This window comes from Cynocephalus volans, chromosome 5 (genome assembly GCF_027409185.1).
Source record: "Cynocephalus volans isolate mCynVol1 chromosome 5, mCynVol1.pri, whole genome shotgun sequence".
In the NCBI taxonomy this organism is placed as follows: domain Eukaryota; kingdom Metazoa; phylum Chordata; class Mammalia; order Dermoptera; family Cynocephalidae; genus Cynocephalus; species Cynocephalus volans.
The window spans coordinates 133,357,507-133,645,864 of record NC_084464.1 but is presented as its reverse complement, the minus strand read 5'-3'; the positions used below and the strand labels follow the sequence as shown (position 1 = coordinate 133,645,864).

Here is a 288,358-nt window from a genome sequence, read left to right as displayed (position 1 = left end):
CTAAAGCAGAATTCCCATAAATAGTGGTAACAATCACATGGCAGAAACAGGCATTATAAAGATTATCAAAAGGAAAAAAATACTTGGCTATTAGTGTGAAAAATCGATTATAAAGTTGAGGCTTAATTTTACTTAATAGTATAAAATCTAAGACCTCTTTGACTTAAAGTATAATGAGGATTCCATCCTGATAACCTTCACATTTGGTGTTTCCTCAAGAAAATAAATCCATCATTCCTATACAGTATCACTTTAAAACAATAAATATTAATCCCTATTCAAAATAAATCAAATAATAGATATGCGATCCAACATTTATTTAAAAAACTCTAAAATACTGTCTATATTTAAAGGCGTTCTGCTAAAAAAGACCTTTCTTATTATATGTCTATGAATGGTTTTCTTATTTAAAAGTTGTATGACATTAAATTAACATGTAGTTCAGCCAAATGCTTTTCAGAAATTTTTGAGCCTTGTCAGTCTAATTGTTACCATTTTTATATTAAGGAAAGCTAAGCAACTGAATAATTATGACTTTAATCCAAAACTCCATAATTTCAGAGATATGATTGCTTTGAGTGAACTTCTTCGAACCTTTGCTATATGCACACAAAATCTAAAACACACGAAGAACAAAAACTCCACATGGAGGCCTAATCCCCAAGTGCAAAAGAAAAATGTCTGCAAGCTCTTCACAGGGATTAGCTTAACCTCTCATGCAACACTGTGAGGTTTGATAAGCTTATGCAGCCCTTTGAGAAATAAAATCAAACATTTGTTTTCCTGACCCCTGGTCCTGAACTCATCAGCCTGTTACTTCAGCTTGTGAAAATGTATTCTCTTTTCTTCCCTGTAGCTATACTACTTATTAATAGAAAAACGTTTCTAGATTATTTGTTCTATATAAAGGGGTGTCATGATAAATATGACCTTTGATCTATTATATAATACCAAGAGAAAGAAGAGGTCCATACGCATATGTTCACACACATATATGTTATAGCAATTTATATTACAATGAGGGGATTAGCTTTTAAAGAAAACTGTTCATCAAAACAAAAAGTCAAAGCCCTTTCTCCTGTGTACCGCATGAATGTGCACAAATAGTCTGTCATCACCTGTCTGTTTGAAGGCAGAATGGTCTGTGACATGTCAGGAAGCTTTGCCCAATGTGATTAGAATATTCTTTCCTTTCATGCAGCTGTTTAAGTGTGGATTCAGAACTCTTTCCCTTCCTTGAACTGGTAAAGAGAGAATGTGGTATACCCCTTCTTTACAAGAATATTTTGGAATACATCATAATAATGCACTGATTTAAATCTTTGCAATAGGTGCTATAATATTAAGAGACCCTGAAGAGTCTTGAGCTTTTGTGTAAGTAAAATCTCTATAAATAGTAATGAGGTCAATTCTCTCATATTTTGAAGGGCATAAGTGAAGGTTTATAGAAGGAGATGGAGCAAAGGGAGCCCAGGCCTGGATGTAGTGATTTTCAAGTGTTTACAACACTTCTGTTCCAGTGACAGAGCAAAGCTAAACTTACAGTCCTTTTAAAATATGAGACTTGAGCTCATTATTACCATAGTGGGTATTCTCTCCATTCTTTTACTGCTCCCTAAAATCATTCCTTCAGTTTATAGGTGAGAGTTTGCAATATTTTAAAAAGAAAGGGAAAAAAAAATCTCAAATAACCAGTTAAAGCAGCAATTTAAACAGGTAGCACAAACACCATTTGGATGCAAGTATGTACTAACAGAAGAAAAGTGGAACGACTGGAAATTTTTTAAATCTTTCGTTAATGCTCATTTTAGACATAGAAAAATAAATGAATGAATGAGGTTCTAAATGGCTGTTATCAGTGGTTCACAAATCTGGCTCTCTGATTTCAAGCAACAAAAATATAAAATCAAACATAATAGGTTATAAGATTCCATATCCATAAGATTAAAATGTGAGAACTATTTGAGAAAAGCACTTCTTATAATGAGGCTAGAGAGGTTTCCCACATGTTCTCACAAGCAAGACCCTATATAATGTAACAAAAAACATATTTAATGTAGACATAGCAACTCATTTACTAGGGGCATCTCTGTTATAATCAAAGCTAATGGCCTCAGGGCAAAGCACAATTCCATAAAAGCAACGGGAGTGGATTTGGGAAGAGAAAGGTGGTAATAAATGTTGTACAGAATTGTGGTCCTCTGCGGCTTCATCTTGGAACAGAATTTATAGAATATATGAATGGGTAGACAATATATATTTTGAGCAATATTCCATACATAGTCACTCACGCTTCTGAAGGCTATTGAGAGACACTAACACAGAAATTAAAATTCCTATCAAGTATTAAGTTACCAAGCAAGAGTAATGTGTAACTTTAGTAAAAGATAATTCTAGAGAGTTTCTAGAATCTCAATGAAAATATCAGTGTGACAATGGATGGAGAAAAGAAAATAAGATTCTAACATTTATTTAAGGGAAAAAAAAGTGTAACTACTTGGAAAAAAAAGAAAAGGACAATGCAAATGAAGACAGTGGTGATTAGACCTACCATATATTAAAATTCATTACAAATATACAATGATTGAGTACATGTGGAATTGGCATAAGATCAATGAAACACATCCTGAAATAGATCCTACTTAATATGTATAAGAACTTAATAAATGCTGAACGAGGTCTAAGAAATAAGTGAGAAATTCAAAAATTATTTATAAATTTTGCTGGAACAAAATAAACTGTTTAGAAAGAAAAATAATCTGAGATATCCAGCAGAAACCATAACTCAAATAAATTCTAGTTGCATATGAAAGTTTGCCTTAGACAAGAACTTGCTTTTAACAATAATATGTTGAACTTTCAGAAGGAGAGAACACAACTGTGGGTTACCAGAGGTGGGAAAGGAGAGGGGGTTAGTGAGAAATCAGTTAATGGGCACAAAGAATCATCACGTTTTGTAATGATGAATATGCTAATTATCCTGATTTGATCATCACATATTGTACACAGGTATTGATAGTCAATTCTGTACCGCACAAATATGTATAATCAATTATATTTCAAAAAAAAAAAGAAACCTAAAAAAAAAGGTTTGCCCTTAAGAAAGAATTAAAAAACTAGTAGAAACTATAGGTGAAACTCATTTAATCTCTTCTTAGGAAAAGACTTTCATAAATTTCAAGAACAATCTTTAATAAGCTAGAGAGACACAAAATAGATACAATAATGAAAACTGACTGGATTTTGGATGGAAAAAAAAGGCTATAAAAGATGTTTATTTGAGGAAGAATGAAGGAAATCCAGATATGGACTGGATATCAGATATTATGAAATTTTTGTTAATTGTTTTAGTTGTTTTAATAGTATTGTAGTCTATAGAAGAATATCCTATTCTTAAGAGACATACAATGAAGAATTTCACAGTCAAGTGTCATGATGTCTGAAGCATACTTTCAAATAGTTCAACAACAATAAATCTCTCATATATATATAAACATATATACACATACATATATATGTATGTATCATACATATGAGAGAGAAAAGGTGGAGGGAATATGACAAAATATTATCAGCTGGTGAATCTAAGTGAAGAGTATACAGGGTTTATTGGATTATTCTTTCAATTTTTCCATCAGTCTGAAATTTTAAAATAAAAAGTTCAAAGAAAAAAATTCTAGTAAGAATAGATTTAATGAGTTAAAATTGTAAAACACCTATATATAAAAAGTGATACTTCTAAGTTACATAACAAATGGTCATATTTTCAAAAAGCAAAAGGTTCATAAAAGTTCTTAAGGAAAACATTAGGACCCCAAAAGAAAAAGTGATCAAAGGATGTAAACATATGCTCTTCAGAAAAACTTGAAGTGACTAACAATACATGAGAAAAACATGTCAACCTCACTAGTCGTCAAAGAAAATAAAATGCTATTTTCCCCTATATAAACAGCAGTTTTTATTTGTGTGTTTTGTTTTAAAGGGTTACATTTAATATTACAAGGGTGCCAGAAGAGACATCTCGTCCTTGTTGATGGACTTCTTGTGAAATGGAAAGAAATTTGGAAATGGTTTCAAAACATGAAGAGTGCACAGCCTTTGACCAAGTAATTATTTTTTTCTGATGATTTATCCCATGGGAACATCCAAAATTTGGACAATGACTATACACTAAAAATACACATTGTTACATATTGCAGTTATAATGAAGTAAAATAGGAAACATTTCAGTGTCCACTGTTAGAATGAAGGTAAACAAAACTTTTAACTACACGGCACATCCATGTAGTAAACATAAAGATGTTTATGAAGACTTTAATGACACAAGAAACTTCATATAATAAAATATTAAACAGAAAAAACAGGGTACCAATCCATATCCTGAAAAAAAATACTGAAATGTGACAAAATATGAATATTTGCCTATATGCAGTATGATTATCTATGTCTTATCTCCAAAGTTTTATACTATTCCATATCCCCCAAACTTCTCATTATGAGCCATAATATATGCTGCTAGTGGGACACAAAGAAAGTTTACTTAGAAATACTTCAAAAGACATTATTAATAAAGAGAAAGAAGAGACTCTACAGAGTACTCAGGTAACCAACACACACTAGGTCCAACTAATGCTAACTTGGTAATATAAATATATATATTGGTATATAACAAACAAATATTATATACTATTTAATATATTTGTATTTAATAATAATATATGAAGTATATTATACATAATATAAACAGAAATAAAAACAAAACATTTGGGATAGACCATATACCTCAGGGACCAAACAACTTTTTGAAAACTTTCCAAGCAAACTCCACTCTCTTTTTCTGTGTTTTTACAAGGGTCTACATATTCCCCAGAGTTTTTTGTTTGCCTATTTGTTCCATCTTTTGAATTTCAGATCAAAGAGCTGAAAGTCAAGTGAGTAGGCATCATGACAAGGGAAAGAAGAAAGTGGTGGAGCAGTAACCAAATGAAGCGCTACGAACACACACTTCTCTGCTATACACCTCCATACTTGTAACCTAGACACCTCTAAAAGGCTAAATTAACCTTTTTAAAATCATAGAAAAATCGGGCCAATTATTTTAACAAAATAAATTTGTTTCACAACAAAAATCAGATACTGGGAAAAACACACAGATGATTTGTTTAAATTTTTCACATGTTTATTTTTAATCTCCAATTAAGTTTAAAGACCTGAACTGGAAAAGCCAATCATTCTGTTCGCCCATTATTTCTCTGTGCTTCCTAATACTCTTTTTAAAAAATCTGCCAATATCCCTTTTCTCAAAGAGAATATTCTTACAAGACCAACTGCCAGGGCAGCCAGACATGTGACCCAAAATCTGGGCTATAGTCTGAACACCTAATGCAAGTGAAATCTCTCAGATTCTCTCTTCTGGGAATTTGCAGTTAAAATACAGAGAGGATGAATTTGTTTTCTAAGGGTACTCTACCTGTCTAGTCAGTAGACTGGTGGCTGAAACTTGTTAATGAGCTGGTCTATGGAGAAAACTAAGAAAATGAAGTAGAAGCACAAAGCTGTGTAATGAACACAAATGATACAGAGAAAAGGGGGTGGATTAAGGAGCTGTAGTTTCTGAAGGATTTCTAGTTCTCTGTTCCAGCTCCTCACTTAAGCCTAGCTACACATCCCACCTTTGGTTCCATAAGATATGCCTAATGTCTTATGAAAACTTTCCCTTTATTTAAACGAGACTTAGTTGTTATTTCGTTCCTTGCAACCAAAGCATCTGTCTTAGTCCTTTAAGACTGCTATAACAAAATACCAGAGGCTGGGTGGCTTATAAACAATGGAAACTTATTTTTCACGGTTCTGGAGGCTGGTAAGGCCAAGAACAAGGCAGATTCTGGTGTCTGGTGAGGACCTATTCCCTGGTTCATAGATGGCACATTCCTGCTGTGTCCTCACATGGTGGAAGGGGGAAAGGCAGCCCTCTGGGGCCTCTTTCATGAGGACGCTGATTCCATTCATGACAACAGAGCCCCCCACCTCCTAATACCATCAAATTGGTGATTAGGTCTTCAACATATGAATTTGGGGGGAGGGAAAGCAACACAAACATTCAGACCATAGCTGCATCTTTGGGTAAAATAAATACTTGCATAAATACATACTTTTCCTTTCTAAATTACATTGAAAGGTGAACAAAGCTTGTACTTTTTAATCCATCTTTAATAGATCAGGAACTGAGTCAACTAATTTAACATTACATGGCTAGTTACTGAAGCCCTAGGACTTGAATTTAGATCTACCTATTCCAGTTCTTCTGCTGTTAACTCTTCTAGGTTCAGAGGAAAATGTGGGCAGTGCTGTCCTAGTAGCCATTGAACACATCAGTGGAGGTATGTTTACACGGTAATTCTACAAACTGGGTAATTCTACATCTGGGTCTTGCAATAGTAGCAGAGTGCAAGGAGACCATGGGTAAACAGTTCAGTTAAAGGCATCAGGACCACCTTCTTGTAGTTCTACTCTCAAATTTGTGAAAAAACACAAGGAAACTGCGTTTTGACATTAACTGTTAAACAAAATTTATTGCAGTTTCTATATTAACTACAGCTATAGCCTCAGTGTTGAATGGTTCTCTTCACGAAGAGAAAAGACAATGAAAATATTTTCTAATTCTAGTGTTAAAAACATTCTGTAGGGCTTGCTGGTTAGCTCACTTGGGAAAGCATGGTGCTGATAACATTAAGGTCAAGAGTTTGGGTCCCTGTACTGGCCAGCAGCCTTAAAAAAATATTAAATTAAAATAAATTAATAAATAAATAAGAAAGCAGGAAAAAAAAATACTCTGTAAGCTCAATCAAATATCTTTAAATCTATCCAAAGAAGAATAAACAGCTGAAGTTAGCTAGAACCTACTATATTCTCTTGAATATAATACATCTAAAGAAAAGGGATAATATACTAATAACTGTTATAATAACTACCATTTTTGAGTACCTATGATGTGCCAGGCACTGGTCTAGGTGTTATGCAAATGTTATCTATTCATTCATTCATTCAACAAATTTTATTTTATTGAGTATACTATGTGCCACTTTCCACTCATTGTTCACATATGGTACTCACTGAGAATTTAACAATGAGCTAAACAAAGTACCTGCTCTCAATTGATTTCTTAGACTTAATTGTCACTATTGACATACTATTGATACCACTTTTTAAAGAAAGAAAACACCCCCAGAGAGGTTGAATAATTTATCCAAGGTCACACAACTGATGAAGGGTAATCTAGACCTCTGAATTAAAATCTCAGGCTCTTTCCATTTCACCACACTGCCTCTCACTAAATCATTGACAATGGAAAGTCAGACAAATTTACAGCCAGGAGAACACTGTTGTGAAGCTGATAATCACTATTAATCCATGCCAAGACCTTCTTATATATATTAGTTCTTTGATGAATTTACTACAAATGTAGGTTACTTCCCATAAAGTAACACTCCCATTGAAACTGATATTTCCTAAAACATTTGAACAACATTTGAAATTTATCATTGGTTTATCACTGGATTGGAATCTAAAATACTCTAAAGGTCAACATAAACAAATTTCCAGGCATTCCATATACAGTGAATGCAAACAATGTTTTAAATCAAATTAGACTTATTTTGTTTTCATTTTTATTCATTCATATATATTAAGTGCCTAATATGTGCCAGAGCTAGTTCCAGGTGCTGGACTACAACAATGAAAAAAAACAAAAACAAAAACAAACCCTCCTCTGATGGAGTTCACATAAAAGATATATTTTGTCAAAGAGTAGCAAGTGCAGTAAGTAACAAAAGATAAAACATGGTATAGGGCTGTGATTCTAAGGTGCCAGGACTTATAATTATAAATGGGTGGGTCAAGGAAGGCCTCATTAAAAAGGTGAAATTTGAACAGATTCCTAAAGAAATTGATAGAGTAAGCCACATGGAGATCCAAGCAAAGGACATTTCAAATTCAATATCCCTGAAGTGAGCATATTAAGTCTATCAGGGGAATCCAGATTAGAGAGTTAGCAGGCACCAGATTATGTAGGGATTTATGGGTTATCATGAGGAGCTTGACTTTTACTCTGAGTGATGTGGAAAGTCATCAAAGAATATTGAACAAAGAAATTTTATTATATGTCTTAGCTTCTTAAAAGGATCTCTGGCTATTGCATGGAGAATGGAGAATGGAAAGGACAGGGTGGAAAAAGGAGATGAGTTGGGAAACTTGTAGTAACCAAGGTGGGAGGTCTTGGCATCTTCCATCAGGGATAGAAGGGGCCATATTTCTGGAGATATTTTGACTGTATAGTCAACAGGGTTTGCTAACAGATTGGATGCGGGGTTCAGAAGAAACAGAGAAGACAAGGATGGCAATAAGGTTTTTGGCCTAAGCAATGGGGATGATTTGTCCATTTACCATAGAAGTAGCATGTCTGAAAGATCAGAAGTTCAGTGGACAAATGTTAATGTTCAGGGGACACATTAAGTACAGTTCAGGGCATGAAGAAAGTACAGTTGGCCCTCCATATCCATGGGTTCCAAAAAAAGAACTGTGTCTGTGCTGAATTTGTACAGATTTTTTTCTTTGTCATTATCCCCTAAATAATACAGTATAACAACTATTTACATAGCATTTACACTGAGTAATCCAGAGGTGATTTGAAGTATACAGGAGGATGTGCATAGGCTATATGCAAATACTACACTATTTTATATCCAGGACTTAAGCATCCTCAAGTTTTGGTACCTGCAGAGGTTCTGGAATCAATCCCTCACAGATACTGAGGGATGACTGTATTTCACCTAAATCAAAAGCTATTGATAGGCTGAGTGATATGAAGAATGAGAACTGATTAATGGATTTGGTAAGATGTAGGCCATTAGTGACCTTGACAGAAGCTGTTGATGGAGTGAAAGGATGAGCGTGAAAGTCTGCTTAGTGTGGATCAATAAGCAATGGGGAAAGAGGAATTGGAGGCAGCAGGTAAAGTCACCTCTCTTAAGAAGCACGGAAAATGGGCAAAAACTGAAGGAGAAAGAGGGGTTGACGAAGATTTTCTTAATAACAGATTAAAATTGAAGAAATAACATGTTTATATGTTGATAGGAATGACCCATCAATGGAATTTGTTCTTGCATAAGGAGAGGGGATGAGATCTAGTGAAGAGGTTGGTCTTACAACCTATAGAATGGGAAAAAGTGTTCGCAAACTATACGTCAGACAAAGGGCTAATGTCCAGAATATATAAGGAACTTAACAGTAAAAAGCAAACCAACATCCCAATTAAAAATGGGTAAATGACCTGAACACACATTTCTCAAAAGAAGACATAAAATGGCCAACAGGCACAAGAAAAATTGCTCAACATCACTAATCATCAGGGAAATGCAAACTAATGATAACAAATAACAAATTAACCACAGTGATATATCATCTCACTCCAGTTAGAATGGTTATTGTCAATAAGACATAAAGTAACAGATGCTGGTGAGGATGCAGAGAAAGAAAAAGGGACTTTCCTACATTGCTGTAGTATAAATGGGAGTATAAATTGCTACAACCACTATGGAAAACAGTATGGAGTTTCCTCAGAGAACTAAAAATGAATCTACATTACAAGCCAGCCATCCCACCACTGGGTGTACACCCAAAAGAAATGAAATCAGTATATCAAAAATATACCTGCACTCCCATGTTCATCACAGTACTATTCACAATAGCCAAGATATGGAATCAAACTAAACATACATTAGTGGACGAATGGATTAAAAAACTGGTATATATAGACAATAGAATACTACTCAGCTATAAAAAAAATGATATCCTATCATTTGCAGCAACATGGATGGAACTGTAGACCCTCATGTTAAGTGAAGTCAGGCACAAAAAGACAAATACCACATAATATCATTATCATTCATATGTGAAATCTTTTTTTTAAAAAAAAAAGAAAGAAAAGAAAGAAAGAGGTTCTTATAGAAGTAGAGAGTAGAATAATGGTTACTAAAAGCCAGGGGGATGGGGAAGGGAGGAGGAAAATTGGTGGACTGACAGGTACAAAACTATGCTATCTCGCCTAAGTGAATCATCGTGAAGCATATACATGTATTGATACAAAACACTGTACCCCACAAATATGTACCAGTAAATGTTAAAATATTTTGAGGTTAAAATTTTTAAAAGGTTGGTCTTAGAAGAGTGAGCAGTTTATCCACATCATAATGCTCACATATTTACAATTGCAGTAGCTCAATATATTACATGATTTTCATAATTATTCTTATACTACTGCATTAAAATTAAAGCTTTTTCAGTTTGCTAAAAAGACTGTACCTATTTTCTCACAAGATATAAATTTAATTGATCAAAAATGAGTAGTCTTGCTTTAATTTTCATCACTATTTTTCTAAATTTGTTCCCTGCTAAATATTTCAATGTTTACACTAATGTTTACATTAAGTACAATGTGTACATGAATGTTGAGAGGCAAGTTGTGAGTTAAAGAGGACCCAGTCCCCGTCGGCATTTTCTCCCTACTTGGCGTACTGTTAGTTACTCAGTCTTCAGGAAACCCTTACACTGTGCTTTCTGATTGATTCATATCCTACTTCACTGACCACTCCTCATCTGTCTTCAATTAATTCTTTACCTCTTTCCATGATTTCATTCTTAGTTCTCCTTTTCAATGATCACATTAGAGAATTTATGTGGTTGTCCACTTCAACTACCACTTCTGTAATGTTTTCTCTCAATTTTACTCTTGCCCCTCTTGGGTAACACATACACAGTTGACAACAAAACATCTCTACTTAAAGGTTCTGGAGATACCTCAAAGCAAACAAATCATCTCTTGGCTTCCCAATTTGTGACATTATTCTGTCAGTTACCTGGGTTTACATTCTTCAGGTTGGAATGGATTTCTCCCTTTCTTTTATATCCCCAAATGCAAACAGACAACAGAATGCTCCGATTCTTCTAATGCAGTTGCTCTTTCTCTCTCACCGATGCAGCTGTATTCTAAATGAGTTCCTTCTTTCAATCGCTCCTGGATCCAAGCTATTCTGCACACCCTAATGCCTGGATAATATCACTAGAACATAGATCTCATCATGTGATTGCTCTGATTAACATGCCTTAAAATAAAGTATGAACCTTTAGCAGGATGTTCAAATCTGGATTCTAACAAGATCCCCAGGTGATTTTTGAGAAGCACTGTGCCTGCGTTCTGATGCTGATTTGGGTAGTTCCTTACCATGTAACTGTAAGCAAATCCTTTAATCTCTAAACCTAAATGGCTCATCTCTAAAGTCGGGATAAACTCTGTCAGGCTAAGTTCTACCAATCAGGGGATTGGTAGAAGGATCAAATGAAAGGAACTATGTAAAAGCACTTTGAAAGCTGTAAAGGCATCACTAGACATCTCCCCTGAAATGAGCATCTGTATGCAGGGGAAATCCAAGAGGCAGGACAGGTGCCTGGAGACTCGTGGTCACTCTCCTTAGGGCTGCATCTGCTGTCCCTGTGTAGAGAGGAAGGCTCAGGGAAATACCTCACTTGTAGAACAAATGCTCAGGTTTATTAAAGTGTCATGGACTGAGTTATCCCGGGAGATTCATAGGGTGATGCCTGACCCAGCTGATCTCCACACCAAGGCCATCGTGTGAGCGCAGTTGTCACCATTCCCTGACATTCCTGTTGACTTGCTGCATGCTCTTCCCATACCTTATTAGCAGAAGACGCCAGGAAGGCTGATTTCATGAGGTAAACATATCAGGTAAAGCCCTTACCCACTCTAGATGCTGTACAACAGTGAGAGCAAAGCATCCCATAGCAGATCTCTTTGCCCCTTGGGAACTGTTGCCTTGGAACTTTCTAGCCCAGCAAGCCCCCTCCATTAAATACAGTTTTTAAGTTATTAAAAGTTAATGTATCACTTTTGCAAAAATAAAAGATTTTTTTTTCCTGGTGACTGGCCAGTATGAGGATCCAAATCTGTGACCACCCTCTCCCGAGACTTTTGCAAAATTTGTGTTCCACAAGACCATGTCCCTGAAGATGTTTATGGACAAGGGTTCTCAGGTTAGGTAAGTTTGAGAGATGCTGCACACCATTCCTTCCTCGGAGGATCATGGAAAGAAACCTGTCTAACTTTGCCTAACTAAGCATTTTTCAAATTCATTTGACTGCAGAACACTTTCTTGCTGTATTGCTTACTAATACACTGCAATTTAAACAGTAGTTACACTGAGAACATACTTTGAAAATCACTGTCTTTCTTTGGTTACATATAAGCTCTAATGTAATCTCAATAATCAGAGCCTAGCATGGTATGCATTTGTGGAACTGCACTATCCTAGAGCAGAAGCTCCCTGACCACAGAAACTGTTTTTTACTCCCTAGCACTTAGTACAGTGCAAGGCACTTACACAACACTCAGTAAATGTTTATTAAATTTTTAAAAATTAAAACAGAACCCATTGCTTTCATGAGAAAAGAAATCTTTACACCAAAAGGATGCAAAAGTCCTGAAATGGGTTTTGTTTAGTGGGTACATACATTCAAATAACTTATTTGAGCTAATTATTTGCAACCACAAGAAGTAAATGGGGAAAGACAATCCTAAAAAGAAATTTATACATAAGAACACTGTCAACTTAGTCTTCTCCTCCATCATAGTTTCTCAACATTTGGAAAATATCATGTTTCAATATTTCTAAACAACCAGAAATCACTTTTTTTAAAAGGCAAGAGCCAGTGCTGGAGTTGAATAAAATATGTAGGAGTTGAATTGCGAACAGAACAGTCTACAGGGACTTGGACTCACTATTCAAAGTTTACAGTCCTCAGTTATCAAACTGCTAGTAAAGTAGAAAAATACATCCAGGGGGGCCTCAACTATTCTAAATCATGGCTTGTTGTTTGGCATCATGTTCCCAGCCTCTACACTGTGTCCTAAGAGAGGCATTTCGAATCTGCAAAGCTACCAGAAAACAGGAAGGGAGGGGTGAGTGGGGAAGAAATGCTCATTCTGAACTAAAAACGGAAACACGGATGCTGACGCTAACAAAGTTTCCTCAAGGAGAGAGCCCTAGGTAAGCATGCGTAACTTTGAAGTGACCCACAAGCATCACGCTTTAAAGAACATTCTCCATCTCACTCAGATTGTATTTCTCATAACGGGAAATAAAAGCCCTTCGGGTTCTGTTCAAGTGAATGATTTGCCACAGTCACAAGACCAAGCGTCTAAATATTCTTAGCAAGCTCACGTATTTATTGAATCCTGCTCTTGGAGCTTTTTTCAAACCCTGGCCTTGGAAGAATGAGAGAAATATAACCAGGAAGCAAAAGTCCAGGTTTTCTTGGGCTCACTCAGAAGGGGATTTGACATAAATTGTTCTATTAATAAAATGCCCTTTGTTACAGCTCCAAGGAAAGAAGTCACCATGTGCAAAAACATTTTCTGAAAGACTGTCCCAATGACCCTATTAGTTTCTTACTAAATCACAAGGACTGCCATTCCAGTTTAACCCCCCTTCCATTAAAAAAAAAAAATTATTATATTATTTTCAAAGGTTTCTCTGGTGCTACTAGTAAATAAACAACATTATCTTAAGTCTCTAGTTCAGATTTATTATTTCTTTATTATCTTTACATATTACATCAGACTTTATACACTGTATTTAGGTAAGCATTTATATAAAGATTTTATACACACACACGAAACCTCTCAAACAATGGTGATGAGCATTAGCACTAACTTTGGGTTTATAGATATACCTGTTACCACTGCATTATTCATATAGGAAAAATACCAAATTATGAGAAAAAAATCCAAAGGAGGTTTAATAACACATGAGCATGTCAGATCTGGAAAAGATACTTAAGGCTCTTGAAACTGCAGTTTCCTTGGTTATAATAAGGAGATAATACTAGAACTTACAACACAGAGAGGTATAAGAATTACAAGACGAGGTACAAGAGTGCTTTGAAAAGTTCATGGAAAACTACAATTAAAAAATAATATGAATCTTTCCATGAACTCTTTGAAGTACCCTAGCATTTAAAATACTTGACCTTATAAATGTTAGCTACTATCATTGATGTTGCCATTGTTGTTTTTTACTACTAGTATTATCATAAAATCTCTTAAAACCAAAATAGTTTTTAGTATATCCCTAAAGATTATCAGATAGAAATTTTACCACTGCTAAATGTGGAGAAGCAAAGGAACACAGCTAATGTTACAGCCTAAATTAAAACTAAGAACAGGATTTTCTGGGTTCTTAGCTTATTCCTTTCTGATCTCTTCTTAGAATGTAGCCAATACTGGGAAGTCAGCACTTTTGAAAGGAGAAGATAAAGGAATCCACCAACGAGTAGGTTATACAAGTCTCCTCGTAGCAAAAATTATGTGAGTCACTGTTCATATATAAATTGGATTCATCCAATCACTCAGTTTAAATTTGAATATTTACATTAAAATTCATGAAAAATACAAAAGTATTACATATATTGAAACTTATATTCACCATACATTATTGTGACTCTCGAGCAGGAAAAAGACAAAAATAAAAGAAGAAAAGATAAAAAGGAAAAATGTGTATATTTTCCCCTATAAGTAATTTTTGCTTTATTCTGCTTTGTGCTTGGAAAGCCAAATAAAATGATCGACAACATTCCTATTTCAACAGTTTCTCAATTTGTTTTGTTGTTGTTCAGTATCTATAGATTCTGGAATATGGAAAAATTTCTCACAATCATTTTGGTAAAATAAACCCAAAAATTTTCTGAGAAGCTTTAGTTTCTTATTTTATGTTCAATGGGTTTTTTTCCTAAGACTTTAGGCCGAATATCAAGTCTTCCATGTAGCACACCAACCTGACACATAAGTTCTCAAGATATATATTTGTTAAATTGAAGAACAATTTATTGTGAAAGTGCATAGGTCTACACACAAGAGGCCCTTAATGGTAAATGAATGTCGAATCTGAAGGTTACCAAAATGACAACACAGAATTGTAATGAAAGGATTGTAACATGGTTGAACATCAGTCGATTGTATCATGGTTGAACACCAGTCATAAACTTCATCCAGTTCTATGCTGAGATGAGAAGGTTTGTAAGTGCTCTAGGTAGACCTTGAGGGACAAATCAGATGAGCAGGGTCTGGTGGTGTTTCCTCAGTTCAGGATGGTGAGTAAAGCCTTCCCTGAAAACTCATTTTGAAGAACACTGCCCAACCATCCTCAAAATAACCTTGTATTTATCAGGCCTTGAACTATAGGTGAGAATAAAGAATAATATTTCTTATCCCTTAACATATGATAACACTTTTTTGACTAAAAACAAAGTTGTCTTAAGTATGTTTATGTAATGAGAGTGATAAAGTACAATGATTTATAAATATCATGCCCACTATGTTTATTAGATATCCTTACATGTTTTTTGTACATTTTAATGTTAGAACAGACAATAAAATTACCAAAAGCTAAACACTAGTGTAAAAATCGAGAAGTGCTGGATAAAGCCAGAGGGCAGGGAGCTGTGAAAGACTGAAGAAAGGATGGATGAGAAACACAAATACAAAGCAGTAATCAGAAAAATGAGATCACAACCAGAAGAGAGGATGCTAAAAGGCAGAGGAATGTCTGACTAAGGAATCCGGAGTATTAGAAAGCTTCAGTTATCCTGAACTTGAGAGTTAAGCTTGCTCCCTAAAAGCTATGGCGATCTGTACATGGCCGAAACTATCCCAAATCAGCAGGTCCTTTGATTACAGCAAAACTCTTGATAAAGTCTTTTAGGAAAAATTTGTAGATGCAGTAAAGATCATAGACCATGATATTTTCCCAAGACCTATTATATTGCCTGACATACAGTAGGCGCTTAATAAATAGAAAGAATTAGGAATGTGATCTGGGTAATAACACATTAAATGGATTCATAGCTGGCTGAAAATATATTATCAATTAGTTCATTATTGTCTATTTATTGAGAGCTATTGGAGGGCAGGGACCACGTGATATTCTTTATCTTTGCATGACAAGGCTGAACAAAGGACCTGGATCCACAATAAATATTTGCAGATCAACTGAACTTGGAGGGAGATATACAGTGGCTTATCCCAGAACTTGGATGTTCAACATTTTTATCTGTGATTTGAACAAATACCTAATAAATGTGTGGATGACACAAAGCTTGATGGATAAAATGCTTTAAATACTTGACTGATCAGTAGAGCACCACCACTCATCTTAAGTACAGTAGTTAATGGGAGCTATAGCAGCAACATTAATTGAGTATTTATATGAAGTCAGCATCATCAGAAACAACTGAATGCATAAGTCAATTTAGCGAAAACTGTGTTGCCTGCCCTCAAACAAGATTACTTTATTTTTCCACTCTGGATGCCATTTAAATAGGTAATGAAAATTTGAAATGTAGTCTAAGTAAATATGTAATATATTTAATTAACTCTGATTTAAAATTTCAGGTGAATTTGAACAAACATTGACAAAAGATTTAAAACCTTAATTGAAAAGCACACAAAGGAATAGTTTAATGGAAGGGCCCAAAAAATAATTTTGCAAAAATAATGTTTGTTAAGTGGCCACCAAACAAAATGCGTTGAGTGACCATTTCTAATTCAAAAAACTGATTGTTCTCCAATGCATTAGGAAAAAAAAAATCAAAGCATTAATAGGTTTTGAAATAGGCCCTTAGCTGGACCAAAATTTGGACCAAATTAGGACACAGGGTCCCTCTGGCACACTCTGAGCTTGGGACAGGGCCATTATAACTGAGCAACCTCACCTAACATTTGGCAGCAGTTCTCCTTTCTAAGCAAGAGGATCGCAGGAGACCTCTGTAGGACAGCAGGGACCAAGATGTGGGGGCTGGGTTCCTGGGCGATCTTTTAGCAAGGGGTACCCATTTCACATCATATGAAGATCACAATGGTAAGGATGATGGTCTCAGCTTCCTGTTTTTGGTTTGAAAGGTTTATTTCCTGCCATCTTCCACAAAATAAAAAGACCTATTCAGAGATAAATTTCTATATTAGAAATGGAAATTTCTGACACATTTCTGGCAGAAATGTGCAGTCAGATTTCTATGTAATTTTATCCTCTGTTTTCAGCAAGAAATTTAGCATTTTCTTCTCCAAACTCATAATTTTTCTAGTACATTGTCATCTCAACATGACAGCAACTTGGGAGAATAAAAAAATTGAGGGAAGGAAAATTAAAACATCACTTTAAAAGAATAAGGATTGCTCGGAAGTAGTTCTGAGGAGTTTAGAAAAATAGTCCAATGACTAGCACATTGCCAGATCATTTGCCAAAATGTTGACATGAGAGTTCCCTGAAAACTGTCTTAAGTTTCCAAAAATTTCAGTGAGGAAATTGCTAAAAGAATAAACAATCAGTTCAACTGCACACAGTGAAGAATAAGGTCTATATCCAATGTGCATACTGTCTGTTTATAGCTGGGAAGAATTTAAATTACTTTCCTAGCATTCCTTTTTTCTTTCCAAGTATAAACTAACTTAAAAAATTAAGTAAAAATTGATGATCTAGCAATGTTTCTCTGTCTGCCATACAGTATGGGCAATGAGTTCTAGACTCCAATTTATTGGTTTGTCAGAAAGTTTGGTTATTTTCATCAATTTAGCTTTACATTTAACATTCCTCTGCTTAATTGAAACCATGCGGACACATTTGGTTAGCATCCACATTCCTACAAAAGTAAAAAGAGCACTTTGTTTCAAATTCTGCACAGTTTACCAGTAAATTATATTTTTCTTGTAGTGACAATTAAACACACAGTTCCCATTTAATAGTAAGCCCTTCCTAATCCCTATTATCAATTGGTACAACTCAGTTTTGAAAAATATCCAGTCAGCTGGTGGGGGAAAGAGCATTATCCAAAACTTTGTTTTAATAATGAATAGATGATTTTCTGGGGACTAATCTCAGTGTTTTAAAACATGGCCCTTGTAAAATTATGGACATTTTAGAAGCTTATTTAACCCTCTTTCTCTATTTCTTACCCTCCTGGGATCCTGTGCCTTAATGCTCCCACAAGGTTGAGATCTACAGGGTGAACTAGTAAGTGCTACAGCTGATTACTGCCTGTTCTTCTTTCTTTTTCAATCCCATTGTGGCAAATGACTCTGGATGGGTTTATGAAGTAAGTTCAGTGAGAAATAGGTATCTAGGATTTGTACTTTCTCTGCATTGGCAAAGTAACTCTGAATAAGCCAAAGATGCAATGGCAGGATAGCTTATTCAGCTAAAATACAATATTTTGAGGTCAACTAACTAATGAAAAAAAAATGACACCCAATACCTTTTGCCTGTTAGAAAACATGCAAAGAGTAAAGTGGAAACAAGAGGAAGGTATGATTAAAAGGATGAATAAAAATGACTCCATCAACAATGGCAGGCGAGGTCATCACAGCTCATTCCCTGCTCTCTGTAGAAGTGAGAATCGCCCTCGGATATTTGAGGATTGGTCCACTGTTGGAGACACAGTGCTCATTCTTGGGCAAATATTTACTGAGCGCTTACTCTATACTACTCCCCTTGGTACCATGGCTACATTCTTGCCACTTTTGTAGCCACAGAGAGATGAACAAGACACAGGTAGGGTCTTGCCTTCCTCTACTTACATGCCATCTGCTTCCCCCGCTCTTAGGGTAAACACCTGGCCAAGCACCAAGGCGGGAGCATCATTATTATGCTTGTCATGTTGTGTTGGAAGCTGGAGCAGGGAGGCCACACCAGCCATGAAAGAAGACAGGATGCCTGAATGGCTGACTACATCAAGGGAGGGCCAGATGTCAAGTAGTGAGGAAAAGAATTGGGAAAAGTGCCGAGGGCAATAGTGAGCGTGGATGACAGGCCACCACGTTAACCGTTCTCACCACAGAACCCACGGGCCAGCCTCCTGCTTCTGCCTTGCTTACCCCTCCCTCCTTTTGCACAAAACCAGGAATCTTCCAGTGTGTAAAGATGACCTTGCCACCCCATTCTTAAAACACTTGAAGTGACTTCCCACTCATTACCCCCAAGATAAAATAGAAAACCACAGCTCACCACGCCTTCATGATCAGGGCCTTTCCCCCTCTTGCTGCCTCTCACCTGTCCCCAATGCTCCAGCCATTGTCAACCTTTCCTCCTTAACTTGTGTGCCTTGGCCCACACGGTTCCTCTGAGAAGAACAACCTCCTTCTCTATCCTGCTCTCCTAACTGCCCTGACTAAAACTACTAGAATTTCATGTCTGGGTTTAAATGTTACTTCTTCTGGATGACCTTTTCTGACCCTCTAAATCAGAGCTTCTCAGAGGGCAGGCAGGTCTGCAGTGCTTGTTTAAACTATTTCTGGGCCCATTCCATATCAACTGACTCATAATCTCTGGAGCCGGGGCCCAACACACTGAATTTTCAGCAAGCATTCCACTTATTCTGAGGCACACAAATATTTCAGAACCACTGACTTAGACTCTGGGATGACAGATATAAAATACATTAGACAACCCATACAGCACAGTCACCAATCGGTCAAAATGGACATGGTGACCAATCAGTACAGATGCCACGGCCAATTCAAATGGACTCTGGCTGTTGTTCTCTGATAGGTACTTAAATGTACTAACAATAATCAGCTGCCCCTATGCTGTGTTTCATTCCACCCTATCCTTCCTCTGGGCTGGAATATACTGGCTGATATTTACGGAGGTTATTCTTTGTTCCAGACATGGTTCTAAATACTTTTCTTACATCACCTCAATTAACTCTCAGCATAATTCTATAAATTAGGTAGTGTTATTATTTTCATTTTACAGATGGCAAAATGACACAAGATGTTAAACAACTTGCCCAAGGTCACACAGCCAGGACATGTGCTACACTGCACCTAGCATGGTATGTCGACACTTTAATTGCCAGTCTGTTATTCGACTTCCCCACTTCACTATGATCTCCATGGGAACAAACCTGGTTCATAACAGGCCGCCAATACACATTTGGGGAATGAACCAAATCAACACTAATCCAGTTAAGGACCAAGAGGAATGGAGGAGTAAGAGACTAACTGACTGCTTGGACTATCTCCTAAGGTTTTAAAGCTATCTTTTAAAGGACTTCAAGGATATGGAGCTTGGGAGATTGCAGGAATTGAGATGTAGCAACCACCTGAGGCCACTGAAATCCATGCACCTAAAAAGCACTAACCATAGAATTTGCTTTCCTGCTGCAAGCATTTTTATCCAAAGTGACTAAAATGAAACTGACGTGCTTATTCTTGTTCAGTAAAACCATGCCAGAAAGGTTATAATCATCTGAGAGGTAAACAGGCCTCAATATTCCATGGAATTAAATTTTTTAGGAAAATCCTTTCCAGAATGCCTGTTAGTGGAGCCAGAGTCCACAGCCTCAGTATCAAAACTAGTTGTGTCATATAGATCCACCACACTAAATAAAGACACTCACCACTTTCTCCAAAACATAAAGTTGGTATCTTCTCTCAGGGTGGAGCACTGTGACTGTCACTTATCGCAGCCATGATCATTCTTAAATGAGGCCCCATCTTGAGCTTTGCAACACAGCTCTTCACCCACTTACTCCTCTTGCCTTCACTAGGCCTTTGTCAGCCCCACCTACATCTCTCCTCAAAGTCTTCCCTAACTATGGTTTTGCTACCCTTCAAGCCAAACTGCATTCCTGCTAGATAAATAATCTTCCTAAAACCCTCTGAAGGGAGTGCAAAACCTTACACCTACCTTCCTAGGGATTCTGGCTGGGTCTGAGAATTAAGTTAACATAAGACAGATTAACAGGAGAAAAGCATACATATCTTTTACATGTACATGGGAGCCCCCAGAGGAAAATGAAGACCCAAAGAAGTGGCAAAACCTAAGTGCTTATATACTAGGTTGCACAAAGAGAGGCGACTATGGAAAAGAACCTAAAATATATAGGAGGACAAAAGGAGTATTAGAGTTTTTTTTAACAAGATCTGTGTGTGCAAAATTCTCTCAGCCTCAACTCCTCATCTCTGGTGGTAAGAATGTTTTTTTCTTCCTATTACAAGGAGGGCATCTTTCACACAGGAGATTTATCTCCTGCTTTTAGGAAGAAAAGGGGAGATCAGAGTGCCCTTCTTGCACCTACCATTTTTCAAGGGCCTTTAGCTCAAAATAATCCTTATGCCAAACTGGCATATTTGAGGATAGCATATTATGCTTCACCTCCTTTGATCCAGATGCTATACTTTAAAAGTCAATCCATAAATCAATAGTTCACCATTACCCATAGTATGAAGTTTATACTCCTTAGACTGACTTTCAAAGCTCTATATGATTTTTATCTTCCACGAAACACATCTTTCCAAAGCTTCCTTCCAAGACTTCTCAGCATAAGCCAAAGTCCTCACCATTTCCCTTAACATAATTTCTCTGCCATCAAGAAACACAAAAGCTTCTCTCTGAATCTCCTAAGGTCCAGTTGGTGACACCTCTTCTATTCAGGCCCCTTGACTACTCAAGTCCATGTAGTTCTTTCTCTTTTCTGAACTGCCATAATGCTTATCCTTTGAACCAATCCAGTTTTGACACTGATTATTGTATTAGTTCATTTCTGTTGAATATAACAAAATACCTGAAACTGGGTATTTTATAAAGAAATATAAAACTTATTCTTTTCAGTTTCAGAGGCTGAAAAGTCCAAAGTCCAGGAAACATATCAGAGGGCCTTGTTGGCGGTGACTCTACAGAGACATAAGGTAGCACATGGAGAAATGCCTGAGCAAGCAAGAAAGCTAAGCTTCTCACTCGCTCTCCTTTTAACGCCATCAGAGCCATGCCCAATACTCCATGAATGGATCAATCCATTCACAAGAGCATAGTCCTCACAATCTAACTACCTCTTCAAGGCCCAACCTTTTGATTACCATAATAGGATTTTCCATCATCTTAACAGTTACAGTGGGGATTAAGCTTCAGTGAGTTTTGGTGGGGCCTTCAAACCACAGCAACTATATTCTGTAGCTAACGGCCCACACTCAGCACATAGCATTCAGTCCAGTACTGCTCAGGGGCCGCCAATACTTGTGGATATATTTAACTTATAATAGGTCCAAACCCTTTCTCTTAGTGGCCCCTTGCTATCTTAAAAATTATTTGGATATTTGGGGAAATCTGACAATATTTATTTACTGTAATTCTTTTAATAAAAATCAGTATCTTAGCATTCATTTCAAGGAAGAAGTCCAGAAATCAGTGCTCAGAATAATGCTCTGGTAGATCTCCAGGCTTGCAATGAGACATGGAAGCAAAGGTACTACCTATGGACCAGAATCAAGAGTTGTATTGATGTTTGCAAATTATTGTACATTCTTCCAACTACTTTGGGAAGCCACATTCTTTCTCTTTTCGTCCTAACAACCACTGATTCTCACATTGTTAGCTGAGTTGCAAATCTTTGAGATTAGACTCTGTTTTCTTTCTTTCTTTTTCTTTTTTTTTAACTCTCTGTTTCCTAAAGAAATGCTTGAAGGATGCTGCCCTGCCTCTGACACTCTGACTACTCCCTCTCCTTAGTCCTGGACAGCCTCCACCCTAGTCCTATGAAATTTTCCATTGTTTTCCATGCCTGGACTGGACCTGGACTATATTTGTCTTATCTCTATTTAAACTTGGCCTTCTCTCAGGGAACAACTAGAAATTTGGGGGAAATAAAAGTTAGAACTGCATTTCCTAACTTCACTTTGGCCTGAGAGCAGATTAACTTCTGGTTAGCCCATTTCTGAACCTCCCTCACCCTGCACTGGGTGTCCATCCCCAATCTCCACCATTCATTCTCACCACGATTTGGCATCTGCGCCACCCAAAACTGTATGTAACCTCTTTCAGTGATGAAAGGGAGCACAGCTGACCTAGAGAGCCTGAATGTTAGGAAGGATTGAAATTAGTACATTAAGCTTGCATAATCCAATATCAAAATTATAGAAGTTTTGTTTCTGTTTTTAAGAATGGGTTATGCTGCTTTCAGAACTAGCAAGAGTGAAAGTGTATGCACATTCCAAGTGAATAATTCAATTGTATGAAAAGACTAGGGAAGTCTTGTTAGTAGTACAGTGACTTTCTGGCAAGGTTCAGTTAGATGGCTACAGGTCTTTTAGTCTGATCCTAAAGTATACATTTTCATTACAACTGTTTTTAATCAGTTATTTTTTCATAGGTAGAGCAAAGATTAACTGAACTTTAGCCCATGTTTGAATTGCCACAGATTTTTCTATCCCTGGTGTAAATAAAAAACTTTTACTCTATTATCCAGTGAACCAGAAAAAAAAAACCTAACTGGATGGACAGTCAGCAATAATCTCAAATGCTACTTTAGCTCTCTGGTGATTGCCTTTCCTATAATCTTTCCTACCATACAGAGTCTTCATCTCAATATTTTCAAAACACATACATTCAAGGAGTGCTTGTGCAACTCAAATTTTATCTAGCTAGGGGATTGTTGACGTTGATAAACCACTCAACTTTTGCTTTTTCAGTTTACAAGGTCATTAGGCAAGTTCAGTGGACCTGCAGTCTATATGTGCACTGGGGCACATTTGAAGACCCTTATACTTTCTCAATAACAAGACTCCAAAGAAATGTTTTATATTTATTAAGTACTTGACTCCCCAAAGTCTTTCTGATTATATTACCCACTATAAGAGTAAAATCTGTGCAGTTTATCATTGTCAATAGGTTTTCTCAAGAGAACAATCTTTATGGAAAATAATATTACACATTTATGTAAGTAACTTGGTTCTATTTTCAGGATATCAGATGAATTGGAATTTTGAATTTCTAAGTTACCCATGGTAGATGGAGGTACAATTAAGACAGCTTTTGTCAATCTGGGAACACTAGATGGAGGGACGAGGTTGCAATAAAAACAAAAAGTAAAACCATTTAAATCTAAAATAAATACCTAATTAACTTATGAAAAAATATGCCATATACATAACTGCCACATCTAGTATGAATACTTAAGATGACAATTTTTCAAAAAATTATTTCCTACATTTTTATGTATATTTTTGGCCACTTTACTCTCTATAGTCAGATATCAGTTACAACATTTAAAAAGGCTCACACATAATACATTTAAGTTTACTATCTTGAAAGCGTAACTCCCTTTGGGGAATTTAGCATGGCTTTCTTGGATTCTTGCCTTCACTGATATTTCATAGGGGTTATATCCACGAGTGAGGTCTTGGAAATCTGGTAACCAAACAATTTTTCATGACACAATGTAACTAACTCCCTTAGCAATATGCTGCTAAAACCAGGAAAGTAAAATTTCCTCCACTGCCATTGTAGCTATGAGTTTCCTTTCAAAGAGACCACAAAGCAGGACCCAAACCTGATAGAAATAGTGAGTAAAAAGTAATGAGCATAGACAGAGGCTGGGAAATCTAGAATACTAGAGAAGGACGCCGACACATGGAGGCAAAGACAATCAGTCACCAGAATCGATTTTACACTGGTTTATGAACCAGGATATTGGGGAAGGAGAGGGGGGCTTGAGAATAGGAGCTGGGAGGAGGGGTTGTTTTTAACATAGTGTTTTTTCTTTTGGCTTTTCCTTTTAATCCTGTGGTGTTGAAAGCACAGCTTTCACAAAGACAATCCGACCTATAGTCAACATTATAAATCACTCTCCTAACCTCATAAGCTGAAGGTCTGCAATGAAGATCTGTAATCAACACTGTAAACCATTCTTCTAACCATATATGTTGAAAGAAAGAAACAGAGAAAGAAAGAGAGAAAGAGAGAGAGAGAAAGAGAGAAAGAGAGAAAGAAAGAAAGAGAGAAAGAAAGAAAGAAAGAAAGGAAGGAAGGAAGGAAGGAAGGAAGGAAGGAAGGAAGGAAGGAAGGAAGGAAGGAAGAAAGGAAGGAAGGAAGGAAGGAAGGAAGGAAATCTCTAACACAGAAAACAAATATCAAGATGTGGGGCTTTTTTTTCTTTTTTTCAAAAACATCATATACATCAACATTAATTGAAGTGTATTACTTGTTAATTCGGGGCTCAATGTCTTGAACCTGAATCCCCACTGACATTTTCTAAGGTCAATAAATGTAGGGTGCAAATAATAACAATATTGTTAATAGTAGGGATAACAATCAGGTTTTCCACCTCAAAATTTAAAATAAAAATTCTTTTTTTAAAAGTCCAATTAATGTAATCAGAGTTTTTCCAGTTATCTTGATGCATTCCTGTGTGTAGCTTTCACATCAACCTGCCAACTTGCTAGTACATAGGCTAGTTTCTGCATATTACTTATACAACCAACCATAAATCTATAGGACAGGATGTAAAAGCTAAGGTACAGAGTAGCCCAAGCAAGGTGCCAGAAAAGTGCCAAAAACAAGATCTCTGAGTAAAAAAGTAAGTAAGAAAATATATGATAGGATTGCAAAAATAACAGCATGGTTTCAGATTTAGGAAATTTTTAATGTCATTATGTTCTATATCATTGATAGATTGCTGTGACTGCATCTGGGTATTACATTTTTAAATGGACAATACAAAATAAGAGTGTGTAATGGAGGACAATTGGTTTAGAAACCATGAATTATTAAGAAAAGTTGCAAAAACCAATTTCTATGAAAACTTGGGAAAGAAAAGATAAGGGTTAAATATGATAGTACATGTCAAAGAATGAAAGAGCAGACTAGTCTCTACAACTTCATCAAACACAACCAGGCAGTTTTGCTAATATGATATTTTACTGCACATAGAGCAAAAATGGAGTGGGAAAAAGAAATAGAGGTGGCCAAGTATTACTTCAAGCATCCACAGGGACTGTGTGATCGTGTGCCAATAAAGATGATGAAAAGATTCTTAACTTCTCACCCAACACTATGATTTCACAGATATCAATGCATGATCCTCTGCCAAACATAACTTTTTTATTTCAAAATTTTAGAGATCAAAAAGCCAGAAATCACTTAAAAGTTTAAATTTAGCATATGACAAAGATGCATATTCATCCTTTACTGTTCACTAAGTTTATCCTGGGCTTATGAGAGTTTAGTGCACTTTAAATATTATTACAAAAGGTATACTTAAGATACAATAATAAGGGAAAGCAACAGAGTCAGACATGACTTATAGTACTAAACATGTTAATAATAGCTTAGTTATAATATTTCCCAGCAGGCAAAGACTACATGACACACAGTATGAGAAAAATTTTAAATATAAACAGTGGCACCAGAATTTTCAGTTGGCAAAGCTGATGACTAACATTTCATAGAACATTTCCATATGCCATTTGTGCAGGTAAAAAAATGCCATGAATGTGCTTAGATTGGAACACGCGCGCGCGCACACACACAGAGATAATTCAGATTCCCTTGCCCCTCAGACTCTCTTTTCTGTGTCACTACTTAATACACTTAGTCATCACTTATTTAAATATACATTTATGTACTTATTATAGGAGGGCATAAACTCCCTATGTTAAAATCCAATTTCTTGGATTCTGCATGCTTTAAAAATATTAACCTCCTCCTGTAATCAGCTATAATTTTAATAATATTTTCCATCGTATTCAATAAATTATTTGTTGGGAATTAATTAAAAGACTTTAAATTAAAATAAGTTATTTTTGAATTTTTTTTTTTTTTTGCAAAAGTCCCTCTGTCTTCTACTAGTGATTGTATTTCCTTATGCCTACGTATTAGTGACTGCTCCTAGAGTTGGATGAAGTTGAGAAAAACCATAACAATTATTCGTGTTTAGGATCTATTGATGTAACATTTCCCATTTTTTTCTACCCTTTCACCTTGATTAATTTTTCTTCATAGTACCTAGCACTCTCTGACATTTTATAACAGGTCCAAATCCTATACCCAAACCCTTAGGACCAGTTGTGTTTCAGAATTCACTTTTTTAGAATTATATAAAGGTTTTATGGCATGCTCCCGTCAGGGTCTGTGACAGTTCTCCATGATCAAACATTAATATATCTTCAATGCCATGCATGGAAATTCCTACCGAGGAATAAATAAAGACTACAAATAGCTTTGCCTTTCTTCAGGTCAGATTTTGCTGCCAGATGAGTTCAAGTCAGGTCAGGTTTTGTTGCCAATTGATTAAGAAATACCTTTCAATTCAAAGAATTTCAGAATCACAGATATGAGACTGTGGATATGTAAATATTTACTCTTTTTCTATTTTCTGTCCATCCCTCCAACTAGGATTTAAGAATCATGGATATGTGAATATATTGTCTACTTCTTCTCTGTGTCTCCAAAGTCTGGAATAACAGGTGACACAAAGTCTCAGTAAATAGCTGATGAGTAAATGAATAAATGAATGAATGAATGAGAAGCTGTACCATCAGAATTCTGCCTGTTAAGGGAACTCCATATTTTATGACAGATTCTCTCTCTTAGGAGTCTTTAAATAGAATAAACAGAGTGGAATACAGGCTATGGACTGATGCAGAATCTGAAAAGACAAAACAAAATTATCCATGGAAAGAACAGTCATTAAGCAAAAGAAAAGAGGCAATAAAAAATGTAAGTAAACAGAAGCCATGAAGTAGAATGAGAGAAGAGGTTATTAGTTAGAGGTATTAGAAATAACAGAAACAATGAAAGCAAGACACCTGAGTCCACATTAATGAGAGTATAAGACTCTGTATCAGCGATACCCTACAAATATTTACAATAAACTTCCATTAACTAAATAGTTATTGCATAACTTTGTTCCTTGTAACTTGAAACAACAAATATCTTAGATAAATCATATAACTTGTCTGACCTCAGATCTTCATATATTAAATGATGGGGTTGAAGAGATGATGACAAGACTTCTTTCCAACCTAAAATAATTGTGTACAGCAATGGTTCTCAAATATTAGTGTACTGAATTACCTAGAAGAATTGTTAAAACTCAGATTGCTCGACTCCGCTCCCCAGGTTTTTGATTTAAGACTCGGGTGGGGCTTGAGAATTTGCCTTACTATGGTGAGGCTGATTATATTAGTGTATTATTCAGAGTTCTCCAGAGAAACAGAACCAACAGGATATAAATATGTATATATAGACGGAGAGGGAGAAAAAGAGAAAGAGAGAGATTTATTATAAGGAATTGGCTCATGTGGTTATGGAGGCTGAGAAATCCCAAGATCTGCAGTCCGAGGGCCTGTGAACCAGGAAGGCTGAAGGTGTAAGTTCTAGTTTGAGTCCAAAGGTAAGAGAACACCGATGTCCCAGATTAAAAATGAACAAGCAGAGAGAACAAATTCTCCTTTACTCCATATTGTTGTTTCATTCAAGCCTCTAACAGATTGGATGAGGCCCACCCTCATAATCTGCTTTAGTCAATGTACCAATTAAAATATTAATCTCATCCAGACACTCCCTCACAGACACCAAATATCTGGGCATGCCATGGCCCAGTCAAGTTGACACATAAAACTACACTGATGCTGCTGATCTAGGGACCACAGTATGAGAATCTCTGGCCTACTGCATAATCAATACTCATTTTACAAGGCACATGTGAGCCATTATTCAAATTCCAGTGCCCTCTGCAAATAATTTGAGTCTGTCAATCTGTAAAGGCACGTCAATGTTCCCATCCACCCCTGATAGTCAATTTGATTTCCAATCCTAAAAAATGCATATCTTCTCGGGAAAAACAAGAGAATTTCTTTTTACTATAAAGCTAATTTTACAATGAAGCTAACTTTTTTGAAGTTAAAAGGAACTCATGTTTAATACTATCTCACAGACAGATGCAGGCCTCACAGAAGATAAATTTTAGTATTTCTGTTTCCTTTGGACTTACTCGTGGCAGCAGCTTATTTTCTGGCAGCCAGAAGTCTTTAATTTGAAATGACACAGCACAGCCAGTCTAAGTCCATCTGAGTCTAAGACTCTGACAAAGTTGCTTACTTCCCTGGTAGCAAGTCTTTATGCACCCAAAACCTCACAGAATAATTTTGATTGCTCTTACCAGTGCAAAAGAGAAGCTACAAGGCTTGATTTTTTTTTTTTTTTTTTTTTAAAGGTTACCAGTAAGGGAACCTTCACCCTTGACTTGGTGTTGTCAGCACCACACTCTCCCAAGTGAGTCACAGGCCGGGTTGGCTTGACTTTTTTTTAACACTAAGAACAAAATTTTCATTAGAAAAAAATATTTCAAATGTGGCAGGTTTAAAAGTAAAGTCTCATAAAACCTATAACCACCAAATAAATAAAATTACTTCTTTGGGCATAATTATACTTCAAAGAAAATAAATGCCATTATTCACTTGCAAAGACAAGAAAATGGGTGTAAATTGCTATAAGTGCTTCACAGCTCACTGGAAAACTTCTTGGAAAAATATTTTATTACCAAGTGACACCTAGGCAAAGCTACGCACCCAGATTTCCTGTGAGAGGAAAATTGTGGTAGAGGCAGAGATAGCCAGGGCAGTATTTTAGGTGATTGATCTATGGGTGATTAATTATTATATACAAATATGGGTGTAACAAAGGCACTCAAAGTGCACATCTGGGTCACTTGATGCTCTTCTACAAATGAACAATGGATCTCTGAAGACTGAAGCATGCATGGTATCTAGTTGGAGGAAAAAGATGGAAAAGAAAGGATTAAAAGGTTGACAGCATTTTTTTTGTTTTTTTTCTCTGAAGTTCATTTATTTTTCTTTGAGAACTCTGCCTCAAGGCTGGGGTAAAACAGCCTCACCAGGAAGCCACATTCATCACACCAAGGAAAAGCACCACAAAGGAGACAGCATGATAAATACCTGGTTTTGAGATGCCAGTATAGAGTGTCCAGAAATTAGGATAAGAATTTATTTATCTCCTTGCAGCCTGGGCTCTAGCTCAAATAATATTCTCTGCAAAGTTTGCTTCAAAACACCCAAACCTATTCATGGGTTTAGGACATTAAATACATTAATTGCCTGATGCTTCATCACGTTCTAAAACAGCTGATAGAGTTGTTCCCTGATCTAGGACACATATGCAAGTTATTTGTTATGGTGATTGCTTGCTTTGCAAAGTCTGTGCCCTTGACCTGGCCCCATAGATCAATGTCAGGCCAAGTGAGATCTTCAGCAAGGGAAAACGTGAACCTTGTGCTCAAGGTTAGGCTTTTGAAGCTAAAAGCTGATTCTGGGATCAGACTAGCCTGAGTCTGAATTTTATCTCCAAACTTAAAGTTGTATGACCTTAAGTGACTTAACCTCTGGAAACCTCAATTTCCTCATGCATAAAATGAAGCTAATTATAAACCGTACCTCAAAGGATGTTTGTGCATCAAATGGAAATACTTTATATAAGGTGTCTATGTTTGGCACATAGTAAGTGTTCAATAAATATTAGTTACTCTTACTATACTTTTTATTATAGTAGAGCTTCTCTTAATGAACTTCAATTAAGTGATTTGCCAGATTAATTCGCCATGCTATCCATTCCTTCTGATAAACATATAGACTCATGCCCATGGCATTCTAAAAGCTCTCAACAGGAGACTCTGTCTTAGAAGACTTATACAATATTGTTCCTATCAGTTGAGTTTTATGCTTAACAAAAGTCAAATAAGTTTATTCCCAAACCTGTTTATGACTATTGTAATTGTTATTAGACTTTTGTAATTTAATAAATAATATATAAACTTAAGACATAAGAGAAAAACCAAAAAGTTATCTTTGTGAAACCTTAAATGCTTTGAAAAGATAAGTAGAAAAACAACTGCTGCCAAATTAAATGAAAAAACTACAGAATATTAGGGAAAAAATCACAATAGTGTAGAAAGTGCTACACTTAGATTGCCTCATAAATACTTTAAGATCTTTCTACACTTCAGAGAAAATGGAAATAGAAATTGTAAAGGGTGCATTTTAGGTGTTATTTATGAAAAGAAAGATACTGCAGAGCTCTAATCAGCAGACCAGTGTGTCAAGAAAACTCCCTGCCCCTATATCAAAAGATTGATAATGGAACATCTGTACATATTTTTTAAGTTAAAATAAAACATTTGAAATACAAATATATCATTTCCTCCCCCACGCCCTTAAATATAATTTAAAAAAGTAAGTGACCATTTCTGGTCCCGGTTGAATAAGGTAACAGGGTTTCTACAACATTATGCAAATACCATTAGTCATTAAGCCCCTTCTTGCAGAGTTATAAATTTAAATCAGGGAGATGTTGGTCAAAGGACCCAAAATTTCAGTTAAGATCAGAGTAATAAGTTAGAGATCATCATGGTACATTATGGGCCGGCCCGTGGCTCACTCGGGAGAGTGTGGTGCTGATCATGGTACATTATGGTGAATACAGTTAATAACAATATATATTGTATACTTGAAAGTTGCTATAAGTGTGTGAAGTAATATATGTTAATTAACTTGATCTAGCCATTCCACAATGTATATGGATATCAAAACATGTCATACATCATAATATATATGTTTGATATGATGCTTTAATATATGTATACATTGTATATATATTTTCGATGTATAACATGATGTTTTGATATATGTATACATTGTAGAATGGCTAGATCAAGCTAATTAATATATGTATTAGCTCACACACAAAAAAGTGGGGGGGGAGACACAACAATCACAATAATTCCTTGAACTTGTTAAAATTAAGTGAACAGATAATATATTGATGGGGGTGGTAGGGAGAGAGAGTGAGGTGGGAAAGGGAGAAATTGGTAAAGGGCCATGACAATCAACTACACTGCATATTGATAAATTTTAAAAAATAAAATAAAGTAAAATAAAATGCATAAAAAATAATTTTAAATAGGTTAACGTAAGCAAACTACCTCAGCAAGCAGATAGGGACTTGCTTGTGTGTGATTTACCCATGACCATATTCAGTCACATAAGAGAGTACTTCCTGTAGCACGTGGGATCCAGGACCAAAAGTATTGTCATTAGGTGGCAAAAGGGGGGGCAGATAAGAATAGAAGTTCTCAAATGTTGCTGAACTAACTGACTGCCTCAAAATCATCTGGAGAGCTTTCCAAAAATACAGATTTGTAAGACTCATGTCTAGCATTCTGATTTAGTAGGTCTGGGGTTGGGGACCCAGGACACTGTGGGGTTTTTTTCATTTCATTTCCAAGATGCTTCTGATAGGTAACTAGATTTGAGAAAGATTGATATTGAGCAGTGCTGTCTAATCAAAACATGTGAGCCATAAACATGAGCCACATTTTCTAGTAGCCTCATTTAAAAAACAAAAAATAAATACAATTTCTTAATATACTTTAATTTCTTCATAATACATTTTATTTAAACCAATAAGCCCCAAGTATTATCATTTCAACATGTAATCAATATAAAAATGATCAATAAGCTAGTTTGCATCCTTTTTGTTTGTACTAAGTCTTGGAAATCCAGTGTGTGTTTTACACTTACAGCACATCTCAATTTGGACTAGTCCCACTGCAAGTACTCAACAGTCACATATGGCTACTGGCTATCACAATGAGAAGGGCAGATACAGAGTGTAAAGAGGCAGACTTAGTGATGTACGCTGCCCTAAGGTACTGTATTTTGAAGCTTCACAATCACTTAAGTGCTTAAGGAATGGAGATGATTAGGAAGGTCAAAAAGGAAAATGAAAGAGCACGGAAAATCCAGGATAAATATGACAATTAACTGGAAGGCTTACATACAGTGAGTTAAGGAAACATACACAAAAATTCAAAGGAAACAGGTGAAAATGATGCCTGTGAACAAAATCAGTAGAAAGTTTGAGAACTCTAACAAGAGTAAAAAGCTTTTCTGCCACGGAACTGCAGTTTTTAGGTCCAAAAATGAAATTCCCATAGAATTCGTGCTCACCTTTCAGAAACCCATGGGACAGGAGAGTGTGGAATAGAAATACCTTCACAGAGAAAGTAAACTTCCCAGTGTAAAAGCACACAGCGGAAACATTTCCAAGTGTTTTAAGCTGTGCACACACTTCTTGCATTTATCACACTATTATGTTAGTGAAAACACATTTTGGAGACTGAAATAATAAATCTGAACAAAGAGCTTAACATAGAACTGATGCACATTCTCCTTTGGGAATTCAACTAATGTTTTTTTTTGTTTGTTTGTTTTATAAAGACTTCCAACAGTAAAGTATTCTAACCAGAAATATCACAGCCCAAATGCTGTAAATCAAATAAAACATTTGTGAAGAACAGCTCCTTAATTCCTCACCAAACACTTGTGTCAATGAAAAAACAATGAGAATAGAAAAATTCAATGTCAGAGGTTAATGTAGATGTGTGAAGTATGATATTGTAGGCTTTTATTATATAGAATGCAAAAAATTCTACAGGAGTCCAGTTTTTCATCTCAAGCCTAAAGTTGCACTTAAATTTACATATGAATCTATCCCATTTCCTGAAATGCGTCTTCTCATTCTTTCCTCTTACCCAATGACCACAGATGGTAAAAAATTAGATTTTAAAGCAACTGTAGAGGCATCTATAAAATTCTAATAAGTCAAAACTGAATTCTTTAATATGTAAATTTATAAATAGATGAATATGATAGGAGAGATCCTTCATCTGAGGCTACATGTTATACTTGGTCATCCAATAGAGGCAGTAGGTTTTCACTGCTCCGTCATCGACACTTTGTTCAGGTTAGAGTGGCTGAGGAAACACAACTAAGTTAGAAACAAGCAGTACTTTGATCACGTGAACATCTACTTTGCATATTTACAAGCACAAGTGACAATGGCTGTATTTTAATGATTAATAAATTAATAAATTTACCTGTAACTTCTGTAGGGATAGATCCAAAAGGTGTTTGAAATCCCACCAATCAACTTTCAGCAAAGTAAACAGATGCTCAATGTATGTCTTTGATAGGTTTAATGAATACTGCATCAATTAATAAAGCCCAATCAAAACAACTATCAGTTAAATAAGCAAAATATTACACTGAGAACAAAAATATTAATTTATTAATATGCCAGTGATTAGTGCTCATTTTCCAGTAGCTTAATTTTTATTCATTCATTCAACTAATGATTGCATTTTCAATCTGTAAAGCCTTTTGTTAGGTGATGCACTAAGTTAAGACATTACAATAATTTGTTCTTTATGTTCAGTCTACGAGCATTGTACATATTTGCAAACACAACTGCAAGATCAATGCACACTCATTCAAAAAACTACACCATGCTTTAAAGACTTGATTCCCTGAGACTCCCTCACAGGTAACTGTCAGCTTTTCTCCCAAACGTTCGTCTACCATTGTAAAGTTGGTATATAAATTGCCTCCCAAATCCTGTGACATCTCAGGTTTATTTTTTTTCCCTTCTGTTTATTTTGGGTTCCTCTGGCCACATAAATGCCCTCTCATTTATCCTCCACAGATGTCTTCCTCTTTAGAGCTATTTCCTGTCACAGGTGAACTGGTGGTGGCCCATTTGTTAATCCTATTTTACAAATAAATATCATGCAAGAATCACAGATCATGCTAAATAAATGTAACAGTGGAGATAGGGCTGGAGGGTATACATGCCAAGAGAATAGAGTGAGTTATTATCATCACCGTTCTATGAACATTTGACTGACTGGAGCTTAATATTGCCAAAAGGGCATCATCAGTCTGTAAACTTCCCCCAAATGTGTCCTAATTCATTTTTCCACCCTTATAATCAGCATGGGTCAGCATGGATTTGGACCCTTTGACATCCAGGCTGCTCTATTCTCTGACTATTTGCAGATGTCTTGTTTCAGTAGGTGCACATGTTCTTTGCTGGGCATTTTGCACTAGAACCTCAGTCTGCTCAGATTTGTCTTTGTGCCTCTGTACAAACTCCATACAACAATCTGCAATCCTCCCTATCTTCTTTAGTTCCCTCAAATTGTTCCCTTAGAATACCCTGTGTCCTTGTATCAGTCTGGGTCCTAGCAGGGAATGGGTGGTGCACTCAAACTGATAACTGAGCAGAGTTTAATAAAGGGATGTTTACAAAAAAGAATAAGCAGGGTTTGGAAAAACAGCAAGGTGGTACAGGATCCCAGGACTGGCAATAGCAGAAAGTTGCTACTAACCTGGAGAGAGTAGAGGGTGCCTTATGGTCTACAGGACTAGGTTGAACCAGCAGGGAGTCTGGGGACAGAACAGCCTGACCTCACTCTCTTCCCATCCTGCTGACACCTCTCATTGGTAGAACATAAGGCATGCTCATGAGTGCAGTTCATTCCTGTCAGTCTCCCTACAAAGTTGGAGAATGATGAGGAATGGATTTAGACAAAGCAAATAAAAAATACCAAGCACAAGCCCAAGATGAAGTTGAGATTTTGAGGGGAAAAATTGTGCTAACTTTTTCCTGATGATTGCATATCACCTTATTTCTTCCTTTCTCCCACCCTCCGTTTCTTCTTCCCTCCGTCTCTCTTTCTCCCTGAAAAATTTTAATTCCCAGTTTAATTCACAACCACCATGCGTCATCTAACAACTGCTCCTACAGGCTTCTTCTAACAGACCCCTTCTCCTCAAGTGAGGACACATCCCATCTAGTTAATTTTGCTAAATACATCAGGTTCCATTAACATAGCTTTTGTACGTAACAGACTTTCCCTGGGTATTTACCACACTTAGCAGAAATCAACTTAAAGCCAACTAAAATACCACTGTTCTTAAAGTTTACTTGCTGTTTCCTGATAGAGGAAATCTCTACTAAGTTTTTTTCCTCCAAAAGCTCCAGCATGGTATCATCTTCTTGCTTCTCTGAAGACTAAGTTTCTAAACTCTTGATTTTCAGACTGCAGAAAAGTCTCTCATATCCAGTTACTACAATGGGCTAATAATCAGTGTAGCATCCCCATTTTCTTTTGGGGAAATGTGCCTTCCCACCATTCTAACATGGAGTTTGAGTGGCAGCTGCCACCTTCTTATAGACCCCACTTTCCTAGCCAAAGAGATTGTTCTAGAGGTGGGAAGTGACCCAGGCTGGACCACACATAGTGTTCCACTCCTCCAAATAGTCCCCTGACTCAAGAAGACTTATTAAAATGCTTCCCTAGAAGTTTTTTGTTTGTTTGTTCGTTTTTTGTGGCTGGCCAGTACAGGGATACAAATCCTTACCCTTGATGTTATCAGCACCACATTCTACCAAATGAGCTAACCAGCCAGTCCTTTCCCTAGAATTTTTGAACTTGGGACTAGAGAGACTAACACTCATTTAGTTTCTGGTCATGAGTGTGGTAAGCTGAGCCTGACAGCTCCTGGTGGCCATGATTTCAGCCATCCTGGAGGATGCCAATATGAAGGGATGAGGTCTTCTTTAGTCCCTTGTACTCACGGTGCTTCCTCCCACAGGAGCAAGCCTGTGCATGTGTACGTCCCTTTGCCTGGAAGGAGTTTCTCTTCTCTCAGCCTATTTAGCTTCTCCTCCTCTTCTTTAATATTTCAGTTCAGAACTACTTCTTCAGGAAGACTTCTCTTACCTCTCCATTTATAAAAATGAAAACATATTTCAGCAGATGGAGGCATATAACACATAAGTAAGTAACTTAAATATAGGGTGTCAAATGGTGATGAGTGGTGCAGAGACAAATTAAAAAAGTGGAGAAGGAAAGGAGTCCTATTACGGGAAGGGGTTGCTATTTTAAGTAGGGTGATTAAGAGAATTCCTTAATAAGGGTCATCTGAGCAGAAACACACGGGAAGACCACTCTGTGCAGAGGAGACAGTAAGTGCAAAGGTCCCAAGGCAGGAGTATGCTTAGTTCTGTCAAAGAACAGCAAGGAGGCCAGTGTAGCTAAAGTGAAGTGAGGAAGGAAGAAAGTAGGAGAAAAGATCACAGAGGGAGCAGAAAGTCAGATCATACAGAGACTTGCAGGCCACTGTAAGGACTGGCTTCTACTCACTTGAGGATTTGAACAGAGAAGTAAAATAATCTAAGTTTTCAAAGGATCAGCATGGCTGCTGTTTGTGAAAAGACTGTCAGAGTCAAAGATGGAAACAGGGACACGAGTTAGAAAGCTACTGTCATCATTCAAATGAAAGATGATAATGAGTTGGACCAGAATGGAAGTAATGAAGGTAGTAAGAAATCACATGTTGACTCGACCTTAAAGGTAAAAACAAAAGGATTTGCTGACAAATTTGAATATGGAGTATAAAAGAAAGAGAGGGGCAATGGTGACTTCAAATTTTTGGCCTGAGCAATTAAGAAGGTAGAGTTGTCATTTATAAATATAGGGAGGAATCAGAAGTAGAGTGAGTTTTTTGAGGAAAAATCAGAAGTTTGGTTAAAGAAGCCTGTTAGATATCCAAGTAGAAATGTCAAGTGAGCAGTTAGGTGTATGCATCTGGAGTTGGGGGGAAAGGTCTGGAATGAAGATGCAAATTTGGAAGCCCTTCACATACGTATGGATGAAATCACCAAGAGAGTGAGTGTGGAGAGAGTAAACAAGAGACCCAGGGAATGAAACCTGAGTACTACAATATTTAGGACAGAAACAGGAGAAAGAATTGCTTATGTGACTGAGGAGGAGGAGCCAATGAAGCAGGAAAAAAACACTAGGGTAGAACGTCCTAGAAAACAAGTAAAGAAAGTGTTTCACAGATGAAGGAATGATCAACTGTCAAATGCTGCTGAGAAGTCAAGAAAGTTAAAAGAATTGAGAATTGGCCATTAAATTTAGCAACACGTAAATCGCCAGTGCCCTTGACAAGAGAAGTATCAAAGAAATGTTGAGAGTGAATACCTTATTGGAGTGACTTCAAGATCAATTGGAAGCAGAACTAAAGACTGGGAGAATAAACAGCTCTTTTAAATGAGAATCAAGAAATGGGAATGGCAGCTTAAGGGGCTGTGGGATCACATGCTCTGACTATTCACTCTGTCACTCCCCTGAACATCTCCTCTTACCTCTCCATCACCTCCTCGCTCATCATCTTGATTCTGGCTGATGGATTTACTTCCTTATTTCATTGAGATAAAATAGAAACAATCAGAAAGTAACATCCCCAAGTTTCCACCACCACTTCTAACCTCCTACCCACATCCTATGTATTTGACGTGAAATGAGTTGGCTTGGTTATGTGCTTTTCTGCAATGGTGTTCCGCTGTGTGGTGCTGGAACGGACCAGAAGTGTTGTATTGAGCAGGACTGGGGTTTTGTTAGGTGAGGATGATGAAAGGTGTTGGAGACAAAGATAAAATAATTATAAAATTAAAACTGTGATGTATTCTATTCTTTATAATTCCTGAGAACATACCTACTGCCCTACTGTCAAAGCCAGGGTCCCGCCAGTCCAGTAAAATGGCTCGATGTTGGCAGAGATCACAAAGCGGCAGCAGCTAACATTAGACTTCAGGTTTAGAGATATACTCAAAACATGCAGCTTTCCTTAACTATTCATTCTACATCTGGCCTCTACACTTCTCCAAACTTTTCTCTTTTCAGCCCATACCATCCCTTGGAGTACTGTGTTGTCTATTCAATATGTAAAGCAGCTTTCTGTTTTATTTAATTCTTTCATGAATTAGCCTAAGTTATAATAGGAAAAAGACTGTATTTGCTCAATCTGTACTATTCATGATCCCTGTCAGAGTACACAATTAATCTCTTTCCAGAATGAAGAACCTCCATGTTAGCCTAATCGTATTTGGCAGAGCAAATCATATTTAGCACCCCCAACACATGAAATATGACCACAGTTCATATTCATTTTCTCATTTTCTAAGCACCTTTTGAGCAAAACATCATATTAGCCATTGGGGAAAGCATACAAGAAGAAGATTTCCTACCTTTAAGAAGTTGTTAATTAAATATGCAATCTACAGGCTAATGTGGGCTGTACAATTGAGGGGCTGGAGGAAATAAAAAAGGGTAGGGTGGGGAAGGGAAGAATGCACAAGGGACAAGATCATCTGACCTCATTGCTCAAAGAACTAAATTGGAATTGAAAGAAAACACAAAGGACCAAACATCAAAGAACTTTGAAGGCATAAGGCCTAGACTTTGGAAATTTTTTTTATTTATTTTTTTGCTGCTGGCCTGTATGGGGATCTGAACCCTTTACCTTGGTGTTATCAGCACCATGCTCTACCATGTGAGCTAACTGGTCAGCCCTGGTAATATTTAAATGAAATATTTCAACTCATTTTGTTTCGTAGTTAACAAACAAAAATTTTACAGCAATGAAAAGTAAACATTATGTTAAGCACTCAGTATGTAAGTAGTGTGCAAAAATGAATATTTGGTTTGAGAAATGCTATTCAGAGCAACAACAACTCAAATGGCCACAACCAATGTGCTTAACAACAAGCATGCTATCTCCAAAGACACAAAGCCACAGTTGAGAGCTGAAGCCAAGAGCAGGAGTCTGAACAGACATAAACTCCCACTGGGCAAAACAGTTTTCTATAATCTTTCTAAATAATCTTTAGGCCAGCTTCTATGGACCCCTTAGGACTAGGACCCTAATAAAGTCCATGGCCTATGAAAGCTATGTATAAAACTTTTCTGAGAAGGTTACACAAATATATTGTCTCAAGCACTGTGTAACTAAAAGTTATAACCTATTCCTTAGGGGATATCCTAGTTTTAACAGATCTTAAAACTATCTTTACGTAGGTTAGGGTTTTGCAAAGAAAAAGTAATCTGATTATACTCTTCTAAAATATTATATATATTTAAATCTGCTACAAAATTCTGTATCATAGTAATAGTAATGACCACCATTTACATTCCAGACACCGAGCTAAGCACTTAATACAAATCATCTCAGTTAATCTTTGCGAAAACATTATAAGACAGGAATTATTATTCCTATTTTAGAGAAAAAGAATCGAGATTCTAATAAGCTACATGACTTCTCTGTTGTCTCACAATCACTAACTGGCAAAGCCAAGATTCACACCCAAGCCCCCTGACTATAAAGACAGTGTGCTGAAAAGCCACAGGGTAGATAGATGGTTTAGACACAGATACAAATATTTTTAAAATGTTGCATTCCCCTCTCTGATTATCACTTTTCAAATGGATTGGTATGGACACCATAAGAACCTCTACTAACCAATTTAATTCCCAGTGTTTGGCCCTACAAATACAGAAAAAATCTCTGTCAAATATCCCATTTAAAAATCCTTAGTATGTCAAAGGGGATGAAAATTAGTACCAGTGTCTTTGTTCACAATTACTTACTGAGGAGACCCAGCACATCAGAAAAAAAGAAAAAGATGAAATAGGTTTTAAGATCAGATATGCTTTCCCCACTAGTTACGGAGTCCAGGATAAACCTGACTGCATTATGATTAAACATCTATGGTTTTCATTTATTCAAACTCACACTCGAGTCATTATTTCTGATATAGTAACCCTGCCAGCGATATAAGCTGCCAAGTGTAGACTGAATTTCAGGTTCACCTTTAGGTCTCTGGTAAACTCATAAAACCTATATTTATGTATTTGATAGCCTTGGACTTTAATGGAAAAAGAGTTAGCATATTAATAAAATGCTCTGTTCAGTACACACAAGTCAAATTTATACCATTATGGAAGGGTTGCTTTCTCAAAATAGAAAAAAAAAAAAAAAGCAATCATTGTCCAAAGCAGATTATATGCAGACATGAGGAAATTAAAGCTCAAAGGTTAATTAAAATGGGCAACAGAAATCCATATTTTAAAGGTAGGATTAGGGGAAATATTTCCTAATCAAGACTTCTAAGAATACAGAATTTTAAAATAAAGATGATGGCTGGAATGCAACTCTCCAACTTAAAAAAACTCTCAAATCTTTTTCTTCTTAGCCAAGAGAAATATCTAACATAGGCAACAAGAAAACTTCTATTTAGACCTTCTTTTTCTCCTCTTTTTCTTTAAGTCAGTATATTTTGATTTTCTAGGTACTCTCCCAATAGCTGGTGAAATTTCTTGAAGGAAGCTAAGAAAAAATACTACGAGTTCTTTACAAATAAAATATATGCAAATTTATTTAATTTATTTACAGACATATACGTAAGTATTCCTGCAAAATCTATCCAGTTTGCACATTACAAATCTGTGTTCCTTAGAAATTGCCTCCTCAAGGAGAGGAACCAAATTAACTAAAAAGGAGCTGAGGCCTTGAGGCCCATGAATTTACCAATTTAATATTTTCTCTTCTGCATTAACAATTGTAACAAATAGATATTATTAGTTTGGGTTCATATATGTATTTTTATTGACCTGAGACACAGGTTCCTTATTCATTATTATTAACATCTGCTTAGGAATTAGAGAATAAAGAAGATGAGTACCTAGTGGTCTTAGAAAATTATTACTCCATTAAAAACAATAGAGATTAAAAATCCCACAGCTGCAGAACCAAGCTCTTTGTTACGCATGCACAGTTTTCTAAATCCCATAAAAATCTCAACATCTGACCCATTTCATTTTTACAAGGGAAGGGGCTATTACACTGGAAAATATGTGTAAAAATCTGCAGTATTCAGAGGCATTAAACAGGTTTATTTCACATTTGTTTCCTATGTACATTACAAAGGAAACATACATTCCTATGTCCTATGTACACTGTAGCACCTGCTGCTATAACCCTACTCTTCCTTGTCTCCCAACCTTCTCTTCCTAGAAGGGATTAATTTGAGCGTCTTTTTTGAACAGCTGAAGTAATGCTGCCATCTCCTGTTCACTGCATAGAATGTAACAAAATTATCCTCAAAAGGAATGGAAAGAAATAGAACTGGATAAAACTACAAACTGCAAACTGTCAACTCTTTCAAAAATTTTTTAACCATAGAATAAAAACCAGTTTTACCCAAAATGGCAATGCATAATATTGTTTTGAATTTGATATGCTTTTAAACAGATGTTATTCTAGAGAAGTTTTAGAAACTTTATCTAAACATTAAATTGGTAGAACTCCTGAGTTTTCTGAATACTGTTCTCATACTACGTAAATTTCAATCATCTATTTTTTACAGTGTAAATATAAAAAGAATATTTTAAAATTTAAAAAATAATAATCAGGTATATTTAATTTTAACTAAAGTGTTCTCAGGAAATTGATTTATCTTAGAACACATTTCAAATTTAGAGACACTCACAGAGTATGAAGAAGGCAAAAGCTAACAGCAACTACCAACACAACAGAAATTACTGTCTTATTCCAGAATTGTACCAAAGCAGACACAAGGAAATAGAGTAACCTTTCAAAAAAATTCTTTCGTTTCTAAATTCTGGAATCTGAAAACATATCCATTGGAGAGGTTCATATCTTCAAAAGAAAATAGTTTTTCCTCTGTGCTTGCTATTGCCATAAATCAATAACACTGGAGTGTTGACATAATCATATTCCCCAGGTTTCTGTGAACAGGAGTTGCATTCTAGTCTAGGATAAGAATCTGTGTCTTCTGCTCATTCATTAACGAGATCCTTGGGAGACATTCTCTTCTCCGATTGCAAACATTAGCAACATTCTGCTGACGGTTTCTCAGAACAGATACCTAACCCAGTATTACATTTTAAAAAAGAGGGGAAAAAGCTCAATTCCCCTACCAACCAACTATAGGTGGCAACACTCCTCATTTAAACTTATTTGTAACTTCTTCTGAAAAGTAAGACTAAATTAATGGTAAGGCAAAGCAGCTAGCTGTAATCTTTTATAAAACATGCCCTCGTCATATACTTCAAGACAGGATTTCTTCAAATCACTCTTGTCTGGACAAATCGCTCCCCTTCTCTTTCCTTTTCTTTAAAGGCACCTCCTTGGCACTGTTAGTTCAGCTGTGTTACTTTCCAACTGAGGGCCGAACAAGGCTTTCTGTCGTACTTCCCTCTTTCTGAAGACTTCACCATCCTGAACCACTGTTGTTGACCGAAATAATAAGGAACAAGTACAGATCACGAAGATACTACCCAGCAAACTCAAAGTGTGCAGGAATGCAAATGGATTGGCCTGTGGAAGATTCCATTTGTACATTTTAGCTTTGTATAAATGTTCTTCCAAATCTGTACATGCTTCTATGGAAGCCAAATTAATTGACATTAATAATTTATTTTTCAGGTATTACAAAATGTTGATATACTGATAGCATGTTCATGGTTCTCCTCGCTGGTATTCTTCACCCACATACACACAACAATTTACAAAATATGATCCTTTTACAAAAATACAGACTATTCTAATCTTCAACAAAATGACAAATCCTATAATCAGTTTATCCACATGTTCAAAGGCTTCTTGGGACATGTCCTGGGTCTTGGGGCCCTGTCTTCTTAGTTGGAAAATGATGAAATCAAACTAGATCATTTCTCAGATCTTTTCCATCTTAAAAACTCAGATTCTAACTGCAAGGAGAGTCTGCAGTGAGAAAGCATTGTCACATCAGGCCTAAATTCTCACTAGGCGAGAGAAATCATCTCCAGAAACAGAACAAGAAAGTAGGAAGGTCACATTTTGGCCAGCCACATAATTACTTCTAGAAAATAACACAATCTATAATGATAATAGAGGCAAGGTGGCTACTAACTCTCAGGAAAATAATTTACCACAATTGCTATTAATATTCACTTTAGGTGACAGTTTTAAGAATATCACTGTGTCATTATAAGGAATATTATAATAGTTTTAATACCCTAAATTTTGTATTATTTAGCAATAAGCTAACTTTGAGAGGTGATCATGATAGTTATAAACGTATTCTTAAAAATTTTTAGCACTAAGTTAGTCTTAAACAGAGCCCATATTACATGAGAGTCTCTTCCTGGTAGACCCTCTTCAAAGGACTAAAAATCAAACATGAAGCAATTTAGGAATTGCCTAAGAAAGCAAAACATTATGATAAAAGAAATGTCCACTATTTCTTTGCACAATTATTTAACTCTCGTTATGAAGGCATTGAGACAGAAATTAAAGAATCAGAAAATTCTAGAATCACAGAACAAGGTTAAAAGGAGTCACGTTACATGATCTCCCACTCAACTCTACCAGGTTTTGTTTGTATGTTAGTTATACATTGGGAGGATTTTTCTTTGTTTTCCAATTTAGATAAAGCAATATAAATATTACTAAATGTACTGTTTTCTTTAAATAAAAGCTTGCATTTCTTTTTTTTTTTTTTTTGAAAGGAAAAATATTTTAATTTCATTTTTTTTTTTTTTTTTAAATTTTATTTTGTCGATATACATTGTAGCTGATTAATGCTCCCCATCACCAAAACCTCCCTCCCTTCTCCCTCCCCCCCTCCCCCCCAACAATGTCCTTTCTGTTTGCTTGTTGTATCAACTTCAAGTAATTGTGGTTGTTATATCTTCTTCCCTCCCCCCCCCCGATTTGTGTGTGTGTGTGTGTATGTGTGTGTGTGAATTTATATATTAATGTTTAGCTCCCTCCAATAAGTGAGAACATGTGGTATTTCTCTTTCTGTGCCTGACTTGTTTCACTTAATATAATTCTCTCAAGGTCCATCCATGTTGTTGCAAATGGCAGTATTTCATTCGTTTTTATAGCTGAGTAGTATTCCATTGTGTAGATGTACCACATTTTCCGTATCCACTCATCTGATGATGGGCATTTGGGCTGGTTCCAACTCTTGGCTATTGTAAAGAGTGCTGCGATGAACATTGGGGAACAGGTATACCTTCGACTTGATGATTTCCATTCCTCTGGGTATATTCCCAACAGTGGGATGGCTGGGTCGTATGGTAGATCTATTTGCAATTGTTTAAGGAACCTCCATACCATTTTCCATAGAGGCTGCACCATTTTGCAGTCCCACCAACAATGTATGAGAGTTCCTTTTTCTCCGCAGCCTCGCCAGCATTTATCGTTCATAGTCTTTTGGATTTTAGCCATCCTAACTGGGGTTAGATGGTATCTCAATGTGGTTTTGATTTGCATTTCCCGGATGCTGAGTGATGTTGAGCATTTTTTCCTATGTCTGTTGGCCATTTGGATATCTTCCTTAGAGAAATGCCTACTTAGCTCTTTTGCCCATTTTTTAATTGGGTTGCTTGTTTTCTTCTTGTAAAGTTGTTTGAGTTCCTTATATATTCTGGATATTAATCCTTTGTCAGATGTATATTTTGCAAATATTTTCTCCCACTCTGTTGGTTGTCTTTTAACTCTTTTAATTGTTTCTTTTGCTGTGCAGAAGCTTTTTAGTTTGATATAATCCCATTTGTTTATTTTTCCTTTGGTTGCCCGTGCTTTTGGGGTCGTATTCATGAAGTCTGTGCCCAGTCCTATTTCCTGAAGTGTTTCCCCTATGTTTTCTTTAAGAAGTTTTATTGTCTCAGGGTGTATATTTAAATCCTTAATCCATTTTGAGTTGATTTTAGTATACGGTGAGAGGTATGGATCTAGTTTCATTCTCCTGCATATCGATATCCAGTTATCCCAACACCACTTGCTGAAGAGGCAGTCCCTTCCCCAGTGAATAGGCTTGGTGCCTTTGTCAAAGATCAGATGGCAGTAAGTGTGTGGGTTGATTTCTGGATTCTCTATTCTATTCCATTGGTCAGTGTGTCTGTTTTTATGCCAGTACCATACTGTTTTGGTTATTATAGCTTTGTAGTATAGCTTAAAGTCAGGTAGTGTTATGCCTCCAGCTTTATTTTTTTTGCTCAGCATTGCTTTGGCTATTCGTGGTCTTTTATTGTTCCATATAAATGTCTGAATAGTTTTTTCCATTTCTGAGAAAAATGTCTTTGGAATTTTGATGGGGATTGCATTGAATTTGTATATCACTTTGGGTAGTATGGACATTTTCACTATGTTGATTCTTCCAATCCAAGAGCATGGAATATCTTTCCATCTTCTTGTATCCTCTCTAATTTCTCTCAGCAGTGGTTTGTAGTTCTCATTATAGAGATTTTTCACCTCCTTGGTTAAAGATATAACCAAAAAAGAAAACTACAGGCCGATATCCTTGATGAATATAGATGCAAAAATCCTCACTAAAATACTAGCAAACAGAATACAGCAACACATACGAAAAATTATTCATCATGATCAAGTGGGATTCATCCCAGGGATGCAAGGTTGGTTCAACATACGCAAATCAATAAATGTGATACACCATATTAATAAACTCAAACACCAGGACCATATGATCATCTCTATAGATGCTGAAAAAGCATTTGATAAAGTTCAGCACTCATTCATGACAAAGACCCTCTATAAGTTAGGTATAGAGGGAAAGTATCTCAACATAATTAAAGCCATATATGACAAACCCACTGCCAATATCATCCTGAATGGGGAAAAGCTGAAAGCTTTTCCTTTAAGAACAGGCACTAGACAAGGATGCCCACTCTCACCACTCCTATTCAACATAGTGTTGGAAGTACTAGCCAGAGCAATCAGAGAAGAGAAGGAAATAAAGGGCATCCAGATTGGAAAAGATGAAGTCAAACTGTCCCTGTTTGCAGATGACATGATCCTATATATCGAACAGCCTAAAACCTCTACAAAAAAACTGTTGGAATTGATAAATGATTTCAGCACAGTAGCAGGATACAAAATCAACACACAAAAATCAGTAGCATTTCTTTTCTCCAATAGTGAACATGCAGAAGGAGAAATCAAGAAAGCCTGCCCATTTACAATAGCCACCAAAAAAATAAAATACTTAGGAATTGAGTTAAAAAAGCTTGCATTTCTCATACAAACTGTTAATTTCCTTTCTCATACAAAGCTGTTAATTTCCAAATTTGGATGCCATACTTGGAGGATAAAGTTAAACTGCACAGGTAGGATAACATATTTTACTCTGCTACTATAAGAAAAATTTTCAGTACAAGTACAAATGTATGGACTGACAATTATCATAAGACCCTTTCACCTCAATAAAATGCCATTCAACTGACAGTATCTGTGATCTCCAGAGAAAACAACTACTGGCGTTCCACCCAGTATAATAAAAGTAGAATCAGTCAGATTATATTCAATTTATTTATACTTATTTTCAGCTACTCATTTATAACATCAAGTGATTGCCGACTTTCCAAAAATCAAAGGTGAATACTGGCATTTTTTTACAAAAAAACTTAATTAGTAAAATTAATTAGAATAAAAAAAATAAAAAGAAGAAATCCTTTGTACTAATTTATAATGACCTGAACATTTCCCTCCCTCCCTCTTTCCCCTTCCGTTTGCCCTCTGTCTCCTCCTCCATTTCTCTGCGCCCCCTCCATCTCTCTTCCTCTCCCCCTCCCCCAGGAATACTGCTTGCTTTTAATGTTACCTTCGTTTGCTGCAAATAAACTTTGGACACTTACTTTAAATCCGTCATTATGCCAGGGGGAGGACTGGATTCATTGGTCAGGCAGGTTTATGGTTCATCAAAGGTCATGTTCTTGCCAATTGCTACCACAGGAGAAACCCCTCAGCAGTTTTATTGCAATATAGAAGTTTCTTTGAAGACCAGCTCATTTCTTACCTGTTTTATTTTTACTGCAACCCAACACAATTGTTTCAAACTGTAACTGAATGTTAGTTAAACCTGTATCTGTCCTGCATTCTATTACCCAGCACTCCCGGACAGCAGCAGTGCAGCCCAAAATGCTTTGAATGAGACTCAGTTCAGACAATGCAAGGCAACAACAAAGAATATAACAAGTATGCTTTTTATGCTTTGAGTATGTTATTTAAAAATCTTAAAGATTTAAGGGCCGGCCCGTGACTCACTTGGGAGAGTGTGGTGCTGATCATACCAAGGCCACGGGTTCGGATCCCTATATAGGGATGGCCAGTTAGCTCACTTGGGAGAGCGTGGTGCTGACAACACCAAGTCAAGGGTTAAGATTCCCTTACTGGTCATCTTTAAAAAAAAAAAAAAAGATTTAATATATTATCATTCCCTCTTCACATAGGGCTCTGAATTCTGCTTTTGCATGTTAGCATCTTTCATGTTATCACTTTTATTGTATTAGAGTAAAATTTTCTAGATTGTACATGACAGAAATTTGGAATATTTTGAACTGGATAACTTTATTTCAAAGTACAGCTTGAAAGGAGAGGTAGGAAACGTTCTCTTTCCAAAAATTATGTGTAGTCCCTCCTGAAATAACAGCATAACTGCATCACTTTGTAGTATTTTGTATGCTAATATTTTATTTTCCCCTTATGGGTATCATATTTATCTATTTATTATGTGCATTTTGCTCCCTTTAACCTGGTGGCAGCACTGTGAAATATCACAGGCCTTTTACTCAGTATTATTTCTCTAACAAGCCAACTGGGTACAAGCAAGATTTTTATATCCATTTGTAAATTTTAGTGGGGCACAGTTGAGAAAAGGAAAATAAAAGACAAATACTACATTTGTGTAAGGTTTAACTCACATCACTTGTACAAAACTGTGCTGTTGGCATATGTCTCAATAAATAGGCTTCAAAAAGGAATTACTACAGTGTAAAAATAGTTTCCCTGAACTCACATGCTTTTTACTGTTCCCAGGTCTCAGAATGGCTTTAAAATTCTTTCTTCATACTGAGAGCTGTGCACCCATATTGTGCTAGGATACATTTATCAGCCCTGTTCCCTAGAGCAGAGTTGGAAGGAATGGAAGTTGATACAGCTTGGCACCACACGAGTCTGAAAGAGGCCCAAATTGAGAGTCATTTCTTTACCAGAAAGGAACATGAGAAATTAAAGGGTCAGAAAAGGGTGGGCAGCCTAAGCCTGTGAAGAAAGCCCATAGACAAACAAACAAATAAATACACAGGTCAAACCTATTCACCCAACAAAAAATATTTGAGTACCCACCACACCAAGCACTGTTCTCATCATTGGGGATACAACACAAAACACTGTCAATGCTTCCATGTGGAGATTATAATCTCCGAAGTACATCCTTGCCTTGATACTCTATAAAGTATGGCCATTTTCCAGAATAGGCCTTCTCTGGAAACTTTTGTTCTGGTACCTCCAGGCATATTCTCAATATATTAGAAAAAAAAGGCCAACAAAAACATACAGTCCACTAATACAGATCAAAATCTTTTCCTCTAGGAATATGTTGTAGAGTTTCAACTTCTTAGTTGCATATAAAATAACTGTAGTGACCTCAGCTGACAACTTCCCAAAGCACATGACAAAACACCACCCTCCACTGACCTCACCAGTTATGGAATGTGGATTCGGCAACAAAGGCTAAGTTCATTTGACTTCAAGCTCTGGGATAAGTTCCAAATACTCTTGCTTCTTGAAGACAAAGAAAGGTTTAAACTATCTCAAATGTGATTAAGAAGTACATGCTGATACAGAAAAATGCCCATGATACATTGTTAAATGAAAAATATTAAGTTATAGGGCAATACCTAAAATATAACCTCTCTTTTGTTTTTTTTTAAAAAAAGGCAAAATCTCATTGAGATCTTAAAGAATGCTAAAGTGAGAAAAATGAACATGTAAAAAACAAAACTACATACTATTGAGCCTATTAATACTTGTTACTTTGAAGTATGAATAGTCTTTTAAAAGAATAACTTTCAAAAGATTAAATAAGAAAATTGACCAAAGCAATCTCATAATGAGATCCACTTATTCCTGAATTAGGACAAAAAAAAGGAAAGGGAGGAAAATTAGCAACATATACTAAGTGAGGGGAAAGCAAAATTGGTTTTCATCACTATGGTTTACTGTAGGAATCCACTGAAAATCAACTGTTTAAATTTTTATAATTTCTGATTTTTATTTCATACATATACACTATAATTAAGCAAAATAAGTAATCTTTGAAAAAAGACAAAAAACAACCAATGTCCATTATGGTTTGTTAATTCTAATTGGTACTGCTATTGTTGATAAGATAATCACTTATAAAATTTCATTAAACTACTTAAAATCACAACTAATTAGAAGTAGTTAATGTATGCAAGTTAGAAAATCCTAATGTTCTTTAACATTTAAATGTTTAAAATTTAAATGGTCTAAAAGCAAGGCTAATTAGGTCTATTTCAAGGTATTATTTATATTATAATTATTGGACGCTTTTATTAAACTCAATACAAATGATACCACTTGCAAAAAGCAAATGTAACCAGAACAGTAAACTAAAGCTCAACAATATCCTGTAGTCTCTCATCCGATGATTTGAATCCCAGAAATCTTCAGACTGGAAGAATCTTTTCTTCCTAGAGGGAACCTGCTGTAGTCAGTGCTTACCTCTTATCTCCTCTTCCTGTTTTTCACTGAAAGGTCCCTCACAGGGCACCTGTTTCTTACTGCCCCTCTGCTGGCTAAGTATGAATGCAGTCTTTTTAAGCAGTTTTTATACAAGTGCAATTTTAGCAAACAAGTAGAAAAATTCTGATTCACAATACATTTTTTTAAAAATTATTACATAAACGGTACTCAAAATTAAGTAAATGTACATTTTACTTAGTCATTCTCCTTCAACCAACCAAAGTATTACTAATAGCTCTGTGATGGATATACTTTTAACCTATTTTTTTAATTTCTATTTAGTCTGATAAATGTGTTCTCAACTACAGATATTCTGAACTGATGCGTTACAATTTTTCTCTCCCTTTGTCATAAAGTGAAATGTTAACAGAATCTCATGGGTTGGCAGGGTCTCCACCTTTATGTTTGTTTTAAAATTCAGTTCGGTTAGTTCATATAAAAAAAAAAAAGAAACTTGGAAAAGACAGAACAACACAATAAAAACACTTCTGTCTCTTCTCTGGCACATTTCCTTGCAAAAGCCAAAGCACTGTCTAAAACAAATCAGGAATGTGGCAATGCAGATGGTCATGTAAGATGGAGCAAAACAAACTAGAGAAGTACTCTTACAGTGTGTTTCATGCAAAGTAGGGGAGAGCTTAAAAAATTGTCCCAGCAATGTAGGTAAAGAATCCTTAAGAAGATTCACCCTCCTCCCTGGTTTCTAAGCCTTTCCAAGCGAAAGACAGACGCAATGCAACTTTAATCAATGGACTAAGATTAGGCTCTGTAGGCTTTGGCTAGTTGAAATATCTCACTTGGGACAAAGCAATTTGAATTTAGGTATGTTAATACTATATTTGAAGTGTAAACCATGTTTTTCAAAAAAGCCTCATGATTTTTGCCTGGGAGCCTGTCTCAGTCCTTCTAAACACTTTGATATATCAAAACTCATGTACCCCAAACCCTAAATACCTGATCACCCTTTGTAAGATTGACCTTCAATTTCGACCTTGAGGACCTCTCCACCCCTAGGTACCTGGCCACCAGCAGTGAGAGACAGACTTCACTCTGCAGGTTCTCCAGAAGATAGGAGAGAACCTGGTGGCCTCTCTCCTGAGCACTCCTTAGCCCAGCCATGTTGCCCCTATCACCCTTGCTGAAACTTACTGCTGAAGTTCTGTTCTGGCATGTGGATTGAGCTTTCTGAAAATGCCTGGCTGGGAGGACAATGCCCTATTTCTCTCAACTTGTCCCATTGCCAGCCTGGAGCGTGAAAGCTGTGACTATATTTCCCCTCCTTGACTAGATATTCTCCCCTTCCTTCTCTATGGGTTTCAGGAGCGCTTAACATATACTTGAGCCCAAAGAAATTCAAGCTCCATTTTAAACAATTTTTTTTTTTTTTTAGAATCTTGAAAGCAGCAACAGATCAAGCTCCATTAGTTCCCAGTGAAACTAATAGATGCTTTTCTTAGGTTTGTAACACTTCTCCCTATATGCTTCCATTGTTGCCGCAATAATCCAGTTAAGAAGTGACAAAGCCTTGTTTTTAACAGACAGCAGCTTAATACAGCCTGTTTACAATTTCTCTGTGGATGTCCTGATTCATTTTTTAGAGCATTTACAGTGATTTATCAGAAATACATAGAATACCCTACCCAACTCCCTACCCTCAAAAAAGAAATACATCTCATTTTGGGTATGAGGGATGTCCTTCAACAAGACCCTCAGCACACAACACACAGCAACTAGTTTACTTGTTTCATAAAAACTATTTTTCCCAATAAAAAATGAAGACATGTGCTTCCGCCCCAGCACTTTTAGCTTCGATGGGATCCCTTGTGAATCCCATGTAAGGTAAACAGGTAAGTCACACTCTAAGGCTGAAGTTACATTTGAGCTGAGTTTTGAAGGAGGAGGAGACATCCAGATGGAGAAAAGACTGAGAAGACAGAAAGCAGACTGAATAAAGTCATGAAGAGACAGAAATGATAGCTTTTTCACACATCTGAGAGCAGTTTGGATGAAAAACTATAGTGACCTGACTCAAGACATGAAAATCATCTGGATGAGCTCTACGATGGCTCTAAGACAAACCAGAGGTATAGTAGAAGACATCCTCTGGCTTGGGAAATTGGTAGAGAATAACAAGTGACAACCAAGGCAAACAATTGGTATACTATGGTATATAACAGCTTTTTCTCTAACCAAAAACATGTTTTAAGGTGATAACATTCACTCTGAGACCTACAAAATTTGAGGTACAAGTGGGTGTTCACTAGAAGCTGTCTGGTGCACGCCACAATTACAGCCTAGGGATGATCAAAGTCAAGAGGAAATAGACTTGGGAATGATGGAAAGCTGTGGGAGTGGGATAACGTCCCTGGAAGGATGCAGAGATGTAAATGGATCCCAGTCTTAACTCTATTACAATTGAAAGGGTGGGCAAAAAAACAGAAGACACCAAGAGCAAAGGCCAAAGTTGGGACACAGAACCTGGAGGTCAAAAAAAATGAAGGGGCTGTGAATGAGCCATTAGATTTGACCTTTGGGAAGTTGCTGATGACCACACTAAGTCAAGTTTCAGCAAAGTAGGGAGGACAAAAGCCAGGAAAAAGATTGAAAAAAAGTAGATGACGTTCTTGCAGCTGAGGTGAATGGACATGAAATCAAAATAAAAAAGCTAATATAACTCAGAGTACATGGAAGGGGTAAGATTCAAGGAACAGACATACTGGCTTCAAAGTTTTCCTAGCACTAATCTTAAAGGGGCCAGTGAGTGAAAAAATAGAAAAGCACTTTAAGAATGCTATTCAAAATAGCATATTTTATATTGTACTATTGGAAGATGACTACAAATTTCCCTAGACTGAATTATGGTACGATTTCGCATAAAAGACACACTATGTTAAGAATGTAGATACTTCATGCTTTCCCTCCTACATCCTTACCAGCTCACAAACTGGTGTAGAATAAGCACTCAAAATGTCTGCCTGAATAGTTGGTACAAGGAAACTACCAATTCAAAGCAAATAGAAATCATTTTCCTCATAAAAGCCAAATATCACCTAAGGTTGACAGATTAAATGTTAGCAGATAATCCCAGGCCACACTATCTGAAGGGTTTAGCTATAGAGCTGCCTGTTTTACATTTGAGACCAGTAAATACACCAGTGAAAACCATGCTTACCAAAGTCAACCAGCTTTCAGCTGGAAACTACATACATACATACATACATACATACATACATACATACGTACGTACGTACGTACTGCCATGTTTCAAGTTAACCAGTAGAGAAATTCCTACTCTATTGCAGGTTCTGAAAAGGGCTTAAACCTATAAGTCCAAAATGCAAAGAAAAACAATGGTACAAGTGAAGCATTCAAAACCATATTTGGTTCATGTACATGGTCTCTGCACACATGCTCAACTTGTTCAGAAGCTTGATCTGAGGTTGAAGTACAAGGGTCACCCTTTTTCTCTGAGGTTGCCAAAAACTGGAGTACACTGAATCATCTCTTGATTCTGTGCAAAACACTTAGGTCAATGAAAACCATGACTACAACCTCTCCTGTAGGTATGCCCGTAAGAATTCCTAGACATCATGCACTTCCAGTGCTCCACAGCCTAAATTCCACCCTGACCACCTCTGTACTGACTTGCCCAGCTTTTATCCCTCATTGACCTGCCAAAGGACACCCACACTCACCTAACCTCAACCTATTTCTCAAAGTTCTAGGCTGGTCTAGTCAGTGATAAATGCCCACACCTACATAACCCTAGCTGTCACCAATACCTGAAGACAGGCCTATCTTTACTTAGGCTATTCAATCTTTTAATTGCCCCAATACCATAACCATTGGTTGTGAGAACAGGCTTTCATTTAGAAACCAGGAAAGGTCAAACAGGACAGGGACCTTATTTTACTGCCCCAAATAAAAAGCCAGAGATGAGGAACATAAGCCAAACTTTTTATTTGTTCACTTCTTGCACTTGAAGTACTCTTCGATGACATCCTTGGCCTGAGATTCTTTGCCATAGTCCTTAAAAAAAATTACATGCAGTTTCTTATTAACGTTTAGAAATCTCTAAGTTCATATGTAACACTAGTTAATAAGATTTAATAATTAGCTAGGTCTTATGAAAATTCTTCTCATCACTAAAAATTATTGTAGCCATTTTCAGGGACCTTAATGACTTCAATATCTTTAAGGCTCGTAACATGGCTTTACTATTGCCAGCTTTCTCTAAATTTCTGCAGAAACACTTTCAGGTAAGCAGATTCAATGGCTGGCTTCTAAAGTATGCTTATTTTTCTTTTCCGAGATGCAGAAAATATTTTTAAACCTGTTGAGAATCACACTTTTTCCTTAAAAAGGTCCTCTAACTTATTTTGATACAGGATTATACATGGTTACCTAGCACAACCTTCATCCCAAAGATAAATACTGACTTACCTTAACCACTACACAACTGCAACCAACCACTTTACGGGGTTTTCCCTCTCTGTCAATTTTACAGAGGCCTACCCATTCCCCTAGTTTCTTGTTGTCATCAACCTATTGGGGGAATAAGAAAAAAAATTACATTAATAGGCATTAATGCTACTGACAAGAAATTAAACCCAAAGGTGGCTGCAGTCAGAAGGGTGACATGGCAGTTTCCTCACAGCAGTTCAGTAGAGGGAGCCAGTTGTCATCATGTACAGCACCAAGATCACCTACCTATAGCACCCTACCTTATTTTTGTTCTTTATCAACATCAAAATTAGCATTTAGCTCTGCGAGTATAAAATGCTTTTATAATTAGCTTTAATAGGGCCGGCCTGTGGCTCACTCGGGAGAGTGTGGTGCTGATAACACCAAGGCCACGGGTTCGGATCCCATATAGGGATGGCCAGTTAGCTCACTGGGTGAGCGTGGTGCTGACAACACCAAGTCAAGGGTTAAGATCCCCTTACCGGTCATCTTTTTAAAAAAAAAAATAATAATAATAAAATAATTAGCTTTAATAAAGCCAAAAATGTCAAACCCCCATGTAATGTTTACACATGCAGAAAGCAATTAAGCTTGGGACTTTGCAAAATTTGCCCTGGTATGAAAATTCTCACCATGAGTAGCATTAATTCCAACAAATGACCAGAAACCAGCCCAGTTTCTACTAAGTTAGAGCTTCTCTTAACCACTCACACAAATTAAGTTAGATGGGTAACTTACCTTAATTAGGTTGATCTGGTGTTCAGCACAAAGGGCTTCCACCAACTTGACGTACATAGGTTCATCACAATTGGATGCAAGTACACACAGATGGGCTTGGCGCCTGAAATGCAAAATGCAACTACAATCTTACCTTTTACAATGAAGGTAAAATTCAGGTGTAAGTCTACCTCTCTTGCACTTTACAAGTGTTATCTTTTCACTGGCTACACTGGCAAAACATCAGCAGCACATTCACTGGAAAACACATCATAAATGTGAACAAAACTGCTTCAGCCTGATAAACCTATTACAAAGCACATACATTGAATTCACTTACAGAAACATTTACCTTCAGTAAATCTTTCCTAACACCAGATTTGCATAAGGAAAATAACTTAAGTTTGTACTCAAAACCATGGTAAGCTTTCTTGTAAGCCAGTCTCTTACACACACAAAGACCTCTGTTATGTGAAAAATTAACTATCAAATAATTTCAGACACTGTTACCAGCTTAGACAAGGAATACTGTGCAGCACTGCCAAGGTATAAATATTGCAGAAGATTCACAGAAAGATCTACTGGACTACATCTAAAAGCAGTGCTGTTTTCCACTGGATTCAACTAGCCAGTTTACAACAAAATGAATTAAACTGATTTTATCTAACTTGAAAACCCTTAAAAATATATTTAAATTCAGATCAAATTAGTAAGTTAAAGTATGCAGTTATCTTACCAATATAATCAGCCCAAACATTATACCTAAACTAAAACAAACGAGTATTCACAAGTATTCCAAGTTCAAATAAATTCTGACAACTACTATATTTACTAAATTCATGTAAAAGTCTAAACGCTTCTGTAACAAACATCAACTTGAAATTCCATTAATTTAGCCTAACGTCCGTCTTGCAAACAGATAAATGAAACGAGGCTCTCCATCTCTTATCGTGCGAAACTACCACAACCTACAGGTTTGTCAGACTATTATGTATCACTCATAAAAGGAGTGAAGGGGTATCCGACACTTTAAGTCATCATCCAAACCCTGTAGTTTTACTTAAGGATCAAGTTCTTATTCCCGTTACAAGCAGCAACCCACTTATTTTAAGTGGGCTATTTAGATCTGCGTTCTAATACCTTTTCCTACGTTTCCTGTAGAAGGGATGTCATTCAGAACTTTTGTGCTAACACCATGAACTTCACGCTTTCTTCCCTTGGCGGTAGTTTTGTTCCGGTTGCAACAACCCACAGTATTGAGACTGATACACGTACTTGTCTAAGGCTTTGGCAGCTTCGCGAATTCCACGTGCTAGGCCGTCGTGGATGAGGGCGGTCTTCAGCACCTCTTGTAAAGCGGTATTAACGTCCATTACACCTCCAGCAGCAATGCTGAAACACAGATCAGGTCGATCGGTTAAAATCCCGGCACCATTTAACGCCTTAGACCCGGCAGCCGCATACATTTATGCAGAACAGGCGCGCTTACGGCGCCACGGCTGACGCAGCCCCACGCCGCCGGCTCCCGGCCCACGCCTCACCCGCACCCCGGCCCCGGCTCCTGGACTCACCCTTCCTCGGCCATGGCGGTGGGTTACGGGTGAAGCCGAATCTTGAACGCACTAAAAGACAAAAACACTGACTGATTAAAGTATTAGGTTTAGAGCCAGATACTCAATGCTAATGCAGTCAGAACACACCAAGCCACCAACCACAGCACCCGCTGGTCGGCCGCCTCAACTCACCCCGAGATTCCGCCTCCGCGCAGCTCCGCGGCGGCAGGGAAAGAGGCCGCACTCGGCCGCAAGACGGTATTTAAGGGTTTTTTCGGTCACCCTGTGCGCATGTGCGATCCCTATCACGAAAGAGGTAGCTCTCGCGGTGCCGGGTCTCGAGAATTTCTGTTTCCGGGTTGAAGCGGATCGGAGGCAAGGGTACTGCGAATCTTCGGTCTCTGCCAGGCCGGTCATTGGCGCGCGAAACAAGCACACGCGGGTAGCCTTGCGTCCTCCATCCCTGCCGGGGGCGTGGCCTGCGAAAGCCCAGAGAGCTTAGTCTACGGAGTGCGAGAAAAGCCAAACGCCTTCGTAGTCCTGTATCGCCCCGGGAGTCCTGGCTCTTTCGGAACACGGATTTTAACCCTTTCCACACCACGTTGTCATTTCTTGTCGACTCCACTAGACTGAGCCTTCCTGGGGGGCACACTTTGTCTCTAAGTTACGTCACTCCGAGTGTCCGTGAATGTGCCATTCTGTGGGTGATCCTCATTGTTGTTGTCATGAAAAGAGCGCCTACACGTTTTCACTAGTCCTGAGCACTTCTCACGTCCGACTTTCCTGGCAGTTTGTCAGTGAAGTGGACCCTCGGCCAGGGTCCCGGCTTGTAAATGTAGTCGGAGAGTCTGCCCTAAAAGAAGTTTTGTTTTGTTTTGTTTCTAACGCTAGAATGTGCCCTGAATTCGTAGTCCTGCGCAAATCTGGATTCATTAAGTGCATTTTAAACACAATGTGCTTGATACAGGGATAGAGCCTGGGACTGTAGAAGTGAAAAACGTAGTCTGAGAAATCCAGCGTTGTTCTGTCCAGGACTTGGCAGAGTTAGGGATGGAATTCCAGAACCCCAAAACTCCATTGTTTTCTGGAAGAAACATGTTTAATTTTGAAATAATTGGCCATTCCCTTACTTCCACTTCCAAAGCAAATGCAGGAAACGAAGCTGACTACAATCAGCCCTTTCTTTTAACTTCCTCTCCTGTCAAGTCACCAAGCCAATCAGCAAGTATTAAGCGTTTGGTATGTGCCAGCACTGTGAACAGATAATGTCAGACTCAGGAGTGCTGTGAAGAAAAACATGGTTAACCAAAGTAGAGACAAACTTGGATTTTCATAAATTGATAGACTTCATTTTTGGCTTTTCAAATGCTTTCGGTTTCATTTTCAAAGTGAACCCGCTCCTCTCCATCCGTAACTCATACAAATGTTAATTAAGCTTTTGATAATTTTTTTTTTTTTTAAAGTAGCCTTAGGGTTTGTAAGGATGAGAAGATTGGCTGTTGCTGCTCAGGGCCACGGGGAGTTGCAAAGTGACATGTGGTTACAGAGTGTGGATGAGGTGGAAATCTTTAACCTTGTAGCAGCCTTTGAAACGGACAAAGTAAGGTGTCCCAAACAGGTGAGCACGGAAGAAGAGGGGTTAAGCATGGAGGAGTAAGTTGGGCAAAGGCGTGGATGCCTCCGTGGCTTTTTTGGAAATTACCTTAACACACTTGTATTTTCGGAAGAGAATGTGGTAAATAGTGTTTCAGGACATCTCTCATCTAAAGTTAATAAAAGTTAATATGCTAAGCATATTAGATTTTTTTCCTCTCCCCCCAAGGGGAATTTGTTAAAGATTTAGGAAATGTAAATGGGGAAAATAATCATTGCTAAACAAAATATTTGAGGGTGGGGGAAGAATGATTTAATGCCTTTTAGAGTATGTTTTTGTTCCCCGCATAGTACCAACCAACTCAGACTTGGTTTCTACCTTCCAACAGCTCATAATCTGTTCTGTTAACTCAAATATCACAGGTCTCTACCTTAATATTTCATCTCAATAAATGCCTTTTTTTGTTGTTTAAAGAGTTTGCCATTGTGCCTGTGAAGTAGTTGTTTACCTTATAAAGAACTTCTTATAAAAAATATATGAAAAGTTTCTTAAATATTACCTTTCTTCTTTCTTAAACCATCCAGCACTTAGTACAGTGACTTACTTATTGGAGGCACTAAACAAATGTGGACTGAATTAATTCATTGAATGAAATAGATTAAAGAAGAATCAGGGTAGATGTCATACTTGAAGAAAAGTCATATTGAGAACTACTGTCATAAATTAATGTGTCATAAGTTGGTTGGAAGCTTTGGGCACTCAGCAAAACCACTTTTAATTAGAAAAAATTTAAAATGTTCCCACTTTAGGGGGTAGAAATTAAATGTATTTCCAATGGATGGAAATGAGTGCTAAGAAATAGGAGAAAAAACTAAAAATATCATCCTGCTGCAGCTCAGGAACATATAGGTCTTACCCTCATTTATTAGAGTATGTAGTTTTAAACATACTGAAGAAAAATTAATCGTAGCTAAAGAATGCCACTATATTAAAGGAGGAATCAAAGGAGTAAGAGAAATTAGTAAGAGGGAAAACAATAAAAAAGAAAGTAAGTAAATATATGGATGAATAAGAGTGGAATAGATTAATACAGGCTGTTGGTAGTAGCTTGTAAAGTTAACATGTAAGGCCTTTAATTGCAAAACCCAGTTCATTAACAGAAAGAAAAAAAAAAAAAAAAAAGGTTGTGAAGGAGAATGGGGCTAGGTTACTGTACGTATAGCCAAGTGTGAAGCCTATGCCAATAGCTTATATATTTTGAGGGTTGTGTATAATTTTCATCTAAGTTTTCATAAGTCTTCCTAAGAATGTTTCCCATCACTTGTTTTTATTGCTACAAGATGCTGCCCAGAACTGTTTGGGTGCTGTAGCTGCTCACTACAGGGCTGCCTCAGAGTTTGTAGAACAAAACTTACTGTTGAAGATAGAGATAATACTTGAAGTTTATAAATAAACTAATTATAAACCAGCAACATGGTAATTTATAAAAGGAATAAAGAGTAGTGTCCAATACAGCAAGCCCTAAATTAATGTTAAATTTATTCCCTTGGGATACAAGGAGGGTCTGAGTGTGTGGGACTCCACCCCTCAGTGCTGCTTCCTATAGGGTAGCTCTGCCATTATCTGTGTACATTTCTTTTGAAAATGGGTTCTGATGCTCTAAAATGTGTTAGGTAACTACACTGCTTATCAAAGAATCATTGGAATGAAGCCAGTACTGTTCCTATCCTTAGAAAAAAATTTTTTTTTCTTTTATGGCAGCTGGCTGGTACAGGTTATACACCTTGACCTTGGTGTTATAACACTGCACTCTAACCAGCTGAGTGTCTGGCCAGCCCCTGGAGCTCCATTATAAAAACAAAAAACAAAAAACAAAAAAAACAACGTGCTATTTATATAACTGATTCTAAACCCAAAAATGAATGTAAAGGGCAGACTGGTGTTTCAAATATTCTTTGATATAGATTCTCCTCTCTACCATTTTCTGACTCTATAACCTTGGTAAAAAACACTGCCAAATTTTGGGCCTCAAGTACTTCATCTGTAAAGCGAAGCAGGGAATTGAATGAAATACCCTCAAGGACTCTTTTGGTTTGGACATTCTATGTCATTATTTTGAAACAATTTTAACTGTTAGTAAATGTCAAACATATAGTACAGTGTCTGCCAGATTGGTTTTGTGATATCACATGACTTCAGCCACATGACACTAAGCTGAGCTGATGCCATCTTTTCACCTATCTCCACCTCACAGCTTCCCCTGTGATCTCTTTATTTGTAAACGACAGTTGTTGCTTTTTCAATATTAGAACAAGCATGTTCATTGTAGAAAATGTGGATAACACTATCAATCACAATTCTTTGCATACAACAGAATGAGCTGTCACCAGCATAAACAAAACCAAAAAACATGAATTTAATAGAAAGATAGTGGATGGCTCAGAGAATAGAAGGGTTTTCTAAGGAGTCGGGTTTGGAAAATAGATGGTTCCAGGGATTTTGGTTACAGGAATTCATTAAAAGTCTCTTAAGACAGTGCTTCTCAAACTGACTATGTGAGGATTTTTCACCCAATCCATCAATTAGTTTAATAAAATACAACAAATATTAATTACTAGGAGGTTCTGCAAAACTAATCCTGTAGATAAATATAATTCTGAAAATGTTAAAAACAACTACCTAAAGACACTGGAGAGTGACCGAAAGCAGACAGAACTGGAGGATAGGAGTGTGGACCAACACTGGTTAGAAGAAATGCTGTTGGTTGATTTCTCATTTTTATGGGTTTTAGCGTGAAGGCAGCACCCAGTCAATTCCATGTAGAACAGCTAGCAGTCAGAATACCTCAGTTTTATTGCCTTGAAAACCAGAGGACAGAGTTTAGAGTGCTGGAAATTGAAGGGAGGAGGGAAATCTCAAAAAGGAGAAAGCAAGAGGGGGGAAGACCAAAATTCTGTGTATAAGCTCTGCCTAAATCTCTGGCTATACCCTGAACTACACATGCATGGGGTAACTCCAAGCAGTACAGCTAAGGCTAAGCAAAATGCATGAAGATTTCAGCTGTTTCTTTTCCCATCACTGAGGAAACATTACAAAGTTTGAGCCAAGGTAGGGTAACTCTCTGCTAACATTTTTTTAAAATCAATATTTTCTTTGGAAGAATATAACAGACTCCAGAATCTCTGCAATGAATTACCAACAATGTTCCTGATGTGATCCAAAAATTACTAAATATAGTAAGATATTGAAAAAACATTACTCATACTGAAGAGAAAAGGCAATCTATGGAAACTAATCCCAAAATGATCAAATGTTAGAATTAGCAGACAAGAGTTTTAAAGCAGCTATTGAAAATATAGTCAAGAATGTAAAAAAATCATCATAATCAATGAACACATAGGAAAAATAGGAACTATAAAAGAGGATCAAACAGAAATTTGAGAACCAAAAAGTAAAATGTAAGAAATAAAAAATTCACTGGAAGGGCTCAGCAGCAAATTGGCGATGATGAAAGAATCAGTAAACTTTAAGCTAGATCAATCTGAAATAATCCAACTTGAAGAACAGAGAGAAAAAAATTAAAAAGTAAACAGGGCTGCAATGATCTGTGGGACAAAATCAAAAGGTCTAGCATGTATGCTGTTCGAATACATAGGTCTAATGTATATGCAATTGGAGTGCAAGAAGGAGACAGAAGAATGAGGTAGAAAAAAAATTTGAAGAAATAATATTCAAAAGCTTCCCAAAAGGGCCGGCCTGTGGCTCACTCGGTAGAGTGCGGTGCTGATAACACCAAGGCCACGGGTTCGGATCCTATATAGGGATGGCTGGTTTGCTCACTGGCTGAGCGTGGTGCTGACAACACCAAGCCAAGGGTTGAGATCCCCTTACCGGTCATCTTTTTAAAAAAAAAAAAAAAAAAAAAAAAAGCTTCCCAAATTTGGTGAAACATAAATTTAAAAATTCAGGAAGCTCAGTGAATTCTGAGAAGGATAAATGCACATACACACACCCCTCCCCACACACATCTAGGCACATCATAAGTAAGCTACTGAAACCCAAAGATAAAAAGAAAATTCTGAAAGCAGCCAGGAAAACAAACAAACAAGCAAACAAAAACCCAGATAATTACGTACAGGAGACCAATACAAAATTCATTCATTTTTCTAGAGAAATTATAGAGGTCAAATGATGGTAGAGCCACACCTTAAAAGGGATGAAGGACAACTTTCCATCCATATTTCTATATCCAATAAAAAAGAGTCTTAAAGAATCAAGACAAATTGAAGACATTCAGGGATTAAAAACAAAAACAAAAACAAAACTAACAAAATTCATCACCAGAAGACCTTCACTTGAAGAAATGTGATAGAAAGTAATTCACGTTGAAGAGAAGTGACATCAATTGGAAAATTCACGTTCTAGAAAGAATAAAAAGCATTGAAAATGGTAAATATGTAAGTAAATGTAAAAGACTGGTTTTTTTTTTTTAAGAAAATACATATGATCATTTAAATCAAAAAGTGTAACATTGCATTATGAACTTTATATCTTTGTAGATATAATGCATATGACAACTAAATTATAAAGAATGGAGGGACAGGAGGTGGCCACTGGGTAAGGCAATCTGTTTGACTGAAAAGTTCTTACATTTTACATGAAGTGCTATAATGTTAACTGTAAGTAGACCAGAAAACCTAGGAATTGTAATCCAATGTGTATTGTAAGCAGCCACTAAAAAATAACTGAAAAAGATATAGCTAAAAAGACAACAGACAAATTACAATGGAATTCTAAAAAAAAATTTCAATTAAGCCATACAAGGTAAGAAAGAAGATACAAATGAATAACAAACAGTAAGATATAAAACAAAAAATAACGTGATAGGGTTAAACCTAACCATGTTAATACTTACCTTAAATATACCATCTGGTCAAATTAAAAGGCAGAGATTGTCAAAATGGATTTTTAAAAATTAACTATATTCTATCTACAAGAGATACATTTTAATTATAAAGACACAGATAGGTTAAGAGTAAAAGGATGGGAAAAATCTACCATGCATTCAATAAACCTGAAAAGGCTGGAGTGACTACATTAATATCAAATAAAGTATATTGCGGGCTGGCCCGTGGCTCACTCGGGAGAGTGCGGTGCTGATAACACCAAGGCCCCAGGTTCGGATCCCAGTTCGCTCACTGGCTGAGCATGGTGCTGACAACACCAAGTCAAGGGTTAAGATCCCCTTACCGGTCATCTTTTAAAAAAAGTAAAATAAAATAAAAATAAAGTATATTGCAAGAATATTGCTAACAAAAAAGGAATTTTACAGTAATAAATGAGTAAATTCATCAGGGAGATATAACAACCATTCATACATATGTACATGGGGTCTTCAAAAAGTACATGGAAATGCGTGTTATGAAAAAACTGTGGATTTCAAAATATTTTGACATCCAAATAAACTCATACTAACTAGTTAAAATATGTCTGAACAGGATCTAGTTTAAGGCACTAAGAAGGATAGACATCAATTTGAAAAGAATCCCTCTCAGAGCTTCATGAATTCTGCTAACATAGAAGCAAGAACAAACAGCACATTTATGGTGAGGCTCACATGGAATAATGGTGTTGCTTTGCCTCCCACAGATTTGTCACCTCTCTTCCCCTGGGTGATCAAGCCACAAAAGGATTACTCAAAGCCCATTTCTTCTGAGCAATGAGAGACCCCAAAGGGGTTAATTTCCTGGAACCCTCAAGAGCGAGGCATTCCTTCCTTGGGAAATTAACCATGAATTGGGGTTCTCTCCCCACATTTATTTTCCACACCAGGAAGTTACAGAAAAAGAACATAGGTGGGGTAATAGTTTCACAATAGAGGCTGGTAACAAGCAAAGTAACATTCCATAATGCAATTTGCAAAAGGTTAAGTTGATCCACAACCAAAAGCTTGATCTTAGCAAACACTGCTTTTCCCTACAGCAATTTCCCAGTATCTTTACATATCAGTCAGTAACTTGTCTGTCCTTGAGCCAGCAACCTTGCTGTGTTATAATTCTTAATCTTACAACAGAGACTTTTAGCCTGGGCAAAGTTTCCTGTCTTTTGCAAGGTTAACATTTTATATGTACTTTTAAGAAGTTAGGCTAAACCTGAAACTACAGGAAATTAGACTCTGTGAAATATATTTGTTTTATAAATGTAAGTATACTCCACATAATGATGCTTTACAAAAAGTTGGTGGGGACAATGCCCCAGAGAAATCAGCAGTTTACAAATGAATAAGAAGGGACAAGATGAGGTTGATGATGAAGCCCATCCATATTAGTTTGTGAGGAAAATAATCTGTTCATGCTCTAATTGAAGAGGACCAACCATTCACAGCACAGACAATAGCCAATACCACAGACATCTCAATTGGTTTGGTTTACACAATTCTGACTGAAAAATTAAAGTTCATCAAACTTTCCACTTGATGGGTGCCAAAACCGTTGTGTCCAGATGAGCTGCAGACAAGAGCAGAGCTTTCAATGGAAATTTTAAACAAGTGGGATCAAGACCCTAAAGCATTTCTTTGAAGACTTGTAACAGGAGATGAAACATGGCTTTACCAGTATAATCCTGAAGACTAAGCACAATCAAAGCAATGGCCACCAAGAGGTGCCAGTAGTCCAGTAAGGGGTATCTGAATCCAGTAAGGGGATCTGAACTCTTGGCCTTGGTGTTATTATACCATGTTTTAACCAACAAAGCTAACTGGCCAGCCTAACAAGGGCATTTTTTGTGAGAGCTTTGATGGGAAATCATTAGGCATCCATTTTCCAGTCCTGATTTGGCTCCTTCTGACTTCTTTTTGTTTCCTAATCTTATAAAATATTTAAAGGGCACCCATTTTTCTTCAGTTAATAATATAAAAAAGACTTCATTGACAGGGTTAAATTCCCAGAACCCTCAGTTCTTTAGAGATGAACTAAATGGCTGGTATCATTGCTTACAAAAGTGTTTTGAACTTGATGGAGATTATGTTGAGAAATAAAGTTTATATTTTTTATTTTGATCCTTTAATTCCATTTTTTATACAAACTGTTTGAAGTTCCCTTGTGTGTGTGTGTCTGTGTGTGTATGTATATTATATTAACAGAGCTTCAAAAATTGACAGAATTAAATAGTATAATAAACAAATCCAAAATCATAGTTGGAGATTTGAATCTCTCTCTCTCAGCAATTGATAAAATAGTTAGACCAAATAGGTAAGGTCATAGAAAATGTAAATAAAACTATCACTTTGACCTAATTGACTTTTATGCAACAAGTACAGAATATTATTATTTTCAAGTGCACATAGTACTGTTTACAAAGATAGAATACATGCTGGGCCATAGGAAAAATTTCAATAAATTTTAAAAGATTAAAATCTTCCAGAATAGTTCCTTGACAATAATAAAATTAAATTACAAATCAGTATAAAGATATCTGGAAAATCTTTAAATAATTAGAAATTAGAAACACACTTCTTATTAACCCATGAGTAAAAGAAGAAATCACAAGGGAAATTAGAATATATTTCAAACTGAACAATAATTTGTGGGATGTAGCTAACGCAGTGCAGAGGGAAATTTAAAGTCTTAAGTGCTAAGATTAGAAAAGAGGAAAGGGCTCAAGTTGATGACCTAAACTTCCACCATAAAGAGCTTGAAAAATAAAAGCAAAGTGAATTAAAAGAAAGTAGAGGAAGAAAAAAATAAAGATAAGAACAGAAATCAGTGATATAGAAAAAAGGCAAATAGTTGAGAAAACATAAAAAGTCAAAGGTTATTTCCTTGAAAAGTCCAACAAGATTAATTACCCCTAGCTATACTGCCTATATTAGTCTGTTTATGTTGCTTATAACAGAATACTTGAAACTGGGTAATTTACAAAGATATGAAATTTACAGTTTTGGAGGCTGAGAAGCCTACAGTCCTAGGGGTGCATCTGTTGGAAGAGGTGATCTTCTTCCACAGTGATACAGAATATCACATGGTGAGAATGGGTCGAGCAAGAGAGTTAACCTTTTCCCTGCTTCCCTTTTAAAGCCAACAGAACCATGTCCATTATTCCATGAATGGATCAATCTATTCACCAGGGCATAGTCCTCACAATGTAATCACCTATTAAATGCCCTACCTTTCAAATACCTTAATTGTATTTCTCACCCTTTTAACACTGATACAGTGGAGGTCAAGCTTCAAATAAGCTCTGGGGGATATTCAATCCACAGCATTCCACCCCTGACCCCCACAAAACTCATGTCCTTTTCATATACAAATACATTTATTTCATCCCCAAAGTCTTGTTTCAGTTCAAAAGTCCAAAGTCTCAACCATGAAATCAAACAAGTTATTGACTTCCAAGATACAATGGGGTACAGGCATAAGGTACATATTACGGCTCAAAAAGGGAGAAATAGGCCAAAAGAAGGTGTAATAGGTCCTAAGCAAGTCTAAAACCCAGTAGGGCAGGCATTAAATCTTAAAGCTGGGGAATAATCTACCTTGACTCCATGTTGGGCATCCTCTACACAGTGATGTGTGATTTGGCCTCCAAGTCCTCAGGCATCCCCGCTTCTATGGCTTTTCTGGGTTCAGCCCACAACTCAGCTTTCCCAGGCTGGCGTTGCATACTGGTAGCTCTACAATTCTGGGGTATCATGGCAATCCTGCCCCCATGGCTCCCCTAGGCATGGCCCTGGTGGGGGTTCTCTGCTGTAACTCCGACCCCACATTTGTGCTTGGCATTGCTCTAGTGAAGATTCTCTGTGGTGACGTCCCTGCAACATTTCTCTTCCTGGTTCCCCATACATCCTTCGAAATCAGGGTTGCACAGCTCTTGCATTCTGCAAGCTTGTAGACTTTAACTATGTGGACATTGCCAGGTGTCTGAAGCTGCGGGTCCAGAAGCACCTGGGACCAATTTAGCCATGGCTGGAGCCACAGGAGCAGCCTGGGTGCTGGTGTAGGGAGCAGCATCCTGAGGTGCCCCTGGGGCAGTGAGCCCCTGGAGGGTGCCTTGGGCCTGTTCCCCAGAACCGTTTAGTCTTCCTAGGACTCTGGGCTTGTAATGGGAGGGAATGCCTTGAAGGTCTCTGAAATGCCTTCAGGGTATTTTTCCATTCTCTTGCTAATCTCTTTCTTCTATTCTAATCTCTTTAGCCAATGGTTCCCAGGCTACACCCTTGGATTTTTCTTCTGACCAATTTTTTTTCACTGTTTACACGGCCAGGCTGAGATTTTTCCAAATTTTTATTCTCTGATTCCCTTTTAATTACAAATTCTGGCTTTACATACTGCCTTTCTTGCCATAACTCAGCATTGGCTGTTGCAAGTATCTACACAGCTGCCCGAATGCTTTGCTGCTTAGAAATTTCTTCTGCTTGGGCTGGCCCGTGGCTCACTCGGGAGAGTGTGGTGCTGATAACACCAAGGCCACGGGTTCGGATCCCATATAGGGATGGCCGGTTGCTCACTGGGTGAGCGTGGTGCTGACAACACCAAGTCAAGGGTTAAGATCCCCTTACCGGTCATCTTTTAAAAAAAAAAAAGAAGAAAGAAATTTCTTCTGCCAAATACCTGTGTAAGGTAAATGTGGGACATAGACATATCTACACTCCATGTTCATGCCAGAGTACCCCCTCCCCCCTGGGAAACTACCGCTGGCCAAGGTAGTGTTTACCCAAGGAGGTGCATGCCTCCTTTAAAACAAATGGAAGACAGTAAGAAGCAGGAGCCAGGAGTAAATTAATTAGCATGTAAATGAAGTTAGAACACTAATGTTAACTACTCTGGTGTCAGGAGGGGTTAACTTATCTACTCAGCCAGATCTCCTGTGAGATCTGAGTAGGATGAGGGTCTAAACATAGGCATGCGAATGAGTCACACCTCTCCTTTGATCTGTTTTTTACCAGACTCATGTCTAGCTGCCCGCCCCTTTGAAAAAGAAAGAAAGAAAAAAAAAAAAAAACTCAGAAGTCAAACGGTTGGTGTTAGAAAAGCAGATGTATTCAGCTGAAGGAGATGGTAGGCTATCTCATCTCAAAGATTTACATTTACTGAGGGGTTTTTAAAGGGTTGAGGGAATGGAATGTGGGAGGTGAAAAGCAGGAGAGCAGGAGATGTGAGTTACGAGGAGTCCGTTTCTGTGGGTCAGGTACAAGGTCTTGCGGAGGCTTCACCTTGTTTCTGTTCTCATCTTCGCTGTTATCTCAGGACCCTGCAAGATTTTGATTTGCGCTGGTGTACTTGGCTGGTGCCCAAGGTCAGCTTCAGTCATTTGGCCTTGATTGTTTCTCAAAACTCTACAAGTCTCAAAGAAAGAACTGTTAGCTCTGCAAAGTACTAATTAGCTTCTCTGCCTTGTTTTCCGACTTAGCAAGCGAGATAAGAAAGTCAGGGGATGGGAAGAAAGAATGGAGAGGAAAAAACTGTCATTTTTAAAATCCCCCCCCCCCCGCCCGCCTCCAGCCCAGGCAGCTTTAGGTCCCAATATGGCTTCAGTACCGCTCACTCCAACATGTTCACTATATAACTGTTTATATACCCCATGGCGGTCCAGATTTCTAGCTCACCAGCTGCCATCAGCACCTCCCTGTAAGTCTAATAAACCGATGTCTCTACCTATTGGCCCAGATAAGTTCTTTAGAATAGGCAAACTAGACTGCGCAAGTGCTCTTTCAGATGTGGGGCTCCCGCGATACACCCTGGTTCATAACTTTTAAGTTACACATTTCATAAAAAATAAAGGGATATCACAATAGGTCCTACAGACACTAAAAAATTAATAAACGAATATAATGAAAAATTTTATACCAGTAAATATATTGTTTTGTTGTTGTTTTTTCTTTTCCCTGCTCTATACAAAAAAACGCCAGTAAATTTGACAACATAGATGGAATGGAAGATTTCTCTTTTTAAAAAAAATCCCAAAAACAGTCACACCAGACTTTTTGGAGAAATTGAGAGCTGATTCTGACATTTCTATGGAAATTCTAAGGGCCTAGAATATTCAAACTAAAGAAGAACAAAGTTGTAGAATTTTCTCTACCTGACTTCAAACACATCAGGTCTTGACATGTGATGGAAGCGAGTGAGTGAAGAACTAGTAGCCCCTAAAATCCCTTCTGGTGCAGGTGGCAGCATGCCAGAGGAGCAGGGGTGAGGTCCAACTGCAGTGTCTTGTGCCCAGCTGCAGTGGTGTTGGCAGCACATGCGGCAGCTGTGTTGCCCACGTTGCAGTGGTACGTGTACTAGACCACTTTGGTGGTGTCATTTTAGGAACTTAGCTTCTTTTTTTTTTTTTTTTAAATTTTATTTTGTCGATATACATTGTGGCTGATTATTGCTCCCCATCACCAAAACCACCCTCCCTTCTCCCTCCCCCCCTCCCCCCTAACAATGTCCTTTCTGTTTGCTTGTCATATCAACTTCAAATAATTGTGGTTGTTATATCTTCTTCCCCCCCCCCCGGTTTGTGTGCGTGTGTGTGTGTGTCTGTGTGTGTGTGTGTGAATTTATATATTAATTTTTAGCTCCCACCAATAAGTGAGAACATGTGGTATTTCTCTTTCTGTGCCTGACTTGTTTCACTTAATATAATTCTCTCAAGGTCCATCCATGTTGTTGCAAATGGCAGTATTTCATTCGTTTTTATAGCTGAGTAGTATTCCATTGTGTAGATGTACCACATTTTCCGTATCCACTCATCCGATGATGGGCATTTGGGCTGGTTCCAACTCTTGGCTACTGTAAAGAGGGCTGCGATGAACATTGGGAAACAGGTATACCTTCGACTTGATGATTTCCATTCTTCTGGGTATATTCCCAACAGTGGGATAGCTGGGTCGTATGGTAGATCTATCTGCAATTGTTTGAGGAAACTCCATACCATTTTCCATAGAGGCTGCACCATTTTGCAGTCCCACCAACAATGTATGAGAGTTCCTTTTTCTCCGCAGCCTCTCCAGCATTTATCATTCAGAGTCTTTTGGATTTTAGCCATCCTAACTGGGGTTAGATGGTATCTCAATGTGGTTTTGATTTGCATTTCCCGGATGCTGAGTGATGTTGAGCATTTTTTCATATGTCTGTTGGCCATTTGTATATCTTCCTTAGAGAAATGCCTACTTAGCTCTTTTGCCCATTTTTTAATTGGGTTGCTTGTTTTCTTCTTGTACAGTTGTTTGAGTTCCTTATATATTCTGGATATTAATCCTTTGTCAGATGTATATTTTGCAAATATTTTCTCCCACTCTGTTGGTTGTCTTTTAACTCTTTTAATTGTTTCTTTTGCTGTGCAGAAGCTTTTTAGTTTGAAATAATCCCATTTGTTTATTTTTCCTTTGGTTGCCCGTGCTTTGGGGGTCGTATTCATGAAGTCTGTGCCCAGTCCTATTTCCTGAAGTGTTTCTCCTATGTTTTCTTTAAGAAGTTTTATTGTTTCAGGGTGTATATTTAAATCCTTAATCCATTTTGAGTTGATTTTAGTATACGGCGAGAGGTATGGATCAAGTTTCATTCTCCTGCATATGGATATCCAGTTGTCCCAGCACCATTTGCTGAAGAGGCAGTCCCTTCGCCACTGAATAGGCTTGATGCCTTTGTCAAAGATCAGCTGACAGTAAGTGTGTGGGTTGATTTCTGGATTCTCTATTCTATTCCATTGGTCAGTGTGTCTGTTTTGATGCCAGTACCATACTGTTTTGGTTATTATAGCTTTGTAGTATAGCTTAAAGTCAGGTAGTGTTATGCCTCCAGCTTTATTTTTTTTGCTCAGCATTGCTTTGGCTATGCGTGGTCTTTTATTGTTCCATATAAATGTCTGGAGAGTTTTTTCCATTTCTGAGAAAAATGTCTTTGGAATTTTGATGGGGATTGCATTGAATTTGTATATCACTTTGGGTAGTATGGACATTTTCACTATGTTGATTCTTCCAATCCAAGAGCATGGGATATCTTTCCATCTTCTTGTATCCTCTCTAATTTCTCTCAGCAGTGTTTTGTAGTTCTCATGATAGAGATTTTTCACCTCCTTGGTTAACTCAATTCCTAAGTATTTTATTTTTTTGGTGGCTATTGTAAATGGGCAGGCTTTCTTGATTTCTCTTTCTGCATGTTCACTATTGGAGAAAAGAAATGCTACTGATTTTTGTGTGTTGATTTTGTATCCTGCTACTGTGCTGAAATCATTTATCAATTCTAGCAGTTTTTTTGTAGAGGTTTTAGGCTGTTCGATATATAGGATCATGTCATCTGCAAACAGGGACAGTTTGACTTCATCTTTTTGGATATGGATGCCCTTTATTTCCTTCTCTTCTCTGATTGCTCTGGCTAGTACTTCCAACACTATGTTGAATAGGAGTGGTGAGAGTGGGCATCCTTGTCTAGTGCCTGTTCTTAAAGGAAAAGCTTTCAGCTTTTCCCCATTCAGGATGATATTGGCTGTGGGTTTGGCATATATGGCTTTAATTATGTTGAGATACTTTCCCTCTATACCTAACTTATAGAGGGTCTTTGTCATGAATGAGTGCTGAACTTTATCAAATGCTTTTTCAGCATCTATAGAGATGATCATATGGTCCTTGTGTTTGAGTTTATTAATATGGTGTATCACATTTATTGATTTGCGTATGTTGAACCAACCTTGCATCCCTGGGATGAATCCCACTTGATCGTGATGAATAATTTTTCGTATGTGTTGCTGTATTCTGTTTGCTAGTAATTTAGTGAGGATTTTTGCATCTATATTCATCAGGGATATTGGCCTGTAGTTTTCTTTTTTGATTATATCTTTACCTGGTTTTGGTATCAGGATGATGTTTGCTTCATAGAATGAGTTTGGGAGATTTGCGTCCGTTTCAATATTTTGGAATAGTTTGTAAAGAATCGGTGTCAATTCCTGTTTGAATGTTTGGTAAAATTCTGCTGTGAATCCATCTGGTCCTGGGCTTTTCTTTGTTGGGAGCCTTCTGATAACAGCTTCAATCTCCTTTATTGTTATTGGTCTGTTCAAATTTTCTACGTCTTCACGGTTCAGTTTTGGGAGCTTGTGTGTGTCCAGAAATTTATCCATTTCCTCCAGATTTTCAAATTTGTTGGCGTATAGTTGTTTATAGTAGTCTCGAATGATTCCTTGTATTTCAGATGAATCAGTTGTAATATCGCCTTTTTCATTTCTAATTTTTGTTATTTGAGTCTTCTCTCTTCTTTTTTTTGTTAGCCATGCTAATGGTTTGTCAATTTTATTTATCTTTTCAAAAAACCAACTTTTTGATTCGTTGATCTTTTGAATTGTTTTTTGGTTTTCAATTTCATTCAGTTCTGCTCTGATCTTAATGATTTCTTTCCGTCTGCTAACTTTAGGTTTGGATTGTTCTTGTTTTTCTAGTTCTTTAAGGTGAAGTGTTAGGTTGTTCACTTGCCATCTTTCTATTCTTCTGAAGTGAGCGTTTAATGCAATAAATTTTCCCCTCAATACTGCTTTTGCAGTATCCCACAGGTTTTGGTATGATGTATCATAGTTTTCATTAGTTTCAATAAATTTTTTGATTTCCTGCTTGATTTCTTCTTGGACCCATATGTCATTAAGTAGAATGCTGTTTAATTTCCATGTGTTTGTATAGTTTCCAGAGGTTCGTTTGTTATTAATTTCTAGTTTTAATCCATTGTGGTCTGAGAAGATACATGGGATCATTCCAATTTTTTTGAATTTATTGAGACTTGATTTGTGACCTAATATGTGATCTATCCTGGAGAATGATCCATGTGCTGCTGAGAAGAATGAATATTCTGAGGTTGTTGGGTGGAATGTTCTGTAGATATCTTCCAATTCGAATTGGTCTAGAGTCTTGTTTAGATCTTGTGTTTCTCTACTGATTCTTTGCCTAGATGATCTGTCTAATATTGACAGTGGGGTGTTCAGGTCCCCTGCTATTATGGTATTAGTGTCTATTTCCTTCTTTAGGTCTAATAGAGTTTGTTTTATAAATCTGGCTGCTCCAACATTGGGTGCATACATATTTATGATTGTTATGTCTTCTTGATGGATCAGTCCTTTTATCATTAAGTAGTGTCCCTCATTGTCTCTTTTTATGGTTTTTAGTTTAAAGTCTATTTTGTCAGATATAAGAATAGCTACTCCAGCTCGTTTTTCTTTTCTGTTTGCATGGTAAATCTTTTTCCATCCTTTCACTCTTAGTCTGTGTGAATCTTTATGGGTGAGGTGGGTCTCTTGTAGACAGCATATAGTTGGGTCCTGCTTTTTGATCCAGTCAGCCAGTCTGTGTCTTTCAATTGGGGAATTTAAGCCTTTTACATTAAGAGTTGTTATTGAAAGGTGTTGATTTATTCCTAGCATTTTATTGGTTGTTTGGTTGTCTTAAGTGTCTTTTGTTCCTTGCTTTCTGATTTCTGTGTTTGTTGGTTCCTTAGGTTGTAGATAGTGTTTTTGTTAGCTTGTTTTCTCTTCATGAATGCCATTTTTATTATACTAGCAGGTTTAGATTTTTCTTGGGTTTTTATGGCAGTGGTAGTTATTTTTCAGGAACCAAACCCAGTATTCCCTTGAGGATTTCTTGTAAGGGTGGTCTTGTGGTAGTGAACTCCCACAGTTTTTGTTTGTCTGAGAAATATACTATTTGCCCCTCATTTCGGAAGGATAGCCTTAGAGGGTAGAGTATTCTTGGCTGGCAATCTTTGTCTTTTAGTATTTTGAAAATATCATCCCATTCCTTTCTAGCTTTTAGGGTTTGTGATGAAAAGTCTGATGTTAACCTGATTGGGGCTCCCTTATAGGTGATTTGATGCTTCTCTCTTGCAGCTTTTAAGATTCTCTCTTTGTCTCTGAGTTTTGCCATTTTGACTATGACATGTCTTGGAGAAGGCCTTTTTGGGTTGAATACGTTTGGAGATCGTTGAGCTTCCTGGATCTGAAGATCTGTGATTTTTCCTATACCTGTGAAGTTTTCTGCCACTATTTTGTTGAATATGTTTTCAATGGAATCTCCATTTTCCTCCCCTTCTGGGATACCCATGACTCGGATATTTGATCGCTTATGGTTGTCTGATATCTCTCTCAGATTTTCTTCAATGTCTTTGATTCTTTTTTCTTTCTTTTTGTCTGCTTGTGTTATTTCAAACAGCCCATCTTCAAGTTCAGAGGTTCTCTCTTCAACTTCGACAAGCCTGCTGGTTAAACTCTCCGTTGTGTTTTTTATTTCGTTGAATAACTTCTTCAGTTCAGCAAGTTCTGCTACATTTTTTTTCAGGACATTAATTTCTTTGTACATTTCCTCTTTCAGATCCTGTATACTTTTCCTCATTTCATCATGATGTCTAGCTGAGTTTTCTTGTATCTCATTCAGTTTCTTTAGAATTATCACTCAAAATTCCTTGTCAGTCATTTCAAGGGCTTCTTGTTCTATAGGATCTAGAGTTTGAGATTTATTAACTTTTGGTGGTGTACTTTCTTGATTTTTTGTATTTCTGGTATCTTTTTTTTGGTGTTTATTCATTGTGGCCGGGGGTTTCACAGTCCACCGGTTTGAGACTAATGACTAACTAGGATGTTGCTGTGGTTGCCAATTTCGTATGGCTCCCTCCGTGACTGCTCAGTTGGCCTCTAGTGCCTTGTGTGTGTGGTTGCCTCGGGTCTTGGGCTTCTCCGGGGAGCCACCTTTCTGGTCAGCGTGGACTCTGCTGGGCTGTTGGGTCACGTACCACAGGGTGTGTGATCTCTGTTGAGCTTTCACTTCCTGTGCAGGACTTCTCCCTGTTCCATGTGCTCTGGCCCAGGCTGTTAGATCGTGCAGTAGCGACCCCACCGGGTGTGTGGTTTTTGTCGAGTCTCTGCCTCCCTGGCCACACGTCTCCCCACTCTGTGCGCACTGTGCTGGGCTGGGGCGTGTCTTCTGCAACCCTCGTCTAACAGCTGGGCCTTCAAGACCCTGCTCAGCACCGCCTTGCCCAGGAAGTCTACCAGGTTTCTGCTGGGCACAGACGACCGGTCTCTCTGGGTGCCTTTGTGGCACTATGTAGATCTTTCTCGGGTCTTGTTCACCTTTGTATCCCCCCAGTATAAACCGAGTCTAGCGCCCACCTGCAGCCTGGTCTCCGGCAGGTTCAAGCGGACCTGGGAACTCTCCTACCACACTATTCCCAACCAGAAATTCGTTAGGCTTTTTTCCAAACTGGTGGCCGCACAGATGGTATCTGCCTCCCAGTAACAGGGAGTTTACCTGGGGCCGGAGTCCAGGGTATGGTGGAGTGACAGTCGGCCCGCCCGTACTTCCTTGCCCTCCCGAAACTGGCCCGGGACGCCCTCCGCCACCAGCCCCGCCAGAGAACCGCGGAGGGAGTGGGGGAGGAGGCTGGCCCGCAGGCTCCGGAAAGCCCCGCGCCAGGCCAGCAAGTGGGAGGGCTCAGTGATGGCCGATGGCCGAGCAGGGCGGAGCTGCCCGCACCTGGGAAAATGGAGGCAGCACCGGCGGTGAGTGGGCTGGTGGTGCAGGCGGGAGCCGCGTGGGCATCCACCCCCTGAACAGAGCTGTGCCAGGGATCACTCACAGTGCTGTGCCAGGTCGGGTGCTCGCTCTCTGTTTCTGGTTTGCCGCCTTTCCCAGTTCTCGGCCGCTGCCGCATCGGGCTGTTCAGTCGCGGCGCGGCTCGGGCGCTCCCAGGAATCTTCTTTAATGCCGGCCTGAAACCTCGAATCCTGAATAGGGCAGCTGGCCGCCTTCAGCGCGGCCCCGGCCTCCGGGATCCTGGCTGCATCCACAGCAGCCCTGGCGCCATGTTCCCTGTTTCGAGACTCACTTTTGCAGCTAAGAAACAGTTCTTTTCCTGCTCCACACTTTAAAGCTGTTGTCTGTAAATGAGGCAGCCTCTCCTGCCGGGGGCAAAGTGGCGGTCACCCCCCACAACCGGTCAGCAGCAGCAGTCCTCCCTTAAGAGATGGCGAGAGGAAGGACCACAAGTTTTCCGGCTGCCTGAGTCCCAGTGGCCGCCTTTTCCCCCTTAGCTACTCCGCGCCAGCTGCCGCAGCCGCCGCCATCTTGAAAAACCTCAGGAACTTAGCTTATAACTAGTATGCATAATCCTCCTAATGGTTCTATGTGCTACATAATAATCTATGATAATTTCATTTTTTGCTTAAATTAGCCAAAGTTTTTTTTTTTTTTTTTTTTTTAATTAGCAATAGAGGAACCCTGACTGATACAAATGTTAGGAAGAAAAATAAAGGGCAAAGAAATAAAGAGTGACTGGGGCTGTATTTTGGATAATGGGATAAGAATGAATTTCTCTGAGGAGGTGGCATTTGAACAAGACCATATTATTCCACTTCAGTTTGTAAAAAAAAAAAAATGAAACTGAGGTTGAACTTCTGGCCTATAGGCCAGCTACGAAGACTGTGGTAATTTCTCATAGCTACCACAGAAAGCTGACAAGATAATGAACTTCATCGTAACACTGCTCATCTGGAGGAAGGATGAGAGGTAGAGATTACAGTGGAGAGGAGGATGGATATATGTGAATATCTCTTTTAACCATAGTGATTTCATTTTGTCTGTCCTTCTGGGTACATTTAACAGCCACCTGAAGGAACATTTGCTAAAGCTCACCCTTCTGTTTAAGCAGTTCTAAAGGTTCTCCTTACTACTTGCCCCCCAAGGAATTTTTACATAACCTTCAAGGTAATATCGCTTCTTCAGGAAAGCATCCAGGATTCATTTTGCCAAAGTAAACAATACTTTTCTATTGTTTTCTATTATTTCTATTGTTTTATATGTTTCTATTTTAGAACACTATGCATTATAGTAAATTATTAATTAAAGCTTGTTTTATAGGTAGAAGGAAGTGTGCTCCTTGAGGGCAGAGCCTGGATGGGGCTTATTCATCTTTAAATTCACAAGGCTGTACACAAGGTAGTAACTCAATAGTATGTTGTTTTGCCTTGGCCCCAAATCAAGAATTTCCCAGTCCCCAAACTTTAACCCTCCCAAATAATAAATAAGGTGAAGATAAGTGAAAGCTATTTTTTGTGTGTGTGCCAGAAAATTGTGAGTGTGAGAGTAATATAGCAGCCTATCATGTTCATGTGCCAGGTACTGACACACCTTATCCTAATACTCACAGTGCTGGAATGAGCAGGACTTAAGCTATGTTGGGACCTAAAACTACATGGGCTGTAGGCAAATTTTAAAATGACACAGGTTTTTTTTTTCTTTTCTCAGCATGCATTTCTCTGAGTTCCCTAATTTACCATACTTATTTGATATTTTGAACCTTGCTTATGGGGCAAGATGACATTTACATGAATGTAAAGTTGTTTTCCAGCCAGCCTGAAGCTGCAAACTTGCAGATCCTGGAAAACCAAGGAAGACATCAATAAAGCCATGCTGATTCCACCCCTCCAGCAGGACCCAGCAAGGATAAGTCTTGGCGAGACTTTGCACCTGAGACCTTTCATGAAGCCCCAGAGGCTCACGTCCCCTCCTTTGTGCTTTTCAGTTCCCTCAGCCCCCTCTTTTTTTTGTTTGTTTTGTTCTGTTTCATTTTGTTTTGTCTTTTTTTTTTTTTTTAAAGATTATCGGTAAGGGGATCTTAACCCTTGGCTTGGTGTTGTCAGCACCACGCTCAGCCAGTGAGCTAACTGGCCATCCCTATATCGGATCCGAACCCGGGGCCTTGGTATTATCAGCACCACACTCTCCCGAGTGAGCCACAGGCCGGCCCCTCATTTTGTTTTGAAAGATGACCAGTAAGGGGATCTTAACCCTTGACTTGGTGTTGTCAGCACCACGCTCTCTGAAGTGAGCTGACTGGCCATCCCTATATAGGGATCCAAACCTGAGGTCTTGGTGTTATCAGCACCACACTCTCCCAAGTGAGTAAGAGGCTGGCCCCTTCAGCCCCCTCTCTAAAAACCCCTCAGTAAATCTGAGTCTTTGAGATGGCTTTAGCCTGGACGTTCTCCTTCAGGTTTACTGGAGAGATGGGTTAGCCTAACGTTTCTCCTCAGATAACCAGTATTCCTGAATAAGAGCTGACTTCCATTTTTACTAACATTTGACTTTTTAGTGGTTTCTTTTTGAAAGAGGGCAGACAACCAGACCTGTGTGCCCTGTGACAACAGCCATCCTCCAAGATAAGCTTTATCATCCCAGTTGTACAGATGTGTTGCTTTGCCTCCCACGGATTTGTCACCCCTCTTCTCCTGGGTGACAGAACCACAAAAGATTACTCAAAGCCCATCTCTTCTGAGCAGTGAGAAACCCTGAAGTGGTTAATCTCCCAGAACCCTCAAGAGAGAGGCATTCCTTCCATTTGGGAAATTAACCATGATTGGGGTTCTCTTCCTGCATTTATTCTCCAGACCAGGAAGTTACAGGAAGAGAACATAGGTGGCATTATAGCTTAACAATATAGGCTGGTGACATTCAGTAAAACAAGCCAGATGACGGTCTCTCTGCTCTCTCTGCTTCCACCATCTTGCAATGTGAGACCCCTGGTCACTGTTGCCACCACCAGATGGACTTTGGACTTCCCAGCCTCAGAAACTGCCGGCATAAAAGAAGATTCCTGGGAGCGCCCGAGCCGCGCCGCGGGACCGAGCGAGTAGCCCGAGGCGGCGGGAACCGAGAACGGGGAGGCGACAAACCAGAGGCAGAGAGTGAGCGCACGACCTGGCACAGCCCTGTGAGTGACCACCAATCCGGCCCTGCTCGGGGGGCTGACACCCACCCGGCTTCTGCCTGCATCACCGGGCCACTCACCGCCCCGGGGCTGCTTCCATTATCTCAGGTGTGGCAGCTTCGGCCCAGCTCAGCCAAGCCGGTCCTCCTCGCCCGGCTCGGCTCTGCACTGAGCCTTCCCACTTGCTTGCCCTGGCGCGGGGCTTCCCGGGGCCTGCGGGCTGGCCTCCCCACCCACTCCCTCTGCGGTTCTCTGGCAGGGCTGGTGGCATGGGGCGTCCCTGGCCAGCATCGGGAGGGCAAGGAAGTACGGGCAGGGCCGACAGTCACTCCACCACACCCTGGACTCCGGCCCCCAGTAAACTTCCTGTTACTGGGAGGCAGATACCATCTCTGCAGCCACCAGTTCGGAAAAACGCCTAACCAATTTCTGGTTAGGAATAGTGTGGTAGGAGAGTTCCCAAGTCCGCTTGAACCTGCCGGAGAGCTGACTGCAGGTGGGCACCGGATTCGGTCCGTGCCAGGGGGATACAAAGGTGAACCGTGTGCTGTGGGCTCCTCCCCCGAGGAGTTCACGCTCTGGTGTGGCAGATAAGACAAGTACACAAATAACCGCGATACCAGGAGGAAGGCGATAAGTCCTGAGAAAGATCTACACAGTGCTACAAAGGCACCCAGAGCGACCGGTCGTCTGTGCCTAGCAGAAACCTGGTAGACTTCCTGGGCAAGGCGGTACCAAGCAGGGTCTTGAAGGCCCAGCTGATAGACGAGGGTTGCAGAAGACACATCCCAGCCCAGCCCAGTGCACAGAGAGTGGGGAGACATCCAGCCAGGGAGGCAGAGACTCAACAGAAACCACACACCCGGTGGGGTCACCACTGCATGACCCAACAGCCTGGGCCAGAGCACACGGAACAGGGAGAAGTCCTGCATGGGAAGAGAGAGCTCAGCAGAGATCACACACCCTGTGGTACATGATCCAGCAGCCCAGCAGAGTCCAAGCTGACCAGAGAGGTGGTTCCCCGGAGAGGCCCAAGACCCAAGGCAACCACACACACAAGGCACTAGAGGCCAACTGAGCAGTCACGGAGGTGGCCATACCAAATTGGCAACCACAGCAACATCTTAGTTAGTCAATAGTCTCAAACCAGTGGACTGTGAAACCCCCTGCCACAATGAATAAACATCAAAAAAAGATACCAGAAATACAAAAGATCAAGAAAGTACACCACCAAAAGTTAATAAATCTCGAACTCTAGATTCTATAGAACAAGAAGCCCTTGAAATGACTGACAAGGAATTTCGAGTGATAATTCTAAGGAAACTGAATGAGATACAAGAACTCAGCTAGACATCATGATGAAATGAGGAAAAGTATACAGGACCTGAAAGAGGAAATGTACAAGGAAATCAATGTCCTGAAAAAAAATGTAGCAGTTGGGCCGGCCCGTGGCTCACTCAGGAGAGTGCGGTGCTGAGAACACCAAGGTCCCGGGTTCGGATCCCATATACGGATGGCCGGTTTGCTCACTGGCTGAGCGTGGTGCTCACAACACCAAGTCAAGGGTTAAGATCCCCTTACCGGTCATCTTTTAAAAAAAAAAAAAAAAAATGTAGCAGAACTTGCTGAACTGAAGAAGTTATTCAGCGAAATAGAAAACACAACGGAGAGTTTAACCAGCAGGCTTGTTGAAGTTGAAGAGAGAACCTCTGAACTTGAAGATGGGCTCTTTGAAATAACACAAGCAGACAAAAAGAAAGAAAAAAGAATCAAAGATATTGAAGAAAATCTGAGAGAGATATCAGACAACCTTAAGCGCTCAAATATCCGAGTCATGGGTATTCCAGAAGAGGAGGAAAACAGAGATTGCATTGAAAACATATTCAACAAAATAGTGGCAGAAAACTTCCCAGGTATAGGAAAAATCACAGATCTTCAGATCCAGGAAGCTCAACGATCTCCAACTGTATTCAACACAAAAAGATCTTCTACAAGAAATGTTATAGTCAAATTGGCAAAACTCAAAGACAAAGAGAGAATCTTAAAAGCTGCAAGAGAGAAGTGTCAAGTCACCTATAAGGGAGCCCCAATCAGGCTAACATCAGACTTTTCATCACAAACCCTAAAAGCTAGAAAGGAATGGGATGATATATTCAAAATACTAAAAGACAAAGATTGCCAGACAAGAATACTCTACCCTGCAAGGCTATCCTTCCGAAATGAAGGGCAAATAGTATATTTCTCAGACAAACAAAAACTGCAGGAGTTCACTACCACACGACCACCCTTACAAGATATCCTCAAGGGAATACTGGGTTTGGTTCCTGAAAACTAACTACCACTGCCATAAAAACCCAAGAAAAATCAAAACCCACTAGTATAATAAAAATGGCATTCATGAAGAGAAAACAAACAAAGAAAAATGCTATCTACAACCTAAGGAACCAACAAACACAGAAGCCAAACAGTAAATCAGAAAGCAAGGAACAAAAGACACCTAAGACAACCAAACAACCAATAAAATGCTAGGAATAAATCAACACCTTTCAATAACAACTCTTAATGTAAAAGGCTTAAATTCCCCAATCAAAAGACACAGACTGACTGACTGGATTAAAAAGGAGGACCCAACTATATGCTGCCTACAAGAGACCCACTTCACCTATAAAGATTCACACAGACTAAGAGTGAAAGGATGGAAAAAAGATTTACCATGCAAACAGAAAAGAAAAATGAGCTGGAGCAGCTATTCTCTTATCTGACATAATAGACTTTAAACTAAAAACCATAAAAAGAGACAATGAGGGACACTACTTAATGATAAAAGGACTGATCCATCAAGAAGACATAACAATCATAAATATGTATGCACCCAATGTTGGAGCAGCCAGATTTATAAAACAAACTCTATTAGACCTAAAGAAGGAAATAGACACTAATACCATAATAGCAGGGGACCTGAACACCTCACTGTCAATATTAGACAGATCATCTAGGCAAAGAATCAGTAGAGAAACACAAGATCTAAACAATACTCTAGACCAATTTGACATGGCAGATATCTATAGAACATTCCATCCAACAACCTCAGAATATTCATTCTTCTCAGCAGCACATGGATCATTCTCCAGGATAGATCACATATTAGGTCACAAATCAAGTCTCAATAAATTCAAAAAAATTGGAATTATCCCATGTATTTTCTCAGACCAAAATGGATTAAAACTAGAAATTAATAACAAACGAAACTCTGGAAACTATACAAACACATGGAAATTAAACAGCATTTCACCTAATGACATATGGGTCCAAGAAGAAATCGAGCTGGAAATCAAAAAATTTATTGAAACTAATGAAAATAATGATACATCATACCAAAACTTGTGGGATACTGCAAAAGCAGTATTTCGGGGGAAATTTATTGCATTAAATGCTCACCTCAGAAGAATGGAAAGATGGCAAGTGAACAACCTAACACTTCACCTTAAAGAACTAGAAAAACAAGAACAATCCAAACTTAAAGTTAGCAGACAAAAAGAAATCATTAAGATCAGAGCAGAACTGAATGAAATTGAAACCAAAAAAACAATTCAAAAGATCAGTGAATCAAAAAGAGGAAATGGATAAATTTCTGGACACACACAATCTCCCAAAACTGAACCACGAAGACGTAGAAAATTTGAACAGACCAATAACAATAAAGGAGATTGAAGCTGTTATCAGAAGGCTCCCAACAAAGAAAAGCCCAGGACCAGATGGATTCACAGCAGAATTTTACCAAACATTCAAAGAGGAATTGACACTGATTCTTTACAAACTATTACAAAAGATTGAGACAGACGCAAATCTCCCAAACTCATTCTATGAAGCAAACATCATCCTGATACCAAAACCAGGTAAAGATATAACCAAAAAAGAAAACTACAGGCCGATATCCTTGATGAATATAGATGCAAAAATCCTCACTAAAATACTAGCAAACAGAATACAGCAACACACACGTAAAATTATTCACCACGATCAAGTGGGATTCATCCCAGGGATGCAAGGTTGGTTCAACATACGCAAATCAATAAATGTGATACACCATATTAATAAACTCGAACACAAGGACCATATGATCATCTCTATAGATGCTAAAAAAGCATTTGATAAAGTTCAGCACTCATTCATGACAAAGACCCTCTATAAGTTAGGTATAGAGGGAAAGTATCTCAACATAATTAAAGCCATATATGCCAATCCCACTGCCAATATCATCCTGAATGGGGAAAAGCTGAAAGCTTTTCCTTTAAGAACAGGAACTAGACAAGGATGCCCACTCTCACCACTCCTATTCAACATAGTGTTGGAAGTACTAGCCAGAGCAATCAGAGAAGAGAAGGAAATAAAGGGCATCCAGATTGGAAAAGATGAAGTCAAACTGTCCCTGTTTGGAGATGACATGATCCTATATATCAAACAGCCTAAAACCTCTACAAAAAAACTCTTGGAATTGATAAATGATTTCAGCACAATAGCAGGATACAAAATCAACACACAAAAATCAGTAGCATTTCTTTTCTCCAATAGTGAACATGCAGAAAGAGAAATCAAGAAAGCCTGCCCATTTACAATAGCCACCAAAAAAATAAAATACTTAGGAATTGAGTTAACCAAGGAGGTGAAAAATCTCTATCATGAGAACTACAAACCACTGTTGAGAGAAATTAGAGAGGATACAAGAAGATGGAAAGATATCCCATGCTCTTGGATTGGAAGAATCAACATAGTGAAAATGTCCATACTACCCAAAGTGATATACAAATTCAATGCAATCCCCATCAAAATTCCAAAGACATTTTTCTCAGAAATGGAAAAAACTATCCAGACATTTATATGGAACAATAAAAGACCACGCATAGCCAAAGCAATGCTGAGCAAAAAAAATAAAGCTGGAGGCATAACACTACCTGACTTTAAGCTATACTACAAAACTATAATAACCAAAACAGTATGGTACTGGCATAAAAACAGACACACTGATCAATGGAATAGAATAGAGAATCCAGAAATCAACCCACACACTTACTGCCATCTGATCTTTGACAAAGGCACCAAGCCTATTCACTGGGGAAGGGACTGCCTCTTCAGCAAATGGTGCTGGGATAACTGGATATCCATATGCAAGAGAATGAAACTAGATCCATACCTCTCACCGTATTCTAAAATCAACTCAAAATGGATTAAGGATTTAAATATACACCCTGAAACAATAAAACTTCTTAAAGAAAACATAGGAGAAACACTTCAGGAAATAGGATTGGACACAGACTTCATGAATACGACCTCAAAAGCACGGGCAACCAAAGGAAAAATAAACAAATGGGATTATATCAAACTAAAAAGCTTCTGCACAGCAAAAGAAACAATTAACAGAGTTAAAAGACAACCAACAGAGTGGGAGAAAATATTTGCAAAATATACATCTGACAAAGGATTAATATCCAGAATATATAAGGAACTCAAACAACTTTACAAGAAAAAAACAAGCAACCCAATTAAAAGAAGGGTAAAAGAGCTAAGTAGGCATTCTCTAAGGAAGATATACAAATGGCCAACAGACATATGAAAAAATGCTCAACATCACTCAGCATCCGGGAAATGCGAATCAAAACCACACTGAGATACCATCTCATCCCAGTTAGGATGGCTAAAATCCAAAAGACTCTAAATAGTAAATGCTGGCGAGGTTGCGGAGAAAAAGGAACTCTCATACATTGTTGGTGGGACTGCAAAATGGTGCAGCCTCTATGGAAAATGGTATGGAGGTTCCTCAAACAATTGCAGATATGATCTACCATACGACCCAGCTATCCCACTGTTGGGAATATACCCAGAGGAATGGAAATCATCAAGTCGAAGGTATACCTGTTCCCCAATGTTCATCGCAGCACTCTTTGCAATAGCCAAGAGTTGGAACCAGCCCAATTGTCCATCATCGGATGAGTGGATATAGAAAATGTTTTACATCTACACAATGGAATACTACTCAGCTATAAAAACGAATGAAATACTGCCATTTGCAACAACATGGATGGACCTTGAGAGAATTATATTAAGTGAAACAAATCAGGCACAGAAAGAGAAATACCACATGTTCTCATTTATTGGTGGGAGCTAAAAATTAATATATAAATTCACACACACACACACACACACACACACACAAAAAAAAAAAGCCCGGGGGGGGGGGGAAGAAGATAGAACAACCACAATTACTTGAAGTTGATACGACAAGCAAACAGAAAGGACATTGTTGGGGGGGAGGGGGGCAGCGGGGGAGGGAGGGCGGTTTTGGTGATGGGGAAACAGTAATCAATCACAATGCATATCTACAAAATAAAATTTTTTAAAAAATAATAAAAAAAATAAATATAAAAAAACAGTAGGATCAAATCATGCTTGGAAAAACAAAACAAAACAAAACAAAAAACAAGCCAGATGACATTCCATAAGGGAAATTTAAGTGATCTACCAACAAAAGCTTGATCTTAGCAAACATTCCTTCTCCCTACACGCCTCCCAGTATTTTTACATATCAATCAGTAACTTGTCTGTCTTTGAACTAGCAACCTTGCTGTCTTACAATTCGTTATCTTACAACAGAGAATATAGCCTGGGGAAAATTTCTTGTTTTTTGCAAGGTCAACATTTTATATGTACTTTTAAAAATTAGACTAAACCTGAAAGTATAAGAAACTAGGCCCTGTGAACTATATTTGCTTTACAGTGTATTCCACACAGACGGAGAAACTGGCCTTGTCCAAAGTCACACAGCTAGTAAGTGCCCTGGATGGAAACCCAGGTATCTGCCTTCAGAGCTCCTACTCCTACCTAGCCACTCTGCCATGCAGTCCCCAACATTCCTTATCATTTCTGTGAATATGTTTCTACGCCATGTGTTTCACATCGGTTAATTCATTTCTGGTTTGTTAGTGTCTGACTTTGGTGATTACAACCACTACCTCATTTATCGACTGTGAAAAATAACTCAGCCTTAAAGAGATACGGCATGAGCCTAATTTTCTAATTCATTTTTGTGTCTTCTGATTCCTTTTTGTGTCCCTCCATTTTCTGTGTCTACATAAGCTTCCTTTCTTACCTTTGGTAGGAATAAATTGTACTCATTCCAAAGTAGAGGGGGTCCAGCTATATGGAACATAAACCTGTCTCCCCCGACCCCCACGCGGAATGTTAGAGGACTGCTGGTAGGGCCCCTGAGGTGGTGCATTACAGTAATAGGACAAAGAGGCCCCGCCCGCCCCGCCCCCTCCCCTCCCGGCCCCGCCCCCCGGGGCGCCCTGTGTCTTCTAAAGGCTTCGTAGAGCTCCCGACGATGGCCGCGGGCGGGGCTGCAGGCTGAGGAGTGGCCGCCCGCCGACCAGCTTGTCCGCTCGTTGGAAGTCGAGTCCCAGGGCGCGGGCTTGTCCCGGGGAGCGGCGACTGCACGCACCGCGCATGGACGCGCCGGGGGACCCCGAGGGCCCGCGCCCACCAGGAGGTGACCGACAGCAGCGTGGCCCGGCGTGCCGGGGTGGCTTCGGGCCTGTCCTTCGCAGCGATTGAATTGGCTTTAGCTTGGTTTGTTTCGGAGAGGTTCGAAGAGGCTGGGGCCTGACCATGGCTTTCGGGCCGGCGTTTCTTTTCTCTCTGGAAGGGGTAAAGTTCGGGGACTGCATATGGTACGGTCTCTAATGACTTTCTTCCCTACATCTCTGCTTTTAAGTACTGTGCGTTTAATAATGCATTCAATAAATATGCCATTAGGCATAAGTAAAACATTACCTTTCGCGTACCCACCGTTCCCTTTTTTTTTAACTTCTCATTTTCCTTCCTCATCTACTTCAAAATTTTAACAAAGATTCTTAAAACTTCCTCATGTTGCACAGATTTTTTTTTTCTATACTGCAATGGCAACCTCTGAAAAACAGAGCAAATCAAATATTTTTATTAATTTTTTTCCCTCAAAACCCTTTAATTTAAAAATAGGTAATGGATTTCATTGGATGTTTGAAACTTAGTAACTGACTTGGTGTCCTTAAGTGAAATGACCATTTAGTCCTGGGAACGTGTTAAATGAATTGATGTGAAAAACCAGTAATTTAGTGTAAAAAAAAGGATTGATTTACAGATTTGTGGGAGTTGTCTTTCCAGAAGCATGCTGTTATAGGTATTAGTGCACCAGTCGAATGAATTAGTTTATTTTCTCCTTATGCTTCACTTGACTTCAATACTGCCCTAGAATTCTTAGTAAACAGCTGACATTATGTACTTAAAACATTATTGTATCTATGTAGCATATGAAACTAGTACCTTGAGAAAATAGGGGACATTATATTTCAGAGTACAGTACCCTTTGGAGATCACCGTGCTGCTTCATCCATATTGGAGGGATTTATTAAGCACCAGCAAAATAGGCATTAAGGTGAAGGCAAAACAGATAAGATGGATTGATAATTTCTGCTCTGAAATTCTAATAGAGACCAGTAAGCAAATGAAAGTGGCATATTTTCAAACTTGCTGTGATGTACAGGGATTGTGTTACATTTGATCAAATGTGCTATATTCGAAATATCCCTAGGTTCAGCAGATGTTATCCTCAGAGTGCATCATCTGTGCACAGAAATGATACTTGTGTACTTCAATCAATAGTCCCAATTACATGTCTGTAATTGCAGTGTGTTTGCATTCAAGGTGAAGGCTCTGCAGAAAGTGCACGAGAGACACCCAGGAGGCTTTCCAGAGAACAGCTTTCTGTACTGATATCGGCAGCTTCGATGAACTTAGGTTCCATGATGTGCTATTCTATCCTTGGACCCTTTTTCCCCAAGGAAGTAAGACATTTTAATATCCTTATGAGCTCTAATTTTTAAAAAAGCCTTGTGAATTGTCTCACTTTACAGTATGTAAAATGTAAAAATCAGCATATAGTACAGATGATGTGGGAACTTAAGCTAACAGAATACTTCTTATGGAATGTTTGATAACCAGGAAAATAAAATCCAGTCAGAAAGAACATCTTCTTGGGAGGTAATTCACCTAAATATAATTGACCTGAGGATTACTTTGCTTACCATGTAGTTTGATTAATCTTTATTTGGTTTCTGCACTGAATCACTGAGATTTAAATGTTCCCGCAAAATGTCTATATTAAGACAGTAACTGTTACCTGAAATTTCGGGCTTCTTAATATTTTGGTATTAGGAAGTTATGGTCCACTAAATTCCCTTTACTGACCTGAATTTCTTATGGACTCTAGGGGCAATGTTTATGCGAAGGAGGAATTCTGATTAATATTGTCTAGTTCCCTCTGATTATACCCTTTTATATGGTTATAGAATCGATAGATAATGGCACATGCTCAGAAAGAATAACCCCTAGAGAGTCCACCTGGAGTGGCATCTGGAGTAGTATGAAATGAAGGGGACTGGCTTGGGGGTGTGGAGACAATACGGCCATGTGTTTTATTTTGTGTTCTTTGCCAATGCCTTGGCTCACAATGAACTGGCAAGCTTCTCAGTCCTTGAACTGCATCGATAGCATGTAGTCCTTCATTCTTTGTGCTACAAAAGAGAATAAAGTGGCTTCTGTGCTAAAGGAACAGTATGGCTCTGTACCCATACAGTGCTGTCTAGTTTTCAATAGACATTCCCACCCATTTATCTGTTTGGTCCATGCAACAACCCCATAAGGCAGGTAAAATAGTGAGAATTTCATCAAGTTGCAAATGAGGAAAGTCTCAGAAGTTAAGAGACTGGGAATGGAAAAAAAAAAAAAATATATATATATGTGTGTATATATATATATGTATATATATGGTTTCAGACTATTTGGATATCCTTTAAGACAAGGAAGGAAGTCCAGAATGTTATGAGACTAGTAAGAGAAATGGCTAATTCTTTCGTGGGTGGAGTGGGGGTGGGGGAAGAGTGGTGCAGAAAGACACTTCACAGGATGAATCTAAGGTGGGTCTTGAGAAGTGAAAGTTCCTACAGTAAACAACAGAGGCAAGGGTGGGCTAGGTATAGTCACGGGACTAGCAAAGCAACTGGCATGCTCTTCGGGAGCAGTGGACAGCTTGCCTTGGCTTGAGCCTAGAGGGAGTGAGGTCTCCTAGGAAGCAGGCTGGAGCTAGAATGCAAGAGCTTGGATGCATGCCAGGGATTTTGTCAGTGGGAAGTCATCAGAGGAGATTAAGCAAGACAGGGGGCTTGCCAGATTTGGGTTTTGTAAGAAAATAGGGCAGCCTGTGGAATTAAGATGGAGAAGAATTGCAGTAAGTGGATTGACCAGCCAGAAGGCTATTTCCTGGCTCAGCTAGGTGGAATATGGACAGAGGAAAACTAGGCTGTGGGTGTGTGTGTGTGTTTAAGTTTTTGATTATGGGAGGGAAGGCTGAAGAAAGAAGACAAAGGGCAGGAGAGAGAGCATTCTAACTTTGAAAGCTGTAGATAAGAAGAGTGGGCTTTTCCTTTTCATTTCTTATGAAAACCTTATTATTGACAAATGCATTGGTAAAACCTCACCCTTCCTGCTGCATGTCCTATCACCTTCCTATTAGAAAGAGCTAATCGGGCAAAGGAAAAACAGTGCCCTTCTTAAATTCTGGTGCAGGATTCCTACACCAGATTCATCATTTTTCTGGCCACCCTCCTCTCTTATCAGAGGATGACATGTGAACCAGAAATTGCTTTTGTTAGCTGTTCTTGCTTTCCTAATGTGAAGAAGGATCCACGTTCCAAAAGTGGTGTTCAGCCACTACTGTGGCATGTGGTTCCAGGACATCCTATGTCACCATCACCATTCCGTTTCCACAGTGAGTGTGGGAAGATGCACATGATGGAAACTGTAGTGGTTCAATGACTATGTAATCTTTGCAAATCTGTGTCCTCATCTATAAACAGGGACAGCTAAAAATACATTCCTTATTTAATAGTTGTTAGATTCCATGTAAAACAGCACTTAATAGAGATTCTGGTTCATAGTAAGGGTCCAGTAAGTATTAGTTGCTATAATCATTACATACTTTCTGCCAGATTCTAGAATTAAATGCTTATCAGCTCTATTAAGCAAAAAACATGGCTAATGTAATTTGGCCCATGAATGTTCTTCCTACATCTTAATTGATTTTTTTGATAATACCTTTCCTTTGAGGAACCTGACCTTGTGTAGTAGAAATGTAGACTTCAGGGGCCGGCCCGTGGCTCACTTTGGAGAGTGTGGTGCTGATAACACAAAGGCCACAGGTTTGGATTCCTGTATAGGGATGGCCAGTTAGCTCACTTGGAAGAGCGTGGTGCTGACAACACCAAGTCAAGGGTTAAGATCCCCTTACCGGTCATCTTTAAAAAAAAAAAAAAAGAAAGAAATGTAGACTTCATGTTCCAGTCTACATACAGCATAATCTTTTACTAGGATGCCATTAAAGAGATCTACTGAGATCTCTCTTGTCTCCACACCATTATCTCTTATGGTTATTAGCACCTGGAATGGCAGTGACCAGTTACGAAGCCTATGGAATTATGGGCTCACAACCTGCATAAGCAATTGCTGCAATGCTATGGGCCATCCTGCCTGCCCTCACCCACCACCAGGTGCTTGGGGACCACGTTTCTGAGGGTCTTCCTAGAGAAAGGCAGATCCTTCCTAAAGGTTAGCTTAGAACAATCAAGTATACCTGTTTGGTTTCCTGTGGTATGATGCTATGAGAAATGTAGGGTTTGTTTAAATAGGTGTAGTGTGACATGAAAAGAACATCTTTGAAAAAGACAAGAATTGAATGATTATGGTATCTTTTTATTATTATTTTGGGGCTGCTTGCAAGTATTTATGATGGTATCTTTACATGGAAATGGATGGAGAAAATTTTTATCTTAAAATCTCAGAGAGAAAAGGTAAAAAAATGCGATGATGGCTGTTGTAGAGAATGGATCTTGAAGGGTGTAGGAGTTTACATGTGTGCACGCTGTGTGCGCACGCACTCCTGTGTTGAATAAAGTCATTTGTGAAAGATCTGAAGCTGTGGCGAAAGGATGAATCTAAATCAGACTCTTCTGGCCATAGATATGTACTGCTTTTATAATGCCTGACACATAGAAGGTGTTCAGTAAGTGACTGCTGACTGTCAGGACAGACAGTTGTGTAGTTCAGACTTTGTACTTCGCAGTATGCTAAGTTGCCAATCCTATCATGAAGAAATTAACCTCATATTTTAAGTCTTTAAATTGCTATAGCTAAAACCTGATGTAAGGATCTGCCATATTTCCAGGGTTTGAAAAAGTTTTTGAAACCGCTCTATGTTTATGTGTGAATTCAGTTGTACATTACAACAGTAGCATTTGAAGGTCAAAAGAAGTAGATTTAAGATAAATACTTTATCATCTGTAGCAAATTGAGGAGCTCACTAATGGAACGGGCTATAAACATTAATAATTATAATTGATGGATGATAAACTACCCTAGGTGTTTAAGAAGAATGTAGAATGTCAGGGAAACGTCTTTCATCTGTGTCATTGATGTCAGGAGGGAAAATTGTCTTCTTCAAACTGTAAGGTAATTGGTGTCACTGCCAAAAACAGAGAACCAGACTGAATGGGCCTTGGTATGACTCACGTGCTAGCTCATGGAACTGCTTATTCTTGAGTTTCTTGACTGGCGAGTGTTTGTTTTTAGTGGTGTACAGTCTTGTAACTAAATGTGATACCAAAACGGAAATGTGTCTAAATCAGCTGTTTCCTTAGTCCTATGACTGTGAAGTAGAGTCCAGATTTCCTCATCCAAGGTTTTCTGCATTTGTTTATACTCTCTAATTCTGACTTTTCCCAGCTAAACCTAACAAGTCATTATAGGTATGGTAAGTGAATTTCACATCAGAAACTAGGTTTTACTATTTAAACTAGTTTCCCTTCCTTCCCTACCCTGTTTATTTTAGAATAATAATCTTTGAAATTGCATACACGATTTCAAAAGATCACTAGAAAATGGTGCTCAGATCTAATGTTTCCATTTTTTATACACTGATGCTAATTTGTCTTCCAAACTTTGTTCCCATTTCTATTTCTTTAAAGGCTGAAAAGAAGGGTGCCAGCAATACCATTATCGGTATGATCTTCGGGTGTTATGCTTTGTTTGAGTTGCTAGCATCTTTGGTATTTGGAAAATATGTAAGTATTAAAAGTTCATATGCACATTTTAATATTTAAAAATTGTGTAAAGAGTTATTCTAATTTATGAGTCTGGAATTTTCAATGATACAGAAATAATCACCATTTAGTTCTATAAATTGTGCCATTGTTGACAGTTCCATCCTTAGGGCTGATTGATTTTTACTTCCTTCCATGTTTGTAAGCAATGTATATTGCCATTCCATTAAAGAAATATTGTAATATTATATTACTGTACGTGCCTTCTCTAATCCTGTATTTTGAGATACAACGGATTTGTTTATCTCAATAGAGACTTGTAGAAGTCATCAATTTACCACTCTTCTTTGATGTTTATTATAGGTCGTACATATTGGAACAAAATTTATGTTTGTAGCAGGAATGTTTGTCTCGGGAGGAGTTACAATTCTCTTTGGGTAAGTCATTTTTTTGATATGTATGGGAACTTGAACAGATTTTATAATCTATCTTCAGTTTAAGATGTTATGGCTCTTTAAATCTGTCTGTACCATTATTGTCAGTTGGATGCATAGCATGTGACTAATGGCAGAAGGAGTTAGGTGATATAGAGAACAGGGATGAATGACATTGATATTAAGGAACGTGTCCTTCAGGGGATTACCATTAATTAGGCTGGCTACTGAATCTGTGAGTGACAGAAACTTAACTCACTTTTTTTTGAGTCACAGAAGCTTTGTGGTTTCAGCAAAAAAGTGAGTTTCTAATCCTAAAGAATCACCTCAGAAACATCTGGATACAGATGCTAAAACAATGTCATCAGTAATCTTTCTCAACTTCCTGGCTTTGCTTTTCTTTCCTTGTGCTTAGGTCTTGGGCAAGCTCTCCCCTTTTGGTGGCACGATGGCCCCTAGCAGCTCCAGTAGGGAGAGAGTGCCACTATCATGACAGCTCCTGTAAAGGTTGCAGAATGGAGCCCCACTGTCCTGATCTTTGTTTATGGCCCATCTCTTCATCATGGCCACTGTAGCCAGGGGGAAAGACTGTTCTGATTGGCCAGGCTGGGCCATGTGCTCACTTCAAAGCATGGAGCACAATAGTTCCCCCCATTGCTATTTCCAGAAAAAAGGGAAAATGAATGCCAGAGGCAACACAGCAATGAAAGTTCTTAAGCTTAGAGTCCTTAAACCAGCAGCATAGTGGCAAATAATATAGAAAACCATTATATTAAATGAAGTGGCTTTTTTGCTTTTTCTTTTTTCCTTCTTTTTTTTTTTTTTTTTTTGGTGGGGTCTTCTATTTCTTTCATTTTTAATTTTTTTGGAGGTTTTAGTCCCACCACAGAAGAGACCTGAAACTAAGAAGTTCTTTCTTCTATATAGATCTTGTCAGAGTAATTCTGCATATGCCAAAAAGGCCTATTTACTATTATCACCTAGGGGACCAATTATGTCAGCAGAAAAGGGAAACTAAGCTGTTGTTATGAATAAAATTTTCACCAAAACAAACAAACAAAAAAGGCATTTTCCTCCTACTAAAAGTATAACAAAGCAAAACTTTAAAAAATTCATATTCTGTAGAGATTTATTCTGATACTGTGGATGATGTGCTATTTTCAGTAGCTTGGCATTTGAAAATTGCCTTATTCCTTTTTAGTGTACTGGACCAAGTTTCAGAAGGACCAACATTTATTGCTATGTGTTTTCTAGTGAGAGTAATGGATGCAGTGAGCTTTGCTGCAGCAATAACTGCGTCATCTTCTATCCTCGCAAAGGCTTTTCCAAATAACGTGGCTACAGTATTGGTATGTATTTTATAAGTTTTTCGTATTTTCCTTTGCATGTGGGCTGAAATATTTGTTTGACCTTCCAAGTTAAAGCTGGAATCTATTCTTTTGTATCTTCTTTTCTATCCTCTCTGTGTTTTTGTTACCTTTTACCCCAATTTCTACTTCTAGCAGCACGGCTGTCAGTACATGTGCTGTTAGTGTCACTTAGGTGCTCTTACTGGTCTTAGAATTCCCCAAATAGGTGGTCTGACAGGTAAATATGGTCCAAATCAGCTGTTCTCCTTACCACTTTCTCTTAAACCTCACGAGTAGTATTTTGCTGTCTCTCCCTGTAGTCTAGATTGTGACTGGACTGCCTGAAGCATTTCTCTGTTTTAGAGAAGAGTTATTGCTAGTGGCAAAAGACTCATTTCATGCTCAAGTCCTTCTCCACTTTTCCCAGATTCATGCAAGTGATCTTAGAGATCTTCCTGAAGTCATTGTGTGCATCTGAGCTGTCAGTCTGGGAAGCTGGGGAGTGCCCTTGTATTTTGACATAAAAATCCAGAACCTGGTGGTGTCATATTGACTTACATTCTTGTGTATTGCATGGGATGCAATTGTAGGGATGCCTACAGACCTGGTATTAGTGACATAGCAGATTCCTTCCTGTTCCAGCTCGGGGCAGCTGCTTCTGTGTCCCCAACCAGGCTTTCCCATAGCTCTCTCTTTGGGCACAGGCATCCCTGGACCCTGGTCTGCATATCAGACCAAACACTACCCTCATAGCATATAATTATTCTTTAGACCTCAGAGTCTAATCAGCTTACTACCAAAGACTCCCTTATTTATTCAATTTAATACTGTAGTTTGAAAGTTTTGGCTATCATAGTCTTCCCACTGTTTATTAACCAGTTATTTTAATAGCTGGATAGGTTCATGTTAGGTTCTATAGCCATTTGGCAACTGGTGGTGGCCACTGTGACAGGTGTACCATTAACAGTTCCCAGAAATCTGTTTCTCAAGAAGGGTTCAGAAGGACTCAGAGTTGACATGCTCTGTAAAACAGGGTTTCGTGGCCAAGCAAGTTTGGAGCGTGCTGTATGCTGTCCCCCAGTTCACATTAGTGTTTTAATGCTCTGAGAAATCCTGGAATAGAGATACCTTATTAGATGTTCCACAACTCAAATTTGACCACAGAACCACTTTTTTCAAGCAATACCTATTGACCTCTTAAAGATTTGGTGTTCTGTGGAATGCTCTGGAAAGTGCTAACCAAGAAATTCCTGCAGTGATAGCAACAGTCCGTTGGATTTTCTGATCCTTGGAGGAAACCAGTATTGCCATACCAAGTTTCTATATAAAATTGCAACAAAAAGCTAACACACCTAACATGGTAGTTAATTTGGATGGCCTTATTTTGATTAAAGGTAGAATTCCTATATTCTTTATGAAATGTTGAAAGTTATTAATGGACTACTTTTGTGTACTCTGTGAGATCTGAGGATGTGAGGTTGCAAGCCACAGGTCTCTGTTTAAAGCTCCTAAAGACTAAATTTATTTAAAATGGTGTAATTTCTGTAATAGTAAACTATTTTTTTCATAGCACTGTTTTATTTTAATTTTAACAAAATAATTTTATGTGGTACAAAATTCAGACAAATAAAAGAGAATATGAAATATAGAAAATATGTTCTATTTATTATTGTTGCTTAGCCTTTGTATATACACCTGTTATCCAGGTGCCCAGCCCTGCATTCCACGTCCCAGAAGGCAGCAGATATTACAGTTTTCATCCAGAGAGATTCCATGTATGTACACACACACACACACACACAGCATGATTCCTCTCCCCTCTTTTTTCTTTACACAAATGGTAGCCTACTGTATACACCCTTTAGCACCTTGCTGATTACACTAACAATGAAATCATCTTGGAGACCTCTTCGTATCTACATATAAAGAGCTTTCTTACTCTGCCTTTTCCCTACTGGCTGCATGGTACTTCACTGTGTGGATGTAACCTAGTTTATTTAAATTGTTGGTGAATATTTAGATTATTCACATTTTTTGCTGTTGCAAACAGTGCTATAACTCATAAGCTTGCATGTATACCATGTCACATCTTATGGCTATACCTGTAAATTAAATTCCTAGAAATGGTATTTTGGGTCAGAGAGTATGTGCATTTGTAACGTTGATAGATGTGCCAAATTGCCCTCTGGTATTCACTCACCAGCAATGTATGTCTCCTTCCCCATATCCTTGGCAGCATACAGTGTTTGATGGGTGACAGGTGAAAATTAGTATCTTGTAGTTTAAATTTGTTCACTTCTTTTAAAAAGTGAGGATGAGCTGCTCCTTCTGAGAGCTATTGTATTTCATTTTATGTGTCAATAGTTTACAGCATTTCCTATTGGGTTGTTCATTTTTTTCTCATTGATTAGTAGCAGCTCTATCAATATATTTGGGAAGTTAGTTCTTTGTCAGTATTTTTTTCTCTACTCTTTTTTGTCTTTTGTGTTTTTCCAGGCATAGTTTTTCATATTTTCATGTAGTCAGATTTATCCATCTTTTTTTATGCCTTCTGAGTTTTATACCATAATTAGAAAACCTTCTCTATCATAAGAATTAAAAGAGAAAAAAACTGCCATATTTTATTTTTCTAGTGCTTTTATAATTTCAATACATATTTTAAAATTTTTGGTTTATCTTGGTTGTGTGTATGTGTGTGTTTGTGTGTGTGTGTGTGTTTAAATTGTGAAGCGGATAGAACTTTTTTCAGGTAGTGCCCTGTGAGTTTTTCAAATGAAATATATTAACTCAATTTTCTTTTGTTTTTAGGGAAGTCTTGAGATTTTTTCTGGACTGGGATTGGTACTAGGTCCTCCTTTAGGTGGCTTTTTGTATCAATCCTTTGGCTATGAGGTGCCTTTTATTATTTTGGGATGTATATTTCTGCTGATGGTTCCACTCAACATGTGTATTTTACCCAGTTATGGTAAGTCCACACTTATTACTCATTTTAAGAATCTTAAATTTTTATGCCTTTGTAAGAGACCAGTTTACCAGATTTTCACTTCTATTTTGTGTGATCAATAGTAAGAGCACCCTGAAGGAACTAATTCTCATTTTTCAGAAATGTAGGCGATTGGTTTATTTGAATTTTTACATATGACAAATTCTTTCCAGCCTTTAGAATAGAAAATATTTAATTTCTGATCATAAGCCATTACCACATGAAGTGCCCACCAAAGGGCTTCTTGAACTGAACTAAATTTCAGAACAAGAATTTACTTGGTCCTAATGAGGCCCCAGTCTTCCCAGAAAGCTTTAAGATAGGAGGGCAATGCCAGCCATTCCTTCCCAGTGGTCTTGCAGCTGACTGTGCAGCATGGCCCACATATAAAGACACAGGTCCACATCAGGCAGCAATGGGAGTCACCCTGGCTTCAAAGCTTCATGCCCCATAGGCGTCAGCCTGCCCTGTAATAAATGCATAGGAATCGCTGCCAGGGTCTCCCTGAGGGACATGCCAGTTACAAGAGTCACCTCACTCAGGGAGGCAGAAAACATGGTTTCCTGGTTCATTTGTAGTTCCTCTGTCCAGATGAAATTTATCATCAGGGTGTATTAGTCTGTTTTTGTGTTGCTATAACAGAATAACTGAGACTGAGTAATTTATAAAGAATAGAGGTTTATTTGGCCTACGATTCTGGGACAGACCTTAAGTCTAGCATGGGCCTCAGGCTGCTTCTACTCATGGCAAAAAACAGCAGGCAGCCTGCGGGTACAAGCTGGGAACTAACAGAGCGAGATCTCACTCACTACTCCCACCCCCCAAGGAGATCATTAATCCATTCATGAGAGATCCGCTCCCCTGACTCAAACAGCTCCCAACACTGCCACATGAGTGGGGATCAGATTTCCACATGAGTTTTGGGAGGACAGTAACATCCAAACTGTATCACAGGGTTATTTTTATTATTAAAAAAATTGCCTAGTAACATAGTGGGCATTGTACTCTATCAGGGTACTAGCAGAAAGTGCTAGACAGTGAACTATAGAGCTGGAGAACAGGATTGGAGACCAGAGCTAGAGAGGCAATACCACACTGAGCCACATGATGGTGCTTGACGTCTTTCTAAGTGTAATGACTGTTGTTTCTGTAGTTGAGCATCCTGGGCTGTGCTCAGGTTGATTTGTTGTGTACCTGACTGATAATTAAGAAGTAGACAGCAGGTCAGATTCTCATGCGACAGGAGAACAACTTTCATTAACTCTTTGCCACACTAGACAAGGAAGAAAGACCTTGTTAAAGCATACTAATTAGTTATGGCAGAACTGAGTATTTAGAACAACATCTGGCCCCAACATCTGTTACTCCTTGAGACTGACCTATACTCATCACCTCCCCTGCCTCTCCCCAATTGATGTCTTTTGCAGCCCCCTCTAATCACCACCAGCCTAGTTACTTGGTACTTATTTCTTTCCTTTCTGCTGTTTCTCTATTAAAATTTCCTTTCATCTTTATTGAGCTTAACAAAGTTCCAGTTAGCTATATTTTTATGAACAAAAGAGCTTGCTGAATTTCCTCTTTTCCTACGGAAGTATCTTTTATTTATTTATTTATTTTTTAAAAGATGACCGGTAAGGGGATCTTAATCCTTGACTTGGTGTTATCAGCACCACACTCTCCCAAGTGAACCATGGGCAGGCCCTTGAAGTATCTTTTATTTAGATTGAATGGAAAAAAAAACTGATATTTAAAAAAAATCTCTAAGATTGATAATATTAAGGTTGTAAATGTAGATTTAGGTGTTCCCATTTAGGAGTACTTTAAAAAATTATTTTAGGAGAATTTATAGACAGAAGCTAGAAAATTAAACAATTTTTTTTTCTGATATTGGCAGAATTTTGTATTCTACAGGCTCTCCCACTCCTTTGCTTTCTTCTAGATCTATTGACAATGTGGCTTTAGCTTTGGATGGCTGAGTCCCTCACCTTCATCCTTTATATCTGCTCTTCTGTACTAGTCTAAAGAAATATTTCTAAAATACTGTCGTGGACATGTCAATCCTCCTATCAAAATCCTTAAGACCAGTAAGTTCAAGAGATCTATTGTACATCATGATGACTATAGTTAACAACTTGTCGTATACCTGAAATTTGCTAAGAGTAAATTTAAGTGTTCTCACCAGACAAAAGGAAACAGATGTGAGGTAATGGCTTAATTTCACAATGTGTACGTATATCAAAACATCATATTGTACACCATAAATATATGCAATATTTGTCAATTAAGATTTTTTTATTTTTATTTATTTATTTATTTATTTTCATTTTTTGTTTGCTCACTTTATTTTATTTTATTTTTTTAAATTTTATTTTGTAGATATACATTGTGGCTGATTATTGCTCCCCATGACCAAAACCTCCCTCCCTCCTCCTTCCCCCCCCCCAACAATGTCCTCTCTGTTTGCTTGTCGTATCAACTTCAAGTAATTGTGGTTGTTATATCTTCTGCCCCCCCCCCGGTTTTGTGTGTGTGTGTGTGTGTGTGTGTGTGTGTGTGTGTGTGTGTGAATTTATATATTAATTTTTAGCTCCTACCAATAAGTGAGAACATGTGGTATTTCTCTTTCTGTGCCTGACTTGTTTCACTTAATATAATTCTCTCAAGGTCCATCCATGTTGTTGCAAATGGCAGTATTTCATTCATTTTTATAGTTGAGTAGTATTCCATTGTGTAGATGTACCACATTTTCCATATCCACTCATCTGATGATGGACATTTGGGCTGGTTCCAACTCTTGGCTATTGTAAAGAGTGCTGCGATGAACATTGGGGAACAGGTATACCTTCGACTTGATGATTTCCATTCCTCTGGGTATATTCCCAACAGTGGGATAGCTGGGTCATATGGCAGATCTATCTGCAATTGTTTGAGGAACCTCCATACCATTTTCCATAGAGGCTGCACCATTTTGCAGTCCCACCAACAATGTATGAGAGTTCCTTTTTCTCCGCAACCTCGCCAGCATTTATTGTTCAGAGTCTTTTGGATTTTAGCTATCCTAACTGGGGTTAGATGGTACCTCAGTGTGGTTTTGATTTGCATTTCCCGGATGCTGAGTGATGTTGAGCATTTTTTCATATGTCTGTTGGCCATTTGTATATCTTCCTTAGAGAAATGCCTACTTAGCTCTTTAGCCCATTTTTTAATTGGGTTGCTTGTTTTCTTCTTGTAAAGTTGTTTGAGTTCCTTATATATTCTGGATATTAATCCTTTGTCAGATGTATATTTTGCAAATATTTTCTCCCACTCTGTTGGTTGTCTTTTAACTCTGTTAATTGTTTCTTTTGCTGTGCAGAAGCTTTTTAGTTTGATATAATCGCAGTCGTTTATTTTTCCTTTGGTTGCCCGTGCTTTTGGGGTCGTATTCACTAAGTCTGTGTCCAGTCCTACTTCCTGAAGTGTTTCTCCTATGTTTTCTTTAAGAAGTTTTATTGTTTCAGGGTGTATATTTAAATCCTTAATCCATTTTGAGTTGATTTTAGTATACGGTGAGCGGTATGGATCTAGTTTCATTCTCCTGCATATGGATATCCAGTTATCCCAGCACCATTTCCTGAAGAGGCAGTCCCTTCCCCAGTGAATAGGCTTGGTGCCTTTGTCAAAGATCAGCTGGCAGTAAGTGTGTGGGTTGATTTCTGGATTCTCTATTCTATTCCATTGGTCAGTGTGTCTGTTTTGATGCCAGTACCATACTGTTTTGGTTATTATAGCTTTGTAGTATAGCTTAAAGTCAGGTAGTGTTATGCCTCCAGCTTTATTTTTTTTGCTCAGCATTGCTTTGGCTATGCGTGGTCTTTTATTGTTCCATATAAATGTCTGGAGAGTTTTTTCCATTTCTGAGAAAAATGTCTTTGGAATTTTGATGGGGATTGCATTGAATTTGTATATCACTTTGGGTAGTATGGACATTTTCACTATGTTGATTCTTCCAATCCAAGAGCATGGGATATCTTTCCATCTTCTTGTATCCTCTCTAATTTCTCTCAGCAGTGGTTTCTAGTTCTCATGATAGAGATTTTTCACCTCCTTGGTAAACTCAATTCCTAAGTATTTTATTTTTTTGGTGGCTATTGTAAATGGGCAGGCTTTCTTGATTTCTCGTTCTGCATGTTCACTGTTGGAGAAAAGAAATGCTACTGATTTTTGTGTGTTGATTTTGTATCCTGCTACTGTGCTGAAATCATTTATCAATTCCAGCAGTTTTTTTGTAGAGGTTTTAGGCTGTTCGATATATAGGATCATGTCATCTGCAAACAGGGACAGTTTGACTTCCTCTTTTCCAATCTGGATGCCCTTTATTTCCTTCTCTTCTCTGATTGCTCTGGCTAGTACTTCCAACACTATGTTGAATAGGAGTGGTGAGAGTGGGCATCCTTGTCTAGTTCCTGTTCTAAAAGGAAAAGCTCTCAGCTTTTCCCCATTCAGGATGATATTGGCAGTGGGTTTGGCATATATGGCTTTAATTATGTTGAGATACTTTCCCTCTATACCTAACTTATAGAGGGTCTTTGTCATGAATGAGTGCTGAACTTTATCAAATGCTTTTTCAGCATCTATAGAGATGATCATATGGTCCTTGTGTTTGAGTTTATTAATATGGTGTATCACATTTATTGATTTGCGTATGTTGAACCAACCTTGCATCCCTGGGATGAATCCCACTTGATCGTGGTAAATAATTTTACGTATGTGTTGCTGTATTCTGTTTGCTAGTATTTTAATGAGGATTTTTGCATCTATATTCATCAAGGATATCGGCCTGTAGTTTTCTTTTTTGGTTATATCTTTACCTGGTTTTGGTATCAGGATGATGTTTGCTTCATAGAATGAGTTTGGGAGATTTGCGTCCGTTTCAATCTTTTGGGATAGTTTGAAAAGAATCGGTGTCAATTCCTCTTTGAATGTTTGGTAAAATTCTGCTGTGAATCCATCTGGTCCTGGGCTTTTCTTTGTTGGGAGCCTTCTGATAACAGCTTCAATCTCCTTTATTGTTATTGGTCTGTTCAAATTTTCTACGTCTTCATGGTTCAGTTTTGGGAGCTTGTTTGTGTCCAGAAATTTATCCATTTCCTCCAGATTTTCAAATTTGTTGGCGTATAGTTGTTTATAGTAGTCTCGAATGATTCCTTGTATTTCAGATGAATCAGTGGTAATATCACCTTTTTCATTTCTAATTTTTGTTATTTGAGTCTTCTTTCTTCTTTTTTTTGTTAGCCATGCTAATGGTTTGTCAATTTTATTTATCTTTCCAAAAGACCAACTTTTTTGATTCATTGATCCTTTGTATTGTTTTTGGTTTTCAATTTCATTCAGTTCTGCTCTGATCTTAATGATTTCTTTCCGTCTGCTAACTTTAGGTTTGGATTGTTCTTGTTTTTCTAGTTCTTTAAGGTGAAGTGTTAGGTTGTTCACTTGCCATCTTTCCATTCTTCTGAAGTGAGCATTTAATGCAATAACTTTCCCCCTAAATACTGCTTTTGCAGTATCCCATAGGTTTTGGTATGATGTATCATTATTTTCATTAGTTTCAATAAATTTTTTGATTTCCTGCTTGATTTCTTCTTGGACCCATATGTCATTAAGTAGAATGCTGTTTAATTTCCATGTGTTTGTATAGTTTCCAGAGTTTCGTTTGTTATTAATTTCTAGTTTTAATCCATTGTGGTCTGAGAAGATACATGGGATAATTCCAATTTTTTTGAATTTATTGAGACTTGATTTGTGACCTAATATGTGATCTATCCTGGAGAATGATCCATGTGCTGATGAGAAGAATGAATATTCTGAGGTTGTTGGGTGGAATGTTCTGTAGATATCTGCCAATTCCAATTGGTCTAGAGTCTTGTTTAGATCTTGTGTTTCTCTACTGATTCTTTGCCTAGATGATCTGTCTAATATTGACAGTGGGGTGTTCAGGTCCCCTGCTATTATGGTATTAGTGTCTATTTCCTTCTTTAGGTCTAATAGAGTTTGTTTTATAAATCTGGCTGCTCCAACATTGGGTGCGTACATATTTATGATTGTTATGTCTTTTTGATGGATCAGTCCTTTTATCATTAAGTAGTGTCCCTCATTGTCTCTTTTTATGGTTTTTAGTTTAAAGTCTATTTTGTCAGATATAAGAATAGCTACTCCAGCTCGTTTTTCTTTTCTGTTTGCATGGTAAATCTTTTTCCATCCTTTCACTCTTAGTCTGTGTGAATCTTTATGGGTGAGGTGGGTCTCTTGTAGGCAGCATATAGTTGGGTCCTCCTTTTTGATCCAGTCAGCCAGTCTGTGTCTTTTGATTGGGAAATTTGAGCCTTTTACATTAAGAGTTGTTATTAAAAGGTGTTGATTTATTCCTAGCATTTTATTGGTTGTTTGGTTGTCTTAGGTGTCTTTTGTTCCTTGCTTTCTGATTTACTGTCTGGTTTCTGTGTTTGTTGGTTCCTTAGGTTGTAGATAGCATTTTTGTTTGCTTGTTTTCTCTTCATGAATGCCATTTTTATTATACTAGTGGGTATTGATTTTCCTTGGGTTTTTATGGCAGTGGTAGTTATTTTTCAGGAACCAAACCCAGTACTCCCTTGAGGATTTCTTGTAAGGGTGGTCGTGTGGTGGTGAACTCCCACAGTTTTTGTTTGTCTGAGAAATATACTATTTGCCCTTCATTTCGGAAGGATAGCCTTGCAGGGTAGAGTATTCTTGTCTGGCAATCTTTGTCTTTTAGTATTTTGAAAATATCATCCCATTCCTTTCTGGCTTTTAGGGTTTGTGATGAAAAGTCTGATGTTAGCCTGATTGGGGCTCCCTTATAGGTGGTTTGACGCTTCTCTCTTGCAGCTTTTAAGATTCTCTCTTTGTCTCTGAGTTTTGCCAATTTGACTATGACATGTCTTGGAGAAGGCCTTTTTGGGTTGAATACGTTTGGGGATTGTTGAGCTTCCTGGATCTGAAGATCTGTGATTTTTCCTATACCTGGGAAGTTTTCTGCCACTATTTTTTTGAATATGTTTTCAATGGAATCTCCATTTTCCTCCCCTTCTGGAATACCCATGACTCGGATATTTGAGCACTTAAAGTTGTCTGATATCTCTCTCAGATTTCCTCCATGTCCTTGATTCTTTTTTCTTTCTTTTTGTCTGCTTGTGTTATTTCAAACAGCCCATCTTCAAGTTCAGAGGTTCTCTCTTCAACTTCGACAAGCCTGCTGGTTAAACTCTCCGTTGTGTTTTTTATTTCGCTGAATAACTTCTTCAGTTCAGCAAGTTCTGCTACAGTTTTTTTCAGGACATTGATTTCCTTGTACATTTCCTCTTTCAGATCCTGTATACTTTTCCTCATTTCATCATGATGTCTAGCTGTGTTTTCTTGTATCTCATTCACTTTACTTAGAATTATCACTCGAAATTCCTTGTCAGTCATTTCAAGGGCTTCTTGTTCTATAGGATCTAGAGTTTGAGATTTATTAACTTTTGGTGGTGTACTTTCTTGATTTTTTGTATTTCTGGTATCTTTTTTTTTGATGTTTATTCATTGTGGCAGGGGTTTCACAGTCCACCGGTTTGAGACTAATGACTAACTAGGATGTTGCTGTGGTTGCCAATTTGGTATGGCTACCTCCGTGACTGCTCAGTTGGCCTCTAGTGCCTTGTGTGTGTGGTTGCCTTGGGTCTTGGGCTTCTCCGGGGAGCCACCATTCTGGTCAGCTTGGACTCTGCTGGGCTGGTGGATCATGTACCACAGGGTGTGTGATCTCTGTTGAGCTTTCACTTCCTGTGCAGGACTTCTCCCTGTTCCGTGTGCTCTGGCCCAGGCTGTTAGATCGTGCAGTGGTGACCCCACAGGGTGTGTGGTTTCTGTCAAGTCTCCCCCTCCCTGGCCGCATGTCTCCCCACTCTGTGCGCACTGTGCTGGGCTGGGGCGTGTCTTCTGCAACCCTCGTCTATCTGATGGGCCTTCAATACTCTGCTCGGCACCGCCTCACCCAGGAAGTCTACCAGGTTTCTGGTAGGCACAGACGACCAGTCGCTCTGGGTGCCTTTGTAGCACTGTGTAGATCTTTCTCGGGACTTGTTCACCTTTGTATCCCCCCGGCATAGACCAAATCTAGCGCCCACCTGCAGCCAGCTCTCCGGCAGGTTCAAGCGGACCTGGGAACTCTCCTACCACACTATTCCCAACCAGAAATTCGTTAGGCTTTTTTCCGAACTGGAGGCCACAGAGATGGTATCTGCCTCCCAGTAACAGGAAGTTTACCGGGGGCCAGAGTCCAGGGTGTGGTGGAGTGACAGTTGGCCCACCTGTACTTCCTTGCCCTCCCTACACTGGCCGGGGACGCCCCACGCCACCAGCCCCGCCAGAGAACCGCAGAGGGAGTGGGAGGGGAGGCCGGCCCGCAGGCTCCGGAAAGCCCCGCGCCGGGCCAAGCTAGTGGGAAGTCTCAGTGACGGCCAAGCTGGGCGGAGCTGCCAGCACCTGGGAAAATGGAGGCAGCCCCGGGGCGGTGAGTGAACCAGTCATGTAGGCGGGAGCTGGGTGGGCGTTAGCCCCCCAAACAGGGCTGGGCCAGGGGTCACTCACAGGGCTGTGCCAGGTCGGGCGCTCAGTCCCTGCCTCTGATTTGTCACCTTCCCCGTTCTCGGCCGCTGCCGCCTCGGGCTGTTCAGTTGCGGTGCGTCTCGGGCGCTCCCAGGAATCTTCTTTAATGCCGGCCTGAAACCTCGAATCCTGAATAGGGCAGCTGGCCACCTTCAGCGCGGCCCCGGCCTCCGGGATCCTGTCTGCATCCACAGCAGCCCTGACACCGTGTTCCCTGTTTAGAGACTCGCTTTTGCAGCTAAGAAACAGTTCTTTTCCTGCTCCACACTTCAAAGCAGTTGCCTGTAAATGAGGCAGCCTCTCCTGCTGGGGGCAAAGTGGCAGTCAGCCCCCACGACCGGTCAGCAGCAGCAGTCCTCCCTTAAGAGATGGCGAGAGGAAGGTCCACAGGTTTCCCGGCTGCCTGAGGCCCAGTGGCTGCCTTTTCCACCTCAGCTACTCCGCGCCAAGCGCCGCAGCCACCGCCATCTTGAAAACACCGTCAATTAAAATTTTTTTAAAAATCCTTAAATCCATGAAATGTGAACTTTATCCTGAAAGCCAGTAGGAGCTCTTGTTAGACTTAAGTAGATAAGTCACACGATTTGACATATCTCCCTTCCACTCTACCTAACCCTGCTCATCCTGCAAAACTTAATTTGTATTTCTTCTCCTGGGGAGTTTTTCTAAACATTCTAGATCATTAGAGTAGATGTTGAAAAGGTAGTGGCACGTACTCAGCCTCTTTCCAGCCTCGTCATACCTGAGGACTAGCCCACATCACCATCTCTAACAGTAGCTTCCTGAGGCAGGCATTATCAACCAGGGAGTCAAGTGTCTTCAAGAAGAATGTATCAGAATTTGGAGAAAGCAATAAGAGTACCCAAGTAACTTTGAAAAGCTCCCCAGGTGATTCTGCTATGTGGCCCTTGAATCAGGTAGCACCCAAAGTTTTCATTTTTTAGTCTTCTTCGACAAATTAATTAAACTAATTATTTGTTCATTTTCATGGATTTTTTATGTACTTATTGTGATAACTCCTTTTCCCATCCTGGATTTTAGGGAAGGGGATCATTTATGCCATAATAGTTTGTCTTATTACATAAATACGTAGCACTTCTTATATGTACAATAAATGCAACCAATTGTAATTGGAATCTTTGGTAATTTATATTGTGAAGGTGACTCATTAACACACTTAGTATCGATTCAAAATTCGCACCAACTTGTCTTCCTGCTAGCAATACCTTGCTGAGCCACATGGTGGTGCACTTTCCCTAAGTAGAACTGCATACTGTAATGTTTCTGTAGTTGAGTATTGGGGGCTATGCTCAGAATTGGTTTATCATTGAATGGTTAGCTGATAATTAAGAAATTAACACCAAGGTTTGACTTTTTTGTCTTGTATCCTGAAAAAGTCGACCTAAAATAGTTGAAACATACTTTATGACTTTTTTGTACTTTGCTCCATACTTGATCATTATTCAACAAGTATTTATAGAGTAATGAAATGTGCTTGGTGCTGTTCGAGAAATGAGGGTATCTGAGGGCTGATCCTGGCCCTCAAAGAGCTTCCACACCCAATATCATTTCTGACCAGGACCACTATGACAGCCTAGCCAGTTCCCCTGCCTCCATCCTCCAAAGGGCGGAAGAGAGATCTCTCTAAACCACATGTCTGATTCTCATTTTCTGCTTGAAGTCCTTAATGATCTTCCAGGCTTCTTAGCATATTTTATGAGATCCTCCATAATCTTATCACTTCATCCTCTGCAGTATGATCTCTTCCCACGGTGTTTGCATACCCTACCCCAATCTCAGTCTACATACTTTGCATCTTCTCTTTCATTTTCTTAAACACAGTATAGTTTCTCCTCACTTCTGAGTCTTCCAATAATATGCCTTCATTATTCTTTCTTCCTTCTTTGCTTGCTCATCTCAAGCTCATTCTTTAGGTACCAGCTTAGATTTCACTACTTCTGAAAGCCTTTCCTATACAGCCCTCCCTGGTGTTTTAAGGCATCTCTCTCATGTGCTCCAGTAGATACCCTCCTAGCTCCATCCAAGCTCTCTCCACTCATCATTGTAATTTCTCTGCAATAACAGGGTCTGGGTCTGTCTTGTTTATTTTTGTATGCCCAGTATTTTGCATGTGCCTAGCTAAGCAAAGATTTTGTTCAGTAAGTTAATTGGAAGAGAGGAAAGTCACCAAACAACAGTAAACATACAAAGCAAAATATAATTTTGATGTTAATTTTTGTAGATAGACTAAAAGTACTGTAGGAAAGTGAAGAAAGGTAAAATATATGGAAGAATTAGGGCCAGAGCCAGTCCTTGTAGAGTAAATACAATATGAAAAATTAGCAGGAAAAAAAGAAAGGAGTCATGCAATATGACTGGAGGCTTGGAAATAGCCATGCCTGATGCTTGGAACAATGAAGTTATTTTGGGAGAAATGATGGGAAGTAAGGTTGATGTTCAATTGACTTTGAATGCTAAATGTAATTTACATAGGATTCAATAGCACCCTTTTCAATCCAGAATTTGCTTTGCCAGTAGAAGAAAAAAAAATTGTCTTTTTTTTTTTTTTTTCATTTATTTTAAAATTTTTATTTTCATGTTTCATTAAGGTATAATTGGCATACAATAAACTGCTCATGTGTGATGTATGCAATTTTGTAAGTCTTTAAATACATATACATGAGTGAAACCACATAATCATAACAATGAACTTATCCATCACCCCCAAAATTACCTGTGCTTCTTCACAATTACTTTTTCCCTTTCCCTCCCCAGTCTTTTTAAAAATTAATGCAGGTTTTTTCTAAGCACATACACACTTTGTTCCTTGGTATCGCTCTGGTGATGCTTTTCCCATGCACCAAATCAGTCTTTGCATATTCTGTATCCCTTCTGGGGAAGGCCTTACTTCTAGGTTACCCTATAACCTGAAATCCCATCATCATCCTCTCACACTCTGATTCCAATTGATTCTTTTTAAATTTGAAAAGTTATTTTTAATAAAATTGAATGTAGCCTCTAGGTTTGAATAACTTATGTGCAGTTGTTGACAGCATATAATTTTAGGCAAACTCAGAGGTACATTATTTTGATTAGCAGATAAAGATGGCCTTACCAGTTTTACTTTTCAAAATACGTTAAAAGATAAAGGTAGGAGAATTTAATTGCTATGATTTATTTTTTTCATTTTTACCCCAAAGAATCTGATGCAGGTGAACACTCGTTCTGGAAACTTATCACTTTACCCAAGATTGGCCTTATAGCCTTTGTCATCAACTCACTCAGTGCATGTTTTGGCTTCCTTGATCCTACTTTGTCTCTGTTTGTCTTGGAGAAGGTGAGTAGCCCGATTGTTGAAGAGCTCTGCATTGTAGCAGGTGGGCATAGTTGTTTGTTCTTGGGCCCTGCTTTGTGGGCAGACCTTTGAGCAGCTCTGAGAAGGAAGAATGGAACTGCACACTGAGGTAGCCTGTACCTTCCTGCTGTGACATCTCTATGAGCTAGGGGTCTAATTCTATGAGCTCGGGATCTGATTCAGTATAAAGGAAAGAAGCTTTTCATTAAGTGGCCAAAACATTGGTCTCCTTTCTAAGATCTTGCTCATGTCTTTGTAGGTCTGGCTTGGGCATCATCTGCTATCCCTCCATTTGTTTGAGCTTAACTAAGTTTGAGCATGGTCCGTTTACTAACACTCAGTTGGTTAGAGAACAGCCTTGTAAATACCAAGGTCACAGGTTCAGATCCCCGAACTGGCCACCCACCAAAAAAAAAAAAAAAAAAAGGAAGAACATTAGTTAAGGATATTAATTAAGGAAAATGAAGACAACTTAGAAAACCAAATTTTATTTTATTTATTTATTTATTTTTTAAAAGATGACCGGTAAGGGGATCTCGACTCTTGGCTTGGTGTCGTCAGCACCACGCTCAGCCAGTGAGCCGACCGGCCATCCCTATATAGGATCCAAACCCGTGGCCTTGGTGTTATCAGCACCACACTCTCCCGAGTGAGCCACGGGCCAGGCCCAGAAAACCAAATTTTATAAAAGCATTTATATCATGTTGGTAATAGTGACAGTATCAAAGTTACATGATAGCTCACAGATTTAAAAGGCTTTCTAAAATGTGTCACACTATCTAATTTTTAAATTAGATAGATATTAATATCCCTTTGAGACAGGTAATGTAGACATTATCTTTAGTGTTTTTCACACAAGTGTACCTCAAAGTGCAGCCTGTGGGCTGTTAGCATCACCCAGCAGCTTGTTAGAAATGCACATTCTCAGGCCCCATCCCAGACTTTGTGAATCAGAAATCCTAGGTCTGGGGTCTAGGAACCTCTTTTAATAAGCTCTCCAGGTAATTTTTATGCACACTAAAATTGGGAATACACTAGTTTACATATATAAATGCTATGATTCATAGAAGCAAAATTATATGTTTAACATCAAATGCTGCAACGCAAAAAATCTAGGTCTTCTGACTCTAGTTATTTTTTTTCCCCATAGTGAAAAAGTAACCCATTACAAAGGTAAGACAAAAATTAGGAAGAATGCTCGGTGTTATTAGTAGACTCATGGTAATAAGAGCTGAAGAAATGGTAGAAGGAAAAGATGGATGTTGATTTAAAAACTGACTTAACCATGTAACTTTAATTCAGGATTTCTTTTACAGTTTAATTTACCAGCTGGATATGTGGGACTGGTATTCCTGGGTTTGGCAGTATCCTATGCCATTTCTTCACCACTATTTGGTCTACTGAGTGACAAAATGCCGGTATGTACACTTACTTTATATTTGAGTTCCTTTTGTATGTTTAGACCAGTGATTTTCCAGCTATTCCTCTGGGACTCTAGGGGTCCATTGGTTGGAACCGACATATTTGATTGGACTGATGGAGAGGTTCCCATGTCTTCTAACCTCAGCCACCACCCTGAGTAGATTCCCTTTTAATTGCTTCATCTGTGAAAAAAGGAGTCCTTGATAAAACTGTTGAAAAACTATTGGATCAGACTTTCTAAAGGAAAAAGCTCCATTGATTAAAAAAAAAAAAGAAAAAAGGCTTGATCTTAATAATTAGGGCAGAATTCCAGAGGTTTTTATGGGATTTGATCAAATTGAGAGATTCTGCTTTAGGAACAGATAATTTAGGTTTTTTGTCAGAGTAAAAGGATTGGCCACAAAAATATGTATTTTATCCCATAGCCATCCTAACAGAAAATTCCTTTTATTCTCTTTTAACTTGGTCTAAATCATTCAGTCCAAATGACTAGCATACAGTACTAGTAGCATTAGCCGGATCCCAAACTTCTATGGCTTTAGTGCTTATTTTTTGCATTTCTCTGTTCATTAGATTTGCATATATATTTATCAAGACCTAAATAATGTAGGGACTGGACTGGCCGGTTAGCTTAGTTGGTTAGAGCACAGTGGTATAACACTGAGGGGTCAAGGGTTCAGATCCTGATACTAGCTAGCCACCAAAATAAAATAAAATAAATAACGTGGGGATTACTTAGTAACCTAGGTGACAAAAAGCAAGTATCTTAAAACAGTGTTCGAAGCTTTAAGACATAGTCTTATATAACTGAACAGATATTGTACTCCTGTAATTTTTAACCTGATTCAAGTAGTTTATAAGGGATGATTTTATTGGTTACCATCTTAGTCTGTTCAGACTGCTATAACAAAATACCATAAACTTGGGGGCTGATAAACAATAGAAATTTATCTTTCATAGTTCTGAAGGGCGGAAGGCCAAGGTCAAAGTGCCAGCAGATTTGGTGTCTGGTGTGGGCCAGATTCCTTGTTCATACGTGGCTGCCTTTTCACTGTAACCTCACATGGCAGAAGAGGCAAGAGAGCCCTCTGAGGCCCCTTTTATAAGGGCACTAATCTCATTCCTAAGGGCTCCACCTTCATGACCTAATTACCACCCACAGGTACACCTCCTAACACCATCACATTGATTTAACGTGTATTTAACATGAATTTTGGGAGGACAAAAGCATTCAGTCTATAGCAGGTACTTTGTAAATAATGTGATTTTTCTAGTTATTGTAACTACTTAGTGGGCTCCTCATGGTAACTGCTCTTTAAATTGTTATATTTGGAATAGTTCATCACATGCAAAATCTGCAGTAAACTCCCTTTCCCAGGAATAACTTTCTCTTTGCCCATTCCCTATTTTGTGTTATATTGTCCTTGCTTTTGAGTTTATCATCTACTTAGTTTTTCTTAAATGTAAAGTTTTATTTTCTTTAATACGTTTGAATTTTTGGATATCCTGACTTGTGTTCTTTAATGATTTTTTATATTGTTTGATTATGCAGGGTCTTTACCTCTAAGAATTTCTTTAGACTCTCTTTCTCTTTACCAGCATCTAAGGAAATGGCTTCTGGTTTTTGGAAACTTAATTACAGCAGGGTGCTACATGCTCTTAGGACCTGTCCCTGTCTTGCACATTAAAAGGTAATTTTTTTTGTTCATCTGTATTTTTGGCCAAACAGCATTAAGAATTATTCTAAAAAATTTTGATGTAATACTGGGATGGATTAATATCTTGAGGCTTAATATTTAAATAATTACTTTGATTTAGGACTCTACTGAGTTATTTGTTAGACTGACAGTATTTTACCTTATTGGAACCTAGCAGTGGTACAAGCAAATAGGAATGCATAAAATCTGTATCAAAAGAGAAAAATGCTTATTCTCCCTCTGTGTCAATTGTGTACTTGTTTGTTCTTTATTTTAAAAATAGTATTTTTTGCTACCAACCTTTATAGTCGATAGTTCTTAGGGGAAAAAAATCAGTGTGTGTGTGTGTGTGTGTGTGTGTGTGTGTGTGTGTGTGTGTGTGTGTGTGTGTGTGTCGATAGTTCTTAGGGGAAAAAAATCAGTGTGTGTGTGTGTGTGTGTGTGTGTGTGTGTGTGTGTGTGTGTGTGTGTGTGTGTGTGTGTGTGTGTGTGTGTGTGTGTTTTATTCTTCCTCCTTGCTCCTTAGGGACCAAACCTTTTTTTGTTTTGTATCATCCTTAATATGTAGTAGTTCCTCATTAAAGCTTTCTAAATGTAGTTTATTTGCTAAATAAAGTGAGCTTCTTAGACATTTTCAGGTTACTTCTGGGATAAGACATATCATGGAGAGAGGGATTTCAGAGTCCCTCAGACTTGGCATTTTGTCTTTGCCACTTACTGGTAGTGTGAACTGGGGCAAGTCACTTAACTTCCAGGAGCCTCAGTTTTCTTGTCTGCAAAAAGGAGCCTACAATAGTATTTATATCACAAGGATTAAACAGGATGATGTATGTTAAGTAACTGGCATACTGCCCAACCTGGAACAAGTAGTAGATTCTTGTCTCTTCCTTTACCCCTCTCCTTCTATGTCATTTTTTAGTCAATTGAATTTCAAAGCCAAGTGATTGGAGGAACAGTATTAGTATTGACACTTTAGCCAGTCGTAAAAGGATTTCGTATGGTGAGAAGGCAAGCTGGCTCCAGATATTATATGAAGTGACCAAAGAGATTGAGCTATCAGGACGAATTGGGTTTTTCCCCCCCCAAAATATAAGGAGCTAAAGGGTGTTCTCACTGAATGAAATGAAATCAGATTGGAATGAGAATGAGACTAGTCACCTAATCTGTTAAACTAACTTCTCTGGGACCCTGCCCTCCTTAGCATTAGCATTTGCATCTCTTAAAATGCTAATTTTTTGTTTCTGTTTTTTCTACAATTCTTTTGCAGTCAGCTCTGGCTGTTGGTACTAGCTTTAGTGGTAAGCGGCATCTCTGCTGGAATGAGTGTGATTCCAACTTTCCCAGAGATTCTCAGTTGTGCATAGTAAGTTACTTCCATTGCTTGAAGAGCTGTCTTGTGAGTAGCGGTGAGCATCACAGGCTTTCTTGAATTTCCCAATTTTGTAGGATGTTGGATATTTTTTCCCAATATTAAATCTTTGTTATTTCATAGCATATAAATGGTGTGATATAAATAGTATAAATAATAACGAAATAATATAAATAATAATATATAGTAATATTAATACAATAATAGGTAAAATAAGTTGTGGATAGATGCTTGGTTTGGTTTATGCCTCAGTAGATGTGTAATTTTGAGAAGCCAAAGCAAAATGGAAAGGCATTAGTATTCCTCTTTCATGGGAGAAATCCATACAAGAGCATAGAGTGACCAGGCATATGTCATTTGGCCATCATTCTTTTGTTTAATGGGCATGATAATGAAGAACACTAAATACTATGGCTGTGCTGGGTCAGTTCAGTGTTTCTCATAGGAAGAAGGAGCTGGCTTTGTGTTTTCTAAAAGTTGCCCATTGTTCTTTTTACATCTTTATCTCATTTTAAGAATTTCTTAATTATATATTTTTGTGAGCATTTAATGCAAATAGGTCATGATTAATATCATGTCTTTATATATATATATATATATATATATGTATGTATAAAATAAAATTAGTTTTAGAAAACCATGGAGTAAATTTAACTATACAAATTCTTTCAAATTAGATTCCCTTTTTGTCTTAGAAGTGGAGTGTTCTTGCTGTTGGTTTTATCCAGATTATCCTTGGTTTATCTTAATTTATGTGTCACGCAATTTTTTCTTTCACATGGGTTTTCCTTTTAGTAATGGATACACTCATGTCTCTCTTTGCAGTGAAAATGGATTCGAAGAAGGATTAAGTACATTGGGACTTGTCTCAGGTCTTTTTAGTGCAATGTGGTCAGTTGGGTGAGTAGTCATTGAATTTATTCACACCTGCAAGACAGAAAATACTATTCCCATTTTACAGATGAAGAAACAGACATCGAGAGGTCAGATAAATTTTCAAAGACAGATAGTATATCTGGAGTTTATCAGAGCCAGATTTCTAATCCACACCCTCTGACTCCAAAATCAGTGGTTATACCAACAGTTTTAATATCTAATCAAAATGGTCCCAATAGTTTGTCTTATTTAAGTGATACTTGTGTTTTTTTAACAGAAACATGTCCCAGATTTTTAAAATTTATTTATTTATTCATTCATCTGTTTTTATCTTCTATACCAGAACATATACCAGAACTATAACAGTATGCTAGCAATGTAGTATATAGTCAATAAGTACATATTTAATTGAGTTATGTTAGATGCAAATACTGAGAATAGAATAATATAAAAATTCTTTTGAATGCATGTCATGTCTTCTATTTTTATGTAAGCCACCAACTTTTCAGAAGAAGTTATAATTTTAGAATTGTTTAAATTCCCAATGCTCAGGAATTTGGGATTTTTTTTTGTTTAGTACTCATAGTTCCAATTCAAAGAAGACCTATGATTGAGAGATCATGTGGCTTTTATGAAGTAATTATTTTTTACACTCTTTAATACTCTTTTTCTTTCCATTGTTAGTGCTTTTATAGGACCAACACTGGGTGGATTTCTGCTTGAGAAAATTGGTTTTGAATGGGCAGCAGCAATACAAGGTCTGTGGGCTCTAATAAGTGTGAGTATAACCAGTCTTTGACTTTCATTTTCTTTATATGTGTGGAAGAATTTGACTTGGAGGATTTACATTAACCTATACCTCTAATTGTGTTAAAGGGATTAGCGATGGGCTTGTTTTATTTACTGGAGCACTCAAGGAGAAGAAGAAGGTATGATCAACTTTTGGGCTTTTTTCTCCCTTTCAAAGTCAGCCTGTGGGAATGTAAAAGAAATACCATTTTAAATCTGTTCTTCCAGTTAGCAGTTTTCTGGGCACTCTGAGGCTCATCACTTGGTAGACACTTTTAAGGAGTTAGTTGGGTAGAGATGTAGATATTAGAGTTTTCTTTCAAGATGAGAAATATTGAGATTTTCCTCTTCTGTCCCTCAATGTAGATCTAAACCTCAAAACATCCTTAGCTCAGAGGAGGAGCGAACTGTTCTCTTGCCTAATGAAATCTAGCCTTATGAATCCTGGATGGCTACACGATTGGGAGATGGATGGTCCTGGCCTTGAACATCACTGTTGGAAGGGCTTTCTTAATTTTATGCACAGAACTCCATGAAGTCCACACCAGCATCCTGGAAGTATCAATGTATTTTTTGGATGATCCTGTGATGGGCTGCGCTTAATGTCCTGAAAAGCTGGCCTGCTGACCAGCCATATCTGAAACATTTAGTTTGTGAAGAGTGGTTGAAAACCAGAAAAAGTTTGTGTTTTTAAGTGACCAAACTTGTCCGTGAAGATATTGTTATTGACTCTGTTTAGTTCTCCTGTTTCCTCTGTTTACTTTTTATTCTGTACCTTTTTTTATTAACAGGGAAAGAAATGCATCGACTTAACATGTTTAAAATATATAAAGATGACTCCTATTAAATATACAGAATACTTACTATTAAATCAGTTTTTAAAAGATATACTATCTCTGTGTCCTGAGACTTTTGTTCTTGTTCAAAAGACAAAATTTCTGCCTGCCATGCAAAAACTCTATAGCATTCCCTGGCCTTAAGTTTTTCTAAAAATTTTCTTTGTGCAAAAGGTATAAGAACAATAGTACTTACAATCTCCAGTTTTGTAATCTACTTTCAATTATATTCTGGATTTATAAACATTATTTGGTATAATATTATTCATTTCTCTTAATGTTGCTGTGTTTTAGTTTTTCTGTTATGTATATATATTTTTTTCCTCCTCATGGTAGTATATCCCATCCCTACAGATGACCTCTCCCACCCCACTCCCTCCCCCAGCACACAAATGCATGTTAGTTAGAGAAGTGCTTCCTCCAACCTCATGTAAAATCTGTGTGATGGTTTGACGTGAACACATCGGTTACGCACGTCTTATACCTCCTTATCTGTTTTCATGGCATTGTGGCCAATTTACTTTTTTGTTTTTTAGAAGAAGAAATGGTTTTATCTATTTATTCATTCGAAAATATCTTTTGAATGCCTTCTCTGGACTGACAGTGTGCTGGGTGCTAGGGATTCAGCTCTGACCGAGGTAAACATAATCTCTGCCTTTGTGTAATTTATATCAGTGGAAGGAACAAACAATAAATATCAGAATTTCTAATTATCTTACAGAAATGCTATGAAGGAAAAAAACATGGTGATGTGAGTAACTTGCTGGGATTGGGCTTAATTTAGATAAGGCCTCTCCATGGAGGTGAGACTTTTGAGCTGAGATCTGAAGGGGTAAGAATGAGACTGACATTCATTCATTCTGATGGGAGAGTGGACCACACAGCAGGTGTGAAAGGGAGGGCAGACCACAACATGTGCAAAAGAGCTTGACGTGGTCAAAGATGAGATCATGGCCCACTGACTGGAATCTAATAATTAGAGGCACTTTGGGAGGTAGAGAGGAGCCAGTTTTTAAATGGGTGAGGCCAGAATCTGATTCACAGTCTGGGAAGTTCATCATGTCTGCATGTAAACGGTGAGTGGGGAAGCTGGAGAATAGGGATGGAGGGAGAACTTTGAAGCGTTGAGAGAGACAGTAACGGTGTGGAGCAGGGATGTGGCAGTGGAGATGGAAACCGAAGGGTGTATTTGGAAGTGGAACCAACAGGACTGGGTGATGTCGCAGGAGAACTAGGATGACTCCTAGGTTTTGGCTTGAGGGAGAGGGTGGATGGCCGTGCCTCTTAGTGAGATGGGGAAGAATAGGAGCAAAACAGATCCTGAAGGGGCAAATTAAAACCATGATGGATGCCCGCTCCCACCACCAAAATGAAAGCTTAAAGGACGACAATGCCAAGGGTTGGGGAGGACCGTTTGCACTGATCGTCAGGATTGGATGTCCGTATGTTTCATGGACTCTTCATTTTCCTGTTCCCTCAAGCCCTTTGGCCCTCGGACCTCCAGAAGGTGGTCCAGTGCATGAGGAGCACAAATGGCCTGTCGTTCCCCTCCCCTGAGAGACATCTTCCCGACCCCGCTACGGTGCTTTGCGCCTCTCGGTGCCAGCTTGCGCGGGGCCGCCAGTAAGCACGGGGGTCGCACGGGCATCTGGGCATCACTCTGGATGGCCAGCCTCTGACCGTTACCGACACGGTTGACCTCGGCCGTTGAGAGTTCAAGGTCAACGCAAAGATTCCAAGCTTTCTGGCCAGAGAACTTTATTCCATTCCTAGCACGTTGCTCTCAATACGTGCCACGGATACTGGCAAAGTCGCTTTGGACAAAACCAACTTTACCCCTTCCTCATTTTATGATTTTGCAAGTATAAAGATAAATGACAAAAAAAGTTTAGAAATATGAGAAAAGATAGAGGAAAGAACACTGAACAATGAAACCAAAAGGTAAGTCAAAACTATCGAAGGAAATCTCTGTGTATATGTTTATATTTTCATATATTTGTAGTCTTCCAAATGTAACAAAAGTACCCAGCTTAGAAGAATCCTTTTTAAAAATGAGAATTAATATTTTATGTAGCTGAATATAGAATGTATTAATAATTTAAAAAGTTATATTTTATGTTAAGATCATATTGCAACCTATGAAAATATATATATATATGATACACAAATCAACCCAGAAGAAAAATTAAAAGGATATATATAGATCACGGATAATTTTTTAAAAATCAAACTTTAAAAATATTGAGATAATTGTTGATTCACATGCAGTTGTAAGAAATAATACACAGAGATCCTGGGTACCCTGGTTTTTCCCAATGGTAACATCCTGCAAAACTATAGTACAATATCTTAACCAGGATACAGAACATTCCCATTACCACATCCATCATGTTGCCATTTAATAGCCACAATCACTAGTCTGTTCTCCATTTCTATAATCTGGTCATTCCAAGAAATGTTGTATAACTGGAATCATATAATATATAACCTTTTAGGATTGGCTTTTTTCACTAGATGTAATGCCCTTGAGATCCATCCACATTTTTGCATGTATTAATAGCTCATTTCTTTATCTCTCTGAATACTATTCCATGGTATGGATATATGACATCTTGTTTAATTGTTTGCTCGATGAAGGACATATAGATTGTATCCAGTTTATGGTTATGACAAATACAACTGTTATGAACACTCATGAACAAGTTTTTGTGGGAACATAAGCCTTCATTTCTCTGGGATAAATAAATGCTCAGGATACAACTGCTGGGTTGTATGGTAGTTGCCAAATTAATTCCCCCTCCCCCCCAAAAAACTCATTTATTTTTGATAGGAAACTTGTTTTTGACAATAAATATTAAATATCATACACTAATGAAATATCATTATATTTGTTTATTAAATTATCAAGATTTAAATATGTTACATATATGCACTCAAACCTAGCTGGCAAAAGAGATGAATAATAAATACTGACATAGCCAACTAATTTTCATTAAATGCAATTAATGACTGAGAGGTAAAGAAGCAGGTATCTCTATTTATCATCATGTCAAAAAGGAATGATCCAAAGACTAGTCCCATGATTGTCATCTTTCCTTTAGTATTGCTGTCATGTGTTCTTGTTTTATGAAATAAATCCACAGAAGAGTCAGACTCAAAAACAACATATGTAGACGGAAAAAATAAAATGGTATCTTGGTATTAACAAAGGAAACTAAAGCTTGTGTATTCGGTCTTCATTAAGAACTTATAACTAGTTTCTTTCAGAAATCCACAGCTCCACGTCTAATCCCAGCCTATTTATAGTTGAGTGTTATAGGGGACAGTCTGGGGAAGCATGGTATTGAGTAATGACTTTTGACATAGTTTACTGCAGCCTCATCATCAGTACTAAAATAATGGGTCAGCAATAGTATGACAAATACAAAAAGGAGTACATTATATGATTTGTAAATTTTTGTCATTCAAGACAAAAACCAAATACCAAATCAGTTGTCACTTAATTACATATTTCAAAAATTACAGCCATAAAATCAGTTGTTGGATAAATACAGGTAAGTTTTTTTTTTTCTTTTAAGAGAATTAAAACCAGTGTAGATAAATCTTGCATTTGAACATACTACTAACACGTTTTCTTCTTATACTTTCAGAACTTTTGGCTCTGTGTGTTTTCTCTGTTGTTTTCTGTTCCACTACCATTATTACTTGTTTGTGTTTGCCTCTTTTATTTACTGATAAAAATCTGAGTTGCTTGGTTGTTGGTGAGCTGGGCGCAGCCTCTAGATCTGGAACATGATTTAGTGAGGAAAATGAGGATGTGCATTAGAAAGTGGGCGGGCCATCATCCCATAGAGTAAGGATGTACAGCAATGGATTGCATGCTTACTACTACATCTTTTCTATTTTCATTTTCTTTGGCTGCTGGCTGGTACAGGTATGTTACCAGCACCATGCTCTAACCAACTGAGCTAACCAGCTAACCCTTGCTACTGCATCTTCTGAAATGAAAAACATCTTTGAGGTAAAGCAGCCTTGTTAATTGGAAAGAACCACATGGAAAAGGAAGATCCGCCAACAGCTTCTTCATTCCTATAGCTGTGAGAATTTATCTCAACACGGCGCTCAGAACTTTGGTTAGTTGATTCAGAAGAGTGAGAATTCCCAAATGATACCGCACATTAATTGATCCTCCATATAAATGAATTCCATTCAGCAAAACTGTGGCATAAGACTCGCATTCTGGGTTTTTAATCCAAACAAAGGCAAGATTTCAGCTTTTCTTCTCTGTTTTTTGCATATAATCACTTTGGTCAGTGGCACAGCCTATAAGAAACTGAAGAAACAACTCATAATTTCTTCCCGCACTAGGGCCTCTAAATTCCCCACAGACACCATTTTCCCCCAGAGCAGAGAGAGATCCAGAGTTTAAAGGAGGCGCTATGACGTCATCCACCTCCCTGCTTTGCTGCAGTCCAGGGAGGGTAAGGAGGTGGGGCCGTGATTCGTTTTTTAAAGAACTGCCAAGCTGTTTACCGGAGCGGCTGTACTATTTTACATTCCCAACAGCAATGTATGAGTGATCCAATTTCTTGGCAAGATTTTTGTGTGCGTGTGATTTTTTTTTTTGAAATAGAATGATGCATGAAATAGGTGGAGTGAGAGCTTCTGATCAGAGTGAGAATCTTGGTACAGTTTACAGGTGGAGGAAAAGCTGTCAAGATTAGCTAGTAGAAATGGAACTTAAGTTAATAATTTCAGTAGAAATCATTCAGATCAGGTTGACCTGGAAGAGAAGAAACATGAAAAACTTTGTGGAGACAGACAGAAGAATGAGAAAATAGAGAAAGTGGATCTGTTGACATTCTTTCAACAAGATAGTAGTCAAGAACAGGTGGACATCTGACCAGGGAGAGTTAATGACCTGGGTCAAAGCTACACTGGGCGTGGACCTCGCTATAGGGTCTCCATCTCATGAGAATAAGACAGTAGTAATAATAATAATAGCAAAAATTATTCAGCACATATTACCACTTTGCAGATCAGGGAAGCTGAGGGACTTAGAGGACACATAACTTGCTCATAGTCACACTCTGGCTTCAGAGTCCAAGTCCATGTTAACCATTCCAGAAACCGCCATGACTCTCATAACTATAGTGAGAAAAAAAGCCATCATAACTAGATGGAGGACCACACATAAGTAGTTCTTTCCACCTTGAGGAAAGGTCTAGAGTGGGATCTGTGTAACAGTAAAAGAATAATGTGTTAAGGAGAAAATATGACATGAACATAAGATTCAACTAAAGCCTTGCTAGAGAACGCCCTGCTTCTATTGCTCTGGTACTTCTGCTCAATTTGGTCACTATTCAGTAGAAGTCAGGTCATTCCACCTGGCCTTCACCCGGCCCCTATGGCTGCTTGAAAGAAAAGCCCAGAAATCAGACTTGCTGGACTAGTATAAAACAAATACTCCCTCTCCCAGTGCCTAAGGGTGCAGAGTCCTCAGACCAGCTGCTGCTGGGGTTGCTCTCTGTGATATTTTGATACATACATACGTATATATATAGAGAGAGAGAGAGAGGGAGGGTATATATTTTTGCCTACCATTCTTGACTCATAACTTTCATAGCTCCTGTTTCGTAAGTGACTAAAACAACAAGCATTGTGCTTTAGGCCTCAGAAGCAGGCCTCAGGAAACAGTCTCTCTCTGACCTTCTCCTGCCCTTTCACCTGCTTTTTTTTCTCCACAAGGCAGGCCATAGAAACTATTCTAATCTTCCCCTGCCTTTCTATTTTGGAACTGGCTATAAAGAAATGCTTTGACCTACCTTGTTTGTTCTGATAAGATCCCCATTTCAGAGGGGGTCCTGCCCCATACCCTGAAGGAAGAAAAGCCACACAGAGAGGCCAAGAAGAATCTGAACAAACAGGCCTTGCTGGGTTTCCCCACCCAGTCCATTAGTATTAGATCATACCCTTTTTGTCCAGTCTTATCTACACAGTTGTTAATGCTTCACTGCCTGTGTAATGAACTTCCATAAAAACCCAAAAGGACAGGATTTGGAAAACTTCCAGATAGCTGAACATGTGGAGGTTCCTGGAGGTTGGAGCACCTGGAGAGGGCGTGGAAACTGTGCACTCATTCCCCCATACCTTGCCCTGTGCATCTCTTCATCTGTATCCTTTGTAATATCCCTTATAATAAACCGGTAAATGTGTTTTCCTGAGTTCTGTGAGCTGCTCTAACAAATGAATCAATCCTAAGGAGGAGGTCTTGGGAACTCCAATTGATAGTTGGTCAGTCTGAAGCACAGGCAAAACAACCTGGGGCTTGTGATTGGCATAGAAAGTGGGAGGCAGTCTTGTGGGACTGAACCCCTCACCTGCAGGATCTAGTGGTAATCTCCAGGGAGATAGTGTCAGAATTGAACTGAAGGACACCCAGCTGGTGTCTGCTGCAGAACTGATTGTTCGCTTGGTTTGTGGGGAAAAACCCACCACGTGTTTGCGGTGTGAGAGCAGAGGAAAAACAGCTTGTTGTTTCTACTTGATCTGTTACCCCAGAAGATAGGGCCAGCCCCCAAAGTGAAACCGAAACAGAAAGTTGTCAGGGGTGGCTGGAGGAGTACAGGTCTTGGGAAGAAGAAAGCACATGGGATCCAGAGAATTGTAGGGCTTCCCCCAGCAGAGGCTATGAGTAGTTATCTTAGGCCCCACAGACTAACACTTTTCTAAATGCATGTCTCTACAACTGTAAATGCTGCCTGTGAGAATGCTCTCAATAATTATATGTGCTATTTCCAACTCTTCATTTCTCAGGTCACTTGTCATTTTGTTTCTGGGAAAGGTAGCAGACCAGGAAGTCCAGCAGGCTATGTTAGAGCCAAGAGCGTCTCCTCTCCTTCCTGTGGCTGAGTTAATTCCTTGGTGTCCTCGCTTTGCCTCTGCCACCCCACTGAAGTTTGTCTGCCATGCCTGGCTTGGCATGATCCAGGAGTTGGTGCCCAGGTACCTTGTCACATCCTCTTCCAGCCCCAGCAGTTCTCAAGCACAGTACCTCAAATAGACTAGAAGTGTTTAATTGTACAATAGTGGTTCTGTGGGCCTAGCAGGGAAATAATATTAAGCAATTAGTATTGTTACATTACTAAATTGTCACCCATTTTTGTTTATTATTGTCATCCCCCTCATAATCTTACAGAGGCCTTTCATGTGTCTTTGAGTCTCAGAATAACCTTGTGAAGGAGATAGAGCAGGTATGCTTACCTGAACTTTTAGATGAGAAACACAAGTTCAAAGAAGCAAAGTGCAAAACCCAAAGCATACCTCTGCACTTCTGACAATTGGAAAAGTGGAAAAAGTGAGATTTTAAAATTTCAGACTTAAAACTTAGCCCAACTGAATACTATTCTAAGAGGTGATCAAATTCACAATTAGAAACAAACATTTGAGCTCTGACTACTTTTAACAGTGACTCTTTGACCAAGTAATTCTTAATCAATTTTAACTTTTCACCTTTAACCTTGTAATCACAAAATGGTAAATTAGGAAGTAGGCTTTTTTAGCAGTAAATTATAATTAATCAATGTTCCCTGTAGCAAAGTAACCTTACCTTACATTATAACTAGCCAAACAAAAGAAGTTAAGCCTTACTTCATCAATCATGTTTGTGAATACAAATATTCCTACTCTTGAAGTCTGAGTCCTAAATTTTGTCTTTTACTTCTGAATACTTAAGACAATATCAGTGGCCTCTGTGGCAAATGTTTTTCTTTACATCTCAAGGATCTTCATATGTTTAAATTGCTAAGTCATTTACTAACTTTGGATTCTTCTATTCAATTACCTTTATTTACTCAGATTTTCTGTTTCTACAAGATGATTTTGAAATGCTGCAAAGAGAAAAAGGGAAACTTGGTCATCTTGACTTTATATCAGGAGTCATTTCCCCTTTCTCCTTCAGCCAAAAGAAAAGAAAAGAAAACAAAACAAAAACAAAACTCTAATCAATGCCATTTCTGTCTTTTACAGGCACAAACAGAGAAAAACATACAGGAAATTTGGGGACACTAAGATGTGAAAGACAGATATAATTGTCCCTGTTCTTACCCCCAAAGGTAAAGACTGCTAGGTCCTCTTCATCAGCTTACCTGATGACTTCCAAGCAAAAAAGATAATGAGATATTACTAATTGGTGATATTAAATCACATGAAGATAGATCATGATCCAAATTATACTGATAGAGATGGAAGAGCATAGTTGTATTTACTAGATTTGCTAATTAAATATTCATATAGCACTTATCAAATTTACCTGTGGCTTCTTATGGTGTTCATTTTTTTTTTTTTTTTGTCTTTTTGGTGACTGGTACTCAGCCAGTGAGCGCACCGGCCATCCCTATATAGGATCCGAACCCATTTTTTTACAGAAAATATGAATAGATCTTATTTATAGCCCTTAGACCTCATCCTTAACAAGAATTTATCTTAATATGAGTGGGAGAACAGAATGAATTAAATATTTTTATCTACTTTTCTATGTTGTCTAAAAACATTGAGTGACTTTTACCCAGAGGCCCAGATAAAATAAAACAAAGCCTTGACATGGCGGGATTGAGACTGGAGAAGGGAGACCATAGATGTCGTAGGAGGGCACTAGAGGCACGTACTATATTTGTTGTTTTTTAAGTCATTTATGTGGCTATTTGCCTCTAACAAAAATGAAATTTATATTTTATCTCTGTTATATAACAGAGATGATCTTTATTATCACCGGTCTTAGATACTTTCCCTTCTCTGGTATCTACCTCCCATGAAGGAAAGAAAGAAAAAAAGGAAAAAGGGAAGAAAGGAAGGGAGGGGTGGAAGGAAAGAAAGAATGAAAGGAGGGAGGGAAAAGGAATGAAGGGAAAGAGGAAGGGATGGAAAGAAGGAAGGGAGAAATAAGGAAAGAAACTCGGTTCCCCTGAGTCCTTGGGCCCCTGGGCTGAGGTCTCAGTTTCTCCTCTGGCCTCACCCAAGGGAACAGAGCCTGGGGGATCAGTGCTTTGAGCACTAAGGATACAGCAGGGATCACACCAGACAGCAAACTCCTGCTTCTATTGAGCATGTGTTCTCAGTCTTTAACATGTGTATCAGGTGCCAATTTGGGTGAATTTTGTTCTCAATGTTGTTCTGTGGTGCATTTTCCTAGAAGTAAATATTTTAGAAATTTTCTTCTCTTCTAATAATAAACATGATATAAATCGCTCAACAGGACAACAAAAGAATTGTGGTTGATTTTTTTAATATATAAAATGTTTGTTGTGGTATGATTTTACATGAGTTAAATTACTAATTTCTTTTCATTAATAAAAGGTAGAATTATACTATATTTGAATTTTTTTTTCTGAAATTTGACATTAAATCTTATCAATACACATGTTGTTCAATCCTTGAAATACTGTCTGATTGTATTCATTGAACTGCAACATTTTTTCCCTCAGAAGGGGTCAGGCATAGTGTGTTCATAAGATTGTAAAATAAAACCCCAGTAGCTGGCAGTCATATGTTATGTAAATGTTCTCGCCTCTATAAATTCTACATGAACGTTACTTTTACTTTCAGAAACTACTACACCTTGGCCATGACCACTTCCTCTTTTCTGACCTCTGTGGCAATTTTTACCTTGATTACCTTCCATGTCGGTGCTCTGGACACATTTATAGCTGCAGTGTATGAACATGCTGTCATCTTGCCAAATAAAACAGAAATAACTGTTTCTCAGGATGATGCTTTGCTTCTCATGAACAAAAATATAGATATTCTGGAGAGAGCAATTAAGCAGGCAGCTGAGCAGGTAGTCTTTTCTTTCTGCTAATCATAATTTGTGGGGGTGACATGGGAGCTGGTGGAAAACTGCTGTGTTGAAGACTCTTTGTTGTACGTGGAAAAATAATTTATATTTGACTTGTTTTGAACAGAATGCTCGAATTATTGTGACTCCAGAAGATGCACTTTATGGGTGGGAATTTACCAGGGAAACCATTTTCCCTTATCTGGAAGATATCCCAGACCCTCAGGTGAACTGGATTCCATGTAAAGACCCCCACAGGTATTTTAACTATCGTAGTTGTTTGTGCAAAAATGCTGTAATTCTCTAAAATGTGCATGTTTGCCAGAGTGAAATGATTAATACAGAATTATCAAATATGTGATGTATGTTATGGTTATGTTTATCTCGGCATTTGTTAGATTTTTAAAAACTGTACTTAGACCATTTAACAATTTTTTATGATTGAAGATCTTTATTAAATTTGGGGAAAATTTGTAAACAGTATTTATTACAAGGAAAATTAAAAGAAGAGGATCTCACAAATACAAAAGTAACTCAATTTCTGAAGTGGACAGTGGGTTGTGTTAAGAAAATAGTCCAAGGTCTCTGTTGAAGGGACCATATTTCAATTTCATAGAGTCTCTTTGCCCCAGAGTTTGCTTCTCAGGCACAAAGACCTCACTGTGTACTTTCTAGTGAATCATAAGACCTTATGCTTTGAAACTGCATTTTCCTAGTCTCATAAAGTTAATTTTCCCAGGAAAAGGTTAACTTCTAATATAAAATATTTAATATACATAAGTAAATACTGAATTTATAAATCCTACTGTCTATTAGGACTTGAAGATGATTTGTTTAGGTACAGACTACACACTTCTCTATTGCAGTGATAGTTCTCTCACTCTTTCACAATCTTTTTCTCTCTCATTGTTCACTCTTTTATCTTCTCACCCTTTCTCTCACTCTTTTACCTCAAATTAAGTTTAGTAAACATTCTTTTGTTATGTTCTTGCTGGAGGATGATAGATACCACACTTTTTAAAGGCACTCCTGATGATTCTGCAGTTTATAGAAGGGTATCAGGAAATGGCTTTTCATAGCTCTAGAGAGATTGAGTGCACTCAGAGTAGACTACCCGTTTACATGACGATGGACATGTCCATCTTCCCATCTTTCCTGTTCTAAGTTAATGCTCTTATGGGGTTTGGGAGACACTTTCTTTTGTGCAAGATGAGAGGCAAATGGCTGGACAGTTTTTCTATATAGAAGTTTTGAGAGTTGTTTTTCATCTCACGGCAGGATTGAGTTCTGCATTTTCTGTTAAAAATAACGTGTTGCAATTTGTGAAAGAGTGAAAGGTCACAGTAGCTATGGAAACTAGTGAAGGTTGGGGAAAGGGTTTATTCTATGTGGTTAGCAAACACCTCTTTCATAACGCCAGAATGCAAGTAACAAACTTTGCATCATCACCCAATACAGTTATGGTTAATTCAACGCGGGGAATGGGATTGCCCTTTACAGATGCAGATCGCACTGAAGAAACAGTATGTCTGGGATGGAAATCAGGAATTCAATTTTGTGCATCTTAAGTTTGTGCTGCCCCTTAGACATTCAGATGGAGATGTCAACCTGGCAGTTAAATATACAAGTCTGGCATGAAAGGACAAGGTTAGGTTGAAAGATAGAAAATCAGGAGTCAGCATATAATTGGTTTTTAATACCATGATGAGTTCACCTATGGAGTGAGTTAAAGAAGAGAATAGGCATAAGGCTTGAGCTCTGGGAAATTCCAATCTTAGACTCCTGGGAGATGAGAAGGAACCAGCAAAGGAAACAGAAAAGCAACCAATGAGTAGGAGCATGAGAGGGTGGGTCCAGTAAGGAGTGCAGTGTTTCCAGGAGGAGGGTGTCATTAACTGTGCCAACTGCTGCAGACGAGTCAAGTAAGATGAGGTCAGGTAAGATGTGAAGGTCATTGTTGGCGTTCGTCACAGTCGGGATGATAGAGATGAAAGTTCATTGGAGTGATTCGAAAGAGAATGGGAGAGGAGAAGCTGGGGACAGAAAGATGATCACCTCTTCCAAGGAATTTTACCATAAGATGGGAGCTGAGAACTGAAGCGTTATTTGGAAGGGTATAAAGGGTCAAGAGAGGTTTTTATTTTAATTTTCTGAAATATAGAGGTAGTAGAGCATATTTTGTGTTGATGGAACAATCCATTAGAGACAAGACAATTGACGATGCAGGAGACTGAATAATGAATCGCTGGAGCAAAAGATATGGTGTAGAAAATATTCATCAAGTTTAAGTATAATCTGTGGCTTTTTAAATATGATTCTTTTATGAGTAGTTTTTAGATTAACTTCAGTTACACTTAGGCTCCTACTGTTGTTATTGTCTCTGTATGAAGTGACTAAAATACTGGTTAAAACTGACATGTCTTAATTAAAATTTGATTTAGATTTGGCCGCACGCCAATACAAACAAGACTCAGCTGCCTGGCCAAGAACAACTCTATCTATGTCTTGGCGAATATTGGGGACAAAAAGCTATGCAGTTCCCATGACTCCGCATGTCCTTCTAATGGCTATTATCAATACAATACCAATGTGGTATATGATACAGAGGGAAAACTGGTGGCACGTTACCATAAGGTAAGAGAGAGGGAGGGTATGTAAAAAGGAGCCTGACATGAGAGAAGTGAATGCTGTGGTTAGGAGTTTGAGCTTTATTCGCTGTATAATATGATTTATTAGAGATTTTTTTGTGAACACGAGCAATGAAGAAAATGACATTTTAGAGAAAAACTAATCTGGAAAATTGTAGACAGAGACTGTTAGAAAAGTGTTGTAATGGTCCAGAATTGAGATAATTTTTGTGTGGGGGGATGTGCTTTAATTTAGTAGGACAAATAGTATCCCATAGCGCTCTTTATTAAGTATGCTTCTGGCTATGCTTGTTTGACAATTTTTCCATGTGAATGTTCTTTCTTTTTTTTTCAGGTTTTATTTATTTTATTTTTATTTTTAGATAATTGATTATACATACATGTGGGGTACAACGTTGATTTTCAGTAACTGTGTAGAATGTGTGGTGGTTAGATCAGGATAGTTAGCTTATTCATCATTACAATACGCATTCTTTGTGTCCATTGACCAATTCCTCATTAGTCCCCCTCTCTCTCCCCTTCCCCTTTTCCATCTCTAGTTACAAGCTGTGGTTACTAGAGATATATTTTTTTGTATATATGAATACATTGTATACATTAATATTGATGCAAAGTATACTAAGGTGACTGTAATGTGGATGCCATTTAGTGCTGAAATGGTATAAAGACATTTTAAAATTGTATAAATTGGTTTCACATAAGTTAATTTTCTATCAAATCAATAAGGTATATCTTATATACCCTAGTTGATTTAATTACCCTTTTGTAGATTTAAGGTCAAATCATAAACTTTTTACTTTGAACTCTGAAATGAAAAAAGAGTGAAATAACCCTTCAGTCTAATTTTATACCAAACTGGGTGGAGAGAGAGGTTGGCCTTTTAAATAGATATGTGATGTACAGGCTGTATGAATGTTCCTTGTCCTTCCCATGCTTTTTTGAAGCATTTTAAATTGTGGCCAAGCATATTTTTACTGGATGTTGACAGCACCACACTCTCCCAAGTGAGCCACGGGCCGGCCCTATGTGGCCAAGCAAGTTTTGAGTAGAGAAATTATCTCCTACAAGTCCCAGTTAAAATATAAATATTAATTAAGAGGAGGGATATTAAACCAATGGCTTCCAAATGATTTTGACTACATACCCCTAGTGGAGACATTTTTTAACACGAGTCCTCAATATATGCATATTTAAAAATTTGTGTATTTATAAATAAATACAAAAATTCAAAACAATTTTTTTAAAAAAAATTTGTGGGTTTTGAGAACTTTTTGTATGTAATTGAACCTTCATTTTCTCCTCAAAATGTATATCATACTGGGAACAGAAATATCAGGTCTTCCATTTTCTTGTTTGGGAGACTGTTTGTATTATTAGTATTATCTTTCAATGCATTTTCCTTTCAAGAATTGTTTTAAGCTGTTGCATTCTGTAAAAGCTAATTTAGTTAACAGGGGTGGCATTGTTGGGCAATCCACATAACCACGTCCAAGTACACTGCAGGATGGTGGTATGCACTGAATGTGGACAAGCCAGTGAGGAGCCTGCTGTCATTCTATGTTCAAGGGCTCTCACTCATCCCTCAGGGTACCTCAGGGACCATTCATGACCCATGACCTCTGACATATGGACCTAATAAGAGTACCTTTGTTGCTTCATTTATCAATTCTTAAAATGCTAGTAAAGTTCAATTTCTTTTATATTTTTAGACAGAAAATAAATTTAGAGAGGTTTTAAGAGTCTCTTTCCCAACCCTCTGCATTCCCTATGTGACAGACCATTTTATCAACTGTTGACCCTGATTATTATATTAGACTAAGTTAGTTTTTCAAGTTTACCTGGAAAGAATCAGGGAAAATTAAATAAAACATTCTTTTTAACAGTGATTTTGAAAGCTGGGTAAAAGAGTCCCTGGAGATTACTTTGGATGGGACATTATAAAGAGGGAGGTGGCATCTCTTATCTGACTCACAAATATTTATTTAGCACCTACTATGTTTCTAGATATCAGGGATTCAAAGAAGAATAATGCATGTATTCAGCTTTAAAGAAGCTCATAGTCTTTGGGGTTTATAGGGAGGTATTTAGCTCTTAATTGGTCAGGGGGAGAGAGATAGAAAGAGAGAGAGAGAAGAGAAGACAGTGAGATGCTATGAACATATGTTGCTTATTCCTCCACAGATTCCTTGGAAATTGATTTACCATTGCCAGATCCATTCACTTTCTAGATTTCTTGCCATTGACCAGAGCCAAATCTGTTACTAACTTTGGAGGGTTTTTACTAGTTATCTCTTCAATAAACCAGCCTTTACTACTTTTATTCTATGTATTTATTGTAGTATCACCTCTACCATGAGCCTCAGTTTGATGTCCCTGAAAAGCTGGAGTTGGTAACTTTCAACACCACCTTTGGAAGGTTTGGCATTTTCACATGCTTTGATATACTCTTCCATGATCCTGCTGTTACTCTGGTGAAGGATTTCCACGTGGACACCATACTGTTTCCCACAGCTTGGATGAATGTTTTGCCTCTTTTGACAGCTATTGAATTCCATTCGGCTTGGGCAATGGGAATGGGAGTTAATCTTCTTGTGGCCAACATACATCATATCAGGAAAAACATGACAGGTAATTCATGACCACATGAGGTTTACAGCTTGTACTTCTAAATACAGGAAAACTAATACTTCAGATATGACCTGTCTTAATTTTTTGCTTTTTTGTTTAGAGTCCTCACTATGTTTGACATTCTTTCACAAAAAAAGAAAAGCTAATGCTTGATTATAATAGCTAGGTTGTGCTAAATCCTTTATGTGTATTACTTCATTTAATTATTAGAATAGCTCTGTGTGGTGGGTATTAACATCCCAACTTACAGATTAGAAAACTGAGAGACAGAGAATACAAGTAACTTGCCAAAAGCTACCTACCCAGCTAGTAACTGGCCAAGCAGGGAACTAAGCAGAGATATGCTCTAAACTGGCAAAGGCAGAAAAGTGTATTCTTTATTTGCTGCTGTATGGTAAATTACCCTTAAAGTTAAAAGTACATGTGTCTTGAAACAACAAAAATTTATTATCTAGCAGTTTGTTGGTCAGGAAATTGGGAACAGCTTAGTTGGTGGTTCTGGCTCAGACTGTCTCTTCAGTTTGCATCAGATTGTTGGCTGGGCTAGCAGTCACCCGAAGGCTTGACTGGGCTGGTGAGTCTGCTTCCAGGATCGCTCACTCACATGGCTATCGGCAGGAGCCCTCAGTTCCTCAGTGGCTGTTGGCAGGAGGCCTCCATTCCTTGCCACTTTTCTCTCGTTAGTGCTACATGACGTAGTCTCATGACATGGCAGCTGATTTCCCCCAGATTAAGTGATGAGAGACAGAGAGAGAAAGCCACATTGCTGTTTATATCTAGTCACCACCATCACTTATTTCTACCATGTTCTATTCATTAGAAATGAGTCAATAAAAAAAAAAAAAGTTGGGCTAACCTGTTAGCTCAGTTGGCTTGAATGCACCTTATAACACCAAGGTCATGGGTTGAGGTCCCCTTACTGGCCAGCCACCAAAAAAAAAAAAAAAACTGAGTCATTAAGTCCAGAGCACACTCTTAAGGGGGACAGTGATTAGATCCACTTATTGAAGAGAGGGGTACTGAAAATTTTTTGTTCATATTTGAAAATAACCACAGTGGGAAAACAGAAGAGAATTTTTCATTACCTTTCCTTGCCTTTCAGGGTCTCCTGAATACAAAGATTTTTATATTTGGCTTAATTTTCCATAATGCTAATAAATAATGCTATATGTTCAACGTTTATTTGAAATGAGACAATTGAACATCTGTTTTAATCTCTTCCAACAGAGAATAAGAGAAGAAGTTAGGTGTGCTGTATAACTAGAAGCCTGTTTGCTTTCTCATTGTGACTAATATGGTAACATGATCACATGACCAATTCTGGTGGGGAAATTGGCAGTATGGGTTTTTTGTGTTGTTGTTTTAAAAAGACTTGTCTTCCATTCACAGGGAGTGGTATCTATGCACCAAGCTCTCCTAAAGTTTACCATTATGACATGGAAACTGAGTTGGGAAAGCTCCTCTTTTCGGAGGTCGATTCACATCCCCGAGTCTCTTCTGCTGACTCAACAACCATGAACTGGAGTGCCTACGCTACGGCCATCAAACCATTCCCAGTACAGAAAAACACTTTCGGGGGATTTATTTCCCGGGATGGGTTCAACTTCACAGAACTTGCTGAATATGCAGGAAATCTTACAGTCTGTCAAAAAGAGCTCTGTTGTCATTTAAGCTACAGAATGTTAAAACAAGAAGAGAATGAAGTGTATGTTCTAGGAGCTTTTACAGGATTGCATGGCCGAAGGAGAAGAGAGTATTGGCAGGTAATCTCAGCTCAAGTGAAAGGGAGTGTTTAGGTGTCAGAACATTCCAGGTTAACTTTTCATATTTATTCCAGGAAACCAAGTGCTTTTCTTGGCATGACTGCATGCATTGACAGTATCACACACAAACACACACACCCCACTGGGGTTAATAAGTTATTTGCAATGAGAATTAAGTCTAATTTGATTGCTCGCTTTGAGCACATCTAAAAAAAATTGTTAACCAGACCATGATGACTTTCTATTTGACTGATGAACTACTTTGCATATTGTGGTGAACTTCAAGAAGGAATCTTACTTGACGACATTTGACGACTTACCTGAATATAAACAGTCTTATTTTCACTTGTCACGTGAACAATGAATAAGAATACCATTTTGTCGTAGTTTCTCTTCTAATCAGATGCACTAGTCTTTTTATTACCTTCAAATAACAAATTTTAAAGATGCAAACTTTTTATAGAGTGTTGGCTATAAATTTGTATTTTCTTATTATATTCCATGTCCCACTGTCTTCTTCTAAAGAAAAGAATACGAAAAAAAGAGGTGTGGTGCAGGGGTGGTCAAACTTTTAATTATCTTTTCAGCTTTAGTACTCCTGTTGCCCAAAGACCTCCCCTTCCTTGGGCTCGATGCCATCATCTGACATACCAAACTAATGGTTTGAGCCTAATTCTAAACCGACTTCTTTCTTTCAATCCATTTGTATCCAGGAAATGGATTGGTTCTCAAATCACTTGCCAGTTCCAATAAACCACGTAATTATAAGAAAAATGATCCAAATTCCTTTACAGAGAAAGAAAATTTTGCCTCGGTATGGTTAAAAAATTAAGTCGACGGTTCTAATAAAAGTAACTTAGATGTAAGGTGTTGTATTTTATCTGTATCTGTCCCACACAGGTATGCACAATGCTGAAGTGCAAAACTACTAATTTGACAACTTGTGGACGGCCAGTAGAAACTGCTTCTACAAGATTTGAAATGTTCTCCCTCAGTGGCACATTTGGGACAGAATATGTTTTTCCTGAAGTGCTACTTACTAAAATTCATCTGTCACCTGGAAAATTTGAAGTAAGAGGATTTTAAGAGTATTTTCATTTTATGTGTTCTCTGAAGCCAAGTAAAACAGGCTATAGCAATGGTATCCATACTTCTGCAGATAACAAACTTCCTCAAACTTAATGGCTTTAAACAATAGCCATTTATTTAGCCCTGATTTTGTGGGTTGGCAACTTGAAGTGGGTGTAGTTGGGCTGTTTTTGTGCTCTGAGTGGGCTCAGTTAATGTTGGCTGCACTCATTGTGTCTGTCTTTAGATAGTGTGTTGGTTGGGGCTGTCTTGTCTTGGACAGCTGGGATGATTGGAGCCATCTCTCCGGGTGTTCTCTCATCTTTCAGCAAATCTGGCCTTGTTCATGTGTTAGTTGAGTGAGGTCAAGAGCATCAAGAGGAAAAGCCACAATGGGCATGTTCTTTTCAAGTTTCTGCTTGCATCATGTTTGCAAATGTCTCATGGAACACAGTAAGCCTCATGAGCAATGTAGAGTCAAGCGGTAGAAAAATAATCAATGCAGATCTCTCCATGGGAAGAGCTGTAAAATCATATTGCAAAAGGGCACGGATAAAGGAGGGGGAAATTTTGTGGCTATTTTTGTAATGTATAGCAACTAATTCTAAAATGATGACACTTCATTGGAATAACACAATAACATACCTAAAACCTATGAGCCCAAGGCCCCATTCATTGAAGAATGTTTGTTTATAGATTTTTGATTTCCTTTTGTCACATGTGGATGTAGACAGAAAATCAGATATTTACTTCACAAATTATAGTGACTATAACCAATTAATTCACACATTAAGCTAGTCTCAAATTAGTGTTATGACTCTGCAGGTTTATATCTGCTAGTAGTACCTGACACGTGCACACGTGCATACACATACTCCACTGGTTTAAATGTTAATGTTTTCTCTGAGTTGTAGCAAACAGAGGCAGGATTTCAGTAACTAGGATAAAATCATTGCATGTTCTGTAAAAGGAAAATAGGATCTAAGTTAACTCATCCAAGGCATCAAGCAAGGAAATCTTCAAGATTGCAGATTGCTTATGGTCATCTGTGTCTGCTGATTGGAATATATCATATTTATAAAAATATTTAATCTGTGAAACTGACAGTTTAACATATGGTGCACCCTTCAGGCTGAGAAACCCAGAGAACAGGAGAGCTTGGCCACCACAGAGCCCAGTTCGGTAGAATCTCACAAACTAATTGAGTCTGGAATACAAGCTTCACTGCCAAGTACAGAAAATCAAGATCAGATCTGAAGTGAGGAGCCTGGAGCTAAAATCCAGAAGTTAAAATGTGCCTGGACTGTCATAAATAAGCATAGATGAATTGAAAGTATCTGGGTTCACTTCAAGGAAATGAGGGAAGGGAAAGCAGAGCCACACAGGTACACTCAGGAAGGAGCAGGAGCTGGCAGTATAGGTGAAAGGTACCCTGTAAGCCCCCATTTAAACTGCACACAAAGTCAGATTTTCAAGATTCTACTTGGACACTTTCCCATATCACATACTCATAAAAATCTATCTCTTTGAAGAATTGTTCCAGAATTGGACTGAGCACTAAAGGTCTAAAGCCAGAAATGCCATTTTACTGTCACTCTGAGCCACATCAGTATTTGAAGAAGTTAGATGGTGATAGTTTGTGAGCAGTTGGAGAGCATAATGAAATTAGTCCATAGCTACCTTCTTTTTTTATTTTAAAATTTTCATCCCAAATGGTTTCGGGCAGTTGGGAAAAGTTAGAGGATGATACAAGAGAGTAAATGTGTAAGTGCTTAACTGTATCGTATTTGTAGGTCCCAACTCTTATCATTTCTCAGAACTTGTCATGCTGTCACCCTTCTGAGGGCACTGGCCTTTTATTCTTAAGTGGAAGAAAGGAGAGAAAGTAGGGATAGCCCTATCCTTTAAATTAGGCTCTTACTGTATTAATTATCATTTGAATCTTGTCTCATCTGCTCATTTGCAGAAAGAGAAAATAGATATTTCCTCTTAGAAAATGAGATAGATTGTGTTACACCAAAAAGATATCAAAGAGGCATTTGGCTGCCTGCAGGCAGGGTCTTTGGTATAGCAATTCCTTAGAGGGAGGTCAGCATGCTGGTTTTCACTTCACAAGTGTAGATTCTCTATGGCGTGACTTTCCCTGAAGTTCATCAGGTTCTAAGGAATGGAACTCACAAAAGAAGATCAACATATTATTTTTTAAAATAGATTTACTTAGCTGGAGAATAATGAACTGTCCTCTCAAGAAGGCTCTCCATTGGCAAATGTTCTCAAGTCCAAACTATGGATCTGAAGTTTGTTTTGTGAGTACAGAATTAAAACAAATGGGGTTGGGCATTCACAGAAATGATTTCCAGGAAGCCACAGTAGCCTGAGGCAATGTGTTTCCCTTCTTTAGAGCTGCTGACCTAAAGACCATCTAGAATTAAGGCACCTACCTTCCTCAAAAAGGGCCAAATAAACAGTGACCGATTCTTGATTTTTTTAGTTCTTCTTTTCTAGAGACCTTGACCTCTGTTAACATATTATTTTTAGAAAGACCATTTAAAATATTGTAGATGACAAGTTTTTATATCAGTTGTGCTCACAATGTCTTCTTGAGTATTTCCCCAGTTCTGCAAATATTTACACATTGTCTTAGAGAATCACTGTTGCAGAGATTTCAACACACTTAATTGTGTACCCTTTCCCCTTGACCACCTAGCTTTATTCTAAAAGGGCAGAGTGTTACTGACCATGCCCCCAAATATGGAAAGGTCTTGCTTTAGCACCTTGGGCATCATCAGAACCCCTGGCAGAGTCTGGTTTCTGCAATTAACTAGTTATGTGACCTTGGGAAAGTTACATAATGTCTGAATTTTCTAGATAAAAGAGAGGACTAACCTATTATTTAAGATTGATTAACTTAGCTGCAAAATGGAGAGAACACCTTACTGGTTATTTTGATGACAATGAAATATGCTAATTCACATGAAGACACTCTGTGAACAGTGAAGCACAGTTATCCTTTAGGGTATTTAGTTATTTTGTTCTTCTAATTATAAAGTATCTGTTTGCCCAATTTCCAATTTCTTCACTACCCATACAGTCTACCCATACTGTCGTTTCCACAACAGATGGGTGAAAGAAAGTGAACCGAGATGCTGGGTACCATTCAAGCTTTATTAAAGGAAAAAAATCTGCTGAACTGTACTCAAAGTAGCAGGCAGCCCAGGGCTGCCCTGAAAAGGGGACAGCACCAGGTGTGGGGGTGGTAGAGCTTATATAGTGCGCCAAGGACTGGCTGATACCATCAAGGAGGGTCATGATGCTAATGTGGATCCGGGTGGAGAACTGCATCCTTGCGGAAGCAAAAGGGGTTTCTGTTTAAGTCAGGAGGCTTCTCATAAAGGGGAGGGAGGGCGGGGCCATTTTGTAGTTGGGCTTGTCTAAAGTGGTGCTGCTTATGTTGCAGATCTATTAATGGGTTCATTTTCTTTTATTCTCATTCTATCTATTGTCCATCTGTCTGTGTTTCCTTCTATTCTTGTTCAACTGCGTTGTATACAATACTACCTTACAGAGAATCCTCTGTGGTTTCAGGATAGAGCTGGTCATTTAAGGCGTTCAGAATCTGAGCCCCACCTTCCTCTGATCATAGGGCTTATTCGCTTCTTCATTAGTCGTCAACTCTAGCCAGTGGTGTGCTGTAAATTTTAACAACCCGCTCTCTTTTCTGAGAAAGAAAAGAAAAAGCTCTGGTTTGTGGCATATGCCAATTTTTGTGGAGTAAACATTCCTATCACAATCAATTTCAAGGATGGCTCTGTTTAACAACCAGCTGCCAAAGTTCCTGGAAGTTTAATACCTGTTCTCATGAGTCCGTACACCACTGGCTCCAGCATACCACTGGCTCTAACCAACTTGGAGTGAGAAAACAGGTTGCCTATACTTGTCACAGGCACTTCTGCCTCAGAATGAGTCTTTGCTGCTTTGATTTCCACTTCCCACAATGTCATCTGCCATGCAGCTCCAGGAAGAAATGACTAACTGCTCCTTCTATGGCATGTTTTGTCCCATTCTGGGAAGTAGACCAGCTTGTCCCTTCTCAGACCTCCGAAGCACATATCTGTTTCCCTCTCTAATATACTAATATACTGATTTCTCTCTTCATGTTTAGAATCTGCTCAGTTTCACAACTAACTTTGAAGCTTCTTGAGGGAAGAGTGTGATATATACCTCTCTAATTCCTGATGATTTTGACTTTTCATTAACAGTTACATTCAACTGCTAAAACTCAAATTTTGGGCCCTCTTGAATTGCTCTAATTTTCATTAAATATAAAATAACCTGCCAAGCCTATTCCTCCCTCCCCAAGCAGGAGCAATTTGATCAACCTTTATATCTGGGATGGTTTCAAAATCATTAGTTTGCTTGCAATGTATATTTTAATAAAGCTGACTGTACTTTTCCCTTCTTTTCTTTAGGTGATAAAAGATGGGCGTTTGGTAAACAAAAATGGACCATCTGGGCCTATTCTAACAGTGTCACTGTTTGGGAGGTGGTACACAAAGGACTCGTTTTACAAGTCATGTGGGACCAGCAATTCAGCAGTAACTTACCTACTAATATCCACATTATTAATGGTTGTAACTTGGCAAAATGTTGTAATGGTATAAGACATCTCTTTATCACATTCATTTTTGTATCATATATTTTGCTAAATATGTTTATCAGGTTCCCAAGTTTACTAAGAAACTTTGAAGAGCTATCTCAGTAGTATAGACTGATGATTCCTAAATACATATTTTTCTCATCAAGGATTATTTCAAAGTAGTATAGTAATTTTGTCCTTTTTTTGGCTACTCTGAAATGTTGCAGTGTAGTGTAATGGAAAGAGCATGGGTGTACAAGTAAGATAAATGAGAATCAAACCCCAGCTCCAGCTTTATCTGCTGTAAGACCTCATGTGTGCTTTTTTGTGTGAGAAGACAGAAAGTGAGGAGTTGCAGGGCCATTGTAAAAATAGCCATGCCCATGAAGAGAACAGTGATGATGGAAATTGAGAAGTTTATGACTGAATTTCCTTTCACATTAAAGACAATTTGAACTCACCTAGTTTTCTGTGCTAATGATTAGGTGAAATTTTGCTTTCTAATCAGATGGCAATGTTGAAATTTATCTTAACAATGAAAGTTGTTTGGAGATGTGCTAGAAGAAATGATATATATTCCACATTTATATTGAAAAAGACCTGGCCCAGTGCATTCATAGCCCCACTGGAAGACTATGGTATGATTTAACAGGCACAAATCCCATAACTCAAAGACTATGACTGTTAATGGTAATACTATTTTCAATATCAGGCAGTCTACTTTTTTCAAGACACATATATACCATACTACTTGAAGTATAATAGTGCATCTGCTAGTGATCATTTACTACAGATATTACTAAAATTAAAAAGATGACTTCTAATTTTCAGATTTTTTTTCTGATTTTTATCTCCAAAATTATTTGTAAGTCCAACTTGTGTGTGTGTGTGTGTGTGTGTGTGTGTGTGTGTGTGTGTGTGTGTGGCTGTACATTATGGGGGTGCAAATGCTTGACCTTGGTGTTATCAGCACCATGCTCTACCCAACTGAGCTAACCAGCCAGCCTTAAGTCTAACATTCTTACATTAAAAAATCACAATTGAGGCATTTAGGTTTTGTTTTTATATATTGTCATAAATCTACTTATGGATTCAATTTGAATATTCTACTAAAATGCACGAGAAATTAAGACTACTTCTATAATCTAGTGGAACTATTAAGAGAAGGAATATGGAAGTGAAACATGTTTTGTGTTTAATTTTGAGAAGAGCATATGTGGCGTGGTCCATGCCAAGGCGGGGTCTTGAAAAGAATAGCTTGGGCTGCCCTTTCCAAGTTGGCAAGGCCCCGGAGGGAGAGCTGCTGGCAGGGCCACGGCTACCAGCACTTGCTTTCACTGTAAAGATCTCCGCCTTGGTATAGTGGTGCTGCTTTTGCTTTCTCTTTTGATGTTTTGGTCAGCGTGGCAGTTTCCTGAGCTTCCAAAAGATGCAAAAAAGGACACACAAACAGTTGTTGTCATAAAATTAGATTATCCCACAAAAGATCCGGGAAGATTGAACAATTCCAAATTGTCCCTTTCGAGTCAATTTATTACACCAACGGATATTTTAAAAACACCTTATGAATAGCCATGAGCAATTGTTTTTACCAAAGAAATTAATAAACAATAGAAATCCCCATCCTCTACCCACCATCTGGGTAAATGGTTATAAGGATTATAAAATGGGAAAAGGAAAAATTTGGTACCCTCCTAGGGGCCGTCCTAAATATGACTTAAGTTGGCAAACGTCATTTACAGGGGATTACATTAATGGTAAGAGAATGGTTGGAATTAATGGAAAAAGATACTATAGAAAAAATTAAGTTTATGAGAAAGTATGCGTAGAAACCCTGTTACTCATTGGTGTCCTAAGTTAAATAAAAACATCTTAGTAAGATATTGGGATGCACAACTTTCCCTCCTAAAAATAAAGATTATAGATAGAATTTAGAATGCACCTGGTTTTGTGAGAGATGGTGCTGTGCACTTTGACACTTTACATTGGGCCACACAGCCACTATATTAAGTACATGCATGATAAAGCTGTTCAAATATCCTTTATTCCTTTTCCAAATGAACAATAGGTTCATGCCTATAGAAATATGAGAATCATTAAATCAAAGTTAAAAATATATATAAGGTTTGTTTAACATTTTGAAACCGCAATCGCTGCCGTCTCAATTTTGAGTCAGACATATAATTTATGCTTGCTGGTAGTAATAAGTTTAAGGTTAATACGAGGGCAAGAAGAAAAGAAACAAAATGGTGAGAAACGTCAAGAACAGCGAGTCACGGACTAATTGACCACAACAGATACAATCACCAGAAAGAACTGGCTGACCACCGAGTTTTATTTAACCTTGTGGATTATTAGTTTTATGAGAATTGACGTAATTTTAAGAAAAGTTTCCGTTTAACTATTGGTTTAATAATTTTAAAGGTTTATGTAGTTAAAATGCCCACATTAAGCCCCCCGTGTTGTGTAACAAATAAAAATGCTGTTTTCAGTCTGAAGGCTGCTTCAGCTGCTTTAGCTGCTTTGGCTGCGACAGCGCTGACAGCCCGCAGGGTGAGAACGTGCTTCAAAGGAACCGAGGTCTCTGCCTGTGTTTGCTATTTTTGCCGTCTCCTCATCCCTTTTTCAAGGACCCCCAACTCGACTGGAGCTGGTCTCCGGCACATATGTGTTTCCTGTGTCCAACATTGAAACATCAAAGATCATAATTTTAAAGCTGTGATGAATATACATCTATATATATAGTCCAAATAACATAATCACCAAAATGTGTGTTCTTCTGTCTTTTCATAAAATATGGAACATTTCAGATTTGCTGAGTTTTGTTTGAGGAAGTCAGATGTTGTGTAGTTGTTTTGCTGTTCCTGTTGAGACTCTTGAGCAATGATGTTTCACTTGCAGAAGTTTAGGTGTTGACTGGAAGTCTGCAGCTGACCTTAAACCCATTGGTTTGAGTAAGGTACAAGGAAGGAGCTTCTAAAAGAATCTAAGGGACAGTTTTTCCTTTGATTCAAGCTTAGAGCTTTCAGCTGAGCCTCAATTCATTAAAAAACAAAAAATGAAAGCATCAAGTTCCAAAGGAAATAAAGAGCACTTAGGCTCAATTGTAAAATTGCTTGCACCGCAACATTTTAACCCATCTGTCCACAGTTGTTTCACATGCAAATTTTATTTTACCAGACAACCTAAGCATAGTCTGATTTGGTCTTAATTTAGGGAAATGCATCTGAGGGAAAAGCTCTCTAGTTTTTAGTCTAACGTCAAAGTCCGGTTTCACCGATAACCAACCATTTTTTGTCTCACTTTCAAATTTTGTGTTAGTTCTCACATCCCCTGTGGTTCTCTCTGGAGGCAGTAAACAATGCTCTAGATATTATCTGTAATATACTCACAGCCTACCCTGAAATTACCACTGCCCCTACTTTCTGCTCTTATTCTTTCTTTGCATTTTGACCTGTTCTCGTGGTATTAGCTCATTTTGTCTACACATGTGATTTCCAGTGACATTCTTTCTTTTTGACCTCTTTCCTAAATTCTGTTTATTCTGACAATCTCTCCTAGACAGATGATAATATTCTAAAAGAAACTCGAAGGTGGATGTCTGCTTAGGTAAATATGGTTATCACACACACACACATACACACACACATGCATGCACTCTCAGTCGACCGCAGCTACTTCTAATAAAGGCATTCCTGCAAAGACAATTGGATGTAGAAACAGTGACAACCATGGAGGATTTCTTGAGCATGCAGCTGGAGACAGAAAGTACTTGGAATGGGAAAGAAGATATTTCAACATCTTCTTAGAAAATTTTCAGGCCACTTGAAGATAAGTCAAAAGAGAAAAATAGTGAGGGTGAAATGGACAATTTCAATGTACTTGTTTTTAAGAGTCTTATGACATCTTATTTTATGTAAAGGTAAATTGAACACATTTATTACATTTATTTTATGTAAATGTGAATTGAACAACCCTGGTGACAGCTTTGATCAGTTATAAGCCTTTGCTTTTCTGCTCCTCTATGCACTTCTCATTTTGCATCTCCAAAAGTTAATTTTTTCCAAAATACTGTACCCTTCATCTATTCCTACTGAACTCTTGAATTTCAGTCCATTAGCTGGAGACTCAGGATTTCTTATACTAAGGTTATTATACATTATAATTGAAATTTTTGATATCATAATTAATAAATAATGAAAACATTCTGGGAAATTGCTAATTATAAGACTCATATGCATTGTTTGATGATAAGGTCCCTAGCAGAGTCACTGATTTTTTTTTTTTTTTTTTTTTACCATTTATGAACAAAGAAAAAAGAGGCAGAAAAGGAGAACAATACTCTTTTTTATGATAAAGAAAAATGATAACTTTATATGTCTTTTAGAATTAGAAGTACAAATTTCAAATATAGTTATCCATGATGGCTAGTGAGCCAAAAAGTGTTTATATGTTAAAAGAAGACATAACAGACATATCTGAAGTCCAGAAGGCTTAAATGGGTGTTTTCATAGACAACTTTATGAGGACACTCCCTGGTTACCAATTATCGAACAGGATTTTACTTGCAATGTTTTTGGCATCCTACCTTAGTAGATATATTTCAATGGTTTTGTTGTTAGGGTTTTCATCACTTTATTCACCTGTATTTAGCCTGCCCTTACCTATAATTAAGAGGTTGACAATAGCAACTTCACGGTTACAGATAAGGTTCCATTTGCTAGAACTGAATCAGAAAAGGCAGAGCTAAAGAAATCTAAGATTTAATTTAAAATATAGGAAATGGTATATTTTAAAGAAAAACCTAAAATATTTTATTTCTACAAGAATTTATATCCATTATAAATTCTTACAACCCTCATGGCATTGGTATTAGTAACCTTATTTTACAGACAAGGACACTAAAGTTCAGGGATCAATGAGTTCTCGAAGGTCAAAACAACCAATAAGTAGAGAACTACTTACTAACTTATTATTTGACCTCATCCCAACTGACTCAAAACCCCGGCATGCATCTAAGAAACAATACTGCCTACAGACAAGTGGAAAACAGCTGCTTTTGTGCCCTGAGGAGCCCTTACACTTCATTCTTGGAAAAATCATCACATTTGATATATTTACCACTAAACTGAGCTTCTTCAGGACAGAAATCATGTTTACTCATCTTTGATGTATTTCTAATGTATAGCTCAGTGTCTGGAAAAATAGTGCTTGAATGAACTGAAAAAATGGCTAAGAACAGAGAAAAAGAGGCACTGCCCAGAATGGGTGTTGGCTCTGTATTTGGGACATGATAATTCTGTAGATCCTACTGGGTGAAATAAAAATCTTTTATTGTTCAGATCACACCTCCAATATGACCATGGATCGATTTAAATTTAAGCATCTTAGTGATATGTGGAGTATTATTGGTGAATTAGTGAGAGCATTGTCATTTGGAGATGACATGTAAGAAATTGTTACAATCACTCCTGCTGGGAGACGTGTAATATGAACATACTATCAACCATACAAAAAAAGAAGTAGGAAGCATGTAGTTGGAGGTCAGACATGTGCCTTATTGTAAAGTCCCAACTTGTGCCTCATAAACATATCACTGATTTGGAAGGAATCCAGATGTATTGGAAAAGGTGATAGAGTAATAGCATAAGAAGTTAAGTGGAAGAACAAAAGATGTAAGAAGAAATGAAAAAGGTATAAGGACAATAGACATTAAGGAGCCTGAGGATCTTCAAAATGAGAGTTGTTCTGCCTTCATTGAGTTGATTCTCCCAGAAAGAAGGTAAAAATGATCAAGGGAGTCAGGAGTTATACTCAAACTTTTTTTTTTAATGTGCATACCTATGGGGTGCAATGCTGATTTTTGATAATTGTGTAGAATGTGCGGTGGTTAGATCAGTATAGTTAGCTTATTCGTCATTACAATACATAGTCATTCTTTGTCTCTGTTGACCAATTCCTCATTAGTCCCCCTCCCTCCCCGTCCCCTCCCCTTTTCCACTTTGGTTTTCCAAAAGTTCAACGTGTTGCTGTAATTGTTGTTTCTTTCTTTCTCTCTGTCTCTTTTTGTTGTTCATTTGTTTACTTATGGATTCATCTCCCAGTTATAAGTAAGAACATGTGGTATTTCTCTTTCTGCACCTGGGTTGTTTCACTTAGAATAATTTTCTCCAGTCTCATCCACGTTGCTGCAAATGGTACAATCTCATTCTTTTTTACGGCTGATCGGAAACTTTTATAGCTTCCTGCAGTGTCTGTTGTTTCTCTCTGCCAGGATTCCTCTCCTCTTCTTTCTCAAAGGCAACTCATTACATGTGGTTTGGTTGGGGATCATGCCTCCTGGCTCCAGGGTGTGTGTATGGCCCAGGTCTGCCAATCACAGACCAGACTTGCTGGGCCCAAGAACTGCAGGGCTGAGCACATGTCTGAAGACAGGTCAGTGAGAGTCCTCCCTGGGACTTTCGATTGAACAACTGGAAGAGAAGCATTCTCTTCTGTGAGGGCACAAGAGACGATTAAATCTGGGGCCCCTAGGAGCCAACTTCAAGGCAAATTGGAAAGAGTCTATGTCCAAGGTTTAGGACAAAAGAGATCAGAGCCAGTGAGCAATGAAGACATCATTTAAGCACCTGGATCCAGCCAGGTAAAACCAGTATTCTACTGGACTTTCCAGTTCTGTGAGCCAAGGGGTGTCATTTTGTTTACTCAATTGCTTAGAGTTGGGTTACCGTCACTTGGACATATGCACTTCCTTGTTTATCACCCTGATCCAATTCCACATAGTGAGTTGCTCACAACCTCTAAATGCAAAGGGCCTTCCTGCTTTTCTTCAGGAGGGGGCTGTTTTAAAGGCTTGGTACCACTCCTCTGCTAGTATTGGTCATTATAACCTCAAAAAACGGGGTGGGCAGCAGTAGCTCCATAGAGGACAATGCATAGCTTTTGTCCTATGGAGTTAAAGAGAGGAGGGAAGCTGTACTGGACCAAAAGGAAGAGCCTGACTCAGATTTAGAAATATCAAAGCCTGGTGGAGTTTCCTTATGAAGCATTCCCTTATGAAAAAACAAATGCATATCCCAAGTTATTTTTAAAAAATTAATGCAAATGTTTCTGACACACAGAAACATATAGGTGATTGCATAACACACTCGCTCACGTACCCACTGCCCAGCTTATGCAATAAGACATCAGGAACAGAGCAGAAGCCTCTTGTGCCCCACTCCCCTCCATTGAATTTTCCCCCTTTCTTTGTCTCCTTCACAGTCAGGACATCACGGTCCTAAGATTTTCATGGATCGTTCCCATGGCTTCTTGGTACTTTACTACATATGTACATGTCCCTATTTAGTGCTATTTTGCATGTTTTTGAAATTTGTATATATGGTAAATTATACATATTCTTCATATTTTCTATGTTTATACTCAGCACTCTGAACTTAACCCACGTGAATAAGCATTGCTCTATATCCTCCATTTTCCCTGTTGTATGGTGCACAGTTTTATGGATGTGCTGATTATTAAGCTCTGGTCCCTCAGCTCCAAACTCACCCTAATCCTTGGGTAAACAAATGATGTTCTAACAAAGAAAATGTAGAAGCATTCCACCGTGATGCGATGTGGACACAGGCAAGCTGTAATGGTCTCTCACCCAGCCACCTTCTTTGTGATGCCACCACTGGGACTAGGCAAACATGTTTTTCCTTTGCCAGCTGGATTCCTGTGAAGTTCTGCCAATAGGGTTCACTAGAGGGATACTGAAAGTTGGAAGAGGAAAGGGACCTGCTCCTGTTTGCTCACCTATCGGCATCTTCCTGAAATTAGTTATTGTACTTAGCACAGCAGCAGTTTGTTCCAGTAGTAATTACCTCTAGTTTCCATTTTTTTCCCACCCTCTCAGAACCAGGATCATTGCTCTTTTTCAAAAGTACCAGTACCAACCGGTACCTCCTCAAGAAGGGTGCTGGAACCAGCACAGGGATGGGCATGAGAGCGGGAAGGCCAATGGCAGGGAAAGGGGGTGTTCCACAGATCATGCTGTATAATGAACCAGATTAGTCTGACATGTCCAGAGAGACATTGTCAAGATTAGGTGCTGAAAAGGGTGGGTGGATTGGAAGGACTCAAGAGTACTGAAAAGGAAACCTGAAATTTAGCTCCATAGCTATCGCAAGGAGCCTGGCTTCCACAGGCATTGAGTTTGGGGGTCTTAGCCCAGGACAATCCCCTGTGGTATCCCCCTGTCTCTCCTGTCCTGTCCCTGTCAGCCTCTGCCCCGGGTGAATCGGTGTTGGACTCTGGCTGAACACTTTGGTGTCCTCATCCACTGGAAATGAGCCAGTCTCTTTTGCAAGGTCCTTCTGATTGACAGGACATTTTGTTGAAAACAAGCACCTTGGTAACTAAAACCCTTTAAATAGAGATTAAGTTACTGTAAAAGCTTGGGTTTATTTTTGTAGAGTGTAATGGCTAACAATTAGAACACAGCAATGGGGCTTCTCTGTTGGAGTAATGTAAGTTATAATTACAAATAAACATGAAAACCTTTTTTTTACAAAAACAAGCAAACAAACAAAATAGTAGCACCTCAAGAGGTTTGAGTTCCAGCTCCATGGGAGCCCTCTGATGATCTGAGCTGTTGGCAGCAGCTGGAGAGCTCCCTTCCTTTGATGTCTGAGCCTTAGCTCCACAGGGTCCTCTGGCAAGTTTCTAGCTTCTCACACTGTCTTCTTCTTTGTTGGCTGACACTAGAAGTGGTAGCTGCTTCCTGCAGTTACTATCTCTGCATTACTCCAGTGTTCCTTCTTTGCCCTTAATTCATCAAACACTTAGTCAGCCAAATCTTTACATTAAATTTTCTTAAAATAGTTGGTGTGGATTCTGTTTTCCTGGCTTCCTCTTGCCTGAGATAGTGATTAAAGCATTATTTGTTTGTTCAAGCTCCTACTGATGAATGTGGTGAGCATGGGCAGGCCTTCTGTATGGAAATCATGGGTAAACAGATGATGTTCTAACAAAGAAAACATAGAAGCATTCAACCATGACACCCAGGCATGTTGTCGTGATCGCTCAACCAGCCATCAGGTAAAAGGCAGCCTGCCCATTGTGGGACTTTCTCTGAGGCGGTATGTTCTTCACTCCACGATGGCTACAAAAGTCATGAACTTAGCATCTGCCTCTGTGAAAACACAGGTTTGGTGGCCTTTTACATCCGTGAACGCATACCCTGTGGTGCTTATGTGATTTGTCAGTAATGAGCTGAACCAAGAAGCAATCTTCGCTGATTCTGAGTCATCAGTTTTAATGATAATTTGTCCCTGGACCTGGATTTGTGCTTTGGTCCAGTTCAACAGATGTTTAGATTTTCTACTTTTCTGATTATTTGTTTATTATAATTATTGTTACTATTATTTCCTATTATAAATAGAGCTTCTTTGAGCATCTTCGTATGCATTTCTTTGTGCATCTTAAGAAGTTAGAAGACTTCGGGGATGCCTCTTATATGACAGGCAAGCCCAGTGCTGGGCAGTGAGGATGAATAAAACAAAAGTTCTGTTTCTTAAAGATCTCAGTATAGAGGAGGAGACCGAGCGTCACCAACACCATCATCATTACCACTCATTGTCATAGAAACCAAATACCAAGCATTTAGAATATGCCTCACACTGTGCTAAGCATTTTCAAGCCTTTCATTTAATATAATAAAGTCATAGATTACGCTAGTGTTGTGATCAATGCAAGGACCAGGAATAGATCAATTCTACCTTGGAAAGCTAGGAAAATGTCATAGGCCAGCTGACTAAATTAATCAAGGCATTCTAGGTGGAGTCAGTCATGAATACAAAGACATAGAAGAACAGCATGCTTCAAGCAGAATCCAACTTATTGGGGAAGAGGAGAATGCAGGGAGGAAGGACAGGACAGATAGTGTAAAAAAAATGAGACTGGAGAGATAGGCAAGGGCCAAATGACTGAAGCACAAGCAAAGTCTGGACTTCATCCTAAAGCTGAGAGAGGGAGACCCATTGAAAAGTTTTAGACTCAAGTAGCCATGAGGGACTAAAGAGTTAAAATAAATAAATTAATTTGACGGTGACTTGGAGGATAGAGTGGAAAGGGAAATTCAAAAGGCAGATGGCCAAGAATAAGATAATTGTAATCATCCTTTCATGGTAGTGGAGACAGGAGAGCCCCTGGGAACATGCTTGAGAAAGAGCAAAAAGGTCAACACACCTGGAGCTGAGTGAACTCAGGGAAGAGTAGCAGGAGTTGTTGTTAGAAGTAATAAGAGGCCAGATCCTAGTGGGCCCTGCAGGCATTGTAAGAACCTGGCCTTTTGACATTGTTGGGGGGGAGGGGGGGAGGGAGAAGGGAGGGAGGTTTTGGTGATGGGGAGCAATAATCAGCCACAATGTATATCGACAAAATAAAACTTAAAAAAAAAAAAAAAAAAAAAAAAAAGAAAGGGCTGCTCTATTCTCTTCACTAGAAAAATGAAGAGAATTAACACAATCTGACAAGCTGCAGGAACTTTCAAGCAGTGTGACATTTTAAACCAGATCAGTAAAGAAAATACCTAATTATTCCCATAACTGTCAAATGAGTACAGCAGCCACTCTAAACAGTGGTGAATAAGATCAATCTGAGAGCAAACAGGATCCATTAAACTGCTCGCATAATTCAATGTCCTGTAGAAATTTTTTTTCTTCCTTTTTTACTCTTCTTATGTATTGAAAGAGGTTTACTTTCTATCTTATCACCTCTTATGCACTGCACCTCTCTTTATGTCCAAGCCACTTTTGCCAAGACACTACCGTGCACTAACACATACACATACACGCTCACTCACTCTGGTTTTGATAACTCACAATGATAAAAGTCACAGTTGCTTTCTATTTCATAAGCTAAAGTGTTCTACCTAGATCTGTCATTTTTAATAAAAGCAGCAGGAGAATATTGCAGTACGTAATACATTTCATTTATTTACTTATATTTACTATAGTTATAGTTATTATATTATAGAATTTATGCATTGCTGTGGAGCATTTATTATACCTTTGATTCTACCATCACAATTCTCCTTTTGCTTTTATTCAAATTTGCTTAATGTTGTACTAATTTCTGACTGAAATGTGATATTTCTATAATTTTCTATGAAGTCTGTCAGTTCTTTTTCTCTCAGGTGGTGTCATTTCTTCCAACAAGGACCATTACTTTATTTAACGAGTCTGTTTTTTAAATGGGCATAAATTACTGTGATACCCTAAATCTATTTTTAGCTCTCATAGTATAAAATTAATGACATATGCCGTGATTGTGTTACATTTTCTACAAGTGAACTCTGGGTGATCCAGCCAACATCTAATTCATTTGGCAGACTCTAGGGTTTTTTCCCCCTTAAAGTCAGCAACCATGTTGTTATCAATGATATTTCTAAAATACAAATATAATCATGTTATTACTGTCTTTATAAATTAAAAATAAACTCTCCATAACCCAGAAAAAAAAAAAAAAAAAAAAGAACTTGGCCTTTTACTCTGAGCACAGTAGGATGCCATTGAGAGGTTTTGAGCAACGACTGACACAATTAGTCTTCCATTTTTACTGGATCTTCTAACTGCTGTTGTGCAATAGTAGAAGAAGTAGTACAAAAACCAGGTGGGAGCATTTTGGAATAATCCAGGCTAGAGATGATGGTGGCTTGGACCACAGTGTAGTCGTGAAAGAACACCTGATTGAATACGCGTAGGGTGAAAGACAAAGAGCCTGAACACCTAGAAGATTAGAGAAGCCATTAACTGAGATCTGAAAGACTCCAGGTGAAAGAGCATCAGGAGGAGAAGGTCAGAAGTTCCGATTTGTTTGTGTTGGTTTGATATGCCTTTATATACCTAAGTGGAGATTGTGAGTAGACTGTTGCTGAACACCAGAGTCTGGAGCTCAGGGGAGAGAGGTCTGAGCTAGAGATAGAAATGTGTGAGTCATCATAATGTAGGTGGCATCTAAAGTTGTGAAATGGATGAAATCACCTAGGGAGCCAGTGTAGAAAGGAACAGAAGACTTCCAAGAATTGGGTCCTAGGAGAACTGGATATCGATATGCAGGAGAATGAAACTAGACCCATACCTTTCACCATACACTAAAGTCAACTCAAAATGGATTAAAGAATTAAATATACACCCTGAAACAATAAAACTTCTTAAAGAAAATATAGGAGAAACACTTCAGGAAGTAGGACTAGACACAGACTTCATGAATATGACCCCAAAAGCATGGGCAACCAAAGGAAAAATAAACAAATAGGATTATATCAAACTAAAGAGCTTCTGCACAGCAAAAGAAACAATTAACAGAATTAAAAGACAACCAACAGAGTGGGAGAAAATATTTGCAAAATATACATCTGACAAAGGATTAATATCCAAAATATATAAGGAACTCAAACAACTTTACAAGAAAAAAACAAGCAACCTAATTAAAAAATGGGCAAAAGAGCTAAGTAGGCATTTCTCTAAGGAAGATATACAAATGGCCAACAGATATATGAAAAAATGCTCAACATCACTCAGCATCCGGGAAATGCAAATCAAAACTACACTGAGATACCATCTCACCCCAGTTAGGATGGCTAAAATCCAAAAGACTCTGAACAATAAATGCTGGCGAGGTTGCGGAGAAAAAGGAACTCTCGTACATAGTTGGTGGGACTGCAAAATGGTGCCGCCTCTATGGAAAATGGTATGGAGGTTCCTCAAACAATTGCAGATAGATCTGCCATATGACCCAGCTATCCCACTGCTGGGAATATACCCAGAGGAATGAAAATCATCAAGTCGAAGGTATACCTATTCCCCAATGTTCATCGCAGCACTCTTTGCAATAGCCAAGAGTTGGAACCAGCCCAAATGTCCATCATCGGATGAGTGGATACAGAAAATGTGGTATATCTACACAATGGAATACTACTCAGCTATAAAAACGAATGAAATACTGCCATTTGCAACAACATGGATGGACCTTGAGAGAATTATATTAAGTGAAACAAGTCAGGCACAGAAAGAGAAATACCACATGTTCTCACTTATTGGTGGGAGCTAAAAATAAATAAATAAATTCACACACACACACACACAAAAAAAAAAACCGGGGGGGGGGGGAAGACACAACAATTACAATTCCTTGAAGTTGACATGACAAGCGTAACAGAAAGGACATTGTTGGGTGGGAGGGGGGAGAGGGAGGAGGGAGGGAAGTTTCGGTAATGAGCCATGATAGTCAACCACATTGTATATTGACAAAATAAAATTTTTAAAAAATAATAATAATAAATAAAATTTAAAAAAAAAAAAGAATTGGGCCCTACGGCATACCGGTGTTTAGAAGTCAGCAATGATGAGAAGGAACCAGGGGAAAATAAAAGAAGCCCACAAAAACAAAACAAATACAAAAACCAAAAAGGAGGAAGGAAAACCAGGGGATTATGGGAAGAAAGTGCATCAAGAATGCGACAGTGGCAGCCATGTCAAATTCTGCTAAGATGTCAAGTAAGGTGGAGCTGAGAATTGACCATTGGATTTAGTCATGTGGAGATCAACGGTAACCTTGACAGGGCAGTGAAGTCAGGGGGTAAAATCCTGTTGAGAGGAAAAGAATTGAGAGAGGGAGTATACACAACCCTGTGTAGGAATTCTGTTGTAAAATGGAGCTGGGAGATGGGAGAGGAACTGGAAGATGATGTCAGACTGTGAGTTTTTTCTTTTCAAGGTAGGAAATATAACAGGATATTTGTAGTTTATTGTATCCAACAGAGAGAGAAGAATTGAAGCACTAAGAGAGAACTTCTAGAGCAATGTCCTCGGGATCCAGCACAGAAGGATAGGGGATAGACTTAGATAGGGGCACGGCAGTCATTTGCAGTAAAGGAAGGGGAGGCAGTTTATAGTCCAGAGGCTGGCAGGTGGGTTGATGCTTGGTGGGAATGCGTGGAGTTTTCTATTGAGTTGAATAAACAGTCCTGGAGTTCAGGATGGAGGTTGGAGCTAAAGATATAGAATAGTTATCAGTTGGTAGAAAGTAGTTGAACGTATAAAGCAGAAAAGGATCTGCTGTGGGGGAGAGAGGGCAGAGGAAGGATGGGAAGACAATTAACAACAATGTGACTACTGACCATAAGTGTATTAACAGTTCAGAGAAAGGAGTAGAAACAGGACTGGAGAGGTAAGGAACTTGAGCCAGAAGGGTGGGATTTGGTGAGGAATCATTCCAGGATCACGTTAAAATGCGGCAAGGAGAGTGATTTTAGCTAAGAACAGGAATGATGAAAGGCTCTGAGTGTCTGCCTTAATTTGATATACACTTGAATAACATCTTAATTGATGAAACCAATGGTGAAGGAAACTTAAATGGTTTATAGTATTGATTGCAGCTTAGGGTGGGAGGAGTGGGGTCAGAGAAACCAATGGATGGTCTGTAAGACTAATTTTTTCTCACATAGTCAGGACGGGAATGGAGAGGAGGTTTTACAATGAATATAGGAAATAAACACTTGGGGAGAGCCAATAATTCTTAGAGGTTTTCTTCCAGAGTCTTTTCTCCCCTTTAAAAATTTGTCCCTTACATATTTAAAGCAGAATTATATTTATTTTAATGCAAAACATCAGACTCTAAACTTCCTAACCCCACAATAATTTCAAACTGTCATTTAGATTATAAACAAAAATTAAAAACAAAAACAAACAAAAAAGAAAACCAAAAAACCCCACAAATACCATGTTTCAAATAATTTATTTCTGCAATCCTGATTCTTTATACATGTATGAAGCAAAGGCATTACTAACCACATTTGGTAACAAGATATTGAATCCAAGTTTCTTCTGATTTCAACATAATAAAAAATGGGTACATTTTCTGAAATTAAGGACTGGGAGAATGAAGGGGGAATTCCCATGTGTTTCCTTCTGATCTATTCAGAAAGTCAAGTGAACCAAGACCAGAGTTAGAATTTCAACTCGAAATATAAAAATATTTTTCTTCTTCTCATCACAAAGCAATACACCTGTCCTTACAAAGTTTTCTTTTTGTCCTCAGATATTTTTTCTGAAGTGAATTTATGTCTGAAGGAAATCATTTCAGGGCATGAAGACACATAAAAACACACCAGGGGATCTGGGAGAAGACATATTTGGATAATAGAAAAGGTTATTGGAACTGAGGGATGTTGAACTGTAGGATTGAACCAAACAAAAAAGACACACATCTTCAAAACCTACAAGTTTCCCTAGATCAGGTGAGAGATAAGAATTAGAAAGAATCCTAAGAGAGAGAGAACCAGCATTAATGATTCTAGAACAGAAGATTTAAACCTTAAAATAAACTCTTTACATTTTAAATCAACTTGTATTCAAATAGGGGGCTTCAATTCAAAACTAGGGCAGGAAATTGAGTTTAACAAATCAGAAAACATTTACAGAGCTTAGCACAGTATAAAATTTCATAAGAGCAGCAGAGAATTGTAACGTGGCCCCTGCTCTTAAGGAACTTAGAAGGATGGTATGTCTAAAAAAAAAAATAAAAGAATTAAGAGAGAATTTAGAGTTCTTTGAATTATCTAATAGTCATATGGAAGCAGGATTGGAGTTACTGTTTTACGCTGTAGAAGATAAACAAAGTAAACTGCATGTCAACACAAAAAAAGAATGTTAGGTTTGCAATGTTCAAACATGGAACTAGGTAATTTATAAGGAAACAATATCTATTGCTTACATTTTTGGAGTCTGGGAAGTCCAAAGTCCAGGGAACACATTTCGTGAGGGCCTTGTCCTGGTGGTGACTACAGAAACTCCGGTTATCACATGGTGAATTTAGTGAAGCAAAAAGATAGAGACTCTCACTTGCTCTCATTTTAAAACCTTCAGAACCTTGCATATGAACTAGGACATGGCCTTACAATGTAATCGCCTCTTCAAGGCCCCACCTTTCAATGATCATAGTAGGATTTCCCACCCTCTAAATACAGCCACAGTGGAGGCCAAGTTTCTAATACCTGGAACTTTGGAGGACACAATTTAAGCTTTAATGAGATTGGCGGGGGCAGGGGGAAGGCGGGGAGCATCCAGTCCATAGCACATGTTATAATCTGTCTATGTATTATGAAGTGTTCAGCTAAAGTTTCAATATTTCAGACCATTAGGCAGTTTTTCCAAGAGAAATTGTCAACCATGGTTTCTGCCAATATCCTCTAATACTGCAAAAATTGTGCCCAATCTTTAGCAAGTATATATCTTTCATGAACAATTGTGCCCAATCTTTAGCATATGTATATATATCCCCTCCTGTGTCATTTTGCGACCTCAGTTAAAACTAAGGCTTGTCTTACACTCTGTTTTGTGTCTGTCACAGCCATGTATATAAATTCTCAACAAATTGTTGCTGTTGTGGCTCCCTTTTAGAACAGTTCAATATTGGCCCTATTAATGGAAGTATGGGCTTACCAAGAATATATATTTTATTAAAGGAATAGAGTTCAACTGCCAGCGTGTTTTGGATGGAAGTGGATTCATCTGGTAGGCTGGTTAATTCTGCTTTTAGAGTTGGCTTTTCCTCTGAACAGTGTCAACAATAGCACTGCACATTTGAGTCAATGCAGTTATGCACTTCTGGCTGTCAGTTTTCTTGCACAACATCCTTTCTCAGTGCTGTGTTGTGCAATACATTCATGAGAAAATATAAACAGCAGTCTCTGGCAGGGATTTAATGTAAAAGTTTTTCCAGTTATACAAAATATAAGAATCTGAGTTTGTTTTTCAAAGATCACTAAATTTCAGTAATGATTATATCACATTTTCCAAAATGTGTGGCCATTTCTGCCCTCTTTGTCCTGAGTGTTGGTGCACTGGATACTTTTATTGCTGCAGTGTATGAGCATGCTGTTATCTTACCAAACAGAACAGAAACACCTGTTTCAAAAGAAGAAGCTTTATTCCTGATGAACAAGAATATAGATGTTTTGGAGAAAGCAGTCAAGCTGGCAGCCAAGCAGGTATTGCCTTTTATGTACTGGCTGGGACATTAAAAAGGAGATTTGCAACTTGGTAAAAGTGTGGGTATTTGGAATTTTCAAGAAACTTTCTCGCTCCTATTTCTTTTGAGCAGGGTGCACATATCATTGTGACACCAGAAGATGGAATCTATGGTTGGGTATTCACCAGGGAGAGCATTTACCCTTATCTGGAGGATATACCAGACTCTGAAGTGAACTGGATTCCATGTAGAGATCCTCAAAGGTAATGTCTTTAATTCTTGAACAAAACATTGTGATATAGAAAAATACCAGTAGCAAGTTCACTAAGCCTGAGTAGTAATTTTGATGACAAATAGTCTATGGCATTGGACTTAGATGCTTCTAAAGTTTCATGATGTGTGTCATCTGGCATGTCTCTTGCTTGACAAGTGCCTTGAGATAATAACGCCTGTTTAGTTATTTGTTGCAGTTTTCTTTAAAGAATTGCCTGTTTATATACAAAATTTAAATTAAATGTATTTCATTGGGTTTCAATAATGTGGTAAATTTGTAATATCTAGGACCGATGTTCCCAAATACAAGTAAGTCGGTTCATCCATAAATACCTGCCTCCTCATAGGAATGTTAAAAAAGATGAGAGAGTCTATGTTTCCAAAGAGCTTTGCTATCACTGTCATTTACAATGTAATCAATATGGTGAATGGAAATTACACAGGACTTGAAAAAGTACGCATTGTTTCTGAAACCACATTTTACCAACTCCTAGCTGAGTGATGTGGGGCATGTAACCTAAATGCTTGACATTTCTGTTTATTTATCTGTAAAATAGAGTGTGTTAGTCTATTTTTATGTCACTATAACAGAATACTTGAAACTGGGTAATTTATAAAGAACAGAAGTTTATTTGGCTTAAGATTCTGGGACAGCTGCATCTGGCGCAGGCCTCAGGCTGCTATTACTTGTGGTGGAAAATGGCAGAGCAGCCTGCAGGTGCAAGATCACAAGGCGAGAGGAAGCAAGAGAGAGAGGGGGGAGATGCCAGGGTCCTTTAAACAACCAGCTCTCACAGGAACTAAAAAAATGAGAACTCGCTCACTGCCTGCTCCTCCCAAGGGAGGGTATTAATCTATTCATAAGGGATCCATCACCTATGACCCAAACAGCTCCAAACGCTGATACATTGGGGATCAGAGTTCAACATGAGCTTTGTGGGGGACACTGTACCCAAACTCTGTCACAGAGATAACAAAATTTTCTCTCACAGAGTAGATATAAGTGTCTTACAGAGTAGACATAAAAGTCAAATACACATGGAATCTGTGCACTGTAGTGCTCTCTCCAATGTTAGCTGTCACTACTACCTTTTTTTTTTTTTAACAGAAGGATCTGAGTCTGAACTTTGGTTTCTGTCCCTAGAGAAATTTTAGTAATTATTAGTAGCTGTAGCTTAGGCATAACTTTCTTAAAGAAAATATGTATAATAAATAAGATAGATCTATGAAATAGATTACTTTAGGTGCAGGTAACTATAAAAAAAAAGTACATACTTTTTAAAAGTTCATATGTAATTCCTTAAGTTAAATGGTGAAATTGATGCATTAAAAAAGTAATTTAATTTGCAAATTTAGATTTGCATGCACCTGTTTAGAACTACATGCATTGTGCAAAAAGAGGAGCTTCTTTAATAATTCTGACCAGATGATATTGACTGGAAAGGCAAGTCCAATGCTACAACATTCGAGTTTTGCTATGTGAGTCAAGCCTTATCCTGGGATTTTCACCGCTGGCAAAATATTCTCTAAATGTTGCATGGTCTGTGTTTACAGAAACCGTGTAACTATGACTCAACATCTACTTGCTTATAAGGCTTTTTCCAGAATAGAAAAGAATCATTATTTGCTGTAATTCGAGAGGCTTATACTAAAATATACTCTGTTTGGCAGGGCTGATAAAATTGATTTTCCTAGGGAAAAGATATTCATAAACCTGATAATTAGCCTTAGATGAATTACTTTAAATTGAAGGTAAGTGATTGGTGAAACTTTTACATTATGCAGTCTTACAGACACTTATTCAAATGGCAAACTTTCTGTGTTATAGAAAGGAGATAATCCAGTATTTAATATAATGGTAATATTGGATAGAAAGTCACAGTTTCTTCCCTAGTCACATTTATCCCTGAAAGAGATAACAGAGGGCCATGTAGTCATCCTTGTGTGTTTAAATACTACTTAGAATGCTGACATGTCAAGCACTTCCATGGCCTTTTTTCATGAGAAACTAATAAGAAAAACTGAAGAACCTGAATTACTTGGCCAAGAAAAGAAAAACTAAACAAAGTACATGATAGACTTGTTGAAGATCTTAATGAATATGAATATTGATAGTATTTCCCTGTTTTTCCGAAGGAAAAAAAGATCTAAGTCAGTAGATTATTAATCTGTCCTTTTTATTCAAAGATTAGCTCAACATCAGAGCAGAGGGGCTGAAAGATATGGAGAGAATCTGAACAACCTCTGAAAGCAATAAAGCCGTCACTACCTTGGGTTGCCTTTGTATAAGTACAAAACCCAAAATAACCATTTTTTAATTTATCAAGCACTCACTTGGTCCCAGGAGCTGTACCTGGTATACTATGCACATTATCTCACTCACTTTACGTAGTAAGTGTCACTATTTGCATTTTAGATATGAGGCAGAAGAAAGGAGTTTTTAGGTCTCATAATTGGTAATTAGATGGCTGAAATTAAAATAACCATTTCCAATAAGCCATGCTAACTGAATGGACTCTGAGGACTTGGATGTGCTGTATTACACTGATATTTTTGGTGACTAGTGAATCCATTTATTTGACAGTCTGGGCTGGTTGGTTAAAAGTTTTTATCTTATTTTCTGCTGAAATCTTCCTGCTTATGACTTCCTTTCATCTATATTCCGTACTCTATAGAACGTTCACATACATGATCCATCTCCTTCTAATTAAACCCTTGAAATCTTTGAAGCCAGCTGTCATCTTGTCACATTCCCTTCTTATTTCTAGGATAAATATCCCCAACGTGGATGGATTTGGCATTACATTGAAAACAATTTCATGTCTGTACGTATCTCAGGATTTTTCATGAAGGCCCATGAGGCAGAAAGGAAGCTGTTACGTGCATCTGACAGATGAGGAGAGTAAGCCTGCCATCAAAGTGCTTGTTTGTTTGTTTCTATTCCCACTACATAATGTCACGTTTGTTCTCTAGAGAGGATGATCTACATGGGACCAACTGTTTACTGCCACCTGGCATTTGTGCTTCCAGCCACACATCATATCAGCAAATTTGTAAGATTACGGCTTGAATTACAGAAACAGTCCTCCCCATTAGAAGATTCTGCCAAATTTCGAGCCCTTCATTGACCTTCCTGGGAGTTCTTTATAAGAGAAAACATTGCTTCTTCCCCTCCTCCTCTTCCCCTTCCCTCTTTTCTGTGCTTCTGTCTTGCACTGCTGTTTGGAGCCTGGCATATTTCAATAGGTCAGCTTTCATAAAGATGAGCACTCTGCTGCACGTTGAGTTTTTGGCCCTTTTCTGTTCATTCTTGACCTAGGGGTTATTGTGTTACAGGTAACAGCCAAATAAAATATCTCTTTGGTATTTTAGAAATCACTAAAATATAAGTTTGAGGCAATATCTGTTAAATTAGGTTTGGCTACACACCAGTGCAAGAAAGACTCAGCTGCCTGGCCAAGGACAACTCCATCTATGTTGTGGCAAATATTGGGGACAAGAAGCCATGCAATGCCAGTGACCCTCAATGTCCTCCTGATGGTCGTTACCAATACAACACGGATGTGGTGTTTGATTCTGAGGGTAGGCTGGTGGCACGCTACCATAAGGTGAGAATTACATGTGCTTTAGTTAAACTTGATTTACTTCTTCTGCTTGTTTGTAGTATGTATGTATGTTTGTTTGTTGAACACTAGGGAGAGAACTGTTGTAACTGTGTCTCTTAATTGTTATATTCTAGTTGAAAAGGGGATTTACTTTAATCCCATGAAAGAGTTCTGAGTTTGATTTAGTTATAAAACAGAATATGGCAGAATATTAAAATGAATGTGATAATAACTTCACAAAGACTTTAGTATTCTCTGAGAAAGGAGACATGCTTTGTTTCATCTATAATTTAATACCAGAGTTAGTTTTTTGGCCCAATTTGTTAACATTTCATACTAAGCCACCAATTATTCCATGAAGATTTTTTTTGATTGCAATGAAACAAAGCCCTAACTGAAATTGGCTTTTTAAAAAGGTGGGGGGATTCCCTTGCTTATGTACCTGAAAAAATATATATCCTAGAACGAATAGGTCTTGTTTCAAATGCCGTCTGTCCCTGAGAGGTTCAAAAGGTTCATCTATCCTTCCAGCTCTCATAGACCTTTGTTATAGCTTTTTCTCAAGGAAACTCTACTTTGGGTAGTATGGACATTTTCACAATGTTAATTCTTCCAATCCAAGAGCATGGGGTATCTTTCCATCTTCTTGTGTTCTCTTTAATTTCTCTCAACAGTGGTTTATAGTTCTCTTCGTAGAGATTTTTCACATCCTTGGTCAGCTTTATTCCTAAGCATTTTTTTTTTTTTTTTTTGGTGGCTATTGTAAATGGGTTAGCTTTCTTGATTTCTTTTTATGCATGTTCAGTGTTGGAGTATAGAAATGCTACTGATTTTGGGGTGTTGATTTTGTATCCTGCAACTTTGCTGAAATCATTTATGAACTCTAGGAGTTTTTTTTTTTTATAGAAGCTTTAGGCTGTTCAATATATAGGATCATATCATCCACAAAAAGGGACAGCGTGACTTCATCCTTTCCAATCTGGATGCCCTTTATTTCCTTCTCTTCTCTGATTGCTCTGGCTAGTAATTCCAATACTATGTTGAATAGGAGTGGTGAGAGTGGGCATCCTTGTATAGTTCCTGTTTTTTAAGGGAAAAGCTTTTAGCTTTTGCCCATTAAGGATGATATTGGCAGTGGACTTATCATATATGACTTTAATAATGCTGAGATACTTTCCATCTATTCCTAACTTGTAGAGATTCTTTATCATGAAATGATGTTGAATTTTGTTAAATGCTTTTTCAGCATCAATAGAGATGATCATGTGGTTTTGTCTTTGCTTTTATTAATGTGGTGTATCACATTTATTGATTTGCATATGTTGAACCAATCTTGCATCCCTGGGATGAATCGCACTTAATCGTGGTGTATAATTTTCTGTATGTGTTGCTGTATTCTGTTAGCTAGTATTTTATTGAGGATTTTTGCATCTATATTCATCAAAGATATTGGGCTGTAGTTTTCTATTTTTGATGTATCTTTTTCTGGTTTTGGTATCAGGGTAATGTTTGCCTCATAGAATGAATTTGGGAGAATGGTCTCTGTTTCAATCTTTTGAAACAGTTTGTAGAGAATTGGTATCAGTTCTTCTTTGAAGATTTGGTAGAACTCTGCAGTGAACCCACCCGGTCCTGTGCTTTTCTTTGTTGGGAACCTTCTGATAAAAGCTTCAGTCTCTTTTATTGCTATTGATCTGTTCAGATATTCTATATCTTCTTGGTTCAGTTTTGGTAATTTGTATGCATCCAGAAATTTATCCATTTCCTCCAGATTTTCAAATTTGCTGGCATATAGATGTTTATAGTAGTCTCAAATGATTCCTTGCATTTCTGAGGTCTCAGTTGTAATGTCACCTTTTTCATTTCTAATTTTTGTTATTTGGGTCTTCTCTCTTCTTTTCTTAGTTAATCTTGCTAAAGGTTTGTCGATTTAATTTATCTTTTCAAAAAACCAACCTTTTGTTTCATTGATCTTTGGTATTGTTTTTCGAGATATAGCTTTTGCAGTATCCCACAGGGTTTGGTAAGATGTGTCATTATTTTCATTAGTTTCAAGAAATTTTTTGATTTCCTGTTTAATTTCTTCTTGGACCCACATGTCATTAAGTAGAATGTTGTTTAATTTCCATGTGTTTGTATAATTTTCAGAGTTTTGTTTATTATTGATTTCTAATTTTAACCCAATGTGATCAGAAAAAAATACATGGAATAATTCCAATTTTTTTGAATTTGTTAAGACTTGCTTTGTGACCTAACATGTGGTTTATCCTGGAGAATGTTCCATGTGCTGATGAGAAGAATGACGTTGTTGGATGGAGTGTTCTGTAGATATCTGCCAAGTCCATCTGGCTTAAAGTATTGTTTAGATCTTGTGTTTCTCTGCTTTTTTTTGCCTAGATGATCTGTCCAATATTGAGAGTGAGTGTTCAGGTCCCCTGCTATTATGGTATTAGTGTCTATCTCATTCTTTAGGTCTATAGCATTTGCTTTATAAATCTGGCTGTTCTGATGTTGGGTGTGTATATATTTATGATTGTTATGTCTTCTAGTTGAATAAATCCTTTTATCATTATATAATGGCCTTCTTTATCTCTTTTTATGGTTTTTGGTTTAAAGTCTATTTTATCTGATATAAGAATAGCTACTCCAGCTTGTTTTTCATTTCTATTTTCACGATATATCTTTTTCCATCCTTTCACTCTTAGTCTATGTGTGTCTTTACGGGCCAAGTGAGTCTCTTGAAGACAGCATATTGTTGGGTCCATCTTTTTAATCCAGTCAGTCAGTCTGTGTCTTTTGAGTGGAGAATTTAATCCCTTTACATTTAGAGTTATTATCGAAAGGTGTTGAGTTACTCTAGCATTTTACTGATTTTTGTTTAGATGTCTTAAGTATCTTTTGTTCCTTTCTTTCTAATTTTCTGTTTGTCTTCTGTATTTGTTGGTTTCTTTGGCTGATAAACTATTTTTTTCTCTTTTGTTAGCATTTTTGTTTTGCTGGTAGGTATTGTTCTTTCTTGCATATTCATGGCAGTGATGATTGCTTTTGTGGTATCAAACCCAGTACTTCCTTGAGAATTTCTTGTAGGCTGGTCATGTGGTAATGAGCTCCCATAGTTTTTGTTTGAGAAATATACTATTTGTCCTTTATTTCAGAAGGATAGCCCTGCTGGGTAAAGTATTCTTGGCTGGCAATTTTTGTCCTTCAGTGTTGTGAATATATCATCCCATTCTTTTCTGGCTTTTAGGGTTTCTGATGAAAAGTCTGATGTTATTCTGATTGGGGCTCCCTTTTAGGTGGCTTGCTGCTTCTCTCTTGCAGCTTTTAAGATTCTCCCTTTGTCTTTGAGTTTTGTCAGTTTGATTATCTCATGTCTTGGAGAGGACCTTTTTGGGTTGAATGTGTTTGGTGATCTTTGGGCTTTCTGAATCTGGAGATCTGTGACTTTCCCTATACCTGGAAAATTTTCTGCTATTATTTCATTGAATATGTTTTCAGTGCCACTTCCTTTTTACTCCCCTTCTGGAATACCCATGATTTGGATATTTGAGCACTTAAGGTTGTCAGTTGTCTCTCTCAGATTCTCTTCAATTTTTTGGACTCTTTTTTCTTTTATCTGGTCTACCTGTGATAATTCAAACAGCCTCTCTACAAGGTCAGAAATTCCCTCTTCTGCTTGTTCAAGTCTGCTGGTTAAACTCTCTGTTGTGCTTTTTATTTCACTGAATGAATTCTTCAGCTCTACAATCTCAGTTACATTCTTTTTCCAGGCATTGATTTCTTTGTACATTTCTTCTTTCAGATCCTGTGTATTTTTTCTCATTTCATTGTGTTGTTTAACTGAGTTTTCTTGTATCTCATCTAGTTTCCTTGCAATAGTTACTCTAAATTCCTTGTCTGTCATTTCAAAGACTTCCTGTTCTATAGGATCTAGTGCTTGAGAGTTATTAATTTCCTTTGGTGGTGATGTACTTTCTTGATTTTTCATATTGCTGGTATCTTTCCTTTGGTGTTTTGTTATTGTGGCCAGGGGTATCACAGTCCACTTGTTTCACCCTGATGTCTGGCTTGGATCCTGAAGAGACTGCTGCTTCTGGGCAGCAGAAACTAGCCTGGGCCAGAAGTCCCACTCAGCCTGCCTTCTCTGGATGGGCTGGCTCAAGGTATGGGAGGCTTGAGGCTAAGTCTCTCCCAGTGGCAGGACTGCCTGGGCCAGAAGTCCCACTTGGCCTGCCTTCTCTGGATGGGCTGGCTCAAGGTGTGGGAGGCTTGAAGCTAAGTCTCTCCCAGTGGCAGGACAGCCTGGGCCAGAAGTTCTGCCCCACCTGCCTTCTCTGGCTCAGCTGGCTCCGGGTGTGGTGGCTCAGAGCCTGTTAAGTCACTCTCAGAGGTGGGGATGGACTGACTGGGCCAGAAGTCCCACCCTGCCTGCCTTCTCTGGCCTGGCAGGCTTGAGGTGTGTGCGCCCAGAAGCTCTAAAGTCTCTCTCCAGAATGGGGAACAACCTGATTTGGCACCCCACAGCCGGCGGCTCCCGTCTGCTCCAGTGCAGATCTCGGGTCCTCTGTCACTGCTCCTCAATAGCTGCAAATTGGTCGCTCTGTGGGAGAGAGCGACACCAGGAACCGACTACTCCGCCATCTTGACTGGAACCAACAAAGTTTATTTTATGAAGATATGTTAGAGGTCACATGGGCAGTGCTGTTGATTTTTAAAGAATACAGGGAAAAAAAGTCTGAAAATTTTAAGATTCGAGATTTCAACCTGTGATTTCAAGATAGAAATATTCACATTTTAATTATCATTTGTAGATATGATTTCATTAATTGGTTGTGGAAAAATGAAGTTTATTGATTAATGTCACAGTAAGAAAACTCATACATAATGCCATAGTGAGCACAATTTATGCAAATTTATGTGTAACAGTTTTAAACACACTTGTCAATGCACATAGGAGGAAAGATTTTATGGGGATTGATCACATCTCTTTAGCACTTTTCTTATTAATTTTCCCTTTCTTTGCTTTTTGTTAACAGTACAATCTTTTTGCACCTGAAATTCAATTTGATTTCCCCAAAACATCAGAAGTTGAGACTTTTGACACTCCCTTTGGGAAGTTTGGAATTTTCACTTGCTTTGACATTTTTTCTCATGACCCAGCTGTGGTGGTGGTGGACAAGTTTCAAGTCGACAGTGTTATCTACCCCACAGCGTGGTACAACACGCTGCCCCTTCTCTCGGCTGTTCCATTCCATTCTGCATGGGCCAGAGCCATGGGAGTCAATCTGCTTGCTGCAAATACCCACAACACCAGCATGCACATGACAGGTAACTCATGCTGGTCATGCACCAATTGGCAGTGACAGTCTGAGGAAGTCTTCATTGATTTTCAAGCCATATTTTTCTTTAATGATTTTCTTATTAATGCTAATATCACAAAATTAATAGTAGCATGAGTTTCTGCTTGAGAAACATCATCCTTGTGAGCAAAGGAGGTGAAAGTTATTATCTCAGTTTTACATGAAGGGAAATTGGAGATAGAGAGAAGTCAAGTCACATAAAAATCAAAGCCAGATCTAAGGAACTTCTCAGCCAGCATCCATCAGTAATATTGAAGTATATCTTGTTGTTGAGATGAGAAAATCACTTCAGACTTAATCAGGTTTTCAGAGTTTATCCTTTATCATATCCATGTTCAAAGTAATGCAAGCTCCCCTCCTTACTGCTTTGTAAATCATTGATGCAGGTGAAGAATCTCAAACACAAATAAATTCAGTAGGTCAGTGGAGAGCTAAAATTATTCTTCATGTTTGGGGAATTTTCTCATTTGTTGTTAAGTTGGCTTAAAAATGATTAAAGTAAAAAAAGAAAAGAAAAAAAAGAGAAGCCCTTCACATCTAATGATAATTTCAGTACAAACAATACTTTATGGAGGACACGGAGTCAAATCAGACCTTATAGCAATGTAACAGCTGTCTCTTAAACTATTTTGAAAATGCTTATGCTTTAATAACTTTAATTTCACACGGGAATAAATCTATTGGTTTGTCACCATAAAAAAGTTGAAACCAATGTTTGTGTTTCTTGTTGCCTGTAGGGAGTGGTATCTATGCCCCAGAAGCAGTCAAGGTATATCACTATGACATGGAAACAGAGAGTGGTCAGCTGATGCTCTCAGAATTGAAGTCTCGGCCTCGCCGTGAACCCACCTATCCTGCAGTTGTTGACTGGGGTGCATATGCTGAAAGTATGAAGCCATTCTCGTCTGAGCAGTCACATTTTCCAGGGCTGATTTATTTTGATGAGTTCACCTTCACCGAGCTTAAGAGAAACACAGGAAATTACACAGTGTGCCAGAAAGACCTGTGTTGTCACTTGACTTACAAGATGTCTGAGAAGCGAACAGATGAGGTCTATGCACTAGGTGCTTTTGATGGACTGCACACAGTAGAAGGCCAATATTACTTACAGGTAGAAATGCTTAAATGTGTTAGAATGATCTTATTATTAGTTTTTCTTTTAGGTCAGCATTGCTTTTCTTTAAAAATTGTGTTGGATTCTGTTAATTGGTATAATGTTATGTTTATCATTGAATTCCTTGCCCCTCCCCAAGCACTTTATTTGTTCAGTCCCAGAAAGAACAGAATTAGTTCTCTTGGATGTAAGGTAAAAATATAAAGCACTTTTGTTAACTCTCAGCAGGCCAGGGTCAAGTTTAAAAAGATGCAACTTCTGTGTATTCTCTTTTTTCATAAGGTTACTTTATAGCAGTGTTTTTCTTTTTTTTTTTTTTTTTTTTTTTGGTCTTTTTCGTGACCAGCACTCAGCCAGTGAGTGCACCGGCCAGTCCCATATAGGATCCGAACCCGCGACGGGAGTGTCGCCGCGCTCCCAGCGCTGCACTCTCCCGAGTGCGCCACGGGATCGGCCTATAGCAGTGTTTTTCAAACCATCTTCAACTGAAGTCCAGAGTAAGAAGGATATTTTACCTCATGACAATATACCTAAGTGGATGTGAGACTGAGTTATTTAACTGAAACAGTTTATGAAATCATTCAAATTAGAATTAGAAATAGCTACAATCATACGCAATGCATTCTGATTTTTAAAATTCTAGTCTATTCCATTTGGCTTTATTTTTTAAAAAAGAGCAAATCCTAACCCACTAAATTGATTTTATGAATCATTAATAAGTTGTAACCTGCAGTTTGAAAAAAAAGTTTGAGGCAACTTAAATATTCCTTTATTCTTTGAAATTGTATTATTTAGCTGAGTTTTCTGACTACTTCTCTTTTCTTTTCCTACGTAGGTGTGCACATTACTGAAGTGTCAAACCACTGACCTGAGAACTTGTGGGCAGCCAGTGGGGTCAGTTTTTACCAAGTTTGAAGAATTCTCCCTCAGTGGCACATTTGGAACCAGTTATGTTTTCCCGCAGCTCATTCTAAGTGGGAGTCAGCTTGCCCCTGAAAGACATTATGAGGTAGGAGGTTTTCAGGATGATAAAGTTATTTGAACAGATGTGGTAGAGTGGCATAGAGAGAATTTTTTAAACAATGAGACAGTATTGCAAGGTCGTGGCTCACATTCTACAAGAGATGCTTTAAAAACATGCGGAAACTATGACATGAAACACAAGTTGTGGTTCTAGATTGTCTTGAGGCAGTGATGGAGAATTTTCCTACATAAATGTGATGTTGAGATCCAAGGCAACAGTGAACACATTGAGAAATTAAGATAAAGATATTGACTGCTGATTAGGGCAACTCATGTTCCTTTCCTTTGCAAGGTATGGAAGATTCAAGTAAAGTATATTAAATAATGCATCCACAAATTATTTTATGGGTATGTTATTTTGAGAAGTTAGTGTAATGACAGTATAAATTAATACTTTGTATAGTGTTTCCCTAGTTTAAAGAACACTTTCTTATACACTATCTTATTTGTACATCTGTGCAATAGATTTATTTGCTGCACTTTCACCCAAAGTCCCTCTGTGATTAGACCTGAAACATGAATCTGGGTCTTTTGACACCGTATACTATGTGCTTTTTGCTATTCTGCACTGCTTTAGGAGTGATGTTGCTGGAGCAGACCTCTGTGCTGGAGACCAGGCTCTGCATTGGAATTAATTCTTTGCTTTCTTTGATCAGGTTTCAAGAGATGGACGTCTAAGGGGCCGAAGTGGAGCCCCTTTGCCTGTCTTAGTTATGGCTCTGTATGGAAGAGTGTTTGAGAAGGACCCTCCACGCTTAGGGCAGGGACCTGGGAAATTGCAATGATCTTCTTCACCAGGGTCCTTTCGGGATTAGCCTGGCACAGAGAGGGAGAAAAAAAAAGAAAGCCCTTGTTGTCTGTTTAGAAGAGATGTCATAAAGTTAGTGAAACAATGATTAAATTTAAGAAAATTTGAAAAGCAATGGGTGTGTCTGCAAATTTTACATTTTGCATATGTGGTATAGCACAAAGTCATTTGTGGAAGCTGCATTCGTCTTCCATGTATGTGCATTTAAGTATATATAAGTATGTATATGTATAGTGGAACTTATATTTAAATGGGAGGAGGGCTTAGAAAAATTTTTTTGCAGTAACTACTCTAAGAAATGCAAATGTTGTTTCCAAAATGTGATGGTTTATTTTATGTCAGTTTGACTGAGCCCTGGGATGCCCTGATAGTTGGTTAAACATTGTTTCTGTGTGTATCTGTGAGAGTATTTCTGGAAGAGATTAGCAGTTGAATTAGTGAACTGAATAAAGGAGATGGCCCTCCCCAACATCTGTGGGTATCACCCAATCCCTTGAGGGCCTGATTGAAACAAAAAAGCAGAGGAAGGTTGAATTCATTTTCTGCCTGATTGCTTGAGCTGGGACATAAATCTCCTGTCCTCAGTGCTCCTGGTTCTCAGGTCTTCATACCTGGATTGTTATCCACACCACCAGCTCACTGGTTCTCAGGCCTTCGAATTACCTCACTGGCTTTCCTGCATCTATAGCTTGCAGATGGCAGATTGTAGGATTTCTCAGCCTCCATAATTGTGTGATCTTATAATATATATTATATATGTATATGTGTACATATATATATATGCCATTGGTTCTGTTTCTCTGGAGGACCCTAATAACTAATATACTTCATTTGTAAATATAGGGAGAACTTGAATATGCAGAAAGTATTTGATTCCAGTCAATTATGATACAGGAAGTCAGAGCACAAGGGCATCTTCTTCAGTAATTATGTTTTTTAGGGGGGCAGCCGGTCGGTAAAGTAATTGTGAATAACTTTTTAGCTAATTAAAATTATTACATTATCTCCTTATCATAACCTATTTGACTCTTGCAGTCTATTTGTATGGAAGTTTGATACTTGGAATGAAAATAAAAAAGAATTTTCTCCTTTAGATCACACCTCGTTTCTTTCTGAAATTATTCTACCCTAAAACCTACCCAATCCTGGTTAAGCCACCTTGCAGTACTCAGAGATTTGTTGCAATCTGTGTTAGGGTGGGTGTTTCCTTAGAAAGGGCTGCCCTGTCACCTTTCACCCAGCTACCTTTGGTCCATTTGCCTGGCTCTCGGAGTACTTTTTCTGACTGGTCACTGATTAACTCTGGGAAGAGACACTCATGAGCGCAGGTGGGTTCTCTGGGATCAGGGGGGGGGGGGTGAGTTGAGGATCGCCGAGTTTGGAGACACCTCTTATCTCCACAAAAATAATGACAACTGCATTTCTAGATTTTTCCTAGATGTTTACTCCCACCCAGTATAATTCAAGCCCATACCAGAATGCAGAGACATTTGGGGCAGCAGAAAATGCCTTTAGTCTCCCCACACCCATTTTTCCTGGATTCTTTTCCAGGGGTTATGACACTCAGATCCTAGAATTGTACCTGTGCCCTGGATTTCTCTGTGTGGGAAGTGGGCAGAGCCCCTCTTTATTGCCTAGTATTGGTTCCTGCTAGTCTTCTTTCTTTCTCTCCCTAGACAGTTGTTTGGAGGCTGTGTTATGCACCCTGGTGGCCCTGGCAATGTTGCAACCTCTCACCTCATGCACTCTTATGTAAGCCAACCTCTGTCCCCTCTCTCTATTAGAACGAACTTCAAAAGCAAGCCATATGGTCATTTCTCAGCTCTTATTCTACATGACAAAACAAATGAGCTGCCCCTTTAAAGTTGTTCAACCCCTCATCTTTTCAAACCCCATGCTTTTTATTATCTTTGACCTCTTGCCTCTCCTCCCCCCACCCCACTTCTGATTTTACATATATGATCTATGAATGAGGATCTCTGCTAGACTCTGCTCACACAGCTGTGTCTTCCTTATCTAAACTCTTTCTTTGGAGAGAGAAGCCTCTATTATGGCTTCAATTAGTATTTCTGATACAGCAGAGATCAACTCACAGTGAGAAAAAAAAAAAAATTCATGAGTGCCAGTTAAGGACACATGGTAACGTATAGGGGCTACATTATAAGTGAGAAAATACTTTTGTTAAGTCCTATGGCAAAAATAATATATTTTTACAATGTAAACAACTTTATCAGCTAGATTAATGTCAATAATAGAATTGACATGGTGTTGAAACCATTAAATATAATCTAAAGGCATATATATACAGTATTTAGTAGTAACACAGATTCAAATTTGTAATCTTTTTTATTTTTCTTTTTAAAAGATGACTGGTAAGGAGATCTTAACCCTTGACTTGGTGTTGTCAGCACCACGCTCTCCCAAGTGAGCCAAGTAATCTTTTATCACACCCTCACGTGTGCACACACAGATACACATATGTGTGCACAAGGCTCTTCAGAGCTCACCAAGGGAAGGGTGAGAGGCTGTGCCCAGCCCACTCAGTCCTTGTTTTCCCCTCCTTTCCCCTTGTTTCTGGTTCTGTCTGCTTGAGCCAGGCAGGACATGCTCCCAAGTTCCTTTTGGGGAAAACGCCTGTATTTGTGTCATCACTGCTCTGTCAGCAAAGTTCAGACTATTGTGGGTCTTGTCCCTACCGTAGGCAGTGGGATGTCACATTTTCCTGTCAAGATGAAATCTGCTCCATCCATGCAGGTTGGGTTGGAGGGGTCTGGAGGTATTACTTCAGGCTTTTTTCTACATTCAAAGTCATGTTGCTAGGTACAATTCCTCAGTCTCTACTGTCTACGAGCAGAAGGGTTTAGTTTGTGGAACTTGGCAGGCTGCAGGTAGCTTATCAAAGGTGACGTGGCATTAGGGATCAGGAGACCCAGCTCAGGGACTGTGGTAGAGCTGTTGGTGCCTCCTAGCTCTAGAGCCAACTGATGATACTGCACGGCCAGAGCTGCAATATTTCGTCTCTACACTCGCTCATGGCTGGTATGTGCAAGGTAATCCAGGCGTGCCAGATTCATGTCGTGGTAATGTAGGGGGAGGGAAAGAGTTATATAGTCCTATTCTTTAGTCTCAGGCGTTTAGTGAGCCTGTACTCCTGCGCTGTGACCTTGACAAGTGCTTCTCAGCCTTTTTTATCCACCCTTTTCTCCCACCCTAAATTGGGACAAGCCTAAACTAGAGCTGGGATTTTCCCCTCCCCCCACGTCAAAGATGACAGGCGCCGCAGAAGGAGCTTTCCGGAAGGGAGGTTAGGCTCTGATATCTCTTGAGGACAGGCTTTTTTTAAAAAAAAAAAAAAGGAATAGAATTGAATGCTCTGGGCATATTTCAAAATGAGTGTATTTCACCTCTCCCTGCAAGAAGCACGAGGGGGATTTTTGCCCTGATTTTTGTCCATTTGCCCTGGGAAACTGGTAGCGCTCCTGGCAATAAAAAGCACAAAAGTGGGAGGGCTCCGCTCCTCCCCCTAGAGTTTTAACTCTCCAGGTTGTCTACACTGAGCCTCCAGCCACTCATCAATCAGTTTAAGTGATCCTACTGGTACTGGCTCCAGCAGTGAGTGGACTCTGCTCCCGGTAAGCTTTTGTCCTCCGTATTTGCCTGTCTCTCCAATCTGGGGGGCAGCAGTTTGTCCTGTGACTCAATTCTCTGACGCATCTAAGAAAAGTTGTTGATTTTTAATTGTTCAATTGTTTTTTTCTTCTTGTGAGGATGTGATAGACGACTGCCAAGCTCTTTACAAGTTGCACTTGAAAACTCAGTGGGAGGTTCTTATATAATATTTCCAACCTAGGAAGGTTAAAGAAGTGATTTTCTAACCCCTTAGGAATTCATTCCAGTTTTAACTTCTATGTCAGAGCTTCCTTTTAGAAAGTGTTATGTAACAATTAGAACTTGCAAGGCATGCAGTTTCCCCACCCACTCGGCGTGGAATGTCCCTCAGGGCCAGCAAGCAGCCCGAGGGAGCTGGTGTTTACTCAGGAGGTCCGGGCAACCGCCACCTCTAGGTTATTTTGGTAATCCCAGAATAAATTTATTACTATCACTGAAGTAAAAAAGCCCAGACATGCTCATTTGCAAATTGAATTATAAAAACACCATTCAAAATCAAATATACCTAAAAATAAAATAGCTAATCATAAACACTAATTCTGTAAATATTATACTTATTCACAACTGAAACAAAATTTGCCTACTTATTCCATATCAAAACCTATAAGCTCTTTCTCCATTTTATATTATTTTTCTTTCACTCCATCTTTAGCTATTGTTTTCGTTACTGGCTGGCTGTTAAGGGGATCGCTATTGTTTTCGTTATTGGCTGGCTGTTAAGGGGATCCGAACCTTTGATCTTGGTGTTATAACACCACGCTCTAACCCACTGAGCTAACCGGCCAGCCTGTCTCTAGCTGTTCTTCATACTTCCTCTCGCTCTTTATACTTCCCTCTCATTGCCTCTGTTGTAAGCAGCCTCTAAGGCAGTCCTCGATGATTCCTGCTTCATTAATGCCCTTGTGTAATCCCCGCCCGTGGAGTGTGGGCTGGACCTACTACTGACTATGCTTTTAATGGGTAGAATACAACAAAAGCTATGAGGTGTCACTTTCCAGATTAGATTACAAAGAGAATGTCGCTTCCATCTTGGGGGGGTTCTCTTGCTCCCTGGCTCAGAGAGAATCCAGATACCATATGAGCTCCCCTGTGGTGATGCTAGGAACGCCAGTCTCTGGGTAGCAGGTAAGGAGGTCCTGAGGCCTGCCATCAGTCATGTGAAGGAGTCTGGAGCTTGGAAATGAATCCTCCTTGAGTCAAGACTTGCGATAACTGTAGCCCTGGTAGCAGCTCAGTTGCAGCCTTTGAAAGAGACCCTGGGCCAGAGGCACCCAGCTAAGTTGCCTCTAGATTCCTGACTCACAGAATATGTGAGATAATGTATGTTTGCTTTTTGGAGCCACTAAATTTTGGGATAATTCGTTATATTGCAATAGATAATGAGTAACTCATTTGTATTCCTCTTTATCCTGGCTTCCTTATTTTGAGGAAACTAAAGTCAGTGAAAGTGTGGAGCTCAAATGTTTACATGATGATAGTAATAATAATTTCAAAATTGTAAAGCTACTTATTCTTCAAATTACATGTACTGCTATATGTTGAAGTTCTAACATATGAATTCCATAAATTCATATGTTGAAGTCCTAACCACCAGTACCTCAATATGTGACTTTATTTGGAAATGGGCTCGTTTCAGAGCTAATTAGTTAAGATCAGGTCATAATGGAGATCTAATTAGTTAAGATGAGGTCATACTGGAGTAGGGTGGACACTAAATTTAATGACTGGTGTTCTTATCAAAAGGGGAAATTTGGACACAGACGCACAACCAGGGAGAACATTGTCTGAAGAGGAGGGAGAAGACGGCCGTCTACAAGCCAAGGAGAGAAGTCTGGAACAGACCCTCCCCTCACAGCCCTCAGGAGTAACCAGCCCTGCTGACACTTCATCTGGGACTTCTATCTTCCAGAACTGTGAGACAATACATTTTTGTTGCTTACACCACCCAGTCTGTGATTCTTTGTTAGGCAACCTTAGCAAACTAATACCCACACAATTCCTGCTGGATCCCCACAAATCTCTACAGTAAGGGAGGGTGTTTGTTGTCTAAGAATGGTGTGAAGCCATATGTTTCTTTTGTAATTTATTTTTAAGGTATTAAGTTCTGAGAACCACGTGATTTATTGTGCTTTCTCTCTATAAATTTTAGGGCAGGCTCTGTTTTGCAGCAGTCACTGGACTTTGGAACAATGACTTCTCAGTTGCTGGCTTATGTGGCAATTTCAGCTTTCTGTGTCTTAAAAGCCAGCTCCCTGGATACTTTCATTGCAGCTGTTTATGAGCATGCAGTGATATTGCCCAATGCCACCCTAACACCAGTGTCTCGTGAAGAGGCGTTCGAATTAATGAGCCAGAATCTAGATGTCTTGGAAGGAGCAATCACGGCCGCAGCAAAGCAGGTACTATCTCTGCCATCTCTGCAGTGTGCTGGGTTCTGTGAAAAAGGATGGGGTCTGAGGAGACAACCTCACTGTCCAGATGGATTACACTTTTGGATGACATATATTTCAGGGTAGCTAAGAACCTTTGTTTTACAATTAGAATCCTACTTTCCTCTTGATTTTTAGTACAAGGACACTATTACACTTCCCAGACAGTGAGAACAAAGTGAAGAAAAGAACGGTTCAGTCATCATGAAGAAGCAATAGACCTTTGAGGAACTTGCTTTAAATTCAACAATTTTGTTCTTCTTTTCTGCTACAGATGGAGAACAGAGGATAATTGGGTCAGGAACCAGGTGCTATTCTTAGAGCATGAGTGGCCTTGGTGTACTCTTGTTCTTTCAAGAGTTTGCACGTTTTAAGATAAGTTTGTAGCTGAAGACAATTAAACTTAAGTTGCAAATTACTTACCAGTGTGTATTGCGTACTTTGTACTTTGTTTTAATTAAAAGATAGAAGGGTATATGTGAATGCATAGTAAGTCCTTGAGTTGAATAAAGGGTTAAGTTTAAAGCTAATCACACACTATAAACGTGTGGTTTGAATGAATATGGCTTAAATAAGACATGCACAGGTTAGGTATAAACCAAGATATATGAAGTGTGATGAAAGTCATGGATACATACACATTACATGTATCTATCAATATATAGTATTATATATACTAAAGTTGGAAAGGTTATCAGGAGTTCTGATGTTCTTTTTCATTCTTAGTACAACTATTTTCTAAAAGACCATAGCAGAGGTGCCCAGGTTAGCTCAGGGAGTGCTTCTAGGCTTGGCATAGCTCGGGTAACCAGTGGGTGACCTCCTCGCCCCCCTTCTGAGGAGCAGGAATCATGCTTGCAGGGTATGGTGAAAGGAAGGCTGGAACGGAGGAGGAGGTAAACAGAGAATTTGATTTATAAATCAATCCTGACAGTGTCAGGCACAGCCATCTCCCAAAGTTCAGGGAGAGGGGTGATTTTGGGAAGAGCTGGGTTTATAGTTAATAATTGCCACAGGTGGCAGAGCTGTGAGTGACCTGAAAATTTATATTAATGTTTATGAAAGAATGAAAACATTATATAGAGATGATGATGGCAGGATGAGAAAATTAAAGTGCTTGGGAAAAGAAAATAAATTATAACAATATAGAAAACAAAGGAATAAGAGTAAAAGGGGGGTGGGAAAGCCCAGGTGGTTGTTACTCAGCCACTCAGTTCCTCCGTTCCTTTTGCAGGTTCTGTCTTTATTTTCCCATTTGAGAAATATTTTACTTAAACTACATTTTTAACAGGGTGCACATATTATTGTGACTCCAGAAGATGGTATTTACGGCTGGAACTTCTCCAGGGAAACTCTCTACCCATACTTGGAGGATATCCCAGACCCTCAAGTAAACTGGATCCCCTGTAATGATCCTAACAGGTAAAGAGACAGATTGTGAAAAATTCAGTCATGAACCTCAACTTGTTTTACCTGGGAAAGCTTTGTTGAGGATCATTGCATAGATGCACTATCAACTCTATTTTAAAACAGTTTATTTTTCATCTACTATGGATATATATATTAGGAAAGTGAATATGAATAATGAAATCCCAGAAATCAGTGCTGAAAGGTAGCTTAGATATCATCCCATTCAATGTGAATATCTCTCCATGGAGAGAATGCATCTGGAAAGCTGACAGCATAATTTGCACAGGGTCACAGGGGTGGTTAGTTAGTAGAGAACAAGATCTAAACTCTTGTCTTTGATTTCTTGCCACTGAACAGAAAAATACCTGCCTGTGTAACTCTGTAATTTGAAAACTGTGAGCAAATGGCAAAATTGAGTCTCATGTCAGTTTAGGATTAGTAATTTTCCTTTCCCATTGATAAAATATCTGATGAAGTTAATGTACTAAAATCCTTAAAGTTTAAGCTGATAACCGAGGAAGTGATAGAGCAGAACTGGGTAAGTTCAAATCAGGTTTAGACTAAAGAGACATGAAGTACGATGAAGGCAGCACTGTTAATCTTAACGTAAGCAAACCAGTGTCTTATACACCTAAAAAATATCTCGTCGGTTAACACACTACTTTCCCAATGCACCATGGCTAAAAGGAGTCATCTTTTAGAAATGTTCTCAACACCACACCAACTAACTACTGTAACTGCTTATAGAGATAGCCTAATTTTGACAAAATTTAATATTATTTATCTTAATTGTTGCTTTGCGTTGCTTCGCCCCCCACAGATTTGTCACCCCACTTCCCCTGGGTGACGGAGATGCAAAGGATTACTCAAAGCCCATCTCTACTGAGCAGTGAGAGGCCCTGAAGTGGTTAATCTCCCTGGCAATGCCCAAGCAAGAGCCAACCCTTCCATTTGGGAAACTAATGCCAAATTGGGGTTCTCTTCCTGCATTTATTTTCCGGACCAGGAAGTTACAGGAAGAGAACAAAGGTGGGGTTATAGTTTAACAATATAGGCTGGTAACTTTCAGTGAAACAAGCCAGATGACATTCCAGTAGACAATTAAGTGATCTTACAGCAATCTCTCAGTATCTTTACAAAACAACCAGTAACTAGTCTGTCTTTGAGCCAGCAACCTGCTGTGCGACAATCCTTATCTTGCAACAGAGACTTATAGCCTGAGGGAAATTTCCAGTCCTTGCAAGGTCAATATTTGAAACTGCAAGGCTTTGGAAAACCAGGCCCTGTTAAGTACATAGGCTTTTTAGTATATTCCACACTTAATCATTTCCCTTTGTTCACGTTTCATTGTATCATAAGTATTCCTCATATCTCCCATGCCAGAGCTTCAGTTTCTAAAATGTAAGAACTCTATTGTCACTTCCATTGTGAATTGAATTGATTTGTTTCTGAATGGCCTTCCCTAGAACCAAATTTCCAAGGTTCTTCTGAATATCTCCACAAAGATGTCCCATCAGTTCCGTTTTGAGGAGCCTGGTTGCACCTTCATGTTTTATATCAACTAATGACATCTCTATTTCTTGTCTTAATTCATTCATTTCTATAATTTTTTTAAGTACCTATTTTATCCAGGCACTGTTCTGGGCAGGAGAGTGAACCAAATAGATTAAAAATCTCTGTCTCCCTGAGGTTTATATTCTAGTGTGGGGAGATGGTAAATTTTAAATTTTTATTGGTTTATTTACTTCTTGGCAGCTGGCTGGTACAGGTATTGAATCCCAGACCTTGGTGTTATCAGCACTTTATTAACCAACTGAGCTAGATGGCCAGCCTGGCACATTTTTTAAAAAAGATAATCATCTAGCTATCTAGCTGTTTATCTTTATCTATGTATCTATCATCTATCTATGATATGAGATGGAGATAAGTATTTTGGAGAAAAATAAAGCAGAGAAGGTGACTCTGGTGGCAAGCATGGGGCTGAGATTTTTAACAGGTTATCAGAGGGCTTCACAGTGACATTTCAGAAAAAACCTGAAGGAAGTGAGGGACTAGGTCATATGGGTTTTTGAGAAAAGAATATCCCAGGCCAAGGGAATTCCAAGTTCCAAGATCCTGTAGTCAGAGTCTGTGTCTGGCATATTAGGAACAATGAGTAGGTAAGTGAGGTTGAAGTAACAAGAGGGAGGGGAGCAAAGTCTGTGGTGGAGGCAGATAGGTGGGAGGAACTTGATTGCAAAGGCTTCATGGAGTGTAATGACTTTTTGCTTGAGGGAGAAGGTAGCCACTGGGGAGTTTTGAGCAGAGAAGTGACATACCCTGACTTAAGTTTTATGAGGGTCACTCTGGCAGCTATGTAGAAAATAGACTCTAGGGGTTAGGTCAACAAAAGACGGGACAGGCAGAGAGATGATGTCTTAGCCCAGGATGGTAGAAGTTTAGGTACTGAGAAGTGGCCAGATTCTGAATCAAGTTTGAAGGTCTCATGGACAGGTTTTGCGGAAAGATTAGATGTAGGATGTTAAGGGAAAGAGAGGAGTCAAGCTCTTTTCCTCCTCACAGACAGTCCAATATCACATCTTGTTCAGTATGTTTGATATATCCACAAAGTCAATTGCATTCTTTTCTTAGTCACCCACCTTTTTGGCCCTACATTTCTCTTTTTAATTTAATTTTTTTATTTAGCATTTATACTTCACATGGTTCTAGAAGGATTTGAAGTTCTTTATTATATATAATATAATTAAAAAATAGGACAGTTTAGTTATAAAGACAAACTAGAAGCCGTATGAATAAAGTAGAGGAAGTAGTTGTTACAAGGCATCATGGTAGTGAGCTGATCATTACAATTTGACATGAAGTATAGCTCTGAGAGTTTCCGGGAGGCTAAGAGAGAAATAATTTAGCTCAGAAGATTTCATTGACCCATAGAAGAAAGCTCACAGATTTCTTGAGAGACAATCTATGTCCAATAATCTAACTCAATGATGAATCTATTTATTCAACATTTTTTTCATTAACTACTTCTTGTACCAGGCACTCTACTTTGTGAGTGTGTAGGTAGCATCTTTTACTACAGTGAATGCCTGCACCTATGATCAAGGTGATCTGGTTTACAGATTAAAAGAGTCATTCATTCGTTTAATAAGTTAAAAAAAGGCTTGTCCAATTAGCTAGCCCATATGGAAAAGTATTTTGATATTTGAGCACATATTAATTTATACTATTGTTTTAGGGGTTTGTGTGCATACATTGTTTCTCCAGCAAGACTAAATGCTTTTTAAGCACAGCAGCCGTGTCTGGTACTTCTGTGTTTCCTACATTCTGTATTTGGACAGCTCTGCCTGGAATGTCCTTTCCCCAGATGGTCACATGCCTAGCATGGTCATATGCCCAGTGCATGTTGAATATTTAAGGTATACTTATTTTAAGTTGGTAATGTCTTCTTCAATAACTGATGATTTTTGTTATACCTAGTGATTGAACATTTTGAAAGCAGTCTTAGAAAATGCATTTTTTTTTAAAGATGACTGGTAAGAGGATCTTAACCCTTGACTTGGTGTTGTTAGCACCACACTCTCCCAAGTGAGCTAACCAGTCATCCCTATATAGGGATCCGAACTCATGGCCTTGGTGTTATCAGCACCACACTCTCCCAAGTGAGCCACGGGTCGGCCCTAGAAAATGCATTTTAATTATTCTGTTTCACCTCCTTATTCTGTTCCCAGGTCAAAGCGCTTCTGTCTCCTACTACATTAAGGACTTAGCAAATATATGGATGAAACCACAAGCAGATTTCAGGCTCACATAAGTCAACTGCAGTTTAAAACTCCACATCAGGACATGTAATCTAACAAAGAATTTTGGAGCATTTTCTGTGTCTAGAAAACAGTCTGAGAAATGTAGCTTAAGTAGAAATATATTAAAAAATATAGTGCACTTTCAAGATTAATAAAGACAATAGGAAAGTATGTTTGTAATCAGAACTGTCTCAGAAATCCAAAACACTAGGCTTCTATTTTATATATCTACTTGAGATAACTAAGAAGTCTTGGGGTAAATATGTTTCAAATGGTTCAGTGTGTTGTATTTAAATCTGTGCATTTCAGATTTTAATCAAAACAAATGTGGGAAAAACTATCAAGTGGCCATTCTTTATTATAAATATGTTAAAATAATGATTTTCTAGATGTGTTATCCTATCTCTCTTGATCTTTTTCAAGGATATGTTTTGTAGGTGATTGCTATGATTTTGCTTATATTAATTGTATAAATTTGTTTGTAGATCTAATGGCCAAGATTTGATATTTAAAGAGAGCTTTTCATTACTATTTGCCAGAAGATAGCACCAAATTTTCATTCATCTAACAGATATCTCAGCCTTCTTAGGTAGTTTTCAATGACCTAGAGTACACCATTTCTCATCTCAGAGTTGTACAATAGAGATAACTATGGCTGTATATTAAATATTCTAAGGTCTCACTTTTCTTTTTTAATAATATATATATATTTATTAATTTCAATGTCAATTGATAAGGAACAAATTTAACACAAAGATTAATGTCCTTAATGAAAAAAAAAAAAACTCTTAAAAGTGAATTAGAAAAATCTAAGCAGAAACTTGATGAAGGACATGAGCAGATAAGTTGCACGCCCCGTAGAAACACTCATGTCTACAAGTATACTCTAAGATGTTGTTGGTGGGGAGTGAGAAAGGGGGGTGGGGCTAAGGCCCTGGGACCCCCATCTCAGGGCCCCTGGGGCTTTTGGTTCCAGCTCCATGATCAGCCTGGTTGTGCTATGGTGGCAGTGGGTAGGGCTGAGGCCCTTGGCTACCGCTTTCATTTTCAGGGCCCAAGGGGTGAATGACATGGCTCCCGCGTGCTCACTGGACTTGGATCACTCTCACTTTTCAAAATTGTATTTTAATTTCTTTATTGGGGCAACTACTGGAAACTGATAAAGAATATAGAAATCAAACATTAGCAAATCTTCTAGTATTTTCACTATTCCATATTGGCTGGCACTGCCCTAGCCAACACTTGCTGCCTCTTATCTGAACTATGGCAACAGCTTCCCAATTAGTCCTCTACATTTAGTCACTCACCATTCTAGTACATTCTACACTTAGTGCTCTATTAATCTTTACAAAGAAAATTCCAATCATGTTACTTCTGTCCTCAAAGCCTTTCATAGTATCTCTTCATTTACTAAATTTGTAATAGGTATCTTAACTTCTTGTGCAAAATTCTATATCCTATGACCCCAAATACATCTTTTAAATTCTCCTTTTCCATTTTCTTCCCTAAGGGAACCTCAGCTCTGACCAGACCAAGTAGTTGCCTGACAACACTTCCATTTTGCTACCTCCAACTTCTTTTTCCCCTAAACTTTGACTACCTACATACCTCATGTAAGTCCACTCATACAGTTGTCTTTTGGGAATTGGCTTATTTCACTTTGCATAATGTCCTCAAGGTTCATCCATGTTGTAGCATGTGTTAGTATTTCCTTCCTATTTCTGTGAAGAATGTCATTGGTATTTTTATGGGGATTGCATTGAACCTATAGATAGCTTTGGGATGTATGGACATTTTTACAATGTTAATTCTTCCAATCCATGAACATGGAATGTCTTTCTATCTTTTCAAGTCCTCTTTAGTTTCCTTCATCAGTGATTAATAGTCTGATTGTAGCAAACTTTCACCTCCTTGATTAAATTGATTCCTAGGTATTTTATTTTTTTGGTGACTATTGTAAATGGGCTTGCTTTCTTGATTTCTTTTTCTGCTAGTTCATTGTTGAAGTATAAAAACACTGCCTGATTTTTACATGTTGATTTTGTACACTGCAACTTTACTGAAATCACTTATCAGCTCTGAGAGTTTTTTGGTAGAGTCTTTAGGTTTTTCTATATATAGGATCATGTCATCTGCAAAAAGGGACAGTTTGATTTCATCTTTTCCAATCTGCATGCTCTCTATTTCTTTCTCTTGCCTAATTGCTCTGGCCAGTACTTCCAATACTATGTTAAATAGGAGGGGTGAGAGTGAGCATGTTTGTCTTGTTCCTGTTCTTAAGGGAAAGGTTTTCAGCTTTTCTCCATTCAAGATGATATTGGTGGTGGATTTGTCTTATATGGCTTTTATTGTGTTGAGATATTTTCCTTCTGTACCTAATTTGCTGAGAGTCTTTACCATGAAGGGATTTAAAATTTGTCAAATGCTTTTGCTGCATCTATTGAGATAATCATATGGTTTTTGTCCTTGATTTTTTTGATGTGGTGTATCACATTTATTGACTTGCATATGATGAACCATCCTTGCATCCCTGCGATGAATCCCATCTGATCATGGTGTATAATTTTTTTAAGTGTTGCTGCTTTCTGTTTGCTAATATTTTGTTGAGGATTTTTGTGTCAATGTTCATCAGATATATTGGCCTGTAGTTTTCTTTCTTTGCTGTGTCTTTGTCTGGTTTTGGTATCAGAGTGATGCTGGCTTCATGGAATGAGTTTGGGAGATTGGCCTCTGTTTCAATTTTTTGGAATAGTTTGAAGAGAACTGGTATTAATTCCTTTTTAATGGATTTGGTAGAATTCAGCAGTAAAGGCATCCAGTCCTGGGCTTTTCTCTGTTGGGAGACTGCTGATTACTGTTTCAATCTTGTTTCTTGTTATTGGTCTGTTCAGGTTTTTTATGTCTTCTTGCTTAAGTCCTGGTAGTTTGTATGTGTCTAGAAATTTGTTCATTTCCTCCAGGTTTTCAGGTTTGTTAGTGTATAGTTGTTCATATTAGTCTCTAATGATTCTTTGTATTTCTGAAGATCAGTGGTAATGTCTCCTTTTTCATTTCTGATTTTTGTTATTTGTGTCTTCTCTCTTCTTTTTTTCAGTTAGCCTAGCTAAATGGTTTGTCTCTCTTGTTTATCTTCTCAAAAAATTAATTTTTTGTTTCATTTATATTTTGTATCAGTTTGGGGGTCTCTATTTCATTTAATTCTGATGTTACCTTAATTATTTCTTTCCATTTATTAATTTTGGGATTTGATTCTTGTTTTCCTACTTCTTTGTGGCATAGAGTTAGGTTGTTTATTTGAAATCTTTCTATTCTTTTGATGTGAGCATTTATTGCAATAAAATTTCCTCTTAGTACTGTTTTTGCTATATCCCACAGGTTTTGGTATGATGTGACTTTACTTTCATTAGGTCCAAGAAATTTTTTGATTTACTGTTTAATTTCTTCTTGGACTCCTTTTAAAGGCTGAAAAATATTCCATTGTATTTTGTTTATCCATCATCCTTAGATGAACAGTTGAGTTGCTTTTACCTTTTAGTTATTGTGAATAATGCTGCTATGAACATGGGTATGAGACCCTGCTTTTCACTTCTTTGGATATAGACTCCACATCCTTGCTCACACTTGCTATTTTGTTTTTTGTTTTTGTTATTGCTTTTGTTTTTATAGTATCCAACCTAATGTAAGGTGGTAGTCATTGTGGTTTTGCTTTGTGTTTATCTAATGATTAATGATGTTGAACATCTTTTTATGTCCTTTCTGGCCATTTGCATACCTTTAAAGAAATGTCTATTTAAGTCTTTTGTGCATTTTATGAGACTGACATACTACCTACTGTGCTAAGATGGCAATAACTCTTTTGCCCATTTTAAGTCAGATTGTTTTGTTAAGTTTTAGGAGCTCTCTATGTATTCTAGGTATTTATATTAATATTTAATGTCCTTTTGTGTCTCTTGTAAACTTCTTTGATTTAAAGTCTATCGTGACTGATATTAGTATAGCCACCCCTACTCTCTTTTGATTACTATTTGCATAGAATATCTTTTTCTTTCCTTTCATGTTCACCCTATTTATGTATTTGGATCTAAAGGGAGTCTATTTTTTTTTGCTGGCTGGCTAGTATGGGAATCAGAACCCTCGACTTTGGTATTACAACACCCCACTCTGACCAATAAAGGGAGTCTCCTGTAGGCAGCATATAGTTAAATTACATTGTTTTCTTCCCCTAAGTGCATCAGAACTTGAATGGATTATGTTTTTTAATCCTTCTGCCAATCTTTCTCTTTTGATCGGAGAATTTAATCCATTTACATTTAAACTAATTACTGGTAAGGAGGGACTTTCTTGTGTCATTTTGCTATATGTTTTCTATATGGCTTATAGCTTCTTTTTCTCTCATTTTCTGCATTACTCTCTTTTGTATTTAGTTGATTTTTCATAATGAAAAATTTTAAGGGTTTTTCAAGATGGCGGCGGCTGCGGCGGCTGGCGCGGAGTAGCTGAGGTGGAAAAGGTGGCCACTGGGCCTCAGGCAGCCGGGAAACTTGTGGACCTTCCTCTGGCCATCTCTTAAGGGAGGACTGCTGCTGCTGGCCGGTCGTGGGGGCTCAACGCCACTTTGCCCCCGGCAGGAGAGGCTGCCTCATTTACAGGCAACAGCTTTGAAGTGTGGAGCAGGAAAAGAACTGATTCTTAGCTGCAAAAGTGAGTCTTGAAACAGGGAACACGGCGCCAGGGCTGCTGTGGATGCAGCCAGGATCCCGGAGGCTGGGGCCGCACTGAAGGCGGCCAGCTGCCCTATCCAGGATTCGAGGTTTCAGGCCAGCATTAAAGAAGACTCCTGGGAGCGCCCGAGCGGCGCCGCGACTGAACAGCCCGAGACGGCAGCGCCGAGAACACGGAAGGCAACAAACCAGAGACAGAGCGAGCGCCCGACCTGGCACAGCACTGTGAGTGATCCCTGGCACAGCTCTGTTCGGGGGGTGGATGCCCACGCGGCTCCCCGCCTGCACCACCAGGCCACTCACTACCCCGGTGCTGCCTCCATTTTCCCAGGTGCGGGCAGCTCCGCCCTGCTCGGCCATCACTGAGCCCATTTGCTTGGCCTGGCGCGGGGCTTTCCGGACCCTGCGGGCCTACCTCCTCTCCCACTCTCTCCACGGTTCTCTAGCAGGGCTGGGGGTGTGGGGCGTCCCGACCAGTTTTGGGAGGGCTAGGAAGTACGGGCGGGCCGACTGTCACTCCACCACACCCTGGACTCCGGCCCCGGTAAACTTCCTGTTACTGGGAGGCAGATACCATCTCTGCGACCACCAGTTTGGAAAAAAGCCTAACGAATTTCTGGTTGGGAATAGTGTGGTAGGAGAGTTCCCAGGTCCGCTTGAACCTGCCGGAGAGCAGGCTGCAGGCGGGCACTAGACTCGGTTTATACCGGGGGGATACAAAGGTGAACAAGACCCGAGAAAGATCTACACAGTGCTACAAAGGCACCCAGAGAGACCGGTCGTTTGTGCCTAGCAGAAACCTGGTAGACTTCCTGGGCGAGGCGGTGCTGAGCAGGGTCTTGAAGGCCCAGCTGATAGGCGAGGGGTGCAGAAGACACGCCCCAACCCAGCACAGTGTGCACAGAGGGGGGAGACGTGCGGCCAGGGAGGCGGAGACTCGACAGAAACCACACACCCGGTGGGGTCGCCACTGCACGATCTAACAGCCTGGGCCAGAGCACATGGAACGGGGAGAAGTCCTGTACAGAAAGTGAAAGCTCAACAGAGATCACACACCCTGTGGTACGTGATCCACCAGCCCAGCAAAGTACAAGCTGACCAGAAAGGTGGATCCCCGGAGAAGCCCAAGACCCGAGGCAACCACACACACAAGACACTAGAGGCCAACTGAGCAGTCACGGTGGGAGCCATACCAAATTGGCAACCACAGCAACATCCTAGTTAGTCATTAGTCTTAAACCGGTGGACTGTGAAACCCCCTGCCACAATGAATAAACACCAAAAAAAAGACACCAGAAATACAAAAAATCAAGAAAGTACACCACCAAAAGTTAATAAATCTCATACTCTAGATCCTATAGCACAAGAAGCCCTTGAAATAACTGACAAGGAATTTCGAGTGATAATTCTAAGGAAACTGAATGAGATACAAGAAAAGTCAGCTAGACATCATGATGAAATGAGGAAAAGTATACAGGATCTGAAAGAGGAAATATACAAGGAAATCAATGTCCTGAAAAAAAATGTAGCAGAACTTGCTGAACTGAAGAAGTTATTCAGCGAAATAAAAAACACAACGGAGAGTTTAACCAGCAGGCTTGTCGAAGTTGAAGAGAGAACCTCTGAACTGGAAGATGGGCTGTTTGAAATAACACAAGCAGACAAAAAGAAAGAAAAAAGAATCAAGGACATTGAAGAAAATCTGAGAGAGATATCAGACAACCTCAAGCGCTCAAATATCCGAGTCATGGGTATTCCAGAAGGGGAGGAAAATGGAGATTCCATTGAAAACATATTCAACAAAATAGTGGCAGAAAACTTCCCAGGTATAGGAAAAATCACAGATCTTCAGATCCAGGAAGCTCAACGATCTCCAAACGTATTCAACCCAAAAAGGCCTTCTCCAAGACATGTCATAGTCAAATTGGCAAAACTCAGAGACAAAGAGAGAATCTTAAAAGCTGCAAGAGAGAAGCGTCAAATCACCTATAAGGGAGCCCCAATCAGGTTAACATCAGACTTTTCATCACAAACCCTAAAAGCTAGAAAGGAATGGGATGATATTTTCAAAATACTAAAAGACAAAGGTTGCCAGCCAAGAATACTCTACCCTGCAAGGCTATCCTTCCGAAATGAGGGGCAAATAGTATATTTCTCAGACAAACAAAAACTGCGGGAGTTCACTACCACAAGACCACCCTTACAAGAAATCCTCAAGGGAGTACTGGGTTTGGTTCCTGAAAAATAACTACCACTGCCATAAAAACCTAAGAAAAATCTAAACCCGCTAGTACAATAAAAATGGCATTCATGAAGAGAAAACAAGCTAACAAAAACACTATCTACAACCTAAGGAACCAACAAACAAAGAAACCAAACAGTAAATCAGAAAGCAAGGAACAAAAGACACCTAAGACAACCAAACAACCAATAAAATGCTAAGAATAAATCAACACCTTTCAATAACAACTCTTAATGTTAAAGGCTTAAATTCCCCAATTAAAAGACACAGACTGGCTGACTGGATCAAAAAGCAGGACCCAACTATATGCTGCCTACAAGAGACCCACCTCACCCATATAGATTCACACAGACTAAGAGTGAAAGGATGGAAAAAGATTTACCATGCAAACAGAAAAGAAAAACGAGCTGGAGTGGCTATGCTTACATCTGACAAAATAGACTTTAAACTAAAAACCATAAAAAGAGACAATGAGGGACACTACTTAATGATAAAAGGACTGATCCATCAAGAAGACATAACAATCATAAATATGTACGCACCCAATGTTGGAGCAGCCAGATTTATAAAACAAACTCTATTAGACCTAAAGAAGGAAATAGAAACTAATACCATAATAGCAGGGGACCTGAACACTCCACTGTCAATATTAGACAGATCATCTAGGCAAAGAATCAGTAGAGAAACACAAGATCTAAACAAGACTCTAGACCAATTGGAATTGGCAGATATCTACAGAACATTCCACCCAACAACCTCAGAATATTCATTCTTCTCATCAGCACATGGATCATTCTCCAAGATAGATCACATATTAGGTCACAAATCAAGTCTCAATAAATTCAAAAAAATTGGAATTATCCCATGTATCTTCTCAGACCACAATGGATTAAAACTAGAAATTAATAACAAACAAAACTCTGGAAACTATACAAACACATGGAAATTAAACAGCATTCTACTTAATGACATATGGGTCCAAGAAGAAATCAAGCAGGAAATCAAAAAGTTTATTGAAACTAATGAAAACAATGATACATCATACCAAAACCTGTGGGATACTGCAAAAGCAGTATTGAGGGGAAAATTTATTGCATTAAATGCTCACTTCAGAAGAATGGAAAGATGGCAAGTGAACAACCTAACACTTCACCTTAAAGAACTAGAAAAACAAGAACAATCCAAACCTAAAGTTAGCAGACGGAAAGAAATCATTAAGATCAGAGCAGAACTTAATGAAATTGAAAACCAAAAAACAATTCAAAAGATCAACGAATCAAAAAGTTGGTTTTTTGAAAAGATAAATAAAATTGACAAACCATTAGCATGGCTAACAAAAAAAAGAAGAGAGAAGACTCAAATAACAAAAATTAGAAATGAAAAAGGCGATATTACAACTGATTCATCTGAAATACAAGGAATCATTCGAGACTACTATAAACAACTATACGCCAACAAATTTGAAAATCTGGAGGAAATGGATAAATTTCTGGACACACACAAGCTCCCAAAACTGAACCGTGAAGACGTAGAAAATTTGAACAGACCAATAACAATAAAGGAGATTGAAGCTGTTATCAGAAGGCTCCCAACAAAGAAAAGCCCAGGACCAGATGGATTCACAGCAGAATTTTACCAAACATTCAAAGAGGAATTGACACCGACTCTTTACAAACTATTCCAAAAGATTGAAACGGACGCAAATCTCCCAAACTCATTCTATGAAGCAAACATCATCCTGATACCAAAACCAGGTAAAGATATAACCAAAAAAGAAAACTACAGGCCGATATCCTTGATGAATATAGATGCAAAAATCCTCACTAAAATACTAGCAAACAGAATACAGCAACACATAGGAAAAATTATTCATCACGATCAAGTGGGATTCATCCCAGGGATGCAAGGTTGGTTCAACATACGCAAATCAATAAATGTGATACACCATATTAATAAACTCAAACACAAGGACCATATGATCATCTCTATAGATGCTGAAAAAGCATTTGATAAAGTTCAGCACTCATTCATGACAAAGACCCTCTATAAGTTAGGTATAGAGGGAAAGTATCTCAACATAATTAAAGCCATATATGCCAAACCCACTGCCAATATCATCCTGAATGGGGAAAAGCTGAAAGCTTTTCCTTTAAGAACAGGCACTAGACAAGGATGCCCACTCTCACCACTCCTATTCAACATAGTGTTGGAAGTACTAGCCAGAGCAATCAGAGAAGAGAAGGAAATAAAGGGCATCCAGATTGGAAAAGATGAAGTCAAACTGTCCCTGTTTGCAGATGACATGATCCTATATATCGAACAGCCTAAAACCTCTACAAAAAAACTGTTGGAATTGATAAATGATTTCAGCACAGTAGCAGGATACAAAATCAACACACAAAAATCAGTAGCATTTCTTTTCTCCAATAGTGAACATGCAGAAGGAGAAATCAAGAAAGCCTGCCCATTTACAATAGCCACCAAAAAAATAAAATACTTAGGAATTGAGTTAACCAAGGAGGTGAAAAATCTCTATAATGAGAACTACAAACCACTGCTGAGAGAAATTAGAGAGGATACAAGAAGATGGAAAGATATTCCATGCTCTTGGATTGGAAGAATCAACATAGTGAAAATGTCCATACTACCCAAAGTGATATACAAATTCAATGCAATCCCCATCAAAATTCCAAAGACATTTTTCTCAGAAATGGAAAAAACTATTCAGACATTTATATGGAACAACAAAAGACCACGAATAGCCAAAGCAATGCTCAGCAAAAAAAATAAAGCTGGAGGCATAACACTACCTGACTTTAAGCTATACTACAAAGCTATAATAACCAAAACAGTATGGTACTGGCATAAAAACAGACACACTGACCAATGGAATAGAATAGAGAATCCAGAAATCAACCCTCACACTTACTGCCATCTGATCTTTGACAAAGGCACCAAGCCTATTCACTGGGGAAGGGACTGCCTCTTCAGCAAGTGGTGCTGGGATAACTGGATATCGATATGCAGGAGAATGAAACTAGATCCATACCTCTCACCGTATACTAAAATCAACTCAAAATGGATTAAGGATTTAAATATACACCCTGAGACAATAAAACTTCCTAAAGAAAACATAGGGGAAACACTTCAGGAAATAGGACTGCGCACAGACTTCATGAATATGACCCCAAAAGCACGGGCAACCAAAGGAAAAATAAACAAATGGGATTATATCAAACTAAAAAGCTTCTGCACAGCAAAAGAAACAATTAAAAGAGTTAAAAGACAACCAACAGAGTGGGAGAAAATATTTGCAAAATATACATCTGACAAAGGATTAATATCCAGAATATATAAGGAACTCAAAGAACTTTACAAGAAGAAAACAAGCAACCCAATTAAAAAATGGGCAAAAGAGCTAAGTAGGCATTTCTCTAAGGAAGATATCCAAATGGCCAACAGACATATGAAAAAATGCTCAACATCACTCAGCATCCGGGAAATGCAAATCAAAACCACATTGAGATACCATCTAACCCCAGTTAGGATGGCTAAAATCCAAAAGACTATGAACGATAAATGCTGGCGAGGCTGCGGAGAAAAAGGAACTCTCATACATTGTTGGTGGGACTGCAAAATGGTGCAGCCTCTATGGAAAATGGTATGGAGGTTCCTTAAACAATTGCAAATAGATCTACCATACGACCCAGCCATCCCACTGTTGGGAATATACCCAGAGGAATGGAAATCATCAAGTCGAAGGTATACCTGTTCCCCAATGTTCATCGCAGCACTCTTTACAATAGCCAAGAGTTGGAACCAGCCCAAATGCCCATCATCAGATGAGTGGATACGGAAAATGTGGTACATCTACACAATGGAATACTACTCAGCTATAAAAACGAATGAAATACTGCCATTTGCAACAACATGGATGGACCTCGAGAGAATTATATTAAGTGAAACAAGTCAGGCACAGAAAGAGAAATACCACATGTTCTCACTTATTGGTGGGAGCTAAAAATTAATATATAAATTCACACACACACATACACACATACACACACAAACCGGGGAGGGGGGGAAGAAGATATAACAACCACAATTATTTGAAGTTGATACAACAAACAAACAGAAAGGACATGGTTGGGGGGGAGGGGGGGAGGGAGAAGGGAGGGAGGTTTTGGTGATGGGGAGCATTAATCAGCTACAATGTATATCGACAAAATAAAATTTAAAAAAAAAAAAAAAAAAAGAAAAATTTTAATTCCCTTCTCATTTCTTTTAGTGTATATTCAATAGCTATTTTCTTTGTGGTTACCATGGGAATTATATTTAACATCCTAAAATTATAACACTCTAATTTGAATTTATACCAGTTTAACTTTAACAACATACAAAACTCTGCTCCTGTTCTTCTCTGATCCCAATCTCTTTCAGTTATTGATATCACAAATTTACTTTTTCTTACATCGTGTGCCCCAAAACATAGACTAATAAATTTTTTTATGAGTCAGTCTCTTAAATTATGTAGAAAACAAAATATGGATTTACAAACCAAAGCTATAGCAACACTAGCTTTAAAACTAATAATTGCTTTTTTTAAATGCACTAGTCTCTTAAATCATGTAGAAAACAAAAAGTGAAGTTCTAAACTGAAGTTGCAATAATGCTAGACTTTATATTTGCTGATGTATTTACCTTTACTGAGATCTTTATTTCATCATTTCCTTTTATTTCACCTTGCAGGACTCCCTTGAACATTTCTTGCCAGGCAAATCTAATGGTAACAAATTCCCTCAGCTTTTGCTTAACTAGGAATATCTTAAAATTTCTCCCTCACTTTTGAAGGACAGTTCTGCTGCACATAGGATTCTTGGTTGACAGTTTTTTGTTTTTCTTTCATCTGTCTAGTATATCAGCCCAATGCTTTCTGGCCTTCAAAGTTTATGATGAAAAATCTGCTGATAATCTTATTGGGGATCACTTGTATGTTATGAGACACTTTTGTCTTACGACTTTCAAGATTCTTATTTAGTCTTTGGCTTTCAACAATTTGATTATATGTGTCTTGGTGTGGGTCTCTCTGAGTTTTACTTATTTGGAGTTTGTTGAGCTTCTTGGATGTTCTTATCTATGTCTTTCTTCAAATTTGGGAAATTTTCAGCTATTATTTCTTCAAATAATCTTTCTCTCTTCTAGGACTCCCGCAATGCATATGTTGGTCCACTTGGTGGTATCGCACAGGTCCCTAAGGCTCTGTTAACTTTTCTTCAGTCTTTTTTCTTTCTCTTCCCCAGTCTAGATAATTTTAATGGTCCTATCTTCAAGTTCACTGATTTCTTCTTCTGCCTGCTCAAATTTCTTTTCTTTTCTTTTTTTAGGTTTTTCTATCTCTTTATTGATATTTCCAGTTTCTTCATAAATTGTTTTTTTGACTTTCTCCATAGTTTCGTTTATTTCCTTGAATATCTTTAAGACCATTGTTTTAAAGTCTGTGTCTAGTAGGTCTGTCATTTGGTCTTTCTCAGGAACCATTTCTTTTCTTTTTAAATTCAAAATATTTTAACATTTACTCATACATATTTGTGGGGTATATAGTGTGTTGTTTCAATACATGCATATACGACACAATGATTCATTTAGGGTAGACAACACAGTTTTGTATCCAGGAATGGTTTCTGTTGGTTTATTTTTGTCCCTTTGAATGTGCCATATTTTTCCTGTTTCTTTGTATGCCTTGTGATTTTTTTGCTTATAACTGAGTGCTTAAATCTTATTATGTGGTAATTCTGGAAATTAGATTCTCCTCCTTTCCCAGGGTTTGCTGTGTTTATTTATTTGTTTTTCTTTTTTGACTGTTGTAGGCTTTTTCTGTGTTGGAAATCAGCTTGAGGTATAAACTTAAGGTCTTCTCAGATCTTTTTGAGCCTACACCTTTTCCTGGGCATGTGTGGTAACTTTCTAATTTTTCTAGTATATTTGGTTTCTTTTGTATGTCTTAGTCCTTAAGTGTCTGGCTCCCCAAAGGAGAAAGAAAAGAAAAAGAAAAAAGCACTGGCCCTTTAAGTCCCCTGGAAGTCACTTCAGTCATAGAGAGAGGTGGGAGGGCTTACCACAATAGGGTGTGTGTGGGTGTGTGTGTGTGTGTGTGCGTGCGTGCACACGCACACACACACACACACACACACACACACACACACACACACACACACACACAACAATAGCTGCCTGGCTCTGTGTCTGTACCTCCATGATCAGAAACAGCAATCAGCTATCAGGACACAGATCCCTGATATTTAGAAGATAGGGTCTTTGTTGCTCATCCTTGCTCACAAGCTGTCTGCAAACTGCTCCAGGAAATATACATGGCTACCTGCCACAAGGCTGGGGTGTGGGAGATAGGTAGCCACTGCTGAGCTAAGACCTGAAATTGGCTGAAATTAACCACAATTTAGTTCCCAAGCCTTTTCCTGGAAGTTGCAAACCTTTGGATATACTCTAGAGTTCCAAAACAGTTACATGAGACAGATTCTGCCAGTGCAATTGTTTAGGCGGGGGTTACTGGTACTTCCTGCTCTGCCATCTTCTCAGGATCCTCCTACATCCACATTTTGGTTCACTCATTGAAAATATTTTTTAATGTCTCTTTTCTGTGAGTCATGGGTTCAGTAAACCAGATATATGGGTCTTTGCCCCATAATATCTATAGGATGCTGCAGGCATTATAAGATATATACATAAGTGAATATATGATTATAGATTATGATAAATGCTATGAAGAAAAAAAAATACACGGCCTGAAATCTTATCCTAGAGTAGTTTTCTATAACCAAATACCCACAAGCACAGGCTTCCTCTCAATTCCCTTCTAATCTTAATCCTTCTATCTACATATTGTTATTTAGAATTTATTTTTGTGTATACTAAATAATGGGTTCAGGTGACTATCATTCTGAATTTCATTAAAAGCTAAGCTTGATTTAAAAATTTTTTTCTCTTTTATTGAATATATACCAGATTTGGCCACACCCCAGTACAAGAAAGACTCAGCTGCCTGGCCAAGAACAACTCTATCTACGTTGTAGCAAATATTGGGGACAAGAAGTCCTGCAACACCAGTGACCCACAGTGTCCCCCTGATGGCCGTTACCAATACAACACTGATGTGGTATTTGATTCTCAGGGAAAACTTGTGGCACGCTACCATAAGGTAAAATTAATTTGTAAATAATTATTGAATGCTTAATGAATTAAAGTGGCAAGAAGGAAAAAATTTGTTATCATTGATAATAATGTGTACCTTAGAAGCAGAGTAGAGACAAAGCATAGAAAGTAATGATCATGTGTGGTAAGTTCCTATAAAGAGACTCAAGGAGTTTCCTGCACACTTAGGAACACAGGAATGTGTTGTTGGGAGTGTGTGAGATTCACCAAGAGCTACCTGCATTGAAATATACTTTTGCCTTTTGGATTGTGTCCTTTTAAAGACATGCCCTAGCAATGGGTCAACACTAGAATAAAGAACTCCTTACCAAATAGGGCTGGTCTTGAGGAAAAAGGAGTAAACAAAGTTCTTAGCTTACAGGAAAGAGCTAACTGTTACTGGCAAACAAAAGTTATCTATTTCACTTCTATGTCTTGTAAGATTCAAGAGGGTCTTAATATATAAGGATACCTGTGTACATATCTATAAAATATGGAGATTGAACCCCAAATTTTTTTCAGCTGGAGTAGTCTCTGATTCTCTAATGCACCACTCTTCCTCTGTGAAGACAGTGGTCATAAATGAAATCGGATCTATCTAGTAAGTGTGAGCGGGTACTTTTTCAGACTCAGTGATGTCCAGGCCAACTTCATAAAAGCGTTTTTTTTCCTTCATCTTCTGTTTATCACAGCAAAATCTTTTCATGGGAGAAGATCAATTCAATTTACCCAAGGAGCCTGAGGTTGTGACTTTCAACACCACCTTTGGAAGGTTTGGCATTTTCACGTGCTTCGATATACTCTTCCATGATCCTGCTGTTACCCTGGTAAAAGATTTCCATGTGGACACCATACTCTTCCCAACAGCTTGGATGAATGTTTTGCCACTTTTGTCAGCTATTGAATTCCACTCAGCGTGGGCTATGGGCATGGGTGTCAATTTTCTTGCATCAAACATACATTATCCCTCAAAGAGCATGACAGGTAATATGTCATCGTTAAGATTTACAGGCTTGTTGTAAATAAAAAAGAAAAAAAAAAAACCATTTTTTTCTAGCTAACATGTACTACTCCTTTATATAATGTTTTCCAGCTCCTAACTTTTTAAATATCTAGTTGGTGACACTCTGTAGAATCATCTCAATCTAAATTGTTTTGTAAATTTATTTCGTTTTATTCAACTTCAATGTACACTTTTTCTTTTCTTTTTTTTAAATTCATCACTTCTTACATGAAACTCTCCCTTTCTGTTGTTTATATCATACTTTATTGGATATCCTCTTACCTCTCTGTCCTTATCAACATATTTTACTGAAATTAATGAAATACATAGCTGAGAGGGAGTGAAATGTTTATATGAATATAAATAACAGTAAGAACAATGAAATCCCTTTTCACCTTCCTATTTCAAATGGTATCTCCAACTTATTACTTCCAGGAAGTGGCATCTATGCACCTGATTCTCCAAGAGCATTTCATTATGATATGAAGACAGAGAAGGGAAAACTCCTTCTTGCACAACTGGATTCCCACCCTTACCACCCTGTAGTGGCAAATTGGACTGCTTATGCCAGCAGTATAGAAGCACTCTCAAGGGGAAACAAGGAATTTAAGAACATTCTCTTTTTTGATGAATACACCTTCGTGGAGCTCACAGGAGCCATGGGAAATTACACCGTTTGTCAGAAAGATCTCTGCTGTCATCTAAGCTACAAGATGTCTGAGAAGAGATCAGATGAAGTTTATGCCCTAGGGGCATTTGATGGACTGCATATTGTTGAAGGACGCTATTACCTACAGGTAATGTTTTGGTGTCAGAAGACTTATCAGGTGAAATATGGACAACCAGTTAAATTTAAATTTCAGATAAACAATAAATTATTTTTTAGCATAACTGTGTCTCACTTTTTGAGATATATATATATACACTAAAATAATTGTTTATTTGAAATTCAAATTTAGCTGGGCAGACTAAATTTATCTGCTACATCTTGCAATCCTAGATGTCAGTCCAATTTTAAACTGTTTGGAAAAGGCAGAACATCTATTTGCAGTACCAGTATTTAACATTATCCAAATTATAGATAATTTGAATGGATAATGGAATACCTGTGCTATCTCCTCTCTGAACAAACATAGCCATTTCCCCTATATATTCACTAATGCCAATCTTACTTAATACAGAGCTTGACACTAAGTACATACTGAGATAGTTGGAGTTGACCTTTGGGATTGTTCAGTTGAATTGCTACAAAGATTCAAATATCTCATAGCCCTCAACATAAAGGGGTGCTGTGATAGCATGGTGAGATGGAACCCCTAAGAATAAGCAGGCTCCATCTTCCTCTTTTTCTGCTCTCCTCTTCCTTGGTCTGGCCCCCATCCTACTACATCCAGATTATTGTAATATCTTTTTAACAGGGATTCCTGTTGACATGTCAGCTTTATCCTGTCCGTTCCCTATACTATAATTATAATACTCACATAAAGCCATTAGTGATTATGTCACTCTCTTGCTTAAAATTCCTCACTGATTCCTAATCGACAAATCAAATTTCTTAACATAAAAGGCTCACAAGATCTTGGTGTGTGGTCACTTCCTCCTCTCTTTCCTCTTCTCTCACCTCTACTCACATGTGCTCTGGGCTTCTGCAATACTGAGACGTTTTCCCACCTCCAATTTGCTAGCCTTTGTAGAACCTCTGGGTATGTCGCACAGGTTCTCTCCTCTGTCTGTGGTGAGCTCCACCTACTCATCTTTCACAGAACTTTTTGGATGTTATCTTTACCAAGAAGGCTACCTGACCCTTCCTGCCGCACCACTCCCACCTTTCCAGCTGGGTTAGGTACCTCTTTTATGTGCTCCCAGAGCATCCTATGCTTAACTTTATCAAAGACACATTATGTCATATCATTCACACACTTGTTTGAGACTGAGAGCCCCTTGAGTGCTGGAAATATGCCCATCACATAATATTTTGTTTGTTCTATGATAATTACTCTTCCAGTACTTGTTCATTTTAACAAACATTTATTGAGTACCGAATATACGCCAGGTAAATATTCAGTGCTAGTGATAAGAACATGAATAAGTATAGACCTTCCTTATGAGGAATTTAGTCTCTAGTAGGGGAGAAAGACATTTGAACAGATAATTTTGGTACAGGCTGGCATGTGATAGAACATAAAAGGCACATTTTTCTGTAGGAGTACTAAGGAGCTGAACTTAGCCTAATTTGGGGATACAGGGAAGTTTCGAGAACTGATGCTGTCATTCCCTCAGTGGGAGGGAATTCCAGGTGGAGTGGAGGCATGATCAAGGGTGTGGAAGCGTGGAAGAGCAGGGCATGGAGGGAAAAGCAAGCAGGTCAGGGCTACTAAGGCATAACCTGAGAAGCAGGGATTGCTGGGGGATAAACCTGGAAGCAGCATCGTATCCTGCAGGATCTTACCTGGCGTACTTAAGATTGGGAATTTATTCTGGCAGTGATGGTCAGCTAGTGGAAGGTGTTCAGCAAGGGAATGATGCGGTCAGATCTGCTTTGGAGTAGATCATTTTGGCTACATTGTGATAATGAAACAAAGGTCAAAAAGATTACTTAAATTATCAAAATAGTCTTATTGGGGCCTGGACCAAGATTTTGCTTGTAGGAATAAAGGTAGGGTATGGAGTCAAGATATATTTAGAAAATTGATCTCAGTGGCTAATTGGATATGGAACCAGAAAGTGGAATGAAGGGTCTCAAGTATACCAGGTTTCTGGCAAGAGGGGCTGGGTGGATGAGATGCCTCTGACAGATTAGGATACAAGAGGAGGAGCAGATTGGGTGGCAGGGGGGAGATGGTGAGTTCAGTTTTGGATGTGCTGGTTGTGAAGTGCTTGTGGGACATTCTGCTGATGCCATCAATAGGCTGTTGACTAGGTGGTTCTGATGCTTAAGGGAGATTGGATTTAGAAATACTGTTTGGATAATCAACAGGACACAGGTGGTGATTAAAACTGCAAGAGTGAATGACATTGCAAAGGAGACTGTACAGACAATAAAAAACAGTGAACTAAAAGCAGAACCTTTTAGAGCTCCAGTGTTTGGGGCAGGAAATGGACAGAAGAATAGGAACCTGCAAATACGATTGAGAAATAAAAAGGAAATTTAAGAAGAGAACTCTTGAGGGTGCTGAGAGAGTCGAGACTCTCAGAAGGAAGAAATTGTCAGACATATTTATGCAATACATTTACCATTATTGGCATTAATGAGTACAATTTTGGTGTTAATTTCCTGGTCTCAGAATGGTGGGGTGAAAGACAGGTTCTAGTGGGTTGGGAAGTCAAAGGGAAAGGAAGTTATTGAGAGAATGAATGAATATTTTTTCTTCAAAAATCTTGTCTGTGGCAGGAAGAACAAAAACAAGACAGGTACCAGACAGACCCATGGTCAGGAAAAGGGTTTATTTTTATTTTTGTTTTTCCAACAGATGGGAGAGCCTTGATTATCTTTGTAGGCCTCAGAGAAAGAGAAACACAAGAAGAAAGGGATAAAAATATATACAGTTGGAATCAGTACTCCTAATCAGTCCTCCAAGGTGCTGGAGGAAGGGGGAAAAAATGGTATCATGAATACAGGTACAAAATGTCCAACAATTGGTAATTAGTTAAATAAACTATGTTGTAGGAGAATATTTATTGCTATATAAATATTGCCATATATTATGTCCTATTAACATATATTGCATTTAGATATGTGGCATAGATATGTGGCATGTATATATACATGATATTATATTGCCACATAAGAATTTTAAATTTTAAAAAATTTGTGATATATTTTTTATATATCACAACTTATTTGTGATATATATATATATATATATATATATATATATATGTGAGAAATATAAGTGTATGTTTATTTTTGTGATAAATTTTTAAGTAAAACATGTTGGCCATAACACAAAATACCAATATCTTCGCTTTTTCTCCTTTTTTCCCCCTTCCTCCCCCACTCAGTCTTGTCCTACCTTTCTCTCTCCCCCAGAGTCTAGGTCCACCTAAAAGAGTAGTGGGAGGTCCCTTCTTAGTGTTTGGAGACAGATTAGCTCTGTCAAGTAAAATCAAACTCTCTGCTGTTATTGCTGGGCTGTGCCCCCTTATCCAAACCACTGGTACCACACGTGTTGTAGAAGTTAGAATTTTCCAGTTTAAAAAGGAAATAACACATATTGCCTGACATTACTCAACAGAGTCTGGGTCAACATCCAGAATCAAGTATATTAATATATCTACTGTAAAACATGGGAATATTCACCCAAAATAGTTTAAATAAATATGTTATAGCCTTATGTTAATTCATGCTAGGTTTTAATGCCAAATGTTTTACAAAAATCCTTTGTTTTCAGAGAATTTTGGATTTTGGTATTGAGGATAATGGTATCATATTATATCAATAATCTTTCATAGTCTAACTGTGATGACATATTGTGCTAGAAAAAAAATCTCTGTTATCACCGGAAGCTACTTGCTAACCAAGAGACAGAAGTGAAAGAAAAAGAGGTAAAGATAAAATAAACCCCCATCTTGCCACACAGGTTTGCCAAGCATCCGATAGTGAATATGCATACTTTGCAAGACTTTGAAGGAAGTGGGGAGAGAAGGACATTGTGGCATTTTATAAAGTGGGGGGTAGTAAAAGTTTGAGCAAAACAACTTGAAGAGCTTGAAGAAGGTAAAGATTTGGAGCAGTTGCTGTAGGGGAGTGGGACAGGAAGAAGCCTAAGTATTTTAAAGAATTATTGAGTAAATCCATGAATAAATGAAAGAAGTTCATGCCCTTTCCCCATGCACATAGGAGTTTTTCTCTTTAGATTACTCTCTGCACCCTCTGTCCTCTCCATATTCTCCTACTGAGATGAGAATTATCTAAATCACCAGCCTTTTGGTCTTTTAAAATGTTAAACCTATTCGCCAACAATGGAAGGAATTAGGGATAAGAACTCTGCTATAAACCAGAAATTAAACTCAGGAGCTTGAAGTAATGTGTTGACAACATGATTCTGCAGTCAGAAATCCTGAGTGAATCTCTGCTTCCCCACACAGCAGCTGCCTGGCCTCGGGCCACCCCCTCAGCCTCTTTAAATCTCTAGCTGTCCTCATCTATCACGTGTGGCTTCATTTTCATTCACTAAGTATTTCTGTAATGCTTGCTGTGTTCAGGCATTTGCAAGAGCCTGGGGAGATTACAATGAAAAAGACAAATCTAGTCACTGCCTTCCTAGAACTTAAGTTTAATGGGGACACAGGCACAGAACAGAAAACTGAGAAAGTTGCTGTTTTAGTCCGTTTAGTGTTGCTATAACAGAATTACCTGAGACTGGGTAATTTATAAGGAAAAGACGTTTATTTGGCTTACGATTCTGGGACAGCTGCATCTGGCACGGGCCTCAGACTGCTTCTACTCATGGCAGAAAGTGGCAGGCAGCCAGCGGGTACAAGCAGATCCCATGGGGAGAGGAAGCAAGAGAGAGAGAGAGGAGGTGCCAAGGTCTTTTTAAGCAACGAGCTCTCGTGGGAACTAATAGAGCGAGAACTCACTCATTAATCCCCCTCCCCCAGGGAGAGCATTATTAATCCATTCATGAGAGATCCGCCCCCATGACTCAATCAGTTTCCAACACTGCCACGTTGGGGATCAAATTTCCACATGAGTTTTGGAGGGGACAACACATCCAAACTCCATCAGTTGGTGTTTAATTTTAGTTGTGACAAATGCTGCAAAGGAAAGTACTGTGCACAATTAGAGCATATTACTGGAGGACCTAACCTAGAACTGGGAGAAAAGATAATAATGATAAAAATAGTAATATATTCTTTACAGGGTTTTGGGGAAGTTTGATTTAATAAATAAATGTATTCAAACACAAATGTGTTTGGTATGTAGAAAGTCCTAAATAAATGTTAACTTATTATTATTATTAATAAAGATAAGTATAACCTTTTCTTTTAATCACCAGATCTACACCACCAGGTTTTACTCACATAGACACAGATCTATTACAAACAGCTCCTTATTCAATTCCTTTATTCCTTCAGTACTTCTCATGCACCGGGTATTCTGCCTTATCACCTGGGTTGGTTCTATCGCTTCATTCCTCATTAATTTTAATCAAAGTAATGCATGGATATATTAAGAAGGCAAACAGGATTAGAGGCTTATGAAACACTCGTTCCCTCCCTAATCTGCCCAGTCCACCTTTCTGGAGGCAAAATCTTTCAGCTATTTCTTCTGAAATTTACTCATCATATTACTGAATAACACTGCAATGTTTTATTCAAAAATTTTCATCCTAATTCAATTTCTTTATCCTTTTATTTCTTCTCATATTGTAAGACTTTCTATCCCTTCTTATTGCCTCAATTAATTCTTTCCTTTCTCTTTTCATTTATCTTCATCAAAACTGTACACAGTTAAGCAGATAAATAGCACTAAAAATATTATAAAAGAGTTGTGCCTTCCATAATCTACCTAGTGCTCCTTCCCAGTGGCAATTTTGACTTCTCGTTTTTTCAATTACAATACAATTCATATTTCCTAATAATATTTCTATGTATAAAAATTCAGCAGTTTTAATCATCTTTTATTTTCTACTCTGGTAGATGAACATTTAACTTTGCTATATCATCCTGCCTGTGTCCTGTTTACCATCCTTCCAATATGACTTTTATGTATATCGGTATTTATGTATATCAATTATGTTGTTATGACTATGCAAACGTCATTCAGAGTACAGCATTGATTGCATATTTTTTCTTGAAGTTATTCATTGTCTTGCTTTTTAAAATTTACTTTATTTTCTTTGACTTTTTTTTTTTTTTTTCTTTTTCGTGACCGGCACTCAGCCAGTGAGTGCACCGGCCATTCCTATGTAGGATCCGAACCCGCGGCCACTGGGAGCGTCGCCGCGCTCCCAGCGCTGCACCCTCCCGAGTGTGCCACAGGCTCGGCCCTTCTTTGACTTTTTTATTAAAACTCTCCATACCTTCCAACAGCATCTCAGAACAATTTCCCTAAGGAAAGGTTATTTTCATCTGGTAATCCTAGTTAAAAATAACCTTTCTCTGTACTGGTTTTCCTCTGGTTGTTCTGCACAGCTGTCATCATGAGACTTCCTTTACTGTCATCCTAGGAATTCTCTGTCTTTGCTTTTGTCTTGTTTTTGATTCCCTGTCATTCTCCTGTCTTTATTTGCTCCTTTGTTACGTTGGAGCCAACCCTCCAACATGACTATTTCTTGAGTCACACTGCTCTCACCTGAACTGGCTTTCCTCCATGGCCTATTCAATATAGATGTCATCCTGGAGTCTCCTTTGATCATCATCATGATTTCTTCTATCACTCCTCTGGGTGGATTTCCTGTTTTCTGTTCCTCATCTTTCTTGATTTTGGTTTATGCCTTTTTTGTTGTTGTTAGTGGGAGAGTTAAATTTTGAGATTTACATGTCTTAAAAAATGCCTCTTCTCTTAGATTTGGTTAAGTATTTTCTGAGTAAAGAATTCAAAGGTGGTTATAATTTTCTTTCAGAATTGTGAAGGTATTATTTTCTCTTTTTGCATTGCCACTGAGAATTCTAAAGTTATTTTGATTCCTGATTCCCTGTGTGACCAGAATCCTTAAAGATTTTCTTCCTTTCCATTTTCTTTTTCTCTCTTTATCCCTACTATTGGGATCCTGAGTCTCTTGGATTGGTCCTCTAAGTTTTAAAATATTTTTTCTGCTATTTTCCATCTCTTTCTTTTTACTCTCTACTTTCTGGGAGGTTTCCTCCTCTTGATTTTCTAACTCTTGCATTGAGTCTTTTATTTTTGCTAATATGTTTTAAATTTCCCAGAGGTCTTTTTTCCCTCTTTTTATATTTTTTCCTTTTGTTGTTGGTTTTGTTGATGGTATTGTTTCAGACTTGCAGTATCTTCTCTTATCTCTCTGAGGTGATTAAGGTAAAATTTTCTTGAAGCATCTTCCCCCTGAATATTCTCTGTTTTCTTTAAGTTGCTTTTATCTGCTTGCTTTGGTCTCTTTCCTTTTATATGTTTTCCTTACGTATCTATTTTATGTTTCCTAATGTATCTGGGAACGCTTGGAGATTACCAAAAATTAAAACTTCTGAGCGTGTGGGTGATACTTGCTAACTTTGAGCTTCACGGTGGAGAGCTCTAGCTGGACCTTTTGTTAAGGAAACCCCTGAAGTAAGTATCTTTAGAGACTTCCTCTTGGGATGGTCAGTTTTCCCAGGTTTCAAGGTTCTTCTAATTTCCTTCTTGAATATAGTTGCCTAATTTAGCAAATAAAAATACAGGATGCTTGGATAATTTGAAGTTCAAATATACATATATATATTTTTAGTATAACTATGTCTCATAGTATATATATTAATATTTGGGATGTAGTTACACTAGAAATTTATTCATTGTTTATATGAACTTCAAATTTAAACAGGAGTCCTGTTGTGTATTTTATCTGGTAACGTTATTCCTAAAGAATAAATCTCTTGCTGACAGCATTTAGAGAACTATCTGAGGGAAATGGCCTTGCAGGGAGTGGTGGTGGGGTGGAGGGAGATGTTTCTAATATTCAGTTTGCTTCATTCATGTAATCCCCTTCAACCATGCCTTTCAGACTTCCATCTAAAGAACATTGCTTTAACCTCTGTGGAAGTAAGTTATGAGTCTTTTACTGGAGTAGTAAGGGAGAGTCAGTTGCCCATCTCTGCTGGGTACTTAGTTACCTAAAGCATTCTTCACAGTTTTTCAACAGTTTTCCTTACTTTAGCCACCACAACCTTACTCCCAGCTCTGCGGTACCTAGTGGTGCTCTGCAGTGTAAGGGAGCATTGATTCTTGGCTTTCCCCACTGCCAGTTTAGGACGTGGCTTTCTTAGGTCTGCTAAATAGGTTACGACCTTTTGCATCAACTAGCTTCTAAAGCCATGCTGTGTTCTATTCTCCTGTTCACCTTTCCTTGTGAGTTTATGTCTTATTTTAAAAATCAGTATTGATTTTTGTAGGATTTCAAGGGAACAAAACAGAAGCATATGTTCATTCTACCTTTACCTGAAAGTTATAACACACTTGCCCTAAAGTGTTTGCCTTCCATCTGCAAAAATGGGAGCAGGGAGATCAGTAAGAGGCTAATGCTTTAGTCATGCAAGAAATGAAGGTGGCTTTGAAGAGGTACAAATGGAGTTAAGTGAATATGGATCTTCCTTTTGAGAATTTTCCATCTGCATGGTGAGATGACTCATATACTTTATATTCAAATAGCTAGGTTATATAGTGGAAGAAAAATCTAATTGAGAACTGTTTAGTCCATGTTCAGATGTAAAATAACTTTTCCAGATCACAGGGGTTGCCTCTAGATCAATTCTAGGGCTCGTTACAACTCTAAAGGTCTTTTATTGTGTGAAAAAGGCAGTAAGAGAGAGAGTACACTAGTGTCTAAATTTTGAACTTTTTAAAAATTTGAACATTCTTGATAATAAAAAGCATTGCTAACTTGACAGCAATTATGGTATAGTTGTTCATGGCTATAGGCCAAAGATCTGATTGCTTCTGTACGTGGTTAATCTGTTTAACAGTGAATTGCAAGAAGTACTGGAGTCTGAAGTCTTTATTTTTATTACTAGTTGCATTAGTTATTCAGCAATAAACTGGATTAATCTAATAAAAAAATAATATTATTTACCATACAAAGTGGCACGGCATTTTTCTAGGTCAGGAGAGTATTTCAATTAACTTTCTTATGACTTTTTTTTTCCTAAGAGCAGCTAGCATTTTATTTATTTTATTTTTTATTTTTAAATCCCCTCCCAGCTTTATTATGGTATAATTGACAAATAAAAATCATATATATATTTACAGTGTACAAGGTGATGTTTTGATATAGTATACAGGTGAATTAACACATCCCTTGCGACTTTCTTATAACTAACTGATTTGTGTCACTCCCCTAGATTTGCACTCTGTTGAAGTGTGCAACGACTGACTTAAACACTTGTGGTGACCCAGTTGAAACTGCTTCCACCACATTTGAGATGTTCTCCCTCAGTGGCACTTTTGAAACCCAGCATGTGTTCCCTGAGGTGTTGCTGAGTGAAATTCAGCTTGCACCTGGAGAATTTCAGGTGAGAATCTTTACATGCTATTGCCAATTTTAAGAAGAAGCACTTTCTGAGATCAAAATCTACATGAGACTTACAAATATAAAAATCTCCACTTGGAGAGGGTGAAATTATCCTTGGGGATTGTGAAGGACACTGAGCAGGCTGAATTTCTTGCCTGAGAATTCTTACTGTAATAATTATTGTGTTCTTGAGAATAAAGAAATATATCTTATTTAAGGAGCTATAGGGAAGGAGCTGGGCTGTTCAAGGTATGTTGAACAGGAAGTAGATTCAACGAGAATAATTTCAGGACAGTCCCACCAGAGGAAGCCCCTGAAAATCACTGGGGAGTGACAGCCTAAGGAAGTTGAAAGGACACTCTGTCATTGTGTAGGTCAAAGCCTGGTGTGGCCATAGGAGAAAAGGAGAAAAGGAAAAGCTGAAGGAGAGAGAATTCGACAGCTGCTGATGTTGGCAAAGAAGCAATAACTGTTTTGGGGTTTTTTTTTAAGAGTCCAGAAATAATTTCTTGCTGTGCATGTGCTCTGCCCAGCCACAGGCTTCCCCTGGTTTTTCCTGGCACTCTCTCCCCTTTCCTGGCAGAAACAACAGTGGGGTGAGGGAACAGAATGAGATGGTTAGGAGACTGTGGGGGCTGAGTGACCGGGGACGATAGGTGCTTATTTCAACCCCCCTTAGTCTATCGTTTCTGATCATTTGGGGGAGTTTTTATCTTACCTGAAAGGACTAGATTTCTCTCTTACATACTACCAGGTCTATTGTTTTATGTTTATAAACATGGGATGCTGTCTCAGCTAAGGAAATTATAAGATATTGATTGCAAGCATTCTAGTAGTAAATGAATTGGTACCAGTTAAATAGCTCCAATTTTTCTTGTACTCTGCAATATTTCAAATATATCTAATAGAACGGAATTTGGCCAGTATTTTTATTGTTTTTTCATCCAGTTATACTGAATTTTAAAAGTGTCTTGTGGGATTATATAACTTAAAGGAACACCCTGTCTGCTTTTCTGTCTTGTAAATAGGTATCAAGTGATGGACGCTTGTTCAGCCTGAAGCCAATATCTGCACCTGTATTAACAGCAACTCTGTTTGGGAGGTGGTATGAGAAGGATGGAGCATTAAATGTTTGATCAGCCCTCACGGCACAGGCACTAATAATAATGCTTATAGTTATAACACCTATTGTATATTCAGTATATTGGTAAAATATTTATATTTCCCATTTTATTTTGGATAATTTAAAAAATGACGGATGAGAAAAGGATTGGTCTGGATTTTTGCTAATTGCGGTCTCTGGTGTAAATGAATTACTAATATACATTTATGTAGCCAAACACACATAACATAATATAAGCTTAATATATAGCTATTAAAGTAGATTTTTTTAAAAGAAACCTGCATTTGAGCATTGGTCTTTCTTAGATTTGGGCTGTTTGTATCAAACGAGTATCACAAATGTTTTGCACAGAAGAAATAAAAATTACAGTTAAAAAAAGCACATCAAAACTATCATAAAATACACTTATAAGAAGTCTAAATCCATTGTTGCTATTACAACAAATATCTCTTATTCAGTTCTGCTTAAGATTTTCAATGATTTAATCTTTTTTCTCTGTTAGTTATCTACCTAAACAATATATTTTACTTCTCTTGTGGGCTAAATAGTGCCCCCACAAAATTCATACTGGGGGTACTAAACCTTTGTACCTCAGAACATGACTATATTTGCACATAGGCTCTTTATAAAGGTAAAATGAGGTCATTAGGGTGGATCCTAATGTAATATGACTATTCATATAAGAAGAGGCAATTAGGACACAGACACGCATAGAGGGGAGACCATGTGAAGACACAGAGAAAGACAACTATCTATGAGCCAAGGAGAGAGGCCCTCAGAAAACCAATCCTGCAGTCATCTTGATCTAGGACTTCCAGCCTCCAGAATCATGAGAAAACAAATTTCTGTTGTTGAAATCACCCAGTCTGTGGTACTTTGTTATGGCAGCCGTAGAAAACAATGTCTAATCTCCCCTCCCTTTCCTGTCCCCTCTATTTTCCACCATTATCTGAAGCTTGAGGCAAAATCATTTCCTAGTAAAATGGTTTCCTCTCCAGCTAGCCTGGGTCCACAGATTCCAGTAGACACTCTTAGAGAAGAATTGCTGATGGATTGATAGTGAAGCCACCAGATCATTGAATATCCTCTGGAATTAGGAAACTAGAAAGTCACAGTTTTGAAATTATATATTTAATCTAGCATTAAATGTTCTGTTTCAATAACAGTAGAATCTCTTGACATTGCACAAATTAGTGAAACAAAGAACATCTTTTGAGTCAAAAACCTCTCTTACCTGATAGACTATCCACATGCACTAATATGCATCTCATACTGTGCAAAACATGCCCTTCTGCAAAGAGATCAGGGCACTTGCAGCGGTGATCCATGCCAGCAACACAGCACTTTGAAATAAAAGTTTTTTGTGGCAGATCTTTTTCCTAAAAACTACTACATCATCCAAAAAATATTTGAGTAAAAGTAATCTCATGCTTTTGGGTGACATTAACTGATCCTTTTTCAAGACCTAATAGAAAATAAGAAAGCTCCTCATGTATCTAGGAACAGGAATCATCAGGGCAAGCCTCAATACTGTCATATAATTTTAATTTAAAGCAGAAAACTTGCTGATGTGTCAGTGATAGGCTTGAAATATTAAAGACTTCAAAAAAATCCTACTTTTTTTTTTTTTCTGTTTAACATTGACAACTTTATTAGTTACCCATGGTGGTATAACAAATTACTCCAAAACGAACATCTTAAAATAATAAACCTTTATTCTCTTACCAAGTTTCTGGGGATCAGGATCCAGGAGTGGCTTAGCAGGGTTGTTCTAGCTCAGGGTCTATCCTGTACTTGTAGCTAACCTGTCCCCAGGGTTGCAGTCATCTCAAGGCTCTGGTGGGGCTAGGAAATCTGCTTCTAAGCTCACTCACATGGTTGTTGACAGGTGTCAGTTTCTTGCTGGCAGCTGGCTGAAGGCCTCTGTTCCTCACCCCATGGGCCTCTCTGTAGGACGCCTGAAATTGTCACAAAATGGCAACTGGCTTCTCCCAGAGTAATCATTTTGAGAGAGAAAGAACATGAGAGACAGAGACAGAGAACCTAGGATGGAAGCTGAGTTCTTTTATAACCTAATTACAGAGGTGGCATCACTTCTGCCATGTGCAATTGGTCACACAGACCAACACTGGTACAATGTGGGAGGGAATCACACAAAAGTGAGACTATCAAGAGGTGGGAATCATTATGGGTCATTTTGGATGCTGGCTATTGAAGTGAATATGTGTATTTATATTTATATATATGTGTGTTTGCTATAGAATTTTAAAAAGTGGGATTTTTTTTTCTTTTTGCTATATGTGATATGTCTTTCAGAATACACTACCGATATTTATATTTGAAAATTACTATGCCAAGGAACTCTATAATTACTTTGTATAATTACATTGTTATTTAATAACCTCTACTTTTGGTCTCTTGTAAAATTCAAGTTGATTGATTGGCTTAATTACACTTTGTGGCAAAATCAATTCCTCTTGATATACACCAGCGACTTTTGCATTTATTTTTGAGAAGTATACTTTATAAGGGAATACACACCAAAAAGTAATAGAGAACAAGCAGCGTAAGTTCCAGGATCATTACTTCATGAAGTGACACCACTAAGGAAAAGGATCTTAAAAACATCACCATAGGGCCAAGCCCGTGGCGCACTCGGGAGAGTGCGGCACTGGGAACGCAGCGACGCTCCTGCCGCGGGTTCAGATCCTATATAGGAATGGCCGGTGCACTTACTGGCTGAGTACCGGGCACAAAGAAGACCAAAAAAAACACCTCACCATATTTAATTAACTGACTTTTTTTTTAAAGCAAGGGTTTTTCCCCCTTATAATCTACAAAAATATATATTACACAAGAGGGAAAAACTGACTCAAATAATCAGTGTTCTGAATATCAAGAGGAATACTGAAAAAAGTCACCTGGAAAGTCGCGTAGATGTCTAAGCTGTTCTAAAACACATCATTTGGCTCTTATACTGAAAACTGTCTTCTTACTCCTCCCATACTGTCCCCAAAATACAGTAAAAGTTTAGATGAGGAAAGTATCTTAAGTCCACTAGTAATACTTAGTCAGCATGCTGTAGTGCACAATAGAATTACTGCTTTAAATATAGACAGTGCAAAAGCAAATCTGTGTTCTAATATTATTCTTACTTATTTGGTGTTGGCATGATTAATATGAAACTTAGTAGATAAAAATAGTAAGTAAATATGGGACCTAATAAATCTAAAGAGCACTTTAAATATGAAGACAATTATCACCAAAACTTAAAATATGAGGAAAGCAATCTATACATTAATAGTGCTGCAGTGTAGTGCTGCTATTGTGTATATCATTTTTATTATGATAAATTATAGATTAAACTTAAACAAAAGCTTGTATTCTTGACAATCAAGATGTACTATTTTGCCAAAGTTCTTAATGAATCCAAGGAGCGGGACATGACAAAGTAAATAAGGTCTAACATGAATCAGAGCTGAAAGGGAAAGAGTAAAGAAGAGGGGAAGGGAGGAAAATCCATGAGAGTTCTCTATAATCTAATGAAAACATGACACTTATTTTTTTGGACAAAGTTTCTTACATGGGAATGCAAAAGAACACGTGCTCACTCACACATGTGCATACACACACATATTTTCACACACTGGTGACTGCAGACACAGGCCAAAGCACATTTGGAGACCTATATTTGGACACAGATGCAGATTTAAATGTGAGTCACCTGTATTTATAGTTCTAGAAAAGTGCTTATGACAGAAAGGTTTGTTTGGGTGTGGTGCTATCAGACAGGAAACAAACTGTGCATCCCTTCAAAAGCCAGTCCTCAAAAATGCCATCCTACAAGGAAATGCACCTGGCTTGTACGTGGAGGGCTGACTTCTGCTCAACAAATGAAGCCCAGGTGGCAATCTCCTTTTCCTCCAGCCTCCCGGCATCTCAGGAGCACTTGGCCGTTGCATTGTTCTTTCTTCTTGCTCAATATTTGTCCGATTTCAATGGCCAGGTGTGAAGGCATGGGGAGCTTTGGTTTCAACCTCAGAGAACTTGCATTTATTAGAGTTGAACCTGTCCTGAGTATGAATGCTGGTGAGAGCAAGACTTCTCTGGTCTCGCTCCTACCTCACAGGGAACTGAATGGTGTCAGGTTCAAGGGGACCTGGTGTCTGGTAGTTTGCTGATAACTGCTAACCTGAACTGATGGGGGCCCTGCATGCAGTTCTGAGACAGGCCTCTGGAGTGAGTGGAGCCCAGATACTAGGACAAGGACAGAAGGCCAGCTGAGCAGCTTTGCAGCCTGGGAATGTGGTGACACACTTCCTGTATCCTAATTGTCACAGGGAAGGGCTTTCTACCATAAGGTGGGACCCAAGAATGCTGACTGGGAGATCATCGGGCTGTGACTCTCTTCATCCAGCTTTTTCGCCTTTTCTTTATTCTTTACTAAGTGCATCTTTGCAATGATGGAAGAGCTTCAAAGTGTTCTCCAACAGAGACGTAGGAAACCAGCAGAGGTGGGAAAGAAAGATAAATGTGGGCTGTAACTCATTCATTTCTTTCCTTAAAAAATCCTAAACCTCCCCAAATATTGCTATAGTCTTTTTCTCCTTTGCTAAAAGTACTCTCAAGGTGATGGAGAAAATAGGGGAGGGAAAACATTCTTTATATCTCTATAAATACATCTGTATAAAAATTCAAGAAAATAAAAACAACATAGACATTCCAGGTTCCAAGAATATTCAGTCTTTGGAGAGGGGGTCAAGTGTCTGTGTCAGCTGACTGTAGAGAATGATGCTCCCACTTGCCTGGAACCCCTGATCTTGCAAAATATTCAAAATTGCAACCAAAAAAAAGGAAAGAATTAAACAATTGTAAAATAGAAAAATGCTTCTGAAGGATTCCATGGCCCCCTCACCCTAATATCCTGCATCCGGGGCATGCCCTACCCCTCATGTCCCCAAAGGCTGGCTGCTATTTTCCCATGCTGGACAGCCCCTCAGCCCCTGCTCAGTGCATTCTTCCACGCATGTACAGTGGCCCTGACAAGAGTCATTGTGTTTATTTCTAAAATATTCCAAGCACATTTTATTATTGCTGAGATATAATAACAATAACGAGTTCTTTTAAGTATCTATTAAAACCAGGAACTTTTCACACAAAACAATCCTGTTAAGCAAACACTATTTATTTTATTCTAAAAGGATAACACTGAGGCTTAGAGAGGCTAAGTACAAATGGTCCCCTACTTATAATTTTTTGACTTTATGATGGTGCAAAAGTGATACTCATTCAGTAGAAACTGTACTTAGAATTTTTAACTTTGATCTTTTCCCAAAAAGTAATATGCAGCTACTGAAGTGCTGTAAGATACTCTCTTGTGATGCTGGGCAGTGGCAGCAAGCCATGGCTCCCAGTCAGCCACACAGTCATGAGGGCTAACCACCAATACTGTACTCTACAATAAATTACACACGATATGTTCAACACTTTATTGTAAAATAGCCTTTCTGTTAAATGATTTTGCCCAATAGTAGGGTAATATAAGTGTTGGGAGCACGTTTAAGGTAGGCTAGGCTAAACTATGATGTTCTCTATGTTAGGTCCACGAGATGCATTTTCTATATTTTCAATTTACAATGGGTTTACTGGGATGTAACCCCATCCTAAGTCAAGGACTATCTGTAATATATTCAACATCAACCAATAATAAGTGGTTGAACTGGGATAAAACGTCCAGCTCCTTCTACCTCAAATGTATATACTCCTTCACTGTGCCTTACTTTCCCTTTAGAATATGTATTAGTCAGCAGATAGACTAGGTTATGATGCAATAACAAATAATACCAAAAGTCTCATAGCTCAATACAACAAAAGTTTATTCCTTGCTTATGCAGAGTTCTCTCCAGGGAGCTAGCATTTATGTTGTAGCTCAGAACTACAGGCTTTTGTTTGTTTGTTTGTTTGTTTGTTTTTATCTGTGTCAACTCCTTATCAGCCTACACTTCCATAATTTCTTGAGCATGAGAAGAGAATATGGGGCCTAGCCACAACCAGGGACACTGCTGCCCCAGGTTCTCACCAGGGTCCTGAGGCATGGATCCAGGGGAAGCCAAACCCAGCTGCAACCAGGTAAAGAGCACACCCAAAACACCATTTCCACGTGGGTAGCCCACCATAGCCACTGCAGTTGCCATGGCTGCCACAAATGCAGCTAGTTGCTATAGCAGTAGTCACAGCCAACATGCAGATGGCACACCAGACACTCAACTGCATTGGCACATGGACAGTCACCAGTGGAGACCCCCCGCAAAAAAAAAAAGAGGTCCTCTTTCTCCACAAAGCACACTCCAGAGTAATAGAAGAAGCATCTGCTATACGGTAATAGTGGGGGACCTGAACACATTTCCTTCAGTACTGGAAAGATCATATAGGCAACAAATCAACAGAGAAATAGTTAGTCTATCAGAAGGAGAGAACAAATCTATGGTTATTAGGGAGGAGAAGGGGATGGGGAGAAATTGGATATGGGGCGTAAAGAATAAGTATGATTTGTAATAATGAATATGTTAATAAAAAAATAAGAGAATATGGAGGAAATGCATACTGCCTTTTAAATGCTTACATCAAATGATACATGTCATTTCCACTCATATTTTATTGGCCAAAGTGAGTCATATGTCCAAGTTAAATTTAAATGGTGTAGGAAGTATAATTCCCATGTACGCCCAGGAAAAGGAAGAGATTCATCAATATTGGTGAGTGCTAGTAATATCTATCATCGAATGAAAGTTCCTCAAAGACATGTATCTTACATTCTTCAACTTTAGCATTCAGAAATCACTCAATACATGATTGATGTCTGCCATGAGCACCAGGGCTGCTGCTACCATCCTCTTATTCTCCAACCTGTAACTGTTATATTCCTTGCCTTCTGTCCCTTTATTTTGTTGTCAGCTCAATCCATATACCTGCCAATTGCAAGGCACAGTAACACCAGTCTCTTTAAGAACAGGCTAAGATCAGGTTTCTATGTTTCCTTCCCTCTTCATGGATCTGGATTTTACCTATATCTTCTTGCCCAGAGAATGTAAAAGCATCATTGATATTTTGTGTGTAGTGCTTTATAGTTTATAAATATTTTTACATACTTTTTCTTATGTTTCACAAGGTAGCACATTTTTTCTCCCTTTTTCATTAGAGAGCAAAGTGTCATATTCAAATTTTCTAACTAACATGTATCAAATCCTCAAACCAAGATCCTTTTAACTTCATGTCCAGTGCTTTCTCTGCTACTCTAGGTTGCTAGTATTTTCTTACAAAGCTATCTAGACTGTGGCTTACTGAGGACTCAATGTTAATCCCATTTAAGTGTTGGACACTGATTTGTTGCTCAACTATTACTAAAGTCAGATTTCAATTGCATTGTTACCTTTATCAGGAAGATATGTCACATTCTTCAAAATCAATCTTGTAGCTTTACTAGCTGCAGACTTTGATAGAATGCAGGGTGGGTGCTAAGGTGAAAGTACTCGATCAATATTAAAGCATATATACATCCTGGAACAAAGATTGAAGTTAGTTGATTATGTCAGTTGACATGGCATGGAGAAAAAAAAGTTTCCTTGAGACATTGCAAGAATACTGTCAACATATAGAAGGGGAATTTTTCAGCCTTGAGAAGTAAGTTTAGAAGGATCAATGAAAATGTGTTAACAGAAGAGAGAGCTTCCTTTAATCTTTATATTTTGAAATCAGTTCCATATGGTAGTCCAGACACAGAAATACAGCAAAAGCTATCAGCACGGACAGCTATTTAGCCATTAATATTTTCTAGAACTTTGAACTCTGCCAAAGCTTATGGGGTTCAGCTGTCAGTATAGTGGTAGATTATTGGACAAATAATATTTATTGTAGGCATGTTGATTGAATAAAGTTTGAACTGAGTTATAAAAATACTACCATCACAAAATACTGTTTTAACAGAATATAACATTGGTTTAATGAAATTGGTTGTGAAACAGCAGATTTTTCCTTTCTATGGTAAAATTTCATCTCGCTTCATCCAAGACAATTAACTGAGGGTTTATTTGCTGTTGCAATATGAGCAAAATTATTTGAAAAGCCTGCCTTCATGTGTACCTAGTACTAGGAAAGCAGTTGTTGAAGAGATCAATTATAAAAGCATTAGCAGCAAAAAATAAAGTCTGATAACCTAAAAATAACTCCCTAGGTGCACACATATGATTAATTTTAATGGAAATATATATGTGAAAGTTATCTTCAGAGATTGCTGATAAAAATATATTGCAATACTTTTAGTGATTAAGACAATTACAAATACTAATTTGAAAATGTTTCAAAATTACTATTAGTATATTATATCATCTGCCTAGCATGTAATTAAGATGTCTTTGCCAATCCATCCATAATTGGGTATTAAATTCTCATTAATGTAATCACCTCAGTTTTCCCTATATAGAAATTTGAGGGTCTGAGGTAGAAATCACCTATAGAGAAGGGAAAACACTTTGGTCAAACGACCCCTCCCCGAAATTCTTAGGAGTGGTTGGGAGCTAGATCTCTAAAGTCAGGCAAATCAGGAATTAAATTCCACTGCTGCCCTTTGGTAGTAACATCTAATTTTCAGTTCTTTCCTTTTTAAAAAACGATGGTTAAAAACAGTACCTATTATTTAGAGTTGCCGTGAGAATAAACTTGGGATTTCAAGTAATGCCCTCAGCCCAGTGACTCGTACAGGGTCGGTACAGGTTCTTTCCTCCTCTCCCTCCTGCCCCTTCCGTGTTTCCTCTTCCTACCTTTTCTCTCCTCTTCCCCCTCCTCTTCTCTCCTCCTCCTCTTCATACTTATTATTCGCCCCTATTATGATCGGCAGTGGCCAAGCTTCGGCTGTGCCCACACAAGCAGTGTGTTCAGGTTCTGCCTTCAAGAGTTCTAAGATGCCAGAGAAGGATCTGAGGGACACGCTCTGGGAAATCCACTATTAGAAATTGTCGCCCTAGTTTCTTTCAATCTCTCCCCCCACCCCCCAGAAGAAGAAAAAAAAAAAAGTGGAGGGATAAAGTTGCTTCATATTGGGTCACGCCATTCCGGGACCCTTGGAAGGAGGGACCCAGTATAAAAACTCCCATCCTACAAACATTTGTAGAAGGCTGCCCTCTATAGGTCCACAGGAATATAACACCTGGGTCAGAGATTCAAGCTCAATGAGAATGTTCGAGGTGTATGTAGTTTATTAGGGATGTGTCAGCTGAGTGCCTCGGTGTCATGCCATTCTTCTATTTGTAGTGGCCAAAGGCTAGATATATACACCATCCTCTAAAGCTCCACCCTGTAATATTCTTGAAAAGATTCAGAGTTGTTGGCATCAGGCGGTTTTATTTATCAGCCAACCTGTTTTCTGAAAGAAGTTTTAGGAGATTTATGAGACCTGCTAATATTTGGTCTGTCCTCAGGGCTCTGTAATGAATTCAATTTTTAAAGTACCACTTTGCTTTTTAGATTCCATATCATTATTTATGTACGTAAGTATTATTTACTGTTCCAGGGACTGTGTTAGTCTCTTTACATATGAATATTCCAAATATACTGAGATATTTAGATATAAATGTTCTAGATATGCTAAGATACTTAGATAGAAGTGCCAGTAATCTAATTTTTTTTATATATATTAGGTATCTGTATGAAGTTTTCATTATAGTGAACTGACTCAGTAGCTGTTGAATTCCAGAACCATGGATGGCTTCATGTCTTTTGCATGGCTAATAAAAGTCATGGTTATCATGTTCTGTACTTATGTATTCTCTGGTAATCATAATGGTTATTTGTGTTGAACTGTATTATAGCTTGATATTTAAGAAAATATATAGTGTACTACCTTTGTAGTCAAGAAGTATGTAGATTGTACGAAGTTGCCTTCTGTAAGTCTATTTGTCCTTTTTTGTTCTCCATACTGCAAGTTCAGAAACTTGTTTCTCCCAATTCCATCACAAGTAATCAGACTCTTGGAAATTGAGCCACTTGAACTGAACTCACCAAACACAATTTTATAAACCAGAATGAGTCTAGTCATTTACACAAATGGAGAAATAAAATGTCAGCACAAGGGAATAGAACTTTATAGTTAGGCCTGCATTCGATTCCTAGCTTTCCAACTTGTTTTGAGACTAAATTCCTGAGCTGTTTTGAGAATCAGTCTTTTTAATAAAAATGAAAATAATGTTTCCAGACTCTGTAGGTTGGTGTGAAGATTAAATGTGACAATACAATATAGGGCCTCACATACTATAGGGCACTCCATAAGCAATTGACTGCTTACTACTAAACCAGCTGGATAAACGTTTTAGAACAGCAGTAGCTTCGTGATATAAAGATGCTTGGGTAACCTAATAATACTTATAGGTCACTCACTAAAAATAATTTAAAAATCAGAGAAAAGGGAATTGATCTTTTTATGGAATACTTTTCAGGAGGCCATGATAGATTGTTGTATCATCTTTCTCCACAATAGGAATAGAGCTGTCCGACTGATCATATGTAGGTCCCATTTCAGAAAATGCTCAGTTCTGGAAAATGCTGGGCCTTTTTTTTTTTTAAGCTTCCCAACACCTGAAAGTATCTTTCACTTACGTGCTGACATTCCTCACAGTTTCATCTTCTTCCCCTTTCTTTTCTCTCTTCAAGGATTTATGAAGGTACTTTAAAAAGCTCATGGAAAAATAGAATTAAAAGCTAATGTGAATCTTTTCATGAACTTTTCGAAGTGTCCTTTCACTTTATCCTCTTCTATTACTACTAGGCGGATGCTTTCTGAATCAATACTACAAGCTCTGACTTCTCTTTTGTGCTACTAAGTGCTAGGCCTTGGGGCTATATAACAGTGAACAAAGCATATGTAGTCCCTGACTTCAAGGAACTCACAATATCTGCAGGAGTGTCCCACCCAAGCCTCAGCTCAGCAGGCAAGTTCAGGGACATGGATCATGCTTTCATTAAGAACCACTCAATGATGGAGCTGAAAATGACCAACCTTTCATTTTATAATTCGGAAGCTGATGTTCATAGAAGTTTGGCAACATGCTGCCATACAGAAGTTGTCAACAAAACTGGGATTAATATTATTATTCACATATAAATAATTGTGAAAGACGTATTTTGAAAATTTTATTAACATAACCACAAAACGTACCATTTATAAAAATGGCATTAAGTTATCCCAAATAGACATCAAGGTACTTTAATTTTATTCTTTGCAAATGAGACCACAGGGAGAAGGCAAATTACTAGCTTGGAATTTATTGGGCTTGGATAGTGGGAATCAAGATTTTATTTAGCTTTTTTTCAGGTGTGTGCCTATGTGCACATGTGTGTGCATTGTATATTTTAACAGAAAGGAGAAAGAAGCTTTATTTTGAATGCCCACAATAAGCACTCAGTACACTTGTGTTGATAAAAAAGATTCTGAAATAAGACTAAAATTTAAAAACATGATTGTTATAGCCAAGATAGGGAACCAACCTAAATGACCATCAGTGGATGACTGGATAAGGAAAATGTGGTAAATATACACAATGAAATACTACTCGGCCATAAAAAAGAACAAAATTCTGTCATTCACATCAGCATGGATAAACTTGAGGAAAATTATGTTAAATGTAATAAACCAGGCACAAAAAATACCACATGTCCTCACTCATAAGTGGTAGCTAAAAAAGAAAGAAGGAAACAAGCAATAAAAGAAACCACCACCACAATAATATATTAAACTTTCAGAAGGTGAGAACAAAACTGTGGTTACCAGAGGTGGGAAAGGGGGAGGGGAAGGGGGTTAGGAAGAAATTGAGTAATGGACATAAAGAATAATTATGTTTTGTGATGATGAATATGCTGATAACCCTGATTTGATCATCCTATATTGCACACAAATACTGTTAGTCAACTCTGTACCCCACAAATATGTATAATCAATTATGTTTTAATTTAAAAAATAAAGACATGATTGTTACTAACTAAAGGATTTTAATTGTTCACTATAAAATTAGTTTATTAAGATTAAATAAAACGTCTTTGTTTTAAACGTAGCTGTTTTGTGAAGGCTCCTGAGGCTGTCTTTGCAGATTCAGCTTTTATGTGACCTCATGAGTGAAGCCTGTCCTGGCTGCCACAGGGGTTTCCAGACCCCTCCTCTGTGCTGCCATAGCACAGCCTTTATGTTTCCATTTAGCAACCCCTCTATTGTACTGTAAATATCTGTTTGTGTGCCTATCTCACTATTAGCTATATATTCCTGGAAGGAAGAACCATCATCATCTAATTAAATAAACTTAATGAAGTTATATGAAAATTCAGTGAAAGAACAGGACACAAAGTGAAGAGAAAATTGACTTCCAGTGTTGTTTTGTAATTAACACAGTGGAACTATGAGAATTTCAAATCAGTGTAATCCTTTAACTTAAAAGCTTTTAAAAATGAAGTTAATTTTTTCAGTAATTCAGCATCATTCAGTCAGCCAGTACTTATTCAGCATCTGGGGTTTGCTAAGCACTATTTTATACCATGGGAGAGAATAATAAACAAAGCGATCCTTCATTTCCTAGAGCTTAATAAACTCAATTACATGAGGTATTGCTTGCAAAGAAAACACATTCACAGAAAGACAGGTATATATGCATGATTCAGGCAACATTAGACACATTTTCAGGAAGATGAATGATAATTGCTACATATTATTAATAAGAACCGAACTTTGGTATTATTTCTTGAACTGACACTTAATATCTAGAAATTCTTGAAGTAGGAGTTATATTCACTTAGCCAAAGGTCAATTTCACTTAGGATAATTTCACCTTATGCTTTTTTGTTTTTGCTATGACTAAATGGCTATTTAGATCATAGGTGACCCATTGTGGGGTGTCAGTGTTTCACTGGTGATACCAAGGTGGAAGGAAGAATGGGGCAGTAGATCAATATAACTGTAGGTCAATATAATTGACCCAGTTAGTTATTACCATGATAATGCTATGTAACAAGTCACCCCCAAACTCAATAGCTTAAAATAATAGGAATTTATGCTCATGAATCTGTGGGGTCAGTTAGGGTGGTTCTGCCACATGCTACAGATCTTCATGTCCCAGTGTGTTCCACATGTCTGTCATCCTGCTTGAACAAGTGGGCTAGCTGGGGTGTGTTCCCCTCCCGGTGATGAGACAAAGGGCATTTATAAACATGTTCTCCTAAGTACGACTAAGGTTCGGAACTGGCACATTTTTATTTCTGTCCACATTCTTTTGGCCAAAACAAGTCAAACGACAAAGATAAAATTGAAAGGCCAAGAAAGTACTTTGGGTTATGTTAGGAGGGTGAAGAATTGATAATCAATCAATCATAGCAATCCTGTGATTTCCTGTTGTAGAATAATAGATTAAATAAATGAGAAACTGCATTTGTTCAAGCTATACATTTGGCTCCATTGAAAGTTTTGGCTCCACGTATAGAGGGTCATTTTGTAAGTTTTATATACAGGAATTAAAAAACTGATGGGAAAAATATGTGACATATAACTTCTAAGGCAGTGTTTTTTAATTGTGGCTAGTAACATTCTTGGGTTGTAAATCCCACTAATTTTAAAAAATGAAATAGAATAGAAAATATCAGAGTGAATTAAACAAAGTAAGGGTGTTTTGAAATGAAAACTTTTGCTTTTGTTATGGATGCATACCTACATGTGTATTAAATCAGGATATAAATTGTATTTCTTCTTATATGTTGTAGTTAAAAAAAGTTTGGAAGCCATTGCTTTAAAGTATTTTCAGACTATAAGATGTTATTGGGTTTAAGTACATTATAATTTTTAAAAATATTTATTTGGTGGGTACAAGTTATCTGTTATGAAAATGAGTTGTTTTTTTAAGAACTAATTATTTCCTTTGTACAGATGTCTAATACAGGAGTATTTTTCTTTCAAACCAATGAGCAACTAAGGTAGTTTTAACGGACATGAGATTTTATTTATATGTTGTTAACACTCACAACTGTGGTTGGGAGTGGCCCATGCTTGGAACTATTTTTAAAGTAATGGTAATATTTACCTTCTCTGTTTAGCTTACTCACTACTAGCTTCCTGATGCTTGTTTAGAATAAAAGCACCTCTCAGTTATACTTCTTGATAACATACTGTCAGCTTGTTTCAGAAAGATTTATTATCGGCTTATCTTCTTCAGATTTTAATATTTACATCATTCTGTCTATGTTAACTGTGACCCATTATAGACCAGCAGTGGCTCTAACCAGCAGCAGGTGTACAGATTGACGCAGGTGGCCTTGGCCCTAAGGCGGTGTTCCTGCTGTCATCCAGTGGCTCTGTCCACTCTTTCCTAAGAAGGTAGGTCTGAATACACTGCACAGCCACACCCAATCCTGGAGACTAACCTGGAGGCCTAGAGGAGTCTTTTATAGGGAGAACACTGAAGACAATGAGACTTAACAAAGGCTTGATATTTATTCATATATTAATAGTTAGGATTATTTAAGGGTTAACAAGGTTTTTGTAATTTAGTTACTTAATACCTGCTTTAGGAAGAGAAGCTAACAAAAAAGTTATATAGTTTTAAATAGCTTGCTTTACATAAGGTTTTGAAAATGTTTCTCTTTTATTAAAAAGTCATCTATGGAAAACTAGGAAATTTGAAAAGTTGAATACCTCTTCTTTATCTTTCTCTTGTAAAAGAAGAAGGAATTCCCATGTTATGTACATTGGCTAGTTTTTTGGGTTTTTTTTTTCTGACTGGTAAGGGGATCGCAACCCTTGGCACGGTGTGGTCTGCACCACGCTCAGCCAGTGAGTGCACGGGCCATCCCTATATAGGATCTGAACCCGCGGCCTCGGCACAACCAGCGCCACACTCTCCCTAGTGAGCCACAGGGGTGGCCCTGCATTGTCCTGTTTTAACTTAATATAAGGAGGTTTCATAGAGATTTTAATAGGTTTTGAAATTAAAATATATTTTACTGTTACTGTATACTAAACTACAGAACTGAAATCTTATTTGCACAAATATATTTGGTTGGAAAAATCCTGGCACATTTACAAACAATCTCACTCGTGAGTGTGCGTGTGTGCGTACGTACCATATATTAGATCAATTAACTTAAGAATCTTTGAGTTTTGATTATCTCTATCTGATTTGTATTACCTTATGCATATCAAAATAGCAGAAATATTTTCATGTAGTCTATTAACCATAATATTGCTAGAGGTTGACTTTCTCCTTTATCTCTTGGTCTGTGTTGACGTACAAGCAAACAAATGTATTTTGCCACATTTCCTGTTTCTTTGCAATGGAGACAGTTGGCTTCAAATGATGTCTCATCTCAAGAATAGTGATTTAAACAATTAGAAATGCCATTTCCCCCCTTTACGGATAAGTATTTTTAAAAAACATTTTTAGCATTTTAATAAAGATTACTGGATAAATCACAGGGCTGCAAACATATTTTTGGAGAAAAATTATTATCAAGTCCATTTCTAATTTTGTTTCCAAATGTGTGTAGTAGAACCAAAGCAGGATCTGGGTTTAATTCAGAAACTTAGCAAAATTGCAATTTTAATATGGAGGTAAAATGGATAAATAACTTATGTAAAGAATTATGCAAGTACAAGAAACACAAATAATATAAATTTATTAATAATTATTCACCAATAGTATTTTTTTAAATAAATGAAACTTAATTCATAGACAATACATTTAATTTCATTAAAATTTTTTTCTGGTTATGGAAGTCAAACATTCTCATAGTAGGAAACTTGAAATATGTAGAAAAAATAGAGGAGAATGTAAAACTTACCCATTATTTTAGCACCCAGGAAAAATATTGCTAAAATTCACATTATTTCTTTTTTTGTTATTGTTTAATTTTTTTTTTGAGTTTCAATCTTACCATCTCTGAGTAAATAATGTTGAGAATTTAAAATATACCATTCCATACCTATTTTGTATGCTTATACAAACATAAATATATGTGTGTTCCTATATATGGTATTTTAAAACACTCTGAAAATGTTTTTTTCTTTATTTGATAATATATTGTGGATATCTTTCTATATGTCTATATAAAAAGAACCAACTCATCTTATTTAACATCTTATCGAACATATATATATATAACTGATATGAGTTCAGACTATTTTACCTTTTACTGCTGTTGCTGTTACAAAAACTATTTCACTGAACATTTGTTGGGTCAAACAATGTGAGCATTTTGAACTTTAAGAAATGCTGTTAGCATTTACATTTTAGCTATGCCTCTTGCGGTCCAGTCAAGTTTAACTTGCCAGTGCCTCATCAAACCTGACAGCAACTGGGGGTTATTGAGATAGTTAAGAATTCAAGTTCCAGGATAATATTGTATCCTTAAAATTCACTTTTTTTAATCTCAAAGTCTTTATTTAGCAGGCATTGCATTGTGTCACATTATCATACGCCTTTTTGATTTAAAATAAATCTTAAGTTAGAGAATATTACTTACTGTTCCTTTTATTTTTCATCTCCTGATATTTAGAAATTTTTGTTTTGATTTAATTTTTACATTGATAGAATTTCCTAGAGTTTCTCTGAAGGTGGTCGTAAATGTATATATTTACTGTCTTTCTTTTACCTTCTCTTTACCTTGTTGAATTGCCATCCTATTTCCTTAATAGTTTCTAAACTTACTCCACTGCCTTCTGGTTTCCAAAATTATAGATGAGTAGTCTTATGTTAGCCTGATCCTCTTTCATTTTTAAATAAGCAGCTTTTTATATCTGAATACTTATAAGATTTTCTCCTTTATCTTTGGAATTCAGAACCAGGCTAGGTGTACGAGCATTAATTTTTATTGGCTCCAGGGGGCACAGAAATGAGTTAATGAACTCCTCAGTTCATTTGTTCATTCGTTTAATCTTTTATTCATTTTGTGCTCAGTACATGCTCTAAGCATTTTTCCAGGTCCTGGGGCTATAACAGTGAATAAAACACAGACCATTCCCTATTACACACAACTTCTATATGTTTTACTTTATATTCTTATTTTATCTCCATCTAGATCACTTTTTCTCTCCTACCTCTCTGCTTAAAATGACCCACTAGAGTGCATTTTTTAATATTGATTTAAATATATACGTATTCTTGAAAAAGTTTTACAGTGCTTCTATTTTTCCCTTAACACTCCTCTCAGATACTTACTAATTTGACAAACACTATGTGCAAGATGCTATTGTAGCCACTTTATAAAAATTAACTCATTCCAGCCTCATAAGAGCCCCCAGAGATAGATTTTTTGTTCCCACATGAGGAAACTGCAGCCTCAAGAACTTGGGTAGCATGTCCAAGGCCATGGAACCAATGAATGGCTGAGCTGGGACTTGAACGGAGGCAGCTAGGTACTAAAGGCCATGCTATTTTGCACAGAGCTCCAACCTCAAAAGTGCAAAACAGAGCTCCTGACTGTCTCCTATCTCTTGCCCTTCTCCAGTCACGATCTTCCCCATCTCAGTACCTGGTACCTCTCTCTTTCAGGCTGCTCAAATCAATTTTTACTTCCCTTGACAACTTTCTCCAAACCCATAATCAGTCTGTCTAGAATTCCTGCTTGGCTATGTCTTCCAAAGATGTCCAAACTTAACCACTCCTCTACACACTGACAGTGACCATTCTGGTCCAAACCACCATCATCTCTCAGCAGGTCATGGCAGCAGCTCCCTCATCAATCTCCTTACTTACGTCTCTGCCTCTCTGCAGTAGTCAGAGTGATCCTGTTAGAACATGTCAGATCATGTCACTGGGTTTAAAACCTCCAATGGCTTCCTGTCTCACTCAAAGGCTAAGCTAAAATTCTTAGCAACCTCTGCTACTACCTCGTTCAGTGCAGCCTCCTCCTGTTTTTTGAACAATCTAGGCATGTTCCTGCCTCAGGGCCTTTGCACTTGCTGAATCCTCTATCTGGATTACTCTTCTTCCAGATATCCACACGGTAGTGCTTCATTTTTTTTAGATGTTTAATCCAGAGTCTCCTCATGTAAGTCTTCCATGGCTACCCTATACTAAATTTCAGTCCTCTCCCCAAACAGTTTCTATCTCTCTTCCCTGCTTTATTTTTTCTCCTTAGCAACCATTGCACTCTAACCTTTTATTTATTTATTATGTTTATTGTTTGTTTCCCCAATAGAATCAAAGTTCCCCAAGGGCAGGGATTCTTCTTCCTTTTGTTCACCACTGTCTCCTCAGCACCTAGAGTATTGCCTGACAGAGGGAAGGCATTCAATAAATATTTATTGAAACAGAATGAGTGGATTTCTATTTCTTTATATTTTAGTTTAGTATATGTATTTCCTCCATTTTATCCACCAGATCCATGATTCAGTTTTCAGTTGTGATTATTCTCTTTTGTAATTCCTATATGAATTTTTTATTTTTTATTTTTTTTTATTTTGTTGATATACATTGTGGTTGATTATTGTGGCCCATTACCAAAATCTCCCTCCCTCCTCCCTCCCCCCCTCCCCGCCAACAATGTCCCCTCTGTTTGCTTGTCCTATCAACTTCAAGTAATTGTGGTTGTTATATCTTCTTCCCGCCCCACCCCGGTTTGTGTGTGTATGTGTGTGTGTGTGTGTGTGTGTGTGTGTGTGTGTGTGTGTGTGTGTGTGTGTGTGTGTGTGTGTGTGTGTGTGAATTTATTTATTTATTTTTAGCTCCCACCAATAAGTGAGAACATGTGGTATTTCACTTTCTGTGCCTGACTTGTTTCACTTAATATAATTCTCTCAAGGTCCATCCATGTTGTTGCAAATAGCAGTATTTCATTCGTTTTTATAGCTGAGTAGTATTCCATTGTGTAGATAAACCACATTTTCTATATCCACTCATCCAATGATGGACAATTGGGCTGGTTCCAACTCTTGGCTATTGCAAAGAGTGCTGCGATGAACATTGGGGAACAGGTATACCTTCGATTTGATGATTTCCATTCCTCTGGGTATATTCCCAGCAGTGGGATAGCTGGGTCATATGGCAGATCTATCTGCAATTGTTTGAGGAACCTCCATACCATTTTCCATAGAGGCTGCACCATTTTGCAGTCCCACCAACAGAGTATGAGAGTTCCTTTTTCTCCACAACCTCGCCAGCATTTATCGTTCAGAGTCTTTTGGATTTTAGCCATTCTAACGGGGGTGAGATCGTATCTCAGTGTAGTTTTGATTTGCATTTCCCGGATGCTGAGTGATGTTGAGCATTTTTTCATATGTCTGTTGGCCATTTGTATATCTTCCTTAGAGAAATGCCTACTTAGCTCTTTCGCCCATTTTTTAATTAGGTTGCTTGTTTTTTTCTTGTAAAGTTGTTTGAGTTCCTTGTATATTCTGGATATTAATCCTTTGTCAGATGTATATTTTGCAAATATTTTCTCCCACTCTGTTGGTTGTCTTTTAACTCTGTTAATTGTTTCTTTTGCTGTGCAGAAGCTCTTTAGTTTGATATAATCCTATTTGTTTATTTTTCCTTTGGTTGCCCATGCTTTTGGGGTTGTATTCATGAAGTCTGTGTCCAGTCCTATTTCCTCAAATGTCTCTCCTATGTTTTCTTTAAGAAGTTTTATTGTTTCAGGGTGTATGTTTAATTCTTTAATCCATTTTGAGTTGACTTTAGTGTATGGTGAAAGGTATGGGTCTAGTTTCATTCTCCTGCATATTGATATCCAGTTCTCCCAGCACCATTTGCTAAAGAGGCAGTCTCTTCCCCAGTGTATAGGCTCGGTGCCTTTGTCAAAGATCAGATGGCTGTAGGTGTGTGGATTGATTTCTGGATTCTCTATTCTATTCCATTGATCAGTGTGTCTGTTTTTATGCCAGTACCATACTGTTTTGGTTATTATAGCTTTGTAGTATAGCTTAAAGTCAGGTAGTGTTATGCCTCCAGCTTTATTTTTTTTGCTCAGCATTGCTTTGGCTATGCATGGTCTTTTATTATTCCATATAAATGTCTGGATAGTTCTTTCCATTTCTGAGAAAAATGTCTTTGGAATTTTGATGGGAATTGCATTGAATTTGTATATCACTTGGGTAGTATGGACATTTTCACTATGTTGATTCTTCCAATCCAAGAGCATGGGATATCTTTCCATCTTCTTGTATCCTCTCTAATTTCTCTCAGCAGTGGTTTGTAGTTCTCATTATAGAGATTTTTCACCTCCTTGGTTAACTCAATTCCTAAGTATTTTATTTTTCTGGTGGCTATTGTAAATGGACAGTCTTTCTTGATTTCTCGTTTTGCATGTTCACTATTGGAGAACAGAAATGCTACTGATTTTTGAGTGCTGATTTTGTATCCTGCTACTGTGCTGAAATCATTTATCAATTCCAACAGTTTTTTTGTAGAGGTTTTAGGCTGTTCGATATATAGGATCATGTCATCTGCAGACAGGGACAGTTTGACTTCATCTTTTCCAATCTGGATGCTCTTTATTTCCTTCTCTTCTCTGATTGCTCTGGCTAGTACTTCCAACACTATGTTGAATAGGAGTGGTGAGAGTGGGCATCCTTGTCTAGTTCCTGTTCTTAAAGGAAAAGCTTTCAGCTTTTGCCATTCAGGATGATATTGGCAGTGGGTTTGTCATATATGGCTTTAATTATGTTCAGATACTTTCAGTCTATACCTAACTTATAGAGTGTCTTCATCATGAATGAGTGTTGAATTTTATCAAATGCTTTTTCAGCATCTATAGAGATGATCATATGGTCCTTGTGTTTGAGTTTATTAATATGGTGTATCACATTTATTGATTTGCGTATGTTGAACCAACCTTGCATCCCTGGGATGAATCCCACTTGATCGTGGTGAATAATTTTACGTATGTGTTGCTGTATTCTGTTTGCTAGTATTTTAGTGAGGATTTTTGCATCTATATTCATCAAGGATATCGGCCTGTAGTTTTCTTTTTTTGGTTATATTTTTACCTGGTTTTGGTATCAGGATGATGTTTGCTTCATAGAATGAGTTTGGGAGATTTGCATCTGTTTCAATCTTTTGGAATAGTTTGTAAAGAATCGGTGAAAATTCCTCTTTGAATGTTTGGTAAAATTCTGCTGTGAATCCATCTGGTCCTGGGCTTTTCTTTGTTGGGAGCCTTCTGATAACAGCTTCAATCTCCTTTATTGTTATTGGTCTGTTCAGATTTTCTACATCTTCATGGTTCAGTTTTGGGAGCTTGTGTGTGTCCAGAAATTTATCCATTTCCTCCAGATTTTCAAACTTGTTGGCGTATAGTTGTTTATAGTAGTCTCGAATGATTCCTTGTATTTCAGATGAATCAGTTGTAATATCACCTTTTTCATTTCTAATTTTTGTTATTTGAATCTTCGCTCTCCTTTTTTTTTTTGTTAGCCATGCTAATGGTTTGTCAATTTTATTTATCTTTTCAAAAAACCAACTTTTTGATTCGTTGATCTTTTGTATTGTTTTTTGGGTTTCAATTTCATTAAGTTCTGCTCTGATCTTAATGATTTCTTTCTGTCTGCTAACTTTAGGTTTGGATTGTTCTTGTTTTCCTAGATCTTTAATGTAAAGTGTTAGGTTGTTCACTTGCCATTTTTCCATTCTTCTGAGGTGAGTATTTAATGCAATAAATTTCCCCCTTAATACTGCTTTTGCAGTATCCCACAGGTTTTGGTATGATGTATCATTATTTTCATTAGTTTCAATAAATTTTTTGATTTCCTGCTTGATTTCTTCTTGGACCCATATGTCATTAAGTAGAATGCTGTTTAATTTCCATGTGTTTGTATAGTTTCCAGAATTTCGTTTGTTATTGATTTCTAGTTTTAATCCATTGTGGTCTGAGAAAATACATGGGATAATTCCAATTTTTTTGAATTTGTTGAGACTTGATTTGTGACCTAACATGTGATCTATCCTGGAGAATGATCCATGTGCTGATGAGAAGAATGAATATTCTGAGGTTGTTGGGTGGAATGTTCTGTAGATATCTGCCAATTCCAATTGGTCTAGAGTATTGTTTAGATCTTGGGTTTCTCTGCCGATTTTTTGCCTAGATGATCTGTCCAATATTGACAGTGGGGTGTTCAGGTCCCCTGCTATTATAGTATTAGTGTCTATTTCATTCTTTAGGTCTAATAGAGTTTGTTTTATAAATCTGGCTGCTCCAACATTGGGTGCGTACATATTTATGATTGTTATGTTTTCTTGATGCATCAGTCCTTTTATTATTAAGTAGTGTCCCTCATTGTCTCTTTTTTGTGGTTTTTAGTTTAAAGTCGACTTTGTCAGATATAAGAATAGCTACTCCAGCTCGTTTTTCTTTTCTGTTTGCATGGTAAATCTTTTCCCATCCTTTCACTCTTAGTCTATGTGAGTCTCTATGGGTGAGGTGGTTCTCTTGAAGGCAGCATATAGTTGGGTCCTCCTTTTTAATCCAGTCACCCAGTTCATGTCTTTTGATTGGGGAACTTAAGCCTTTTACATTAAGAGTTGTTATTGAAAGGTGTTGATTTATTCCTAGCATTTTATTGATTGTTGTTTGGTTGTCTTAGGTGTCTTTTGTTCCTTGCTTTCTGATTTACTGTTTGTTTTTTGTGTTTGTTGGCTCCTTAGGTTGTAGATAGCCTTTTTGTTTGTTTGTTTTCTCTTCTTGAATGCCATTTTTATTATACTAGTGGGTTTAGATTTTTCTTGGGTTTTTATGGCAGTGGTAGTTATTTTTCAGGAACCAATCCCAGTACTCCCTTGAGAATTTCTTGTAAGGTTGGTTGTGTGGTAGTGATCTCCCGCAGTTTTTGTTTGTCTGAGAAATATACTATTTGTCCTTCATTTCAGAAGGATAGCCTTGCAGGGTAGAGTATTCTTGGCTCCAATCTCTGTCTTTTAGTATTTTGAATATATCATCCCATTCCTTTCTGGCTTTTAGGGTTTGTGATGAAAAGTCTGATGTTAGCCTGATTGGGGCTCCCTTATAGGTAATTTGATGCTTCGCTCTTGCAGCTTTTAAGATTCTGTCTTTGTCACTGAGTTTTGCCAATTTGACTATAACATGTCTTGGAGAAGACCTTTTTGGGTTGAATACATTTGGAGATCGTTGAGCTTCTTGGATCTGAAGATCTGTGATTTTTTCTATACCTGGGAAGTTTTCTGCCACTATTTTGTTGAATATGTTTTCAATGCAATCTCCCTTTTCCTCCCCTTCTGTTATACCCATGACTCGGATATTTGAGCGCTTAAGGTTGTCTGATATCTCTCTCAGATTTTCTTCAATGCCTTTGATTCTTTTTTCTTTTTCTTTTTTTTTTTTTTTTGTCTGCTTGTGTTATTTCAAACAACCCATTTTCAAGTTCAAAGGTTCTCTCTTCAACTTCCACAAGCCTGCTGGTTAAACTCTCCATTGTGTTTTTTATTTCGCTGAATAACTTCTTCAGTTCAGCAAGTTCTGCTACATTTTTTTTCAGGGCATTGATTTCCTTGTACATTTCCTCTTTCAGGTCCTGTATAGTTTTCCTCTTTTCATCATGATGTCTAGCTGAGTTTTCTTGTATCTCATTCAGTTTCCTTAGAATTATCACTCGAAATTCCTTGTCAGTCATTTCAAGGGCTTCTTGTTCTATAGGATCTAGAGCTTGAGATTTATTATCTTTTGGTGGTGTACTTTCTTGATTTTTTATATTTCTGGTATCTTTTCTTTGATGTTTATTCATTGCGGCAGGGAGTTTCACAGTCCACAGATCAGATGGAATGAGCAGAGTATCTTCTGTTCCACTGGGCAGTCTGATGAACACAGCAGGCAGACCGGCTCTCTTAGGGCAAGTTGGTGGGAGCAGCTGGCTGGTAAATGTCCTTCAGTCAGGTCAGATCCCGAGGAGGAGTTGGGTGGGAGGGTGTGCAAATGCAGTCCTTGGGGTCCTGGGGCTTTGGCTTGAGGAGATATTGTTGGGGCGCCTGGGTCTGGAAGGCCCTGATATTCGGTTGAGTAGGGGCCACTGCTGCCGCCGCCACTGCTGCCGCCACCGGGTGAGGAGGTGGTACCGCTGCTGCTGCCTCCGCCGCTCCAGTGCCGGTCCGGTTCCTGCTGCAGCCTCTGAGCCTTTCACGGCAATATCCTCATGGGCCGGTGGTGGGGGGTCTTTGTCCCCCTCCCCGGGGGGAAGGGGCGCCCTTCTCGGGAGCAGGGCTCAGGCGATCAAGAATTATCTGCTTTAATAGACAGATATGTAAATATGTGTAAGCTATTTCAGATCGCTGACTTTTTATTTTCTCATGATTCTGGGACAGCTGCATCTGGCATTGGCCTCAGGCTGCTTCTACTCATGGCGGAAAGTGGCAGGCAGCTGGTGGGTACAAGCAGATCACATTGCAACTGGAAGCAAGAGCTTATGAATATTTTAAAAGCCTGATATTTCTTTTGGTTTCAGACCTTTCTCTGTATTCTAATTTTATCTTCTTGGGTGTTTTTTAAAATTTTGTTCAAAGTTCTCATTTTCTTGCCTCTATCGTAGGCACCTTTTCTAATGGACTCAGTCCTTCTCTATACTGCTACTGTGTTTTCTTAAATGTCTTGCACACTTTTCCTGGTGGCTCATATCAGAGGATTAGGATTTGGGGGCATCCGGGAAGATCCAGCTGTCCAGGTCTCTGGGCTAGAAGTTTTCCTTTCACTATCAGGTCTGTTTACAATGCTTGAGTCCAGTTCTTTAATGCCAGGACTTTCCTCACTTTTGATTTTTTATAAAGGTGTATCTCTTCATCAACTGCATTTCAGTTTCAAAATAAAATTTGCCAGAATTATTTTAAACTCAACTTGATGCTTGATTTACATACAACTAATTATTAGTCTTCTGTGGCTCAGCTTCTCAGTTCTTAATATCTTAATTCTTATACCTTACTTAAGCAACTAATACTTCTCTGTAAGTAATTTGTTTTTTCAAGAAGGATACATGGGTGCCGTACTTTATGAGCCCATCTTTCACAGTTACATGAAGGCACATTTCCTGCATTTAACTTTCTCTGGTTTCCAACTTTTCACCTCATTGTTCTGTATATAGTGATCCATTTAATTAAGGGATTCAGTGTTTCTGAGAAGTTTAAGGTCAGCTTATTTTTGTTCCTGTGAAAATACATTACTTTGGGGTTATGGATTTGTAGGAAGAGACGAAACTACAACTACTGTAAAGTTATATTCTGGACTGTGTTATCTGCGAATACAAGTACATACCAGTTGCTGTTAATTAGGTAAAAGAGTAAGACAGCCATGCAGAGCAGGAGCGATCAGCAAATTTCAGCACTTTCATTTCCCCAGTTTCATCCCCCATCTGATGGGGATGCAGAGCTGGCATCCCTCATCCAGGGTAGGATCTTGCTAGTTTTGAATGTTCAGTCTTGCTTTACGCACTGCTGTTTTAGTTGAGCTTTGAAACAACTTTTCAGAAGATCTTATTCTAACAACTGTTCTTCCATTTGAAGGCATGGTTAAACATTTCATAGTTTCTTGGTTTTGGAACCAAATGCAAAGTCAGCAAGTTTTCAGTCTCACATATAGGAAGAAAGCAGTTAGGGACCAAGTGTCTCTGAACAAACATTTTCTATACCTGAGGACTATTTAACGGATTCATCTAGTGTGTATGACTTTTTTTCTAGATACTTTAAATTATTTATCTCCTTCAAGTATTATAGACTTGTGACCTTTCATAAACTCAACCAGTTGTATTGGCTGCCAGTGTTTTCTAAACGATGGCCACAGATTGGGCAAGAACCATCTGAAACTTTAAAAGTTTACCAAAAGTTTAAGTGTAATAGTTTCTGTAGGTCCATACAATTTTTACAACATTATCTAGGATCAATAAGAAATCATGAAACAACAATATATTTGGGTTAAAACAAAGTTTAGTTGCAATTTTAGGTTCATATGACCCCTTTTTTCCCTTCTGAAAACAAATTTTTGTTTAAATAAGGGTTTAAATACATTACATAACATCGAAACTGAAGGGAAAGAAAAACCAAAAACCAGTTTGTTATTTCATATGGCAGTGGGCAGCTGTTGCTAGTAAGTTGCAAGCTCTACAGCTTGCCACATGACTGATACACCTTACAATTTGTTCCCTTGTCAAAAATTCAACTCTGATATAGGGTTGGCCTCACATTCTGGTGTTTGGACATCCCTTAGCTAGGATGTTTCTGCTCAAAAAGAAGACCCTCGTAGCAAGCCAGATGTCCTATCACCTCAGTAGAGGGAAGGTGGCCTCTCTAAGCTCTGCTGGCCTGGTCAGATTGGAGACACTAGGGATCTTTCTTCTACACCCAAAGGCTCCCTCTAGTGGTAGAGTGCCATTGCTGCCTTACCCCCGCCTCTCCTCTCAGATTCATGCAGGGGTTGTTCAGGTGTGGCATTCTCTTGGGGCAGGGACCTCTACAGAGGGAGAGTCCAGGAGCTTCTTCTGGCCAGACACAGCCATCTGTTACCTTGGGGTTCTGGGCTTGGCTGAAACCTCACACTATTGCTTTGTTTCAGGCTGGACACTGCCAGGTGCCTACTGCTTGACCTCTGTTTAAATGAGGGACTTCAAGACTGGACAACATGGCTCATTTCAGTTTATAGTATGAAGGAGTTACACTAGTCCAAGTAAAAAGCAGACCCCAAATGGTTACATCATACAGTCTGTGAAGTTTTTAAACTTGTGACAAGGGACAGAAGGGAAATTCTACTCATTGCAAGGAAATCCTTGCTTAAGCTTCATTGAGCCACAAGTGCTTAAAGTGCATAAAGCCCATGAACCTTCAGCTGATCATCCTTGGCCAGTCCAGTCTCTTTAAGAAACTGGTGTATGTTCTTGCGCTGGTTACTCTGCAGCTGAATTACTTCTCCATATTCTGGATGCTCAATTACAGTACCATGGCAAACAGATTTCTTCTTAAACTCCTTCACTAGTTTCTTTTTATTATTATCATCAGCAATCCCTTGGACAGTAGTAAGGGTCTTCCTGCCATTTCTTTGTTGAATTCTTATATAGATATAATCCTCAGTGCCAACAGGAAGCAGGTCATCACCCTTCCTTGCATCAGCAAAGGGGCCAAAAGAGTGGAAGTTCTGGATAACAGACAGATGATACAATTCCTTTTCCTCCATGGAAATGGCCAGTGGAAGGCAGTGGCAGGGGAAGGCCGACAGGGTGGGGGACGGAGCTACGGGAAGCACAGGGGCTCGAGAGGGAGGCTGCTGAGTCCTTGGTGGTGGTTCAATGACTGGGGCTCATAAGACTTTTAAATCCCTTCCCACAAATCAATCAGGGTAATATACTTTAGAGTATTTATTATAAAAAGCAAGTACAGAATAGTCATAGAAAGCTTTAGAACAAAAAGTCAAATCTTTGCATGGATTCTAATGTCCTGTGTCTCTATATACAATTTTGCATTATGTGGTAGCTACAAAATCACCACACAGAAGAAAAATGGTCACTTAAAACAAAACAAAAAGCAGAAATCCAAACACACCAACCAGGCTTCGAGAGTTCTGCTTCTATATGGGTCAAGGACTATTGTTTATTCTTAGTTTCCTTTAAGGTCTCAAATAGCCCCTACCTTGAATCCCCAGGAATTTAACTGCTCCACATTTTCTGCCTGGTGACTACTGCTGCATGTCAGTTTGGCGTGTGCATTCAGGTAAGGACATACACCTGGTGGGAGGCTCTGCACTACTGCAACTCCAGGCTGTTGTACTATCACTTCCTTGAAGGGCTGCCAGTTTCCTTGTGGAAAGATTGAGGCGAGGGATCTTGATCACTCCCTCAATCTTCTTTGGAGTTTGGGTAATATTCTCTTGTAGGGTTTGGGTATGCTGAGAAATTCTTCATCTAAGCCAGTACAAGCCCTGCCTCTCCCAGCCTCTCTTCATCTGGTCGCCACTGATTGCAGCTAGTTTTCAGAAGGCTTTGACTCCCCCCACAACCCCATCCCACTTTACACCTTCCAGGTCTACTACTCTGACTCTATGATTGATTTTTTTTAGGGACACTAAAGGCCTCCTCTTCTTTTACTTTATTACTAATTCTTACACCTGACTGTGAGCAGACCTAATTTCTTCTCTGCTCAACATCTGCTATTGAATGTACTCCCCACATCTTCCATAGAATGTGTTTATATTCTCACCTTTTAAGGGAGAGTAGTGAAGAGGGAACTAGATTCCTCCTTCTTAGCTTAGGAGCTATATCCTGAAGTCAAGAATCTAAAGTAAACGGAAAAGGGAGGGAAAACAAATAAGCAAGTTCATCTTGTAACACATATAGCTTTGGAGAAACCAGGAATTTTCTGTTCTTTTCTTTCTTTATTCTCTTTTTTTTTTTTTGGACTGGTAAGGGGATCACAACCCTCAGCACAGTGTGGCTTGCACCATGCTCAGCCAGTGAGTGCACCGGCCATCCCTATATAGGATCCTATATAGGATCCAAACCGCGGCCTCGGCGCTACTAGCGCTGCACCCTCTCGAGTGAGCCACAGGCCGGCCCCTTTCTTCTTGTATGTCTCTAGTCCAGCAAGGTTGAATTTCCTAAAAAATAATTATACTTTAAAGTTTAAGAGCTTTGTTTACACTTTTACCAATAAAAATTTTATATTCAATCACTTTTTATCTTTTAGTTTTTCACCTATAAGGACAAAATTATTTCACAGAACCTGTCCTCTGAACACCAATGAAAAAAAATCACCTAGCTTGAACAAATCACAGAATTCCAGGTTGGTATCTCTCTTTGCTGCCTTGTCTATGGGTAATAGCTCACTTGTTTTAAAATAGTTACCCATAGTAGAAAGTTTACAAAGCTTGATGACTCTAAGTGGGTTGTTGATTGGCAGGATGCCACCCCCACACACAGCACTGTAGGATTAGATCAAGTCCTAAGAGACATTTTGTCAGAAGTGTGGTCTTAACACAAGGCAGGAACAGACGCAGCATATCATCATGCAACTCTCCTTAGTCTCCTGCCCCTGACAGGGCACGTGGAAGCCAGTGTCACAGTACTGGCACTAGCAGTATATTTTATGCCACTGACCTTTTATTTTTTATTTATTTTTATTTTTGTATTTAATTGAAGCATATCGATTGTACATTTTTATGGGGTACAGAGTTATATTTCAATACATATATGCAATGTATAGTGACCAAATCAGTGATGTACTTAGCAAGTTCATCATTGCAAAAATTTATCATTTCTCTGTGATGAGAACATTTAAGCTTCTCTCTTTTAACCATTTGACAACACACAATGAATTACTGTTAATTATAGATGCCTAGCACGACTGCACACCAATAGAACTTACTTTTCCTGTCTGGCTGTAATTTTGTGTCCATTAACCAACCTCTCACTATTTCCCCTCCCCCCTCCTCTTTCCCAGCTCTAGTAGCCCAGTTCTACTCTCTACTTCTGTAAGTCCAACTTATTATTATTATTGCCATTATTTTCTTTAGCTCCTCCATATGTGTCACTGCCGTTTTATATTTGAGACTCACATCACCATTTTGGAAGAATTTACATAAAAAGTACCTATTCTGTGATCACTTAGACTGCTGTTTTGGGGTTATTCTTTATGGGGAGACAAGAGAAGTTGGGAGGCTGATAGAATCATCTGGCAATTGTTGGTGGCTTGAACCAGGATGGTTATAGTAGAAATGATGAGAAGTGGTCTGATTCTAGATATATTTTTAATTAAGAGCCAAGATAATTTACTGATAGATTAGATATGTTGTTGACTGTAAGGTCAAGAATTACTTCAAAGTTTTGGAAAGAGGAATTTCAAGGATAGTGTTTTCATCATCTAGATGTATGGGGAGGAGGAGCTAGGCACATATTACAAGGGGGGTCAGAGGCTTCAGTTTGGACATGTTGACATGTCAGCAATATCCTCTAGACAGCAGGAAATATTAGCTCAGAGTGCAGGGGGGAGAGCAAGGCTGAAGGTATTCACTTAAGACTCATCAGCATATAGATTAATTTAAAGCCATGAGCCAGTAAGAACCCACCTAGGAGTAGTTATAAATAGAGAAGAGAAGCAAGGACTGAGCCTTAGGGCCAGTGAGATGAAAAAGAACCAGTAAGATGGTAAAGACCAGCCTGGGGGTCGGGGGAGAGCAGAACTAAAGAGGGTGGAGATCTGGAGCCAAGCGAAGAAATTGTTTCAAGAAGGGGCTGACAATCCGAGAAGATGAGTCCTGAGAATTTGCTGCTGGGATTAGGAATGCAGAAAAACTTGGTGAAGAACTGTTTTTATGCAGTGTTGATGACACAAGTCTCATTAGAGTGGATTCAGAAGGATGGGGAGACAGGAGTAGGAGACAGGGAGTTTAAATTACTCTTTCAAAGAGGGTGTTTTTTTTTTTTTTCTGGTAAAACGGAGAAATAGGTGACCATTGGAAGGAAAGGTGTGTTAAAATAATTATTCTAATTTGGCAAACATTACTATGTATTTGATTACTGAATGTTTTTAGAAAGGAACCACTGCAGATGCGAGGGAGAGAGGAAGACATGAAGAGATGGGTACGGGCTCAAGTGCAGAGGAGCCCTGTGATGGCAGAGAGTCAATTCATTTGTAGTAACTTACAGTAATAAGAGGGTGGGCCGAATAAGAGGGTGAACAGATGTAGGCTGGTGGGGGCATGTGGAGGTGGGAGTGTGGGCCTTCTCTGATTGCATCACAGTGAAACAGAATGCAAAGTCATTTCCTGGGAGTGAGCATGAGAGAAGGTATCTGAGATTCAAGCTGGGAGGAGGTGTAAAATTTTCATCCCAGAGCGGGGAATGAAAGTAACAGGGAAATGCAACAGGATTCTTGAGCAGTTTTAATGGTCCATACTTGTCATGAATTTAAAACGAGACCAGTGTGTGTTTTCTCCACCGCATTCAGTTGCACGTGTGTAGGGGTGGAGTGAGAGGAAAACTGGATGCAACCAGGGTTCAGGTTTAGCCAGGAAAGTGTGTTACTGGGAGAGAGTTTAAAATAGTGCCAGAAAATATTGGAATCTACACTGAATAAACAGGTGGCGTGAGTAAATGGGCAGTGAAAAGGTGGTAAGAAAAAAAAATGAGTGTTTCATAGGGATTGAAAAATTGTTGCAAAAGGAACACTAGTGGCAATGGGCTGGGAAGACAGGATGTGTGGAACTAATCATTTCGAAGGGCCTTGTTATTGATAATGATGTCCTGGGATATCACCATGGAAGTGTGAGATAAGATGGAGGGAATTACACACTTGTTGGAAGACAGGGATCGATGAACTGAATGTTTGTTACCAGAAGGATCATTTAGTCGGACAATAAAATTACTCAGACTTTTGGCAGAAGTAGCATGGAGAGAGTGACAGTAAGCCAGAAGCTAATATCTTCATGAAATACAGAGAGATGACCTGGGAGTCTGTAGATGTCTGCAGCGGGAGGAAGTGTAGATTGAACAGTGAGCTTTGCAGCTTGCAAGGGGTTGGAGTTTAGGAGGAAGGAGAGACAGTGATCTTTAATGGCAATGAGTGCAAGAGGACGCTTACCCTTTCTCCAGGTCATAGAGGATGAAGGGGTACAGAGATGTAGGAGAGAAAACAGCCACCATAGACAAGGCTGCAGGGAAGGACATATCCTGATGGGAGACAATTTTAGTTAGAACAAAGAGAGGGGCACATTTAGAAAAGAATTTGCAGAAGTAGAATGATGACCATGAGTTTCAGAGGGCACATTTGGAAGAGTTGGGGAGTAAGAGGAGATTGGGAGGTGATGGAGTTTGGATGTGTTGTCCCCTCCAAAACTCATGTGGAAATTTGATCCCCAATGTGGCAGTGTTGGAAACTGATTGAGTCATGGGGGTGGATCCCTCGTGAATGGATTAATGCTCTCCCTAGGGGAGGGGGGATTAATGAGTGAGTTCTCGCTCTATCAGTTCCCAAGAAAGCTTGTTATATATAGGACCCTGGCACCTCCTCTCTCTCTCTCTCTTGCTTCCTCTCGGCATGTGATCTGCTTGTACCCACCGGCTGCCTGCCACTTTCTGCCATGAGTAGAAGCAGCCTGAGGCCCATGCCAGATGCAGCTGTCCCAGAATCGTAAGCCAAATAAACCTCTGTTCTTTATAAACTACCCAGTCCCAGGTAATTCTGTTGTAGCAACACAAACTGACTAATACAGGAGGCAAATTTAGATTAGGAGATGCATACAGTCTGGGGATGAGAATCTGAGCAGTTAGGGATGGGGGGTTGATGGAACCAGGGACAGAGGGCATGATGGGATCACTGCTGATGGCCTTCTTTTGAAAAGTTGGGACCCTCTACCAGTGAGCGCCTACCCTGCTAGGCAGATCTACTTTAAGCTATGACTCCTACCAATATATTTTTAATTCATATGTCATTTTCAGATATTAGATGACTAGATCATTTGCACAGAACTGTTTGCTTAGCTAGGTAATCAAATTAAGATTTATTAACTTTCCATATTACTGTTGTATATTCAATCTGCATAATTTGTACAGATAATAATCATTTTTAGTTAGTGAATTCTTAAAGCTGAATGAAAAGAAACAAAAATACCATTTGCCCAAATCCTTAGATAAGCTTTTCAACTCAATGTCATCGTAAGGTACTTATTTAAACAAGTAAATCTATTTAAGAACAAATTATAACACTTTTAAAAATACTCATACAAACAATGGTGTTTAGTATTCTTTAAGCTGGGCAAGCAGATTATTTCTATCAAAGTGGCCGATGGGGTGTTTCATGGTTCCTTTAATATGTCAACAGTATAAGTGAAAGAAAGAAGGAAAAGGGGGGAAATAGTCGGGGGGGAGGAAGCCTAAGAAGATTTCTAACTTAACTGATGGAATTCATGCACACTCAAATTTCATAGTAAGAAAAAGTCCATCATTCTTACAGTGAAATTTTAAATATAATTCAAATACTGCTTAGTTCAAATAACCTAACAGTTTTAGTTTGTGTTCTGTGATGGAATGAGCCTACATGTCTATTTAAATAAATCTTACACAGACGGTCCACAGTTGCTGACAGAAGTCACAAAAATGATACTAGGTGTATTAGTAGCCTAGGATTGCCACAAGAAATTACCACAAAATTGGTGGTAAAACAACAGAAATTTATTCTCTCACAGTCCTGGAATACAGGAGTCCAAAATGAAGGTGTCGGGATCCTAAGATGGCGGTGGCTGCGGCGGTTGGCGCGGAGTAGCTGAGGTGGAAAAGGCGGCCACTGGGCTTCAGGCAGCCGGGAAACTTGTGGACCTTCCTCTTGCCATCTCGTAAGGGAGAACCACTGCTGGTGGCCGGTCGTGGGGGCTGACTGCCACTTTTCCCTTGGCAGGAGAGGCTGCCTTATTTACAGGCAACAGCTTTGAAGTGTGGAGCAGGAAAAGAACTGTTTCTTAGCTGCAAAAGCGAGTCTCTAAACAGGGAACACGGTACCGGGGCTGCTGTTGACGCTGCCAGGATCCCGAGGCCAGGGCCTCGCTGAAGGCGGCCAGCTGCCCTATTCAGGATTCGAGGTTTCAGGCCGGCACAAAAGAAGATTCCTGGGAGCACCCGAGCCGTGCCGTGGAACTGAGTGAGTGGACAGACTGAGCAGCCCGAGGTGGCGGTGGCCGAAAAAGGGACGGTGATGACTTCCTGTTACTGGGAGGCAGATACCATCTCTGCGGCCACCAGTTCAGAAAAACGCCTAACCGATTTCTGGTTAGGAATACTGTGGTCGGAGAGTTCCCGAGTTCGCTTGAACCTGCCGGAGAGCTGACTGCGGGCGGGCACCGGACTCAGTCGGTGCGGGAGGGATTCAAAGGTGAACTGTGTGCAGCAGGCTCCTCTCCCAAGGAGCTCATGCTCTGGTGTGGGAGATAAGACAAGTACACAAATAATCGCGATTCCAGGAGGAAGATGATAAGTCCTGAGAAAGATCTACACAGTTCTACAAAGGCACCCAGAGTGACCGGTTGTCTGCACCTAGCAGAAACCTGGTAGACTTCCTGGGTGAGGCGGTGCCGAGCAGGGTCTTGAAGGCCCAGCTGATAGACAAGGGTTGCAGAAGACACGTCCCAGCCCAGCCCAGTGCGCACAGAGCAGGGAGACATCTGGCTAGGGAGGCAAAGATTCGACAGAAACCACACACCCTGTGGGGTCACCACTGCGTGATCCAACAGCCTGGGCCAGAGAGCACGGAACAGGGAGAAGTCCTGCACGGGAAGTGGAAGCTCAGCAGAAACCACACACCATGCGGTACCGCCCCATGATCCAGCAGCCCAGCAGAGTCCAAGCTGACCAGAGAGGTGGCTCCCCGGAGAGGCCCAAGACCTGAGGCAACCACACACACAAGGCACTAGAGGCCAACTGAGCAGTCACGGAGAGAGCCATACCAAATTGGCAACCACAGCAACACCTTAGTCAATAGTGTCAAACCGGTGGACTGTGAAACCCCCTGCCACAATGAATAAACATCAAAAAAAAGATACCAGAAATACAAAAAATCAAGAAAGTACACCACCAAAAGTTAATAAATCTCAAACTCTAGATCCTATAGAACAGGAAGCCCTTGAAATGACTGACAAGGAATTTCGAGTGATAATTCTAAGGAAACTGAATGAGATACAAGAAAACTCAGCTAGACATCATGATGAAACGAGGAAAACTATACAGGACCTGAAAGAGGAAATGTACAAGGAAATCAATGTCCTGAAAAAAAATGTAGCAGAACATGTGGAACTGAAGAAGTTACTCAGCAAAATAAAAAAACACAACGGAGAGTTTATTAACCAGCAGGCTTGTCAAAGTTGAAGAGAGAACCTCTGAACTTAAAGATGGGCTGTTTGAAATAACACAAGCAGACAAAAAAAAAAAAAAGAAAGAAAAAAGAATCAAAGACATTGAAGAAAATCTGAGAGAGATATCAGACAACCTTAAGCACTCAAATATCTGAGTCATGGGTATCCCAGAAGGGGAGGAAAACGGAGATTGCATTGAAAACATATTCAACAAAATAGTGGCAGAAAACTTCCCAGGTATAGGAAAAATCACAGATCTTCAGATCCAAGAAGTTCAACGATCTCCAAACGTATTCAACCCAAAAAGGCCCTATCCAAGACATGTTATACTCAAACTGACAAAACTCAGAGACAATCTTAAAAGCTGCAAGAGAGAAGCGTCAAATCACATATAAAGGAGCTGCAATCAGGCTAACATCAGACTTTTCATCACAAACACTAAAAGCTAGAAAGGAATCAGATGATATATTCAAAACACTAAAAGACAAAGACTTCCAGAAAAGAATACTCTACCCTGCAAGGCTATCCTTCCGAAATGAAGGGCAAATTGTATATTTCTCACACAAACAAAAACTGCAGGAGTTCACTACCACAAGACCACCCTTACAAGAAATCCTCAAGGGAGTACAGGGTTTGGTTCCTGAAAAATTACTACCACTGCCATAAAAACCCAAGTAAAAACAAAACCCACTAGTGTACTAAAAATAGCATTCCCGAAGAGAAAACAAACAAACAAAAACGCTATCTACAACCTAAGGAACCAACAAACACAGAAACCAAACACTAAATCAGAAAGCAAGGAACAAAAGACACCTAAGACAACCAAACAACCAAGAAAATGCTAGGAATAAATCAACACCTTTCAATAACAACTCTTAATGTAAAAGGCTTAAGTTCCCCAATCAAAAGACATGAACTGGGTGACTGGATTAAAAAGGAGGACCCAACTATATGCTGCCTACAAGAGACCCACCTCACCCATAAAGATTCACATAGACTAAGAGTGAAAGGATGGAAAAAGATTTACCATGCAAACAGAAAAGAAAAACGAGCTGGAGTAGCTATGCTTATATCTGACAAAGTAGACTTTAAACTAAAAACCATAAAAAGAGACAATGAGGGACAATACTTAATGATAAAAGGACTGATGCATCAAGAAGACATAACAATCATAAATATGTACGCACCCAATGTTGGAGCAGCCAGATTTATAAAACAAACTCTATTAGACCTAAAGAAGGAAATAGACACTAATACCATAATAGCAGGGGACCTGAACACCCCACTGTCAATATTGGACAGATCATCTGGGCAAAGAATCAGCAGAGAAACACAATATCTAAACAAGACTCTAGACCAATTGGAATTGGCAGATATCTACAGAACATTCCACCCAACAACCTCAGAATATTCATTCTCATCAGCACATGGATCATTCTCCTGGATAGATCACATATTAGGTCACAAATCAAGTCTCAACAAATTCAAAAAAATTGGAATTATCCCATGTATTTGCTCAGACCACAATGGATTAAAACTAGAAATCAATAACAAATGAAACTCTGGAAAGTATACAAACACATGGAAATTAAACAGCATTCTACTTAATGACATATGGGTCCAAGAAGAAATCAAGCAGGAAATCAAAAAATTTCTTGAAACTAATGAAAACAATGATACATCATACCAAAACCTGTGGGATACTGCAAAAGCAGTATTAAGGGGGAAATGTATTGCATTAAATGCTCACCTCAGAAGAATGGAATGATGGCAAGTGAACAACCTAATACTTCACCTTAGAGAACTGGAAAAACAAGAACAATCCAAACCTAAAGTTAGCAGACGGAAAGAAATCATTAAGATCAGAGCAGAACTTAATGAAATTGAAACCCAAAAAACAATACAAAAGATCAATGAATCAAAAAGTTGGTTTTTTGAAAAGATAAATAAAATTGACAAACCATTAGCATGGCTAACAAAAAAAAGAAGAGAGAAGACTCAAATAACAAAAATTAGAAATGAAAAAGGCGATATTACAACTGATTCATATGAAATACAAGGAATCATTCGAGACTACTATAAACAACTATATGCCAACAAATTTGAAAATCTGGAGGAAATGGATAAATTTCTGGATACACAAAGCTCCCAAAACTGAACCATGAAGACATAGAAAAATTGAACAGACCAATAACAATAAAGGAGATTGAAGCTGTTATCAGAAGGCTCCCAACAAAGAAAAGCCCAGGACCAGATGGATTCACAGCAGAATTTTACCAAACATTCAAAGAGGAATTGACACTGATTCTTTACAAACTACTCCATAAGATTGAAACAGACGCAAATCTCCCAAACTCATTCTATGAAGCAAACATCATCCTGATACCAAAACCAGGTAAAGATATAACCAAAAAAGAAAACTACAGGCCAATATCCTTGATGAATATAGATGCACAAATCCTCACTAAAATACTAGCAAACAGAATACAGCAACACATACGAAAAATTATTCACCACGATCAAGTGGGATTCATCCCAGGGATGCAAGGTTGGTTCAACATACACAAATCAATAAATGTGATACACTGTATTAATGAAGTCAAACACAAGGACCATATGATCATCTCTATAGATGCTGAAAAAGCATTTGGTAAAATTCACCACTCATTCATGACAAAGATCCTCTGTAAGTTAGATATAGAGGGAAAGTATCTCAACATAATTAAAGCCATATATGACGAACCCACTGCCAATATCATCCTGAATGGGGAAAAGCTGAAAGCTTTTCCTTTAAGAACAGGAACTAGACAAGGATGCCCACTCTCACCACTCCTATTCAAAATAGTGTTGGAAGTACTAGCCTGAGCAATCAGAGAAGAGAAGGAAATAAAAGACATCCAGATTGGACAAGATGAAGTCAAACTGTCCCTGTTTGCAGATGACATGATCCTATATATCAAACAGCCTAAAACCTCTACAAAAAAACTCTTGGAGGTGATAAATGATTTCAACACAGTAGCAGGATACAAAATCAACACACAAAAATCAGTAGCATTTCTGTTCTCCAATAGTGAACATGCAGAACGAGAAATCAAGAAAGTCTGCCCATTTACAATAGCCACTAAAAAAATAAAATACTTAGGAATTGAGTTAACCAAGGAGGTGAAAAATCTCTATCATGAGAACTACAAACCACTGCTGAGAGAAATTAGAGAGGATACAAGAAGATGGAAAGATATCCCATGCTCTTGGATTGGAAGAATCAACATAGTGAAAATGTCCATACTACCCAAAGTGATATACAAATTCAATGCAATTCCCATCAAAATTCCAAAGACATTTTTCTCAGAAATGGAAAGAACTATCCAGACATTTATATGGAATAATAAAAGACCATGCATAGCCAAAGCAATGCTGAGCAAAAAATATAAAGCTGGAGGCATATCACTACCCTACTTTAAGCTGTACTACAAAGCTATAATAACCAAAACAGTATGGTACTGGCATAAAAACAGACACACTGATCAATGGAATAGAATAGAGCATCCAGAAATCAACCCACACACTTACTGCCATCTGATCTTTGACAAAGGCACCATGCCTATTCACTGGGGAAGGGACTGCCTCTTCAGCAAATGGTGCTGGGAGAACTGGATATCCATATGCAGGAGAATGAAACTAGACCTATACCTCTCACCATATACTAAAATCAAGTCAAAATGGATTAAGGATTTAAATATACACCCTGAAACAATAAAACTTCTTAAAGAAAACATAGGAGAAACACTTCAGGAAATAGTACTGGACACAGACTTCATGAATACGACCCCAAAAGCATGGGCAACCAAAGGAAAAATAAGCAAATAGGATTATATCAAACTAAAAAGCTTCTGCACAGCAAAAGAAACAATTAACAGAGTTAAAAGACAACCAACAGAGTGGGAGAAAATATTTGCAAAATATACATCTGACAAAGGATTAATATCCAGAATATATAAGGAACTCAAACAACTTTACAAGAAGAAAACAAGCAACCCAATTAAAAAATGGGCAAAAGAGCTAAGTAGGCATTTCTCTAAGGAAGATATACAAATGGCCAACAGACATATGAAAAAATGCTCAACATCACTCAGCATCCGGGAAATGCAAATCAAAACTACACTGAGATACCATCTCACCCCAGTTAGGATGGCTAAAATCCAAAAGACTCTGAACAGTAAATGCTGGCGAGGTTGCGGAGAAAAAGGAACTCTCATACATTGTTGGTGGGACTGCAAAATGGTGCAGCCTCTATGGAAAATGGTATGGAGGTTCCTCAAACAATTGCAGATAGATCTACCATATGACCCAGCTATTCCACTGTTGGGAATATACCCAGAGGAATGGAAATCATCAAGTCGAAGGTATACCTGTTCCCCAATGTTCATTGCAGCACTCTTTACAATAGCCAAGAGTTGGAACTAGCCCAAATGTCCATCATCGGATGAGTGGATACGGAAAATGTGGTTCATCTACACAATGGAATACTACTCAGCTATAAAAACGAATGAAATACTTCCATTTGCAACAACATGGATGGACCTTGAGAGAATTATATTAAGTGAAACAGGTCAGGCACAGAAAGAGAAATACTACATGTTCTCACTTATTGGTGGGAGCTAAAAATAAATAAATAAATTCACACACACACACACACACACCAAAAAAAAAAAAAAAAAAAAAAAACGGGGGCGGGCGAAGATATAACAACTACAATTTCTTGAAGTTGATACGAAAAGCAAACTGAAAGGACATTGTTGGGTGGGAGGGAGGAGAGAGAGGAGGGAGGGTGGTTTTGGTGATGGGCCACAATAATCAACCTCATTGTATATTTACAAAATATATTTAAAAAAAAAAAAAAGAAGAATTTCTAGAACAATATTGATAATAGTGGTAAGAGTCATCCTTGCCTTACGTTTACCTTAAATTACTATTCAGGCTTTAATACTGATTCCACATTTTTCTTGGGACAAGTTCATGACTCAAATAATTCTACATTTTTCACTCAGTACTAAAGCACTTACAGCCTTTCTTTCTTTGTAGGCTTTGTTTTTAATATTCATAATAAGATATAACCAAACGTCTCAGCAAAACAGAAAGAAAGGCTTGCGTTGTCTTTCTATATTTTCAGATTTACTTAGCTTCCACTTCTTCATGCTGAGATATTTTTGTTTTTCAGTCATCTAGAGTCCATTTCCTCTTGAAATCCAATTAGCTTTGAGAATTTTCTCATTCCAACTAGTTGTAGTCTCTTGGAACTACATGAAAGAGACTAGCCCCTGCTTCTTCAACTAAACAGACGAGGGGATAACTCAAGCAAAAATCTTTAGGTCTTTCTCTAGAATTTGAATCCTTAGCAATGGGGAAAAGACAGTGTGATCTTTAGCAGAATCATTAGCACAAAACAATGAAAACACGTGGGTTTCCATGCCATGCATGTGGAAGATCATGACCAGACTGCTGTTGGTACTATCAGCGTTCTTGCTTCCTGGAACTTCCTGCCTGCCTGTCCATTTCTCAACTGAGTTATTCAGCATCTTATGAATTTCATGAGCCCCAGATAGCCTTCTGCTGAGTTCCCTCTGAAAACAGTTTTTGCTTGCATCCACAGGAAGGACTTAACTTGATAGACAAGATTATGGTAAACAGCGGGAAAGCAATTCCAACAACATGACACTCCTTCTCTGAGGCAAAACAGTTTCCAATCAGAATAGCCTCGTTTTCCACTCTACTGTGAAAGAGAAATATTCATATAAATGTTCACTCAGGATCAGATAAAAAATGTATTAGCAAGGAACTTTGTTGGAACTGATTCATTAATGATAGTAATAATGCCATCTTAAGAGTGAACTGGAAGTTCCATCCTGATTTTAAACTTGGTTCTTGAAGTCAATAATCCAATCTTTGGAGAGTTGCAGATATTTACTAAAAAAGTAGGGCAAACCAGATGAACTCCAATCCATTGTGGATTCTGGTGAGCCACAGTTTCTGTTTAGTTGTACATTGTCATCAAGAGCTTGAACATTAAATGTGCAAAAATACATAAAGAATGATTTATATTTTTAAATTTAGCAGACAATAAAATGTACCAATAAAATAGCTATCCAGTAGTTGAGATATCCACTCAAAGAATCTAGATGATGTGAGAATCATATTGAGATTTTCTTTTTTGCTTGTTTATTTTATTTTTGTCTTGCTTCTTCTTAAAAAAGATGAGATACATATGCATTTTTCAAAGTGTTTCAACATAGCTCATTGAGTATATGGTCAGCTGTAAAAAATATTCAGAGAAAGTGAATTTGACTTTGACAGGTCCTCACCTTCTTTTCCACACCCCTCCTCCTCATAAAACCCCTTTCCTAAGCCTCTAAGCTCCAGTGAATTTATGCTGCTCTAACATTCCAGCTAGATCGTTCCATCAAGGCTGGTTCTGTTCTTAGTCACATCAACCCCAGATTCATTTCTGTCTTTGATTTTTTATAGGAGGAAAACATCATTGACACACAGATTAAAAGGGTCTTTTTAATTTAGAATTACATTTAATTCCTTAAAATGAAGCAGCTTACAGTGAATCTTTTATCTACTTTCCTGAAATTCTGATGTTAAATGTGTATATGAAAACCTGCTAAAACCAGCTTTAAATAAATGGTTCAGAAACATCAGTTTAAACCTATGTAAAAGTCAATGATACATTATTTCTAGTTCAGAATTAAGTGTAATTTACTGAAATAAAGCAGCTTAAAGTGCATCTTTTTAAAAAAAGAGTTCTTAACTTATTAACAAATTAAAGTGACACAGGAGCTTAATGTTAATCCACTCACTGATTTATTGATGGCAAGCATCCTCTTAATAAAGTACAAGTTAGATAAGCAATAATTGATATGATAAACTCTAAAATTTGTTTGTTGGTCAATGTTTTCAAAATGTGATGTGGTAAAGTAGTGTCTCTCAACTCTGGCTGTTCCTGGGGAGCTTTTAAACAATGTGGATATGCAGGCTTTATGTCAAGAACATGATCTATGGTGAGGAAGGCAAGCTTGGGAGCCAGATGCCATGGGTTTAAATTCTGGCTCCAATATGTACCAGCTGTTATTTGGACAATGTTACTTAAAACTCTAAAACTTAGTTAACTACCTACAAAATAAGGACAACGATATTACATAACTCAGTAGATTATTGATTATTAGATAAGAGATACTACCTAGCATGGGCCCTTGCACTCAGTGAATATACATTCAGTGAAAAACACTGAGTGAATATACATTATTCGTATTATTCCACATCATTTTATTGGTGGTGCTAAGGTACTGCACACAGAGAAGTTGACATAGGCTGATATCACATATTGGCTTAAAAAAAAAGCTAGTGCAGAATTGCAGCATCCTCTTTTTTAGCAAATTTCCCAATTACAGTTATGCAAAAGGATAGCAGAAAAAGACTTATTCCAAGGTCTATGCAGAAAAAAGTAATCTGATGATACAGTAATCTGTTAGCCTGTGATGTGTTATTTGAGAGACTAGGGATTTTTATTTCTCTAAAAAATAATTTATATAATATGTATGCATACACAATAAAATATTTTATATAAATAATTATATTTATACTTATATAATATATACATATTCCAATTATAAATTATATATTATAAAAATAATTTGATATCTATCTTCAAACATCTATCTATTATCTACCTGTTTAATGAAATGGAATGAAAACTTTGTGTAACCCCTGAAGGCATTAGTACAGAGCAATGTCTGAAGCACCCTGACATGAGGGACTACTCAGGCTTTAGAACCAGACAGGCCTTGGTTCCAATCCCAGCTCTCTTTGTAGTTCTTGTGCTTTCTATTCTTTGTGCCTTTGCAATTGCTGACCCACGTGCCTGAAATGCCTCCTGACCACTCTCCCAATGTAACTGGTTGACATTTACTCATTTAAAAAGACTTATTTTGAAGATTATCTCTCCAGGAAGCCATTTATAATCCCCATAGGCCAGGTAGGTGTCTTTTTCTGAATTCGCAAAATATCTCCTTCACTTCCCAGTCAGAGCACTTACTGATTATGTGGAAAGGCCCTCTGCCCCCACTGGGCTGTGAATTGCAGAAGTTAGGCACTGTGGTTTGATTCATCTTTGTACTCCTGCACTCAGCACCACTCCTGCACTCAGCACTGGCACTGAGAAGTTATTCTATGCATGTTTTTTTAGGTGAATAAATGAATAAAGAGTAATAAGGTGTCCAAGAGGATACAGCTAACAAAAGTTAGAGACAGGATGTGAGCCCAGGTCGGTCAGGCTATAAACTCTAACCTCTTCCCTATTTCAGAAGTGAGGACAACTCTGGGGAAACTATGGGGATTCATAGTTTTATCCCCAGCCAAGTCTAAACATACATGCCTATATAGGTTTAATTTTGGCAGTAAATGTGGATTGTTTACTAATAAAAAAAGATTTTAAAAACTAAGTTCTAAAACCACTAACTAGATTTGGCTTATGGCCTTTTAACTAGGCCTATGTTAGAAGCCCTAACTGCACTGAATAATTTGAGGTGATTCGATTGAGACTCAGAAATTTGCATTTTCAACCAATAACACAGGGTCTTTGGAATGAGTACATTTCTTCTAAGCACCATTGACTTTGATCTTTAAGTAAAAGGAAATCTACATTTTTCAATTTATACAGGAGGGTGAAATTTTAGGGGAGTAATGAATACTACAGCTTATCTAAAACTGAGCTCCAAAGCCCTACTTGTGAGCTCCTAGGTCAGGCACCATTCATTTCCAGCTCCCACCACAGAGCCTGGCCCAGGGCAGCCACTCCAAGAACATTTGCTCAAGGAAGGGAGAGAGGAAAGATTACTGATTAGAAAGGTAACATTTTTAAACCAGCAAGGGAAAAATTATTTCTAAGGTTATTTCTTGTAATTTAGGTTTTTTAATGTCATTTTCTCAAACTGAAGGTACCTCAACAGTTAACTTGGGATTCCCAATTTCTCCCACTTCGAGGATTAGTGTTAGCTATGACTAACTTGTTATAGGTCACTGTAGTGTGAGAAAATAAAAACAATGTAATGAATTTTTATTTTTATTGGAAAATGTATTCAATTTAATAGACTGTCTTTTGTCTAAGATTATGTCCTTGCTAAATTTCCAGGATTTAGATGTTCTTTTCTTTTGGGGAAATATAGTAATAATAGGGAGAGTTTTTAAAAATGACCTTATTTGACAAACCTATGTTTGCCCCCCAAATTTTTATTTATAAAATGTCAAAATCCACTATTACAGCTTGTTAGCAACCCTAGTAGCAAGAAAGGTGTTTTTGGCAACATGGTCTTATGGTTGGTTTGAAACATACCAGGGAGGTATCTGGTCAGCTCCCATCACTGAAGAAAGTAAAGTCATAAGGACTACTAAGAACCCAGAGTCACAATCCAGTGGAAACATATGACAAAGACAACAGCCAAACACAAGTAAAATAATTTTTACTACTAAGAAAAACATTGCCCTTGCCCTATATCATTCTCCTTTTTGACAGAGGAGCTTTTTATTCCAAGTGTGCGATTTACTTACAATTTTGAAATTTGAAATTGCTGTTTAAGGGACAAATAAAATGAGTATTTAATTAAGAGTTTTCTTGTATCAGCCAACCAGGGCTGGGGTGTGATGTTATTTGGATGGCTTTCCTGAGACTTCTGAGTCTTCCAGATAGGTGACTCCTTGTTTTTTATATACATCAAATAAGAAGGTAGACTAAGGCACAAATTTCTGTTTTGCTTCTCTTGCATCAGCTGAAGTTTTCTTTCTCAGATTTACACTTGGCCTTTGCTTAATAGTCTAAGAATTCCCCAAGCATTTGGTTCCTCACATAAAGTTCTTGATAAATATTTTCCTATCTCCACTAAGCACAGCTACTTCCCCAGCGACTTATAGTGTGAAATTACTGCCCATCATGACCAACGCAAAACAGCAGATGTGTTAATGATGCCCGCTGGTCTCTATATACTCAGAAGTTTGGCAAATTATAGCAAAGTTCAAGGAATGCTACTTAACACTTGTCTCTAGGCTAGGGGCTCACATTAACCACATTGCAGTTCGAAAGTGTCAAGCTGTAAATAAAGCACAGAAGGCATTGAGAAATAGCCAATCAACACATTTAATTACTGTTATTAGCAATTCTCTCAAGGTTTTACTTTTAACAAACAAAAGGGTTTGCAAACAGTGATTTCAGATGCTTGAAATGTGTTGATAATTTTATTTTTAAATGGCTTAAAATTTTCATCTTGTCCATATATTCTCCTATACACAGCAAATTGTAAAAGGAAAAGCACATAGAAAATCAATTGATTTTTCTTATCACTGGGAACGGTAAAATAAAACACAACACAACAGATTGAAACATCATAGTAATGCCTGTTTTACTACCACATGGTAGACTAGAGGTGGAATTACCACAATGCTATGCTAGAATACATGTACAGCTAGATCATAGGTTAGCTCTATGTAAAAAAAAAAAAAAAAAGTGAAGTGAAAAATGATGGTCATTTCCTTTGGTGGGACATTGAATCATCTGAATTCTCTTCTTTATCACTTCTATTACCGCCATCAAAAATTTTTGTTTGACCACAAAGAAAGGAAGCCACAATCATTGCTTGTGATGTACCCTGGAAAATAAAGGCCTGAATTTGTATTCAAACACTGGCTATTATTAGCTGCTCAGCAAGGTTCAAAGCAGAAAGAAACTTACTAAACCTCTTTAAATGTCTGTTTTCTCATTTTCAAAATGGGTAATATATAACTTTCAGAGTTGTCAAGATTAATTCATCCATTAAGTCATGTATTCATTCACATAACATGTATTTATTGGGCATCTATTATATGCTAGTCATTGTGTTAGCTAGTTGCTAAGGACACCAGTGTGAACAAGACTAGTGTGTTCTGTATCCCTCTGGAATTGTCATGGGAATAAAATGAGGTTTTCTGGGAATGAAATGACATTATATTTGTCAAGTGTTTGAATAATGTACAGCACATAGTTCATAGCACATGGTCAATAAGTTAGATTCATCCTCATTATTTTTTACAATTCACTTTACCATTGTCAACCTGGTTTATAGTTGTAGAGATGGAATTAAAAATATATATCCCTGCCTGTCAATTTTGAGCTCAGACCACAGCACTGTATGTCACCCTTTCTGTTTAACTGAGATAGCAAACTGTGAAGGTCATTGCTGAGATCATACTCTTACTGCCTTCTCCTCATTTCTTTTCTTGTTGGTCCAACTCGCATAAAACACACTAGTGTTTTTGTCTGTCTATTGGGCATCTTTTTTCAGTAGGCACCCAACATTCTGTATGTGCCAGACTAAACTAAATTATCCCATTATCCAACGTTCTCTTATGTTCTCTGTTGAATGACACTACTATCCTTACAACTGCTCAAGCTGAAAATCTGGGAGTGAACCTTGACCCCCCCCTTCTCCTTACACTCCACGTCTAATCACGTCTGGGCAATGCATCTTCATTAAAGTCATAACTTCCCTCCAATGGACTCTGCATAAATCCCACAAATCTTGACCCCTCTCACCCATTTTCCACACAGCAGCTACTGATTCATCTAAAACCCAAATGCCTTTCTGCTGTTTAATAGCCTTAAATGGTTATGTATTATTTAATGGATTACACCATAACGTCCAGATTTCTTGGCTAGCCTAAAAGATCTTCTGTGATCCTGTCCTGCCTACTTTTTTATCTGCATATTCTACCCCTCTTGAACAAGCATATTGCATTTCAGCCATACCAAGTTAGCTAAATTTCCGGAAAACTCCGACCCTTTTCATAACTCCTAGGCTTTGAACAATCTCTTCCTACTGTTCAGTATGCTCTTCATGACTTGTTCGCTTACTTGTTGAAGCTTTTCTTCAAGCATAATTCTTTTCTGAAGCTTGCCTACTAGCGCCCCCCTCAGGCCTGGAAGAAGGTACTTCCTTCTCTGGTCTTCCAAAGCAATTCAGGCATATTTCTATCAGTGCAAATGACATTGCATTATGATGCTTTGTCTACAGAAAGGTGGTTTTAAAAGTAGTTTTTAATAAATATTGAATAGAATGTGTAACAGAATATATGTAAGGTATAAATGTTAGGTATGAAAATCACAACGAGCAACCTTGCAGCCTTCACTCAGTTTAGGAAAAATAACATTATCTTTTTAAATATTTTTCTTACTGATTTGTAGTTCTTTGCATATCCCTGCTAACTCTTTGTCAATTACTTTTGTAACATATATCTTCTGCTGGTTAGTAGCTTATTTTTACATTCTCTTATGATGAGTTTTGCTAAACATAAATTCTTCATCCTAATGTAGTCAAATATATCAATCTTTTTCTTTATGTTTTGTGCTTTTTTGTGACAAGTAATTCTTCCCTACTATAAAATCATAAAGAAACTTCCCAATATTGTTTTCTAAGATTTTATAGTTTTGCCTTTCACATTTAGGCTTTTAATTCACCTTAATTCTGGAATTGATGTGTATTGTGTGAAATGCAATTCAATTTCATTTATTCTTTCTACATAGCAGTTGACCTAGCACCATTTATTGAAAATTCTAACTATTCCCCATTAATCTTGTTGTTGGTGATATAATAAATTTTTTCCATATACACAAGGGAAAATATATGAATTTTAGGCTCTTTAAATATCCATTGATCTATTTATTTATCCCTCTGTCAATACGTTATTGTCTTAATTACTATAATTTCGTATGAAGTCTTGAAATCAGGTAAAGGAAAATTTCCTTCACTTCATTTTCTCTTTCATCTCCTTCTATTCTTTGTTTATTTCTTCATCTGGAGAGTTTAGGTTTATGTGACTTGTTGTAATTCCTCATAAATTTTTGAGACAACCTGTCAAATAACACACACACACACATCCTTTGAGATTTTGATAGTCAGTGCATCAAATCTACAGATCAGTTTGGGAAAAATTTACACCTTTACAACGATGGTTCTTCCAGTCCCTGAATATGGCATATTTCTTCATTTACTTAGGTCCTAATTTATGTCTTTTGATAACATTTCAAACTTTCCGTGAAGAACTTGCACATCTATTTTTAAAGCTACTTTACATTTTTTTATTATGTTATAAAGATAAACTTTTTAAAAGTTATAATTTCAAATACTTTATTGTTAAATAGAAAAGCAATATGTTTCTGTGTGTTGATTATTTTTAACTAGCAAACTTGCTAACTCTGTTATCGATTCTAAAAAGGTATATGTTTTGGATATTTTATATAGACATTTGTATCATTTGTCAATAATAACTGTTTTCCTTCCTTTCTAATCCTTGTTAATTTTTCTCTTGCCTTTTTACACTGGCAAGGGCCTGTGCCAGCTCCTGGAAGATAATATCAAATCCAGCTGCAGCTGGGAGAATTCTATATATTGACCTTTAACAAATCCACCTGGTGCAAGTCATTGACCACACCCTCCTCCGTTCTTGCAGATTAATTGTTGCTCCTATTGGACAGAAGGTCAGCCTCACGAATGTTTTCTCTTGTTAAGCCCTCCAACTCCCATCCAGTTTTAGCCGGTCTGTTGGTCTGTGCACAGAGTGACTTTTGTGCCCTGTAGTTACCTTTTGATGTAAGGAGCCAAATTCTACCTTCTTTTAATACTAGATCTCCACTCTAAATGAACACACGAGGTTTGTTACCATGTATGTTTACTCATTGCCCTGGTACATGACTTCCCTCATAAATATTCATGTACTTCCCTGAACCTGCTGAATATGTAGGTAATGCTAACCCTGCAAGACAGAAACTGCATCTTTCCCCTCCCTTCTTTGGAATTGGGAGATTGCATTTTCCCAATCCGCAGATTGTTTCTTTCCTGGAAAATAGTCTCCCTTTTTCTCTCTAGTGGATCTTGTCATCCATTATTGTTAAAACAGATTAAGGAAATTATCTTTTTTCCTAGTTTGCTAAGAGTTTTTTTCTCTTTTATCATAAATAGCTTTGAATTTTACCACACGTCTGTTGAGATAATCAAATGATTGTTTGCTCAATCTGATGTTATGGTAAATCATTCTAAGTGACGTTCTAATGTCAAAATATTAACCCATGCTTTCATCCCTGGGGCAAAACAATGTAGGCATAATTAATCTCTTTTTTCCCTCTTAAATAACTCAGGAGTCTATACACAATTACCTCTGTGTTTATGAGTAAGATTAAACTTTAATATTTCTATTCTGTGGATCCTTGTCAGGATTTGTATCAAGTTTATGCTAGCCTCATAAAATCAATTGGCAAATTGACCATTTTCTGTGTCACGAATAGTTTGTGTAAGATAAGAATTATTTGGTCTGTGAATATTCAGTAGAACTTGCCACTGAAACGATCTGTGCCTGACATGCAGTTTTATTTATGGGGGACATTTGAAACCATTAATTCATTTGTAATGGTCACAGACTAGTCACAGGTGTTTTTGTGTTTAACATAATGTGTGGGTGCCTTAAAAACCAATGTTCTTAAAGTTGTGCACTAGGAAAAATGGAGTTAATGTGAAAAATAGGATTAATGGTAGACCACCCAAGCGCTGTGTAGACTGTAGCTCTGTAACCAAGGCTCTAACAAAAGCAATAATAAGCCTAACAAAAACACTAGCAGAGTAATTATCTTTTGGATTTGCACCCAGCTTCTGTATTAGTTCATTCCTGTTGCTTATAACCAAATACATGGAACTGGGTAATTTGTAAGAAAATGAATTTTATTGCTTATAGTTTCTTAGGCTGGGAAGTCCAAAGCCCAAGGAACACATCTGGTGGCAGCAACAGTGACCCAGGGGTCTCACATTGCAAGATGGTGGAGGCAGAGAGAGCAGAGAGACAAAGACAGACTCCTCATCTTTTAAAGCCCACAGAACTACGCCCCTGACCACCATTTTTAATGCATTCACTACTGCAGGGTGCTACAATCCAATCACCTCTTCAAGGCTCCACCTTTCAATTATCATAATAGGATTTCCCACCCTCTTAACAGCCACAGTGGGGGCTAAGTTTCTAACACATAAAACTTGGGGGACACAATTCAAGCTTCAGTAAATTTTGAGGGGACATAATTCAATCCACTACAGCTTCTTAGTCAATCTTGTGAAGCCTGGGCCTCACACTTCTTCAAACTGTGGGTCCATTAGAGTATTTGCTTCTGATAGAGATCAGTTTAAAAAACAAAATCAAAATACAAAAATCTAACACAGGGCATGCCATTCATCATCAGCCAAAAAAACAGAGGAAGAAATGCTTTTGCATCTTCTCCATGCACACTGTCAGCTTCACCAGATAGTGGAAAGCTGGAAACTAGCAGTTTTCAGAGCCACCAAAGCAGCCACTACTTGTAGTTTAGAAAGACTGTTAAGGTTTTCATGTACAGGATGAAGGAAGGCTCCTTCAGTTGTGAGAAAGTCTGGCATAGTCACTTCAAAACATTAGTGCATTGGAGAAAATGACATAAGAACCAACATAATTCTGAATTATACTGAAAACATCCTCCTATGTGCCAACTGGATATGAGCTAATTTGTGTTACAGAAATACACACTTTAGAGCCACAGACTGTCTTCCGCTTCTTCTTGAGTCAGTTTTCATTAATTATTTTTTTCTAGAAATTTGTCCATTTACACAAGTTATCAAATTTATTGGCCAAAATTGTTCATCACATGCTCTTCTACCTTTGTAATATTTGTTAAATATGTAGTTATGCCACCTTTAAAATTTTTAATATTGTTTATCTTTCCCTGCCTCAAACTGTTTATCTCAAGCTTTTAAAAATAAATTCTAGGCTTTGCTGATTCTTTATATTGCATGTTGTTTTCCTGTGTCAATTACTGCTCCAATTTTCTTTTGTCCTGTTTCTTTGGGTATTACACTGGTTTTTTTTTTTTTTTCCTAACTTCTTTTTTTTAAGTTTATTTATTTATTAGTTTTTTTTTTTTTTTTTACATTCTATGATGTTGTTGCAAATCAGTTAGGGATGAGAGGGATAGGCGAATGGGGAAGTAAATAGGGTGGGAGCAGGAGGAAGGAGAAAGGGTGAAGTTGAAGCCTGTGGCACCCCTCATTCCTTCAGGGGAGACCAGGGGGCTTCCAGTGGTGGCTTGGTCATTGCTGGGCTGGGTGGAGATGTCAGGGGGATGTAGCTGAAGCCCTTGTCCCCCACAGCCCTAGCTAATGAGCCCAGGGCATTTCCCACAGCAGCTCGGTGATCATTGCTGTGCTGGTTGTGGGTGTCCGGGGGCCATGGTGAGACCCTCAGCCTTCCCCCTTCTCTGGCTTGGTATCCCAGGTGACTTCTGGTCCTTCTAGATTTTATAGGTGTTCTTTGGTGATGTGAGACCTTTACTAGTCAATATCAAACTTTTTCTCTGGTCTGTGGATATTTTGTTTTTTCTTCCACTTCTGTGTTGGATTATTCATTATTTCCACCACTTAAACTCTGCACTAGAACTAATTTGTTGTCCTTTGCTTACTTCTAAAATGGGGGAACTTCCTGTGGGGACCATCACTTGAGCCCTGTGGTTGAGCTAAGTTGCTGCTTTGCTGCTGATTCCCTAGGGAAGGCTTTTCGTGCAGCTCAGGTTTTAATGGTTGACTTTATAGGTACTTCCGGGTCTCGTTTGATCTGGTATGCCTGGGTTGTGTAGAAACTCTGCTCTGGGCCTGAGTCTTTTCAGCAAACTGTACTCCCTACAATTTTATATTCCTGACCAGTCTCCTCTGAGTGGTCCTGTGCTGATTTGGGGGCAGATCAGCTGTCCTTGCTGTGCCCCAGTGTTCTCCTGGTGGGCCCGTCTCCCCCACCACCCATGCTCCAAGCACTTCGCATGGGAAGGGCCATGCTTTGGTCCCTTGCGATGACTCACTGGCTTCTGAGTGGCTCCTTTTTTTCAGTTGTTGTGGCCCCTTGCTCCTATGTGGGTCCATGGGAACCCTCTTAGTGGTTTTGTTGGCCTGGGGCCATCAAGGCCCTCTTTTCCCCAGCTGCCCCCAAGCCACATCTGTGGCTCCATCTGAAGCCACAGCTGTGGCTTTTGCCAGCTCCTGCTCCATGTGCTCAGCAGCTCCAGCCTGGAAATGGCCAGGGCTCTCTCAAAACAGTCGGAGTGGTTCTTTCTTTCTCTCATCATGGCTTCTCATGCCTTCATGCACTCCATAGGTCTCTCCCCCTCTTCCCCTGAGCTCTAGCGGCCCCAGCTTGGCTGTTGTTGCTTTTTTATAGCTGTAAATTTGTTGATTTGGGGCAGAGAGTGATGCTAGGGACTGTCTATTCTGCCTTCTTGACCAGAATCCTCTAATTTCTTAATTTAGATGGTTATTTAGTTCATTTTAAGACTTTCTTCTTTTCTAATATGAGCAGTTAAGGGGAAAATAAACTCTCTCAGTTCTGCTTTAGCTGCCTCTTTCAAGACTTAAGAGATTTTTCATTGTCTAGTTTAAAATTTAATTTAATGTTGATTCTTTCTTCAATCAGTGAGTTGTTTAGAAGTTATGTTTTTTAAAATCCAAAGATAGAAGTTTTTCTAGTTACTTTTTTGTTACCTATTTCTATCTTAATTGATTTGTGCTCAGAGAACCTATGTATGATTTCAGTCCTTTGGAATTAGTTGAGACTGTATATCCTAATAATTCATCAATTTTTGTAAATGCTTTATTTATGTCTGAGAAGACTGTGTTCTGCATTGTTTCATACAATGTTATATATATTTCTGTTAGGTCTAGTTTATTTAAAATCTTATTGATATTTAGTCTACTTATTCTATCAATTATTAATAGACATATGTTAAAATCTACTACAATGATTATGGTTTTGTCTGTTTTTCCTTGTAGTTCAACCATTTTTTCCTTACATATTTGGAAACTCTGTTATTAAATTTAGGAATATTATATCATCTTGGTAAATAGAACCCCTTTTATTATATATCTCTTTTACTAGTAATGTTTTTTGCTTTAATATTCTTATATAAAAAACAAACCTATATTATTAAAAAATAGCATTACTAGTGAAAAGGACACATATGATATTGATACTACTACATACACTTTTTTTTGTTTTGTCTGGTATATGTTTTTCCCTTTTTTACCTTCAACTTTTTAATATTTTTATGCTGTAGATCCATCTCTTTAAAACAGCTTATAGCTAGATATTTTTTCTATTAAATCTCATCTTTTTCTTTTCTTTTCTTTTTTTCTTTTAAGGAGAGGAATTGTAGAAGTTGAGGTGAGATAGATGGCTAGGGGCCAGACCACTCAGGCCTTTTATGCCAAAGTAAGGGCTTTCCTTGCTATTCTAAGAAGGAACGCCATTGGAGAGCTTTGAGTCATATCATGCATGTCTCTCTCCTTCCATGCCTCCTTTATTTCTTTTCTTCCTTTCTCCCTCCCTTCCTTTCCCTTCTTTTCTTAATTCTTTAATTCCTTTTTTCCTTTCTCCCATAATTTCCTCTCTATTTTTGTGGTATAAAAAGTTATTTAAAATAATCTACCTTTTCAGTGTGTGACTGAAGTAGGGAGGAATATGGGCAAAAATAAAGTGAGAACCAGGTATAGCAGTGCAGTGGAAACTAAAAATCTCAATAAGGAGCATATGAGTGACTAAGAGAGCTGTCACTGTGAGTGCTTTAGTAATTCAGAGGAGTAAGAAAGAAGTCATTATCAGAGTGAGTTGACACTAACCCCATTTTTTGCAGATTAAAATGGTCAATACATATTTTAAAAATATTTTTAATGTGGATTAGACTTCAGAAACAGGAAGAGACATTTCAAGCCAAGTCTCAGTGATTTGACTGGGTGATAAACTGTGGTATTTTCTAGAAATGGTCATAAGCTAGAATGAAAGAGGCTAATTTGGGGGGTGGGGGTTGAAATAGAGACTGGCAGAAAGAAATTCCCAAAAAGTTTTGAACTATGATATCACTAAAAGATTTTAAATGTCATTAGAGGTATAAGTGAGTTTTTTAAAAAGCAGTTTCATCATCTTATAATTATACCTCAGTCAACATCATTCCAAGGTATTAGTACAATATATTAAGAACAAAAATTGAAGGCCTAAAGGATTGGACAGGGGAAAATAAAGCTATAATATTTTCAGATGATATTACTGATTACATAGGAAACCAAAAAGAATCTATAGAGAAATTTTTTAAATAATAGGAGAATTCAACAAGTTACCTGGATACAAAGTGGACCAATATACAAAAATTCAATTGAATGTCTGCACCAGTAATAAGCAAATAGAAAACATAATTTAAAAAGACACAAGTAAAAATTATGATGTCCCTAGCAATAAAAGCATTAAAACATGTGCAAGACCTATTTGTACAGTATTAAGAAAGTTTACTGAAGAGTATTAAGAAAGACCAAATAAATGTGGAGCTAGTCCAAGTTCATGGATAGGAAGACTTAATATTGAAGAGACAAGAGTATTAATGCTATCCACTCAAAATTCGATATAGTATTTATGGAACTTGGAAAGCTAATTAATATAGATGTTTTAAAAAGCAAAAATAGCCAGGACACTTTAGGAAGAGAGGAAGAGGAGAAGGAGGAAGAGGTGGCTGTAGTGGTGGCTTCGTCTGTTAAATATGAAGAGTCAGTTTGAGGCTATGGTAACTAAGGCAATGTGGTATTCGTATAGCATTAAACAATTAATAAATGGAATTAGATAGAGGGCTCAAAGATATACATGGACTTTGATATATGGCATATTTGTATGGCAGATCCATGACAAAAGGAGGGTCTACTCGATAAATGGAGCTGGAAAAACATGGTTTATATGCAAAAATTAAATTATATTCTTACTTCACACTATACATTATTCCAAATAGATTGAAAACTTAAATGTTAAAAGCAAAACTAAAATTTTCAGTAGAAAATAGGAATGGATATTTTTCTGACTTTGAAGTAGGGAAAGACTTCTTAAATAAAATCACAAAAAAACATGTAGAAGATTAATAAATTGAGCTATATGGAAGAACTTTTGTTTTTCAGAAAAAATGCCTGAAAGGAAAAGAAAATGCAAGCTATCCACTGAGAAAACATACTTCCTACATGCATAACTGATAAAAGGTTAAGGATACAAAAGTAATTTCTGTAATTTAAGAAGAAAAGGACAATGTGCAAAAGAAATGACAGCATTTTATTGAAGGAGAAAAATATAAGGACAATAAACATGAATAAATGTTCTACCTCATTGGTAATCAGGAAAATGCAAATCAAGACTGTAATAAAACACTATTTTTCACTCATTAAGTTGTCAAAATTTTACCCTGACAACACTATGTATTGGATGTAGGTCAATAAAATTTCCACAGTTTGACTGTGAGAATGTAAATTAGTACAGTCATTTGGGAATTCATTTGTTTTTGTCTTGTAAAGATGAATATTCATATTCTTTCTCACTTTGCAATTACTTTCTCATGTCTATTTCCAAGAAAATCTCTTGAATATGTACTCCAGGTGACTTGTACTAGAATGTTTAAAATAGCACTGTTCATAATAGCAAAAGAACTGGAAACAATCCAAATAACTGTTGATAGGAGAAAAGAAAAGCAGATTATTATATGGCAACAAAATGAGTGAATTGCAGCTATGTACAACATAAAGAGCAAAACAAATTCCAAGAGACAACAAAGAGCATGATACCCATTTTATAGTGCTCTAAAAACAAACCAAAAATATTTTGATTTAGTTATACAAATATATATAAAGCTATTAAATGAATACAAAAAATTATAAACACAAAATTCAAGGTGGTAGTTAACTGGGGTGGTGGGCAAAAAGCAGCATATAGATGTATGTAATCTATCGTCAATCTAGTTCACAGTCACGGGTGTTCATTGTGTTATGAAGAAACCAACAAAGCAAGACATGCTTGGCATAATTAATTGTAATTAATTTAAATTCTGCTCACCTGAGTTCCATTAAAAAATGTGAACACATGTTAGTGATTACATCCCTTTTCTCCAGCTCAAAGGTACAAAATAACATCTCTTTTAGCACTTAAATTAATTAGCCAGTTTCCCAATTGTCCTTTGGGTCTTCTCTTTTGGTTATATTCTCTTGGAATTGAATCCAAAGATTCAGCTCTCCCAGGCTGCCATAAGGTGCCACTGTTGAACATAGGTACTCGTCCAGTTTGGTGACACGGTTCTGGCTATTATGTCTATCTGTGGTAGAGATAAGGAGACTGTGAGAGGAAGCTGTAGTTTCGAAGGGCTTAGAAAGAAGACAAATGAGCTAGCGTTCATTACATTTACTTTCCCACAGAGCTGTTATTCTTAAATCTTGCCCTCAGGTTTATAGAGGCTGGTTCAGAAGAGTTTTCCAGGCCCAGCCATATACTGTTTCAGGCTCAGCTATATATGGTACTGTTCCCAGGCTTTGGTTTTGACTCTGCATCACTGGTCCTCTTTCTGTCCTCCGTCATGGTCTGTCCTACTTAGGAAAGCCCTAGTGCCCTTTCTTGTCAGCTGGCCTAAAATGGTATATTTCAGTTTCTTAGACGTATTCTAATAGCAGCGAGCTTCAGAAGGGGAAGGGGGCAAGATTTATTCCCTTTGCTCCATGTAGTTTTCTTAACTTTTTTTTTTTTCAATTGATTATGCATATTCATGGGTTATAAAGCTGAACGTCACCACTTGTGCCCAAGATGTGATGGCCAGATCAATACTATCAACATGCCCATTACCACAAATTGTGATTATTCTCTATGTCCCCCACCCAATTTATCCTCGAACTCCCTCCCCTTTTAAGTTCTAACTTTTGCCAACTACCATCTCCCATTTACACAATTAAAAGAGATTGCTTAGTAATTCTTTACAGAGCCAAGAAATTTTGTCCAAAATGACTTTTGTCTCTCCCAGAAGAGAAAGAAGTTGCTGCAACTTTAGAGTAGCAATGTCTTTTGCTAATTATTAAAAAATTTAAGTTTTACCTTCTCGGCAAACAACTGTGTTAATTTTGTAAAACTTTCTTTAAAGATATTTTCATGTCCAGTTTCCCATCATACCATAATACAAATATGAATATGCTCTGAAATGAAAAGAGGGTTTCCCCTCTCCTTCTCTTCTTCAATGAGAGCTGCTAAGAGAAGTTGAGGCAGGACCAGCTACGTCTTTTGTGGGGCCCAGTGCAAAATGAGAATGCAGAGCTACTTGTTAGAATATTATTAAGAATTTCAAGAGGGCAATAGCAGAGCGCTAAACCGAGAGTGAGCCCTTAACAGTCAGTTCCCCGCGTGACTGCACAGCTCATGCTCATGCAGTGGGCCTGGGCCCAGCCGCCTGAGATCACCCAGAGTAGCTACAATTATAATTCAAGCAGGACCCTGGTGTCTTCTAGTGACCAATGTTGTACTGTTTTTTAATACTTGGGAGTATTCTACCTCCCAAGTCAGTCTCATCAGTGCAAAATGACTTTTCACATTCCAAAAGAACACAAACAAAATAGTAGGCCCTTAAACAAAATGAGTAGATTTAAACAAGCAGCGTCTGCGAAGATTTTGGCATAATCATGTGAGTTACATAAAGAGATTCCGGCTCTGCAATTTCTCCAGGTCTGGGAGGGTAGATGAGATTATTATTATTTATTTATTTATTTATTTCTGCAATACATCAAATGCTTTATTATTTTAGGAAGTGATTTTTTTTAAAGATAACTTTTTTTTTTAATCTAGCATTCATTTTATTTATTTATTTATTTATTTTAATTTTTATTGAATCAAAATTGATTATACATACTTTTGGGGTTCAACATTGAGATATGTTGATCAAATCAATATTATTAGCATATATATTGTTAGAAATCATAATTATTCTTTATTCCCCTTGTCTAATCTCTCCCCATTCCCTTCTCCCTCCCCTCTTCCCCCTCTAATTACCCTAGATTTCTTCTCTCCTTCTGAAAGAATAATGGTTACTCTGTGGATTTGTTGCCTAGATGATCTGTCCAATGCTGGGAGGTGTGATCAGGTCCCCCAATATTATCATAGAGCAGATGCTTCTTCTGTCACTCTGGAATGGGCTTTGTGGAGAGAGACATCCTCTTCTTTTCTTTATCTCTGCTGGTGACTCTCCTTGTGTCAATGCAGTCTAGTGGTTGGCAGACCATCTGCGTGGTGGTCATGGCATCTAGCTGCTTTTGCGGCAGCCATGGTTATTGTGGTGGCTTTGGTGGGCCACCAACATGGAGGTGATGTTTTTGGCATGCTCCTTGGTGCTAGCAGTGTGCCTGGTTGTGGAGAGTATCTGATCACTGGCTCCATGACTTGGGTCCCAAGATGAGCTCCAACGTGCTGGCGTGGTGTGCCTGGTTGTGGGAGGGGGGTCTGATCCCCTTCTCCACACCTCAGGTCCCCAGGCAGGACCCATGGTGCTGGCGCAGTGTGCCTGGGTGTGGGAGGAGGGTCTGGTCCTCTTCTCCATGCCTTGGGTCTGGGACCCTGAGGCGCTGTCACAGTGTGCCTGTTTGCGGGAGGGGGTCTGGTCCCCAGCTGCTAGCCCCAGGCTCCTGGGTGGACCCCAAGGCATTGGTAGTGTGCCTGGATGTGAGAGTTGTGTCTGGTCCCTGGCTCCAAGCCTCGGGTTTCTGGACAGGTCCCGAGGTGCTGGCGGTGTGAGTGGTTGTGGGTGGGGGTCCTGCTCCATGCTTCGTGTCCCCTGGTGGGCCCAAGGCATTGGTGGTGTGCCTAGGACAGAACTAATTTTTTGTCCTTTGCTTACTTTTAACTCAGGGGAACTTCCTGTGGGAACAAGTACTTGAGCTGTGTTGTTGAGCTAAATTGCTGCTTTGCTGCTGTTTCCCCATGAAAGGCTTTTTGTGCAGCTCAGGGTTTAATGGTTGACCTTATAGGTACTTCCAGCTCTCCAAAGACTAGGTGCACCTGGGTTGTTTAGAAACTGATCTGGGCCTGAGTTTTTTCATCAAACTGTAATTCTGCATTCCTGACCAGTCTCCTCTGAGTGGTCCTGTGCTGATTGGCAGGTGAATCAGCTGTCCTCGCTGTGTCCCAGTGTTCTCCTGGTGGGACTGTTTCCCCCACCTCCTGTGCTCCAAACACTTCCCATGGGATGGGCCCTGCACTGGTCCCTTGCATTGACTCAATGGACTCTGAATGGCTCTCGTTTTTCAGTTGTTCTGGCTCTTCACTCCTGTGTGGGTCCACAGGAAACCTATTAGTGGTCTTGCTGTCCTGGGGGCCACCAAAGTCCTCTTCTCCCCTGCTGCCTCCAAGTAACTCCATCTGAAGGGCACAGCTGCAGCTTCTGCCAGCTCTGGCTCCACGCCCTCCAGCCTTAAAGCAGTCGCAGTCCGAAATGCTGAGAGCAGTTTTTTCTTTCTCTCTTCATGGCTTCTCCCACCTTCATGAGCTCTATAGGTCTCTCCTCCTCTTCCTCTGAGCTCCAGAGGCCCCAGTTTAGCTGATGTTGCATTTTTATAATTGTAAATTGTTTGATTTGTGGGAGAGAGTGACGCTGGGGACCGTCTATTCTGCCATCTTGACTGGAACTCCCAAGATATGTTTTTAGGTCATATTTATGCAAAGAAAAAAAGAGAAAAACAATGGGTGGTCAGGTGTCTTAGTGATTGGAATGTAAGACAAAATATGGACTATGACAGTCTCAGGTCTTCCTAAAGTGATGGAGGACACATTCATTTTTCTACTTGAACCACTGATCCCATCCATCCATGTGTAGCTAGGATTGGGTCCTGTGGGACCACCTATGACTCAATGGTTCATGTTTGCTTTTATAGCCTTTATGTAACAGTGGACTTAGGGCCTTCAGTGCTGTAGGTGATAAAAACTTAGGAAAGCAGAGACTCCTGAGAGAATGCTGGAGTGGTTTACGCTCATTTAGCTGTTAAACTTAAGAATGGCAAGGGTTTTTTTTCCCTTCATTTTCAGATCCAATTCTCTTGAGATTAATTGTTAAGTTATATAACAACACAGTTCAAATAGTTCAGGTCCTCTAGTTCCATATAAACATGCACAGAAATTAGAAAAGAAACAAAGAAATAAAGGAGCTAACAATGGCAACTTCTACAGGGCAACAGGTATGTGCAGAAGGGATTAGAAAGGAAAGATCTGTGTTTTCTCTATCTTGAGGTTTTTAAGAAGTAAACTGTCAAGCTAATATGAAGTAACATTGTTGGTGCATGGTCATCCTTTTTGCATTTTGGTCATGTGCAGGGAGAATATGTAGGAATGTGGACCATTGTAGAAGGTGTAGGACTTCATATGAATTTGTAATAATAGGCAGATCCATTTTAGTACGTGAACAGTTTAATGCACTACCTTTTGGCAGTACAACATCTTTCCTAGGAAGAATATTTAGAATCCTAGAAAGGGTTACCTCATCATAAGTGGCTGAGTAAATTATTTATCACAGGTGTTCACCTAAGAGAAGAGGAGGACTGAGACAGTTACCTGCGCTTTTTACACACAATCCCATTCCTTTACTTTCTTAGGAGAAATCTTTTCTGGTTAAATGTATTCTTGAATGTGGTGTTTATTTCCAAAAAGGAAAGTAGCCTTTGATAATGCTTATTACATACCAGACATTGTGCTAAACCTGTTCATATATATTATTTAATATTTTCATATAAATTATTTAATATTAAATTTAATATTTAAATTTATTTGCATATTAAATATGTAAATAAACATTAATATTAATATTTGTTATTAAATAAACATATTAAATAATATTATATGATTTCATATAATATTATTTAATGTTTTTTAAATATAAATATTATTTATATTTACCATTTACTATTATTATAAGAATATAATAACATTATTTATTATTTAATTATAAATTATAAATTATAATTTAAAATTTATAATTATTTAATTATAAATAATATATATTTAATATTATTAATATATATTATTTAATAAGACTAATTAATATTAAATACTTGATAGAAATTGAAAAACTGAAAGAAATCAGTGGCTTAGGTAAAGGCAAAACGATGCACGGAAAGCCAAAAGAATGATGAACAGGAAAAGCAATGTAGTAAAGTCCCTTAAAAGTTTTAAAAGTGGTTACTAATGCAGAGGAATATTTAATAATGAAGCACTAATCAAATTTAATGACAAGGTAAAAAGAAATGAGATCACATTAGAAAAATCAGGGAATTCTTTGTCATTGTGGTCATGGTCTCCTGAAGTTTAGAATAAAGTTTAGTTGTGGTATTTATTTATAAGCTGAATGGGCACATAACTCATTATGTTCGAAATTTTTAATTTTTGAGCTTCTTGTAGAAACATAACAGTAACAGAGAAAGGGTCAGACTTTCCATTTAATTCTGTGGCAATCCACACAGCCATACACGCTCACATTAATAAGTTTAAAAATAGAAAAAGTGACCCTTGAAGAGGATAGCTTTGAAGGTACTGTTTTTGCGTTTAGCTTCCCATAGGTAGTCAATCTAAAAGATGTAAACGGGTTACACTGATGTTAGATGTTTCATGCAGGAACTATGCCAAATACACAATGGAGAATGGTGATGGATTTAAATGGATATTAGACTATTGTTTGATGAACTCATCAAATAGTCATCCAGTGTGCCCCTCCCGTCTCAGTGGCAGGTGTATGAGGCATACAAATAGGAACTTAGGCATCATATGATGTGCTTCAAAAAACTTGATTCTAGTACTTAGAGCTAATTAAATTTCCTGACTGCTGAAAAGGAAGGGAACAGTACCCCATGATCTGAGACCTAGAAGGATTCAGTATGACTTTTACAAAAGTGGCATAGAAGGATGATTAATAATATCAAAGTCACTAAGCCAGGAACACAAAGAATTTTGCAATTAAATCTTAAGATGTATCATTGTGGTGGAGTTGCCTTTAGCACAAGAATGTTGTATGTGGATGTGCCATTTTCATTAAAATGAAAATATTTGTTATTTCTCTTAGCTTAACTTCCTAAAAATTAGTGATTTAAAAATAAACCAACACAATTTCCTTTGGATCTCTCATGCTCTTTAATGAGCATACTGAAGGCAATCAGAATCTTCCTTTCTTTTTCATATTACTGTGTTTTCTCCCAGTATTTTCTTCTGTGGTGATGCTTAACTGGTCAGCAATGGGTTAACAAGGAATGGCAAATAGCTGAAAAACAGGGGGAGGAATGCTTCTCTTTTTGTTTTTCCCTATCTTTTTTTTCTGTAAGAATGTTAAGAGGAACAGGCATGAAATGCTATGCACGTATTAGAAACCCTCATTTTAGCTGCTAAAAATGAATACAGTTTGAGACTTTGTTGTACATGTTTTAGAAATTTTTGGATAAAAAGTTTTGATGGAACCTTTCAGGAATAAACCTGTTGTTTGGTAGTGTTCCTATTTTGTGGTGTGTAATCACCCAGGTTGCAGATGTAATAATAATGGCTCCTTCCTCCATCTTCAGTCCATTTCTAAAATGTGACCTGTCACAGAGTTCGCTACAGGTGGGGACTAGTTCTCTGTTCAGGGACCCAGAGTAGAAAAGTTAAGAAGGATAAAGTTGCCTGGGACTTACCACTGGAATCAATTGGAGAAAGCTCTTAATTTCAAATCTGCATTCACTTTCCTATAGCTAACTTAATTACTTTATTTTTTTTTTTAAATCACCACCCAAATTTAAGAACAAGTGGGAAATCTCTTTAGACTATATACCGGCTGAGAACACTGGCTTGGGGAATAACAGTGAATCTAGACATTCTTCCTTCTCTCACCCTTTCTTCTCCCCAATCCCCTATTTTCTCTATTGTGTTTCAGAGATCCCTGAGGATCACCTTTAGAAGGTCCCAGAACATTTACAACCTCGGGTTGTCTCTTCATCCTACCTTTTCTTTCGAAGAGGCTTTTTTCTCTTCTGTTCAAATTCTACTCAACCACTGAGACCCACGTCAAAAGTCAGAACCTTGCTGAAACATTCTTGTCTAGCCCAGCCTGAAATTATCGCATCCATTTTGGCTCTTTGGTGGTACACTTTGCTTAGACCCCTCTTTCGGCAGTTAATTGCCACTGTTGCTTTTATCTGAGGTGAGGTGTGCAAGTGTTGATGTGTTTTGTCTCTTCAGCTGTTTTGTAGAATCTCTGCAGCCAGGAGCTATATTTTTTCTTTCTTGTTCCTTTCATTGTGCTTTGTATATTGTGGGCACTCAATACATATTTCTTGCTTGATTTGTGATGTGCTCTTATATCACAGAGGCTAAGAATTTATTGGTTCATCTGTTAGTAGCTGGTCAGGTCTGAGATGTGTGAGGTCGTTGAAGGCCAAGGACTTTTCTGCAATATTAACAGTTATGCTTTGCATTTAGGTAGTGCTTTTTCCCCCTAATGTACATTTTTTTTAAAAAATGATTCTAACTCAAACATGTTACATTCCAAATATGCATGCAAATGATAATAAAATGCAGAATTTTATATGAAAAATGAACACCCTGGGCCAACACAAGAAGGGCATGTGCTTGATGTTTTCCTTGTATGGAAATGGCTTGCTTTCCTAAAGCTCCCTAACCCCCTGCTCTAGCCCTCTGTGTGACCCGCACACCAGAACTTGTCTGGCTGTCGTGAGTCACATGTAGCTCTGAGGATAAACACCAGTGAGGGGCACTTGCTCTTTACAAACAAGTAAGGCTAGTCCAGTTTTGGGCTCTGCCTACCTCTGATCTACCTGCTCTGAAAGGTGCGATGTGTGTCAAGGCTTCCTCATTTGCTGAAGAGCATGACTCTACCAGATAATTAGGGGTTCTAAATGATTCTTCCCTTTTAAAAAATATTAGCATGAAAAAAAAATCAAAGGCAAGGTGAAGATAATAGAACACATGAGTGAAACTATTTACAGATAATAATCTCCTGATCCCACAAGGCAGGAGACCCCAATCAAATCAAATCTGATCATGTATTTCAGACTCATTTGAGGAAGAATTGCGTGTATTACCTAATAGATGTCTATTCTTCCTATGCTCATGAGGAGAATCAGTTATAGTTAGTTCAACAATGAACTTTTTTTCTTCTTTTTTAAAAAAGTTTCAGGCCTTGGCATAGTGTAAGAACTTACTAAATAATGGTAGTATAATTTGAATAGAAGAAAGTATAAAATAAGTAATAATTGTTTAAACCCAGTAGGTTAGAATACTAAGAATTACAAATAAAGTTAAGGTAAATGAATGGGAAAGATCATAAGTAAAATTTCAGCATAAACTCTCTTCCTTGAGTCTTCCATGTCTTTCTTGAGTTATTCTATGAAAGCAGATACAAAATATAAAATGTTTTATTTATTTTCTGACAAAATTTTATATGTTCTTGCTTTTCTGAAGGAAACATTTGATTGCTCTGAATATGGAAATGGATCTTGCCCAGAAAACGAAAGGTCACTGGCTATCCGAACTGCCATGTACTCGTTTATGGCAGGAGCCATATTCATCACAGTATTTGGCAATCTTGCCATGATAATTTCCATTTCCTACTTCAAGCAGCTTCACACACCAACGAACTTCCTTATCCTCTCCATGGCAGTCACTGATTTCCTCCTGGGATTCACCATCATGCCATACAGTATGATCAGATCAGTGGAGAATTGCTGGTACTTCGGGCTCACATTTTGCAAGATTCATTATAGTTTTGACCTGATGCTTAGCATAACATCCATTTTCCATCTTTGCTCAGTGGCCATTGATAGATTTTATGCTATCTGCTACCCTTTACATTATTCCACCAAAATGACAATTCCAGTCATTAAGCGGTTGCTACTTCTTTGCTGGTCAGTCCCTGGAGCATTCGCATTCGGGGTGGTCTTCTCAGAGGCCTATGCTGATGGAATAGAAGGCTATGACCTCTTGGTTGCTTGTTCCAGCTCCTGCCCAGTGATGTTCAACAAGCTCTGGGGGACCACCTTGTTTATGGCAGGTTTCTTTACCCCTGGGTCTATGATGGTAGGGATTTATGGCAAAATTTTTGCAGTATCCAGAAAACACGCATGTGCAATCAACAACTTGCCAGAAAATCAAAATAATCAAATGAGGAAAGATAAAAAAGCAGCCAAAACTTTAGGAATAGTGATGGGCATTTTCTTATTATGTTGGTTTCCCTGTTTCTTCACAATTTTATTAGATCCCTTTATGAACTTCGCTACTCCTGCAGTTCTGTTTGACACCTTGACATGGTTTGGCTATTTTAACTCCTCGTGTAATCCCTTAATATATGGTTTCTTCTATCCCTGGTTTCGCAGAGCACTTAAGTACATTTTGCGAGGTAAAATTTTCAGCTCACATTTCTATAATACTAATTTGTTTACTCAAAAAGAAATGGAATAGACTTATTCTGTATGAGTGAATTGAAGCAAAAGGACTGGAACTTAGTAGAAGGAAGTTGATTAAAGTGTGTGTTTCGGCTAGTGTGGAGAGCTCTTGGTTTCTAAGATTTCAGTAAAAAAAAAAAAAAAAAAAAAAGGAATCTTCCCTTTGGACCAAAACTCCCTTCAATTCTCTTCAGAATCCTTCATACACCCACTACCTCCAGGTAGAGAGAAAATAAGAATAGTTAGAAAAATAAGAAGGTAGAGAAAAACCAGCAATGAAGACAAGACGCACAAAAACTTCTATCCTGTTTGAAACAGATCAAACCATGAGCTGAGCTTGAGGGATGCTGTCTCTTCTCACCACACACACTTTTGTGTGAGGTTTCCATTTAACTTTTGCTCCTCGGTGTCTGATCAGATGTATTTTGAAAGATCAACAACTAAAAATTATAAATGAATATGGAAATAACTTCAAAAACTCCTATTCTGTTAGGAAGCAGTAATTTGTTAGCTGAGATGAAGCTTTTCCTAGATTTTACAATTGTGAGATGAAACGTTTTTAAAATAAAAGAAGAAATGTAAAAATGTGTAACTGAGGCCACAGATTCCATCGAGTTTTCACTGATGTATCATCTTAACTGTTTCACTAGTCGTAGAATTCTATTCCGTGCGTTCCTTTCTTTCTTAGGCTTTATCCACACTTTGTATCGCTATTTGATGTGCTGATGTTTAATAAATGTCAATATCTACCCAAAAAGAGTTGTTTTGAATTCATCATTCCTTTTTGCTTAGTATGTATACACATATTTTTGAATAATAGAGAAGTGGGAGGGGAAGCAAAGAAATATTTATGGGGAGGGCTCTGGGTACTAGAAACTTTGTATATGTTATTTAGTGTCCTTTTAACTGTAAATTGAGACCCATTAATAACTTGTAAAATTGATTTTAGTGGGCTGCAAATCAGTGATCAGCAGTGTGCTAGTAAATATTTAATACCTGCCTCTCAAAAAATTTTCTTTACTTTTTTTATTGAAACATAATTGATTATACATATTTGTGGGGTACAGAGTTGACTATCAGTATTTGTGTACAATATGTGATGATCTAATCAGGATAGTTGGCATATTCATCATTACAAAATACACTCATTCTTTGTGTCCATTAACCAGTTTCTCCCTAATCCCCTTTTCCTCCCCCTTTCCTTCCTCTAATAACCACAGTTTTGTTCTCTCTTTCTGAATGTTCAAAATATTATTGTGTTTGTTGTTTCTTCATTTCTTTCTCAAAAAAATTTTACGGTATATAAATAACAAAAAATCTTCCCTTATCACTGATACTAAACTATTAATGTAATGTCAAATGGCTCTCAGAATCCTTGAAAAATTAACAACCTATTCTTGAAAGTGGACGTGAGTGGTTTCAGTATACCACTGGCTGCAAACAACACTTTCAGCAAAAAGCAAGTTAGAATAGAAGGAATCGATAATATCAGAGAATATCACTTCCATTGAAGGTAAGTATTGTCTTATGAAGTTTTAATTTCATAAATATGACTGTGTTTGTGTGCATGTGTTTTTACATGTATAATAAGTAAACTGTGTTACTGAAATATTTTTGTTTACTTTCTTCATTTGCATTATATCAATTAAAAAAAATTTTTTTCCCGTAATAGTCTACAAGTTTGCTTTGATTTTAGTTCATTACATAGATTACAACTAAACAGTGACCATTCAGCAGTCTGCTTAAGTGTTAGTCTGGCCCAAATATACCTGCCTAAAGATGGATTGCCACTTCTGCGGCCACTCCATCCTCGCTGTCCCACTGATAGGTTGGTCCCTCCCTGTAGCCTATAGGGTAGAAGTGGAATTAATGGAGCATCTTTGAAGTGGTGACAGAAACTACAAATACAAAACAAGAAATGGAAAAAGAAGTTTCCAAGAAGGGAGTAATTAAACCAGGTGTAATCACGAGGTGTAATCATGTTATACTGGATACTATTGAGTTTATTTGGTAATTTTGGAAATGGTGATGTTTATGTTGTTTCAGTATTCAAACATACACACACACACAAAATACTTTTTGTCTTTATTTTAAAAGACCTATTGCTAAAAAAAAGAAAGATTTTTAAAATAGATTTTAGCCTTAGTATAAAATAGAATTATTTTTAATTAGTATTTATTGAATTTACTTCTCAATTCATTAATATGTGGCTTTGGAAAATGAAACCAAATATCCCAGCAGGACGTTGCCTGCTGTCATTTCTTGGAAAGTTTTTGACTGTTTTTTTTACAGAGTGATGACATATGTGATGGTGGTGTTTATTTATGCTGGTGCTTACAGACAGACAAAATAAAAATTTTACAACCCTCTGTGGGCCTTGAAGTTTCTTACAATGCTTCTTCTCTCTTTCTATTAGAATCCTATTAATATTTTAAGGCATCATTCAAATCGCTCCTCTGTAATGTTCTGCTCAGTGATTCTCCTTTCATTGAAACAGATGATTATTTCTGCTCTTTTTCACTGCACGTTTTAATTTCAGAACTTAGTTGTCCTGCCTCTATTGCTAGTGAAGGCAACAGAGGGCTCCGGCTCCTGTGTGCTGGCTGCTTTGCATGGTTCATTCTGCTTTCATTTCCCAGGGTTAGTAAAGTAATTTCCCACCCTCCACACCCAGGATTTTGTGAGACAGATGAGAAAACTGAGCCTGGGTAATTTAATGATTTATCCTGGATTACACAACTAATTGTTACTGAAGTAGGACCAGAACCTAGTTCTCTTGACTTCTTATTCAGTGTTCTTTATTTACTGAACTAATTTTGTCAAGATTTGTGACACTGTAACTGGCTTTTTAAAAAAATTTATTTTACTAAAGGTTTTAGTTAAACTTGTACAAATCACTGAAGCAAAAGTAACTATTTCCATCCCACTCCAATATCTTCTCATTACATTCGGGAATCGAAGTGTAAACAGAAACCTTTTATGATTTAGGCAACTATTCTTCCCTTGGCTATTAGCCAACATTTAGCCAACATTTAATTTAGCCTACACATGTCCATGTATTTTTAATATTATATTATTAATATTTTTAGTAAGTTTCAGTACATTATCTTCCCCGAATGAAGCCCAAATGACCATGAATTCAGATATGAAATTATTGTCCTTCATTTGGAAAAAAAACAAACTCAAAACTATCTGGGACATGAAAAATACACAGAATATTTCAAAATCCCCTGAGAAAGAGTTAAAAGGGCAGTTCCACTGTGACTCTGCAGTTAGTGCCTCTCAGAGCTTCTGGATCTGAGTTCTCCACAGTTCTCTTGAGAGCAGAGATAAACTTATAAGAATCAGATATCTTAATCCTCTACACGAAACTTTGCAGGATTTCCTGACATCATACCTGCAAAACCACTAGAAGAAACTCATTAATTCACAACTAACTGTTCAGGAACAGGAAGGTACTGGGTCAACAAAAAGAATTGAAAATGTACTATCTTTTTTTTATCCTTTTATTTATTTCATGGTTTATTTCTTCTTTCAAAATAATTGAACAGTGATAGTTAAATTTTAAAGAGAATCAGAAATTGTAACAACTTCATTGTAATAGAGAAGGTAGTTTTTTTTTTTTCCTAAGAAATAATTATTATATTTCAAAGATCTTAAATTTTCCATCAAAATTTGTTTGGCAAGGTATGTAAATTTCTATGTACTGTCATATGAAAAATGTTTTTGCAAAGTATAAGGATATGCAAGGCATGACTTAATAAATGTAAGGTGCTTAGGTATTTCAAAAATACTAAAATGCACTTTCCTCTTTGGCATTATGTCTTAGTAACAAAATCCTTGATATATTCTACTTTAAATCACTTCCAGATACTACATATTTCATTTTTGGTATTTTTCCTTTGCAAGCAGCATTCACTTAAGATATTCTGTTTCTCTTTGCTCTTCAGAATTATTCCCTCATTTCAAATACAAACAGCGCCTAAACTAAATATATAGTCTCGCCATTGTCGAGAACAGTCCTTAAATTCAATGGGTGTACAAATAACACAGGTATCTTGCTAAGATGTACATTTTGGGATGAGTCTGAGGATTTTCATTTCCAAAAGCATTCCCAGGAAATGACAATGTGGCTTGTCCACAAACCATACTTTGATTAGCAGGGACTAGATGGAAGGAACTGTAAGCATCTGGAGCCATAGACTTTCTTGCTGTCCAAATAGATCAGAAATGAACTGTTGCCCATTACTGGAGATGGTACGGAGTGGCAGAAGGTTCACTGGAACAAAAGCCAGGAGTATAATGCTGATTCTAGCATTTAGTAGCAATGGCTACCTCAAGATCTGAGTTATTTACTATACATGAAGAAGTTGGAAGGATGCAGTGAAAATGTGCTTGTAAAGTAATTTAGGAACTTTAGGACACCCGGAATTTTGGTGGTAACTGGGTTTCATTTGTAATAGTTTGTTTTGGAAGAGGATTCACTAGCTACTTTTGAAACAGCATTTTCTGTTTTCCTAATATTTTAATCTTTCCCAAACCAGACGTCTCTAATACCGCAAGACAAGACATCTATTAACTAGGTTTTCATGATGTATTGTATTTAACTTCTTTTTGCTTAATTCAATAAATGTGTTTTGTTTAGCAGTTACCTAACCAGCTGAAATACTTTAGACTTCAGTCTTAAATTCCAGGAAGCATGGAGCAATCAGAATTTAAAGAAGAAAAAGGAAGCATATTATTTATGACATTATGCAAATTTGTGTTGAAATGAAAAATCTTTAAAATTTGCTTTGTAGTACATAGTTAACCTGCCATGTATATGGCCATGTGCTAAGTGTCACAAAGTTAGCAGGTTAATGGGATGTTATCTCAGTTCTTAAGCAATTTACAGTTAAGGTAGGGCAGTACGCTAGAAGAAGGAAACAAAGGTATTTGATATCATAGTCATCAACGAAATGAGGAAGTAGAACCACTATTTCTAAGATCTTTGGCCACCCTAATAGCCTATAATTTTATGAGATTAACTTCAACTGGGAGAGTCAAAAAGGCTTCTGGAAGGAAATGATATTTGTGCTAAGTTCTGAAGGGGGCAGAGATGAGGGGACTAACAGTTGGATGGAGGAAGGACAGTTGGCCAAAGCTCAGAGTGAGCATTTGCAGGGCAACACCGTGGCTCAGTGTGGCTGGAATATTGTAGGCCGAAGAGAGAAGAGCCTATAGCCAGGGTTTCCATGCAGACAGATGCTAAGATACACCTACAGCATGCAAGACCATGCTCTGATCTTCTAGCCAAGGTGTGTTTTCCCAGGCCCTTTCCCTTTTAGCCACCAAAAAATGTGAATGTGGCCTTTTTAAAAAATTTATTTTTTATTATTTTTATTATACATATTTATGAGATACAGAGTTGTGTAAATGTGGTCTTCGTAAAAGATTTATTTAGATCAATTCCTCCTGGTCCCCCCACCTCTAACACATTCTCTGATACTTCGTTTTGGTAGAGATTGCTCTCCTGCTAGTTTTCAAACAATACCATGACTAGTAGCTAACTATAACAAAGATGCTTTGGTTTTCATTTTCACTCACCTTTCTGCTCCTGCCCTCTGAAATAGAAGTTGCTCTGCCTGTTCTGTGCATGTATTTACTGTCACTTAAAATGTTTTTCCTGTTCCCAGCTGCCTTTAAAAAGACAATATTACCTCTGTCCATTGCCAACTGCCGTGTGCTTTTATAAGACTTACTTATGAACTATGAGCTATTTGGTATAAAGTCACTTACATGCCAGATACTATTTTTTACGTTTTAATGTTATGATGTTTAAACTATTATATACAGTTATAAAGTAGATTTATGGGAAAAAATGTGTTTTCTTTGTTTATCTCAGTTTTTAGTGTTACATTTGAATGTAGTCTACTTATTGTCAACCCTGAAATGGCTTCCAAGTAGTCTTTGCTATTAAAGTTTTTAAATATTTATTGTTGTTTATATTAGATATTAGAGAATTAACCAGAAAAAATCCAATATCATGAACTTTCATAAATGTCAAACCTTTATCTTTTCTATTGTATTACGTAGACTGTTTATCTTTTGAAGATTTTCGCCTTGTACTAGTCCAAAATTATGAAATTACTCGTCAAATTGTACTATTACCCTGTTGTCTCTATTTTAACAAGTTTAACTGAAAATTTACACAAATCTGATCATTGGATGAAATTTGCTTTTAGACCAAGAATGATTTTGGAACTCTAAAAATAGAATTTATATTTGAGAGTTTGTACTTTAAGATCAATTTTGTAATGAATTATATAAATATTGGCAATAATTTCTGACTTGTGGTGAGAGAAACAATGGAGCAATCATTGTTAGCATGCTTTCCAGGTCCTATAACTGGTGCTGGTTTCAATAAGAGACTCTCCCTTCTACCTGGAACACTCCAAGCAGGCACTCAGAAGAGCCTATGGTTTGTAGAGGCTAGTTGAAATTGCATGTGTTTGTGGTAAGCAGTTAGCTAATCAGCTAAAATACCTTAGACTTCAGCCTTAAATTCCAGGAAGCATGGGGCAATCAGAATTTAAAGGAGAAAAAGGAAGCATATTACTTGTGACAATACAAATTTGTGTTGAAGTGAAAAAACTTTAAAATTTGCTTTTTAGTACATTTAGTTTGATTCAGTATATTAAAGAATTATAATATTAATTGCTTATATTTTTCTGTGCTAATCGTTCTTATCTGATTTTTTTCAACAAATAAAAAAGGGAAAGAAATCACAATTTGAATTAATTTATGTATTTATACATACATACACAGGTGGTAATGACAATTTTAACTTCTTTACCCAAATACAAGATTCTAAAAGAGGGGAACATGTTTTATGGCAATAATGACATGTATTATTTGGTGCCTTACAGGTAGCGTGTACAAATATTTGCCACCTCTGTTAGAACCATGGATCATAGGTTTTCATTTTCTACTATAGTTTATATTGCATTCATACCTTAAGACTCCTAACTTAGAATTTGCTGTTAGGACACCTCTGGCTCCTCCTGAAATGAATGTGTCTAGCCTACTAAAGATTCTCTTCAATAAGCTTTAGCTCCTTGATATAATCTGGCATTGCAAATTTGACTCTTTGCAAATATATGTGTCTGGAGATATGCCAACCTTATTATAAGTCAGTGCATGAAACTGAAATTTGAGGGGAAAGAAGAAAAGATCCCAGTGGGAAATTATTTGAAATTATTAATATTTGAACATTTTTAACTTGCAAAAATGGCAATTTCATAGAGACTATGTGTTTCAACATAATAGATCACATGAAAGATTTAAAAAAAAAAAAAAAAGCGAAATTGAAGAAGGTGCCATAATTCTTACAAGGAAAAGCAGGGAGGAAAGTAGGCACAATGCTAATGACCTCAAATATCTACACAGGCAACTCCCAAACATAAACAAGTTGTAAAATAACCAGTTTGTTTGCAAATCAGTCATTTGGAAATCAGAATATAGTTTTCCTGAAGAACATTGTTAGTTTGTTACAGCTGGTTAACATGGGCTTCCTTGAATGTTTACTAACAGTTGTCATGTTTTTCATATATTATCTCCAATCTTTTCTGTTTGTTTTTGTTTTTTGCAGCTGGCTGGTACAGGGATCCGAACCCACGACCTTAGTGTTATAAGGCTGTGCTCTCACCAACCGAGTTAACTGGCCAGCCTTATCTTTGATCTTTAAATCAAATATGTGAAGTTGGGTGTATCCCTACTTTATGAAAAAAGAAACTGAGGCTCAGGGACATTGAGCCATTTGCCCAAAATAATACGGTTAACAAGTTATAAAACCAGTAATCAAACACAAGTCTGCGTGATTGCAAAGCCATACCATGGAATGTAAGATAGAAAACAAGTTGGAAACCACCTCATAATAAATATTTGTAAACATTTCATTTGAGGTCTTCCCCAGTTCTGAAAGTATAGTACAGTTCTGAATTTTCCCTTATATAAACAGTAAGTGTGCATAGTGGAAGATTTGGTCTCATGTTGAAACACCTCATAGAATTCCCAATCTTTAAAAAAGCGGGGGAGCTGCCTGTACGCAGTGCATGTTTGAGGTTGTTTCGGTGTCATGCCTGTGATCATTAAGATCATATAGGCGATTGGGGCATGGCAGAGAATCTCCTGGGTAGTCATATACCTTAACTGCAAACACGTTCATCAACTTAGATACTGTGTAAGTTTAATTGTAAGTCGGTGCTCTCCAAAATAGTATTTTCTTTTATTTTTGAAAGTATGTGAGTTTCAGCTGGAAGAAAATCTCCAACTCTCCTAAGTGGTAGATGAGGTGCTAAGCAGTGCATAAGAAACTGAAAAAAGCCAGTTTAACCCCATCTTCATATGTCCATGGGACACTGAGGGGTGTCTTATGCCACCACCACCTCTACCTCCCAAGTACATTTAGCTGAAACATTCAGCAGCTTTGTCGTCTTCTACTAGCACCTTTGTATTTCTTTCCAGACTCAGCATCTTTGGTTCTCTTCTCACTAGCCTGAGAGATCAGTCAATTACTCAGAGTCTACACCAACTCTCTCAGCTCTTCCTGTCTTAATGCTGCTGTGGGAGGAGTTATAGTAGCATCAGAAACAATTTAATCCCAGAAGATATTTTCATGAAGTGTGCTACAAGAACTAGTTCATCCATTCGCAGCAGCGTTTTAGCACATGGAATCAACTGCTTTTATTGAAACAATGCAGATTTTTTTTTAATGACCATAATTTGCTATTTATTTGTATATTTATTCATTCAAAAATATATATCTAGTGTCTACTACAAGCACTAACCTAGATACTGAGAATCCAGGAGTGACCAGGATAGACAAGTTCCGTGTCTCATTGTAATGTATCAAAAAAACATGCCTAGTAAGATGCAGCTGTTGCTTAGAGTTTGTTTTAGGAGGTAAAGGCAAGAAAAGACAATATATGAGTCTGGGTATATTTTAACAAGCATACTGCATTCAACAGTTATTTACTGAGTGCTGTCACTTACATGCTAAAATGGGACTCAGGCTAGATGCTCACAACCTTTCCTTGGTGAAAACCAAGGAAAAAAGAGAGGCTGTAAGGAGTGGAGGAAGATCATAATGGAGAGAAATACATCCTCAATATTGATCAGACATGTCTCAGGACTCAAAGTACCAGTCAATGAGTCTCTGCATTGAACCACGACTTTCTTCCATATCTCTCTTTCATCTTGTTTCGCTGCTCTTCTGTTTTCTACTTGTTTGTAGAAGATGGTTTAAAACTAATAACCTTTCAGTTACCTATGATTCACAGACTTTTAGAGCTGGAAGGGCCTGTAAGGCCCATCTAGTTCAGCACGCCTCCTGTTTTCCTTTTTTTAATGAAACAAAAATATAGTCTATTAATGAAATCAACAGATATTATATAATATTCTTTTTTTTTCTTTCTTTTTTTTTTTTTAAAAGATGACTGGTAAGGGGATCTTAACCCTTGACTTGGTGTTGTCAGCACCACACTCAGCCAGTGAGCGAACCGGCCATCCATATATGGGATCCGAACCCGGGGCCTTGGTGTTATCAGCACCGCACTCTACCGAGTGAGCCACGGGCCGGCCCTTATATAATATTCTGACACTGAAAAGTGACTTCTAATAAAAAACAAATGGATATACCCAAAGCATAAATTCACTAAGAGGTGCAAAATATAAGTAATAAATAGTCTTTGCGTTATAAACAAATTAATGAAAAGAAATGAATCATATAAATACATTATGAAAGGATTTAAAATTATGGCTGAGTTGACATGACATACTGCTATTGACAAAAATAATACAAAACTCATGATTAAACATTAAAATATAGATATCGACAACAAACCAGCTAGTTCATCAATTTAAAGAGTATTTAAAATTAATCAGTACAGAAGAAAACTTAAAATATCTGAAATCTTACAATTCACATAATGTGTTTTGTTTTGTTTTGTTTTGTTTTTTGCTCACTTCAGAATAATTACTATATTCAATAATATACAATATCATTGCTACTCACGGCCCTTTACCTATTCTTCCCTCCCCTCTGCCTTCCCAATTCTAGTAACCCCAGTTGTCCTTTTGAAAGTTTAATATATTATTGGGAATGTTGTATCTTTCTTTCTTTCTTTTATTTATATGTTTATAATTTTGGCAGAACTTGAACCAGGAGAAAAATTTCCAGTCCAAGGCTCTTTGGATACATCCTCTTTGGAAGTCAGTGATGTAAACCCTTAACATAGAGCAGACTGGGGAGTCACATGGAACAGTTAGCTCAAAAATAGGCCCTCCTAAGACTTTCCAGTGAGAAAGTTTCCTGCAACTTGGGAATAAGAAACTTCTCTAGCTTACATAATATGAGTTCTTTTGTCCCTACAAGGTTTCTTTTCTTCCTCCCCAGTCAGGAGAGAATGATAGAATCAAAAGGGATGAGGGGAGCTTCTAACATCTTGAGACAGGGAAGGGACCTTTTTGTGCTCTTTCTTAAGGTTCTAAAGGAGAACCAAATTGAATCTGCCTGAATAGATAAACCTGCTAAATGTACACCGCAGTTGAATCTTTATGGCTTGGGAGAATCCAATATAGATTCAGAGTGTCTCTTGTGTCTAATCCATTCAAGACTCGGCCCGTGTTTCTGTAGCTCACTAAGTAGACAATACTTCGTTGTAGGCACAGTGTCAAGCTTCTTTAGAGCCTACTGGTGAGTGGATTTTCAGGGTGCTGTATATCCCAAAGTAGATAGCGAAGCAGGTATAATAATTTATTGAAATTTGGATTTATATAATTTGTTCATCCTGTCTTATTCAACCCACTGTGACCAATAGGAATCACCTGAAATTTGAGTGGCTAGGTCTGTGACTGTGAGATTTGTAATCCTTATGGGTCATTTAAGGATAGAGCATATGACATGGCTCCACTAGTTAGGATCTCAGATAAGCTGTAGGACTCAAGAAATACAGAAAAGGAAAGTGAAGAGAAGAGGACAGAGGAGAGGAGAGGAAGGGCATAGAAAGTAGAGAAGGTATGAATCCTTGACCCAGGTCCATGGTTTAGCCCATAGGAACATGGTACTGTATATTCCAACAGCAATATACCTTTTATTATTAAAAGCAATATGCTTTTTACAAATGAAGATTTCTAGTTATTGAAAGAATGCGTAAAGAAACACAGTGATTTCACTTAGCTTTTGTGTATCAAGTATTTTTATGGTGAAAGAGATGTTAGCTTCTTGTAGTTCAAAAGAGTTTCTAGGAAAGTGGCTGCTCAGAGTGAAAACTGACCAAACACCCATGAAAGTCATCTAATACATTGCCAAGAATAGAGCAGTCAATAGATAAACCCATGTTGAATAAATGAATGGATAGACAAATAACCCAGGAAGATAACAGAATAGAATAACCTCAAAAAGAATAAGCTGTTGAAATTTTTTATTCTTCTAATGCAGAAAATAACTCAGAAAGCAAACACAGTTGATACCATTTTAAGTATTTAAATAAATTACAATTGAAGTAAACTAACAGATGACTTTGAGCTTTATTATATTCTTAGGCACTGAAATTTACTGGAATCATTTTAAGAAGAGAAGAACCATTAGCATCCTCCTGGAAAAGAATTTGAAGTGATAAAGCACTATGGATCTAACTTATATTCCCAAAGACTTATCCAGTTGTGCAAAATTTGGAAATAAATCCTGTCCTCCCACCAATCGCCCTTCTCATGTCCGAGTGGTAATGTATTTGGTTATGACTGGAGCCATGGTTATCACAATCTTTGGAAACTTGGTTATAATGATTTCTATATCACATTTCAAACAGCTCCACTCTCCCACAAACTTTCTGATCCTTTCCATGGCAACCACGGACTTTCTGCTGGGTTTCGTCATTATGCCATACAGTATGGTGCGATCAGTGGAGAGCTGCTGGTATTTTGGGAATGGCTTTTGTAAATTCCATGCAAGTTTTGACATGATGCTGAGCCTGACCTCCATTTTCCACCTCTGCTCCATTGCTATTGATCGATTTTATGCTGTGTGTTACCCTTTACACTACACAACCACAATGACAACCTCCATGATAAAGCGACTGCTGGCATTTTGCTGGTCCGCCCCAGCTCTTTTTTCTTTTGGTTTAATTCTGTCTGAGGCCAATGTTTCTGGTATGCAGAGCTATGAGATTCTTGTTGCTTGCTTCAATTTCTGTGCACTTACTTTCAACAAATTTTGGGGGACAATATTGTTCACTACGTGTTTCTTGACTCCCGGCTCCATCATGGTTGGTATTTATGGCAAAATCTTTATCGTTTCCAAACGACATGCTCGAGTCATCAGTAATATGCCTGAAAACATAAAGAAGGAAGTGAAAAAAAACCTATCTAAGAAAAAGGACAGGAAAGCAGCTAAGACCCTGGGTATCATCATGGGGGTGTTTCTAGCTTGCTGGTTGCCTTGTTTTCTTGCTGTTTTGATTGACCCATATTTAAACTACTCCACTCCCTTAATAGTACTTGATCTCTTAGTGTGGCTTGGGTACTTCAACTCCACTTGCAACCCTCTCATTCATGGCTTTTTTTATCCATGGTTTCGGAATGCTCTTAGGTACATAGTGACAGGAAAAATATTTAGCTCCCATTCAGAAACTGCAAATCTGTTTCCTGAAGTACATTAATAAAAAACCATTATGAAAGTGATATTGAAAAGGAGATTGTCATTACTTTGACCGGCAGCACATACCTTCCATCCTCAGATCACTGCAAATATCATACTATTAAATTTCATTTTACATTCACCTCTGAGTGGTGGAAAATGTGCAAAAGAAATATACAAAGCAGTTCAGAATAGGTTGGCCTAGATTTACATACACGGGACAATTAAAGACCAATATAAGAATAATATATAAGAACATGAAGTGTTAATTATTTTGATTCTAATCTGATTCCTCTCTAGGAATTCAGAAAGAGAAGATCATTGTGACCTGTGGATCTATGGAAGAAGTGTGACTTCAGGTTGGCCTTTATTGTCAACCAGCAGTCCACCTTAATATTTGGCTTGGGAGAATCGTTAACCATCATTATATAAACTACTCAGTTATTTCCTGACACCCTAAAGCTCACTAAAAAGAGTTGCCGAGAGGAGAAGCAGGTTGATTAAGAATCATATGCAATTTGAGCTTTTGCCCTTAGGATTTTTCACTTAGTGGTTTATATTTGCACTGACCTCCTATTTCCCGTGTTTCTGGAATCTTAACCTGCATGTTATGTCTACACCACCAGCCAGCAATCACAGGCCTCTCCTTGTACTTGTTTCAACCACTTTCTCTGAAGGTCTCCCTAGGACCCCGCCAAACAAATTTCATCCACACCACTATGCCTGTAATTTAAGACAGATCATTAACATTTGGTGTAAGTCCTTCCAGTGATTTTTCTGTGGAACATTGAGACAAACAGAACGCTTCTTTTATTTCATCTATTGGGAAGTACATGAGCGCAGGTAATGACCATGTCCCCAGCCCCTCATACCTGGACTATGTTATGGGAAGGAGAAGAGGAGCAAAAGGAGGTAGATTTTTTCCTCTCTTCCTGAATCCAAGGTCAGCATTATGTCAAACTTCGAGATAGGAAATTTTAATTTTGGGGTTTTCCTGTCTCTGTTCTAAACCCTTCTCTCCCAATACCTAGATTCTCTTTGTTCTAGATCCAACCATGGAAAATCACCCTGGCTCAACTTATGTCTCGAAGGGCAGTATGAGTCAGTAAGAACTATCTCCCATTCCCTCTGCTTGTTAGGAAAAAAACAAATGTGCCTAATAAAGGCATAATTGATAGCCATGAAGTATTTTCATGTAATCTGTAATATATGCATCCCTTCCCATCCATGTTAACTAGTCTTCTTGCCTCCGGTTTTACAGCTTTCCAATCTACTCTGCACAGTTATCTGATGTTAACACTTTCCTCTAAAATTTCTTAGATAGTTTCAACGCTAGATCCCTTCTGTGTGCCCTGAGTTCTCTACCCACTCTGTGCAGCAGGCTGATCAGCACAGGCTGGATTAAGGAGCTCTCCTGCCTGCACTTTCCCAGTGGCATTTTACCAATGGGAAGCACCTGCAGGTGATCAGAGGGTGGAAGGAAGGTGAAATCAGGGTACTTATCCCAGGCAACCTTTCTGCCAAATCACCTCGGAGCTGGCTGTGTTCCTCCAAGAAAGGCCCTCTGGAGTCCCTCTGGAGTCACAGGGATTCCTGTGACTGCCCCTCTCCTTGCCACTTCTGGTCTAGCGAGGGTCGTAGTTTCTTGCTACAATGCTTCTGGGAACTAGACTGTTTCTTTCTGGTTTCCTTAAACCAGCTGCCCAAACACACCTTTGAAAACAGTCCTTTTATTAAACTCTCCTTAATCATCCAGGTTGATTGTGCCATCTTTTTCCTGATGGACACCTGACGAATGTAGCTTTGCATTGCTCTGAGTTAAAGTTTTGAAATTCCTACCAAAGGCATCGAGTTCTAAACCAGCCTGACTTGGTCTTTCTTTGTATTTCCACATTTGATCACTCTTCTTGGCTCCACACTCCTCTGAATGAATCATTGCCCGCCAATAAATCACTCACCCCTGTTTGCCCTGTTTGGGTGCTTCTTGCCCTCCTTCCCCACTTGGCAAACTTCTTTTTATTTTTAAGATCTATTTTTAAGTCTGTCAGCTTGAGATTTCTGGTGTCCTTTCTGCATATAGAAAAGATTCTTCAAGGTAATTTCAGCTTTTAAAATTAATATTCCGGGCAAGCCCATGGCTCACTTGGAGAGTGTGGTGCTGACAACATCAAGTCAAGGGTTAAGATCCCCTTACCGGTCATCTTTTAAAAAAAAAAAAAAATAGAATAAGTATTCCATTTATAAAATAATATTGAAAAACGTAACTCTTCCTTAAAATGTTATTTAACTTATAACTTTTAATTAATTTATAATTTATAAACTTCATTTAAATTATAAATTATAACATAAATAGAATAGAAGTTATTCTATTTATACACTTAGCAACTTTTAACAAGAACTTTTAAGGGGACATTTACAGCCTTGTTAATTGAATTACCTTAATATTTTATCTGTATTTATGAAAGTTGTCACAATCAAAATGGAGTCACTTGTGTCAAGTCCTGACAAAAAGGAGCCAGGGATGGCCATAAAGAGAGGCTTCTCGTTCATGTATGCCTGATAACAAAACTATCACAAAAGACTCTGCAAAACTACAACTTTGCACTAAGGCCAGCGTAACTTTACACAGAAAATACTTCTGCAAATATATTTGTCCAACAACTTCCTGTCCAGCCTTGGACCGATGCTACCTTTGTAGCCAAGGATAATTGATTCAAAACAGCTTATGTAATCCTCCTCAGTTTGCTTTTAAAAATTTTTTTTGCCTCAACCTCCCTGAATATGCACATAGTTTACTATGGCATGCTTATTTCCATTGCAATGCTACTCCCAAATAAATATCATTTTCTTTTAGAAAGTCTCCCTCTCTGTTACTTAGTTTGACATATTTATCAAATTAAAATGTTCAAGTTCCCCTTTTTGATAATTTGTCAGATTAATACATAAAAACTTCCTCAATACTTAAATAACTTGTAAATTTAATAACTTACAAATATGGTGAATTGTAAGATTCTTAAAAATTGTAATATCATTTATAAACCTAGCAAACTTCTTTTGTGCCTTTCAACTGAAAAAAATCACATCTAAATCAATTATTTAATAATACATTCTACGTGGGAATCACAAAGCTATTGTAGTAAATACTCTAACATGCTAAATTCTTTTAAACATTACAAATATTAAAAATAACAAATACACAAAGATTATCTTTAAACTGAATACAAGCTGTCTTAATACTAAGAGTTTGATTTCTTTTTTTTAGATCACATGCACACAATGTATTCCTACCCATGCAGATATCCTTAGATTTATACTTTAAAAAAATTGGTTTTGATTGCCCATACATTCTTTGGAATAAAGTAGAGTACTAATTTGACATCATTACATTTGTTACTGAGAGTTGCTTTTCTGTGCTCAGTTTATGATTTTCCTACCTCCCACTGTTGTGGAACTGGAGCAGGACACACTTCTCACTGACTTATTATCTGAAACATCTCCATGAGGTTGTCTGCTTTCAGCTTTATGAGCTCTTTAATCCACATACACTCTGCTCTTCACTTTAGTCTCTATGAAAACAAACAAAGCATTTTTTTTAAATCCATAACCCTAAACCCTTCTGATTAGTACTTATCTTTTTGGTGACATCATCTTTTTTCTTTTCTTTTTTTTTTTTTCCTTCTAATTCTACAGGTCTTACAGCTCCAAAATGTTCCATGTTTTTACTTGTATTTTGTCATTTCTATATCTAATTGAAAGCCATCACAAACATAAAGATAAAAGTTCTTCAGACTCTCCCTATAGCTAAAGTTTTCATTAAATTAAGTTAAATTAAATAAGTTTTTATTCTTTTTCTTTCTTTTTTTTTTCCTTTGGCAGCTGGCCAGTACAGGGATCAAACGCTTGACTTTAATATTACCAGCACCATGATCTCCCAAGTGAGCTAAACGGCCAGCACCCAAATAAGCTCTTATTAAAATAAAAATAAAATTTATTTTTTTAAAGAAAGCTAACAATTCAAAATTCAAAAGGAACCAAAGTCCACACACTAAAAAGTAAGTCACCTTCTAATTTTTGATCTCTGGAAGACATCTTCCTCACAGGCAGACACTTCTTAAAGATACACAGGAACAGGCACACACATAAAGAAGTATGTATGTACATTTTGTTCCCACACACCTTTAAAAAATGGCAAAACACTACACATGCTGTTCTGCAGCTTGATTCTTTCACACCATTTTATGTCTTAGAGATTCATTCCATCTTCATAAAAACGTAGATCTGCCTAATTTTCCAAAAAGTCTGGGCCGAGCCCGTGGCGCACTTGGTAGAGTGCTGCGCTGGGAGCGCGGCGACGCTCCCGCCGCGGGTTCGGATCCTATATAGGACTGACCGGTGCACTCACTGGCTGAGTGCCGGTCACGAAAAAAAAAAAAAAAAAAACGACAAAAACGACAAAAAGTCTGCAGAGGGAGGTTTCAAGATGGCGGTGGCTGCGGCGGTTGGCACGGAGTAGCTGAGGTGGAAAAGGCGGACACTGGGCCTCAGGCAGCCGGGAAACTTGTGGACCTTCCTCTTGCCATCTCTTAAGGGACGACTGTTGCTGGTGGCCGTTCGTGGGGGGTGACTGCCACTTTGCCCCCGGCAGGAGAGGCTGCCTCATTTACAGGCAACAGCTTTGAAGTGTGGAGCAGGAAAAGAACTGTTTCTT

General features: G+C 38.0%; 8 protein-coding genes, 1 long non-coding RNA gene and 3 other non-coding genes across 15 annotated transcripts; 6 read left to right on the top strand and 6 right to left on the bottom strand.

Annotated features, from left to right (window-relative positions):
• Nucleotides 1-54,172: 54,172 nt before the first annotated feature.
• RPS12 (ribosomal protein S12) lies at nt 54,173-57,437 on the bottom strand. Its single transcript, XM_063097311.1, has 6 exons — nt 57,163-57,437; nt 56,989-57,039; nt 56,693-56,809; nt 55,439-55,541; nt 54,680-54,781; nt 54,173-54,265 (listed from the first exon to the last, which is right to left on the bottom strand). Exons 2-6 carry the CDS (start codon nt 57,000-57,002, stop codon nt 54,203-54,205), a joined length of 399 nt encoding a protein of 132 aa, XP_062953381.1. The 5' UTR covers nt 57,003-57,039; nt 57,163-57,437; the 3' UTR covers nt 54,173-54,202.
• Nucleotides 54,390-54,519, bottom strand: LOC134379385 (small nucleolar RNA SNORA33). The gene has a single exon (XR_010023784.1). It is a non-coding gene; the product is annotated as a small nucleolar RNA SNORA33 (small nucleolar RNA).
• On the bottom strand, nt 54,856-54,931 carry LOC134379391 (small nucleolar RNA SNORD100). The gene has a single exon (XR_010023789.1). It is a non-coding gene; the product is annotated as a small nucleolar RNA SNORD100 (small nucleolar RNA).
• LOC134379365 (small nucleolar RNA SNORD101) lies at nt 56,392-56,464 on the bottom strand. The gene has a single exon (XR_010023764.1). It is a non-coding gene; the product is annotated as a small nucleolar RNA SNORD101 (small nucleolar RNA).
• Nucleotides 57,438-86,787: 29,350 nt separating the features above from the next.
• Nucleotides 86,788-115,821, top strand: SLC18B1 (solute carrier family 18 member B1). Its single transcript, XM_063098366.1, has 14 exons — nt 86,788-86,830; nt 88,024-88,163; nt 92,397-92,492; nt 92,835-92,908; nt 94,107-94,254; nt 97,063-97,219; nt 109,081-109,217; nt 110,552-110,653; nt 112,257-112,348; nt 113,622-113,717; nt 114,549-114,623; nt 115,284-115,377; nt 115,476-115,528; nt 115,755-115,821. The coding sequence occupies exons 1-14, from the start codon at nt 86,788-86,790 to the stop codon at nt 115,819-115,821; spliced, it is 1,374 nt and encodes a 457-aa protein (XP_062954436.1).
• A 4,441-nt stretch (nt 115,822-120,262) lies between these two features.
• LOC134378035 (uncharacterized) lies at nt 120,263-199,975 on the bottom strand. 3 transcript variants are annotated; one of them, XR_010023606.1, is made up of 3 exons: nt 199,880-199,975; nt 167,036-167,159; nt 120,263-121,007 (listed from the first exon to the last, which is right to left on the bottom strand). It is a non-coding gene; the product is annotated as an uncharacterized LOC134378035 (long non-coding RNA). The 3 variants fall into 3 exon arrangements; XR_010023605.1 differs by lacking the exon at nt 120,263-121,007 and adding an exon at nt 165,196-166,014; XR_010023604.1 differs by lacking the exon at nt 120,263-121,007 and having other exon boundaries at nt 166,914-167,159.
• LOC134378033 (pantetheine hydrolase VNN2) lies at nt 125,847-138,824 on the top strand. 2 transcript variants are annotated; one of them, XM_063096946.1, is made up of 7 exons: nt 125,847-126,059; nt 126,184-126,314; nt 128,498-128,690; nt 131,044-131,332; nt 132,722-133,095; nt 133,996-134,166; nt 138,633-138,824. In XM_063096946.1, the coding sequence occupies exons 1-7, from the start codon at nt 125,847-125,849 to the stop codon at nt 138,822-138,824; spliced, it is 1,563 nt and encodes a 520-aa protein (XP_062953016.1). The 2 variants fall into 2 exon arrangements, with proteins under 2 accessions (XP_062953016.1, XP_062953017.1); XM_063096947.1 differs by lacking the exons at nt 131,044-131,332; nt 132,722-133,095.
• Nucleotides 155,622-167,975, top strand: LOC134378029 (vascular non-inflammatory molecule 3-like). Its single transcript, XM_063096941.1, has 7 exons — nt 155,622-155,834; nt 155,948-156,078; nt 159,504-159,696; nt 164,730-165,021; nt 165,791-166,164; nt 167,003-167,176; nt 167,847-167,975. Exons 1-7 carry the CDS (start codon nt 155,622-155,624, stop codon nt 167,973-167,975), a joined length of 1,506 nt encoding a protein of 501 aa, XP_062953011.1.
• On the top strand, nt 171,093-205,999 carry LOC134378031 (pantetheinase-like). Its single transcript, XM_063096943.1, has 9 exons — nt 171,093-171,630; nt 173,411-173,580; nt 173,817-174,066; nt 175,388-175,518; nt 193,290-193,482; nt 194,168-194,459; nt 194,914-195,275; nt 204,475-204,645; nt 205,673-205,999. Exons 3-9 carry the CDS (start codon nt 173,857-173,859, stop codon nt 205,778-205,780), a joined length of 1,467 nt encoding a protein of 488 aa, XP_062953013.1. The 5' UTR covers nt 171,093-171,630; nt 173,411-173,580; nt 173,817-173,856; the 3' UTR covers nt 205,781-205,999.
• A 26,570-nt stretch (nt 206,000-232,569) lies between these two features.
• On the bottom strand, nt 232,570-264,325 carry LOC134379162 (eukaryotic translation initiation factor 1-like). Its single transcript, XM_063098365.1, has 2 exons — nt 264,106-264,325; nt 232,570-233,000 (listed from the first exon to the last, which is right to left on the bottom strand). Exons 1-2 carry the CDS (start codon nt 264,323-264,325, stop codon nt 232,570-232,572), a joined length of 651 nt encoding a protein of 216 aa, XP_062954435.1.
• On the top strand, nt 263,079-270,990 carry LOC134378628 (trace amine-associated receptor 2). The gene is made up of 2 exons (XM_063097924.1): nt 263,079-263,125; nt 269,991-270,990. Exon 2 carries the CDS (start codon nt 270,070-270,072, stop codon nt 270,988-270,990), a length of 921 nt encoding a protein of 306 aa, XP_062953994.1. The 5' UTR covers nt 263,079-263,125; nt 269,991-270,069.
• An 11,650-nt stretch (nt 270,991-282,640) lies between these two features.
• LOC134378626 (trace amine-associated receptor 3) lies at nt 282,641-283,672 on the top strand. The gene has a single exon (XM_063097922.1). It carries the CDS (start codon nt 282,641-282,643, stop codon nt 283,670-283,672), a length of 1,032 nt encoding a protein of 343 aa, XP_062953992.1.
• Nucleotides 283,673-288,358: the final 4,686 nt, after the last annotated feature.

Coding starts and splice junctions, on each gene's coding strand:
- RPS12 (XM_063097311.1), bottom strand. Junction 55,542..56,692: donor GCTGCCAAAGCCTTAGACAA/GTACGTGTATCA, acceptor TTTGCATTTCAG/GCGCCAAGCCCATCTGTGTG. Junction 54,266..54,679: donor GCAGTTGTGTAGTGGTTAAG/GTAAGTCAGTAT, acceptor ATTTTTTTTAAG/GACTATGGCAAAGAATCTCA.
- SLC18B1 (XM_063098366.1), top strand. CDS start 86,788: ATGGACGCGCCGGGGGACCCCGAGGGCCCGCGCCCACCAGGAG. Junction 92,909..94,106: donor GGAGTTACAATTCTCTTTGG/GTAAGTCATTTT, acceptor ATTCCTTTTTAG/TGTACTGGACCAAGTTTCAG. Junction 115,529..115,754: donor CACTCAAGGAGAAGAAGAAG/GTATGATCAACT, acceptor CCCTCAATGTAG/ATCTAAACCTCAAAACATCC.
- LOC134378033 (XM_063096946.1), top strand. CDS start 125,847: ATGACCACTTCCTCTTTTCTGACCTCTGTGGCAATTTTTACCTTGATT. Junction 126,060..126,183: donor TTAAGCAGGCAGCTGAGCAG/GTAGTCTTTTCT, acceptor TGTTTTGAACAG/AATGCTCGAATTATTGTGAC. Junction 133,096..133,995: donor GGAGAAGAGAGTATTGGCAG/GTAATCTCAGCT, acceptor TGTCCCACACAG/GTATGCACAATGCTGAAGTG.
- LOC134378029 (XM_063096941.1), top strand. CDS start 155,622: ATGATTATATCACATTTTCCAAAATGTGTGGCCATTTCTGCCCTCTTT. Junction 156,079..159,503: donor CCATGTAGAGATCCTCAAAG/GTAATGTCTTTA, acceptor CTGTTAAATTAG/GTTTGGCTACACACCAGTGC. Junction 167,177..167,846: donor CCCCTGAAAGACATTATGAG/GTAGGAGGTTTT, acceptor TTCTTTGATCAG/GTTTCAAGAGATGGACGTCT.
- LOC134378031 (XM_063096943.1), top strand. CDS start 173,857: ATGACTTCTCAGTTGCTGGCTTATGTGGCAATTTCAGCTTTCTGTGTC. Junction 175,519..193,289: donor CCCTGTAATGATCCTAACAG/GTAAAGAGACAG, acceptor AATATATACCAG/ATTTGGCCACACCCCAGTAC. Junction 193,483..194,167: donor TTGTGGCACGCTACCATAAG/GTAAAATTAATT, acceptor TGTTTATCACAG/CAAAATCTTTTCATGGGAGA.
- LOC134379162 (XM_063098365.1), bottom strand. CDS start 264,325: ATGGAGCAGGACCCCCACCCACAACCACTCACACCGCCAGCACCTCGG. Junction 233,001..264,105: donor CTCAGGGTCCCAGACCCAAG/GCATGGAGAAGA, acceptor TGCTTCCCGTAG/CTCCGTCCCCCACCCTGTCG.
- LOC134378628 (XM_063097924.1), top strand. CDS start 270,070: ATGTACTCGTTTATGGCAGGAGCCATATTCATCACAGTATTTGGCAAT.
- LOC134378626 (XM_063097922.1), top strand. CDS start 282,641: ATGGATCTAACTTATATTCCCAAAGACTTATCCAGTTGTGCAAAATTT.